Source organism: Haliotis rufescens, unplaced genomic scaffold, assembly GCF_023055435.1.
Source record: "Haliotis rufescens isolate VD_foot unplaced genomic scaffold, xgHalRufe1.0.p SCAF_1, whole genome shotgun sequence".
NCBI lineage: Eukaryota > Metazoa > Mollusca > Gastropoda > Lepetellida > Haliotidae > Haliotis > Haliotis rufescens.
This window is the reverse complement of record NW_025963779.1, coordinates 32,145,391-32,433,748: the sequence shown is the minus strand read 5'-3', so window position 1 is coordinate 32,433,748 and position 288,358 is coordinate 32,145,391. Positions and strand designations below refer to the sequence as shown.

General features: G+C 40.4%; 10 protein-coding genes across 22 annotated transcripts; 3 read left to right on the top strand and 7 right to left on the bottom strand.

Annotated features, from left to right (window-relative positions):
- Nucleotides 1-2,203: 2,203 nt before the first annotated feature.
- On the bottom strand, nucleotides 2,204-14,789 carry LOC124110959 (ELKS/Rab6-interacting/CAST family member 1-like). Of its 3 annotated transcripts, none has more exons than XM_046470467.2 (12): nucleotides 14,677-14,789; nucleotides 14,250-14,378; nucleotides 11,063-11,174; nucleotides 10,644-10,745; nucleotides 8,710-8,788; nucleotides 8,017-8,131; nucleotides 7,536-7,720; nucleotides 7,144-7,299; nucleotides 5,978-6,139; nucleotides 4,749-4,907; nucleotides 3,725-3,892; nucleotides 2,204-2,514 (listed from the first exon to the last, which is right to left on the bottom strand). In XM_046470467.2, the coding sequence occupies exons 1-12, from the start codon at nucleotides 14,741-14,743 to the stop codon at nucleotides 2,293-2,295; spliced, it is 1,656 nt and encodes a 551-aa protein (XP_046326423.1). In that variant the 5' UTR covers nucleotides 14,744-14,789; the 3' UTR covers nucleotides 2,204-2,292. The 3 variants fall into 3 exon arrangements, with proteins under 3 accessions (XP_046326423.1, XP_046326424.1, XP_046326425.1); XM_046470468.2 differs by having other exon boundaries at nucleotides 14,250-14,330; nucleotides 14,677-14,786; XM_046470469.2 differs by lacking the exon at nucleotides 14,250-14,378 and having other exon boundaries at nucleotides 14,677-14,786.
- A 2,235-nt stretch (nucleotides 14,790-17,024) lies between these two features.
- LOC124110958 (vacuolar protein sorting-associated protein 11 homolog) lies at nucleotides 17,025-49,186 on the top strand. The gene is made up of 29 exons (XM_046470466.2): nucleotides 17,025-17,068; nucleotides 17,429-17,503; nucleotides 18,849-19,022; nucleotides 19,340-19,390; nucleotides 20,397-20,462; nucleotides 21,303-21,400; nucleotides 22,965-23,106; nucleotides 23,979-24,068; nucleotides 25,029-25,165; nucleotides 26,001-26,142; nucleotides 27,322-27,401; nucleotides 28,650-28,803; nucleotides 30,558-30,704; nucleotides 31,353-31,544; nucleotides 31,840-31,945; nucleotides 33,710-33,739; nucleotides 33,887-33,987; nucleotides 34,552-34,635; nucleotides 34,774-34,824; nucleotides 35,277-35,365; nucleotides 36,855-36,929; nucleotides 38,782-38,873; nucleotides 39,941-40,026; nucleotides 40,601-40,722; nucleotides 41,453-41,551; nucleotides 45,547-45,606; nucleotides 46,201-46,267; nucleotides 46,995-47,060; nucleotides 47,510-49,186. Exons 1-29 carry the CDS (start codon nucleotides 17,054-17,056, stop codon nucleotides 47,579-47,581), a joined length of 2,763 nt encoding a protein of 920 aa, XP_046326422.1. The 5' UTR covers nucleotides 17,025-17,053; the 3' UTR covers nucleotides 47,582-49,186.
- Nucleotides 49,187-54,557: 5,371 nt separating this feature from the next.
- Nucleotides 54,558-72,188, bottom strand: LOC124110957. 4 transcript variants are annotated; one of them, XM_048394867.1, is made up of 4 exons: nucleotides 72,058-72,188; nucleotides 59,411-59,504; nucleotides 56,235-56,313; nucleotides 54,558-55,419 (listed from the first exon to the last, which is right to left on the bottom strand). In XM_048394867.1, the coding sequence occupies exons 2-4, from the start codon at nucleotides 59,490-59,492 to the stop codon at nucleotides 55,176-55,178; spliced, it is 405 nt and encodes a 134-aa protein (XP_048250824.1). In that variant the 5' UTR covers nucleotides 59,493-59,504; nucleotides 72,058-72,188; the 3' UTR covers nucleotides 54,558-55,175. The 4 variants fall into 4 exon arrangements, with proteins under 4 accessions (XP_048250824.1, XP_046326419.1, XP_048250823.1 ...); XM_046470463.2 differs by lacking the exon at nucleotides 72,058-72,188 and adding an exon at nucleotides 63,197-63,462; XM_048394866.1 differs by lacking the exon at nucleotides 72,058-72,188 and adding an exon at nucleotides 63,180-63,457.
- Nucleotides 72,189-77,865: 5,677 nt separating this feature from the next.
- On the bottom strand, nucleotides 77,866-82,890 carry LOC124110955 (elongation factor 1-alpha 1-like). The gene is made up of 7 exons (XM_046470460.2): nucleotides 82,736-82,890; nucleotides 82,382-82,532; nucleotides 81,119-81,298; nucleotides 80,215-80,674; nucleotides 79,837-79,928; nucleotides 79,511-79,675; nucleotides 77,866-78,474 (listed from the first exon to the last, which is right to left on the bottom strand). Exons 2-7 carry the CDS (start codon nucleotides 82,523-82,525, stop codon nucleotides 78,124-78,126), a joined length of 1,392 nt encoding a protein of 463 aa, XP_046326416.2. The 5' UTR covers nucleotides 82,526-82,532; nucleotides 82,736-82,890; the 3' UTR covers nucleotides 77,866-78,123.
- A 3,674-nt stretch (nucleotides 82,891-86,564) lies between these two features.
- LOC124110956 (elongation factor 1-alpha-like) lies at nucleotides 86,565-97,003 on the bottom strand. The gene is made up of 7 exons (XM_048394864.1): nucleotides 96,858-97,003; nucleotides 92,410-92,563; nucleotides 90,563-90,742; nucleotides 89,473-89,932; nucleotides 88,994-89,085; nucleotides 88,711-88,875; nucleotides 86,565-88,316 (listed from the first exon to the last, which is right to left on the bottom strand). Exons 2-7 carry the CDS (start codon nucleotides 92,551-92,553, stop codon nucleotides 87,966-87,968), a joined length of 1,392 nt encoding a protein of 463 aa, XP_048250821.1. The 5' UTR covers nucleotides 92,554-92,563; nucleotides 96,858-97,003; the 3' UTR covers nucleotides 86,565-87,965.
- Nucleotides 97,004-115,043: 18,040 nt separating this feature from the next.
- Nucleotides 115,044-122,207, bottom strand: LOC124110954 (elongation factor 1-alpha, oocyte form-like). Its single transcript, XM_046470459.2, has 7 exons — nucleotides 121,977-122,207; nucleotides 118,805-118,958; nucleotides 118,143-118,322; nucleotides 117,130-117,589; nucleotides 116,655-116,746; nucleotides 116,372-116,536; nucleotides 115,044-115,947 (listed from the first exon to the last, which is right to left on the bottom strand). Exons 2-7 carry the CDS (start codon nucleotides 118,946-118,948, stop codon nucleotides 115,597-115,599), a joined length of 1,392 nt encoding a protein of 463 aa, XP_046326415.2. The 5' UTR covers nucleotides 118,949-118,958; nucleotides 121,977-122,207; the 3' UTR covers nucleotides 115,044-115,596.
- Nucleotides 122,208-131,778: 9,571 nt separating this feature from the next.
- LOC124110953 (oxidation resistance protein 1-like) lies at nucleotides 131,779-268,241 on the top strand. 7 transcript variants are annotated; one of them, XM_048394834.1, is made up of 17 exons: nucleotides 131,779-132,106; nucleotides 201,275-201,417; nucleotides 227,422-227,603; nucleotides 229,548-229,655; nucleotides 230,980-231,096; nucleotides 237,402-237,599; nucleotides 238,570-238,751; nucleotides 245,670-246,961; nucleotides 247,762-247,767; nucleotides 250,664-250,826; nucleotides 253,785-253,968; nucleotides 254,781-254,897; nucleotides 256,362-256,514; nucleotides 256,919-257,014; nucleotides 258,409-258,482; nucleotides 259,680-259,817; nucleotides 260,519-268,241. In XM_048394834.1, exons 1-16 carry the CDS (start codon nucleotides 132,057-132,059, stop codon nucleotides 259,813-259,815), a joined length of 3,201 nt encoding a protein of 1,066 aa, XP_048250791.1. In that variant the 5' UTR covers nucleotides 131,779-132,056; the 3' UTR covers nucleotides 259,816-259,817; nucleotides 260,519-268,241. The 7 variants fall into 7 exon arrangements, with proteins under 7 accessions (XP_048250791.1, XP_048250786.1, XP_048250781.1 ...); XM_048394829.1 differs by lacking the exon at nucleotides 131,779-132,106 and adding an exon at nucleotides 194,719-195,665 and having other exon boundaries at nucleotides 227,527-227,603; XM_048394824.1 differs by lacking the exon at nucleotides 131,779-132,106 and adding an exon at nucleotides 194,719-195,665 and having other exon boundaries at nucleotides 227,509-227,603.
- Nucleotides 177,390-180,943, top strand: LOC124127532. Of its 2 annotated transcripts, none has more exons than XM_046490924.2 (6): nucleotides 177,390-177,844; nucleotides 178,424-178,488; nucleotides 178,694-178,846; nucleotides 179,249-179,287; nucleotides 179,656-179,706; nucleotides 180,116-180,943. In XM_046490924.2, the coding sequence occupies exons 1-6, from the start codon at nucleotides 177,654-177,656 to the stop codon at nucleotides 180,361-180,363; spliced, it is 747 nt and encodes a 248-aa protein (XP_046346880.1). In that variant the 5' UTR covers nucleotides 177,390-177,653; the 3' UTR covers nucleotides 180,364-180,943. The 2 variants fall into 2 exon arrangements, with proteins under 2 accessions (XP_046346880.1, XP_046346879.1); XM_046490923.2 differs by having other exon boundaries at nucleotides 178,421-178,488.
- On the bottom strand, nucleotides 180,573-183,201 carry LOC124127534 (putative nuclease HARBI1). The gene is made up of 4 exons (XM_046490929.2): nucleotides 182,611-183,201; nucleotides 182,256-182,368; nucleotides 182,005-182,116; nucleotides 180,573-181,480 (listed from the first exon to the last, which is right to left on the bottom strand). Exons 1-4 carry the CDS (start codon nucleotides 183,083-183,085, stop codon nucleotides 181,086-181,088), a joined length of 1,095 nt encoding a protein of 364 aa, XP_046346885.2. The 5' UTR covers nucleotides 183,086-183,201; the 3' UTR covers nucleotides 180,573-181,085.
- A 2,256-nt stretch (nucleotides 268,242-270,497) lies between the features above and the next one.
- On the bottom strand, nucleotides 270,498-288,067 carry LOC124110952 (protocadherin Fat 4-like). Its single transcript, XM_046470450.2, has 13 exons — nucleotides 287,754-288,067; nucleotides 286,602-286,782; nucleotides 282,462-282,626; nucleotides 280,539-280,688; nucleotides 279,780-279,908; nucleotides 279,349-279,516; nucleotides 278,061-278,257; nucleotides 276,130-276,328; nucleotides 274,875-275,511; nucleotides 273,742-273,798; nucleotides 273,097-273,153; nucleotides 272,016-272,041; nucleotides 270,498-271,234 (listed from the first exon to the last, which is right to left on the bottom strand). Exons 1-13 carry the CDS (start codon nucleotides 287,811-287,813, stop codon nucleotides 271,155-271,157), a joined length of 2,106 nt encoding a protein of 701 aa, XP_046326406.2. The 5' UTR covers nucleotides 287,814-288,067; the 3' UTR covers nucleotides 270,498-271,154.
- Between the last annotated feature and the right edge of the window lie 291 nt (nucleotides 288,068-288,358).

The following is a 288,358-nucleotide window of genomic DNA, read 5'->3' as shown; positions in this document are numbered from 1 at the left end:
ATGATAGATAACGATATGAACACGTAGGAAAATGAAAAAATGAAATATTCATATTGTTGTTTTACATTGTCAGCGGAATATGTTTTCTAATCATACAACCACTAAAGTTTAACACAAAACCACTGTTAGGGACTGTATGACTGATTCAAAATCAGTCAATTTTGAATCATAGTCTGGAATGGAAGTCGCTAATTTGAAACTAGTGCCGCAATGATTAAGAAAGCTGCTTTCTTAGTGGCTAATGTCAACTTCCTGTTAGTAATTTCATTGGTCGGTCAAAGTTCCCATCATTTGTGTCAGATAAAGTCGATTGTTGGATTAACGAGTGTCGGATTAACGAGACTTGACTATATGCTCATTTTGAAGGCTACCTTGACATTCTTGTTGATGTCATAATGAAATAAAGTCCTGGATTTTTTGTGATGATTTTATTCATTATATCAAATATCTTAAGTCAGTATTAGCTTGTAAATTGAAATCCACATCTTAATACTATGCATACTGCACTAATGTCATATTAATTCTAATAGTCTAATACATGAGACTATTATCCATGGACTAGTGAATCTATCATGCTCTAAGTAACTAGCATGAAGTAACTAGCAAGTTCAGGGCAGTATATTGACTTGTAAGGTCATGGCAATTGATTACAAACTAAATCCTATACATATTTGAGTAATATTCAGATTGAATCTGGCATAAGTAATATCATGTATAATCACAGATATTGGAATAAATAAATAAAATAATGGACGGAAACTGAATACAAACAACAGAAGACGGAAAATCTGATTAAAATAACAAAGAAAGTAACTACAACAGATCAAGTCAGTGGTAAGCTGTGGTCCCTCTCAGCCAATGTGCTCTGTAGGATCTAGTCACACTGCTAAACACTGGTTAAAAATAAATAATATTCTTAAAACTTACACTTCTCATAATCACATACCAAATATGTTTACTATTTTATGAAAAGGTATCAAATAAGGATTTGCAGTTTGAATAAGAAAACATTTTGAGAAGACGTGTTACCAGTTTTTGTTTACTAACAAGCTGGCCAATTACCCCTAGTGAACAGCTTGGATGTTGCCAAGCAATAGAGCATGCAAGATAGCAAGTTAGTTGCAGGCACTGATGATTGCCTACTTTTCTGACATCAAGTGGATATATCTTTGGTAAAGAACATGTAGTGCACAATAACAAAAACATAAATGTTTCTTATATTTGATTTTCCTTCATCCAGACCCTTTTTCAATCACAATAAAATTTGAACACAGCAATGTTGTTAAATATGCAGTTAAACTTCTTTAACTGAGACACTTGAGCTATGTTAAAAGCGTCTGGAAACACGTCTGATCAAGATCAACCAGGATTCTGGGCTGTTCATAATTAAAGGGAGATAACTCAGTACCCACGATTCCTTCATTAATTTCTTGATCTGGATAATATTGTCTCAAATAACAGGGTTTCACTGAAAAACTATTTCATTTTCTTACACATTTTCATATTTGGAATGTATGAAAATATTCTAATAATTCAACATTTCCATTAACAAGTAAAAGAGTCATTACAACATTTTGAAGTAAAAAGACGAACAGTTTACTCCAAGTAAAAATCTGATTGATTTATAAAATATGGATTTATCTCAATGATGTCCACTGGTCAGTTACTATGTATTCATGTTTTTACCATAGACATTTTATGGATGCTTAGTCAACTTGTAGTTTAAGGATAAGTGTTAAATTAGTGGTACCGGTATATGATATATTCTATGGCACTGGGAAAGGCTACTTACAAGAGTAAAAATTCAAATTGAAAGTCATCAATAGCAGTTGATATACTTTTTGAATTACGAAATGAAATGCTCTATTTTTTACAATTTGACATTCAGTCTAGAACTTTGGCTAGAATATATTGGCAATTTATTGACTTTAAGTATGTCCTAACAGAACTAGTCTTCAGGGCATTAGGACTTACTGAACAGATTAACATACCAGCGGATATCCTTAAGTCGCCTTAACAATGACAGTTGACCATATACACATAACAAGAAATCCACAATAATTAGATCATACACTCAAGAAGGCATATGAACATGATCCAGAAATACTTGCCAATCAACAAATGTATGTTCACTTTATAGAAAAATATCCTATTTCATTCCTTCATTCATAAATAAAAATAATGCCTCATTTATACTGTCAAGATGCATAACATTGCGAAAACTCTTCATACAGACTATACTTTAATAGATGGCAGAGTAATATTGTGCTCTGTGTCGATGTGTGCTGAGCTTCAGTATCGGAGTATCTTGGTACTGGAGTGAGGGGTGACGGACTGTGCCGCCATGGAGTGAGACAGTGTTCGCATACTCTCGGCTAGCCGCCCAAACTCCTCCCACTTCTGACTCTGTACAGTATGCTCGAGGTCATTCTCGTTTTCAAACTCGTTGAGACGCGCTTCCACTGATACGAGTTCGTGCTGCAGCTGCAACACCTCCCGGTCCTTCGTCTCCAGCTGTAACAGATGGTGGGAGGTAAATGAGTGAATACTGCTTAAGCCATAGTATCATTACAGCTATATCATAGCTGCCTGTTAACATGGCAAATAATCCTACCCGAAACCAGTGGTTGATAACATGAGAAACAATCCATGCTGTCTGGGTGCAATGATATACAATCAGCCAGGTCACACATTGTAACCTCATTTTAACCACCTTACAATTTCAAGTACTTAGTTCCGAGGATCTGCCATCGCTACAGGAACGACTTGATGTTGATTATCTCCCTTGCCCTGAAGACAGGTCATGACTGCCCATCTGTCCACACAATCAGCAAAATCAAAGAGCCTTATGACCCGACCTCCATTTCAGTTTCCTCTTACAACAAGCACAAGGTACTGGGGACCACTTTTGTCCTGGAATCCCTATTAGTCCCCAGTGATTCCCTTTGTTGTTACATGCTTTGTTTGTTTGTTGTTTAGCGCCTCACTCAGCAATATTCCAGCTATATGACTGCTTGTTATAAGCCTGCCTGATCTCAGTGAGAGAGGTGTAGACATAGACCCAATTGGGGTGCTGAACCATCACCATTTTAACCAGTGGGGATTTTGGGTGAGAATTGGCTCCAATCTGCCTATGCTTGTAAGAGAGAACTAAATGAATTGTGGGGCTAGCCTTGGTGACTTGATTGCAGTTTACTGTGTGGATCGATGCTCATGATGTCAATCACTTGATTATTTACCACCGCTCTATAGCTGGAATATTTCTTAGTGCAGCATTAATCGAAAAGGAAATGAAATATCACATCCACATAATAGCATAATGATAACGAAAGACAGTGGTGACAGAAATGGAGTGTAGTCCAATCCCAAAACATTCTATAATACTATCAGCTCAATAAATCATGGTTAGAATAGGTCTTAAGCAACCCATGCTTGCCGTAAAAGGCGACTATGCTTGTCGTAAGAGGCGACTAATGGGATCTGGGGGTCAGGCTCGCTGACTTGGTTGATGCATGTCATCAATCCCAATTTCGTGGATCGATGCTCATGATATTAATCACTGGAATGTCTGGCCCAGACTCGATTATTTACAGACCGCCATCATATAGCTGGAATATTGCTGAGTGCGGCGTTAAACAACAAACAAACAAAAAGCAATAAATCATGGCCCTCTCTGTTTGCATGATTGCCTGCAGGTAGGATCTTGTGTCAACTACAGCATTACCTTGGTCTGAAGGTCCGCCACATGGTCCACAAGGAGCAACTTGTCTCGTCTCAGCTGGGTGTTCTCTGCATCAGTAGCCACTTGCATGCCTTCCAGCTCTCCTACACGGCTGTGGACAGAGCTCAGCTGATGCTCGGTGCTGCTGTGTATTGTTTCTTTCTTTGTGAGCTGTTACAAAAGATCAGAAGCATATCAGAAATAATAACTTCACATCTGTAAAACAGCAGCACTTTTTCTTCGTTTAGAAAAAAGTCAAGAGGCCTACATACATTTTCCTGAAGTCATAACTGAAATCGGTCGTATAATCTCAAGAACACAATAAGGAACATGCTACATCGTCCATCAGGAGTTTCATTGTAGCATTTCATTTCATTAGCAATCTTAAAATGCAATCTTATAAGATTTGTTCGTCGTTTCATCCTGCACCAGATAAACCAGTGACTGACATCATGAGCATAGATCTACACAATTGGGATACAATGCCATGCAATCAACCAAGGCACCAAGGCCCACTTGCACAAAGCGACGACTATTGTAAGCCTATGTTAAAGTATGGGAGTCATTTCCAAGATTATGTATTGAATTTTGGTCCTTCCGCCTTAAGTATTTGGTCAGATCAGGCAGTCATTTTTTTTTACACCTTGATTCACAAATTTAGATGTTAACAAACAAATACAGACACAGAACACATACGTTCCTAACTTTTAGATACCATGGTGCTCAGAAACAATAGGGATTATAAAATTGCAATTATACAACAGAATATCACAGCTTTTATTACTTCCATTTGGAGCTGTCCATTTATTATCGTTTTCAAGAGAGAGATGTTATCATATACTGCTCTGAACATGCTGAATGCTTACTTCACTCACACCAAGAATTTAGAAGCCTTGGTGCTTATTGGCTGATCAGAAATTTCACCTGATGCAACCTCCTACGGACAATGGAGTGTTCAGTCAAATCTTCATGCAGGGAGATGCCGTATTGGAGTAAAATATTTTGATGAGATTGTACTATGTCTTACCTCTTCCAAGTAATGCTGACCCTTTTCAGACTCTCGTCGCAGTTGTTCCCGTAGCTGTTCAATTTCAAACTGTTGTTGTTTCTCCTTGTCGCGACTATTCACAAGTTCCGCAATATTCTCATGATGGCGTTGGTCATTGCTTTCCCTCAAGCCACGTTCCTACCACAGATAACATGGATACTCAACATCACCAGCATAACTCATCAAATAAACAACACATTATGGCTATTTATATGCTTATCCTGCATTACATGATGAACAATGTCTCACTAACAAAGTCCTAATGGGAAATGAATGACAATCTAACAGCTACTTTAGTAACTCTTTTGCCCAACATGACCTCTGTGACATCTGGTGTCGATGTCATTGTCTTCAAATACAATAGTGTGTGACCTGTAAACATCCAAGCACTTCTGTTCCCTACTGCAGCTCTGACAATAGTGTGTGACCTGTATACATCCAAGCACTTCTGTTCCCAACTGCAGCTCTGACAATAGTGTTTGACCTGTATACATCCAAGCACTTCTGTTCCCTACTGCAGCTCTGACAATAGTGTGTGACCTGTATACATCCAAGCACATGTACCCATGTCAGGAATCGAACCTGGGTCTTTGCCGTGAAGGGCGAACGCTTAAAGCACTAGGCTACCCGACTGCCTCTCACAGCATACTTGAGAACATAAGCACAGTTGACATGGTTGAAGAGGATGACAGCTTGTTACAAACTTCTGTCAAACTCCCAACCTATCTATCTTGCATTGCCCAGGGAAGTACTTCCATCTGTAGAATATTTAACATATTTAACATGGTAAATATGCTTTGATTTGCTTAAATTGGTTGGTTGGTTAGTTGGTTGGTTTGTTGTTTAACGCCACACTCAGCAATATTCCAGCTATATGACGGCGGTCTATAAATAATCGAGTCAGGACCAGACAATCCAGTGATTAATATCATGAGCATCAATCCACGCAATTGGGATTGATGACATGCATCAACCAAGTCAGCGAGCCTGACCACCTGAACCCGTTAGTCGCCTTTTACGACAAACATAATCACCTTTTACGGCAAGCATGGGTTGCTGAAGACCTATTCTTCACTGGAATCTTCATGGGTCTGCTTAAAGTAATTGGAATAAGTAAAGAGAATCACAACATTGATTCCTGTTACATTATCATATATAATAACCATATGTTGAAGACAGTGTAATGAGACACCAGACAACAGTCTTACCCTTTCAATCTGTTTGTGTATCTCGGAGTTCTGCTGATTGAGCATGGCGTTCTCCTTCACCAGATGGGAGCTGTCCTCTGACACCTTATCTCTCAGGTAGCGATCTTTCTGTGCCGCCAGCTCTGTCTCCTTCAGCTTCTGTCTCAGGTAGCGGATCTCTTCCTGGAAGGATTAATTCTCTGCATGACTCCAAGAACATTCATGACATGCCATAATGATATGTCATAAGCACTGTGGTGCCACTAAAACCAGAAATGGGACAGATAAGTATGCCTTCCACCTTTCTGTTTGCGAGTCCTTGGGACTCTTGGTCATGCTTTTGGGGAATCCGAGACATGAAAATAGGTATCCCCTGTGTGATCACTGTACCAACATCAAACAAAACACCCAGTGTCCGTGAAGCCTTGTGATAACAAGTGATGGGATCACCTGGGTTTGAAACAAGACTTCGTGACTGAGTGACAAGATAATCATGGAGAGTTAAATGTACGTGCATGCATACTTGGGTACAATTACACAAGCACTCAGACAGGTACATATTTTTGCATTCCTTGGGAATTCTCATTTTTAATGTTAGATGCAATATTTTGTGTCTGTAAAAACCCTGTTTGTCACAAATACCCGTCCTGTGTAGGGACTGTGACCTACCCTGAGGTCCTGTGTGACCTTGTCCTGTATTGTGACCTACCCTGAGGTCCAGTGTGACCTAGTCCTGTATTGTGACCTACCCTGAGGTCCTGTGCGACCTAGTCCTGTATTGTGACCTACCCTGAGGTCCAGTGTGACCTTGTCCTGTATTGTGACCTACCCTGAGGTCCAGTGTGACCTCGTCCTGTATTGACCTACCCTGAGGTCCTGTGCGACCTAGTCCTGTATTGTGACCTACCCTGAGGTCCAGTGTGACCTAGTCCTGTATTGTGACCTACCCTGAGGTCCTGTGTGACCTTGTCCTTTATTGTGACCTACCCTGAGGTCCTGTGTGACCTTGTCTTGTATTGTGACCTACCCTGAGGTCCTGTGTGACCTAGTCCTGTATTGTGACCTACCCTGAGGTCCTGTGTGACCTAGTCCTGTATTGTGACCTACCCTGAGGTCCTGTGTGACCTTGTCCTGTATTGTGACCTACCCTGAGGTCCTGTGTGACCTTGTCCTGTATTGTGACCTACCCTGAGGTCCTGTGTGACCTTGTCCTGTATTGTGACTGTGCTGCTGTAGTACTTCTCTTCCAGCTCCCTGAGCTGTGTCTCTACCGTCAGCAGCTCAGATCTCTTCTCCTCCAGGTTGAGCTGTGTCAGCTTGTGCTGCTCTATTCGCTGATCCAGCTGCATTGGGGAGGACACATAGCCATCAGTACAGCACACGCTACAGACTACACTTCTGGTACAGCACTCACATGTAGGAAGGACACACTACACTTAGTAACAGCACACACAACAATAGTATAAAAGCAGAGGACTCACTACTGCTACAGCACTCACATGTGGGTGGGGAGAAGTAAAGTGGGGGGTGGTGGTGATGAAGAGTTTTGATTCCAGATGATATGTGCCCAATTACCAACCTGGCTCCTCAGAGTGGTGATCTGAAGCTCTGCATTCTTTATGGCAGAAGCACTTTTATCTATTTCCGACCTCGCCTCCAGAAGCTGTGTGTCCTTCCGAGACACCTCTCTCTGGCATCGATCCTTCTCCTTCTTGAAGGTGATAATCTCATCTGTCAGCAATCGCTTTTCTCGCTGCCATGTGTCTGAAAAGGAAGACGGACACACTTTGTCAACAAGATGCGATGAGTCGTTTTGAGAAGGTGTGAGGCCAAAGCCTCTGAAAGAGATGTCAGTAATAGTCAATGGTAAGTCAGTGATTATGTGGCCATACTGAAGGCTGAGTATGGACACCAGGTGTCAGTGACCACTAGGGAAGACCAGCTCTGTTTTATCATACACACAACACTGATTGATGCTCACACTATCTACCACTGGTTCAACCGGTCTAAGTTTGAGAGCATTTCATGTAAATCACTTGACCAAAAACTGAAGCATTTACCTCTATCAGCCATGTGTTGTTCTTCAAATTTCTCCCTCTCAGCATAAGCCATGGCCATCCCCGACTCTTTCTGCCTCATCTGCGAGTGCATACCATCCATGTCTGACTGCATTTGCTACAACACATACGATGAGCATTGGTAAAGTGACACAAGTGACAGGTGAAGGGGCTGAGCCAATTGAATGTGTTTGTCCAACATATCATATGAATGCATAGATGTAAAAACAAGAGGAAACAAAAAGCATATAAAATTCCCAGTCCAAGTTATACTTCACTGATCAAACCAATAATTGAGTCACTTGGGTGACTGGGATAGATTGTATTGGTATTCACAAGTTTTACTTAAATGATTTCAATTACTGGATATCAAATAATGATAAACTAAGATAAGAAGAACTTAACCAAGTCCCAACGATTTTATTCTAGATAAGCAGAGTCTACTTTCAGGAGTTGTCTGTATCTAAAATCATTCTAGAGTAAGATAAAAAAATCATGATAATATATCTAGACAGTGTCCCATTCACCATTCACAACATGGCTACTATTTTGTTCCGTCAGATTCTGCCTGTTGAAATGTTTTTAGTTTCATATGAAAATATTTTGGCAACTAATTTCAGACAACTGTCTCCTGGACAACTTATTGAGCATCTAACTTCAGTGAAATAGGGGAGCATCACAATATTGAAAACATACCCTCAGTTTGGTGAGCATTTGTTCAGCTTCAGCAGTCATTTTAGGATGCATGTCTGTTGCCTTCTTCGCCTGGTTTCTTGTACTCAGGAGTCAAGGAAAATGCACTGAACATCATCATCTCATCAACACTTCATGGTACCTATACACTACATTCCTCCATCACCCATGACTGCACATGACAGTCTTGCTGTGTAGTCTCTATATTCAACCAACGAATCAAGCCACTTGTTGTATGAACATGATAAAGTATCTACGATCTTAAACCTTTTTCGTCTTGAAGAGATCCAACAGGACCAGTAAATTTTTCTATGTCCTGGTCCTTTGGACCACTGACAAATTTTGGTCAGTACAAAAACCTGTGAAGTATTGAAGATGATCACACTTGTATATAAAATGTAAGTGCTAAAAACACCTCTCAGTTGCCCGTTATCATGTTAAAGAGTAAATTACCTGCCACATCCTAGCATGATCAGTAAAGTGCAAGCACAGTATGAATGGCCATGGCTTAATAATGACAATAAGCAACAGGAATACTTGCTGACAACTGACGGACAGGTCTTCAGTCACGCATTCTATGATTCATGTCTGTGTTGTCAGGGGCTCTGTGTCCATATTCAATCATACAAGCCTTCCCAAATATACAAAGACATTCAGTTCTTTCGCTGTTAACTAATTTAATTCAAGATCAAACTTGCATTTGTTCAAGCTTCAATTATCCAGAGTATCATACCTCCATTCTATTATGATACATACCCTGGATCCATTTGCCTCTATGGCTTGTTTTGATTCTGGTTCGAATGACACGAAGCTAAAATTAGAACTAGCATCCAGAAGAAGCATTTTCTTTGGAAGTTGATTTCAAGCTCTTGAGTAAGAAGAATCTATTAGTGACAGAGATGGAGCTAGTGGTGTCACTTCCAAAATGAAGCTATATATGATGGCTACAAGGTCCAGGGTATATCATAATAGAAAGGAGATAATGATACATTAGATAATCAAGGATGTGTTTCAAGAGTCTTCAAATTATCTTCTTTCAAATGATTTAATGTGGTGATACATTTCCTTTGCTTAAATTATCTGATCAATCTGATTAAAATCAGACCTCAGTTCTCGCTACCGCCAAACAAAGATCTGAGGACATCCCATTAGGTGAGTGAGTGAATATGGTTTTACGCCGCTTTTAGCAATATTCCAGCAATATCACGGCGGGGGACACCAGAAATGGGCTTCACACAACCCGGGTCTTCGGCGCGACAATATCCCATTAGGGATCACGTCAGAACGACCTTTCATCCGATCAATCGGAGCATCGCTTACCAGATTACGAAAGTGAGAGTCGGAATGTGATTTCTAACCATTCAACTCCGAACGATAGTTATGGGTTTAACGACTGAATCCATACAATCTAGACCATCTAATAGCCATTCCAGAATGTTCTTTTGTTCAGGTTTCAAATTTGTAATCGAGAATTTGTCAAAATATGTTTCAAAGCGTAGTCGCCACTTTGAAATTAGTGCCGTAAAGCACGAGAAAGCTGCCTTCTGATTGGTCATTCCATTGGTCGGTCAAAGTTTGTGCAAGGTCGGTCTGACACGACCCGTAACGGGATGTCCTCAGATCTTTGTTTAGCGGTAGCGTGAACTAAGATCTGATTTCAATGAGATTGAATATCTGATAGATTTATTAGAAAAAAAGCCATGGCAACCACATTGAAATTTGTATTGGAATAATTTGAGCAAACTTCAGCATGTGTGGGTCCTACATGCTAAGTTTTAGTCCTTGCAGGCCCAGTGGTTACAAAGGACAATTAGAAAACTGACTGTTGCATGATAGGCCATGTTACACAGGTCAGTTAGTCTTCCACCATCTCCATGATTTAATATTGACATGTAAAATATTGTTAAAGATTCCAAATAAACAATTGTCAAGGATATAGATAGTTGGCCTCGAGTTCCAGGAAGTAGATCTGTTGCTGGAGATTCTTGATGTACTCAGCTTCAATACCAGTTAGGTTACTGTGGCTCTTGTCCATCTTTCTGCAAAGCACAAATATTCTGCTGCTACAATGGAGTCATCCTCTATATCTCCAGGGCTCTGGCTATTATCAATGTTTTCTTATTTCAGATAGACAACCAACTTAAACATTGGATCCATACTGCTTCAGTCAAAATCGTATCTAACACCAAGGAGTTCACGTTTAATTTTGTAAAATGGTGATAAACATACTGTGTCTTCAATGTAGAGCTGTGTTCGGTTCCAAATTCAATTTAGCAGGGTAAAATCTACAGCTAACCTATCTCTACCTTGAAAACACAGTGTGTTGATTTCACAATTGAACACTTAAGAAACAAACCCAGAAAAGCCTGCTGCCAAGTTCCCTGTGCTCTTCCGAAGAGAGTTGTTCACAGAACTGTCTCTCTTGAGCATGCTGGATGCACGAGAGGGTACATCCGTTAAATAAGCACCTGAAACAACAGTATGTGCATTTTGACAATCATATACCATGTACACAGAACTAGTTCCATCAACATAACCAAACACATGGTAGGGTGGTTGAACTCTTCATTCAGTTTGTCATTTTCTTGGGAAGGAAATGATAAACTGAATCAAAAGTTCAACAAAGTTGGTAAGTACGGAATATTCAAAACTAAAATTGGTGAAATAGCAGCTTATCATGGCTTATTGAGTTTTTATATACCAGTAGATATCAATAGTTTTGAGAGTTGGCATCCTACAAAACATAATGCATCTTATGTCTGAAACGTGCCTTCCTAGAAATCTCTGGTTGCTATGGCTTGTATAGTCATATACAACTAGTCCACAGCTTAGTTATTTTTTTATAACATAATCAGATTTTTCAAAGAAAACAACTAGTTCTTCCAGATTTTTACTAGTCTTGGACTAACCAACTAGCGGTAGAATCTAACCCTAAATTTTAACTTTGTATTTTGACATTATTTACCACAATGATGTTGAGTGTTTGTACATTTGTCAACATATTAAATAATTTTTCTTCTGGAAATGTTCTGTATTCTTTCATGTTTAAGTTACCATAGCGACATGCATGACATGTGGAAACAAAATAAATGTGTAAGAAATGATCATAAACATGATAAACATGTTAAAGTATATACATGTTTATACTATATACTATAATATATGCACTAGCAGACATACCCATAGCTAATGTGTACAGGCATAGATGATAGGATAATGATGATGAATGTATATACACATGATACAGATACAGTTACTGTTTCATTGAATTCAACTCTCTGATACTCATACATAAGCATGTTAAACATGATAAGGCGCCTACCCCTAAAGGATATGTTTCTCATTATTTCTGGTTCCAGCCTGTGTCATTTCAGTGTTGGTGAATCAGAAAATCAGACCAGAAACATAAAACGTCTTTAGGGGGCCTAACAGTGGTTAAAGAAGAAACAAATGATTGAAATATTGGACATATTATACAATAATTATCATGTGACATGAACTACACTACTGACACATGAAAAAAAAGGAAGAAAACTTGGCCTCAGGGAGACATGGTGGAAAAATTCTACATTTTCTCGCAAGAACACAAGTTGTACATGAGTGAAACAACATTAGACATTTCCATGTTACCAATCTTGTGAGCACTGCGGGGAAAAATATGAAAAGCATTGTTAACATGGTTAGTGAAATGGTTAGTTTTAGAACTCTGTTTGAAAGTCACCCTAAGCTGAATGACAACATCAAGAACACAGACCAATATCGGAATAGTGACTGTTTGATTTAATGCCAGCACTATTGCAATTATATCACCACAAACCAAGAAATGCAATCGAGCGGCTCCAGTATTCAAACCCATGATCATAGATTTCTGGCCCGCCTAAGAGATGGAACCCTGCACAGTGAATTGTGCCTCCTTAGATGACTGGACCACCCATGCCTCCTTTATCTTGCAGTGAATTGAGTTATTCTGGGTTATATTTCAAAGTGAGCAGATACCATAGCCGTAATGCTGCAGCCTTCAAAGAAAAGGTCATCAGCAACTTATGTTGGTTTTAAGGAGTGACATAATGGATCTGATGCTAAGGGTCAGTGACTTGGTTGATTGTGTGTCATCATTCCCTGACAATGTGGATTATTGCTCATAATATCAATCACTGGATTGCCGGGTCCAAATTTGATTATTTACAGACTGTCGTCATAAAGCTGGAATACTGGTATGTACAAACAATTGAAGGATCTGCATTGGGCTAAACTGTCAATAGCATGACAGTTGACTACTAGTATCTTGGTGATGTTCCAGCTTAAACGGGTTATAGCGAAAACGGCACCGATTGGCAAAAACGGCACCTCGACTTAAGCGAAAACGGCTACTATTGCCTGGCGAAAACGGCACCTTATTTTTTTTTTTACCTTGGTCAAATAAGTGCTATTAAACTTATATGGTAACTTTCAAACACCAATAATTGTGAGATGCTAAAACAAGTTTACATTAGAAATTAGCCTCTACTCCAACTATAATCCAACTTAGCTTATACGCAACACAACTTATTGTGAAAATGTGACATGCTTTGAAGAAAAATAATAGAAATTAAACTCACGTCGTCTCTTACAAACACAAATAATTGTGAAATTGTGAAATAAAACAAGTAAGAAATTAGACCCCTACTCCAATTTACTCGCCGACTGATTGAGGGGCGCAGTTAACTTAATGTGAAAACACTATACGCTTTGAAGTTTTAAGTACCTTTACTCAATTTAAACTGAAACTGTATTTAAGAGGCCTAACATGGTGCTGTCAGATCACAATTATTCACAATGGCATTTTGATGTGGTGCATGAATGTCAGAAAACAACAACATGCTGTGATAACTGTAACCATGTAAATAAACCATGTATATATTACTACAAAAATTGTTCTTATCCTCATTAAAAATAGAGGTGCCGTTTTCGCCTGACACATAGTAGCCGTTTTCGCCAAATGCGGTGCCGTTTCCGCCAGAGAAATCGGTGCCGTTTTGCTGGGGTGCCGTTTTAGCCTGCACCCGCTTAAACCATACAAATGTATGCAGTGCCATATTTCTGCTAAGTTGGAGCTTCATCATGTTCATTCTCATATTTTTCAACTACCAAAGCCTCTGTGTATTGCTATATCCTGTCAAATAGATGTGCATTGTTTGTCTTATGTTATCATTATCATGGCAAGAACTGGGAAATTGAAGTATACTATTACAAAATTGAGCATGTTAAGATATTTCATGTTACTGTCACACAGTCATATTGACAGTGCTTTAGGAGACCATGATGTTTAACATGCTTGAATTGATAGGAGTATGTTTGAGTGAAACAGTTGGGCTTGTGCACATGAAGTAAAAGTGCTACTAAAAGAAGTCTACAGCTATTTACCATTTAGCCTTGGGCCAGTTTTAGCAACCAGAACATGGTGAACTTGACAACAGCAGAAAATGTTAACTACAGTGATGACTATTGTCCAGACATATCTGTGAACTACAGCTTGTATATGCTACTAAAGAAAGGAAACATACCTTTTGACTCAGTATTTGAAAGTCTTGAAGGAGATGGACTCCTTGATCTAAGTTTCCGGCTCCAATCATAAACAGCAGGACCTTGAGATCCAAGAGGTTGAGATATTCTCGACATGTTTATGCTAGACCCTATAGATGTTGACAAAATGACGGTAAAGTGTGAATAAGAAGTTGGTAAAGATGTTAGAACATAGGCACCAGAATATATCTCCTGACGTCAGCAAGTGAAAAAGAACCAATCGGTTTAGAAACTGTCTGATTCCAAGTTTATCCGGTTGAGAAAAGCACCTGTCAAAGCTCCAGTCTCGACACGGGCTTGTTCACAATCAAAGGTCTTTATGAATGAGATGAAATGTTCTGGTATGCAGAAATGAACAATGCATGCTCCACGAAAATTCATATATCAACTGTTTATGATGCTACAAACCTCCCAAAGATCTCACGGATGACCGTAATCCGGCCTGTTTTCCAAATGTTGACGAAGTTCGAGACATCTTATCAACAGGAAGCAAGTTGAAACGCGGCGCTCGTTGACCGGCAACGGCACGTAATACTTTCCATACAACTAACCTTTGTTAACGGGCTTCTGCTGGAGGCATTTGAAATGTCGTATAAAACACTATGTATATTTGTATACTTCATTCGCTCGAAGATAAATATCGATTGGGCTAGTAGAAAACTCTAAGAAAATAAATCAAATCAAGGATGAAACTGCAAATTAAAGTCCGAATGAAAAAAATTTGTGATATTAATGGTAACTTTTAAATGTGCAATATCAGAATGCGCCATAAGTTTGTTTGTAAAGTCAGTGACTATTTTGGTGGTAGAGTGAGGTTGGATGGTTGGACGGCTAGATGGTAGGGTGTGGTTGGATGGTAGTTTGCAGTAGGATGATAGGGTGGTGTTGGGTGGCTGGGATATTTGTCAGAGACAGACCTGTCTTTCCGTCACAGCTTCAAGACAAACATGTTTTCCCAACACATCTCTTCAGCACATCCAGCGCGCCTAGGGGACATTGGTTTTTTTTGGTAAAAACTTAGGCAAAAATGTGTTCCTAGTATATTCTGAAACAAATTAATGTTTGTAATTACATCAGTCTCTCTTCACGGATTTACATATATCTGACACCGACTCACTGAATTTGAAAGAGGTATACCACAACCACGGAAACACCATCGGTGATGGTACACGACATCTGCACCCCATCACTCTGGCGTTGAGCCTTCCAGGAATAAACTGTTACAAACATCATGATGATGTACTGTTACGGTTGATAATGAAGAAGAGTACAGTAAGAAAGCCACTGCATTTCATGTTGCTGGGGGCACCCTTAGCAACGTCTCTCACCTCGTTGTTAATTATAGCTATTTTTATAACACGCGGTATCTGTTGTGGACACTCCATGCTGTTTTAACCAAGATAGTGAAATTCCGAAAAATGTGTCCTGTTTTCACTATTCTCGATCAGCCTCGAAATGCCAATCAGTTGGAATATTTTAAAAAGCGGCGTAAAACCCTAGCGAGTCGCTCACTCACAGGATGGCGATCGATGGTGTGAAGGTCATTCTTGGATGCCCAAATCACGCTGACACACCGTAATATATAGGTGTGCGTGTTGTGTGTGTGTGTGCGTGCGTGCGTGCTCGCGTGCGTGCGTGCGTGCGTGCGTGTGTTAAATGAATAGTTTTGAAATAGAGATAGGCCCAAAATGATTAGTTTGTTGGCAGTGGTGAGATTGTTTGATGGAACTCAGAAAATAAATAGTTCGTCGTATGTAGCTAGGGACAAAATAGATTGTTCTAAAAAGAATTCCCACCCCTATACAAATGAAATGGATTACCCCTAAGTGAAACAATGTTCAAAGCGACATTAAACCAAACAACCCGTTCACCCTAGATATCGCGAGGAAAAGCAACGCTTTCAACCGCAATTGATGTATTTGTCTTAAACGTGTTTCAATACAAAATAGAGAGGTGGGCTCAGGAATAATAATGTTATATGTTTAAGTTGCATCGGCTACAAGCCTACCACCCATTAAACAGGGTCTGAACCTATTTATGTTGAAAACCTTTGACTCCTAGCTTGTACGTGACACGTGTTATATAATCTTCTGAGTAAATAGAACCCCAAGAGTCAGAGTCAATTTCAATATGGGTACCATCGATATCAAACTTACAGCTTTTTTTTATTCCTTTGTTTCTAGGAGTTCTTCAAACATCTTTATTAATAAAAAACAGAGTTCCATAGAAGAGGTCGAACATGTTTTATTGCAACATCGTCTACAACGCAGGACGTTGGATTCCGGGCATAATGTCTTGAATAGACCTGACACAACTTATAACTATAACAACTCACGTACAGTTTTAGATTCATTGACAATTTTTTTCCTGAGGTCTGATAAAGCTTTGGAAAATACAAATATATCTTCAATATTGATGCCCTGAATTAACTGGAGACCATCTGAGATCAAGTACACCATAAAATAAAATAGCCGTTCCCGAACGGGCGGTATGGCATAATTATTATATTATATGGCCCCAATTGCAGAACGTATAAATATCAGTTGTAATGAGAGTAGTCGCGGTGAAAATAGTTTAATATTTTGAGGAAACGTATTTGTTTTCGAATAAAGTGATATTATTAGCTTGTTAGCTAGAAGAGGCGAATCAAAATATAAGTGTATGATTCTTATAACAATTCTCCTGATAAGAAACCATGGGTGTACATATTTAGAAATAATTAGGTTTCGTTTCGCGATTGGCTGTAGATAGCTCCACTTATACTTAGAAGGTGAAGGTCGTCAACATGGCCTTTCTGCAGGTAGGCGTTTTCGATAATTGTATTATATCGACACAACCAAAGCAACATTAAATATATGATCAGCATTACGTACTGCTATTGACTCCTCATAGCCTGGTGTGTTGGTGTTTTGCCCGCCATTGTGTCCACAGCTGATAATGAGCAGATGATATTCGCAAGATCGAATCGGGAAATGCGAATGAACGATTTATTCTTTTTCACTTGACCATATGACCATGATCACCATGTTGACAGCTGAGTCCAAAACCACTGCAGTTGCATCACAGATCGATTGACGTACAAGCAGTATGGGGTCAGTTCGAAAGATAGAAAATCTTGAATATTTGTGACTGAGTAATAAATATCGTTTAATGTTTGCAGTGGAGAAGATTCAACTTCTTTGAGAAGGAAACGGTCAAAGACCCAGAAACAGACCAATATTTTGATCAGCTCAAGGTAATTTTTGCACTGATTTTCACGTTTACAAGTTAAATGTCTGTACTGGATTCAACATCTTTTATTTATAACCTTCAGTTCAGGTGTTTTGTCATATAAGGATGTTGGACAACATATATACTCGGACCCCATGGTACCGCGGCATTCATCGTATCGCGGCATTTGTGTTTTCCGGTAGTTCACGCGGGACACGCCTCTTAGCAGCTGTCTATTAATGCAAATCAGTAACCAGGAAGTGCTCACTTCGTAAACAATTTCAATTTCCTCGGAATGTTCCGTCTGCTGTAAGTAAGGAGTTATTAATGCGTTGATACATATTTCCCCCATCTATCAACGACCAACCCGCAGTTCCCCAAGTAAACTTTCTCTAACGACCTGAACTAGATCATCTGCATATTCATGGCGACTAATAAGGTAACGGAAGTTCACACATTTTTTCCCGCTCTGTGCCCAGAATCTATTGGGAGATCATAAGGGCAATAATGCCAAACTTAGAAATACGTTCTTCGCTAGAAGCCAAAAGATAAATACATACTTTGGGCATACTAGGAGTGTTTTTTATATATTTATTGTTAACGTTTAACATTTTTCCATTATGTGACAAATTATTGTCATCCAATTTGTTTTTATAACCAACCTTAGAATATCATTTCTGATATTTTGTTGTTGATTTTTAAAATATTTTTCTCTTACTTTTCTGTAAATATGCATTGAATACCTATTACATATAACACATTTAGAGTTTTACTTGTGCTGTCTTTGCACTTGTCTGGACAAATCACTGATATCTGGCATGATCATACTAAGTGGTTGGTAGAATTATGTCCTCTTTTTGTCCAATTCGGACCTCCATACACAACTCTTCTCTGTACCGCGATACGATGGAGTTCTCTCCCTTGTCAAACTGAGCGCGAGGCCCAGCTTTTACTTGGAGCTACTAATGTAAATAATGAACTTTCATCAGTAAGATATGCATTGTTAGATCCAATAAATGACATCTGATATAGAGAACGAGAATAATCATAAAGGTTAGTCAGTGCATTTTGTTCCATTCAGCGTACATGACAAGTACTGCGATACCCCGATCTCCCTCTGCAGGTTCTATGTGTTATGTTAAAGAGTTGGTTCAAAACAAAAATACTCCTATCAACATTGTAGAGAACTAAACGTATCAGGTTAGGATGACATAAAAAACCAACCTCTTATTTTAGCAATTACTTCTGGTCCAACTTGTCTTTTGAGCTAGTGCTACCTTCTATTCCTATTACATATATGATGCATATAAACATGATTAAAGTGAATAATATGTATGTGTAAAATGAGTATTATCTTGTACAAATTACAGGACAAGAATGTATCTGTCTGTGCCAGTGGCAGAGGGCAGCTTATTGCTGGCGACTTTGATGGCAACATCTATCTCATCAACAGACAGCTACAAATGTCATCTTTCAAGGGTTATGAAATTAGAGTTAGCCATCTTCATCAGATGAAACAACACAATATCTTGGTGTCGATAGGGGTAAGTTCATTACATGAAATATTGAATGATTTTCTTTAACCATCACCCTTTTAGAAGAGCACAAAACATAGTGCTCAAGACTGTTGTTGATCAATATATTTTCTTGTTTTATGTGAAACGGGGGACAGCATATCCGAACATATTTAGAAACAAATAAACGTTAATCTTGTTTTTTTCATAGTAGTGTTAACATTTTTATTTCAACATGTTCAACCAGGACAGCTTCTATTGAATCCTGCTTCGTGGTATTGCAATGTATTGACATATGTCAATATATTCCTCCTTCTGTTCAATGAGCATATGACTCTACCTTACAGGAAGATGAACAAGGGGTTAATCCACTGATAAAAGTATGGAACTTGGAGAAGGTAAGATTTGAACATGTTACTTGAGGATTATGCCCCAATATATCCGATACTTCTGACTTATATAAGTCATCATCATGTAAACGTTCTTTGTCGAAAAGGTGGCACGGCTGGCCCAGTCATCATAAGTCCTACAATTTGCAGTGCAGAGTTGCATCACTTAGTTGTCCCAGAATCTGATGGATTCCCTGGTTCCTCGTGATTATGATTCATGGTTTGTCAGCACCATGTCTCTGATGGTGGATTTAACTAAAGTGGTAAACATCCACATATCAACAAGTTTGTTTGTTTGTCATTTAAAATCACACCCAGCAATATCCCAGCTGTATGAAGGCAACCTGAGAATAATAAAATCTGGTCCCAACAAAGTAGAAATAATTTATGGATAACAACTTCTTTATTTACTGTAAAGGGGAGGTTTCGGTATAGATCCTTATACCATTGTCAGACACCAACAACGGTATAAGGATCTTAACTGAAACGTTGCCCTTACAGTAACTAATGAAGCTGTTATCCATAAATTATCTCTTCTTTGTCATCCGTCAATTTCTTTGTAGTACCTATCAAACAATTGGTAAGGACAGATTGATCATGTTGATATGAGCAATTTTCCACACAATCTGGGATGTCTACAACCTGGAAAGGCTGCATCCACCCACATTAACATACCATGATATGACTAAAATACTCTTTAACATGTAAAGGGGTGTTATACCCAACTCACTCACTCTTCAGTGAACATGGTGAAAAAGGTAAAAAAATCAATTATGTAGTGATATTCAAAATGTTTGTCTTGGACAGATATAATTTTATGGACTATATTGTCATTCTTTGTAAGACCTTTTCCCATTTAATTAGATTTGAAAATGACTATCAGGTGTCCTTTGTGTAAAATTAACAAAGCTAAAAATGTTGAAAAAGACAAAATCAGAGCTGGCATCATGTACAAATTGAAGTATTTTGCATTTTCAAAGAATCTCTAAAGCCTTCAGAAATCTATGTTTCTCAGATGGAGAGGGGAAGTCCTATATGTACGAGGATATCAAGGGCGATACCAGGGAACAAACCAACACCGGTGAGTGTTTGACATTGATAAAATACTGCCAATGCTTGAAGTTTCCACATCTGTTGAGAGTTGTCTACCTTAGCTGACGGTCGATTCAAATACATGAGATTACACATAATACTCAATCTCATTAAAATAAGATCTTTGTTCTCGCTATCGCTAAACAAAGATCTGAGGACATCCCATAAAGCGTCACGTAGGAACAACCTTTCATCCAACCAATCAGAGCGTCGCTTACCAGATCATGACAATGACAGTCGGAATGTGTTTTCTAATCATGCAACCACGAAATATTTAACACGGGGTATTCCGAACGACAGTTACGGGTTTTATGATTACATCCATACAATCTAGGCCATCTATAAGCCATTCTAGAGTGTTCTTCTTATCAGTTTTAATTTTTTTAATCGAGAATACATCAAAATAGGTTTCGAAGCGTAGTCGCCAGTTTGAAACTAGTGTCGTAAAGCTCGAGAAAACTGCCTTCTGATTGGCTTATGTCAATTTCTTGTCAGTCGTTTCATTGGTCGGCCAAAACTCGCGAAAGGTCGTTCTGACGTAATGGGATGTCCTCAGATCTTTGTTTAGCAAAAACTAAGATCTGATTTTAATGAGATTGCGCGATACTGATCCTCTTGTTTTTCATCAAAGTGTTAAACATCTAAGTCCATTTGTGACATTAGTTTTCATCCAATATTTCTATTTGTTGTACATATTGCAATTTAACAGTGTCATTTGTTGGCAAACTGACTGTAGTTATTTTTAGCTCGCCTGAACTGAATGTTAGTCCCTCGTCTTTGAATGTTTACGTTTTTTACATCTCTGAGACCTGTTATTCAATTTTGTCAGGTGACTTGCGTGAGTGTGCACGAGAATCTCAACTACATGGCAGTGGGGTTTGAGAATGGAGTTGTCGTGGTGTACAAGGGAGATGTCACTCGGGACAGGTACAGAACGCTTGTTCATTTGTTGCCTTAGGGGTCATTTGTATGTTACTATTTCTATACAAAAATACCTATTCACATGAACAGTAGGGCTGTTACGATTCACTAGCATATTCAGTGAATCGAAATGTATCCATTCATGAATTGAATTCGTTATTCGTGGCCGCTAGAATCGAATATTTATGAATATGCAATCATGTGCATTCACATACCTGGTACCTAAAAATATCCATAAGAACATATTATATACATAGATTTCTTCAAAGATAACACTCGTATAATATTTAATTTGACAGTATTGTGGTCACTGGCCATTGTTGCATTTGAGCAGATACTAGTACCTGGATAAGTGCAGTATATCAATGTATAATATATCAATAGTTAACAAACCATGTCAAATATTTTTTGTTATCGTTTCACTGAATATAACAAATAATACATCAGCTGCTGACTTGTTATTGTATTTGTGAATTAATATTCGTATTCGTTACCCTATATTCATGATATGAATCATATTCGCCTCATAGTGTATTCATTGCAACCCTAATGAACAGTCAATAATGTTGATGTGAAGTACTCCTTAGCTTCTTCGATGGGATTTGTTACAGCTTTCTTTACATTGTGTTTGACTACAGTGTGGGAAATTCTTCAGAGAAGTCATTTTCATAAGATATCAGTCTCAGACTAGCATGCTTAGTGGCATAGGTGTAAATTCAATGTGGTCACAACACACTTCAAAGAAGTGGTTTAATGCACATAACTAGATTTAAAGGTTATGGCACATAACTAGATTTAAAGGAACTAATCTAATGATATATCCTTGGCTGGTGCCTGCTTTTTGAAGTGTGAACATTACAAACTGTTGATGTGATATATACTATAAGCAAGTATATCATGCTGTCTGTGCCCAACACCTTTCAGTCTACTTGCCTGAACATGGTTCTTAGCAACATTTTCAGTAGAATTCAGTATAATTAGGCTAAAAAAAAAAATAGTCTTTGGTCTCAGGCACTCCAGCATCATCATAAAGTCTGCCGCACATTTCGTTTTTATTTCCTTTTAAAAAAAATCCTAATACTTAAAGACAATGCAATCCAACATAGCACACAGTTACTTTCTCTTACATGCGAACCTTTTTGGTCATGGCGTCAATAGCAGTTTGTATGGTTGTTTATGTAGGGCGGCCCTTTCCCAAAGTATACAATTGTTTTTTGGTTACATACTAGTTTGAACAAGAAATAAAACAAAAAACACACCGCCTGCCCACACTATATTTTCAAAACTTATTGCCTGAGAACCAATTCTTTCTTATATGGACTATTATTAGCTGAGCTTACCAGATTGAGCAGAATTTTACAAGGCTCAGGCTTCGGACTAGTGGCCAAAGTCGCAGAGTGTTCATGTCAAGTTGTTCCTGTGATTAGTCTTTATGTTTTCAATGTGCTAATCCGGCTCATGTTTATGTGAAACTCTGACTTGATATATTTCCCCTTTACATGCTTTAGCTATTGCTGTTCAGATAGTAATCACTTTTGATGGCAAGAATAATACATCCTGTCATTTTCAGGCACAGTAAGTCTCGAACAGTTTTTGAGAACCCGCGACCAATCACTGGGCTATCATTCAAGACATCTGGCAGAGACGTCATCTTGTTTGTTGTGACTGAAATAGCTGTCAACGCCTTCAACCTCACAGCTAAGGATCAAAGGGTAAGTGTAACAAGAGTACATTATTAGTGAACATGATGAGAGCATTCGTGATGAAGATGATGGACGATATGTTTATAAAAAGTCTTGACTTGAAAGGGGGCATGGGTGGCCCAGTCGTCTAAGGCGCCGCGATTCACTGTGCAGAGTTGCGTCCTTTGGGCACGCCAGAAACCTATGATTGTGGGTTCGATTCCCGGTTCGCCCCAATTATGTTTCAAGGTTTGTCAGCACCATACCCATGCTCGTGGGTTTCACCGAAGTGGTAAATGTCTAAGACCTGCATCACTTCTAGCTTTCCTCCCACATTAAGCTGACACGCCGTGATATAACTGGAATACTGTTAAAAGTGGCGTTAAACCCAACTCACTCACTCACTTGACTTGAAAATGGCGGGAATTCTTCCCTCAGATCTTGACAGATTGACAAACCTTCCTGATTTTGCTAGTAAGACTAACAGTAGTTACATGAATTATTAGTTACAAGAAGATGAATGCTTAACAATTAGAGATTGTTTGTTTTGGTGTTGGACTTGGAGACCAGGTGCGGTTGTACAAAGTGATCTTAGCACTAAGGTGATCGTAACTCCCATACGCTGATATAGACTTACGACAGTTGTAGCTCTAAGGTTGTTTGGTACAACAGCATCCTGCTGTGCAGGTTTGTTGTCAGAAACATTGTCTGCTCCTGATGCAGGGGTACTTTACAACTGACTGTATATTTTTATGGACTTTATAGTAGTAAGGATATTTCTGACTTAATTATTATCTGTGTAGTACATACATTTTTATATCGATACTCAATGACATTAGCATATATGATTAGTTGAAAAAAGTAGTTGTGTTTTTTTAAGATTTTGCTTTCATTTCCCCAAGGAAACTCTGGAGTCATTTGGCACGAAACTCCGCTGTACCGTTACAAGTGATGCCAGCCATGACAACCAGCTGGTCATTGGCAGACAGGACGTAAGTAGCAGAGACCACTTCTCCACTACCAACAGTACCTTCAAGATCTGCTGGTTGTGTGTCCAGGAACATCTGCATACCGTGGTGGTCATGATGCCGTGTTACCTGAGGGAACATGTTGGTGTCCCACATCACCTCGGGCTTCCTCCTACATTAGGAAGCAACTGTTGAAAGCAGCATCACCATTGTCTTTATTACCTTTCTCCATGTGTGACGTCAGCACTGGTTTGTTTACCATGTTTACAGTAGCAGTGTTGGTGATGACATATGGTGATGACAAGTGTATGATGATGATGATGATGATGATGATGATGATGATGATGATGATAGGTCTTTTATTAGTGCCACTGATAGGCCTTTTGTTCATGTCAACAAGGGGCATGTTCAATGCGTGTGACGTTATTTCCATGGACATTTTTAATTGATCTGTGCACAGATTGTTTTTCTACTGGTATAATGCAAGTTACATCTCAAGGTTTCTTATGGGGCTGTGGGGTAGCCAGCCTAGTGATTAAAGCGTTTGCTTGTCACGCTGAAGGCCTGGGTTTTGATTCCCCACATGGATACAATGTGTGAAGCCCATTCTGGTGTCCGCCGCCATGATATTGCTGGAATATTGCTAAAAACGGCGTAAGACCATACCCATTCACTCTCTCAAGGTGTCTTTTAGGAGAGTAGTTCCTTGAGATTTCTCTTTAGCTCGAGTGGTTTATTTACCATGTTGATGGTTGTCTTTGATGGTTGTACAATCATGGTTGTCTTCTTATGGCTGTACAATCATGGTTGTCTTTGATGGCTGTACAATCATGGTTGTCTTTGATGGCTGTACAATCATGGTTGTCTTTGATGGCTGTACAATCATGGTTGTCTTTGATGGCTGTACAATCATGGTTGTCTTTGATGGCTGTACAATCATGGTTGTCTTCTAATGGCTGTACAATCATGGTTGTCTTGTTCCAGGCTGTGTACTTCTACCAGCCAGATGGGCGTGGTCCGTGTCTGGCGTTCGAGGGGGAGAAGCTTCAGCTGCACTGGTTCCGGGGCTACCTGGTTGTAGTGGGGAAGGACAACAAGAACATGCCCCGTGCCCCAGTCTTGTGAGTCTAGCTGTAGAGTTAAACATCTATGATTTGTTTGTTTGCTTATTGTTTAATGCCACACTCTGCAATATTCCAGCTATATGATGGCGATCTGTAAATAATCGAACCAGACAATCCAGTGATTGAGATCATGAGTATCGATCCACGCAATTGGAACAGGATGACATGGATGACATGGATTAACCAAGTCAGCAAGCCTGACCACCTGATCCCATTAGTCACCTGTTACGACAAGCATAGTTGCCTTTTACGGCAAGAATGGGTTGCTGAAGACCTGTTCTACCCCGGATCTTCATGGGTCTAAACATCTATGAAGATTCATGAGATGCAGTTATTCCAGAATTCTATCTGTCATCATGCTCTTGATTTCATATCCCCATAGGGATTCTGGGTCCCCTGCAACCCATGCTTGACAGATTATGTTTAATGGAGTGGGTGGTACGATTTGGTGAATTGCTTGATTTCGTCTCATTGTAACCCATTGATGCATGTGCTCATAATATCAATCACTAGTTTGTCTGGTCCTGACTTGAGTATCTACAGGCCACCATTATATAGCTGGAATATTGCTGAGTGTGGTTGTAAGCAATATACAAACAAACTTGATTCCATTGACCACCGACCGCCGTCATATACCCGGTAGCTAGAATATTGCTGAGTGCGGCGTAAAACAACAAACCAACCAACCAACCATTGACCACCAACAAGAAACTACATGAAAGAACATAACTTCTGTTGAAGACTAAATGTTTACATGCTTGGCTAGCCATTTTTGACCACAGGGGTATTCTGGCTGAGACCCTACTGACTGACAGTTTGCATTGTGTTGCAGAGGCACCCAGGGTCTGGAGATGAACACTGTGACAGTGTACGACATCCAGAACAAGTTCATCGCCTACTCCGCACCCTACCCTGATGTCATCGATGTCATGTGTGAGTGGGGGTCTCTCTACGTGTTGGCCGGGGATAGGAAGGTATTCTGATCTTGTGTTGTTTCTTCCCCTTTGTATCACAGGTAACCATGGTGATAGGGGTTATTGCTTGATTTTAACAAGTTCAATAGACTCCAGGTTGCACGTCATTGAACATATTGAAATACAAATCCCAAATTATATTTTTTATTTCCTCTTTGTAATAGTTATCAGGTATTAGACAAAATAATTATACCGAGTGGGTTGTCGGCTAAAACTAAAATAGATCAGGAGAATGTTTGATTTGTATGCGTCACAAAACTGATGCTGTTCAAAAACAGTCAGGAACCAGTCTGTGTGAGAAGGTTTTCAGTACAGCACATGACACATTCCTGGTCGTCTTCCCAAGGCAAGGGAGTTAACTGACTGTAAAAGTCCAGTTCCCGCCCTTGCCGAACTAGGCCAGAATTTCTAGGTTCGATCGTAGCGCCACCAGTGTGTTTTATGAGTCGTGTCCCTCCTATGTCCCTCCTATCGACCAATAAGATTCCACCACTCATATCACTAGCATTTGCTTCAAACAAAATGGTGGTGCCAAGTCAAGATAATCGGATCGATAGTCAAGATCTAGTTTGTAATAAAACGGGTCTTACTTCCCGAGGGCCATTAAATGACTTGAGCTCCTAGATTAAAAACAAGAAAAGATTTGGAAAATATCTGTTGACATTAAGTTGACGGTACACATGGTTTGCAAATCCTGCAATCAACTGAAATTTGCACGGCGGTTTACGAACCGGATGTTGATTTCATTACGTGATTTTGATTGGACTATGCATAGACTCTTTACTCCAGCCAAAGAATAACTCCCTAATGCCAGCCTTGTTCGGCAAGGGTGGAAACTGGACTTTTATAGTCAGTTGACTCCTTTGCCTTGGGAAGATGATTCCTGGCAGGGGACAATATACTGCAATGCAAACTTAGCAGAGCTTCCTGAAGTTTATTTGTCAGGAAAAATGGTTTTAGGAGGGGTTTAGATTTCATATTATTGTTGTGCTCACTATTCTCATCAACACACTCAAAAAACTAATACATGTATGACCTAGAAATGTATTTGCTGGATATGTTTTTTCAATTCTTTCATGGGGTAAACATGTTTGTTTTGAAAATGAAGATTCTGCTTTGCGTCTTCTATGATTATTGTGATTATGTGTCGGCCCTGAAGCTGTATTATCATGTCTTCAGCTGTACCAGCTTCAGGAGAAGGACACACAGACGAAGCTAGAGATGCTCTTCAAGAAAAATAACTACACACTGGCCATCAGGTGAGTAGTACAGTCCCTGCTGTAAGTACAGGCCTTGTGTGTTAGCCTTAATCTCCTGCTCACTCCGTGTTACACAGGCAAACTTAGTACAGGCCATGTGTGTCAGCCTTAGCCTCCTGCTCACTCCGTATTTCACAGGCAAACTAATTCCAGATCTTGTGTGTTAGCTTGTCATACATGTTATACATGTCATACACAACTGCTGGATTAATACAATCTTGAAAGGAACACTGTTATGCCATGCATGCTTGGATGGCAGGTTTAACAAGCTTCATTTGACAGCCCACATGTTGGGACACTTACTGCTGCACACTTTCTCTTTGTTATACCTCGATTAAAAATCTTGTAATTTCATTGGTTAATCCATATCACATGGCAAACTAATACATTTCAAGGTAGACACCCAATTATGTGACTGACTCTGATTTTGAATATTGACGTCTAGTTCGAACATTTCATGGTTTGCAGCTTAGTTACGGTAATGAAACAGAGGACGGTTTATTGACCTAATAAACTTTAAATTGAATTTTCGGTATAGCAAAACAAATGATTATTCTTGACAAGGTAAATATGCGACCGTCAGGGGTCGGGTCCTTGGGTACTTGTTTTCGCATATTGACCTCATCAAGAGTAATTATTTGTATAGTATTGACCCTCTGACCTTTATTATTGACCTTGGCAACCTCCGTGGTCTTATTGAGTGAGCTAATTAGGTCAATAATCTTGAACGCGACATTAACGCCTGATTTCACTTCACCTATTATTCACCTAAATCTCTATCAGCCCCAGCAACACTAAGCAACCAGAGTAAGTAAGTTATAGTCATCACTTGGACCATAGCCATGACAGTAGTTATAATCCTCTCTTCAGTAATGGGGGGCACGGGTGGCCCAGTCGTCTAAGGCGCCGCGATTCGCTGTGCAGAGTTGCGTCCCTTGGGCACGCCAGAAACCTATGATTGTGGGTTTGATTCCCGGTTCGCCCCAATTATGTTTCTAGGTTTGTCAGCACCATACCCGTGCTCATGGGTTTCACCGAAGTGGTAAACGTCTGAGACCTGCATCACTTCTGGCTTTCTTCCCACATTAAGCTGACACGCCGCGATATAACTGGAGTTAAAAGCAGCTTTAAACCCAACTCACTCACTCACTCCTCAGTAATATGTCAGTCTGTATTCATCGTGATATTGCTGATGATGGTGTTAAGCCGTCTTTGCTCATTGATCATCCCCTTCATCTGTTTGCCCAGCTTGGCCAAGAGTCAACAGTACGATGCTGACGGCCTGATCGACATCTTCACCCAGTATGGCGACCACCTGTACAGCAAGGGGGACCATGATGGCGCCATTGACCAGTATATCAAAACCATCGGCAAGCTGGAAGCATCCTATGTCATCAGGAAGGTACGGCAAAATGTGGTGAAACTCTTGGATACCTTGATATGAAAAATGTAAGACTTAGATCTACAGTATTACTCAGATCACCATGTCACAGCAAGTATGGCGTTGTGTTTGTTTTATGACCTCAAGCAGACATCACATATACATTTCTGTCACAGGTTACAGCCTCTTTGAGTCCTTCCAGGGATTTATCTAGATTTGCTCAGAGCCCAGTTTGGCCCATCTTCCCATGGCAAGAGAATTAACTGACTACAAAAGTCCAGTTTCCACCCTTGCCAAACTAGGCTGGTATTATGGAGTAACATTTTGGCTGGACTAACGAGTCTATGCATAGTCCAATCAAAATCGCGTACCGAAATCAAAATCTTGTTCATAAACTGTTGTGCAGATTTCGGTCGATTGCAGGATTTGCAAAGCATGTGCACCGCCAACTCATTATCAGCAGATTTTTTACAAATCTTTTCATGTTTTTGATCAAGGTACTCACAGGATTTGATGTTTTTCTACATCTTGATTATCGATCAGATCGTCCTGACCGGGTGCCACCATTTTGTGTTTAGCAAACGCAAGTGATACGAGAGGTGGAATCTGATTGGTCCATAGGAGAGACTTAGAAGGGACATAACTGGTAATAGCCAATGGTGGCGCTACGATCGAGCCCAGTAATTCCAGCTTAGTTCGGCAAGGGTGGAAACTGGACTTTTTAAGTCAGTTAACTCTCTTGCCTCGGGAAGATGAGTTTGGCCAAAAGTCTGCAGCTACTGTCAGTAACAATTCTCCAGTAAACACTTTCAACATTATTTCATGTAATGTTAAAAATCAAGGTTAAAATACCTCTTAAATTAGAAAACTTAGTGAAATCCCCATTTTGAGCAAACTTAGTATTTTCTTCCAATTTTCCTGCCAAAGGCACTTAGTTTGGAATCCTAGATTAATCCATGCCTACATATATGTGCTTCACACAGCATTCAACAAGAAAGCAACTAAAACAAACCACTTTTGTTGATCTGCAATGGGCAATTGTCAGTGTCACCTATGTACCAACATGCACAACCACAGGCGATGTGTTCTTCCTACAAGGACTGTCATGTACCCCTCACAACAATAACTCATGCAGTGTACATGAGGATGTCTGTAAACATAGTCATTCAACTAATGACACAGAGTAGACATTGTTGTGTCCTGGAACCAACTGGAAGAAGAAGAGTGTCCAGTGTACACTGTATGTCCAGTCTCTGGAGGTACACATGGGGAATAGCAGACAAGGATGATCCACAGTTATGTTCATTCAGGGACTTGTCTAGGGTTTTGACATGCAAATTAGAACTTAGTGTGTTTATTATGCAGTTTTTAGAAGCCCTTATTTTCTTAAAATTCAAACAAACTTTAACATTGCTTTCAGGATAATAACCTCTTGCTTTCAGGACAATAACCTCTGCAAAACGTAATAAAACATGTCAAGATTGTATGATTTACCGGTTATAACCTAACTTGAGAAATGTTTGATTCAAAACGTCAATGATGGTTACAGAGATTTGACACAGACAAATGCCTAGATACATCTCTGCCCTCAGCTGCACAAATATGCATATCATTTTGGTGTTGTAAGCATCTTCTTGTGCATGTGGGTATCATAAACGTGGCAAAAGCCTATAACAAACATCTCTTTGTGTTTCCCTCCAACCTTACGCTGATGTGCTGTGTATAACTGACATACTGTACCGGCTGATCATGTGAATCAACCCTTCTCCCTCCAGTTCCTAGACGCCCAGCGCATCCACAACCTGACCAAGTACCTGCAGGCTCTACACAAGGCCCAGATGGCCACTGAGGAACACACAACACTCCTCCTCAACTGCTACACCAAGCTCAAGGACGTCTCCAAGCTGGATGAGTTTATCATGGTAAGAGGGATGGGGGATTTATCTTTGATCATGTACTGAAACTCTGCCTTTCAGTGTTTTGTATGTTTCCAGTGGAATATTCTATTGTTTGTACTTAGAATCATCTTTCAATGATTACCGTTTAAACTGTTCCCTCATTCATATTCATTTGTGTCAGAAATGTTTAAGTTGGTTTCAACTTGTTCAAACATTAATATTTTGAATAATCTTTAACGTAAAAATAAAATGAGATAAAAATTCTATAGTTCAGTCTTACTTCTAGTATATGCATGCTGCATTAACATTATATAAAGGGAATGAATGTTCCAGTGATGTGAGATGCCTCAGTTTGTTGTGCAGAGTTTCTTTTGTGCATTTCTTTTCTGTGCCAGGATTCAATTCATGCTCTACATTGCTCAGATTGTCATTTCAGTATAGAATTCAGTATAAATGGATGCTTTTGGCTGAATCTCTTCAGTTGCAGTGGGATAGCCTTTTGGTTAGAGTGTTTATTCGCTCTCTCTCGCTTGCTTGCTCACTCCCTCCCTCCCTCACTCAAACCATACCTCCATGTAGTCCTCTTGGTAGAGGGCCACAACTCCCAGGAGACCACTGGCTCTGAACACAACTCTCTCAAATGATACCTACCATTGACACTTGTTGTTTCAGACAAAGGACCGTGAAGTTGATTTTGATGTGGAGACGGCCATCAAAGTGTGTCGCCAGGCTGGATATCACAAACACGCCCTGTCGCTGGCAGAGAAGCACGCCAAGCATGAGTGGTACCTTAAGATCCAGCTGGAGGACATCAAAGACTATCACAGGGCGCTCGAGTACATCGGCAAGCTGGACTTTGAGGAGGTATGTCATCCAAGTGGAGAGTACAGGGTGCACCAAGTGCTGTCTGAAAAAGAAAGAAACGAGATGTTTCCTTGTTAATTGTCATATTTTCATTTGAAATAATTCAGCAAAAGGTGATTATGGAACTTTTAGTTTCCATAGTGGTTTGGAAAACAAATGAAAATAAAGCAGATTGATTAAAAAACATTTTGATTTTATGAACCAGTTGAGCACACCTGGTGTTGACCTTATACTGAATGTAATTGTAGAGGCCGATGTGGTGTGAGCATTTCATGTTTGTTGATACTGACTTTAGGCTGAGAACAACTTGAAGCAGTATGGGAAGATTTTGATGAGTGAAGTGCCAAAACAGACCACTCAGCTGCTGAAGCGACTCTGCACCGACTACAAGCCCATGGACAGTAAGTGTTGCTCTCGTCTCTCTCACTCATACTGTCCCTGGAAGTCCGGGTTAGTCCGGGTTAGTCCGGGTTAGTCCGGGTTAGTCCGGGCTAGTCCCAGCTCCCGACTGCTGGTTGTACGAGGTGACATGGGTCGGGTGGTCAGGCTTGGTGACTTGGTTGATTGCGTGTCATCATACTCTGATGGTGTGAATTGTTACTTACAATATCAATCACTTGATTGTGTGGTCCAGCCTTGACTATTTACAATGCACAGTCATGTGACTGGAATATTGCTGAGTGGGGTGTTAAACAAACAAACAAACAAACAAACACTCACTGTAGCATCAGGATAACAAGCTATTATGAAAAATGTATGTGCAGAATAAGCAATCTTTGGTAGTCACATATTTCATCTTTGACTTTCTGGAAGTCATCTCCAGGTAAATACAGGAATAAAACAAAATATTGATCAGCATCATATGTGACACACTGTTGTGTTACTTTTTGTTTACACTTTGGGGATGTTTGCCTCGGCAGTGCTGTAGTGTGATGTTGAGAGTTGTGCCCCTCAGTTACCGGGACCCTCTTGTCATGATAATGATTTCTTTTTCACCATACCAGAGTATGGAGGTTTTACCACTGTGGGTAATGTCATCCCACATGATAATCTTAAAGTGAGTGTGTGAGTTAAAATTTGACATTGCCATGGCATATATCGGCCATATAGTGTCGAAACAAGAGAATTATTTTTTATATTTATGGAGGTATAAACGGAAAAAAATTGTATGCATGGATTTACACAAACTGCACACCGTTGTATATGTTTATAACATATTAAAGGCAATTCTTATAAATGAACATGTCAACAATGATAACTGCACAGACTGCTTATTTAATCATTAAAGGGCAAGTTCACACGGAAATGAACCTATTTTTCTTGTACTTTTTCCACATTAAAAGTGTTAACCTAGAAGTGTCATAGACAAAAATATAAAAATATCACAATTAATTAACATATTTTTCGCATTAAAACGATTTATATTTTTCACATTTACCAAGTGTTCTATTTCCACAACAAAAACACCATGGCTTATGCCCCTTGCAATATGACGTCATTGGTGCCAATTGATAAACATTATGACGTCATCATGCTTTGTTAGAGCCGCTTCACGTGGTGTAGGTACAGGTGTGTGATTCTAGCGTCTCAGATGCCAGCCAGCATAGTGTTATGCTGAGTCACCACTGCGCCGGAAAGTGTCGTAGGCCATGTTGTTTTACCGCAAACTGGTACTTGATATCTTTTGCGTTGAGAATAGACAGGGACCCAGTTGAATTGGCACCAATTACGTCATAATCTAAGGGGGATAACTCAGGCCTGTTTAGCTCGAAAAACGAAGGCCTCATAACGGCATATCATTTTCACACTATTGTGAGTTTCCTACTTTCACTGTGAAAAAAATGAGTGTATATTTTCAAACACAGATACTAATTAATTCTAAAATTGCGTTTTGTTTAGAAAAAGGTAGAAAGTGATTTTTGCGTGTACACTTCCCCTTTAACATACAAAAAGCTTAGAGAACAATACAAAATTAGTGACATTGTTAAGCACAATAATACGACATGAGCCCCACCCATTCTGTTATCAGCCAATCAGGAAACAGTAGTCTGCTTAATTTAATTTTGGTTTATGGAAACAAACTTAATCAAAATTGCCACACAATCACTTGCAATTTGTTAGCAGTATTCACATAAATAATGCCAAGAAACTTTTTTCAATTTCAGAGCCTCTAGTGGATCAGCTGAGTATGGATGGTAGGTGTCCTGCAAGTTGTTCTGTTTTGTAGAGGGGTTGAAAAAACAAATGCACAAGGGTTAAACTGGTAATCCTCATTTAAATATGGATGAAAAATATGTGTTTTGTCTGTGAATACCACTGATGTGTTTGTTTTGTTATTGTAGGTGGTTTACAACGCATTCAGAAAGCCAATGCAGAAGAATTCATACACATATTTGTGAACAACTCTGGTAAACTGACCGAGTTCTTAGAGCACATGGTTGAGGTATGGATAAGTCTGGTATCTCCTGAGAATACCCCTTCATATTACTTTATCCTGAAATACCATCTCAATAGCTATCACTTATCAATAGCTAACCAAATCCATTCGCATACACACACAGAAGTAAAACAGAAAAGCTTAACCTTTTTTTGCCAAAAGCTCAACCATAACCACTCATACGATATGACATTGAATATCTGCTTATAAAAGTTCATTTCCAACATTCAAAAATGTAATTGTCAAAATTAAGCACATAAACTCATTGTGGATAATGTACATTAGCTAATTACATTTAAGTTGGCTCGAAAAAAAAATATGAAAAGTGTAATCATGGTTATATACCTAAACATAGAATATTTTCTGAATTTTTTTTTCTGAAGACGTATGGCCCATTAAAAATGGATATCTTATTTTCATTTTATTGTAATTTTGTGCCTATTTTCAAACTGTCCTTTTTTCTGAATTGAAATTAATATCACCAAATAGTAAGAATGTTGTACACAGTTGAGCTTAGTCTCGGTGGTATCCTGGTGACACCATGAGCATGTCTTGTTGTCCGTGTTCCAGGTACAGCCCAACTCCTCCAATCTGGTGTACAACACCCTGCTGGAGCTGTACCTCCATCAGATGATGCATGAGAAGGACATATCAGTGAGTACCTGGGTGATGGAGTCATAATACCTCGGACTGAAATGGGAATTGTATGGTCACAATGGCTGCTGAATATGAATAATTAAATTGTACTTTGATTCATATTGACACAATGTAAACAATTTTTCCTCCCCACAGCCTCGAGTTGACAGAGAAAGGAAGACACTGGAACTGTTGAAGAATCCTGATGTAAGTATGCACACAATTGGCATATTCAGAACAGTTTGTTCGGCTTGGAAAAGCCTTAAATACCAGATAACCTTGAAATGGCAGGTTTTTTTAATAGATATGGTAGTTTGAGAATCATTCCTGGTACTCTGTCACATGTTTTGATAATATGAAGCTGTATTCTTTGATGATTTCTCAGTAACTGTTTATTAGCTTCATCAACATCAATTTAGAGTTATCTCCCTTCCACTCAGTTATAAATGAAGCTGTAAATATGTCTCTTGCAAGACATGTGCTAAATCATCAGTGTGGAGACTGGCATAAACATCCTATGTTTTGTTGAACAGGACAATTCCAATGAATTTTTGGCCTTTTAAGATCCTACTGCTGACGTGACTACCATTTGTTTGCCCCGTTTTGATGTTGTATCAATGATTTGTTGTGTGAAGTTTTCTCAATGTTGTGTGCTGCAGGCTCGGTATGACATTGACCACGCCCTGATTCTCTGTCAGATGAACAACTTCAAGGCCGGCATCCTCTACCTGTATGAGAAAGCTCACTTGTAAGTCAGATAGATAGCAATTCTCATTCATAAATGTTTCATAAACTAACAAGTATCCGAGAAAATCTTTCAAAGTATGGTTTATGGTCAGGTCACGGGGAGCCTGGTTAGAATAGGTCGCCAGCACTCTGTTGTTTGTGGTAAGAAGTGATTACATTAGATTGGGTGGTAGAGCTTAGCGACTTGACGAGCATCGAAGGCGCCGCGATTCGCTGTGCAGAGTTGCGTCCCTTGGGCACGCCAGAAACCTATGATTGTGGGTTTGAATCCCGGTTTCGCCCCGATTATGTTTCTAGGTTTGTCAGCACCATACCAGTGCTCGTGGGTTTCACCGAAGTGGTAAACGTCTGAGACCTGCATCACTTCGGGCTTTCCTCCCACATTAAGCTGACACGCTGTGATATAACTGGAATACTGTTAAAAGCGGCATTAAACCCGACTCACTCACTCACTGACTAGCATCGAATGTCAACCAGTGGTCCAGGCTCTATTATATACAAACTGCCAGGTACCGTATAGTGCGCACTTTTTTTCCAAAAAACACAGCTGTGTAGAAGGGGGTGCGCATGATACACGAAATAATGAGTTTTGATGTTTTTTTCCCCATGGAAAGACATTACCGCGAGCACGTAACACAGGAAACACCATGTCAACAAATCCATACTGAAGTACGCAAATTAATCATGTAATTACACTGTCTGGCTATAGAAAGTGTTGTATGTATATCCGGACTTATGTTTGTAACTTATTTCATTAATTTTATTCAAAATTCCTTTTAATATTGTTTTAATTAATTTCGGCAAAATCGTGTGTGAAGCAATTGGAAGATCGCACAACTCACTGTTATTAACAGCAACCACGGTCAGATTACCGCTATTGGTAATTTAGCTGTGATGATATTAATGACTGTGGTGTAAAACAAACCAGTTACAGTGCTGGAGTACAGTGCAATGTACAGTGCAATGGCTCAAATGTCTTACAATAAACTCCATAGCAACCATATTAATTTGACCCAGCTATTGAAGCAGCTGCTGGGAAGAGTTGCTTCCCTTACCTGTCAGGATCCACTAATTATTGGTTTGAATCCAAGATTCCCTCTGATTACAATGCTATCAGCCTCACGATTTCTGTCCTGTTCTTTTTAACCAAAGTATGCCGACCTGTGTCACTTTGGGTGTTTCTCCCACTTTAGGCTATCATGCCATGAGGTCACTGAAGTATGGATAGAGCGGTGTAAAACCTGACTCACTCACTCATGTCCATGAACTAGGGTGACAGCAAAGTGTTGAATGTCTACGACAAGCTGACTCACCGTTACTTAACTAAATACTGATCAAAGTTGTGTTAAACCAAAACTCACTTCCACCTATCCGTGATCCAGGGTGACATCAAAGAGTTACCTGTCCGAGAGTCCTGAAACATGTGTCACTTTGGTCACCTACTAAGCTTACACACTGAGATAAACGACTCGATGTTCTCTCTGTTGCAGGTATCAGCAGATTCTCCGCTACCACATGGAGCATGATGAATATGTGCACGTCATCGAGGCTTGCAAGAAGTTTGGGTGAGTTCTTGTGGCAACGATTAGTTAACCAGACGTAAAGTTCAATATATTCTACTCAACATCTGATAGGGATATTCTGAGTGCACGTAGGACCTGGTTGTGTGTGATTGGTTGTATGGAGAAGGTGTTATACAAATTGCATCCCATACTGCCATGGGGCAAGTTCAGCTTCACTTAGGGGCGGTCGGGTAGCCTAGTGGTTAAAGCGTTCGCTCGTCACGCTGAAGACCCGGGTTCGATTCCCGACATGGGTACAATGTGTGAAGCCCATTTCTGGTGTCCCCCGCCGTGATATTGCTGGAATATTGCTAAAAGCGGCGTAAAACCATACTCACTCACTCACTCACTCAGCTTCACTTAATTCTAATAAAAGTAAGTACAATTCAAGTACACAAGATACGGTCCTCTTACTACGGAACAACACGAAATAGCCCCTCTCAAATGTTTAGTAGTAAAAATATATATATGATTTTTTAACTATTTGTGACGTAGAATTACAAAAGTACATGAAGTTAAATTGTTAAGTTTGAAGAGCAGAAAAGGTGTTTTGGAATGAGTCCAGTGGTTACAGTGACTGATGAGTACCTGGTAGTGCTTGTACTTACAGTGGGGTGGGGTAGTTCCGTGGTTGAGGTGTTCCACTCTCATGCTGGTCCCAGTGGGAATTCTAAGTCTGTGTCGGCCCCCTGTAATCTATGCTTGCTTGTTATAGGCGACTTATTGCCACTTTCTGGTAGCTGCTATGTTGATAACAGTAACTGATCACACACTTGGCTAGATACAATATTGGCTATTTACGATATGTATGTATATTTATATATAACAATACACGACAAACATGTAAATTAACGTTACCCTGTGCTTGGCACTGGGTATTTATCCTCTTGAGGCAGCCACATACTCCTACACGTACAATCAACTAGGAATCAATACATAGAACATAATACAACCGGAGTATTATTGAAAATATCCATGAATCCTGACTAAAACGTACTTGTCACATACTACTGTGCAATGTCCGCCACTTAACCCTGAAGTTGCTGTACCCCAACCAATGTTGGGAAAGTGGGGGGGACACCGCACATGTATCTATAGCTGTGACCAGGTAATACCCTGTATCACCGTCTAGAAAGCGACCATACCTATAAGGCGACCCCCCCTCTGTTTAAGCCTTCAAAATCACTGCTAATTCATATACCCTGTCTGTAAAGTGAATCTGAATGAAGTGCATCACCAGCACATGCACAATGCCTACATTTGCAATAAAAACGTGTTTGTCTTCCGCAGAAAAACATATACATCACATCCCTTCAGAGAACTCAGGGAAATGAAAAGATCATAACAATTAAACTTGGTCATAAAGTTACAAATCTGAGATAAAACATCACTTGACACGATGATTTACTGATTAAAATGTATTTCCTTTTCAGCTAGGCATTGTTTCAAAACAGAGATTAATATTGCTCTGTGTATTGTCTTGTAAACTCAGCTGGAAGCAGCCATCAAAGTATTTCCAGTGTTACGTGCTCACAGTAATGTCTTTGTGTTGGGGAAAAACATCAAAACTCTTCAACCCTTTGTATAAGACAGTGGTAGAAACATTTTTGGTCCACTAGTCCTTGATAATAAATAGCAAAACCCTTAAAAATGGCAAATATCTACTAGTCCTTATGATACCTTAACTATTGGTCAGTTTAGCAGGGACTATAGGACTAGTGCCAATTTCTAACCCTGTAAGACCACCCCCCTTGAAAGCTCCCTAATTCTAGGTATGGAAAACTGGCCTTATAGTTTAATGCACATCGATATACAGTATGACAGGAGATGTGAATACATGGGTTCCCTGTTCCAGGCAGCAGGATCCTAGTTTGTGGGTACAAGCTCTGTCTTTCTTTGCCCGGAAGGAAGAAAACTGTAAAGCTCAACTGATGGAGGTCCTGTCTCGTATCCTTGACCTGTCCTACTGTGCCACTGCCACTGCGTGCCTGGATTACGGACTTCGGAAATGCCAACCATAATTTTTTTATTGATTCATTACAATATTTTGAACCCAAATCTGTCTCCAGAAACATATGCTTGTGAGCTGCCACTTAGTGGATAGGTGATAATTGGTGACTTGGTTGATTGAGTGTCGTCATAACCTGAGGTGGTGGACTGTTGCTCATAATATCAATCACTGGTTTGTCTAATCCACTATCAGTTCTTTACGGGGACTTGGGTGAGGCTAGGTGTCAGTCATTAGCTGGTATTATATTCTCACATATTTACAGACCTGTAAAGATTCGGGGTAGAATAGGTCTTCAGCAACCCATGCTTGCCGTAAAAGGTGACTATGCTTGTCGTAAGAGGTGACTAACAGGATCGGTTGGTCAGCTTTGCTGACTTGGTTGATGCATGTCATTGTATCCCAACTGCGTGGATCGATGCTCATGATGTCAGTCACTGGATTGTCTGGTCCAGACTCGATTATTTACAGACCGCTGCCATATAGCTGTAATAATGCTGAGTGCAGAGTTAAACAACAAACAAATCATATATTTACAGTTCTTCTCATATGAATTAAGACTGAAGATGTTGTATCAGGTGCACGATACAAGTTTTTATCTTTTATATGACAAGATAATTAAAAAAAAATTTTTTGACAGTTTCTGTAGGTACTGCAGTTAAATTATTAATATTGTTTCTTCTTTGCATGTGTTGGTAGGGTAACATTTGTATTACATGTATATACATTAGTAAAAGGTGGGATGGGATGTATGGTGATCTTAGTCATTTTGGGCATAGTTGCATCCCTTAGCTGTGCCAGGATCTGCTAGCTGTGGGTTTGAATACAGATTCATCCTGTTTATCATCCATGGTTGGCTTCACGCCTCGTAAACAAGTTTGGCTTCTCCAGTAGTGGACTACAGTTCAAAGCGGTGGTGTTACTCTGAACCTGTCATTGTAGAAGTTCATTCTTGAGGTCTAGTTGACCTTTATGAAACTTGTAATTAATTTCCTTGACGTGTGAGATATTGACAAGAAGAATCTGCTTCCCCCTCTGCTGGTGATACAAACGCTGGCTCACAACTCCACCGCCACCCTGTCCGTCGTCAAGGTGAGGCTGTGTCCACTTGTCTTGAGAAGTGACTGTTGCTGACAGATGCTGGATCTGTTTAAGTTTCTTCAAAGATGGTCCTTGTTTTACTTTATTTAACTTGAATAATCTTCATATGGTTTACTGGGAAACCCCTCTCTTTGCAGTATATTCGGAGGTGTTATCGGTAGTCACATCTTCTAAGTGTAAACATATAACAACACCATAACTAATAACTGAGTTTTTGACAAAATGAATTGACTCCCCCACACAAATTGCTATATCAAGAACTGCACCCATGCCAGAGATTTATCTAGACCAGCTCAGAGGCCAATATTCAGCCCAAAGTCTTCAGCAAATGTCAGTAATATATTCTCAAGTTTTTAATTTGCCAATTCATGTTATATACCAATAAGAAATGTTATGACTGCACAGGTATTGTATAGACATAAAGATATTCCCCCAAATTGCCTGGCAAGGAGATATATTCTGGAATCCTGGATCAATCCCTGCCTTCTTTTTCCTAAAACGCTTGATCCAGACTTGATTTTGACTTTACTGTTGATGACTACTGTCATTGTATTTTATGCTACAGGATTACATCATCCGGCGGCTTCAGCTGGAAAACGACCAGATTGCGGAGGATGAACGGCTCATTAAACAGTACAGAGAAGACACTGAGAGGAAGAGACAACAGATAGAAGAACTCAAGACATCGTTAGTATTTCTCACGTTGGGGTTGGGGTGGGGGGGGCGGTGGGGTAGCCTAGTGGTTAAAGCGTTAAATCGTCACACCGAAGACCTGGGTTTCGATTCTCCACATGGGTACATTGTGTGGAGCCCATTTCTGGTGTCCCCCACTGTGATATTGCTGGAATATTGCTAAAAGTGACATAAAACCATACTGACTCGCTCACTCATGCTCGGGCATGTTCAGCTTTGAAACAGACTCTTTTGTTGCGATTTAGAGTACTCACAGACACCTGCAGGTAGTATTCAGGTGAATCTTCAGTTACCTATCTAACCAGCTCTGAAAGACAATGACTTATGGCATATTGATATAGTTTTAGCCAAGCTGATATTCAACATGATCAAATGTGTTTTAGGTATGACAAAATGAAATATTTCATATGACAATTCAAGATATCATTTTGCAGGTGAAAGAAAAGAATAAAGCACAGCAAAGATATCTTGATGTAGTTTACTTGGTATTCCCCAAACATTTAAGCACACTCCGTGGTAAACAGGATTAAGAGGAAATGGAAATGAAATGTTTTTCTGTTATTAATAAATATTAGGAATATGAAATTCGTATTGCCAAGCCAAATGTGCTTTTTGCATATTTGGAACTGTTAGAAATCTAGAAGGTTTCTGGGCTTTGAATCTCATTTTTCAACATATTTGTCATAATTCATCAGACTCCTGATCAAGCAATTTGATTTTTCAGAGCGAAGATATTCCAGGCATCCAAGTGTAACATCTGTAACCATCCCCTGGAGCTGCCATCCGTACACTTCCTGTGTGAACCACATTCCTACCACCAACAGTGAGTAGCTCACATTCCTACCACCAACACTGAGTAGTACACATTCCTACCACCAACAGTGAGTAGCTCACATTCCTACCACCAACAGTGAGTAGCTCACATTCCTACCACCAACAGTGAGTAGCTCACATTTCTACCACCAACAGTGAGTAGCTCACATTCCTACCACCAACAGTGAGTAGCTCACATTCCTACCAACAACAGTGAGTAGCTTACATTCCTACCACCAACAGAGAGTAGTTCACATTCCTGACACCAACACTGAGTAGCTCACATTCCTATCACCAACAGAGAGTAGCTCACATTCCTACCACCAACAGTGAGTAGCTCACATTCCTACCACCAACAATGAGTAGCTCACATTCCTACCACAAACAGTGAGTAGCTCACACTCCTAACACCAACACTGAGTAGCTCACATTCCTACCACCAACAGTGAGTAGCTCACATTCCTGACACCAACAGTGAGTAGCTCACATTCCTACCACCAACAGTGAGTAGCTCACATTCCTACCACCAACAGTGGATAGCTCACATTCCTACCCCACCAACAGCGAGTAGCTCACATTCCTACCACCAACAGTGAGTAGCTCACATTCCTACCACCAACAGCCAGTAGCTCACATTCCTACCACCAACAGCCAGTAGCTCACATTCCTACCACCAACAGTGAGTAGCTCACATTCCTACCACCAACAGTGAGTAGCTCACATTCCTACCACCAACACTGAGTAGCACACATTCCTACCAGCAACAGTGAGTAGCTCACATTCCTACCACCAATAGTGAGTAGCTCACATTCCTACCACCAACAGTGAGTAGCTCACATTCCTACCACCAACAGCCAGTAGCTCACATTCCTACCACCAACAGTGAGTAGCTCACATTCCTACCACCAACAGTGAGTAGCTCACATTCCTACCACCAACAGTGAGTAGCTCACATTCCTACCACCAACAGTGAGTAGCTCACATTCCTACCACCAACACTGAGTAGCTCACATTCCTACCACCAACACTGAGTAGCACACATTCCTACCACCAACAGTGAGTAGCTCACATTCCTACCACCAATAGTGAGTAGCTCACATTCCTACCACCAACAGTGAGTAGCTCATATTCCTACCAACAACAGTGAGTTGCTTACATTCCTACCACCAACAGAGAGTAGTTCACATTCCTATCACCAACAGTGAGTAGCTCACATTCCTACCACCAACAGTGAGTAGCTCACATTCCTACCACCAACAGTGAGTAGCTCACATTCCTACCACCAACAGTGAGTAGCTCACATTCCTACCACCAACAGTGAGTAGTACACATTCCTACCACCAACAGTGAGTAGTACACATTCCTACCACCAACACTGAGTAATCTCACATTCCTACCACCAACACTGAGTAGCTCACATTCCTACCACCAACAGTGAGTAGCTCACATTCCTACCACCAACAGTGAGTAGCTCACATTCCTACCCCACCAACAGTGAGTAGCTCACATTCCTACACATGCCGCACACAACGTCTTTAGTCTCCTACCCCTTCAAGTGTTTTCTGGTAGGATTATGTACATGTTCATGTTCTCACAATATTTGATTAACTATCTTGTAAGAGAAACGAAAAAACTGATTAGAATGCAAAATATTCTGATGCTTGATCAATTTGATCAACAAATCAACTCAGAAATTTCACGATATATCAATTGATAATAAAATTAATTTTTCTGTATGTGTATGTATAAAAATGACCTCTGTAGACCTGCAATATCAATTTAATGATAAATACGAGTGGGGCTGATCCATTGAATCTCCTGCCTGTTCATCTCTACCATCGAAATCCTAATAAATGTAATTCTTCTGTGGCAGGATTTAATTTCAATACTGAAATATCTTTGTTGACACGGTATTGACATTAAAGGTTTGTTGACATCACAATTTATGATGGCATCCTTGCTGATTGAATGTTATGCCATGATGTCATGAATCATTGTCATGCTGATGGCAACTGATTATCTGTCCCCTTCTTGATGATTTACAAGCCATTGTTGCTGGAGAGGTTGTTGTTGCCCCGTTCCACGTAGGGTCTTGGCACTATGATTTCCGTAAGCCTACTGTATGTTAAAGTATGGGAGTTAGGTTCATCTTTGTGTTAAGATAGATATCCTGAATGGGTCCAGGTCCCGCTGGAGAGGTTGTTGTTGCACCGTTCCACGTAGGGTCTTGGCACTATGATTTCCGTAAGCCTACTGTATGTTAAAGTATGGGAGTTAGGTTCATCTTTGTGTTAAGATAGATTTCTTGAATGGGGCCAGGTCCCGCTGAAGAGGTCGTTGTTACTCCGTTCCACGTAGGGTCTTGGCACTATGATTTCCGTAAGCCTACTGTATGTTAAAGTATGGGAGTTAGGTTCATCTTTGTGTTAAGATAGATTTCTTGAATGGGGCCAGGTCCCGCTGAAGAGGTCGTTGTTGCTCCGTTCCACGTAGGGTCTTGGCACTATGATTTCCGTAAGCCTACTGTATGTTAAAGTATGGGAGTTAGGTTCATCTTTGTGTTAAGATAGATATCCTGAATGGGTCCAGGTCCCGCTGGAGAGGTTGTTGTTGCCCCGTTCCACGTAGGGTCTTGGCACTATGATTTCCGTAAGCCTACTGTATGTTAAAGTATGGGAGTTAGGTTCACCTTTGTGTTAAGATAGATTTCTTGAATGGGGCCAGGTCCCGCTGGAGAGGTTGTTGTTGCCTCGTTCCACGTAGGGTCTTGGCACTATGATTTCCGTAAGCCTACTGTATGTTAAAGTATGGGAGTTAGGTTCATCTTTGTGTTAAGATTGATTTCTTGAATGGGGCCAGGTCCCGCTGAAGAGGTCGTTGTTACTCCGTTCCACGTAGGGTCTTGGCACTATGATTTCCGTAAGCCTACTGTATGTTAAAGTATGGGAGTTAGGTTCATCTTTGTGTTAAGATAGATATACTGAATGGGTCCAGGTCCCGCTGGAGAGGTTGTTGTTGCCCCGTTCCACGTAGGGTCTTGGCACTATGATTTCCGTAAGCCTACTGTATGTTAAAGTATGGGAGTTAGGTTCATCTTTGTGTTAAGATTGATTTCTTGAATGGGGCCAGGTCCCGCTGAAGAGGTCGTTGTTACTCCGTTCCACGTAGGGTCTTGGCACTATGATTTCCGTAAGCCTACTGTATGTTAAAGTATGGGAGTTAGGTTCATCTTTGTGTTAAGATAGATATACTGAATGGGTCCAGGTCCCGCTGGAGAGGTTGTTGTTGCCCCGTTCCACGTAGGGTCTTGGCACTATGATTTCCGTAAGCCTACTGTATGTTAAAGTATGGGAGTTAGGTTCATCTTTGTGTTAAGATAGATATCCTGAATGGGTCCAGGTCCCGCTGGAGAGGTTGTTGTTGCCCCGTTCCACGTAGGGTCTTGGCACTATGATTTCCGTAAGCCTACTGTATGTTAAAGTATGGGAGTTAGGTTCACCTTTGTGTTAAGATAGATTTCTTGAATGGGGCCAGGTCCCGCTGGAGAGGTTGTTGTTGCCCCGTTCCACGTAGGGTCTTGGCACTATGATTTCCGTAAGCCTACTGTATGTTAAAGTATGGGAGTTAGGTTCACCTTTGTGTTAAGATAGATTTCTTGAATGGGGCCAGGTCCCTTTTGTATGAAGACACGTACCCTGGCCAATGTCATAATACACAAATGTAGGTCAGGTGGTCTCAGTAAGGCACTTTGTGAGTCTATTACATGGTGGGTGAAACTGATTTCCTTTGGTATAACATTACCTGGGGTACATTTCTGCAGTACTCTCTGTAACAACCTCTTCAGTGTCATTTAGCTGACTGTGTCTTTAACACATTAACATACACCAACTCGTTGACCAGACTGACACGATCACGTTTGTATTGTGGTCATGTTGCTGACCGCCTTATAAAACTCTTTCACTGTCTCAAACATCAGTAGTGATCAGCATGTGTTTCTTTCTGCAGCTGTTTTGAGAGCTATGCTGAGACTGACACGGAGTGCCCTGTATGTGCAGCTGAAAATAGGTGGGTGGCAGGAACCATGTATACTTTGATCAGTATTTGACTGAACATGCCTCACTTTTGCTTTCCTAGCATAGGGACCTGTGAAGATCCAGGGTAGAATAGATCTTCAGCAACCCATGCTTGCCATAAAAGGCGACTATGCTTGTCGTAACAGGATTGGGTGGTCAGGTTCGCTGACTTGGTTGATGCAGGTCATCGACCTTGGTTGAGTGCGTGGATCAATGCTCATGATATCAATCACTGGATTGTCTGGTCCAGACTTGATTATTTACAGTCCGCCGTCATATAACTGAAATATTGCTGAGTGCGGCGTTAAAGAACAAACCAATTAATCCTAGCACAGGGACCTGTAGTTCTGATTGTAAGACCATGAAGATGTATGCCTCTTTTACTGAACTTTCTGTTCAGCCAATCGACTTTGAGGCTTCTACATTCTCAGGAATGTATGATTAGCCTGACAGGGAAAGGTTCAGATGTTTTCTGCTTTAGGCTTTGTAGAGCTGGCTTCTGAATAATGGTCAGGAAGCTGTTGTCAGCGCTGTACATGAGTGACATTAATTTTGGTTATCTGTGTTTTTCACAATCTGCTTTCAGGAAAATTATGGATATCATTCAAGCTCAAGAACAAACAAAGGACATTCATGAACATTTTCACAATCAGGTAAACATTACATTTATTGTTTGTATTGTAGGTGAAATGGGCTATAATATTGCTTTCAAGATTATTGCACTTACAGTATATTGCATCGTGCCAGTTTTATGGTGCTAGCTTAGACCCGTGAAGAATCCGGGGTAGAAGAGGTCTTCAGCAACCCATGCTTGCCATAAAAGGTGACTATGCTTGTCGTAAAAGGCGACTAACGGGATCTGGTGGTCAGGCTCGCTGACTTGGTTGATGCATGTCAACGATCCCAATTGCGTGGATCGATGCTCATGATATTAATCACTGGATTGTCTGGTCCAGACTCGTTTATTTACATAATAGCTGGAATATTGCTGACTGCGGTGTTAAACGTCGAAACAACCAACCAACTTACTGAGATACCATGCTGTAGTGTAACATGGATACCCCCCTCAGGCAAAGTGTACCGACTCCGAGGCAACCAGTCCTTGTTTTAGCCCCTTAATGCCGAGGACCAGGCAGGGTAACATGTAGCATCCTTTAACGTCTTTCGGTATGACACGGTTGGGGATAGAACCACTGACCCTCCACTCTTTGGGCAGACACTCTGTCCACTACACCAAGGAAGCTATGATTATCATGGTAGTGTTATTATTATCTGAAGTGTTGATCATTGATACCCTGTGACTTTCTGCCTTTAGATATGCAGTTTTCTTACAGACAGTCTTACAGAACAATTACAAGGAAAGTTTGCCTCGTTTTTCAGTTGGAGAGGGCACAAGATGGCTTCTCTGTGGTCGCCGACTATTTTGGTCGAGGAGTGTTCAACAAGGTATTTGTGTAGGCTGCAGCAACAGTTTTTGTGTGTATTTGTACCCCATGTAACTCTAAAGCTAAAAACATTCCTTTTCTCTCTAGAGTAAGTGAGTGAGTTTGTTTTATCACCACCTTGAACAATATTCAAGTTATATCATAGCGGGTCACCTGTTTGTGGGAGGAAAGTCTGGAGTGATGCAAGTGCTAAACATTTACCATTTTTCAAAACTACCCAAGCACGGGTAAGACTGACAAAGGGTGTATCTGAGTTTCAAAACCACAGTCATAGGATGTGCACAGTGAATTGTGGCTCCTCAGATGACATTTGTGGCTTCTTGTCTATCGGGAGTCACCTCCTTTATTAATGTTGCTGTACTTAAGAATCAACAGCCCAAGTGTGGGTTGAGATATGTAACAAAACTACTGCAACTGCAAATTGATATCTTTTCCCTTTTCACATTTCAGGTGACGCTGATCACGGACTCGCCCACCCACCAGCGGACTCCTCAAGGGAGTCTCTCCTCCAGGATACCCTAGGCCACGGACGCATGGTTTACATGACAAGTCAAAATACCTTAAGTCTAATCCAGCATTAAACATGTCTGTGCTGAAAATGTTTTAATAATACATGTGTATCACAGAGCCAGACTGACACCAACCGTGTTATAAACAACTGAAAGGCATGTATGTAGGCACTTTTGTACATGTCCATCCATGTCTTCTTTGAGTGAAGAGTAACAGCTAATATCATGCCTAGTGATGCCTAGTGATGTCTGATGATGCCTAGTGATGCCTAGTGATGTCTGATGATGCCTTGTAATGTCTGGTGATGCCTGGTGATGACTGGTGATGGATAGTGATGTCTGGTGATGCCTTGTGATGACTGGTGATGGATAGTGATGATTGGTGATGTCCGATGATGCCTAGTGATATCTGGTATGCCTGTTGATGCCTTGTATTGTGATGCCTTGTGATGTCTGATGATGTCTGATGATGCCTGGTGATGTCTGATGATACCTAGTGATGACGGGAAGCTTACCATCTTGTACACAGGTTCCAATAATCCAAGGAAAGTGAATAGTGTCCAACTGTAGTAAGTTTTAAAGTCTATTTAGGTGAGAATTCAATGTGAATCTTCTAAGGTGTCACTGAGCACTGAGCAAGTGTGGAAATCTTGCCAAGCCTGGGATGATCATCTGACTTTATTTGCAACCTTGTCATTGACTTCAACAGTGCCACAGCTCTTCTTGACTATGTAGTATCTGTTGATGTTTGAGGACTGTCAAAGACTGATCAGTTGTTGGAGAGCCAGTTAGCATGGTATACAGTATTTAGTTGTTACACTTCAAGGAGTGGTTGGGTAGCCCAGCTGTTAAAGTGTTTGCTTGTCACGCTGAAGACCCGGGTTCGATATCCGACATTGGTACAATGTGAGAAGCCAATTTCCAGTGTCCCCACCGTGATATTGCTGGAATATTGCTAAAAGCAGCGTAAAACCATACTCACTCACTAGTGACACTTCACCCCTTTACAGCTGTTTTAGCACTTACAGTTAACATACTGACAGCAGTCCTATCCTGGTTTAGCCATCTCTTTGTGAAACAGGCTCCCTAGTTCAATTTGTATGTTGTGGGGCTGCCATATTTTGTCATTCATTTTGTCTCCAGAACCATGCACATGGCTTGCATTTAAGTGATGGATGTAAGATGGGAGTGGATCAGGCCCATAGTCTCTGATGCATCAGTTGTAGGAATCCAGACGTGTCAAGGTTGCTTTGGCCACCATGTTTACAATGTTTATTAAATATATCAATATGTGATTTAATGACAATGATTTTTCAGTTAAAAGGCTGATTAGCAATTGTGCATGAATTGATGTGCTTTGTTCAAGAATTTACAAATTTGGCATCCAGACTGATTTTGTCCTGACTATTTGTTAAGTCTAAGTACCCTGTATGCAACTGGAAACATGTCGGGAGGAACTGTTGAGTTATTGTTATGTTTGTGTGATGTAAATATTAAACGTGCAATACGGAGTGTACTTATGTAAATATTGTGAACGTATTTAATATACAGCTATGATGGAGGAATGCCTCCAAGTGAAGCACACTGTACATTGCACTGAATAAAGAGCTGAAGCTGTGTCATGCTGTTGGGTGATAAATGTATGCAACATCGCCAAGTCCTCTTGGCCAAATCGGAAGTTTTGAATGGACAAGTGGAAAATGTTTTGATTACTAGTATTTGCAATTCTGACCTTTAGCGAGTCTCTGTGGAGGCAAAGTGACCTCTGTGGCTTGTGTTTGTCTAAGGCACTGCAACTCCATCTGCAGAGTCAAATCCCTCGGTAATCCCAGGATCCTATGATTGTGGGATCGGCAATTTTTATCCTTGGTCTGACAGAACACTATCCATGCCAGTGGGGTTGATTGAAGTTGTTACTGTCTGTGACTGGTGTCCCACAATTATTTGTCACACCCTGAAATAACTAAGTTAGTAATTGAAGTGGCATTAAAAGTCAAGCTGCTCACTAAGATGTTTGGTCAGTTGGAGCATTGGGACCTCTTATGTCTGCAAGGTTCAGGATATTAATTTCCATATTCATTGTTCATGGCGGCATAACCTGATAATGGTAAGCCATTTGAATGAAATGTTGACCAGTGAAACTACTTCAAAGGGCTGTAAATTTATACATTTCTTTCTTAAAACCATGCAATTTGCTTTGCAGAGTTGCTTCCCTTGGGCACGCCAGAAACTTATGATAGTGGGTTCGAATCTGGTTGGCCCCAATTATGTTTCTAGGTTTGTCAGCACCATACTAAGCACGTGGGTTTCACCCAAGTGGTAAATGTCTGAGACCTGCATCACTTCGGGCTTTCACATTAAGCTGACCCAGGGTGAAATAACAGCAATACTGTTCAAAGCTGCTTTGAACGCAAATCACTCACACTGCGTCTTTCTTAAAAGGATGATGACATATTCGAAACTAGGATTATTTGTCACTGTGAACAAGTTGTTCCACGTCCCGAGCCTTCATTCCCCAACCATTCACCTGCGACAGGTTATCCATCACTCGATGTTGTTGAATAGTCCTTTCCAAATATTTGACACTTTGCACAGCCATTATTTATATGCTTATAATTTTGAGTCTGGGGTGCGGGTGTCCTAGTTGTCTGAGGCGCCTATGCAGAGTCGTGACAAATTGCCATGATCCACTGTCGGTGGTATCCATTTGTCAAGTCAACCTGATCTTGATCCTAGTTCTCACTGCCTGACCGTGCTTGTTGGTTTCATACAAGTACTCTAAGTAAACATTCACTTTGAAACAAATTGATCTCACACGTGACTCAAAGCAGCCTCCAACCCAACTCGGGTGGAATAGGTCTTCAGCAACCCATGCTTGCCGTAAAAGGCACTATGCTTGTCATAAGAGGCGACTAACGGGATCGGGTGGTCAGGCTCGCTGACTTGGTTGATGCATGTCATCGTGTCCCATTTGAGTAGATCGATGTTCATGATGTCAATCACTGGATTGTCTGGTCCAGACTTGATTAATTACAGACCGCAATCATACAGCTGGAACATTTCTGAATTCGGTGTTAAACAACAAACAAACAAACAAAATCAAACCTAACTCATTCAATCACTCACTCTCACTCCCAATTTGAGTCAAGTCAAAAGTCAATCTCATTAAAATCATATGTTAGTGCTCTCTACTGCTACTTTGTACCAGTGTCCCAGCCGTACTGAGCACCAAGATCTGATTTTAAGGAGATTGACACAGTAGGGAACTGGGGATACCCTAGTCCTTGTTCCCTTCCTGCTTTAACAGGTGTCACGTGGTTGTATTAATCAGGGACTATTTTCAAACGTCTGGTGCCAATTTCCGTACTCGGTCCAGACATCCCAATTGATGCAACGTGAGCAGCTGACACATGAACATTGTGTCTGCGAAACGGGACAATTATTAACTACTAGATTGAAATATATCATTAAATTTGATTTAGCAGACACAATAAGTGCCTTGCGAACACTTGAATAAACTCTCAAGACTATTAATTGACTTGAGCCGCACCTAACTCTAATGTTCGTCTCATCAGACTGATTTTGTTTAAACACAAACATTAGAGCAGGTCTCATTGCCTTGGCCAGTCCAACCCATCCAGACAGTTCTCCATGCGGGACTTGCTCCGGTTGAAGGCCAAGGTCATCTGTCCAGGGACGCAAGCCTTTGTTACCCAGACGTCTAATTGACTTGGATTGTACATCCGAGCTTGTCTGCAAGTCTAGTAATAACCCACGACACAAATTATCAGGAGTCAACACTGCAGTTTCACACACACTCATAGATTTGTTACTCGATTGGACAGCGGCACCAGACGGTGTTGATGAGCATCCATTCAGGGCCAGAGATTATAGATAGTTAAGGTGCTGACTTTTCTTATTGATTACGAATCGGATCTACCTTCCTAGAGAAACGGAACACAATGATCGAGAAGTCCCCGATAGTGGGCTGATGAGATCCTGTCAATACTGTACAGGGTACGATTACTGTCCATGTGTTGCCAAATTCTTGACCACAGATGGACATTGCATTGACTATCGATATTAATATGGCACAGGACTAAATCGGGTTAAAATGTCCCGGACTGCCTGAAGATCTGGTTAAATAAGGACACAGCACTCTATTGCTTCAGTTAGGAGATGACTAAATTGGATCCCGAGGTCAGGCTCAGCCAGTTGGTTGATTGCGTGACACCGTACACGGGCGGTATGGGTGAGTGAATGAGTTTGGTTTTAAGCCGCTTTAAGCAATATTCCAGCAATACCATGGCGGGTCACACCAGAAATGGGATTCACACATTGTACCCATGTCTGGATTCGAACCCGGGTCTTCGGCGTGACGAGCAAACGCTTAACCACAAGGCTACCCGACCGCCCCTCTGGCGGTATGGACGTTGTTCGTAATATTAACCACAGACTAGTGACAGGCCACCCTGATATCGTAAGAACATTGCTGACTGCGGCGGAAACAAACAAACAAACAAACAAACAAACAAACAAACAAACGGAGACTCGGGTTTGGTTGGCAACATGGGTCCGACGTGTGAATGTATGTACTTGGTATTCCTAACTTGGTATTCCTAACCATGACACAGCTGTAATATTGCTGCAAGAGGCGTAAACCCTACCCACACACTCGTCCATCACGTGTTTCAAGCCTTGTTACATCTGATTGTTGTTGACCTGTGAAGATTCCGGGGTAGAATAGGTCTTCAGCAACCCATGCTTGCCGTAAAAGGTTACTATGCTTGTCGTAAAAGGCGACTAACGGGATCTGGTGGTCAGGCTCGCTGACTTGGTTGATGCATGTCATCGATCCCAATTGCGTGGATCGATGCTCATGATATTAATCACTGGATTGTCTGGTCCAGACTCGATTGTTTACAGACCGCCGTCATATAGCTGGAATATTGCTGAGTGCGGCGTTAAACAACAAACCAAACCAAAAACCAAAACATCTGATTGTTAGAAATAGACCCAGTTAGCTGACTTGTCTGTTGGACATCATGGCGTCATTATCTTTGATGATGTCACGTAACAACTGACTCGGTTTCATTCACATGAGGTCTTCTACTCCAACACGACAAAGCCTGATTTTAATGGGATTGCAACTGACCCTGAAAATCTATTTGTCAGAAAAAACTATTTCCCCCCTGTCATTTAGCTGGAATATTGCTGTGGCGGCGCTAAACAATAAACAAACACAACAAAACGAAACTATTTAATAAATAGCTTCTGGATTTGTGATAAACATTGCCTGTTGCTCCCATGCAAGAATCAAACCAGCGTTTGGTCAATTAGGAGATAAACATACTGTGTTTTCAATGTAGAGCTAGGTTACCTGTAGATTTAACCCCGCTAAATTGAATTTGGAACCGAACGCGCAGCGTGAGGTTTCAAATGTTAAATTTAGCGCGGTTAAATCTACAGGTAACCTAGCTCTACATTGAAAACACAGTATGTTTATCTTCATTCTACCATGACTAAATCAAACGCGAACTCTTTGATTTCTGTCGCGTTTTTCTGTTTTTCTGTTTCTGTATTGCCACACATCCTTTGCATATTGTAGTAACCGCATCTGTGCATTTTGTAACCTGTAATTGTAGATATAATTATTTAAATATGCCTACCGACAATGACTGAAAATAGTACTATTCTATGAATATTAGCTTCCGCGGTGATGCGGCCGTCAAAGCAGCTGGTTCAATCAGAGAGGGTTTATTGTGATTTAATAGCCTCTGATTGACCAATCAGAATCGAGTAAATTCCAAATTCATGGTAGAATAGCAATTGTACTTAGTGTTGTGTTGGTCTAAAGTTGACGAGCGTTTGCGGTCAGGCCTAGTCAAACTGGGCGGTCGGGTAGCCTAGTGGTTCAAGCGTTCCCTCGTCACGCCGAAGACCCGGGTTCGATTCCCGACATGGGTACAATGGGTGTGAAGCCCATTTCTGGTGTCCCCCGCCGTGATATTGCTGGAATATTGCTAAAAGCTGCGTAAAACCATACTCACTCACTCACCTAGTCAAACTGTCTACCTTCAAATTGTATTGCGTGTAATCAAATCTAGCAGATACAGGTTGCCACAATTACTAAGAATCAATGTCTAAGATGTATTCCTTGCTTTGATTAAAAAGTCAAGGCCTAGAGAGAGTGTTACAAATGTCCACGACCCGACATCCCTGTACGTTCTTTTTACACATATCGGGCGGGCTATGTTATCACTAGTGTTTTGCCATGATTCTGTAAGCTCTACATTCAGCAAAAGTACGTTAATATAATTTAATATATTATTTAAAATTTGACATGTTTAATCGACCGAATTGAAGGAGGAAGACGGCAATATGGAAGAAGGTATGTACAGGTCTGAGGTAAACAATTGATACAGAGTGTTGCGTTTTGCAATATAAAACCAGTATAATCACATTGATACGTAAAGGTCACATACTCGTTCCCAAAATGGAGACGCTATATATACGTGTGTACATTTGAAATATAGGGAAATATAACTCAATAGCCTTTTAAGTAGACTGCCGCCATGCGCCTGTGTCTGTAGTGGCGGATCCTGGTGGGGTGGCGGGGTTGGGGGGTAAGGGTAATAGGGATCTACCACCACCCCTTCCATAAATAACATATAGATCCCAGTGTAACCACCCCCATTAGCAACATAATAATAAAATACTCGTGTATTACCTTGAATCACGGGGACATTCCCTCCCCACATGCATTGGGGATGATGCACTAAAATATTGTCTCCAGCCTTACAGCGCCGACATGTAATGTAAGATGGAACTCCTGTCCTAGGACAAATACAGTTCCGAGGTAATAACCAACATTTGTCTGCAGCAATGTAATGTATTGGATGGGTCTTGATCCTCGTCAACATGTCCTTGTCCCAGTAAATGCAAATCATACGGCGGAATATGGAATAACACCTAACACCTCAAACTGATGCCAATTCGGAATAATTTATTCATTATTCATTCATTTCCATAAATAAATCTCAAATAAACCACCAAGAATAATTCATAAATCGCTAGTAAATACACCGTTTACAGATATTTTTAAAACCCAGTTAATTCAGATCAGGATCCGGTAATGGTCACTGAACTATCGTCCTGAGTAAAATATACAGCTCAAAACAAGTTAAAGAACACCCATAAGTGGAAGGCTGTGTGTTGCAATACCCACTAGCTGTGACAGATTAACTATAGTCATATTTAAAAAATCGGGTGTTCTTTAACTTCTTTTGAGTAGTATATATCCGGATGTCATTGGTGTTCATATCAAAAGTCGCCGTAATAGGGAGGTTCTAGATTAACGGGGTCGGGACTATGGAGTTTGACTGTTTTAGACTATTCCGTGTCATACGTTGTGAGTACGGCACAGACAGATCACACACTGAATCTAATCGTCCTTATCCAAGAAACAGTAGGTCGTTGAACAAAAAGAAACAAACTGCAGCTCGTCGCTGACCGTATGAAGTAACGTAATAGGTTTCAGCTTCGTACGCCTGTACCTGAGTTCGCTGACATTTAGCGCGATACAGTTCACTGTATATGTCTGTACTTCATACCCCAGTTATGTTCTCCTTTGCGTCGTGGATCTCTCCACTGCCTTCTTCCACGGGGCAATCCGGGTCTTTTTCACATAGCGGCCCGCAGATGAACACACCGAAATCGCAGCATTTGCAGAACAGGTCATGAGCCCAGCAGACGATTGACGCCAGCTGACAACACCCGCCATAGTTGCCACAGCAGCCAAGGTCAGACCCAAGGATATGCCAACCATTCGCATACGGACATTGGATCTTCCTGCAAATTGGATGTTAGTCATGTTTTTGAGAGCAAATAGTTCTTGAAACATTGTTGCATTAAAAAGCATCAGAAATATTGTCCATTGTGTGTGGAATATACGGCTTGACAACGTATATGTCTGGTTCCATTCTTGTTTAGTAAAAGCAACAAACCCTTTTCACAATCATAAGACATCTCCGCCATCAGTCTATTGTGAACAAAACTAATATAGTGTTTGTTTGTTGTTTAGCACGGCAATATTCCAGCTATAAGACAGCAAATACTCGAGTCTGGGCCAGACAAACTAATGATTGATATAATGAGCAACGCCCCACGCTGTCGGGGTACGATGACTCACAACCAGCCAAAACATCGAGCCTTACCATCCGGTCCATTCAGTCGTCTGTACAACAAGCATAGGTTGCCGGGTATCAATCCAAACTCGGAATGCCCACGAATGTCAACATGAACGATCATAAAAGTTCAGAGAGTCAAAATATGAGTTTGGTCAACAATTACCACTGTTCGAGCAATTCCGTGGACAGAATAGGTCATCAGAACCATGTGCTAGTCGTAGGGTCCCATATAAAGAGGATTGGATGGTTGAAATTGAGGATTGTTAATTCGTTGATGAAGCTTTCCACGAGAGGTTCGTTTGCCCCGTACTCGATTCAAAGTCAACCGTTATATAACTTGATTACTGCTGACTGCGGATACCCGTTCAGTCCGTCTTAGTATAGACATACAACTGATGCGTAACCCCGGTGCTGCTGTGGACAACCCAATGACTACACACAATGTCCTCCCCCTACTACACATGCTGTGCAACTCACGATGTGCAGTTGTGTCGTTCACAGGCTGTCCTCCACGCTCGCTCCTTCACCTTTAACTCGTTCCGAATTGCTCTTGTACCTAGGTGGAAGGCAAAATATCACATATATTCGATTTGTCAAACAGCATTACATAGTCAATCGTAAACGTAGGCATGACATGACGTCTAGGGACATGGCCCTACATGACGTCCAGGGACAAGACATAGGTTTGACGTCCAGGGACAAGGTATAACGTGACGTCAAGAGACAAGGCATATGGTGACGTCCAGGGACAAGACACAACATAACGCCCAGGGACAAGGTATAACATGACGTCAAGGGACAAGGCATATGGTAACGTCCAGGGACAAGACACAACATGACGTCCGGGGACAAGGTATAACATGACGTCCAAGCACAAGATATAACAGGACGTCCAGGGACAAGGCATATGGTGACCTCCAGGGACAAGACACAACATAACGCCCAGGGACAAGCTATATAACATGACGTCCAAGTTCAAGGTATAACATGACGCCCAGGGACAAGGTATAACATGACGTCCAGCTTCAAGGTATAACGTGACGTCCAGGGACAAGGTATAACATGACGTCCAAGTTCAAGGTATAACATGACGCCCAGGGACAAGGTATACTATGACGTCCAGGGACAAGGTATAACATGACGTCCAGGGACAAAGTATAACATGATGTCCAGGGACAACGTATAACATGACGTCCAAGGACAAGATATAACATGACGTCCAGGTTCAAGGTATAATATGACGCCCAGGGACAAGGTATAACATGACGTCCAGGGACAAAGTATAACATGACGTCCAGGGACAAGGTATAACATGACGCCCAGGGATAAGGTATAACATGACGCCCAGGGAAAAGGTATAACATGACGTCCAGGGACAAAGTATAACATGACGTCCAGGGACAAGGTATAACATGACGCCCAGGGACAAGGTATAACATGACGTTCAGGGACAAGGTATAACATGACGTCCAGGGACAAGGTATAGCGACTTGGAGGTAGCATACTGTGCTGTGCAGTACACTACACTGTGGACTGGTAGGTAGTGTCTCTGTACAGGGAGGGAGTATCTCAGGACAGGGAGTCAGTATCTCTGGACAGGGAGGTAGTATCTCTGAACAGGGAGTCAGTATCTCTGGACAGGGAGGCAGTATCTCTGGACAGGGAGGCAGTATCTCTGGACAGCGAGGCAGCACTTCTGGGCAGGGAGGCAGTATCTCTGGACAGGGAGGCAGTATCTCAGGAAAGGGTGTCAGTATCTCTGGACAAGGAGGCAGTATGTCTGGAGAGGGAGGCAGTATCTCTGGACAGGGAGGTAGTATCTCTGGACAGGGAGGCAGTATCTCTGAACAAGGAAGCAGTATCTCTGAACAGGGAGGCAATATTTCTGGACAGTTGAGGTAGTATCTCTAGACAGGGAGGCAGTATTTCAGGACAGGGAGGTATTATCTCTGGACAGAGAAAGGTTTCCCTGGACAGGGAGGCATTATCCCTGAACGGGGAGGCAGTAACTCTGAACAGGGAGGCAGTAACTCTGAACAGGGAGGCATTATCTCAGGACAGGGAGGCAGTATCTCCGAAGAGTGTGGTAGTATCTCTGAACAGGGAGGCAGTATCTCTGGACAGGGAGGCAGTATCTCTGGACAGGGAGGCAGTATCTCTGGACAGGGAGGCAGTTTCTCAGGACAGGGAGGAAGTATATCTGAAAAGGGAGGCAGTATCTCTGGTTGGGGAGGCAATATTTCTTGATAGGGAGGTAGTATCTCTGAACAGGGAGGTAGTATCTCTGAACAGGGAGGCAGTTTCTCAGGACAGGGAGGCAGTATATCTGAACAGGGAGGCAGTATCTCTGGTTGGGGAGGCACTATTTCTTGATAGGGAGGTAGTATCTCTGAACGTGGAGGCAGTATCTCTGGACAGGGAGGCAGTATCTCTGGACAGGGAGGTAGTATCTCTGGACAGGGAGGCAGTATCTCTGGACAGGGAGGGAGTATCTCTGGACAGGGAGGCAGTATCTCTGGACAGGGAGGTAGTATCTCTGAACAGGGAGGCAGTTTCTCAGGACAGGGAGGAAGTATATCTGAAAAAGGACGCAGTATCTCTGGCTGGGGAGGCAATATTTCTTGATAGGGAGGTAGTATCTCTGAACAGGGAGGCAGCATCTCTGAACAGGGAGGCAGTATATCTGAACAGGGAGGCAGTCTCTCTGGTTGAGGAGGCAATATTTCTTGATAGGGAGGTAGTATCTCTGAACAGGGAGGCAGCATCTCTGAACAGGGAGGCAGTATATCTGAACAGGGAGGCAGTGTCTCTGGTTGGGGAGGCAATATTTCTTGATAGGGAGGTAGTATCTCTGAACAGGGAGGCAGTATCTCTGAACAGGGAGGTAGTATCTCTGAACAGGGAGGCAGTTTCTCAGGACAGGGAGGCAGTATATCTGAAGAGGGAGGCAGTATCTCTGGTTGGGGAGGAAATATTTCTTGATAGGGAGGCATAAAATCTGAACAGGGAGGCAGTATCTCAGGAGAGGGAGGCAGTATATCTGGACCGAGAGGCAGTATCTCCGAACAGGGTGGTAGTATCTCTGAACAGGGAGGCAGTATATCTGAAGAGGGAGGCAGTATCTCTGGACAGGGAGGCAGTATCTGTGGTTGGGGAGGCATTATTTCTTGATAGGGAGGTAGTATCTCTGAACAGGGAGGTAATATCTCTGAACAGGGAGGTAGTATCTCTGAACAGGGAGGCTGTTTCTCAGGACAGGGAGACAGTATATCTGAAAAGGGACGCAGTTTTCTCTGGCTGGGGAGGCAATATTTCTTGATAGGGAGGTAGTATCTCTGAACAGGGAGGTAGAATCTCTGAACAAGGAGGTAGTATCTCTGAACAGGGAGGCAGTATATCTGAACAGGGAGGCAGTTTATCTGGTTGGGGAGGCAATATTTCTTGATAGGGAGGTAGTATCTCTGAACAGGGAGGTAGAATCTCTGAACAAGGAGGTAGTATCTCTGAACAGGGAGGCAGTTTCTCAGGACAGGGAGGCAATATATCGGAACAGGGAGGTAGTATCTCTGAACAGGGAGGCAGTATCTCAGGACAGGGAGGCAGTATCTTTACTCGGGGAAGCAGTATCTCTGGTCGGGGAAGCAGTCTCTTACTTCTATTCCTGATCCTTGTGGCATCCACCAACAGTGCCGTGACAACAAGAGTCATGACAACTCGGCACATGAGTTGACGCATCTCAGTCGCGAACTGGAAGGAGAAGCAGTTGTCACTTTCACAATGACCCCAGAGTTCACTGCAGAACATCTCAAGAACAATGGATCTCGAACCTACAAATATACTTCGATTGATGAAGACTCTATTTTGCCATTACGTATTTTGATTAAGGTTGGTGAACTTAACAAGTTTTCAGTTTGTCAAATAGTAAGTACAGCAGACTTATACACACATCTTGCATTTCAAAGACCTTCGTTTGTATAGAAACCAACAGACGTAAAAACTTGTTTAGAGCAGGAAAACGTTCATTCCATGTAGAAATGTTATAAAGATTAGCATTTGTGCTGCGTGCGGAACAAAGACCTCTTGGTCGCTATGAAGACGGAATATTGCGGAGCGTAAACAGCCTCAATCAAACGGTATTTGATCAAAACACTCAGGAAGGTAAACAACTTGTGTTATTTCCATGCCTTAAATACCCCCAATGTGGCTTCAGCTGGGACCGAATACACCCACAAAATACCATGAAATACAAGTAATGTCACATACATTAATCTTTACATTATTTTGCCAATCTCTTTACTATGCCATTTCAATCACGCCAATAGCATGGAGGTGAGATGAGGTGAAATTTGGTTTAACGTCGCGTCCAAGATTATTTCACTTATATAGCGACGTGCATGCACGTGTGTGTGTGTGTGGTTGCTTGTACTAGTCCGGACTGATGCGGATTTATAGTGCTAGCCCACTGAGATACCATGCCGCAGTTTAACATGAATACACCACTCAGACACAGAATACTGACTCCGAGCCGACCAGTCTTTGTTTTAGCCCCTTAATGCCGAGCGCCAGACAGGGTAACAACAAGTACCATCTTTTAACGTCTTTTGGTATGACGCGGCCGGGGATCGAACCCCCTACTCTCCGGGCGGACGCTCTACCACTAGACCACGGAGGCGGTCCAATAGCATGGAACGTAATGATCAATTATTTTGGGTAAAAGCGCACTGCATCTCGACACGCATTTCGTTGATGAACCACGTCAATGTGACCGCCAGATGGACAGGTTTGTTTGGGTTTATTTACAGACATAACACATGGCGTCTGCATCGGAACTGATGCCGTGTGGCGGAGCCAGTAACAGGAGCACTAATTCACGCGATGTTTCTATAGAACAGTGCCCTATAAACACACATTGAGTTCAAGAAAGCTGTTGATGATAATATGGTTCTTGGTACTCGTATTCTTATCAATATTGCGTTTATGTTTTCTTTTACGCCATACGTATTTCCGATTAGCTATTAAGTAACACCTGATGCCATCACTGATTTTCATTTATACATTCATATAATTTTCCCTTTCACTCACAGTGGAATCTGTTTCGGTGGATAATCGAGGCTTGTTGTTCTCCGGCGTTGATGTTTATATATTTATATTATCAATAGTACGATGGTATGTTTGTCAATCAGTTGAATAATCTGAGACTATATCTATATCTATATTTACATATTTTTCATCTGAAGGACACACATGCAATCGTGCTATATATTCTTGCTTACACACGATCAACGCTGGCCGCATGTGTAGTCTTGTCATGAGATTGTTTGTTTGTTGTTTAACGCCGCACTCAGCAATATTCCAGCTATATGACGGCGGTCTGTAAATAATCGAGTCTGGACCAGACACTCCAGTGATTGACATCATGAGCATCGATCCACGCAATTGGGATACGATGACATGCATCAACCAAGTCAGCGAGCCTCACCTCCCGATCCCGTTAGTTGCCTCTTACGACAAGCATAGTCGCCTTTTACGGCAAGCATGGGTTGCTGAAGACCTATTCTACCCCGGATCTTCACGGGTCTGAGAAGAACTTATGGATGACAACTTCCTTTTTTTATACCGTAACAGCGACGTTTAAGCCTAGATCCTTATACCGTTATCACGCAAGAATGAATAATAAACATGGTACAGAATAAAATATGGAAAGTGACAACAATTAACATACGTGAGACGGATTAACATGAGTAGGTAAACTAATAACAACAGAAGGATGATGATGTGACAACATGATGGACTAGCACACGATATCCTAAATGAATTTACATGACCATCTTCAAACAGCAAGCCCTCACCACATCACCCATGCAACCTATGTACAGGTCGATTGTACACTATAACTATACACTATAACTATACACTATAACTATACACTATAACTATACACTATAACTATACACTATAACTATACACTATAAGAAGTGGTTATCTATACATTTCTTGTATAATTTGTCACCCGTCAACTTCTAAGAAATGCATGTCCAACAATTCAGCTTGTGATGCATTTAAATCCAACATGCATAAATGTACGTAAGAAATACCAGTAATAATAATAATCATGATGATGATGATGATCAAGACGACAACAACAACAACAACAAAAACAACAATAATAATAATAATTATTATTATAATTAAAAATAAAAATAGTGATAATAAAAAAAGGAATAATAAAAATCACTGTTGGGTGAACAGGTATAATATATTCACCACAAAAGTTATCGAGCATTGTTTGAAATTACGTGACAGAATGCAATTGAAGAAAGATTTTGACAATATTTACTGAAAATGGATTTTGAACGCTGCTTTCCATGACGTGACTTTATGGAAGTGAACAAATAAGGAATAATGTACTAAAATAAGAAGATGCAGTCTACTTTCTACCTCGTGTGCTACAAACTGCGTTCACTGCAATGAATGATTTTAACAATTAAAGGTTACAAATATTTTAAAAACATCACCGAACTCGTTCTTCACCAGTCTCATCTTGTATTATAAAATATCCCGGTATCTTCATGCGAAGCGCACACCTGAGAGTACAATGCAAACAATGTAACACTTTGTATACCACGAATACAAACGTCTCTATTTACAGTTAAATACCGTTAACAACTGCACCTGGTCGTATTGAATAAACTGTTTAAAACAATAGCCTACCTTTATAAAATCCACAGCGTGGTAAATCAATTCCTAAATAATCCTGGATATGAGACAATGTGATAGCCAGGTTTTGTAAGGCTTGTCTTGATTCGGTGCAGACATTGTTGTTTTGGCAAGAGGCGAAAAAAGTTTCGGTAACGAACGAACTTGGCGGCGGAATCTACACCGGTTTTAGAACACCTGACCAAAGCCTAGTGCCAAGGATAACCCAGTGGGAACTTGTTGCGGAATAGAGTGTACTACTTACAACTGCAATAATGATGATTCTGAGAACGACACTACTACTACTACTACTACTTCTACTACTACTACTACTACTACTTCTACTACTACTTCTACTACTACTACTACAACTACTACTTCTACTACTACTACTACTACTACTACTACTACTACTACTACTACTACTACTACTTCTACTACTACTACTACTACTACTACTACTACTACTAATACTACTACTTCTACTACTACTAGTACTAATACTAATACTTCTACTACTACTACCACTACTACTACTACTGAAGATTCTTATTAACAAATGATTATTATAAAAATGTTTAAATTGACAATATCAAGGAGCTACTCTTAATAACGTCTACGAATGCGTCACATCACATCTACAATCACTTGACGCATCAGTTGACATGAGAGAAACAACGGAATCTTTTACAGGAATACTAGTGACATGCTCTCTGTATATCCCACCTGTTGGATACGCGTACCTGTGTACTTCTAACAACGCAGGGGTGCTCGACAATAAGCCAGGTCAATCCAAGAAGCCATGTTCCGTCTGTACAGCGTACATTTGATGAGGTCAAAACTCGAAAATAACAAACCATTCAATCGGGAATGAATAGTTTGAGCTTCCGCCGGTGATAAAAATCACGCTGTTTGTAGTTACTGTCGTAAATAAGTTCTTCAACAGTCCTGTTGGTTGCTACACGAATCCATCTGACGTTAGCTTTTACTGAAAATCAAAAACACGCATCTACAAAACAATTCTCTTGTAAAAACTAACGTTCGTGGTACAGCTGGGGTTTTGCCAAAACCACTTGGTGTAGGAAACAGTTACATCTTCGCAAGGTGTCATTGCATTACAACCAGCTAACATTCAACACTTTTTATATGATAACAGACACAATATAACGTATGTGACCAAATAGCCTAGGGTTTAGATAACACTGTTTTCACATAACGTTTCAATTACAAGCTTTATGTATAAGCTTTATTTCCCGCATGGAAAACCTGCACAGCCAATCTTCGTCGACTGCGCGAGTTGCCCTTGATGACAACAGTGTGTATACTGTGAACCCTCGTTAATCCGGGCGGTACTGTTGTCATCGAGTGATGTCACCTTTACCTATACACAACGGTACAGGCAGTGTCTAGTGTCACCCATTAAAGCCCCGCTTTTTATGGATAATGTCATCTATCATAGCCACATCTCCCCTAGGCAAGGGCGTTCACTGACTGTAAAAGTCCAGTTTCCACCCTTGCTGAACTAGGCTGGAATTTCTGGACTCGATCGTAGCGCCACCATTGGCTATTACGAGTTATGTCCCTGCTATGTTACTCCTACTGACCAATCAGATTCCATCTCTCATATCACTTGCATTTGCTTCAAACAAAATGGCGGTGTCCACTCAAGACGGACTGATCGTTAATCAAAATCTATATTGTAATAAAACGGGTCTTTCTTCGCGGAATGAATCAAATCACGCGAGCACCCTGATTAAAAACATGAAAAGATTTGAAAATATCTGTTGACGCGTTTCGGCAGTACACATGCTCTGCAATTCCTGCAATCGACAATATCTGCACGGCAGTTTACGAACCGGCAGTCGATTTCGTTACGCATTTTTTATTGAACTATGGATAGACTCGTTAGTCCAGCCAAACTATAATTCGATAATTCCAGCCCAGTTCGATAAGAGGGAAACTGGACTTTTAAAGTCAGTTAACTCCCTTGCCTCGGGATGATGTCATAGCCATGGTTTGCATCCTATTACTAAGTTCATCCAAGCAGTCTGGGTTTAGATGCTCCTCAGTTGGTCGTACATCCAAGCTTTTGATTAATACGTTCTTTCTAAGTGGTCTTTCATCCAAGCCAGGGTTTAAATCCTCTTCCCATGTGGTTCTTCGTCCAATCTAGGGTTTAAATGTTCTTTCTAAGTGGTCCTTGATCCAAGCTAGGGTTTAAATGTTCTTTCCGAGTGGTCCTTGATCCAAGCTAGGGTTTAAATGTTCTTCCCATGTGGTTCTTCGTCCAATCTAGGGTTTAAATGTTCTTTCTAAGTGGTCCTTGATCCAAGCTAGGGTTTAAATGTTCTTTCCGACAGGTCCTTGATCCAAGCTAGGGTTTAAATGTTCTTTCCAAGTGGTCCTTGAGCCAAGCTAGGGTTTAAATGTTCTTTCCGAGTGGTCCTTGATCCAAGCTAGGGTTTAAATGTTCTTTCCAAGTGGTCCTTGATCCAAGTTAGGGTTTAAATGTTCTTTCCGAGTGATCCTTGATCCAAGTCAGGGTTTACATGCACTTTCTGCTGGTCCCCAATGAAAGCAAGGGTTGTCCTGAACGCTTTAACCACTAGGCTACCCCATCGCCCCACAAATTTGTCATCGATGAGATTTGTCAAAGAAGATATAACATACCTTAAATATAGATAAACGAGGCGCAGGTGAAGTGTTATTTTAGTATCTTTTCCACGTGATCTTGGATAGTTTTTTAGTTTAATACACTGATTAATCAACCGGGGACATATCAAGATAATACAGACAGTCACAAAACACGGGCTGTATCAGATGATGTATTAATACGAGTGTCTGTCGCAGCTAGGCGTCAGGTGCTCTCAATTTGCTGGGTAGTACAAAAATGTCCCTCCCAAGGAAGACAATAGCACAATAGGAAGAGATGGCATGCATGGCACATAACTAAACCATACATGCATGTAGTTCCTCTACTTGTGATGGGACGATTACATACAGCAGGGGAGATTTTTTCTCATTTAATCTCGAGTTAAGCTCCTGACTGTGCTGTATAACTACAAACTGAATATAGACCAGTCATACTCAATGGGATCAATATGCTGGTGTTTGTCTTATAAAGTACCGAAAACCCTGCCATCGGAACGGGCAGCACTAAAGTGCCACTCATCAAAGGCGCCGCCGCCGAGAGAGAGAGAGAGAGAGAGAGAGAGAGAGAGAGAGAGAGAGAGAGAGAGAGAGAGAGAGAGAGAGAGAGAGAGAGAGAGAGAGAGAGAGACAGAGAGAGAGAGACAGAGAGTGTGTGTGTGTGTGTGTGTGAGTGTGAGTGTGTGTATTGGGGTGGGGGGGTCGGGGGGGGGGGGGGGTGGGGGGGGGGGGGGGGGTGGGGGGGGTGGCAATCATTCATCTAAGGCGCTGTAGAGTTGCGTCCCTTGGGCACACCAGAAACCTATGTTTGTGGGTTCGAATCCCGGTTCGCCTCGATTATGTTTCTAGGTTTGTCAGCACCATACCCGTGATCGTGGGTTTCACCAAAGTGGTAAACGTCTGAGACCTGCATCAGTTCGGGCTTTCCGCTCACACGTCGTGATATAACTGGAATACTGTTAAAGGCGGCGATAAACCAAACTCACTCACTCACTCGCGCTTAGGCCTGCATCACTTTTGCTTTTCGCCTCACGCCGTGATATACGTGTACTGGAATACCGTTTAAGGTGACGAAAAACCAAACTCACACATTTACTTTCTCATGTAACACCACCACAAGACCCGAGTTAGAATAGGTCCTCAGCAACCCATTCTTGTCGCAAGAGGTGACTATGCTTGTCGTAAGAGGTGACTATGCTTGTCGTAAGAGGTGTCTATGCTTGTCGCAAGAGGTGACTATGCTTGTCGCAAGAGGCGACTATGCTTGTCGTAAGAGGTGACTATGCTTGTCGTAAGAGGTGACTATGCTTGTCGCAAGAGGTGACTATGCTTGTTGCAAGAGGTGACTATGCTTGTCGCAAGAGGTGACTATGCTTGTCGCAAGAGGTGACTATGCTTGTCGTAAGAGGTGACTATGCTTGTCGTAAGAGGTGTCTATGCTTGTCGCAAGAGGTGACTATGCTTGTCGCAAGAGGCGACTATGCTTGTCGTAAGAGGTGACTATGCTTGTCGTAAGAGGTGACTATGCTTGTCGCAAGAGGTGACTATGCTTGTTGCAAGAGGTGACTATGCTTGTCGCAAGAGGTGACTATGCTTGTCGCAAGAGGTGACTATGCTTGTCGCAAGAGGTGACTATGCTTGTCGCAAGAGGTGACTATGCTTGTCGCAAGAGGTGACTATGCTTGTCGTAAGAGGTGAATATGCTTGTCGCAAGAGGTGACTATGCTTGTCGCAAGAGGTGACTATGCTTGTCGTAAGAGGTGACTATGCTTGTCGCAAGAGGTGACTATGCTTGTCGTAAGAGGTGAATATGCTTGTCGCAAGAGGTGACTATGCTTGTCGTAAGAGGTGACTATGCTTGTCGTAAGAGGTGACTATGCTTGTCACAAGAGGTGACTATGCTTGTCGTAAGAGATGACTATGCTTGTCTCAAGAGGTGACTATGCTTGTCGTAACTAACGGGATCGGGTGGTCAGGCTCCGTGACCTGCTTGATGCATGTCATCGTATCTCAATTGCGTGGATCGATGCTCATGATAACAATCACTGGATTGTCTGGTGCAGACTCGATTATTTACAGACCGCCGTCATATAGCTGGAATATTGCTGAGTGCAGCGTTTAACAACAAACTGTGAACAAGATTATTTGTTTATCGTATCATATGTTTACTATAAGTTGTCCACCGGAGAATGGCGTCTTGCATTATTAAATCGAGATTCAAAATTGCGGTCGGTATGTTGCAAATGTAATGCAAACAGTTTGGCAAAACACAGTAAGCCGCACACCGATCCATCATTCCGCATATGTTTTTTACAGCACGACGTCGATTTCGAGAAAGACATCTTTGATGAGTTGTTTGATAGACATTGCTTAGAAGCTGAAACGTTGTAGACCTCATAATAAAGAAGTTCGTCTTCAGTATTTACCACAGAAGTATTTTGTACATCCTACTCTTGCTAAATTCAATATGCTTATGGCGGTAAACAAAGAAACTGTCATTAGAAATGTTGCAACTTTTATATACCATGCTATGAATGTTAGACTCCAAACACTAAGCCTATAAATGTTAATGATGGACGATATATTGTACCATGGGCCGCTGGCCTACACATGTACATGAATAAAGAATTAAATAAAGAAGTTGACAAATTCTCTCCCTTATGTGTATAACTTCTAAATACAATTAAAAGACTTGACACTTTTTATGGTTAATAGAAATACAAATTAAATAATCGAGCAACATAGGTCACGAATGTGACGCTTAATGTGACAGACACGTGAACTAGCGAAACTAGTCAATGTCATTCCAATATGGATTCCCCCCATTGTTGACAGAGATAACTCATGGGGTGAGTCGAGGGGAAGTCTGCTTTGTCAGTAGCAGGGGTAGCCGATCCAAGCGTCCGCTTGTCACATGAACGCGTTGGTTTGATTCCCCGCGTAGGTTTAACATGTCTTTCCATACAGCTAATGATATCATATTCATTCATTTATCGATCTGTTAAAGTTGGCAATTCAGGGTCCACACTACATTTGCTATGGCCTGAAGTATGCAGTGAAACCTGGTGGAATCGATGTCCTTGGGGGCATCGGTTATCTATATTTATCCCGTCATCCGTAGTTCGAGTCAAGGGGCACCGATATTAGAACCATATTGAAGGAAACGAGATTCCTTATATCACATAAATTGATGTCATGTGTTAACATTTCAAATTCTGATAAATCAACCACCACAAAGTGGTATGTGTAGTGTTATCATGTATGTACACATATATTGCATTGTAATAACTCATTTTTATCTTTTTATTGATGTTGTCTTTAATTGATATACGAAGAGAATTGCACGTTTTGAATCGCTTATTGAACATTCTGTCTCACAAATATATTGCATACTTTGTGAGGCAGATATTACCATCTTGACTGTTGATGGTTGTTGAAATCTTGTTTTATTTATATTATTAGTAACCCAGCAAAGTGTTTGTACTGTGCAAATGTGGAAAGATCATTTATCATCCAAAACTGGCTCCCACAGGAGATATCGCTTGGATGAGATGTCTTTCTTCTACCTACATAAACATGTCTTTCTTCTACCTACATGAATATGTCTTTGTTCCGTCTACATAAATATGACCATCTAATACCTACATAAACATGTCTTTCTTCTAACTACATGAATATGTCTTTGTTCCATCTACATAAACATGCCCTTCTTCTATCTACATAACATGCTTTTGTCCCACCTTCATAAACATGTTTTTTTCCAGCTACATAAATATGACCATCTAATACCTACATAAACATGTCTTTCTTCTACGTACATAATCATGTCTTTGTTCCACCTACATAAACATGCCCTTCTTCTATCTACATAAACATGTTTTTGTCCCACCTACATAAACATGTCTTTGTTCCACCTACATAAATATGACCATCTAATACCTACATAAACATGTCTTTCTTCTACCTACATGAATATGTCTTTGTTCCACCTACATAAACATGCCCTTCTTCTATCTACATAACATGCTTTTGTCCCACCTACATAAACATGTCTTTTTTCCACCTACATAAAAATGACCATCTAATACCTACATAAACATGTCTTTCTTCTACGTACATAATCATGTCTTTGTTCCACCTACATAAACATGCCCTTCTTCTATCTACATAAACATGTTTTTGTCCCACCTACATAAACATGTCTTTGTTCCACCTACATAAATATGACCATCTAATACCTACATAAACATGTCTTTCTTCTACCTACATGAATATGTCTTTGTTCCACCTGCATAAACATGCCCATCTTCTTCCTACATAAACACGCCCTTCTTCTACCTACTTAACATGCCCTTCTTCTACCCACATAACACGCTCTTCTTCTACCAACATAAACATGTAATTCCCTTACCAACATAAACACGCCCTTTTTCTACCTTCATAAACATGTCCTGAATCTGCCTACATAAAAACATGCCCATCTTCTACCAACATAAAAAACACCCTTCTCCTACGTACATAACATGTCCTTCTTCTACCTAGATAAACACGCCCTTCTTCTACCAGCGTAAACATGTTTTCTTCTACCTACATAAACACGCCCTTCCTCTACCTACATAAATATGTTCATCTTCTGCCTAGATAAACATGCCCTTCTTCTACCTAGATAAACACGCCCTTCTTCAACCAACATAAACATGCCCTTCTTCTACCTACATAAACACGCCATTCTTCAACCAACATAAACACGCCCTTCTTCTACCTTCATAAACACGCCCTTCTTCTACCAACATAAACATGTTTTCTTCTACCTACATCAACACGCCCTTCTTCTACCTACATAAATATGACTTTCTTCTACCTACAGGAACATGCCCTTCTTCTACCCACATAAATACGCCCTTCTTCTACCTACATAAACATGCCCGTCTTCTACCTACATGAACACGCCCTTCTTCTACCCACATTAATACGCACTTCTTCTACCTACATAAACATGCCCGTCTTTTACCTACATGACACGCCCTACTTCTTCCCACTTAAACATGTCTTTCCTCTACCTACATAAACACGCCCATCTTCGCACTGTGCAAACTTTTTCAAGTTTTACCTTCATAATGCCTTTCCCCCAACTTCATAAACATGTCTGTCTTCTACCTACATAAACATGTTTTCTTCTACCTACATAAACACGCTCTTTTTCTACATAACACGCCCTTCTTCTACCTTCATGAAACGCCCTTCTTCTACATAAAACGCTTATACCTTCATAAAGATGTCTCTCTTCCACCCACATAAACATGTCCTTCTTCTAACTCATTAACACGCCCTTCTTCTACACAACACGCCCTTCTTCTACCTAAATGAATATGTTCATCTTCTTCCTATATAAATAAGTCTCTCTTCCACCCATATGAACACGCCCTTCTTCTACCTACATAAACACGCGATTCTTTTACCTACATAAACATGACTTTCTTCTACCGACATGAACACGCCCTTTTTCTACCCACATAAATACATCCATCTTCTACCTACATAAACACACCCTTCTTCTACCTACATAAACACGCCCTTCTACCTACATAAACATGCCCATCTTCTACCTACATAACACGCCCTTCTACCTACATAAACATGCCAATCTTCTACCTACAAAAACATGCCCATCTTCTACCTACATAAACACGCCCTTCTTCTACCTACATAAACACGCCCTTCTTCTACCTACATAAACATTCCCATCTTCTGCCTACATAAACATTCCCATCTTCTACCTACATAAACACGCCCTTCTTCTACCTACATAAAAATGCCAATCTTCTACCTACATAAACACGCCCTTCTTCTACCTACATAAACATGCCCTTCTTCCACCAACATAAATACGCCCATCTTCTACCTGCATTTACACGCCCTTCTTCTACCTAGATAAACATGCCTATCTTCTACCTACATAAACACGCCCTTCTTGTATCTACATAAACATGCCCATCTTCTACCTACATAAACACGCCCTTCTTCCACCTACATATACATGCCCTTCTTCTACCCACATAAATACGCCCATCTTCTACCTACTTAAACATGCCCATCTTCTACCTACATAAACATGCCCATCTTCTACCTACATAAACACGCCCTTCATGTACCTACATAAACATTCCCATCTTCTACCAACATAAATACGCCCATCTTCTACCTACATAAACACGCCCTTCTTCTACCTACATAAACATGCCCATCTTCTACCTACATAAACACGCCCTTCATGTACCTACATAAACATTCCCATCTTCTACCAACATAAATACGCCCATCTTCTACCTACATAAACACGCCCTTCTTCTACCTACATAAACATGCCCATCTTCTATCTACATAAACATGTCTTTGTTTCACAAACTTAAGCATGCCTTTCTTCCACCTACACATACCTACCAATCTATCTTTTACCTATACATACATATCTATTCTCTACCAAATTAACCTCTTGTAATCTAAACACATGCGTATCTTTAATATACATATATACGTACACTGTTTGCCTTTCCATCTTCTACAAACACATCCCTACCTCCCTTCTAGCTACCCTGATACTAATATTTTATCTTCACATACCTAATTATCTATCTTTTTCCTACATACACGCATAATATCTATCTGCCTTCATACATCTACCTATTCTATCCACACCTACCTCGCCCAAGATACCTATATCACAATTTGGAAAGCACGAATAGCTCTGCATGCATAAGTTGGGTAAAATCACATGAATCATATGTTTCTCATTATCAGACGTCAGACGCAAGATTAGATGAATACATACAATAATCTCCAGAAACCAAACAAAGATATTATGTTGTATGGTCTACACGCTGTCTCCTATCTAACCAGCCGTATTACTATGTAATATATCCTTCACGTATACAGAATAATACATAGTCGCACCTACCCTTCGTCGTTATATGTGGGATAACAAATGAGGACTGGAACTTAATACTTCTGCATTATAACATCATGTGTGTATAATGTACGGCTGTCTCGTCATGAAAACGTCGAATATTCCATATATGGTGGTGTTACAAGGCATTTTCGGTGCAGTAGGGTGTACTAAGTATTCCATTAGTGAAATATACAATGGCGTGAAGCATGTCGCATTCAATAGTATCTCTTTCCGCCTTGCCAGTACTGACACTGACACACCTCCGAGCCCGTTTGAAATGGCTCTATTAGTTCCTTCCGTTGCTGTGACAATGAGTGCTTTAGTAGCGTATGGGTCGTGACAAGCAATGCAGAGTCAAACCCCCGATTTCCGCATTACTTTCAGGGACGCCCGTGTAGTTGCAGTATCCCGAGCACGTGATTCGTTAATACGCTGCTCTGTTAATCCGGACGGTTTTCCTGTTCTTTAGCGACACACCTAAGGATATATTAGCATCTAACAACATAGTGGTGTTTTATGCCAAATTGCTGAAAGCTGCACTGACACACTAATTTGCTCTTGCCTTGTAGGAATTATTCTCTGAAGTCATTCCCTCGAGTGTTGCTAATGACTGTTATTTGCTCATAATTAAATATACAGTTGGGTTATATATCAAAAGTCAGTCATGTAGATGTGGTTTAAAATAAATAATAATGTATGCTCGTCGTTCTTTCCGTCTTTTTTCCAACAAACTGTTGTCAAACAGTAGTAGCTCGTTTTTCGTGAAGTTTCGGGGCGGTCGGGCAGCCTAGTGGTTAAAGCGTTCGCTCGTCACGCCGAAGACCCGGGTTCGATTCCTAACATTGGTACAATGTGTGAAGCCCAGTTTTGGTGTCCCCCGCCGTGATATTGATAGAATATTACTAAAAGCGGCCTAAAACTTTATTCACACACATTCAAGATGTTTCGATGTTGCTCCAAGTGTAATTAACAGTCAGTTATGTTGTAAGATTAACCATTGTGGATCTCGTGGACATGAAGTCTTGATTACCTGGGAGAGAAGGTCGGTGGTTAGACAACCAAAGACGTTAATTTATGTTGCTGCTTGGCATTAAGGAGATACATCAAGGACTGGTCGGCTCGGGGTCAATATGCTGTCAGAATACTGAGGCGTGGTATCTCGGTGGAATAGTACTATAAAACCGGCATTAGTCCACGCTAACACACACGCACGCACACACGCACGCACACACGCACAGGCATTCACACACGCACACGCACACGCACACGTCCATGGACGTCACTCTACAGGTATAATAATCCTGAAATCGGTTTTGAATATTGGCGACAAAACCCATAGTCACAAGAAAATATCTGTCAAATACAGAGTCGATTGTACATTTCCGATCGTATCATGAACAGAGATTTGGTTTTACATTTGCCGAACCCAGCAACTAGTATCTCTCTTTATGCGGATTTCTATTGAGCATTTGAATCCAGTACAGAGAGGAATGGACATGTCAAGTAAAAGGTTGATATCACTGATACATGGTTTGGTCGGATTTCTTCCTCAGTTATACTGTCCTTTGGCATAATTCTGCATTATTTGATATGCCACTTATACCAAGTTCTTTGATCCAACAATTAATCAAGTGACGCTACATATAATGGTTATGTTATTTAAGGCTTTGTCAGTGGTAACCACTTTTCATGTTGGGCAACCAGACTTTAGATGACAATCGACTGGGACAGAATTGGTTTATTACAATTCTATTTCTCTTTTTTAGTTTGTTCATTTTAACACTGACAACGTCACACACTGACTTAACCCACATGAAAGACATTCAACTGGTTCCTCTTCCCTGCTGTCCAATTTTGTTTCCACATCATAATGATTTTAGTCATATAAGGTGTGATCCCAACTGACAGGAGGCTGCTCACGATATCTCAGTCCATATTTGAACAACTGACGAAGGTTGTTATAGTCCATATTAGAGAAGTCATCTGTGATTTAATGACCAACAGGTTGGTAGCAGTATGTTGAGTTTATCAGTCACAAGTAGTAGAATTTATATCATGGGTTTCCATGCCTACGTCGTGCAACATATTCCTGTATTTGAGTGAGTGAGTTGGGTTTAACGCTGCTTTTAACAGTATTACAGTTATATCGCGGCGTGTCAGCTTAATGTGGGAGGAAAGCCCGAAGTGATGCAGGTTTCAGACGTTTACCACTTCGGTGAAACCCACGAGCACGGGTATGGTGCTGACAAACCTAGAAACATAATCGGGGCGAACTAGGATTCGAACCCACAATCGTAGGTTTCTGGCGTGCCCAAGGGACGCAACTCTGCACAGCGAATCGCAGCGCCTTAGACGACTGGGCCACCCGTGCCCCCTCCTGTATTTGAAAAACTTAGATGAATAATATGTGACATGAAAAAGCAGTGGTGAGGTGAGGTGAGGTGAGGTGAGGTGAGGTGAGGTGAGGTGAGGTGAGGTGAAATGGGGTTTAACGTCGCGTCCAAGATTATTGCACTTATATAGCGACGTGCGTGTGTGTGTTTGTGTGGCTGCTTGTACTAGTCCGGACTGATGCCGATTTATAGTGCTAACTCACTGAGATACCATGCCACAGTTTAACATGAATACCCCACTCAGACACAGTAAACTGACTCCGAGTCGACCAGTCCTTGCTTTAGCCCCTTAATGCCGAGCGCCAGACAGGGTAAAAACAAGTACCATCTTTTAACGTCTTGTGGTATGACGCGGCCGGGGATCGAACCCGTGACCTTCCGCTCTCCGGGCGGACGCTCTACCACTAGACCACGGAGGCGGTCCGTGAGTGCAAGGACTTTTGTATAAGGTCCTATGATATATTGCTTCTGACACATAGATTGTGGGTTCGAATCCCAGTTCACCTCGATTATGTTTCTAGGTTTGTCAGCACCATACCCGTACTCGTGGGTTTCATCGATGTGGTAAACGTTTGAGACCCGCATCACTTTGGGCTTTCCTCCAAAATTAAGCTGACACGCCGCGATATAACTGGAATACTGTTTAAAGCAGCGTTAAACCCAACTCACTCACTCTTTATGACTGTTAACCGTATCCTGTGTATTTCAATATAATTTGTTAATTGGTTCTGTACGTTAGGTTCCTTAGGCTATGTGTATCAAAAGCAGATACTCTATTTTTAGCAAGATAATTCAATATAGATACTTTTGTTTTACTTATTGTACACGTAAACGGGTACTGTGGACCAGAGTGGCACCCACTTTCTGCAATAATGAAGACACAGAAAGCTTTGAAATGTGTTGGGCAGGATAGTTTATTCAAACAGCCAACTCTAACCAATTTGGACCGACCGAGACTTGTTCCACAACGAGAATGGCGCCACATTCAAAGGGCGGCTATTCGTGACCTGATTGCTTGCATGCCTGCAAGGTGTCCGGAATGCATTGCCATACACCAGGGACACACTAGATGATATATTCAACCTTTATAAAGCATATGTGTTCTGTGACCAATTGGATATTATATAAATGTTGTTTCATGGCAAACATTTTTGCAGGCATCCAAGCAGGCAAGACTTGGTCGTACCCCAACAACGTGGACAATTGCTCATGATACCAATCACTGGATTGTCTGGCCAAGATTAGATTGTTAATAGTTATTGCTTGGTGCGTTGTTAGGCAACAAACAAACACTTACATTTTTTGTGAGTGCCTATTTTGCCTGTGACGCACATTACAACTTTTTCGGCAGGTACTGATTGTTCTCTGGCGTTTTGAATTCTCTTATTTTTTGTTAGTAGAATAAACCTATCATTAGTGAATGCCTGATAAACACAGGGTACCTGGTCACTTGCTCACCTGGTAAGGTCCGATGATCATGTTATTGATGAAGAATCTATGTCCTCGGGTGTATAATGATGGTGATAGAGAACTTCAATCTCTCAAATAGAAGATACAGCGGATTTCAGGTCTAGTTTGTTGACAGAAGTCTGTTGTTCTCTGAGTGTTGAGGGGTAAAAAAAAAAAAGACTGCCCATTGCTTGGGATTTATTGCATTGATCATTGTCGATGCTAAATATCTATCTGGCTTCCATTTGTCCATTGCCATTTCCATTCTATTACCTATCAGTGTTAAGCACACCCCCCCCCCCCCCCCCCCCCACCCCCCACCCCCCCACCCCACCCCGTTTGCCCATTGCCTATTACCAATCAGTGGCAATTTAAGTCCTGACTTCCAGTTGTCCATCGCTATCATCTATCAGCGCTAATTTACAATTAAGTGTTGGCCTCCATTTGTTCTTTGCTAATTACCTATCAGCGTCAATTATCTGTTGGCTTCCCTTTTTAAGGTCCCACCATCGTTATCTTAATACTTTAGTTGTTTGATAAGGTGTATAATTACTTACCGAAAAAAGTTTCGTAATAATGCTCATTGAGGCTTTATTGCAGCAAATGGTAGCTACGCTCTAATTCTTTCTCTTCCTTCAGTTGAATATTTTATCTAAATTGTGAATTGACCAATGAATACAAACCTTCGAATCCTTTGAAACACATATAACATCGCAATATAGTGTCACGTCCCATTTTCAAAACCACCATTCAGGGCGCTGATTAAGCCTATATTGCCCAGGTGACACAGATTGCAGATTAGACTTTGAGTTTACGCTTCATGTGACAGGATCAGTTGCAATGAAATCGGGCGAGGATAGTTGTAACATACACACGGATATACGTGACTCTCTTTAAGTATACATACTGTCAACATTATTCTTCTGATAACGTATAATGCAACTACTCACTTAGATAGACAGGGGTGGTAGAAGTAATTCAAATGCTGCAACACTGAAAATCAGGGAGCCAAAGACATTAAAAGTGCACAGCTACTAAAAGTTTCACCATGTCATGTCAAGGGTAATGAAACATCACATACTCCAATTGTCAAAGCAATGAATGTAGGTGACCAGGCATGATGGATATATATTGCTACACTACTTCATGTACACTTATGCATCATAACGATGGAATAAAAAGAAGATTGCAAGTATGCAAATACAACAAACAAACAAACAAACAGAGTCTACACATTTATTAACACCAGCATTGATACTTGATGCATTGATGCATACAGCATAAACTGATATGGCCATTTTGATCATAACCTATAATTATTTCAGAAAGACCAAATTTTGAAATCCCTTTCAACTGATGATATCAGCAATATACTTTTAACAGATAACAAAGAAAGACAATGCCTCAATTTTAAAGCACCATCAAAAGATTTATAAGTTTGGAAAGGTAGATTAGTCCCAACATAATTCAATATTTTAACAGTCTTTTTTGAAAATTTGTCCCAGGGCATAGAATATCAATCACCTACAATTTGCATTATTCTTCGTAATAGATGGTAACGGAAACGTTACTGAGGTGGAACAGATGTGGAACAAAGGGCGAGGTGAAGCAAATGTATATTGTCATCCCGATAAAGTACTCTGTGTTAGTGGACAGTCAAATACTCGAGCTTCATCAAAAGCATCCCTGTGTACATAGGCCCAGCGTGTAACTCTCCAGTCACATGCAACTAGAGCGGCACTGTTGTATGAAGTGTCATGGTTGGAGTACATTATCAGGATAGAAGTCCATCGGAACAAAATGACGTAAGCCCATTGTATCATGGCCATTTGATGTGCTCTCTCTCTCTCTCTCTCTCACACACACACACACACACACACACACACACACACACACACACACACACACACACACACACACACACATGCACACACACACACACACACACATACAGAGAGAGAGAGAGATAAGAGAGAGAGAGAGAGAGAGAGAGAGAGAGAGAGAGAGAGAGAGAGAGAGAGAGAGAGAGAGAGAGAGAGAGAGAGAGAGATTACTACATGGTACATGTAGTCCCTGATGTATAGCTTTTCACTTTTACATCATATGAATATATGTTTGCTTGTAGTTAAGTGATACGTTAAGATTTAGGTTATCTCAATCTGTACGAGGGTGATGTAAGCTAGGCGAAATGGTTATTTAGAAATCTGCTCAATTTCTATCAGAACGGTACATGCTACAGAGCTTTCTTGGCAGCTTTGGTTAATTTAGCCTTGCCTCCTGTATTCTGTGTCACCTCCTTGATAATCCCAACGGCCACCGTCTGTCGCATGTCGCGGACAGCAAACCTGCCCAGTGGAGCATATTTGGCAAATGGCTCTACGCACATTGGTTTTGATGGTATCAGATTTATGATGCCAGCATCTCCAGACTTCAAGAACTTGGGATTGTCTTCTAACTTCTTGCCATTCCTACGGTCCACTTTCTCTTTAAGTTCCGCGAACTGACATGCGATGTGTGCTGTGTGGCAATCCAGCACTGGGGAGTAGCCAGCAGCGATCTGTCCGGGATGGTTCAGAACAATCACCTGTAAAGAAGTACAGGTACAAGTACAGAGTGGGTGGATTGTTGTGGCGTGGATTGGTTTGTCATGGATTGGTGTTGTTTGTCGTGGATTGGTGTTGTTTGGCGTGGATTTGTGTTGTTTGGTGTGGTTTGTCATGGATTTGTGTTGTTTGGTGTGGTTTGTCATGGATTTGTGTTGTTTGGTGTGGTTTGTCGTGGATTTGTGTGGTTTGGTGTTGTTTGGTGTGGTTTGGCGTGGGTTGGCGTTGTTTGGTGTGGTTTGTCATGGATTTGTGTTGTTTGGTGTGGTTTGTCATGGATTTGTGTGGTTTGGTGTTGTTTGGTGTGGTTTGGCGTTGTTTGGCGTTGTTTGGTGTGGATTGGTGTTGTTTGGGGTGGATTGGTGATGTTTGGTGTGGTTTGGTGTGGATTGGTGTGGTGTGGTGTTGTTTGGTGTGGATTGGTGTTGTTTGGTGTGGTGTGGCGTGGATGTGTTGTTTGGTGCTGTTTGGCGTGGATTGGTGTTGTTTAGTGTGGATTGGTGTTGTTTGGTGTAGTTTGGCGTGGTTTGGCGTGGATTGGTGTTGTTTGGCTTGGATTGGTGTTGTTTGGTGTTGTTTGGTGTTGTTTCGCGTGGATTGGTGTTGTTTGGTGTTGTTTGATGTGGATTGGTGTTGTTTGGTGTGGTTGGGCGTCGATTGGTTTTGTTTGGTGTTGTTTGATGTGGATTGGTGTTGTTTGACGTGGATTGGTGTTGTTTGGTGTTGTTTGGTGTGGATTTGTGTTGTTTGGTGTGGATTTGTGTTGTTTGGTGTGGTTTGGTGTTGTTTGGTGTGGTTTGGTGTGGTTTGGCGTCGATTTGTGTGATTTGGTGTTGTTTGGTGTGGATCTGTGTTGTTTGGTGTGGTTTGGCGTTGATTGGTGTGGTTTGGTGTGGATTGATGTTGTTTGGTGTGGTTTGGTGTGGTGTGTTTATGTGTTCATATATAGATTACGCATACAATCACTGGTTGGGATAATATTTTAGTCTTATAGCGAAAATTAGATTACTGCTTTACCTGAGCAACGAATGATTTTGTTGTGCATGGGGGGTCGTTTTTGCTGTCACCGGTTACGTTTCCTCGACGTATGTCCTTGACGGAGATGTTCTTGACGTTGAAGCCGACATTGTCCCCAGGTAAGGCCTCAGTCAGTGATTCGTGGTGCATCTCTACTGACTTGACCTGAAATATCATCATAGATAGAACGTAGGAATACATCGTAGGATGAAATAACCATACACTTATCAGCATGCGTGTTTCTAAAAAAAGGCAAACTCGAATCATTTATGTAACTTTCAAATTGATTTTTAGTCACAAACCATGAATATGTGAAGACATGTTACCTCTGTTGTGATGTTAGCAGGAGCAAACGTAACGATCATTCCAGGCTTCAGAACTCCTGTTTCTACTCTGCCCACTGGTACAGTTCCAATACCTGACCGAAAAAACAATGTAAATGTCCTCGATTTTAATTTGGAGATGATGATGATGATGATGATGATGATGTTGATGATGATGATGATGATGATGATGATGATGATGATCATGACGACGACGACGATGCTGATAATTTTGATTGACATATACTGTAAGCTGTAATTATTCGAATGAATGACATCAATTTTTAATGCACCAGCAACTTAATCATTGGATCAGTATCATGTATCCTTATTCCCGGGCTTCAGATTTCTTCAACCAATCAGAATGCAGCACACACTCACCTCCAATTTTATATACGTCTTGAAGGGGGAGGCGTAGAGGTTTTTTAACCGGTCTAGTGGGAGGTACGATGCTATCAAGGGCTTCGAAAAGCGTTCTTCCTGAAGCTTTTACTTGTCCGTCATCCGTTTTTTTCACAGTAGACCAACCTGTATACCAAGGCATGTTTTTACTTTCTTCAAGCATATTGTCCCCATGCCAACCAGAGATAGGAACAAATGCCACTGATTTATTGTCAAAGCCAACCTTTTTCAAGTAGGCTTTAACCTCGGTGACAATTTCCTGAAACCTCTTTTCAGAAAAGGGTGGTTCCGTAGTGTCCATCTTATTCACGCCAACAATAATTTGTTTTACCCCCAGCGTGTAGGCAAGCAGAGCATGTTCTCTTGTCTGGCCATTTTTGGATATTCCAGTTTCGAACTCTCCTGTTCCCGATGCCACAATGAGAACAGCACAGTCAGCCTGCAAAGAGAAAGACATAATGGAAAATATGAACACATATACCTTTAGTTAGGTGAAGGACGAGTGATCAGGGTTCCCTGGAATAGTTAATCGAGGTCATTGGAGTAAGGTGACAGACGATTGATTTCAGTAAGGTTAAAGACATGTCATGAGATATCACGGTGACTTGTGTCACATTAAGGACAATATAACAGGTAATTTAACATATACTTCAGGCAGGTGAAAGTTGGAACAGATAATCAAAGTGACATCAGTTAGGACAAGGAGAAGGGAATAGATTACCAATGTGATTTAATTAAGGTTCATTGCTTTAGTACAATGGCATTGATGATATATTGAACAACCTGCTCGGAATCCTACTCATGGATTTCTACCACTCATGATGTCGTTAATAAATTATGTACGTCATTCTCTGTATGCATGATGAATGCGTCTCCTGCGCACCTGGGAAGTTCCAGTGATCATGTTCTTGATGAAGTCTCTGTGTCCTGGGGCGTCAATAATGGTGATTGAGAACTTCAATGTCTCAAACTTCCACAGAGCAATATCGATAGTGATACCCCTTTCTCTCTCGGCTTTCAGTTTGTCCAGAACCCAGGCATACTTGAAGGACCCTTTGCCCATCTGCAGCAGAGTGTAGGATTGTAATGTTGGTGACATGTTTGTTGAGAATAAATGAGATTATATGTTGTAACAGCATCACAAGTGGTCTATGTTTTATGATCCCCGCGTTAGATTTTATACCATCAGATGGGGGACGAGTGGTGTAAAATCTAAGAACGGACACATAAAACCACATATATCACGAGTGATACTGCTTCAAAGAATGCTCTTTGCAGACATGTTTCAATCTGTTTTTGTAAAGAATAAAAACAAAGTTAAATTGACAGAAAACAGATATTTGACTTTCATTGACTATAAAAAAACGTGCAGCTTTTTTCTTCGTAGCAGGGTGGAAGCAAAAGAAATCCACATTCAGTCGGTTTTCTTCTTGTCGGAGTATAAGGGATCCATTCTCTCGCTCAGAAATGTATTTCCTTTCCAGGCAGGATATATGGTATTTGATCGAGATCAAGTGAACCAATGAGATCTCAACATTCTGACAGAAGGTAAGATAAAAAGTTGTGTCAATATGCTTGAGACAGAAATATATAGGGTTCATATATTTTTGTATGACTAGATTTTACCATTTTGAACCAGGAAGCATACGACTGATTGGCCTCATCGCGGCCGGAAAGTAAGCCAACAGAATTAATGCCATACGTGTCCGAGACACTGAAATGTGTTTTGGAAAATCGCAACAAAGAGCAACACGCCAGAGTTAATCACAAATGCTTTTACCTTTGAGTGAGTGAGTGAGTGAGTGAGTGAGTGAGTGAGTGAGTGAGTGAGTTGGGTTTAACGCCGCTTTTAACAGTATTCCAGTTATATCACGGCGTGTCAGTTTAATGTTGGAGGAAAGCCTGAAGTGATGCAGGTCTCAGACGTTTACCACTTCGGTGAAACCCACGAGCACGGGTATGGTGCTGACAAACCTAGAAACATAATCGGGTCGAACAGGGATTCGAACCCACAATCATAGATTTCTGGCGTTCCCAAGGGGCGCAACTATGCACAGCGAATTACGGCGCCTTAGACAACTGGGCCCCCCGTGCCCCCCTCTTACCTTTGAGCTTCGTCAACTGTCAATATGTCTGTCATCCTTACCTCCTGTGCTTCCTTCTCATACTTCTCAATGGTCCTTTTGTCAATCCCTCCACACTTGTAGATGAGATGACCAGTGGTTGTGGACTTCCCCGAGTCCACATGGCCGATCACAACGATACTGATGTGAGTCTTTTCCTTTCCCATTGTCCCTCTTTAATGCAAGAGAGTTCCAAATTGGTTGGATGTTTCCTTAGTTTTATTCTTTTCAAAATAAGTAAGTCATAACGTAGGGTGGCAATTAAATGTGTTGATTGTTTTATTTGTCATTATCGCTGCCTCCTTTTCAAATAATATTTGGTAGTAATTTTTTATCAAGACAATGTATATAATATCATAAAGATTTACCGAACTTACCTCAAAAGGCTTCAGAATTATACTCCCTGTAGGTCTTTGCAACAGGAAAAGCTGTCTAACCTTTAATATAAGTCTTCTTGAGCACTTGCTGTTTTACCACCTTCATATAGCTGGAATATGTGGCGAGTGAGTATGGCGTTAAACACTGAACACGCACACACTTTGCTACTTTATCAGTTGAATATTTCATCACGAATCCGAAATTATATATACAACCAATGAATACAAAATGTCTAATTTTACCTCTTTGCTAACGAATAGAAATAATAATTCATAAATGGATATTAGAAGCAACTATACAGTATTTCAACAACTAGGACATTAACTCAACACCATAATTAACCAAGATATTGATGGAAACTCACCAAATCAATCAAGCCAGCATAAACGCGCAATTTTACCCTGTCAGTACGTCCTGTGAACCACGTGTATATGAAGAACTAAAAGCTGCAGTGACATTCGCAGCCTCTCTGCACAGCTTGTCCTAAATGGGTTTTATAACATATCATCCCTTATCAGTGTATTTATTCTACAGTAATTGTGTAGTCATGCCTTATATTCATGTAGTGTGTCAGGTGTGTGTGGATTGTCATGAGTATAAACCAATTTGGTTTGATTCTTCATAATGCGCTAACGAATTCCTTGGGACTATTACATTCGTAATTCTGAAGCGCACTTGCAATACCATTGAGTTCATCATATTTCTGAAATCATACATTGAAAATGTAGGTTCTTCAGATACCATTTATGCAGTGTGAGTTTTTAGTTATATGTTGTATACAGCACTAGCAATCGTATGGAGACAGGAATGCGGGGATAATTAGAGAGCGTCACTTCATGGAAGGAAATACCCTTTATCCTGGAAGACGCTGAAGTCACGTGAAATGTATTGTTTGATCACGATCACCATTTACAAGTCAGATGCAGATTTTGGAAGCACAATGGCATCACGATTGATTTGCATTTATCATTAGGGTAAAGGATGTAAAATTTTACCTACGTTGTTACATCTCTCCCAGACTGCAAAGACTGCATCTTCAGATTTCATCTTTAGATTTCATTTAATCTTCAGCCCTTCACTGACAAACTCTGCTACAACAAACTACGTATGATAAGTGTCAAGTTAAAACAACCATACATTTTTATATAAGTGGTAGAAAAAAAATGTTTTCTTTTAAAAAGAAGATTCAACTTTCATATTCTCGCATCTTCAGTCCTGATTGTACAGGCAAGTAACATTTCATCATTCACCCGATGAAGGAGTAAGCATATACTACGAAACGTTGTGTTCCTTATAATAAAGAAGTTGACATCCATATGTTCTCTTCCTTATAAGTAAAAGAAGTTGTATAATACACACGGACACACTCGTCTCTTTCTGAATACAAAGTGTCAACATACCCTTCTATTAACATGTAATGAAACTAATAACTTAAAAGAGGCAGGGCTTTGGAGATGATCCAAATGCTGCAGCTTGTTCAGTTGACATTCATGAACAGGTTGAACAGGTGCATCTTATGCCACAAGATCACGTGATTTGGGTAGTTCATGCAAAAACGCATTCACAAATAATATTGTTTAATAGGCATTTCTTGACCGACTTTAACCAACACTACTGCAAGGAGTCTTAACGATTGTGGGTTCGAATCCCGGTTCGCCTCGATTATGTTTCTAGGTTTGTCAGCACCATATCCGTGCTCGTGGTAAACGTCTCAGACCTGCATCACTTCGGGCTTTCCTCCCACATTAAGCTGACACGCCGCGATATAACTGGAATACTGTTAAAAGCGGCGTTAAACCGTACTCACTCACTATATATGAAGGCGACCTGTTAAAAAAAGAGTCAGAATCCGAACTGTCGCCGAACTGTATTCCACTTGCATCACAGCATGTCAGCTTAATGCGGGATGATAGCAAGATGTGATATGCAAGTCTCGGACTTTTACGTCTTTGGAGAAAAACAGCACGAGCATGGGTGTCGTGCTGACTCACTGAGAAACATAATTGGCACGAGCTGGGATTCGAACCCACGATCATAGGTTTCTGGTGTCAGCAAATTACGGCGACTTAGACAACATGGCCACCGTACCCTACGTTTTTCGTTGGTCAGACTGTGGGTACTGATGAATGGCTGTAGAGATTGGATGAGGAATAAACACCCGTCCTACCCTGGAACCCTCACGGCCGGCCTTTAATGTTCAATACAGTACCATTACCCCTCGTCCAGAATATAAAATGGTCCCCAAAGAATTCGGTAACCCTACACTAATCCCTGGATCCATTCCCGTTGTTCTTGCGATCGCAAATGACCCCCACTTTAATCCTATCTATCAATTTCAAAGACAAAAACGAAAATACAGTCGGGCGAAGATTTTATATAGAGAGGCTCCATTTATGGTCTCTGTTGGAGTAGATGTCCTCAAAATTACACGCTTGACCCGTTTGCAGTCATAGTCAGTTGCACACGCTTTGTGGCGAGTCTTGTCTCCCCGAGAGGATATCGTAAGACCATGTCATTCAAAAAATATTTCTGACTACCACTCTTTTAAACGTAGAATATTTGTATTTTTACTTGTGGCTAACTTTGCATACAATCGCCAGTTGCTTAGGGGATGATGTAAATCCTACTGGGATCCACGCAGGTAGCAAAGGTACTGTAAATACCCATGGTCATTAGTATGGTGGTCTACTTTCAGTTGCTGGCGATCTATAGCCTGTTTTTATCTTGTATCGTAGTGTATAGTGCTATTCTCTTTTATAATTCCATACTTGTTTTATATTTTTTCTGTGTGATAAATCTAGTTATTTTGCTGTCCTTCGTTGACAGGTTTTTATATAAGTTTCACTGTATGTATTTTGTTGAACAATGGATAATCACGATATGGCTGAAGTATTGCCGATGTGACTTAAAATTTTAACTCACTCATTGTGGCAAGTCAGCTCAACAGACCAACTTCACAGACTTTTGTACCTTGGGGTACACTCAGTCACAAATTGACGAAATTCAAATTTGCAAAGCAAAAATAGTGTAAAAGAGAAGATAAAAATTGACCGATGAAATCGTCTTCCAAGCAAACAATTCAAGCAAACCAATTAGGTTTAAAAGGGGGTGCTGGTGTTTGACCCGCTGAGCCAGTTACCGATCAGACCGGCGTCTATAGTCTACCTGCTTCCACCTCGCATTACGGTGCTTTTTCTGGCTTCTCATCCGTTTGATTACCGTGTCCATAACTTATGTCAACTTCTGCCCTAATAAGTAACAACATTGAAGATGACCTCAGTTGTCTACTCAGGGGATTAATCCCTGACAGGCATTCATTGATTAGTTCAAAGTCGGCTCAAAGTTTTCTCACAAATGTTCGCCTGAAACCGAATTCAGTCCTACCATACAGATAATCCGGATTAAAAGTTAAAATCACACGCGTTAATCACTTTGTTCTCTTAATCCCCAGTTAAGAACCCAACTGCAACTATTCGCGTTTTGCCGACCTTAATTTCGACCCCAAATGTCTTAATGTACCATTATGTACTTAGTGTCTCGTAGGCCAACTGGCCGGGTGCTGTTTTTAATGAAATGTTTATATGTCCATATATTTTGTACTGCAGCATGTGACACTCTAATAAAACCATTTTCTTCTTCTTTTTCTTTCTTCTCTCTAAAGGTCGGCGTGACGCGAAGACACCGGCTCAAAATCACCCATTTGAGCTCAAATGCAGTCAGTTGTAACACTGGTGTTAATTGGCTTAACAATGGGGGATTATAGTATAGCCTGTTCCATCTCCTGACCATGGCAGACACCAGACATAGTCTGTATAAAAAATAAAACGATTTTGTTTACATATATAGATTTATTTGTACAAAATATATTCTTTACGCCTTTTCCCACAATAGTATAAGTGCAGCCGAGGGTGCGAAATACGAGGGATGTATCGTTTTACATTTCCATATGCGGAAAGCGCACGTTAAATCTCCAATCTAGATGGATAGGTAGAAGTAGATACTGCAAGCAATATAAAACAATCGTCACGCACAACTGCAACCTTGCGCCGGTAGCTTAAGTCCACGCCCTCAAACAGTTTTGTTTTGGAATCCGACTACAGTGCGCATGTTTACAACACTTTCACTTGGATATTTAAATACTTTAAACGAACATTAGCGTGTTTTTCTTCTCGCCAATATACTGAATGGATCAAGAAAAACTGCCACAAGAATATGCAATTTGAAATGGGTAAACAATTAGTGGAAAGTATGAATATAGAAAGTGATTACAGCAAAAATAAAACACAATCAGATATACACTACTTGTTTATTCATTCCGACATCAATATTTGATGCACTGATTAATAAGGGCAATGTTGTATGACCTTTTGATGACACATTGTTTTTGTTTTTTTAAACAATATTTATTTGCACTTGGTACAGTGAAAGGGGATTGATAACAGGCAGAGTCTACATAAATATCCCTCCCCATCAAAGTTCGAACCAGCAGCAGTAGTATATATTGTATAAGTAGTATAAACTTGATATTAAGTCACATGTGGTACATCAAAGATAAACGGTTGTTGGTGAGATATATATCAGAGTGCATGGTTAGACATTTTGTTTGCTCCTTGAGAAGAAATGATATGTCAACGACATTCAGCAGTATTTCTTTGTCTATTTTGACGTAACATAATAATAGCTTTCAGATCTAATCTCAGCATAATTTTGGCAAATAAATAGGTAGTGAGAAGCATTTTCATTGAAAAAAACACATTGTTGCTTTGTTTGTATTATAACAAATTAATCTCAAATGAATCTATCGGAAACTTACTTCTAATAGGCAATAAATGCAGTGTTCTAATACTTTTTTATCAATGAATAGAAAGAAGACATTTGTTCCCAAAATATGTAAATAACTATAGAATAATCTGTTGAAAATTATTGTTTTCCTGAGCTGCCACCAGTTTTAGAATATTCTTCGCCTCCTCAGAACCTGATTCTTCAAATTGTTTAAAAAGAGCCGTCTGAATGGTTTATGGGAATTATAACATATGTGTTAAATGCATGATAGGGTAGCTAAGACAGAGATATATCAGCTTAGTAACACACTACATTGCGAGTCCTTGCTCCTCCTGAACTCTTCACTTTATACTTTAGATGAAGAAATGCTGTACTATTTGCTTATAGTGATGTGATAAGTTAAGATTTTAGCTGAAATCTGCTCAATTTCTATCAGAACGGTACAAGCTACAGAGCTTTCTTGGCAGCTTTGGTCACTTTACCCAGGCCTCCTTTCTTCTGGGTCACCTCCTTGATGACTCCAACGGCCACCGTCTGTCGCATATCGCGGACAGCAAACCTGCCCAGTGGAGCAAATTTGGCAAATGGCTCTACGCACATTGGTTTGGATGGTATCAGATTTATGATGCAAGCGTCTCCAGACTTCAAGAACTTTGGATTTTCTTCTAACTTCTTGCCATTCCTACGGTCCACTTTCTCTTTAAGTTCCGCGAACTTACATGCGATGTGTGCTGTGTGGCAATCCAGTACTGGGGAGTAGCCAGCAGCGATCTGTCCGGGATGGTTCAGAACAATCACCTGTAAAGAAGGATAGTTTGTGTGATAAAATTAAAACGACAAAAGATGGACATGTTGCAGAGTTTAGCTTGCATGATGGGGTGTGTAGTGATCTGCTGTGATGTGGTGTAGTGTGGTATTATATGTGGCGAGGCATGCATTACTATGATGTGGGGAGCGGTCACGCCGAAGATCCGGGTTCGATTCCCGACATGGGTACAATGTGTGAAGCCTATGTTCTAGTGTCCCCCGTCATGATATTGCTGGAATATTGCTAAAACCATACTCACTCACTACTATGATGGAAGAAGGTCTTGGTGTGTCAATAATATTGACTTATTTTCTTTTTAAACATTAAGACAAAATATCTTTGGTTCAGAAAGCAACATTATGGAAGTCCTAAATTACCATTTACCTGAGCATCGAAACACTCTGCTGTGACTGGTGGGTCGTCCTTGCTATTACCAGCTACGTTTCCTCGACGTATATCCTTGACGGAGATGTTCTTGACGTTGAAGCCGACATTGTCCCCAGGTAAGGCCTCAGTCAGTGATTCGTGGTGCATCTCTACTGACTTGACCTGAAATATCACCATGGATTAAACGTAGAAACTCAAATCATATATGAAACCTTAATGAAAGAAATTCGTTTTATACTCAAGAAGAGGCGGCACTGTAGAAGTACCGAAGACGTGTTACCTCTGTTGTGATGTTAGCAGGGGCAAACGTAACGATCATTCCAGGCTTCAGAACTCCTGTTTCTACTCTGCCCACTGGTACAGTTCCAATACCTGACCGAAAAAACAATGTAAATGTCCTCGATTTTAATTTGGAGATAATGATACATATAATCAGAAAGGGTTTGATAGATTTATTTTTCGAAAAAAATCTTTATTTCCGCATAAATTACCACCAAAGACTATAAATAGATCTTAGTTGTGCCCCCCCCCCCCCTTTTCAAAAAAGCTGTATCCGCCTCTGCAATCACTTCCAAAACAATGTCTATTCTAATAAAAATGAAAATAATATAATGAGTATAATATACTCATTGACCTCCCACGTTCTGTGGAATTTTAAAAATATTAGCATAGAACAAAATGCCTTTAGAAAGTATACATATGACGTTTTTGGTACAAAGGTGTTTTAACCATGGCAATAAGAATACAGCACACACTCACCTCCAATCTTATAGACGTCTTGAAGTGGGAGGCGTAGAGGTTTTTGAACCGGTCTTTCGGGAGGTACGATGCTATCAAGGGCTTCGAAAAGCGTTCTTCCTGAAGCTTTTACTTGTTTATTACCAATACTTTTCTCGATGGACCAACCTTTATACCAAGGCATGTTTTCACTTTCTTCAAGCATGTTGTCCCCATGCCAACCAGAGATAGGAACAAATGCCACTGATTTAGGATCAAAGCCAACCTTTTTCAAGTAGGTTTTAACCTCGGTGACAATTTCCTGAAACCTCCTTTCAGAAAAGGGTGGTTCCGTAGTGTCCATCTTATTCACGCCAACAATCATTTGTTTTACCCCCAGCGTGTAGGCAAGCAGAGCATGTTCTCTTGTCTGGCCAGTTTTGGATATTCCACTTTCGAACTCTCCTGTTCCCGATGCCACAATGAGAACAGCACAGTCAGCCTGCAAAGAGAAAGACATAATGGAAAATATGAGGTACCTTTAGTTAGGTGAAAACATCACAGGTAAAACGTAAAAACACCAACTCTCTCTCTCTCTCTCTCTCTCTCTCTCACTCTCTCTCTCTCTCTCTCTCTCCCCTCTCTCTCCGATTTCCCCCCTCCCTCTCTCCCCCCCTCTCTCTCTCCCTCTACTCTCTCGCTCCCCTTCCCCTCTCTCTCCAGGATTATTGCACGTGCTTGCACGCGTGTGTGGCTGCTTGTCCGGACTAATTCCGATTTTTATTGTGCTAGCACACTGAGCTACCATGCCGCATGGTTTTTAACTTGAATACCTCAACCGGACACAGTATATAGACTCTAGTCCTTGTAGCCTTAATGCCGAGCGACAGGCAGGGTAGCAACAAGTACCATCTTTTAACGTCTTGATTGAACCCATGACCTTCCGCACTCCGGAAGGTTACGTTATTAGACCAATCAGATTGCGAGCAATGGTTGACCAACTCTGGTTGTTTTAGTAGTCATCTCATGTATTTCCAGTCATTTTACAAAGACATGGATAATATATTGAACAACATTACATACTCCTTAATAAATGCAACAAATGCACATTACCCGCTGATCTCCCGCTTACCTGTGAAGTTCCAGTGATCATGTTCTTGATGAAGTCTCTGTGTCCTGGAGCGTCAATGACGGTGATATAGTACTTAGTTGTCTCAAACTTCCACAGAGCAATATCGATAGTGATACCCCTTTCTCTCTCGGCTTTCAGTTTGTCCAAAACCCAGGCATACTTGAAGGACCCCTTGCCAATCTGCATCAGAGTATAGCTACAGTTTAGCTTGGTTTATAATGTAGCGAATAATATCGATATACTGGATAGAAATGTTTATTGTATTGGTGGCTGAGTTTATGTCTAGGCTTTATATTATCTAGCATTAGGTACCCGAACACATATGACAGAATGGAGTCACAATGACTGGCAATGGAGACTAGATAAGTTATTTTATAAGATAAATGTTGCATTGATGTTCCTGGGAGTGAATGTGTTTTTAAAGAAATCACGACCAGGAACATTCTATTGGTGAAAAGCTCGCATCTAACTGATACACTGTTTACAAACGTAACACATAGATAGTTTGTGTCCATAATGTATACACAGCATAATATTACAGAAGTGGAATGTATACAAATAGAGAATCTCACCGAGTGTCTTTTGATATCAAATATATCAATACGAGTTGATAAAAGTGTAAAAATTCCGAGGCTTGCCGAGGATTTTTGCCACTTTTATCAACGAGTGTTTATATATTTAATATCAAAAGACACGAGGGTGAGATTTTATTTATCATTCTTTCAACTTTTTCAATTTGTAGACAGTAATTAGCAGTGTCTTCAGTGTAAAAAGTACTGCAAACAGCTTCAGTAGCAGAGCCATTTGTGATGTCATTTGATTGTGACGTCTTGGTAACCAGTGACGTCACAATGGTCTGCAAAGCATTGTGATGTAATTTCATTGCAGCGATATCTACAGTGTAGATATATAGAATACTAAACGAGCTCCCGTGTAATACCAATTTTATGAAACGAGTGAATAGTTGTGGTATCTGACGAGCGAAAGCGAGTCAGATACCACAACTATTCACTCGTTTCATAAAATTGGTTTTCCACGGGAGCGAGTTTAGTAATCTATTTATTACTTGCAATTTATAACGTTTTTTGAATTATACTGTTGAGTACGAATAGGCTGACACCTACATGATCCACGACATGAGTTTATCAGAATAATACTTCAAACACGTCAAAAGTTGAAACGTATGAATTTAATACCATACAACGGGTCTACCTTTAGAATTCACAAAGTTATCGTAGGGCTAAGACTTTCGCATCTCACATACTTTAACTAAGACCAACGACTGTCGTTGCGCTACAATACGATCGCCTTGTGGAACGGGCCTTGCACCTCAAAGTTTTCAATAACGTCACAATACCCGATGACGTAATTTGTGGAATTTTGATGCAAGATCCATCGGCGAAACAATGCCATGTGACGTCAGCCTAGCAACAAGGTTGCTGGGGTCATCGAGTGTGCATAAGCTCCTCTCAGTGATCTATCAACTCCACACGCAATGTCGTTGAATAAGCCAAGGGATGTTGAGAGCTTTCAATATTTGTTCGTGAAATGTGTTCCGAGAGTACATAAGCACGCGTTTTGGTATTACACAATGTGTAATAAAGCTGTATGTTTATTAAACGGGTGATCTCTTCACGGGCAAGTAATAAATCGCTCGATCTCATCCAAGCGATATCTCCTGTGGGAGCCAGTTTTGGATGATAAACAGTTTTAATTGTTTCACGAAATCTCCTGGCGTGCCAAGGTACTTTGTTTAGCAATAACGGGAACTAAGATCTGATTTTAATGAGATTGGCCAATGTACCTGCATCTTTGACCTGTGTGAAATTAATGTTAATGCATACTACCTCCTGTGCTTCCTTCTCATACTTCTGAATGGCCCTTTTGTCAATCCCTCCACACTTGTAGATGAGATGACCAGTGGTCGTGGACTTCCCCGAGTCCACATGGCCGATCACAACGATACTGATGTGAATCTTTTCCTTTGCCATTGTGTCTTTTCTGCAAGAGAGTTCCCATTTAGGTCACGTCATAACGTACCATGGTTATTACACATGTTGACAGGTCAGGTTATTCTAAACATAGAACTGAATTAAGAACTGCCGCATCATTAAAATGCGTCAAGGCTTCAATGAACAGAATGTTTGTCTATTTGAATGTCTTCGTCAGTGTTTGGTAGTGATTTTCTTATCAGAAGCGTATATGATATTAAAGGGGAAGTGTACACGCAAAAATCACTTTCTTTCTTTTTCTAAACAAAACGCAATTTTAGAATTAATTAGTATCTGTGTTTGAAAATATACACTCATTTTTTTCACAGTGAAAGTAGGAAGCTCACAATAGTGTGAAAATGATATGCCGTTATGAGGCCTTCGTTTTTCGAGCTAAACAGGCCTGAGTTATCCCCCTTAGATTATGACGTAATTGGTGCCAATTCAACTGGATCCCTGTCTATTCTCAACGCAAAAGATATCAAGTACCAGTTTGCGGTAAAACAACATGGCCTTCGACACACTCCGGCGCAGTGGTGACTCAGCATAACACTATGCTGGCTGGCATCTGAGACGCTAGAATCACACACCTGTACCTACACCACGTGAAGCGGCTCTAACATAGCATGATGACGTCATAATGTTTATCAATTAGCACCAATGACGTCATATTGCAAGGGGCATAAGCCATGGTGTTTTTGTTGTGGAAATAGAACACTTGGTAAATGTGAAAAATATAAATCGTTTTAATGCGAAAAAAATGTTAATTAATTGTGATATTTTTATATTTATGTCTATGACACTTCTAGGTTAACACTTTTAATGTGGAAAAAGTACAAGAAAAAAAGGTTAATTTCCGTGTGAACTTGCCCTTTAAGCAACGATATAGCGTAATTGCCCAACTTACCACAATAATATCCAAAACATACGTATGAAATAAACGACGAGTGGAAGTGGGTGCAGCCCGAGTGGTATATTCCCCCTGCAGTGTTTTATTGCAAGACGAACAAGGCCACGAGTCGTTTATTTCTTATATGATATATCAACATCTTTAATGTTTGTTTGTTCGTTGTTTACGCCGCACTCAGCAATATTCCAGCTATATGACGACGGTCTGTAAATAATCGAGTGAGTCTGGACCATACAATCCAGTGATTGACATCTTGAGCATCGATCCACGCAATTGGGATCGATGACATGCATAAACCAAGTCAGCGAGACGGACCACCCGATCCCGTTAGTCGCCTCTTACGACAAGCATAGTCGCCTTTTACGGCAAGCATGGGTTGCTGAAGATCTATTCTACCTGGATCTACACGGGTCACATCTTTAATTATGTTCATAAAATATACAAGTTTATAACTATTTACCCGTATCTGAATACTCTCTGAATACAATCCGTCGGCAATGTCGGACAAGTCCATTTTGTGAACAGGAGGTTAAGTTTGGTATTTCCTGAATACACACTCACAACAAACACCAACACAATTGACGGCCATTTATCTGTACCTTTCCCCCCACTGCAGGTTGCCAAATCTCCTCCACTTTTGGATGCGCGATAGTTCGGCTATTGCGTTTATCTACGTTGTGCCAAGCTACATCAAAGAGGAACAACTCACTACCCTCACAAATAGCGTCGTACAATTTACGTCATCTAGTTTCGAGCGTATGTTCGAATCTTCAGAAATGACGCCGCGATAGAACAATGTTTTATATATAGAATGCTAAACAAGCTCCCGTGTAATACCAATTTTATGAAACTCGTGAATAGTTGTGGTATCTGACGAGCGAAAGCGAGTCAGATACCACAACTATTCACTCGTTTCATAAAATTGGTTTTACACGGGAGCGAGTTTAATATTTTATTTATTACTTGCCATTTATAACGTTTTTAGAATTATACTGTTGAGTATGAATAGGCTGACACCTACGATCCACGGCATAGTCCAATTGAGTTTAACAGAATTATACTTCAAACACGTCAAAAGGTGAAACGTATGAATTTAATACCATTCTACGGTCCACCTTTAGAATTCACAAAATTATCGTAGGGCTAGGACTATCGCAACTCACATACTCTAACTTAGACTAACGACTGTCGTTTCGCAACAATACGATCGCCTTGTGGAACGGGTCTTGCACCTCAAAGCACAGGGCCGCGGATAGCCATACTATACTGACTGTACTGATTACATTAAAAAAATGTTTAATGTAATCAGTACAGTCAGTATAGTATGGCTATCCGTGGCCCTGTGCCTCAAAGTTTACAATAACGTCACAATTCCCGATGACGTAATTTGTGGAATTTTGTTGCAAGATCCATCGGCGAAACAATGCAATGTGGCGTCAGCCTAGCAACAAGGTTGCTGGGGTCATCGAGTGTACATAAGCTCCTCTCAGTGATCTATCAACAATATTTGTTCGTGTGACGTGTTCCGAGAGTACATAAGCACGCGTTTTGGTATAACACAATGTGTAATACAGCTGCATGTTTATTAAACGGGTGATCTCTTCACGGGCAAGTAATAAAGTGAAATACACCACGCCTTGCTCTTCATTGTTATGTGCGAGTTACAGTGTAGATATCTCATATTTAGAATTAAGTAAGCTTGGAAACATATGGTGGCCCATAAGGGACATGGAGTCTGTTTTTCAATATTATTATATTTCACTTACTTTTATAGTAACCTTACATTATTGCAATTTAAAACAATTTTCATACAAATATGTGATAAACCATGTATAAAAACAACCGAAAACATGGAAAATGTACTTTCAAGTAGCTATTAAATCGCTGAAATTTCGAGCGAAAATGTCAAAAACTAAAATGGAAATTTCAAAAACAAAAACGAAAATTAAAATACAGAAAACTATTTCCACCGCGGTGATAATATTCCCAACTCGGTTGAAATATTATCACCGCGGTGAGAATACTTTTCACGGCGGTGGAAATAGTTTTCTGTATTTTCATTTTAGTTTTTGACATTTTCGCTTTTGTTTTTGACATTTTCGTTTTTGTTTTTGACATTTACATTTTGGTTTTTGACTTTTTCGTTTTTGTTTTTGACATTTTCATTTCAGTTATTGGCTTCACTTTTCAGCGATTCAATATCTACTTTATACACGATACATCACATATTTGTATGACAAATCGTGTTAATTTGCAAAAGGTTACGATAACAGTAAGTGAAATATCAAAATATTGAAAAACAGACTCCATGTCCCTTATGGGTCACCGTAGAAACAGGACTAAGTATATTCAGGATAATCCTTTTTTCAATTTTACCCACAACTGTCATCTGTATCCGAATAACAACTTTATAGGTCTGTCACCGTCAGTATGACACAGAGTCACATAACGACGTTTGTTTATCTGCTCCGTCTGCGGAACACTACGGCTTTCTTCCTATGGTCACGTATTCAGAGCGTGTCCTTATAATTGGATGTTTCTGCTTAAAGAAACATAGGAAAATGACAATGCAAAGAATTTGTATGGGGTAAGTGATGCGGAGAGGAGCTGTTCAGCAAGTATGTCAGTGCAAGGACGTTATGAAAGCAGATTCTATGTCTCGAAGGAGGCTTAAGTCAAGCGAGAGTTATATATTATGAAAATGGTATTTGTGTAAGCTTACTTTTTAAATCCTTGCATTTTTCAAACATCATGAAGAACATGCGACTTGCTAACTTTGATAAAACACTCCATACTAGTCAAGACTTATATTCCTGGATAGTGTAGAGTATAGAGTTTCGGAAATATTTTCGAACCATCTGTCAGTTTGCACTTTGCTGAGGATGCTGTAGCGTCCCTATCGTTTCTTCAGACTATATCAGCCCAGCACTTTCAAACCCTGCTACCATAAAGCCGCTTCACACTGTGCTGACTAAACATCTTACAGGGATAATTACTTTCTTTTTTAAAAGCCAAACCAGTTTGGACCTATCGACACTTGCAAAATGAGAATGTGTGCAGTGTTCTCTACAATCGATGATTTGTACATATACTTTGTTTGGTTTGTCCACCTCTGAAAACCTCTGAAACTTCAGAGTTGGTCCTTCATTGTCAATCTCAGTTAACAAACTACTATGTTAAAAACATACTCACCACTTAAACAAAACAAAAATGTTATGCTATTTTCGACCCATCCATAAGAAAATGTCCTCACATTCCTACAAGTTCTGTCATGAAACGTACAAGTAATAGTGACCTTGCATTGGTAGCCTACATATATACCCGTCTGTTCAATGTGAGTTGTAAACACACTAATACGTTGAAGGTTTTCTATAAACACTAAAAAACTACTCACATAAAACACCGAGCGATGACAACGCAGAAATCAGCTTGATCGTCTTGACTGTCTGGCAGTCAGATGAACAGGTGTTTGATACATCACGAGATCACGTGATATTGAGCTCTTACATGACACACATACATCAACAAACCAGTGAATCTGCTGCAAGGTGCACAGTGTTCTTGTTTCAACTTGTGTCATAATCGCAATGGTATTACTCGATCTGGTGGTTTGAAGCAAAGCAACATTAGACATGTGTCCAGTTATCATGTCTGAAGAAGCTTCAGAAAATGAAATGGGGAAATTAAATGCCTTAAATGCAAAACAGGTGACAAATATGGTGATGCTTTCTACCCGTATTGCCATAGATACGTATGCTTTAATTTGGGATGTATTCTACCCTGAATGTCTACAGGGATACAAGCATGGATTTATAGGGATGTATTCAACCCGCAATGTCTACAGGGAAACAGGGAGGGTTCAATATGGGTGTATTCAACCCTGAATGTCTATAGGGAGACACGCATTGTGTTATAGGGATGTATTCAACCCTGAATGTCTATAGGGAGAAACGCATTGTGTTATAGGGATGTATTCAACCCTGAATGTCTACAGGGAGACACGCATTGTGTGATAGGGATGTATGCAACCCTGAATGTCTATAGGGAGACACGCATTGTGTTATAGGGATGTATTCAACCCTGAATGTCTATAGGGAGACACGCATTGTGTTATAGGGATGTATTCAACCCTGAATGTCTATAGGGAGACACGCATTGTGTTATAGGGATGTATTCAACCCTGAATGTCTACAGGGAGACACGCATTGTGTTATAGGGATGTATGCAACCCTGAATGTCTATAGGGAGACACGCATTGTGTTATAGGGATGTATTCAACCCTGAATGTCTATAGGGAGACACGCATTGTGTTATAGGGATGTATTCAACCCTGAATGTCTACAGGGAGACAAGCATTGTGTTTGTAGGCATGTATTCAACCCTGCATGTCTGCAGGGAGACAAACATGATTTCATAGGGATGTATTCAACCCTGAATGTCTGCAGAGAGACAAGTGTGGTTCAATATGGGTGTATTCCACCCGGAATGCCTACAGGGAAACAAGGATGGTTTTATAGGGATGTATTCTACCCGGAATGTCCACAGGAAGACAAGCATGGTTTTATAGGGATGTATTCTACCCGGAATGTCTAAAGGGGGACAATAATGGTTTTATAAGGATGTATTCTACCCGGAATGTCTACAGGAGACAAACGTGGTTTTATAAGGATGTATTCTACCCGGAATGTCTACAGGGAGACAAACATGGTTCAATATGGGTGTATTCTACCCGGAATGCCTACAGGGAAACAAGGATGGTTTTATAGGGATGTATTCTACCCGGAATGTCTACAGGAAGACAAGCATGGTTTAATAGGGATGCATTCTACCCGGAACGTCTAGAGGGAGACAAGCAAGGTTCTAGATATAGGGATGTATTCTACCCAGAATGCCTGCAGGGAGATAAGCATGATTCAATATGGGTGTATTCTATCCGGAATGCCTCAAGGGAGACAAGCATGGTTCAATATGGATGTATTTTATCCCGAAATAGCTCCAGGGAGACTAGCATAGTTTCTGGGATGTATTCTACCCGGAATGTCTACAGGGAAACAAGCATGGTTCAATATGGGTGTATTCTACCCGGAATGTCTACAGGGAAACAAGGATGGTTTTATAGGGATGTATTCTACCCAGAATGCCTACAGGGAAACAGGGAGGGTTCAATATGGGTGTATTCAACCCCGAATGTCTATAGGGAGACACGCATTGTGTTATAGGGATGTATTCAACCCTGAATGTCTACAGGGAGACAAGCATTGTGTTTGTAGGCATGTATTCAACCCTGCATGTCTGCAGGGAGACAAACATGATTTCATAGGGATGTATTCAACCCTGAATGTCTGCAGAGAGACAAGTGTGGTTCAATATGGGTGTATTCCACCCGGAAAGCCTACAGGGAGACAAGGATGGTTTTATAGGGATGTATTCTACCCGGAATTTCTATAGGAAGACAAGCATGGTTTTATAGGGATGTATTCTACCCGGAATGTCTAAAGGGGGACAAAAATGGTTTTATAGGGATGTATTCTACCCGGAATGTCTACAGGAGACAAACGTGGTTTTATAAGGATGTATTCTACCCGGAATGTCTACAGGGAGACAAACATGGTTCAATATGGGTGTATTCTACCCGGAATGCCTACAGGGAAACAAGGATGGTTTTATAGGGATGTATTCTACCCGGAATGTCTACAGGAAGACAAGCATGGTTTAATAGGGATGCATTCTACCCGGAACGTCTAGAGGGAGACAAGCAAGGTTCTAGATATAGGGATGTATTCTACCCAGAATGCCTGCAGGGAGATAAGCATGCTTCAATATGGGTGTATTCTATCCGGAATGCCTCAAGGGAGACAAGCATGGTTCAATATGGATGTATTTTATCCCGAAATAGCTCCAGGGAGACTAGCATAGTTTCTGGGATGTATTCTACCCGGAATGTCTACAGGGAAACAAGCATGGTTCAATATGGGTGTATTCTACCCGGAATGTCTACAGGGAAACAAGGATGGTTTTATAGGGATGTATTCTACCCAGAATGCCTACAGGGAAACAGGGAGGGTTCAATATGGGTGTATTCAACCCCGAATGTCTATAGGGAGACACGCATTGTGTTGTAGGCATGTATTCAACCCTGAATGTCTACAGGGAGACAAACATGATTTTATAGGGATGTATTCAACCCTGAATGTCTGCAGAGAGACAAGTGTGGTTCAATATGGGTGTATTCCACCCGGAAAGCCTACAGGGAGACAAGGATGGTTTTATAGGGATGTATTCTACCCGGAATTTCTACAGGAAGACAAGCATGGTTTTATAGGGATGTATTCTACCCGGAATGTCTAAAGGGGGACAAAAATGGTTTTATAGGGATGTATTCTACCCGGAATGTCTACAGGAAGACAAGAATGGTTCAATATGGGTGTATTCTACCCGGAATGTCTACAGGGAGACAAACATGGTTTAATATGGATGTATTGTACCCGGAATGCCTACAGGGAGACAAGGATGGTTTTATAGGGATATATTCTACCCGGAAGGTCTACAGGGAGACAAGCATGGTTCAATATGGGTGTATTCTACCCGGAATGTCTACAGGGAGACAAGTGTGGTTTAATAGGGATGCATTCTACCCGGAACGTCTAGAGGGAGACAAGCAAGGTTCTAGATATAGGGATGTATTCTACCCAGAATGCCTGCAGGGAGATAAGCATGCTTCAATATGGGTGTATTCTACCCGGAATGCCTACAGGGAGACAAGCATGGTTCAATATGGATGTATTTTATCCCGAAATAGCTCCAGGGAGACAAGCATAGTTTCTGGGATGTATTCTACCCGGAATGTCTACAGGGAGAAAAGCATGGTTTAATAGGGATGCATTCTACCCGCATCGTCTGCAGGGAGACAAGCATGGTTCAATATGGGTGTATTCTACCCGGAATGTCTACAGGGAGACAAGTATGGTTCAATATGGGTGTATTCTACCCGGAATATCTACAGGGAGACAAGCATGGTTTTATAGGGAATTATTCTACCCCGAATGCCTACAGGGAGACACGCATGGTTCAATATGGGTGTATTGTACCCGGAATGCCTACAGGGAGACAAGCATGGTTCAATATGGATGAATTTTATCCCGAAATAGCTCCAAGGAGACAAGCATATGTTCTGGGATGTATTCTACCCGGAATGTGTACAGGGAGACAAGCATGGTTCAATATGGGTGTATTCTACCCGGAATGTCTACAGGCAGACAAGCATGGTTTATTATTGGTGTATTCTACCCGGAATGTCTACAGGGAGACAAGCATGGATCAATATGGGTGTATTCTACCCGGAATGTCTACAGGGAGACAAGGATGGTTTAATAGGGATGTATTCTACCCGGAACGTTTACAGGGAGACAAGCATGGTTCAATATGGGTGTATTGTACCCGGAATGCCTACAGGGAGACAAGCATGGTTCAATATGGATATATTTTATCCTGAAATAGCTCCAAGGAGACAAGCATAGTTTCTGGGATGTATTCTACCCGGAATGTGTACAGGGAGACAAGCATGGTTCAATATGGGTGTATTCTACCCGGAATGTCTACAGGGAGACAAGCATGGTTTAATATTGGTGTATTCTACCCGGAATGTCTACAGGGAGACAAGCATGGTTTAATATTGGTGAATTCTATCCGGAATGTCTACAGGAGACAAGCATGGTTCAATATGGGTGTATTGTACCCGGAATGCCTACAGGGAGACAAGCATGGTTCAATATTGGTGTATTCTACCCGGAATGTCTACAGGGAGACAAGCATGGTTCAATATGGGTGTATTCTACCCCGAATGCTGTTGTAAAAAATGTGAAAACATACATACCATACATGTGATACCATTAGGATATACCAGTTACCAAACATGTGATACCACTTGGAAATACCAGCTACCACCCATGTGATACCACTTGGATATACCAGCTACCGCTCATGTGATACCACTCGGATATACCAGCTACCATCCATGTGATACCACTAGAATATTCCAGCTACCACCCATGTGATACCACTTTGATATATCAGCTACCACCCATGTGATACCACTTGGATATACCAGCTACCACCCATGTGATACCACTTGGATATACCAGCTACCATCCATGTGATACCACTAGGATATTCCAGTTACCACCCATGTGATACCACTTTGATATACCAGCTACCACCCATGTGATACCACAAGGATATTCCAGCTACCACTCATGTTATACCACTTTGATATACCAGCTACCACCAATGTGATACCACTAGGGTATACCAACCACCACACAGCTATCATGGACTTGCATGTTTCTTCACATATGATATATTGCCTGGCCGTATCTTCTACTACGGTTGATACTGCCAACCTATTGTCAAAATATGTTAATTCCACGGAATGGAGATACTGCAAGGACGAAACAGTTACCACGCACGAGAAGATCACGTAGATCAACATCAGGACACACATCACTTGGACCGCCATCAGGGCACAGATCACCTTGACAACCATCAGCACACACATCACCTTGACAACCATCAGTACACACATCACTTTGACAACTATCAGCACACATATCACCTTGACAACCATCAGCACACATAATACCCTGACAACCATTAGGACACACATCACCATGACAACTATCAGCACACATATCACCTTGACAACCATCAGGACACACATCACATGGACCACCATCAGCACACACATCACATGGGCCACCATCAGCAAACACATCACCTTGACAACCATCAGGACACACATCACATGGACCACCATCGGCAAACGCACCACATGGACCACCATCAGGATACATATCAACTTGACAACCATTAGGACACACATCAAATGGACCACCATCGGCAAACACATCACATGGACCACCATCAGCACACACATCACATGGACCACCATCAGGACTCATATCACCTTGACAACCATTAGGACACACATCAAATGGACCACCATCGGCAAACACATCACATGGACCACCATCAGCACACACATCACATGGACCACCATCAGCAAACACATCACATGGACCACCATCAGCAAAGACATCACATGGACCACCATCAGCACACACATCACCTTGACAATCATTAGGACACGCACCACCTTGACAACCATCAGGCAACACATCACATGGACCACCATCGGCAAACACATCACATGGACCACCATCAGGATACATATCACCTTGACAACCACTAGGACACGCATCACCTTGACAACCATCAGCAAACACATCACCTTGACGGCCATCAGCAAACACATCACCTTGACAATCATCAGCAAACACATCACATGGACCATCATCAGCACACACATCACCTTGACAACCATCAGCACACACATCACCTTGACAACCATCGGCAAACACGTCATATGGCAACCATCAGGATACACATCACATGGCAACCGCCAGGACACACATTATCAACAACTGTAAAGTATATAAGCATAACGAAGCCGGTGCATCCACCCAAGGGAAGTTAATACACTAAGGGACATACTTGGGTGGATGCCCACTGGTGAATAACCATTGAGAAGCTATTAAGCAACCGCCGTACTGTATTACCTGGTTAAACACCGAGAGTCAGTCAGTTACTTTGACATGAAGGCATTTATTCATTCAAACCTGAAGTCCCAAAGCGTGACACGCATATACTACAATTAAATCCAACTCACTGACGTTTTCAAAACAGATTTATCAGCTTTGAGGTGGCTTTTGGGGATCTGTAATTAACACAAAGTAATCGTATTGTGAATACTGTATATGTCGTCTCATGTCTCTGACGTGAAGAGATCCTATCTTTATGCTGGTAAAAAAAGCCTAAAAAAAGAACTAACTATTGTGAAAGCGTTTTTAATTTTTTTTTTTTCAACTTAATCTTTTCAATACACTTCACATCACTTTGTTATGGCCCAAAGTTGAAAGTTAGTCAGGCTTAGAACTTTTTGACCAGCCATTTATATTACCAACTGCGCGAACGCCTCGGTGGTACACTGGATAGAGCGTCAGGCCGGAGAGAGATGGTCGGTGGTTCGATCTTCGGCTGATTTATACAAGGACGTTTGAAGATAGTACTTGTTGTTACCCTGCCTGGCATGTGTGGCTGCAGGTATATCCTGGTGGTATCCCAGGTGTGATAGCAGGTATATCCTGGTGGTATCCCACGTGTTGCAGCTGGTATATCCTTCTGGTATCCCGCGTGTGACAGCTGGTATATCCTGGTGGTATTCCATGTGTGACAGCTGGTATATCCTGGTGGTATCCCGTGTGTGACAGCAGGTATATCCTGGTGGTATCCCACGTGTGGCAGCAGGTATATCCTGGAGGTATACCATGTGTGACAGCATGTATATCCTGGAGGTATACCGTGTGTGACAGCATGTATATCCTGCTGGTATCCCGCGTGTGACAGCAGGTATATCCTGGTGGTATCCCACGTGTGACAGCTGGTATATCCTGCTGGTATCCCATGTGTGGCAGCAGGTATATCCTTCTGGTATCCCACGTGTGGTTGCAGGTATATCCTCCTGGTATCACACGTGTGCCTGCAGGTATATCCCGGCGGTATATCGTGTGTGGCTGCAGGTATATCCTGGTGGTATCCGATAAGTGGCAGCAGGTATATCCTGGTGGTATCCCACGTGTGGCTGCAGGTATATCCTGGCGGTATAACGTGTGTGGCTGCAGGTATATCCTGGCGGTATCCCACGTGTGACAGCTGGTATATCCTGCTGGTACTCCACTTTGAGGCAGCTGGTATATCCTAGTGGTATCCACTGTGTGGCTGCAGGTATATCCTGCTGGTAACCCACGTGCGGCAGCAGGTATATCCTGCTGGTATCCCACTTTGAGGGAGCTGGCATATCCTGGTGGTATTCCACGTGTGACAGCAGGTATATCCTGGTGGTATTCGATGTGTGGCAGCTGGTACATCCTGGTGGTATCCCACATGTGGCAGCTGGTATATCCTGGTGGTATCCCGCGTGTGACAGCAGGTATATCCTGGTGGTATCCCACGTATGACAGCTGGTATATCCTGGTGGTATCCCATGTGTGACAGCAGGTGTATCCTGGTGGTATCCCGCGTGTGGCAGCAGGTATATCCTGGAGGTATACCGTGTGTGACAGCAGGTATATTCTTGTGGTATCCCACGTGTGACAGCAGGTATATCCTGGAGGTATACCGTGTTTGACAGCATGTATATCCTGGTGGTATCCCACGTGTGGCAGCATGTATATCCTGCTAGTATCCCACGTATGGCAGCATGTATATCCTGGTGGTATCCCGCGTGTGGCAGCTGGTATATTCTGGTGGTATCCCATGTGTGACAGCAGGTATATCCTGGTGGTATCCCGCGTGTGGCAGCAGGTATATCCTGGTTGTATCCCATGTGTGACAGCAGGTATATTCTGGTGGTATCCCACGTGTGGCAGCAGGTATATCCTGGAGGTATACCGTGTGTGACAGCTGGTATATCCTGGTGGTATCCCATGTGTGGCAGCATGTATATCCTGGTGGTATCCAACGTGTGACAGCATGTATATCCTGGTGGTATCCCGCGTGTGACAGCATGTATATACTGGTGGTATCCCACGTGTGACAGCTGGTATATCCTGCTGGTATCCGTTGTGTGGCAGCAGGTATAACCTGCTGGTATCCCACGTGTGGCAGCAGGTATATCCTGGTGGTATCCCACGTGTGACAGCTGGTATATCCTGGTGGTATCCCACGTGTGGCAGCGGGTATTTCCTGCTGGTATCCCACTTTGAGGCAGCTGGTATATCCTGGTGGTATTCCACGTGAGACAGGAGGTATATCCTGGTGGTATCCAATGTGTGGCAGCAGGTATATCCTGCTGGTATCCCACGTGTGGCAGAATGTATATCCTGCGGGTATCATACCTTGAGGCAGATGGCATATCCTGGTGGTATCCCACGTGTGACAGCTGGTATATCCTGCTGGTATCCCACGTGTTGCTGCAGGTATATCCTGGCGGTATACCGTGTGTGGCTGCAGGTATATCCTAGCGGTATCCCACGTGTGGCAGCAGGTATATCCTAGCGGTATCCCACGTGTGGCAGCAGGTATATCCTAGCGGTATACCGTGTGTGGCAGCAGATGGAACACATGATACCACTTCCGGTAATAGGTATTGCTATTGTGTGGTCATGTAATTGAGTAAACATTGATACATCCAGGCTTATGGGCTTGTGCCATATGTAATTTGTCGACGTCACTGTTCACATCTGCTGTAGCTTGACTGGTGGAGCGGAGGCACTGTATACCTGTTCCCATCAACGATGACGTCAGGAGCAAAACACATTCACTCGTTGTCTACCGTAAACTTTCACCATGGCTGCGTGGCGGTCGAGATCCTTTTACTGGCGCTTCAAAATTCGCTGCAATTTCGTTGTCGTTCTTTATTCATTGTATATTAAAGTGTCAATTAACATATATGTACTAAATTATATATGTAAATATTATGTTAACTAACTTTATATGTAGTAGTAGAAGAAGGGGTTGTAGTAATCGATTTAGGCCCGTGAAGATCCGGGTTAGAATAGGTCTTCAGCAACAGGTCTTTACTCATGCTGCCGATGGACGAGGAATTTTAACTCACTCAATTTACCCATGCTTGTCGTAAGAGGCGACTAACGGGACCTGGTTGATGCATCGTATCTCAATTGCGTGGATCGATGCTTATGATATCAATCACTGATGTTTATTAATCACTCGGTTATTTACGGACCATCGTCAAACAAACAAAACAAAAGTAATCGATTAGACCAACACGTTATTACAGGAATACCTCAACGATCTCGACCATATGTTCCACATAGCGATCGTAGCACAATGACGATCGAAACTCCTATGTTTTAACATTGGCTTTACGATAAACGTAGTGCTAAGATCGCTTCGTGGAAGGGGACCCAGGTTGGCTTCGAAGTCGCCTTACGTGCCACACTCGGCTAATGACACATTAAGCTGTCAGCCTGCTGTGGTCGCCATAATACGCCTTCAGTGGATCGTTAAGGCTTCTTTAATGGCTGGTCCAAAGCGGTGTGTTTTGGCGAAGATCTCGGATCATTCGTCATTGTTGAGGAGAGTATCCATAACCTTCTGGCCTAATCCCTGCTCATACCCATATCCATATGAGTGTCTGTGGTGTTGCTGCGGTGGTGGCAGTGGTATGGGTACCAGTAGCGGCGTGTTCGACTTCACACACTCCGGCTGAAATGGAGTGAGTGAGTGAGTGTGTTGGGTTTAACGCCGCTTTGAACAGTATGGTATCTCCAAATATTGGCTACATTAAGCGTGATCTACCCCTGTTTTTGGTGACGCCCAATACCAAGTGGTTTGAAGTAATGGTTGAAGATATCTTCCGTCATGTGGTTACCATTGACCCTGTATCTAACAGGCAACTGGTTTCCATCCGCCAATGGATACTTTAGTGACTGAACAGCAACGCTGTGGTGAATAGCTTGGGGTTGAAACAGTCAAGCACGGATGAGCCAGTACCACGCCCTTCTACTTCCCGGACCCGTGAAGGTCCGGGGTAGAATAGGTCTTCAGCAACCCATGCTTGCCATAAAAAGGCGACTATGCTTGTCGTAAGAGGCGACTAACGGGATCGGGTGGTCGGGCTCGCTGACTTGGTTGATGCATGTCATCGATCTCAATTGCGTGGATCGGTGCTCATGATGTCAGTCACTGGATTGTCTGGTCCAGACTCGATTATTTACAGACCGCCGTCATGTTGCTGGAATATTGCTGAGTGCGGCGTTAAACAACAACAACAATAATATCTACTGCCCGATTCATGACAGTAGAGGTTCAGTTTCCCGGCAACTGAGGAGAAGCCTTGATGAACTTGTTTTCTGCAAACGGATGTTTCAAGGGTCTCTGACTGGTACTACGGCTGCATTTCACTGACAGACGTTTCTTGGAGTTCACTGAAAGAATATGAGAAATCTATCAGGGACTCACCCTTTTGTTGTCGTCTTTCAGATAAACATTTTGTGCTGTTTACAAACTGTCAATTCAGTTCACGCTATTGTATCAATAAGGGACTGTACAGCATGGTTTGCTAATCAGTATTGCTGTACTTCTGGGCCAATGCTGGCGCAGCATTTGTACTGAGCGCCTAAGCTAATTTCAGATGGCAGGTATTTAATACTTTACCTCCCAAACACTAGCCCTTGTGTCTTAAAGGAATATCCCCATTAACATATTTTTTTAAGGAAAGCTAGACCTCACACAAACTGATTTACAAGAAGGTATTATTATTATTATTATTATTATCACTAGTAGTAGTAGTAGAAGTAGTAGTAGTAGTAGTAGTAGTAGCAGCAGCAGCAGTAGTTGCGGTGTTATGGTAGCAACAGCAACAACAATGAGTGAGTCCACATCGAGCAGTATTAAGTTATCACGGCGTCACATTAACGTGGAGGAAATGCCTGGATGGGGGTTGACGATGCTTACAAGTTTGGTGAAACCCCATGCATACAAATGGTGCTACCAAACCAAGGGCCATAATCGGTGTCAGTATGGGATTCGAAATCACAACATTGGCATCCCTGTTCGACCGGAACTCGACGGTTGGTGTGTATGAAGAAAGTACAGATGAAGTGTGTACAGATAGTAATGTGAGTGAGTGAGTGAGTGAGTATGGTTTTACGTCGCTTTTAGCAATAATCCAGCAATATCACGGCGGGGGACACCAGAAATTGGCTTCACACATTGTACCTATGTCGGGAATCGAACCCGGGTCTTCTGCGTGACGAGCGAACGATTTAACCACTAGGCTACCCGACCGCCCCAGATAGTAATGTGAATCTGTTCAGTTGACATTCATGAACAGGTGCATCTTATGCCACTAGATCACGCGATTTGGGTAGTTAATGCAAAAACGCATTCACAAATGATATTGTTTAATAGGCATTTCTTGACCGACTTTAACCAACACTACTGCAAGGAGTCTTAACGATTGTGTATTCGAATCCCGGTTCGCCTCGGTTATGTTTCTAGGTTTGTCAGCACCATACCCGTGATCGTGGGTTTCACCGAAGTGGTAGACGTCTGAGACCTTCATCACTTCGGGCTTTCCTCCCACATTAAGCTGACACGCCGTGATATAACTGGAATACTGTTAAAAGCGGCGTTAAACCGTACTCAATCACTATATATGAAGGCGACCTGTTAAAAAAAAAAGTCAGAATCCGAACTGTCGCCGAACTGTATTCCACTTGCATCACAGCATGTCAGCTTAATGCGGGATATTAGCAAGATGTGATATGCAAGTCTCGGACGTTTACGTCTTTGGAGAAAAACAGCACGAGCATGGGTATCGTGCTGACTCACTTAGAAACATAATTGGCACGAGCTGGGATTCGAACCCACGATCATAGGTTTCTGGTGTACAGCAAATTACGGCGACTTAGACAACATGGCCACCGTACCCTACGTTTTTTGTTGGTCAGACTGTGGGTACTGATGAATGGCTGCAGAGATTGGATGAGGAATAAACACCCGTCCTACCCTTGAACCCTCACGGCCGGCCTTTAATGTTCAATACAGTACCATTACCCCTCGTCCAGAATATGAAATGGTCCCCAAAGAATTCGGTAACCCTACACTAATCCCTGGAACCATTCCCGTTGTTCTTGCGATCGCAAATGACCCCCACTTTAATCCTATCTATCAATTTCAAAGACAAAAACGAAAATACAGTGGGGCGAAGATTTTATATATAGAGGCTCCATTTATGGTCTCTGTTGGAGTAGATGTCCTCAAAATTACACGCTTGACCCGTTTGCAGTCATAGTCAGTTGCACACGCTTTGTGTGCGAGTCAGCTCAACCAACAAACTTCACAGATTTTAATAAACTAGGGTACACTCAATCACAAATTGACGAAATTTAAATTTGAAAAGCAAAAATAGTGTAAAAGAGAAGATAAAAATTGACCGACGAAATCGTCTTTCAAGCAAACAATTCTGCCATTAGGTTTAAAATGGGGTGCAGGTGTTTGACCCGCTGAGCCAGTTACCGATCAGGCCGGCGTCTAGTCTACCTGCTTCCACCTCGCATTACGGTGCATTTTCTGTCTTCTCGTCCGTTCGATTACCGTGTCCACAACTTATGTCAACTTCTGCCCTAATTAGTAACAACATTGAAGATCTACTCAGGGGATTAATCCCTGACAGGCATTCATTGGTTAGTTCCAAGTCGGCTCAAAGTGTTCTCACAAGTGTTCACCTGAACCCGAATTCAGTCCTACCATACAGATAATCCGGATTAAAAGTTAAAATCACACGCGTTAATCCCATTGTTCTCTTAATCTCCAGTTAACAACCCAACTGCAACTATTCGCGTTTTGCCGACCTTAATTTTGACCCAAAATGTCTAAAGGTCGGCGTAACGCGAAGACACCGGCTCAAAATCACCCATTTGAGCTCAAATGCAGTCACTTTTAGTTAATTGGCTTAATGGGGGATTACAGTATAGTCTGTTCCATCTCCTGACCACTGCAGACACCAGACATAGTGTGTATGAAAAAAACCCGACTTTATCTATATATGTCGATTTATTTGTACAAAATATATTCTTTACGCCTTTTCCCCAATAGTATAAGTACAGCCCCGTGTGCGAAATACGAGGGATGTATCGTTTTACATTTCCATATGCGGAAAGCGCACGTTTAATCTCCAATCTAGATAGAAGTAGATACTGCAAGCAAAAAAAACAATCGTCACGCACCACCGCAACCTTGCACCGGTAGCTTAAGGCCACGCCCTCAAACAGTGAGAGAGAGAGAATATTTTATTAAGATATCACTTGCAAAAAACATATACATACTGCATAAAAACAAAAAAACAATTATCATCGGTATTGCACCCAGCCTTTACAGGCTTATGAGACATCGTATGTACATTAAACCATGTATAAAAGTATCCAAGTCAAACATTTTAAGCTTTTTTCTTACATTGTACCATCATCTTTTCTTATTCCAGCAGCCAAGGAACTGTCAATTTTTTGGGACACCATATTTAAACGTTATATGTGCATATTAATATCAAAATGGCTGACTATTTTTAGTACAAAATAATAAGAAAAATAACCATCAAAACACCTATTTATGTGTATGTTAACACCAGTATGATTAAACCACTTGATTAGTACATACGTGCAAGTTTTAAATGTTAGGGAATATCTTCTAGTAAGAATACCAAATGATAATTTCAAAAGACATAGTTTTAGACTGTTGTCGATGTGTAACCTCATTTAGTCTTTAATTTCTCATCTGAGATAATACTGTAAGCAAGAATAACAAGTGATAACTCCGCCAAATACCTCTTCAAACTATTTCCTGTGTGATCACAGTTGACTAGATTTTGTGATACAATATTACAAGTAGTGTAACCGACAAACACTTCTTTACCTGCAAGTTAACACCGACATTGTTTAACCCTTTGATTAGCACATACTTGCAAGCTGTTAATATTAGAGAGTATCTACTATTAAGCATAACAAATTATACTTTCAGCAGACACAGTTTAGAATGTTGCCATTGTGTAACCTTATTAGTCTTTAAATTCTCAATTTAGAAAATAATGTGAGCAATTATAACAAGTGATAACTCCAACCTTTACATCTTTAAATCTTTTCCAATGAAATTATTGATCTAATAATATTAAGACCGTTACTTTTCAGGGAAAGTGACTTTACATCTCAGACACGCACGTCTTTAGTCTGCTGCGTCCTCCTGCGAAACATTTTTTAGAATTGTTGTAGCTAAATCACTTTGTATATATTTGTTTTTTATCAAGAGCTTAAGTTTATCTACATCATGTACGGTCGCGTTGGCCAGATTTGCTTTTTCGAGCAGTAAGATTCTAAAATCAGAATAAAAGGGGCATTTTAAAAGGAAGTGCATTTCGTCCTCGACACATGAATGGTGACAGAATTTACAGACTCTATTTTGCAGCGGTACAGATGGCCTACATATTCTACCGGTCTCTATTTCTAGAGGGAGAGTTCCACAGCGAAACTTAGCTAGGATACTTCTGTGTGATCTTGGCATTATCTTGTTTACATAGGTTTCTGTTGTCAGGTATGTCTTGAAAATCCTATACGTCCGTAACTTGTTTCCATTACTCTGGGGGGCGGTCGGGTAGCCTAGTGGTTAAAGCGTTCGCTCGTCACGCAGAAGACCCGGGTTCGATTCCCGACATGGGTACAATGTGTGAAGCCCATTTCAGGTGCCCCCCGCCGTGATATTGCTGGAATATTGCTAAAAGCGGCGTAAAACCATACTCACTCACTCACTCCATTACTCTGTCCACTGTCATCATAGAGCCTTGTAAGGCACTTTTCTTTGTAAAGTTCTAACAGCTTTGATTTGACACAGTTGAATTCAAATTCGTTCATGTTGTGTATATCCTGAATATTCAAGTTCAGTCTTTGAAGCAGAGTAATCACTGTGTTTGCCCATCCTTTCCTGCATCGAAGAGACCAAGCTAGGACAACTCCGGGCGTTCTATTTTGGTCAAGACGATTGATCCTTTTCCAAAGTCTGATTACTTCAATCTGTTGTAGGGTGAGGCATGAGTACCATCCCAGTTCGCCTCTCACAGCTAGGTTAGGGGTTTTCGCGCCAACTCCAAGGAAAAATCTGCAAGCACGGTGGTGAACATTATTTATGCATCTAAACTCCCTTGTTCCCCACACTCCAGCTCCATACGTTAGGATCGGTGCGACTAAATTGTTGAAGAGTGTATTATAAACCTCAAACGCCATGCCACCATGCCACCAGTTTGTTTGAATTTACTGATTATAACTGATAGAGCTCTGTTAGCTGACTTAGCTAGTTCTTTCGTAGCGAAATTCATGTCCAAGTTTTCTTCGAACCACAGACCAAGGTACTTGTATGCCTTGTATAGTGCACATCCTGTCCCGAGATTGAGAAACTAAAGTCAGATTTGTCTTTCCCTTTGCATCTGAAATGGACAACATTAGTCTTGTTGATGTTTACTTGTAGTCTCCATCTGGAACACGAGGAGCTGACTGTGTCCAACATACGCTGTAAACTTCTTTCATCTGGAGCAATAAGTGCAATATCATCTGCATATAAGAGTATAATCAACATACTGTCATTGACCTTGATTCCACACTGCAGGTTATTGATTTCAATTGCTAAATCGTTTACAAAAACGGAGAACATAGACGGCGATAAGATACAGCCTTGACGGACTCCAATGGACACATCAAACGGGTCAGTAAGGTAACCATCTACTCTAACTTGACTCGTTGTATTCTCATACATGGATACCACAGCGTCGTAGAATTTTCCAGACACTCCAAGCTTCTGTAATTTGTACCACAAACAGCTTCTGTTCACCCTATCAAATGCCTTCATCGCATCTATGAAAAAAACAAAAGTTGATTGTTTACTCTGGTTTCTACCGTGAATTAACGAGAATAAAGTGTATATGTGTTCTTGTGTACTCCTATGTTTTCTGAAACCGTTCTGTTCCTCTACTAAAACGTTATTGCTTTCTAACCAGTTACTGAACCTGGTATTCAATATATCAGCATATGTCTTGCATGGAATAAAAAGTAGTGATATTCCTCGATAACCATATGGATCTTTTGGGTCAGCATTGGCTTTCTTCAATGGGTGAATGATTGCTCTATTCCATGTCTCTGGACAGATGTTATTCTCAAAGCAATGTGTAAACATTCTAAACAAGATGTCTATACAGGATGCATTTTTGAGTGCTCCAGCTGGGATCAAATCTACTCCTACCGATTTGCCACGCTTTTCCCTGGTAACTGCTTGCTCGACTTCAGCTAGAGTAATTGGGCAATTCAAGCTTGTTATATCAACGTTATAATCAGGTTCGATATTACCATTATACAGCTGTTGACGTATGTATTGAATATGTTGATCATCAAAGTTTCCATCTGCAGCATATATATCTATAAAAGATTCCTGCCAGGTCTCAAGCACTAGCCTCTTATCTGTTACTGTGCCATTGCCCTTCACCACTTCCCATGGGATTTGACTTGACCTCTCATTACTGACACCAATCTCTCCTATGACCTTCCAGAACTCTTTACTATTGGTATGTTCATACTTTTCCAGTAGTTTCTTTTGACTTGCTAATTGATATTATCTCTTTGTAGAGTTCGATCAAATGTTTTCCTAGCACTAACGAAAACATGTCTAAGTTCACGTTTACGAACAGTGGAACAGTTTTGTTTTGGAATCCGACTACAGAGCGTGTGTTTTCAGCACTTTCAAGAATATGCAATTTGAAATGGGTAAACAATTAGTGGAAAGTATGAATATAGTAAGTGATTACAGCAACAACAAAAAACACAATCAGATATACACTACTTGTTTATTCATTCCGACATCAATACTTGATGCATTAATTAATAAGGGCAATGTTGTATGTCCTTTGGATGACACATTGTTTTTGTTTTTTTAAACAATATTTATTTGCACTTGGTACAGTGAAAGGGGATTGATAACAGGCAGAGTCTACATAAATATCTCTCCCCATCAAAGTTCGAACAAAGAGCAGTAGTATATACATTATAAGTAGTATAAACTTGATATTAAGTAACATGTGGTACATCAAAGAAAAAACGGTTGTTGGTGAGATATATATCAGAGTGCATGCTTAGACAATTGTTTTGCTCCTAGAGAGCAAAGTGAAGGTCAATTCTTATAATTTTTTTATCACAATTTCTTACCTCAAAAGATATAGGCCTAGATCTAAACACAATTTTATTTAGTACGTGTGACTTCATGTTTACACTGACAGCCATACAACAACCAGCTATATCGCGGAGTAAAATAGTTCCTCAAAAAGAGAGGTGACATGGGCGTATGGATGCACAACTTGCTCTCCAGAAACATCTTACGCAGCACATGTGTTCAAATCATATCCTCATTAGATGAGAAAGGTCTGTAAAGAACTACCTCAGTAAGTCAGTCACAATGACAGCGCGTCGTAATACATTTACATCAAGTACAAGACGTCAAAATGGCCGACACGATAAACGTGACGGGAGAGATTTCCGAAGTTGTTGATGAACCTTTGGCGGTTACATGTGTTAGTCATCATTGATCAACTGGCCGATCATTGAAAGGTGAATACAGATGCGTCAAACAGACACAAAGGTAAATTCATAGATTGCTGGAGGAGGTCAATGTCAGCCTAGGCACGGATCGAGTCGATACTACGATAGTTTAGATGTGCATTTCTTCGTTTGTTCATTAGGATGGGCCGTAGCGAGGATATTCGTAAACAATCATGCAGTCACGCTCTCTGACATTTCTCAAAGTATACTGAAACGCTGAGACCAAGAATAAAGGTTCTAAATGATCAGAAAGAACGCTTATGCATGTTTTCGTGCTAGGGAATTCCCAGGGGTTTCCCCAGGAATGTGGAAGTAGTCCGTCAGTGTTTACGTCATTTCAAGAACACGGTCTCGTGAAAAACTTATGAACGTCAAATTGTGTCGTTCATACACTTATGAACGTCAATTTCGCGGTCATGTGACCGATCTCTCGTCCAATGGAAAAGCCGTATATCGTGTTAACTTCAAATAAAAAAAATATAACAAATTAATCTCAAATTAATCTATCAGAAACTTACTTCTAATAGGCAACACGAGCAGCGTTTTAATACTTTTATTATCAATGAATAGAAAGGAGACATTTGTTCCCAACATGTGTAAATAATTATAGATTAATCTGTTGAAAATTATTGTTTTCCTGAGCTGCCAGGAAGGATATCCTTCGCCTCCTCAGAACCTGATTCTTCAAATTGTTTTAAAAGAGCTGTCTGAATGGTTTATTGGAATTATAACATGTGTGTTAAATGCGTGATAGGTTAGCTAAGATAGAGGTATATCAGCTCAAGTACACACTACTTTGCGAGTCTTTGCTCCTCCTGAACTCTTTACTTTATACTTTAGATGAAGAAATGCTGTACTATTTGCTTATAGTGATGTGATAAGTTAAGATTTAAGTGGAAATCTGCTCAATCAATATCAGAACAGTACAAGCTACAGAGCTTTCTTGGCAGCTTTGGTCACTTTACCAGGGCCTTCTTTCTTCTGGGTCACCTCCTTGATGATTCCAACGGCCACCGTCTGTTGAAAGTCGCGGACAGCAAACCTGCCCAGTGGAGCAAATTTGGCAAATGGCTCCACGCACATTGGTTTTGATGGTATCAGATTTATGATGGCAGCGTCTCCAGACTTCAAGAACCTGGGTCTGTCTTCTAACTTCTTGCCATTCCTACGGTCCACTTTCTCTTTAAGTTCCGCGAACTTACATGCGACGTGTGCTGTGTGGCAATCCAGTACTGGGGAGTAGCCAGCAGCGATCTGTCCGGGATGGTTCAGAACAATCACCTGTAAAGAAGGATAGTTTATGTGATAAAATTAAAACGACAAAAGATGGACAGGTTGCAGAGTTTAGCTTGCATGATGGGGTGTGTAGTGATTTGCTGTGATGTGGTGTGGTGTTGTATAATATGTGGCGAAGCATGCATTACTATAATGTGGGGAGTGGTTGGGTAGCCTAGTGGTTAACGCGTTCGGTCGTCACGCCGAAGATCCGGGTTCGATTCCCGACATGGGTACAATGTGTGAAGTCTCTGTTCTGGTGTACGCCGTTGTGATATTGCTGGAAGATTGCTAAAAGCGGGGTAAAACCATTCTCACTCACTTCTATGATGGAAGAACGTCTGGGTATTTTTTTTTCCTTTTTAAACATTTAGACAAAATATCTTTGGTTCAGAAAGCAACATTATGGAGGTCCTAAATTACCATTTACCTGAGCATCGAAACACTCTGCTGTGACTGGTGGGTCGTCCTTGCTATTACCCGTTACGTTTCCTCGACGTATGTCCTTGACGGAGATGTTCTTGACGTTGAAGCCGACATTGTCCCCAGGTAAGGCCTCAGCCAGTGATTCGTGGTTCCTCTCTACTGACATGACCTGAAATATCACCATGGATTAAACGTAGAAACTGAAATCATATATGAAGCTTTAATAAAAGAAATTCGTTTTATACTCAAGAAGAGGCGGCACTGTAGAAGTACCCAAGACGTGTTACCTCTGTTGTGATGTTAGCAGGGGCAAACGTAACGATCATTCCAGGCTTCAGAACTCCTGTTTCTACTCTGCCCACTGGTACAGTTCCAATACCTGACCGAAAAAACAATGTAAATGTCCTCGATTTTAATTTGGAGATAATGATACATATAATCAGAAAGGGTTTGATAGATTTATTTTGGGATCTTGATTGTTTAAATTTAAGTTCAAACTCTCATTTGATCATAAGGAACATTACTTCTATCAATCACTTCCACAACAATTGGGACGTCTCTTGATTGCGTTATGTCAATTCTAATAAAAATGAAAATAATATAATGAGTATAATATGCTCATTGACCTCCCACGTTCTGTGGATTTTTAAAAATATTAGCATAGAACAAAATGCCTTTCGAAAGTATACATATGACGTTTTTGGTACAAAAGACTCCCGGACATCAAGTTTTTTAACCAATCAGAATGCAGCACACACTCACCTCCAATGTTATAGACGTGTTGAAGTGGGAGGCGTAGAGGTTTTGTTAATGGTCTTTCGGGAGGTATGATGCTATCGAGGGCTTCGATAAGCGTTTTTCCTGAAGCTTTTACTTGTTTGTCACTAACAGTTTTCTCGGTGGACCAACCTTTATACCAAGGCATCTTTTCACTTTCTTTAAGCAGGTTGTCCCCATGCCAACCAGAGATAGGAACAAATGCCACTGATTTATTGTCAAAGCCAACCTTTTTCAAGTAGGCTTTAACCTCGGTGACAATTTCCTGAAACCTCTTTTCAGAAAAGGGTGGTACCGTACGGTCCATCTTATTCACGCCAACAATAATTTGTTTTACCCCCAGCGTGTAGGCAAGCAGAGCATGTTCTCTTGTCTGGCCGTCTATGGACATCCCACTTTCGAACTCTCCTGGTCCCGATGCCACGATGAGAAAAGCACAGTCAGCCTGCAAAGAGAAAGACATAATGGAAAATATGAACACAGATACCTTTAGTTAGGTGAAGGACGAGGGATCAGGGTTCCCTGGAATAATTAATCAGGGTAATTGGAGAAAGGTGACGGACGATTGATTTCTGTAAGGTGACATGTCATGAGATATCACGGTGACTTGTGTCACATTAAGGACAACATAACAGGTAAAATGTTAAAACACCATCTGAGATACCATGCCGCAGTTTAACATGAATACCTCACTCAGACACAGTATACTGACTCCAGTCCTTGTTGTAGCCCCTTAATGCCGAGCGCCAGGCAGGGTTACAACAAGTACCATCTTTTAACGTCTTGATTGAACCCCGGACCTTCCGCTCTCCGGAAGGTTACGACACTAGACCAATCAGATTGTGAGCAATGGTTGACCAACTCTGGTTGTTTTAGTAGTCATCTCATGCATTTCCAGTTATTTTACAAAGACATGGATAACATATTGAACAACATTACATACGCATGATCTATCCTCATTAATAAATGCAATATATAAACGCTGATCTCCCGCTTACCTGGGAAGTTCCAGTGATCATGTTCTTGATGAAATCTCTGTGTCCTGGAGCGTCAATGATGGTGATAAAGAACTTCTTTGTCTCAAACTTCCACAGAGCAATATCGATAGTGATACCCCTTTCTCTCTCGGCTTTCAGTTTGTCCAGGACCCAGGCATATTTGAAGGACCCCTTGCCCATCTGCATCAGAGTATAGCTACAGCACTCAACTAGTTTGGTTTATAATGTAGTGAATAATATCAATACACTGGATAGAAATGTTTATTGTATTGATGGCTGAGTTTATATCGACTTTATATCATCTAGCATTAGGTACCCGAACACATATGACAGAATGGAGTCACAATGACTGGCAATGGAGACAAGATAAGTTATTTTATAAGATAAATGTTGTTTCCGGCATTGATGTTCCTGGGAGTGAATGTGTTTTAAAGAACCAGGAACATTCTATTGGTGAAAACCTCGCATCTAACTGATACATTGTTTACAAACGTAACACGTAGATAGTTTGTGTCCATAATGTATACACAGCCTGATATTACAGAAGTGGAAGTGCAAAACATCATGTATACAAACAGTTTTAATTGTTTCACGAACTCTCCTGGGGTGCCAAGGTACCTGCATCTTTGACCTGGGTGAAATTAATGTTTAAGGCATCCTACCTCTTGGGCTTCTTTCTCAAACTTCGCAATGGTCCTTTTGTCAATCCCTCCACACTTGTAGATGAGATGACCAGAGGTTGTGGACTTCCCCGAGTCCACATGGCCGATCACAACGATACTGATGTGAGTCTTTTCCTTTCCCATAGTGTCTTTTCTGCAAGAGAGTTCCCATTTAGGTCACGTCATAACGTACCATGGTTATTACACTTGTTGATAGCTCAGGTTATTTTAAACTTAGCCGGTTGAATCAACAACTACCGCATCATTAAAATGCGTTAAGACCTCAATGAACAAAATGTTTGTCTATTTGAATGTCTTCGTCCGTTTTGGGTAGTGATTTTCTTATCAGAAGCGTATATGATATTAAGCAACGTTATTACGTAATTACCCAACCCAACTGCCAAAACATAGACGACGAGTGGGAGTGGGTTTATTCTCCCTGCAGTGTTTTATTGCAAGACAAACACAGACCACGAGTCGTTTATTTCTTATATCAGATATCAACATCTTAAATGTTTGTTTGTTTGTTTGTTGTTTAACGCCGCACTCAGCAATATTCCAGCTATATGACGACGGTCTGTAAATAATCGAGTGGGGACAGACAATCCAGTGATTGACATCATGAACATCCACGCAATTGGATGCATAAACCAAGTCAGAGAGCCTGACCACCCGATCCCGTTAGTCGCCTCTTACGACAAGCATAGTCGCCTTTTACGACAAGCATGGGTTGCTGAAGACCTATTCTACCCTGGATCTTCACGGGTTAATTATGTTCATAAAATATACAAGTTTATAACTATTTACCCGTATCTAAATAATGATGACTCTTTGAATACAATCCGTCGGCAATGTCGGACAAGTCCATTTTGTGAACAGGAGGTTAAGTTTGGTATTTCCTGAAAATACACTCACAACAAACACCAACACAATTGACGGCCATTTATCTGTACCTTTCTCCCACTGCAGGTTGCCAAATCTCTTCCACTTTTGGATGCGATAGTTCGGCTATTGCGCTTCTCTACGTTGTGCCCAGCTACACCTAAGGGGAACAACTCACTACCCTCACAAATAGCGTCGTCCAATTTACGTCATGTTCGAATCTCCAGAAATGACGACACGATAGAACAATGTTTTATAGTGAAATAAACCACGCCTTACTCTTCATTGTTATTTGCGAGTTACAGTGTAGATATCTCATATTTAGAATTAAGTAAGCTTGGAAACAGGACAAAGTATACTCATGATAATCCTTTTTTTCATTTTTACCAACAACTGTCATCTGTATCCGAATAATAACTTTATAGGTCTATAATTTTGTGTGGAACCTCATTCTGACACTGACACACAGTCACATAACGACGTTTGTTTATCTGCTTCGTCTTCGGAACACTCTACGGCTTTATTCCTATGATCACGTATGCAGAGCATGTTCTTTTAATTGCATGTTACTGCTCAGAGAAAATGACATAGGAAAATGATAATGCATAAATATTGTATGGGGAAAGTGATGCGGAGAGGAGCTGTTCAGCAAGTATGTCAGTGCAAGGACGTTATGAAAGCAGCTTCTATATCTCGAAGGAGGCTTAAGTCAAGGGAGACGTATATAAACTAAGCGGCAAAAGAAAGTATAGGTTGGCAATTTGTAATTTTCCTAAAAACAGCGATAACTAGTGGAAAGTGGGTATTGGGAATATGACTGCCCAGGGACGGGTAACAAAAAGCAACTCACCCGAACGCGCCACCTTTGACGGCGCTCGTGCGGTGACAAAAAAATGGTGAAACAGGTTTCCCGCCTATGGCATAAACTGCACGTGCCTGTTAGCTGTATAAATGCGTTCGTCTGCAGGGTATAATCACACGTGATGATAGCACACAAAAGAAAAGCCAAGACTGTCACAGGAGCAGATAGAGTGAGCCATCGGTATGGTCGAAATGGGGGCAACACAGGTCCAAATTGCCAGAAGGTTTGGTTGTACACCTTTGACAGTAGCCAGGCTGATTCAACGGTACAGGCAGACATGGAGGACACAGGACAGGCCTAGAACCGGACGACCCCGAATGACAAAACCACTGGAAGACGGTCAGATACGGCTCATTCACCTGCGAAACAGACGGCCATAATTGCGTTGGGACATCCCATTAGCTAACGTGCAGTACTACTACGACGACTTCGTGCTGCTGGAATCCGAGCGTATCGTCCTTTCCGAGGAATGGTACTGACTGCTCAACATCGACGCCTGAGACTGCGATAGGCGAGGCAGATTCGACGCTGGCAAGTGAGAAATTGGCGTCGAGTGCTGTATACTGATGAAACTCGGTTTAACTAGTTTCGAAATGACGGCAGAGAACGAGTTTATCGACGCAGAGGGGAACGTTTGGCTCCGGCGTGTATTCGAGTGGTGCCATGGTGTGGGGCGGTATTTGTGGAGATCAGAAGACTGATTTGGTGATTATACAGGGAAACCTGAACGCTGTGCAGTACAGAGACCAAGTGTTGCAGCCAGTTATGCTTCCGTACATCATGAAGTACATGCGACTTGCTAACTTTGATAAAACACTCCATACCATTCAAGACTTATATTCCTGGATAGTGCGGAGTATAGAGTATCGGAAATATTTTCGAACCATCTGTCAGTATGCACTTTGTTAAGGATGCTGTAACGTCAATATCGTTTCTTCAGACTATATCAGCCCAGCACTGTCAAGTACTGCTACCACACAAAGCCGCTTCATGCTGTGCTGACTAAACATCTTACAGGGATATTTACTTTCTTTTTTAAAAGCAAAACCAGTTTGGACCTATCGACACTTGCAAAATAAGAATGTGTGCAGTGTCCTCTACAATCGATGATTTGTACATATACTTTGTTTGGTTTGTCCACCTCTGAAAACCTCTGAAACTTCAGAGTTGGTCCTTCATTGACAATCTCACATAACAAACTACCATGTTTAAAACATACTCACCCCTTAAACAAAACAATAATGTTATGCTATTTTCGACCCATCCACAAGAGAATATGTTCTCACATTCATACAAGTTCTGTCAATGAAACGTACAAGTAATAGTGACCTTGCATTGGTAGCCTACATATATACCCGTCTGTTCAATGTGAATTGTAAACACACTAATACGTTGAAGGTTTTCTATAAACACTAAAAGACTACTCACTTAAAACACCGAGCGATGACAAATGGTGCAAACAGAAATCAGCTTGATCGTCTTGACTATCTGGCAGTCAGATGAACGGGTGTTTGTTACATCACGAGATCACGTGATATTGAGCTCTTACATGACACACATACATCAACAAACCAGCGAATCTGCTGCAAGGTGCACAGTGTTCTTGTTTCAACTTGTGTCATAATCGCAATGGTATTACTCGATCTGGTGGTTTGAAGCAAAGCAACATTAGACATGTGTCCGGTTATCATGTCTGAAGAAGCTTCAGAAAATGAAATGGGGAAATTGCGTTACCCTTAAATGCAAAACAGGTGACAAATATGGTGATGCTTTCTACCCGGATTGCCAACAGACAGGTATGCTTTAATTTAGGATGTATTCTACCCGGAAAGTCTACAGGGAGACAAGCATGTATTTATAGGGGTGTATTCAACCCGCAATGTCTACAGGGAAATAGGGAGGGTTCAATATGGGTGTATTCAACCCTGAATGTCTACAGGGAAACAGGCATTGTGTTGTAGGGATGTATTCAACCCTGAATGTCTACAGGGAAACAGGCATTGTGTTATAGGGATATATTCAACCCTGAATGTCTACAGGGAGACAAGCATTGTGTTATAGGGATGTATTCAACCCTGAATGTCTTCTGGGAGACAAGCATTGTGTTGTAGGCATGTATTCAACCCTGAATGTCTACGGGAGACAAGCATTGTGTTGTAGGGATGTATTCAACCCTGAATGTCTTCTGGGAGACAAGCATTGTGTTGTAGGGATGTATTCAACCCTGAATGTCTTCTGGGAGACAAGCATTGTGTTGTAGGCATGTATTCAACCCTGAATGTCTACGGGGGACAAGCATTGTGTTGTAGGGATGTATTCAACCCTGAATGTCTTCTGGGAGACAAGCATTGTGTTGTAGGCATGTATTCAACCCTGAATGTCTTCTGGGAGACAAGCATTGTGTTGTAGGCATGTATTCAACCCTGAATGTCTACGGGGGACAAGCATTGTGTTATAGGGATGTATTCAACCCTGAATGTCTACGGGAGACAAGCATTGTGTTGTAGGGATGTATTCAACCCTGAATGTCTACAGGAGACAAGCATGGTTCAATATGGGTGTATTCTACCCTGAATGCCTACAGGAAAACAAGTATGGTTCAATATGGATGTATTCTACCGGAATGCCTACATGGGGACAAGCATGGTTCAACATGGGTGTATTCTACCCGTAGCATCTACAGGGAGAGAAGCATGGTTCAACATGGGTGTATTCTACCGGAATGCCTACAGGGAGACAAGCATGGTTCAGTATGGGTGTATTCTACCCGTAGCATCTACAGGGAGACAAGCATGGTTCAATATGGGTGTATTCTACCCGGAATGTCTACATGGAGACAAGCATGGTTAAATAGGGATGCATTCTACCCGGAACGTCTAGAGGGAAACAAGCAAGGTTCTAGATATAGGGATGTATTCTACCCAGAATACCCGCAGGGAGACAAGCATTTTTAAACATGGTAGTATTCTACCCGGAGTGCCTAGAGGGTGACAAGCATGGTTTTATAGGGATATATTCTACTCGGAATGTCTACAGGGAGATAAGCATGGCTCAATATGGGTGTGTTCTACTCGCATCATCTACAGGGAGACAAGCATTGGGAGACAAGCATGGTTCAATTTGGTGTATTGTACCCTGAATGCCTACAGGGAGACAAGGATGGTTTTATATCGATATATTCTACCGAGAATGCCTGCAGGGACACAAGCCTGGTTCAGTATGGGTGTATTCTACCCGGAATGCCTACAGGGAGACAAGCATTTTTAGATATGGGTGTATTCTACCCGGAATGCCTACAGGGAGACAAGCATGGTTCAATATGGGTGTATTGTACCCGGAATGCCTACAGGGAGACAAGCATGGTTCAGTATGGGTGCATTGTATCCGGAATGCCTACAGGGAGACAAGCATGGTTCAATATGGGTGTATTGTACCCGGAATGCCTACAGGGAGACAAGCATGGTTCAGTATGGATGTATTTTATCCCGCAATAGCTACAGGGAGACAAGCATGGTTTCATAGGGATGCATTCTATCCGGAACGTCTACAGAGAGACAAGCATGGTTTTATAGGGATGTATTCTACCCGGAATGCTGTTGTAAAAACATGACAAAATACATACATACCATCCCATGTGATACCGTTAGGATATACCAGCTACCAAACATGTGATACCACTTGGATATTCCAGCTACCACCCATGTGATACCACTTTGATATACCAGCTACCACCCATGTGATACCACTTTGATTTACCAGCTACCACCCATGTGATACCACTAGGATATACCAGCTACCACCCATGTGATACCACTTTGATATACCAACCACCACACAGCTATCATGGACTTGCATGTTTCTTCACATATGATATATTGCCTGGCCGTATCTTCTACAGGAAAACAAGTATGGTTCAATATGGGTGTATTCTACCCGGAATGCCTACAGGGAGACAAGCATGGTTCAATATGGGTGTATTCTACCCGGAATGCCTACAGAGAGACAAGCATGGTTTCAAATTTGGTGTATTGTATCCGGAATGCCTACAGAGAGACAAGCATGGTTCAATATGGGTGTATTGTACCCGGAATGCCTACAGGGAGACAAGCATGGTTCAGTATGGGTGCATTGTTTCCGGAATGCCTACAGGGAGACAAGCATGGTTCAATATGGGTGTATTGTACCCGGAATGCCTACAGGGAGACAAGCATGGTTCAGTATGGATGTATTTTATCCCGCAATAGCTACAGGGAGACAAGCATGGTTTCATAGGGATGCATTCTATCCGGAACGTCTACAGAGAGACAAGCATGGTTTTATAGGGATGTATTCTACCCGGAATGCTGTTGTAAAAACATGACAAAATACATACATACCATCCCATGTGATACCGTTAGGATATACCAGCTACCAAACATGTGATACCACTTGGATATTCCAGCTACCACCCATGTGATACCACTTTGATATACCAGCTACCACCCATGTGATACCACTTTGATTTACCAGCTACCACCCATGTGATACCACTAGGATATACCAGCTACCACCCATGTGATACCACTTTGATATACCAACCACCACACAGCTATCATGGACTTGCATGTTTCTTCACATATGATATATTGCCTGGCCGTATCTTCTACCACGGTTGATACTGCCAACGTATTGTCAAAATATATTTATTCTACTGAAAGGAGATACTGCAAGGACGAAACAGTTACCCCACACGAGGAGCCGTCAGGGCATAGCCCCTACCCTTACACGGGCTATCATCGGGTCACAGATCACGTAGATCAACATCAGGACACACATCACTTCGACCGCCATCAGGGCACAGATCACCTTGACAACCATCAGCACACACATCACCTTGACAACCATCAGCACACACATCACCTTTACAACCATCGGGAAACACGTCATATGGCAACCATCAGGACACACATCACATGGCAACCACGAGGACACACATCACACATTATCAACAACTGTAAAGTAAATTAGCATAACGAAGCCGGTGCATCCACCCAAGGGAAGTTAATACACTAAGGGACATACTTGGGTGGATGCCCACTGGTGAATAACCATTGAGAAGCTATTAAGCAACCGCCGTACTGTATTACCTGGTAAAACAACGAGAGTCAGTCAAAGTTACATTGACATGGAGGCATTTATTCATTTAAACCTGAAGTCCCAAAGCGTGTCACGCATATACTACAATTAAATACAACTCACTGACGTTTTCAAAACAGATTTATCAGCTTTGAGGTGGCTTTTGGGGATCTGTTATTAACAGAAAGTAATCGTATTGTGAATACTGTATATGTCGTCTCATGTCTCTGACATGAAGAGATCCTATCTTTATGCTGGTAAAAAAACCTAAAAAAACATAACTAACTATTGTGAAAGTGTTTTCAATTTCTTTTTTTCAACTTAATCTTTTAAATATCGATTCTGATATCGATAATGAAGCTATCACTACAGCTTTGAGGTCATCGTTGTCGTCATAGCACTTTCCACGAAGGTGTTCTTTCAGTTTAGGAAACAGGTGGGAAAGAGGTGCCAGGTTTGACGAGTATGGAGAGTGAGGAAGCTTTACAAACCCACATTGTCGCACAGCAGCCTTTACAAGTCGAGAGGTGTGAGAAAAGGCGTTGTCATGAAGTAGAAGAGTGAGTGAGTGAGTGAGCACGGCTTTAACAGTATTCCAGTTATATCACGGCGTGTCAGCTTAATGTGGGAGGAAAGCCCGAAGCGATGCAGGTCTCAGACGTTTACCACTTCGGTGAAACCCACGAGCACGGGTATGGTGCTGACGAACCTAGAAACATAATCGAACCCACAATCATAGGTTTCTGACGTGCCCAAGGGACGCAACTCTGCATAGCGAATTGCGGCGCCTAAGACGACTAGGCCACCCGTGTCCCCTGTGGGAGTAGTAGTAGTAGTTGTGGCAGTATTATTATTATTATCAGTAGTAGTAGTAGTAGCATTAGTAGTAGTAGTAGCAGCAGCAGCAGCAGCAGTAGTTACGGTGTTATGGTAGCAACAGCAACAACAATGAGTGAGTCCACATCGAGCAGTATTAAGTTATCACGGCGTCACATTAACGTGGAGGAAATGCCTGGATGGAGGTTGACGATGCTTACAAGTTTGGTGAAACCCCATGCATACACATGGTGCTACCAAACCAAGGGCCATCATCGTTGTTAGTATGGGATTCGAAATCACAACATTGGCATCCTTGTCCGACCGGAACTCGACGGTTGGTGTGTGTGAAGAAAGTACAGATGAAGTGTGTACAGATAGTAATGTGAATCTGTCCTGGATATTTAACATGTCAAGGCTGTGATACCGATTTGTTTTATCACCATGTGGTCGTATAAGATAACTGGGACATGTAAGACGAATACTAACGACTATTGAGCTGCTTGCTCAACTACTCTAATGGCTTGTTTACAGTTTCTGAGAAACGACGACATGCCATTCAAGACAAATCAAACATCGACTTACAATGTACTCGTCATCATACTGAGTGATCCTGAAAAGAAAGTTTGCACAAATTGATAAAAAATAATCACATTTTAGGAATAAATATTCAAGATATATGAGTTTAATTTATTTAGGTTGTATTTCGAGAAAAAACAGAAGCAGAAGCTCAAACAGGATCTCTTTTCGCGATCTCAACAAAATGAAAGTTATATCAACATGACATTAACATGATAAAAAAAGATTTTCCACAGCTGTGACAGGGCATAAAATGGCACAATCACTTCTATTCTGACCATTACAAGGATAAAAATGAAATTCCAATTTCATGCTTTTTATAGGAAATAGGTGTTAGATAAAACCAAATCACCAATATGACAGCCTGCTTAATGAATCAGAACAGATCGCGTGGAGATTGCGTTTGTACATATAATAAAGGTGACGCAACGCAAATACAACCATCCCCTAGTATGATGAATTCATCTCTTAGGGGCATACCCCGGGTGTTTATTAAGAACCCTAAATAGACTTATTATACAGGACAGCAATAAATATGTTATACATATTAATGTCATTTTAGCTAGGTGGGTCGATCTACGGTCGACGTGACTGACATATCTTTTACTGATAAATTCGTGAATAGATCTTCCAATCCATACTACAACCGTTTGTGTGCTGATCCGCTCTTGGGATTGGCATTTCTCCGTACTTGCTTTCATCAAATCTCACAAATTCTCAAATTGGGACATAAATATTTTACCATTCCGAAAAGTCGGAATTAAAAATGCATTAAAAATATTTTGAAATGAAGTACACTAGGCACATACAAAATCAATATAGCCCCATGATTTATGTACAGGACTGCTTAAGAATGACCCTCTATGTTCAACGATGATTCCGGAGTCGGCCTCAGAAAAGGAAAGGAAAAGAACCTCTTATCGCAAAGTTTATGTAATAATTCCCGACGTCGATGACCTTGACCCCATGCTTATATTGTCATCTCTTGTTTGTTTGGGCTCTTCCGCGAATGCCGTGTTTATACTGGTCAATTTCCATAGACAGGCACAGATTCAATGTAATCACCGCTAAACCGTTTCTCATCGATCTAGCTAACTCAAAACGTCAAAGACGTTTTTTCTCAAGAGTCAAATCAAATCGAGTAAATGTATTTGTCTTCAAACGTTCCCAGTAATTATGTAAGTACGCCCGTCCTATAGCTGAAGACAAGGGAAGGAGGGTCGAATCGGGAAGTACGGGAGTCGGCCTTGGCATACCGTGGCGGGAAGCGCCAGGGGGTTATCACAAGAATTGATCATTTTCGACATCAAAAGATAAATCGGGCGAGAGCTTGCTGACCACTGGGTGCAGGTCCCCATCATCAAATTCGGACACCACAAGCAGCAGAAACTGGCCATCGATCGGAACAGCATTGGGCCACCTTGGTTCCTCGCTGGGCTGAATGCGCCATTTACTTGGGTAATCTACTCTCGAAAATGTGAGCTTTGTCTCTGAACGCATGCAGGGAAGCTTAATAAAGATAGACTTGTCTCTCGTAGGCATGCAGACAGTGGTGCTGTTAAGTGTGTCATATCTGGGGATTGGAGCTGCGAAACTGCTGACGATGTAAAAACAGATTCACCCAGTTCTTTTATAAATAACCGCCGGAATAGTCTTTATTAAAGAACCAAGGGACTGAATGAGAACATGAATGGCGTTTTACTAAAAAAGGATGCAATATTACAATGTCACCTTATTCGAAAAAAGTAGTGAAACGAGATCAAAGTCAAACAGCCATTCGCTCTGCAGAGTTGCATCCCTTTGTCACGCCAGGATCCGCTGAGCATGTCTCTATTCGCCCTGATCTTAATCCTTTGCTTGTCGGGCGGTCGGGTAGCCTAGTGGTTAAAGCGTTCGCTCGTCACGCCGAAGACCCGGGTTCGATTCCCGACATGGGTACAGTGTGTGAAGCCCATTTCTGGTGTCCCCCGCCGTGATATTGCTGGATTATTGCTAAAAGCGGCGTAAAACCATACTCACTCACTCACTCAAAGCGCACATGATGAATATGATACAGTAAGGATTAGTATTTGTGAAAGAGTTGAGTTTCTGAGCTATACATACAGCTTTAAGACATACTCACTCACCCAAGAGCTGCTGATAATCGCTCACTTTGTCAGCAGCTACCTGTGGTCTGGGTATGCACCAAAGTCGTAAATCTGCAATGCCTATTAACGACAGAATGTGGTGACACACTGACAATGGCACATCAACAAATCAAACATAACAGGTTGGCAAACACACAAATATCCGTTAATAATGACATTAAATTATGTTGGTCTTAGGCTCAAAACCCGGAGTGTCTTGCTTGTGATTCTTGCTCTGTCAGTACTATAGACCTTTGTGACTCTGGGCACACGACCATGTAACTAATAATAGTAAGAAAAAACTCGCAACGAGGCCAAAGATTAGTTACACGACCCTGTGCTTTGTGCCTCTGTCCCCCATTAAGCTGTGATAATGTTCAAAGCGGCGTAAAACTCTCTCATCCCAACTGAAGTAATCCTCTGTGTTTGGTTTGGTTTCTTTGCTGTCAGAATTATCATCTTCTAGTTATCAGAGTAGTACCATGCTCCTGAGATAATATTTATGTATGAAAAGTTCCAAACCACAAGATGTGTCAGTTTGGACTTTCCTTATACTTTAAGGTGATACGCCATGATATTACTGAAGTACTGTTCCAAGCGGCATTGAACCAAACTCCAAACAATAGGGTATGATAGAAACAACTGCAAATAGAGTGAGTGAGTGAGATAGTGAGTTGGGTTTAACGCCGCTTTTAACCGTAATGCAGTTATATCACGGCGTGTCAGCTTGATGTGGGAGGAAAGCCCGAAATGATGCAGGTCTCAGACGTTTACCACTTTGGTGAATCCCAGAATCACGGACATGGTGTGGACAAACCTAGAAACATAATCGGGGCGAATCGGGATTCGAACCCACAATCATAGTTTTCTGGCGTGCCCAAGGGACGCAACTCTGCACAGCGAATGGCGGCGCCTTAGACGACTGGGCCACCCGTGCCCTCAACTGCAAATAAAGGCTTGGCAGACTTGATCGCTGGTTTGGTGTGCCAGCGCACCCCGTTGATGTCCATCGATACCCACGTTGTCCACCATGTTGATACCCACGTTGTCCACGTTGTTCTCTAAGCACATTTTTACAATAGTAATGTGGCATAGGTAAATAGATAAAGACACTACCAACGAATGGTGACAAAAACAGCTTTGTCGACGGAGTCTACCCTTAGATTATTCTCACAAATAAGCATTGCAATTGATTTCAATCATATTTGTGTACGCTACTGTGTCACACGTCCAAAACGTATGAAAACAGACTGTCGGACAAAAAAGAAGAAGTAAACGCCAATGTTTGATGTTGGCTAAAATAAACCAAACAAGAAATGGTTACTCGATCGTGACCTCAAATTTGTTTAAGGTTTTTCAGCCTAGTAACGTTTTGATAACGTTTGCATTTTTTGTGTGGTCAAGTCCAGTTTTCAAGTTTATATTTTCTTTTGTCCGGCAGTTTAATTGTCAACTATAGTTTCCATATATCTTCATAATTTCATAACACTTTAAAAAAATAAACTTTTACATTATCAATTTCTAGTGGACCAGAGGGGACCATTATTCCTTGTGCTTTACATATGGAAGGAATCCTTTGGCTCAACCTGTAGTGTAAAACAAAATATGCAAGATCGTTGATACCGTGTACCACGAAGTGTGAGAACTCGGGACAGCGACGTCATCTCCTGCAGTGTGTAGAGCCACTGTGCTCAGCCATTGGAAGATTGCCCGTGGGAGCCATCACGTCGTTCATGTGTCTTCCCCCCAATTAGGTGTTCTTCGAAATGAGCAGATCGCTGCATCCGTCATTGTCTTGTTCCTTGTAGAAATGTCGACGTTTAGAGTCGCTGCAGCTGCTGTCGATTTAACCAGACATGACGTAGTGCGTGTTAGGTGCCAGTATATATGACGGGAGTGCGTAAATTCGTAACCTTAATGAATTCGTACCCTTAGATATGATAAATAAGTACCCCAAATCGAAAGTAATGTCGTTACAATATGCAATAAGCAATGCTTTACGCTATTTAGAATGTGGATTTAGACTTAGATGTAAACACCATATGATGTAAATGTGTAAGGGTTGATAGTTTATTTGAACAAGAACAAGAACATGTGGATTTATCTGCTGACGGAAGCTATTCTTTTAGAAAACACTGTTTCGTTTGTGTTAAGAAATTACCGCAACCCACCCACCATCACTGGTTGTATGCAATAACAGCCTAACAGTTAAGGCATAGATATATTGTGTCCTGAGGAGTGACTGTAAACATCATGCCGTGCAATGAGATTTTAGTTTCCCGTTAGATTCAAATTTTCGAAATCTTAAATAAACAGTTAATTTATTTTCTAATCTACACCCGGAAACTGAATTTACTGGAATGTGCATGTGTTTTATGACAATTTTTGTTTACTTCACTAGAAGTCTGTTGGTATAAAGTCGCCAAAATAAGATATTTCTGATTGAACAATTTCAGATACGTGATGAACATATGATATTCCACATGTATGTTAATGAAATATATTGAAACAATGTTGAAACGTCTTATACATGGGAAGGTTGTTTTAATATATTTTACTAGTGATCAGCCTCGATTTGCTCGTGAACGAGAGTTTCCTCCCTTAGACTAAACGGAAGTAGGTTATGGAAAACATAAATGGCTGATTTCGTGGGCGTGAAGCTAAATGATAACATTTCCACGTCGGAATGCCTCCTAACAAAATCTTCTCTTCGCAGACTTGTACTATGGACACTTTGTGAATGTGAAATATGTTGCAACATGAAATCGAAGGCATACGTTATGCAGGAATCATTCGCGAACAGTCGTGTTTTCCAAGAAAATGACATCAGCTGTTGAGTTCGCGAGCCGTATGGAACTGAAAAGCACAAGACATGAGTAGAAAACTTTTTGAAAAGCCTTTAGCTATGATGCAAAACATCAGGTAAGTAGAAGTGAAACTGTGCATATTGAACTTGGCCACTCTGTATTAAAGAGCCAATTAGCTATGATAATTACTCCGAAGGAGAGTTATCAATGTTGAGCGTTTTGCAATGTTTTGATTGTGAATTGATTTAAGAGTACGTCATATTTGGTAACACGTGTGTGCCACATTGTGACAAAGATCTGTTTTTCCTGTAAATATTGTATACGCTGATTGTGCGTCTTCAGTTGTCATGTAAGAGAAAATAAGATGACGTTAATGGCAAAAATAAGTGTTCACTCTAGCTCTAGACCTTTCGAAAAAATGTAAATAGACTGATTCCACAAGTACAGGACCAGTACAACCTGTAGGTGAATTCGTAACCAAACTAATTCTAAGGCACTCCCAACTCATAGACAAAATTCATGGTGAACTTGTAGACAAAAAAAATAACATTAGGAAATAGACTTGAATATTGATTTATTTCTTATAGATCTACATATTGAATTATTATCCTGATTGTGTGGCAGATATATTTCAGAGTTTTAATTTAACACTAGCCTACTAGCCCGAGGCTAGTACAAATTCCTGTGGGCTAGTACAATTTTTCCCATTGTTTTAACATTACAAGGGCATTTTATCTTTTCCTGGGCTAGTGAAGCTTTAAGGTTTAGTTCTAACCCTGTGTTCAATTCCTAAAATTTAAGTGACCAATAATTTTGTGATGCATTGTGACGATAAACACTATCGTATGGTGATCTCCTAATCCGCTCATCACTTTCGGAATGATCCTCTTATAATATAATATATAATATTATTTACAAAGTATCCTGCCAAAGAAATACTGATACTTACCACATATTCCGTCAATATTCCGCTAAGTATTGATAATTATGCTTATATTAATTATAACCATTTAATTCCATTTTATATGAAAAAAGTGTCTACAAATTCACTCCAGGTTTGTCAACAGGTTCACTGTAAATTGTGTCTATGAGTTGGTGGTAGGGCAGAGTATTGACCTGGATTTTGTATTGCAATATATTGCCTTACTTTAACCTGTTTTGCGATACGTATTGCAATATATTGCCAATTTACATTTTCATGAGTTAATCACAGTTATACCCTGTATTAATGTCAGATACCATCAGTCACTATTTTTCCTGTTCAGTGAATAAATGTATGATAAAGAGATTAAAGAATAAAAACAAACCAAGAAGAGCTTAATAGTCACGATGTGTACATGCTAATTGATAAAAAGATCGTCAGAGGCAAGTTGTATCAGAAAGATATTATTTTCCATTTCCATATCAATTAGGAATACATAAATATACTTGTTTATATTTGCCCCAATATATTGCTACATTTACAAGAGTATCGCAATACGTATTGCTGAAGATTTGCACCACAATATACCTGTGTACCTGTACATGCTGTAAATTAGTGTAATACTGCCCACCCTTAGTTGGTGGTGTCTGTAAATTCACCTCATCCCATACCCCGTTCACTCATGCTTATGTTATATTGCTTAGTTCTTAAAATGCTTTACTATACCTAGGTCCCATGTCATCATGGTCATTGACCCGTAAGATGTGACATGACCATCCATTCTTGAGCAATGTACATTGTACAGGTATAGCTGATTCCTGTTCGGGAAACCTGACCCATTGTATTCCCAGCTAATGGATCACTGAAGCTCTGGTGTCGTGATATTGTTTTGCCATTTGATGCATGGATGTATTTGGGAGGGATGAATCTGGGAGATCCACTTCCTATTAATAATACCATTCTTTGGTTTCTAATGCATCTTCTCCCAATGCCAAGCCAAAGACCCGGGTTTGATTCCTGACATGGATACAATGTGTGAAGCCCGTTTCTGGTGTCCCTCGCCGTGATATTGCTGGAATATTGGTAAAATCGGCATAAAACCTTACTCAACTAAATCCTCCCAATGCATATACAGCGGTAGAAATTGGAACTAGTCCTATAGTCCTTGCCAAACTGCCCAATAAGGTATCATAAGGACTAGTAGAAATTTGCCATATTTAAGGGTTTTGCTATATGTTATCATTATAAGGACTAGTGGACTAAATATGTTAGTTTCTACCCCTGCATATATCATATGTATACAGCATGCTTCTTATGTATATTATCCTAGTTAACATGGTTGTTCTCTTAAGTATCTTTTATCAATGTTTTATCTTACGGTTAATGTATCCCAGTCCGTAACATAACATTGTCATTACGTCAGTAGTTTGTCAGTTTGTCAACGTAACCTGCTGGTTATGCTGACATGGCTATCATCTGAATTGTCAACCCATTAGTTTCTGAATTGATGACGAGACAGCTAAAGAGTAATCAACAACTGTCCAGATGTCAATTTGTTATTGTGGACATTTTCGTGCATCTAACAATTTTTATAGGTTTTTTTTAGTATTTTGTACTTCTAAAAAAACCCCAAAATATGCAAACCAAACATTTAAGTCTTTCCCATCTTCTTTTTCATGTTAAAATATAAACATTAGACAACGTGAAGTAAGTATTTACAAATAATTCCAGCACTGTAGCACCTTCCTCAATTAATTTTGAATTAACATATCCAATAGATCTTGAATTATTGGGTGGTTATTTAGTTCAAGGCAGGGTAAGAATTTACCTCTTTCCTGCAAGCCCGGCGCTAGTACCATTTCCTGAGGGCTAGTACAATTTCCCCACTTTCCCCGTTGTTTTGACATTAAAAGGTTTTCCAAATACTGAAATATCAAATCCATAGGTTGTACTAGGCATGCTAGGTACATATGCTGTTTGTTGACGAGTTACTAGAGACATCAATTGTTCACTGAAGTGTACAGTCATCTTGTGATAAGTGTGGCTGTGGGCGGTTCTGGGTAGGGAATGTTAATAGCATTGTTATGTAACAAGTGCCTGTGTCTCGGTTACAGGCCGGCAAAGCCACATTTTGAAAATAGATAGCCCAAATTGATGTGGCTCTCGCGGCAATGGTTATGGTTGCGTGATTGTATAATGTGGCTCTCGCGGCTATGCTGTCAAAACATGCTTTGTGATTCTAACAGGTTACCGTATATAACAAAACAAGTCTTGTTTTCTCATTTTTTATTCAACAAGGATAACAGTAACATATTCATCAAAACTTTACATTGATGAATATGAATAGCATATGAATAGCATAATGCTTAATGCCCGGTGTTAATGATATTTGTTCAAATACAAAATATGTCCATTAATACTACATTAATGCATCCAAACAAAGTACAGTGACGTTGTCTTACACTTTGCAACACGTTTGTTCGTGTATTTATATTTTATTATTTTCTTTCTTTCCGCGTCCCAATGAAACCCTCTAATCGAAAACTTAATAAAAAACAATATTAGCCCTAGAAACCAAGCCCTAGCCCGGAAACATCCACTACTTACTCCAATTTCCCAAAGAATAACCAATTACCCAGCTCAAAATCAGAAATCAAAAGTGTCACTAAACAAAAAATCAACAAAAAATGGCAAAATATATACCAAAACTCAAATAGCCAAATAAACCAAAAATACTACACCCATCCAAAAAAATCGACAGAATAATTACTAAACTACAAACAGGCCACACCAAACTAAATAATCACCGTAAAATAGCTAATCTACACACAACAGGAAACTGCCCGTATTGCAAACAACAAGAAACACCAGAACACGTACTCATTCACTGCACACACTACCAAACACACCGAACAACACTACAGACCACCCTAAATCTTAAAACGGGACTTACACTAGAATCAATCCTAAATCCACAAAATAAATTAGAAAAATTCAAAGCCTTAGGCATATACCTAATTAAAACAGGACTAATTAGTCGCATTTAAACCCCAAATAAAATATTAAAACCAAATCTACCTTATCTAACAACCTACCAACACACACAGCTCCCTTAGTTCGTCCCCCACCCACTCTTGGCATTCTTTCCAAATTTCAAAATTACTATATAAGCAACCCCTAAAGCCCCCCTCCTGGGTTGCACAAACTCACTTTCCCCTTTTTGAAAACACATTAAATGGCCTGGCCGGGCCCGTGTGCGACATACGCTTGCAGTCGGAAAGCGCACGTTAAATCTCCAATATAAGTAAGTAAGTAAGTAACACCACGCTTAGTAATTTAAATGTGGGACACTCATTTAAAGGTATCGGTAATCGGATTAATTAATTACCCGCTAGAATAGGTGAAATGCACTCAGCTGAAAATGTGGCTCTACCGGCAATAGCCATTTCTGAAATGTGGCTCTCCCGGCTAGACACCTGTGTCTCACCGGGAACTACTGTAATTGCCAAGATTACATCATATATACATATCAAGTCCAACAGAATGTATTTTAATTGAAATGTCAACAGCCATAGTTAACAAGATTACATATGGTCAAACTTAAAAGTTCAATGAAAATGTGAACAGGTACGGTATACATGGTATATGTTATTCAGCAATCAAAATTAAGTTTCTGGTGTATTTGACTCTTGGGACCCAGTAAGCAATGGTAAGTAATTAGTTTCTTAAAACATTTGGGTTAGGACATCAATTCCTTGCCTTTCATGCTTCATGCTTTCATTTCAACTCTATTGTTTTATTGCATATTTTAACACTACCGTCTTATGCTTATACCGTATTTGATGTAATAGGCGTCCCGCTCTAATAAGTGCCCACAGTGATATTTGCTAATATATTGGCGAGTGAACAATCCCAATTCCTTCCGATTGATCAATGTACACAAGACTTATTTATTCGTGTATACTACGCACTCATGTGTTATATGCACCCTTAATTATGGGCAAATAAATTCTGGAAAAATATATCTGTCGTGTATGATACACACAGACTTTTTTTTGTATCATTTCAGGCTGTCAGCATAAACCACGAAATTTACAATCTATCAACTCTGTTTGTTTTTTCACCAAAAAGAGCCACCTGTTTCTAATTTTGAGAGCACCCTGGGCGCTTATTATGTCAAATACGGTAATTTAGTTTTAACCCTGTTGATGGTAATATCAGAATTCTTAATTTTATAGCGCATTATATGTTACTGGATTTGTCAACCCATGTATGAAAGAAAATGGGAGTGTACAGGTGATAGCATCCTGTTGGTAGACATTAGGAACTTGACATTCCTACAGGCTTCAAGCTCTATCAGATAACATCTCCAACTGGTGTTGAATTAGGAGACAACATACTGTGTTTTCAATGGAGAGCTAGGTTACCTGTAGATTTAACCATGTGAAATTGAATTTGGAACTGACCATGCATAAGATAGCATCCTGTTGGTAGACATGGATTGGAGAACTGACATTCCTACAAGTATGAATAAATGTCATTTTGTAATCAGTTATACAGTTGGTTTTACTCTCCAGTTAGTGTTGAATTAGGAGAGGTTTCAAATGTTAAATTGTGTGAGGTTAACATTGATAAATCTACAGGTAATCTTGGATGAAAATATATAATACGACCTCTTTGGTCTTAGCTGAGATATTTTGTGGTGGAGCATTGGTTGAGTCAAGTGTTTTAAGTGGGTTGTCGATCTGAATTGAGGAAACCCTGATAATAGCCTTTGAACAAAATATGGCACTGTTTGTCACACATTGAAAGTGTCTATCACAGCTACTTTTAAGCCAAGAGGAAGTAGGCGCCCCTAAAAAAACCTAAGAAGGCCTTACAATGTTTTGTTTGACCCTGCCAATCACTGTTATGACGTTGTACTGCTCAAGGTGACATAGAAATATGATTGTCACAGTTGACTATAGAAAAGTACCAAATTTCAAGCTCTCTGTGGGCCCTTAAACTTGAAATACACTCTCTTAGTCGATTCTTATTGTGTATTCTGCCCGAAATGTATTGCTTTAAATACGACGATGACTGAGAAAGATGGTACTTTTCTAGGAATATTAGCTTCCATGGTGATGTGGCCCTTAAATTGGCTGTTTCCATCAGAAGTGGCTATTGTGTTTTGATACCTCTGATTGACCAATCAGAAGCAAGTAATTTCCAAAATGATGGTAGACCTTTCATGGAAGCTGTGACAGTGCAGTTGATCTTTCAGCATCTTATCACTGACACAAGGCAGAGCTCCAGATAAGCTTTTAGTGTTGTGGGTATTTTAGCCATGCATTTTAAAATCATTGGGTATCAGTTATTCTATCTGGGTATTCAAATTTCTGTTACCTACTAGTTTTTACACATGTGGTTATTTAAGTTAAATATTTAAAAACACTATTCATCTAGTCCCTGCAAACTGGTGTCGTGTGGGTTTGAGAGCTTTATAGGACGCTTTATAAAGTGTGATGGCAAATGATCGTGATGTAACTGTCATCGTGGAGTTTAGCAAGGTTGATGAAATGCCCGTTTATAATTTCAATATAAGTTGCTGATTTGCTAATAGAATATGCAGGGTTACTTCACAATATTTTGATGATACGCACAAGTTTTATTTTTGTAGTGTATCTGTAATGTTCGTTGCGTATTTGATACGCTTGAATTTTATTTTACTGCATATTTCTGAATTTCTGGTGCGTATTTTACGCAGATACACAGCTTATCTGGAGCTCTGCAAGGTATTAAACCATTTGAAGAAAGTCATGAATATTTGACAAGATAACATTCATAACCATGCACTGCGATGTGACATATTTCACCCAGAAGAAATGGGAGAAACATTGTTTTGATATTTCACAAACATAACCTGCTTCTTTAGAAGTTGTCAGGTTTTTTTAGGATCAAAAAGATACTTTTCCCAAATACTGCCAAGATAACAACATGTACAAGATATCATGGGGTGGGGGATATGGATGAGTTATTAAAGTTATCAGTAGCTAGAGTCATATGCATTATCAGGGTTAGAAATTAATTATTTCACAAATCTGCAAAAATAAACTGCTACAGAGTTGCCATCTACCTAATGGTTGGAGTGTCAGTCCACAAGTAAATGTGACTAGTCCTGCTACAGAGTTGGCATCTACCTAATGCTAGAAGTGGCAGTCCACAAGTACATGTGACTAGTCCTGCTACAGAGTTGCCATCTACCTAATGCTAGAAGTGTCAGTCCACAAGTAAATGTGACTAGTCCTGCTACAGAGTTGCCATCTACCTAATGGTTGGAGTGTCAGTCCACAAGTACATGTGACTAGTCCTGCTACAGAGTTGCCATCTACCTAATGCTAGAAGTGTCAGTCCACAAGTAAATGTGACTAGTCCTGCTACAGAGTTGCCATCTACCTAATGGTTGGAGTGTCAGTCCACAAGTACATGTGACTAGTCCTGCTACAGAGTTGCCATCTACCTAGTGCTAGAAGTGTCAGTCCACAAGTAAATGTGACTAGTCCTGCTACAGAGTTGCCATCTACCTAATGCTAGAAGTGTCAGTCCACAAGTAAATGTGACTAGTCCTGCTACAGAGTTGCCATCTACCTAATGCTAGAAGTGTCAGTCCACAAGTAAATGTGACTAGTCCTGCTACAGAGTTGCCATCTACCTAATGCTAGAAGTGGCAGTCCACAAGTAAATGTGACTAGTCCTGCTACAGAGTTGCCATCTACCTAATGTTAGAAGTGTCAGTCCACAAGTAAATGTGACTAGTCCTGCTACAGAGTTGCCATCTACCTAATGGTTGGAGTGTCAGTCCACAAGTAAATGTGACTAGTCCTGCTACAGAGTTGCCATCTACCTAATGGTTGGAGTGTCAGTCCACAAGTAAATGTGACTAGTCCTGCTGGAGAGTTGCCATCTACCTAATGGTTGGAGTGTCAGTCCACAAGTAAATGTGACTAGTCCTGCTGGAGAGTTGCCATCTACCTAATGGTTGGAGTGTCAGTCCACAAGTAAATGTGACTAGTCCTGCTACAGAGTTGCCATCTACCTAGTGCTAGAAGTGTCAGTCCACAAGTAAATGTGACTAGTCCTGCTACAGAGTTGCCATCTACCCAATGGTTGGAGTGTCAGTCCACAAGTAAATGTGACTAGTCCTGCTGGGGAGTTGCCATCTACCCAATGGTTGGAGTGGCAGTCCACAAGTAAATGTGACTAGTCCTGCTACAGAGTTGCCATCTACCTAATGCTAGAAGTGGCAGTCCACAAGTAAATGTGACTAGTCCTGCTACAGAGTTGCCATCTACCTAATGGTTGGAGTGTCAGTCCACAAGTAAATGTGACTAGTCCTGCTGGAGAGTTGCCATCTACCCAATGGTAGAAGTGTCAGTCCACAAGTAAATGTGACTAGTCCTTTAAGTTTACTGTCTCAGACTAGCAGGCTTCTGTTAATGACGGACATTGTTTAATGGGATACTGCAAGGACAACAATGGTGAGGTTATGATTCTCATTGGGATGCCTACAAGCTTGCAGTTTGGGATTTTGCAATGGGGCTATGTTTATTCCCTGGTACTAGTCTAGTTCTACAGTTGTAATTGTAACGTGTCCTGTGTGAAACTCTCCCTGTTTCCTTGTAATTTGGAATTTTTTTTGTAAATTTCTAGATAAAATTCATCATAACCTGATAACATTTGTAAGAGCAGACATACAATGTGTGTTTGAATGACAGACTGAAAAAGATTTATCAACACTGTTGGCTGGTCTGAGAATACACCATCTTTAACTTAAGGAGCCCTGAATCCATCACCAAGGACAATATCAAATGTGTTTAGTGAACCCAAATTTAGTCCAACTCAATGCATCACCAAGTGTCATTTCTTGTTTTAACACTCATTTTCTCACAGTGGAAATGTATGTCATTCATATACAGTGTTACCTCGCTATTGCGCCCTTCAGTATAGTGCTAACTCAGTTATGGTGCATGATGTGCATGGTGAACAGGAAGTCCCTATGGTGACTGGTCAAATTGTTCCTTATGTAAAAATATCATGCAATAGCAATATGCTGTACCAAAGTTCTACGCTCATGGTTCTTATTATTTTATATATGTTTAGTAAAAGCTGCAACTATAATAACACGATAATGGAATACATTATTCCTGATAAAATAATAATTTCATACACAATTTCTTCTGACCATTGCGTCAAAATTCTTTGCAGTTGTGTCATTGGGTACTTTTCAACTGAATCACAGGTATATTGGGAGAAAATGTGCGTACAGCTGATTGTTATTTGTCTTAGTTTACGAACAAACACACATTGCAATCTTAATCCCTGCATATAAAACAATGCCTTGGAGAGCAGGAAATACAATTTGAATGGTAAATCATCATGCAATGTACTACTGCGTTGGTCATCTAACCCCAACGACCCCCACCTCGGTGATTGTCTATAACGTTCATCAATTATTTGGACCGCAAAGGTAGTGTTGTAGAGAGGGATCACTGTATATATTATGGCATAGTTTTCTATCAGTACATATGATGACCTTACTGTAAGTTACTTGTGTCTTACCCAAATAATCAATATGCATGGTACACCAGTGTAGTGTAAAGCCGTACAAGAACATCTAATTCACATGCAGGGCCCTGTTCCACAAAATGATCTTAGCACTGAGTCGATCGTGACTCCCATTCTTTAACACTGACCATGCTGACTGACCACAGTCGCAGCGTTAGGATTGCTTTTTATGGAACGGAGCCCTGATCACCAGTGGGGATTCTTGTTAGAATATAAACATGAGGCCCTGAAGTGATGTGGTGGATTGTGCATCACATAACCTGGGGACATATGATGTTGCTCACAGCATCAGTCACTGGATTGCCTGGTCCTCACTACTGTAAATCTTGAAATTAACGCAAGTGGTCTTTGCTGGTCTTAATCAACTTTGCAATTATGTCTCCAAAATGACTATCAACAATAAGACGGCCTCACCACACATTTGGATAGCGGAAATACCAACTTGAATATATACAAAAACACGGTATATTGAGCAGCAGTTGTACCAAGTACATAACAAGAATAGGAATTACACAATGGGCATCTGGTGAGTTATCACTGCTGGGGACAAAAGTTCTACCCACTCGTGCCAAACTCGGCATCATTGACCACTCCAATCAGTGAACTGTTGTTGGTTCAATTATTTTATTGCCTTTGAACTTTCTTAATGCCAGTCAACAGAGTAAACATATAACTGTGTTTTGTTTTCAGGTAAACACTGTATATTGTTTTTACGGAAGTGCTCTACACAGTGCTAATAAGCAGTGGTCTTTTATTGTTTGATTGGATTAAGGTTGGTTGGTTGGTTGATTGGTTGGTTGTTTAACTGGTTGTTTAACGCCGCACTCGAGTCTGTACCAGACAATCCAGTGATTGATATCATGAGCATCGATCCACGCAATTGGAATCGATGACCGTGCATCAACCAAGTCAGCGAGCCTGACCACCCAATCCAATTAGTTGCCTTTTACGACAAGCATAGTCGCCTTTTATGGCAAGCATGGGTTGCTGAAGACCTATTCTACCCCGGATCTTCAAGGGTCGATAGGATTAAGGTAAGGATATGTGTCATTCCACTGGGGATTGGGTGGGGGTAGTCGCATTGATATTGGACACATTTTTGGCTAGGGGTCAGCAGTCGTATTAATTTGGAGACGCATTAATTTCCAGATTTACAGTAATTATTTACAGGCTGACGTCACATAACTGGAGTGTTTCTGACTGCGACTTTCAACAAAAAACAAGAAACGACATCCAAGTGCCCATAAAGCAACAGTACTTCCTATACATTATCATTGACTTCGTCGTAGTGCTTAATAGATTACTTTTAGACACGATCACAACCAAGTGATGTAGATGGAAGCCATTGACACAGGCAGACATGAACACTACCAACACTCTCTCCTTCAAACAGTTACAGTTCAGTGATCACTACAAATTCAATTTCTGACATTCAATATGTGAAATGGATGTGTAACAGTTCACCTGCCATTGTGAAACACATGACTGTTGTCAATAGCGATCACATAACAAGACATTGAACATGTGTGTTGCCATGTTTGTTGGGCATGGTTGAGTGAGGGATAAGCTGCACATGTCGTCACTCTCTTGACACACTCTTAGGTGTGTCACGAATCACCCATGTATCAATGGATTGCAAATTATACCTGACCATATAGTACAGGATATGCCTTCACAGGCATCGACTCTGTATCGATTTTCAGTATTGTTTAAGAGTCTGCTAACCACCTGGACTAGCATTACCACCTATCATGATACAAGGGGCGAGATCTGATTGCAGAAGACTTAAGAATGTGCCTGTTGATATAAAATATGTGAAGAATTTTACGCAAAAACTTCGCAAATTAACTATTGCTATGAGAATGATTGCTTGACTGAAGAATTTTGATGTGTATCAACATGTGAGGAAGGTGTATCATGAAGCATCTACACATACTACCATCTGTAGATACACAGGGTGAGTGAGGCCCTTGACACACTCTACTATCTGTAGATACACAGGGTGAGTGAGGCCCTTGACACGCTCTACCATCTGTAGATACACAGGGTGAGTGAGGCCCTTGACACGCTCTACCATCTGTAGATGCACAGGGTGAGTGAGGCCCTTGACACACTGCCATCTGTAGATACACAGGGTGTGTGAGGCCCTTGACACACTCTACCATCTGTAGATACACAGGGTGAGTGAGGCCCTTGACACACTGCCATCTGTAGATACACAGGGTGTGTGAGGCCCTTGACACACTGCCATCTGTAGATACACAGGGTGAGTGAGGCCCTTGACACACTGCCATCTGTAGATACACAGGGTGAGTGAGGCCCTTGACACACTCTACCATCTGTAGGTGCACAGGGTGAGTGAGGCCCTTGACACACTCTACCATCTGTAGGTGCACAGGGTGAGTGAGGCCCTTGACACACTCTACCATCTGTAGGTGCACAGTGTGAGTGAGGCCCTTGACACACCACCATCTGTAGATGCAAAGGGTGAGTGAGGCCCTTGACACACTGCCATCTGTAGATACACAGGGTGAGTGAGGCCCTTGACACACTCTACCATCTGTAGGTGCACAGGGTGAGTGAGGCCCTTGACACACTGCCATCTGTAGATACACAGGGTGAGTGAGGCCCTTGACACACTGCAATCTGTAGATACACAGGGTGTGTGAGGCCCTTGACACACTCTACCATCTGTAGGTGCACAGGGTGAGTGAGGCCCTTGACACACTCTACCATCTGTAGGTGCACAGGGTGAGTGAGGCCCTTGACACACCACCATCTGTAGATGCAAAGGGTGAGTGAGGCCCTTGACACACTCTACCATCTGTAGATACACAGGGTGAGTGAGGCCCTTGACACACCACCATCTGTAGATGCAAAGGGTGAGTGAGGCCCTTGACACACTCTACCATCTGTAGGTGCACAGGGTGAGTGAGGCCCTTGACACACTCTACCATCTGTAGGTGCACAGGGTGAGTGAGGCCCTTGACACACTCTACCATCTGTAGATACACAGGGTGAGTGAGGCCCTTGACACGCTCTACCATCTGTAGATGCACAGGGTGAGTGAGGCCCTTGACACACTGCCATCTGTAGATACACAGGGTGTGTGAGGCCCTTGACACACTCTACCATCTGTAGGTGCACAGGGTGAGTGAGGCCCTTGACACACTCTACCATCTGTAGATACACAGGGTGAGTGAGACCCTTGACACACTGCCATCTGTAGATACACAGGGTGAGTGAGACCCTTGACACACTGCCATCTGTAGATACACAGGGTGAGTGAGGCCCTTGACACACTCTACCATCTGTAGGTGCACAGGGTGAGTGAGGCCCTTGACACACTGCCATCTGTAGATACACAGGGTGAGTGAGGCCCTTGACACACTGCCATCTGTAGATACACAGGGTGAGTGAGGCCCTTGACACACTCTACCATCTGTAGATACACAGGGTGTGTGAGGCCCTTGACACACTCTACCATCTGTAGGTGCACAGGGTGAGTGAGGCCCTTGACACACTCTACCATCTGTAGGTGCACAGGGTGAGTGAGGCCCTTGACACACTCTACCATCTGTAGGTGCACAGGGTGAGTGAGGCCCTTGACACACTGCCATCTGTAGATACACAGGGTGAGTGAGGCCCTTGACACACCACCATCTGTAGATGCAAAGGGTGAGTGAGGCCCTTGACACACTCTACCATCTGTAGGTGCACAGGGTGAGTGAGGCCCTTGACACACTCTACCATCTGTAGGTGCACAAAGTGAGTGAGGCCCTTGACACACTCTACCATCTGTAGGTGCACAGTGTGAGTGAGGCCCTTGACACACCACCATCTGTAGATGCAAAGGGTGAGTGAGGCCCTTGACACACTCTACCATCTGTAGGTGCACAGGGTGAGTGAGGCCCTTGACACACTCTACCATCTGTAGGTGCACAGGGTGAGTGAGGCCCTTGACACACCACCATCTGTAGATGCAAAGGGTGAGTGAGGCCCTTGACACACCACCATCTGTAGATGCAAAGGGTGAGTGAGGCCCTTGACACACTCTACCATCTGTAGATACACAGGGTGAGTGAGGCCCTTGACACACCACCATCTGTAGATGCAAAGGGTGAGTGAGGCCCTTGACACACTCTACCATCTGTAGGTGCACAGGGTGAGTGAGGCCCTTGACACACTCTACCATCTGTAGGTGCACAGGGTGAGTGAGGCCCTTGACACACTCTACCATCTGTAGGTGCACAGGGTGAGTGAGGCCCTTGACACACCACCATCTGTAGATGCAAAGGGTGAGTGAGGCCCTTGACACACTCTACCATCTGTAGATACACAGGGTGAGTGAGGCCCTTGACTTACTCTACCATCTGTAGGTGCACAGGGTGAGTGAGGCCCTTGACACACTCTAATATCTGTAGATGCACAGGGTGAGTGAGGCCCTTGCATAATCTACCATCTGTAGATACACAGGGTGAGTGAGACCCTTGACACACTCTACTATCTGTAGATATACAGGGTGAGTTAGGCCCTTGACACACTCTACCATCTGTAGTTACACAGGGTGAGTGAGGACCTTGACACACTCTACCATCTGTAGGTGCACAGGGTGAGTGAGACCCTTGACACACTCTACCATCTGTAGATACACAGAGTGAGTGAGGCCCTTGACATATTCTACCATCTGTAGATACACTGGGTGAGTGAGGCCCTTGACACATTCTACCATCTGTAGATGCACAGGATGAGTGAGGCCCTTGACACACTCTACCATCTGTAGGTGCACAGGGTGAGTGAGGCCCTTGACACACTCTACTATCTGTAGATACACAGAGTGAGTGCGGTCCTTGACACTATCTACCATCTGTAGATGCACAGGGTGAGTGAGACCCTTGACACACTCTACCATCTGTAGATACACTGGGTGAGTGAGGCCCTTGACACACTCTACTATCTGTAGATACACAGGGTGAGTGAGGCCCTTGACACACTCTACCATCTGTAGATAACAGAGTGAGTGAGGCCCTTGACACGCTCTACTATCTGTAGATACACTGGGTGAGTGAGGCCCTTGACACATTCTACCATCTGTAGATACACAGAGTGAGTGAGGCGTTTGACACACTCTACCATCTGTAGATACACAGGGTGAGTGAGGCCCTTGACACACTACCATCTGTAGACTCACCGGGTGAGTGAGGCCTTTGACACTCTAACATCTGTAGATACACAGGGTGAGTGAAGTCCTTGACACACACTACCATCTGTAGATACACAGGGTGAGTGAAGTCCTTGACACACACTACCATCTGTAGATACACAGGGTGAGTGAAGTCCTTGACACACACTACCATCTGTAGATACACAGGGTGAGTGAAGTCCTTGACACACACTACCATCTGTAGATACACAGGGTGAGTGAAGTCCTTGACACACACTACCATCTGTAGGTACACAGCTGGGGTGAGCCCTCAGATAAACAAAGTAACACTATACTGCATGTGTTTAATGTTACATGCTTAGCGCTGTGGGTCAGAATAATAGCATAATCAATGCATGTTTATCACAAGCTAAACGGTCACTCAACATGATCTGTGCCGCCAGTGCACTAAGGCCAGGTCAGCTTTAACAGTGGATGCCAAATGAGGTTGAACTATTATCATTGTCAAGCGTAACCTTATCTGATATCTTCAGAGTTATCTTGTTTCAGTATGGAATATGCAAGGACATGGAAAACGCATCTTCCTGAATGCAGTTCATAGTTTTGAATTCTGAACTTGGGGTTCTGCCAGGAAAGACCATAATTGATCCCTCCCTTTCCCTTGTTTTGATGAAAAGTGGACATCGGGATAACTGGCAGACAAATATTTACTATTTGTTTGGAAAGATAACACATTACTCTATAATTCATTACTCTATAATTCATTAGTTCTAATTTCTAGTTATATATAGTAGGAATGTCTGTAGACATATTGACTTTATTGTCCCTTTCAACATGTTTAAAGGATGGAGTTGGAGAAACAATTCCAATAATAAAAACAATAACAACAACAGCAATAATAATAATAACAATTTTTCTGAGACATTACCAAAAGTGTGAAAACAAGTTGTGATAATCAACATGATGAATGTTGCACTGAGGAAGGAATAAGAATAGATTTGTAAGAGCCGAAGAACTAAATTCATGCCAGAAGAATTTGTGGAATTTTTGAAGAACAAACACCAGAAAGCTGCTAGTTCCACCTCTACGTAGTAGTCCGGAGGCCCCTTGTGGATTAGTGGTGTGTGCCAAAGCTGCATATATGTAGCCGCTATGTCGGCCAAGTTCATGTTGGGAGAGGCTTGAAGTTAATTGACCATCGCCAGGGTCTGTTAGGTAATTGCATGTATGTAGCTGCATTTTGAAAATGGGCCATTATTCTAGGCTGTACTGATTTTATGCAGATTTAATGGCAAGTGTGGTCTACTTTGTACACAACATATATAGGGGCCTGCTCAGACCTTGTTGCGCTGACCAATCTGCCACACTGGCTGTGGGTGCTAGCTGCGGGGACTGTGGGTGCTAGCTGCGGGGACTGTTGGCCGGCCATCTGAGCAACCTCCGCAGGTCTTACTATCTATTTGAATGAAGAAAAACATTATAGGAATTAATGTAAGCAATATTGTGTGTATAGCTACCAAGTGTGAAGGATAGTTTCAAATGTGATATAAATGGAATAACTATGGTCGTAACAGCAGTTCTCATTGGAATCACCACACAGCCGCTATTGGAACCAACAGCATCGGCAACCGAACACATTCAGTCATAACCGTTAAATTCCACAATTCGCCAAACTACAACAACACTTACTGTCGCCATAGAATGAAACATGGCGGAGAAGGGAAACGGGGAAGTGTTTTAATCAACGCTTGTTTCCAGAGAATGTAATTCTTATCAAGAAGTTAATGCACATTGAACGAAAATTATAATTCCCCTCCGATACAGATTATTCATTTTTAGCAAACATGTATTTTGTATGCATTGTCAATGTATTTTGATGGGAGTTGAATGGAAAGCTTGTCAGTCATAGAGCTAGATAAATTACTTCACTCATGATATAATTCACTATGTACGTCTTGGAGCCAGATCTTATATTTGTTGATATAACAGGGCTAATAAACAAATCTGATTGTGTTTCTTTTCATTCACATAATAAATCCATTTGGTTCCAATGCGGATACTAAGCTACCAATACATGTTCATTTTGAACCCATTCAAAGCTTTTTCTTCAAACAGATAGGAGGGCCTGCTCAGGGGTGGGGCCAGCAGTATTGAAGAGCAGAACTTGTTGTGTCAGCCACATTTCATCTTGATTTACTGATTTCCGGACCTGTGAAGATTCCGGGTTAGAATAGGTCTTCAGCAACCCATGCATGCCGTAAAAGGCAACTATGCTTGTCTTTAAAGGCGACTAACGGGATTGGGTGGTCAGGCTCGCCGACATGTTTGATACATGGCATCGATCCCAATTGCCTGGATCGATGCTCATGATGTCAATCACTGGATTGTCTGGTCCAGACTCGATTATTTTACAGACCGCCGTCATATAGCTGGAATATTGCTGAGTGCGGCGTTAAACAACAAGGAAGCAAACAAACAAACAAAACTGATTTCCGCAGTGTCATTTCAAGCTAATTTGACAAATTTAAGGAGAAAGTAACTTTGATTACCCAATCCTTTGTTGGCAAACTCTAACCTTTTTACTTGTTCCTTGGCAAATAGATGACCAACTTTATATGAATTAATTTTATAATATAATATATTAACTAAAACAATAATATTAAATTTCCTATTAACCTGTATGGTGTTAGATGTGGTTAAGGACAACTTTAATTATTTGGGTGTAGGTACTAGTCATTATACAGGAAGCAATTCAGTGTCACTGCTTTCAATTACTAGATATGGATTATTTTGCTGCTTGATCAGTTCCAGTGGCAGCAGTTGGTACGAAAACAGCAGGAAGAACCAGAACTGTAATTTATCGTCAAGATGAACTTCATCCAACAGTGGCAACAGCTGCCTCGTAATTAGCCGATTTTCACTGATATTGTCATGATAAATCAAACGATGCTTCATACTTGACAATGCATTGTATATCAGCTTCATTTTCCGCACTGCATTTATGGGTATTTGTCAGATTTTGACACTTAACAAGGGGGGTAACTCTAAAAGCACAAAAATGGCATGTAGTCTTATAAATAGTATCTTTCTGTTCACAAACACGCCATAGTGTTACCACATTGATTTTGCAGATAAAGAGAATCTTGCCTTATATTCTGATATTGATTTCTTATAAACAATGCCTGCAATGTAGGATACAATGTTTTGGGTCTACCATATTTGTTAAATGTACCATCTTCTAGGAATCAGGATTGTGGGGGAAAAGATAAGTCCCCCGTGAAGCTCCGGGTTAGAATTCTACTTCAGAAACCCATGCTTCTCGTAAGAGGCGATCGAATGGTCAGGCTCGCTGATTTGGTTAAAATTGTTTGTTGCATGTCATTGTATCCCCATTGTGTAGATCGATGCTCATGATGTCAGTCACAGGATTGTCTAGTCCAGACTTGATTAGACACCCGTGTGGTCTAATGGTAGAGTGTCCGCCCAGAGAGTAGAAGGTTGGGGGTTCGATCCCTGGCCGCTTCATACTAAAAGACGTTAAAAGATACTTGGTACTTGTTGTTACCCTGCCTGGTGCTGGCCATTAAGTGGTTAAAAATATGACTGGTCGGCTTGGAGTCAGTAAACTGTGTGTGAGTGGGGTAGTCATGTTAAACTGCGGCATGGTGCCTCAGTGGGCTAGCACTAAAATATTGGCATTAGTCAGGACTAGTACAAGCTGCCACACACACGTGCATGCACGTCGCTCTATAAGCATGATAAGTGCAGGGGTGGTCGGGGAGCCTTTTGTTAAAGCGTTCGCTCGTCACGCCGAAGACCCGGGTTCGATTCCCGACATGGGTACAATGTGTGAAGCCCATTTGTGGTGTCCCCCGCCATGATATTGCTGGAATATTGCTAAAAGCGGCGTAAAACCTCATTCACTCACTCACTCACTCTATAGGTGCAGTAATCTTGGAACGCGGCATGGAGGCCCTGTTTCACCATTTCTTGGCCATTATATTGCTGAGTGCGGCATTAAATACCAAACAAAAAATAAGAAAAGAATAGTCTGGTATCTTGTGGTTCACTGTGACTGTATGGCAGTATGTAGTGATCAGCTGGTGAAAACTGATATGTGACAGAAACATGCTAGGATGCAGCTCGCTGGTACATTATACCATGGGTCCCCTGGCATTGTGTGGTAAGCTGTTACCTTTGAGCCGGACCTAACAGTGAGAGTCTTGTAACGAAAACCTTTTCATTTTTGAGAGCTTTAGACATGTTAGAAGTAATGTGCATATAAATCAGTCAGTTGTCAAACACAAAGTTTCCCTTTTTGCTTGGTATAAATATCTAAACATCTCCTTTTGAAAACAAGCATATTGCATCAGATAAATGAAATATATCAGACCCGAGGCAATTCATTAAAGGTCGGTTTTGCAATGTTTTCTATGGCAATATTTTTAATGAGTGAGTGAGTGAAGTATTGTTTTACGCCACTTTTAGCAATATTCCAGCAATATCACGGTGGGGGACACCAGAAATAGGCCTCACACATTGTACCCATGTGGGGAATTAAACCTGTATCTGACGAGCACTGGCTTTAACCACTCGGCTACTCCACCGCCCGAAGAATATATTATTACTTTCTCACTCATATGAACTGTTTACTGGGTGTAATTGCATCAACTCATATGAACTGTCTACTGGGTGTAATTGCATCAACTCATACGAACTGTCTACTGGATGTAATTGCATCAACTCATACGATCTGTCTACTGGGTGTAATTGCATCAACTCATACGAACTGTCTACTGGGTGTAATTGCATCAAATCATACAAACTGTTTACTGGGTGTTATAAATTGTATCATTTCATATGAACTCCTGGGTGTACTTGCATCACCTAATGCAATCTTTATGATGTGTACAAGTAGTTTATTTGTTGCAATCTAATCTGGTGAACCTATTTATAGATAACAGTTGGGTTTTTCCATGTTTAATTTAAGGTCCCACATTGCATTAGATAGAATTCAGAAAAAAGAGTAAATATTTGTTGATACTTCAGGTTTGTGTATCTGTTATCCTTTAAATGAAATCTGAATAATTTCTGAATAGAATCTGTCTTACATTGAGGTATATTTATATGTAAAATTACAAAAAATACATTATTTCAATATTTGAGTTTGTATACATGTGTTTACGAATCACATTATTATACAACACTGACACAAATTAACTGATGCAAAGAAATAGTTATGTATAAATGAATTGTTTATTATAGCCATTATAGTTAAGATCGGCACATTGTAAAGTGATCTGATTACTTTTAGCCTGTCTAAACACTGTAAAGTGAACATGTACAGTTTACCAATACTGTCTAAACACTATAACGATAACTGATTTACCATTACTGTCCAAACACTGTAAAATGAACTGATTTACCATTACTGTCTAAACACTATAACTGATTTACCAATACTGTCTAAACACTATAACGATAACTGATTTACCAATATTGTCTAAACACTATAAGTATAACGATAACTGATTTACCAATACTGTCTAAACACTATAACGATAAATGATTTACCAATACTGTCTAAACACTATAACGATAACTGATTTACCAATACTGTCTAAACACTGTAAAGTGAACTGATTCATCTGAATATCCAGTCTGATGTTTGCAGTGAATCAATTTAAATAAAGTAGATAGTTTCCCCCCATTGTCATGATAATCATTTTTCTCCTGTATCCTATTTTTTTTCTCCAGTATCCTTTGTTATTACAGAAATAGAAGGTCATTTCCATTAACAACATTCAAGACTAACAAAAATGTTTTTGCTGTTATATATTGGCCACTGTTGGTCGTTGTTAAAATTCCCTGAGATCAGAACATTTTGTTATAATTTCATCATAAGCAAACTTACCCTAATTGCTTCTAAAGTAAAAAACCGAATCAATTACAAGAACATAAAACAGGGTAAAATTTGGAAATTATACCAAAGAATGGTCAATCAATATTGATGAACTAATGGACCTGTCCTTAAGAGACCATAGAATATTTGACTGTCAAAGTCAGTGAGTTATGTTCACCATGCATCAGATATCGGATAAAATTTGTAATTGAGATGCAAATAAATAAAGCAGTTACTTAGTTGTATAAAATGTCAGTAAGCCATTATTGCATCTCTCTTGATGATCCCTGCCTGGAATGTTTACATTACGCTTCTCAGATGGAAGTTGTTTCACCGACATCCTGAATTAACTTCAGTAATTTACTAATTGCATAGTGCAGGTATAGATCTGTACTCATTTAACCACTAAAGCTATTTTCGCTGAAATGTATACAGATTCGTATTGATTTGGGGATTTTTATTAAGAAAACATTTTTAAGTGCTTTGTTTTTCCCATGTGATGATAGTAAATTAGCTTGCATTGCGTTTAGAAACTAGGACAAGTTTGTTTCTACATGTTCTACGAGGTGATATGTGTAGATGAACGTCTGGGGGGTGAGCATTTTTATGTGTATAATGTATGCTGTGTGAAGGCGGTGTGTATTAACCACACAATGAGTTATGATTTTGTCCTGCTAGCGTGTAACATTGGACATATTAAGTCAACAAAACTGTAGAGAAATATACGAGTTATTCTGTTTTTAGGCGATGTTGTAATAAAAAAGGTTTTTGTGTATTTCTGGATTTAAGTATTTATTCCATTGCCTTAGTTGCATATTCAGATGGCTTCCTGCAGGATGGACTGTCTCCATGGTCTAGTGGATAGAGTGTCTGCCCGGAGAGTGGAACGGGTTGGAGGTTTGATCCCCATCCGCGTCATACCAGGAAACGTTAAAAGATGGTAGTTGTTATTACCCTGTCTGGTTCTCGGCATCAAGTGAATAAAACATTGACTGGGTGGGTCGGAGTATTCTGTATCTGAGTGGGGTGCTCATATTAAACTGTAGCATGGTATCTCAGTGGGCTTTGGGCATTAGTCTGGACATGCTAAGTAACAGGCAGCCACATACAGCCACACTACTGCAACACAGAGAGAGACACACACACACATACACACACATACGAACACACACACACACAAACACAGACACACACACAGACACACATACAGACAGACAGACACACATACAGACAGACAGACACACACACACACACACACACACACACACACACACACACACACACACACACACACACACAGTAATGTCTTAACCCCATTTCACCTCACTATGCTCACTATACAGCCACACTACTGCAACACAGAGAGAGAGACACACACACATACACACACACACACATACACACACACAAACAAACACAGACACACATACAGACACACACACATACAGACACACACACATACAGACACACACACACACACACACACACACACACACACACACAAAAACAAACACAGACACACATACAGACACACACATACAGACACACACACACACACACACACACACACACACACACACACACACACACACACACACACACACACACACAGAGAGTAATGTCTTAACCCCATTTCACCTCACTATGCTCACCAGTCTCCCACACTTTGTACTGCCTTGACAGTGAATCACTTTCAGAGTAGCTTCCTGCAGTGCATATCTGTCCGCTGATGACGGATGTGGCCATGAGATACGCCAGATATACTCATAGCAGTTCCGAGTTCATGCTGTGTGTAACATTAATGCACAGTTCACTTGTGAGGTTATTGAAGTATTTTTACATGTATAAAAAATACATGGTGCTATTTTACCTCCAAATACTTTCAAATGCAACATGTGAAAGAAATCAGCATTACAAGTTGTAGCAGTGTCACGTAGGGTGTATGTGGTGTTGGACCTCCCACATTAGCCTTCACACCATGGGCTGGTGGCAACGAGGGACACATAAAACCACATATACCGCGATTGATACTGCTACAACAAACTCGGATCTTTTGTTCCGCTACATACTAGAGCTGCAGCGAATACACTATGAGGCGAATACGATACGTCTCACGAATATAGGGTATCGAATACGAATATTTATTCACGAATATAACAAGTCAGCAGTTGATGTTTTATATATTATATTCAATGAAAAATACAGTGATCGCTCACTACAACACTACCTTAGGGGTCCAAATAATTGATGAGCGTTATGGACAATCAGCCATTTAACTGAGGTGGCGTTGTAGATGACCCACACATCAGACTACTGCTTGGCTTGTATATATTCCTGTTTGCATATCTTGCTTTGAAACATAACAGACAACTTCAATTCAAAAACACTCGTCAAAATTTTTAAACATTCGATTCTAGTGACCACGAATAACAAATTCAGTTCATGAAGGGCTACGGTTCGATTCGCCGAATACGCGAGTGAATCGTAACAGCTCTACTACGTACTCTCTGCAATAGCTCTCTGCGTGTTGATCTGAGGATACCTCCATTGTGGTTATGTCCGGTGAAGTTTCTAATCGGATAGTCAGCATCATGGCTTCTAAATTCTCGGTACAAGTGAGAGAGACATTCAAACAAGTATATCTGAATTCTGTATGTCGAAAACAAATATAATTGATGAAATCCATAATGTGAAAAAATAATGCTGCACTATTATGTTGTTGTGGATATTTGTTTGTGAGCGCCATGGCATCTACATGCTCAAGAATGCTCCATCCAGGGTGTAGTTTTGATCTGTAACCGTTTTCTTTGGTTGAGATTGACATGTCCAAATTGAGGCAGTAAAGAAATGAAGCCAAATTGTTTTTGAAAGCTGACATCTGATGTTTTCTTTATTCACAAAAAATGAACAGGACTGGGGACAAGTTCTTCCAACTTAGTTTGAAACCTGATTAGCTCATGATTCCAACCACTCTAGTTTCATCGGGATTCCAGATCATTCCACTGAAATCTTCTTATTGATAAGACTGTCTCCATGGTCTTGTGGTTAGAGAGTCTGTGGGGAAGGCGGAAGGTTGGTGGTTTGATCCTCAGATGCATCATATAGCAAAGATGGCACTTGATGTTACCCTGCCTGGCGCACAGCGTTTACAGGGATAAGACAAGGACTGGTCGGCTCGGAGTCAGTATACCGTGTCTGAGTGGGTTATCCATGTTAAAATGCAGCATGGTTACATCTCAATGGGTTGGCACTGTAAAACTGGCATTAGTCCAGACTAGTACAAGCAGCCAGACACATACATGCATGCATGCTGCGATATTAGTGCAATAATCTTGGAACGCGAAGTTAAACCTCGTTCCACCTCACCATCTTATTTATGATCCCATGTATAAAAATAATACTTATCAAAGTGTTTACATTGATTCTGTCCTTAGATATCAGTCATGTGGGTCAAATGAAATGGACACTGTTTTGTGTGATCCAGCTATATTGCAATCAGAGACTGATTACACAGCCAGTTGGCTCCATGACCAGCTTGTCACTGATTGACATTTCTTCAGTAATGCAATGTTCATCTCACACAACCTCATTACATCATCCGACCTTGATGTGAGGAGATGAATCCCATTGATCACAGTTGGATGTAGGCATAGTCATTAATATTAGGATGAACAGTTGGACACAATACATGTACACACCTATTTTGTACAGAGGTCGAGCTCTTGACCGGAAGATAGTAGCCTAAACTGTCACAACATATTGGCTGTGCCAGTACCCAGAAGGTCACTATGGCATGATGGGATCAAGGTTGGCGGAGTCTGGGATTTGCTGTGCTTATATCCCTTAATAAGCTGCCAGGTTCTCTTGATTCTGTGGTTGAGTCCATGGATTGTCAGTGCCGTGGCTGATGAAGTCATCTGGTTGTCCTTTTACCTTTGTCATTTGATCACCTCTGTGGTCTAGTGGTAGAGCGACTGCCCGGAGAGTGGAAGGGTCCGGGGTTCGATCACCGGCTGTGTCATACCAAAAGACGTTAAAAGATGGTACTTGTTGTTACCCTGTCTGGCGCTCGGCGTTAAGGAGCTAAAACTAAGGACTGGTCGGCTCGAAGTCAGTATACCGTGTCTAAATGGGGTATTCATGTTAAACTGTGGTGTGGTATCTCAGTGAGCTGGCACTATAAATTGGCATCAATCCGGACTAGTGCAAGCAGCCAGAGACACACGTACATACATGTCGCTATATAAGTGCAATAATATTGGACGTGACGTTCAACACCATTTCACCTCACCTCATCTCAACTTTGTCATTTTGTCATTCCTTCCAACATCCCTCACTCATTATTTGACAGAAAACTGTAAATAGTGGTAAAAACATCATCATCATCATCATCATCATCATCATCATCATCATCATCACTTACTTTCCTTAGTGCAGTCTGCAACTTTTGCCTCCTGTCAGAAACCAGCCTTGTAAAATTTCTTTCGGTCTGGTAAGCACAGCAGATAATAGTTTTTACCACTATTTACAGTTTTCTGTCAAATAATGAGTGAGGGATGTTGGAAGGAATGACAAAATGACAAAGTTGAGATGAGGTGAGGTGAAATGGTGTTGAACGTCACGTCCAATATTATTGCACTTATATAGCGACATGTATGTACGTGTGTCTCTGGCTGCTTGCACTAGTCCGGACTGATGCCAATTTATAGTGCCAGCTCACTGAGATACCACACCACAGTTTAACATGAATACCCCATTCAGACACGGTATACTGACTTCGAGCCGACCAGTCCTTAGTTTTAGCTCCTTAACGCTGAGCGCCAGACAGGGTAACAACAAGTACCATCTTTTAACGTCTTTTGGTATAGTGCAACTTTTGCCTCCTGTCAGAAACCAGCCTTGTAAAATTTCTTTCGGTCTGGTAAGCACAGCAGATAATAGTTCGTAAAGTTTGCTGCTTTGTTCATAAAAAAGTTTCTGCAAGACAACATCAGGTTTTGGCAAGTATGCTCATGTGTTAGTGTCTTGCACTGAGTGTTCGAGCTGCAGGCTGACATGGCCAGAGTTAAGTATGGTTGACCCCCAACAAAATGGTTGTCATGTAGTAACTTTGGAGAGAGGAGAAGAGAGAGAGAAGAGAAGGAATTATGTCTCCTTTGGGAATGTCAGATCTTAATAGAGCTGCTGTAGTTAATGCTGGTAATGCCTGTGATCAGCAGGTCAAAATTGTGGAAAGACCTACTTTGGTCCATGGGCTCTAAGGCAACAGTACAATCAGATCTTTTACTCCACTGGAATACCTCTTTGCATGGCAACCTGACATGTCCTGTAATTTTGGTCTTATACTCTTAAGTAAAGAAAACCCATAAAAAACCTCAAATATAACCTTGAAAGGTATATTTCATGGCATTTAGAAATGACAAGTGTATATTAAACATGTTAAATGCACAAAACAATAGAATAGTATGGCCTTTAATATTTTGCATTTGGAACTGCTTGTTTATGTTCATTTTGGAGATACAGAAATTAGATATGCTGCTCTAAATGCCTCGCTCTGATTTATACTGGGAATTTAGAAGCCTCAATGCTGATTGGCTCATTTGAAAGTTCACCGGACCTAACCACCTGTGGCTCCACACCCTTGCCAGTTGGCTCCATACCCTTGCCAGTTGGCTCCATACCCTTGCCAGTTGGCTCCATACCCTTGCCAGTTGGCTCCATACCCTTGTCAGTTGGCTCCATACCCTTGTCAGTTGGCTCCATACCCGTGCCAGTTGGCTCCATACCCTTGTCAGTTGGCTCCATACCCTTGTCAGTTGGCTCCATACCCGTGCCAGTTGGTGCCAGTGAGACCCCAATTTGACTCTCCCTCCTAATCCCTTGGTGATTTTATAAGTGCTTCCAGCTGTAGCTGGTTTCTCTCTCTTCCAGATGTTTTGTTTACATACTATCTATAGATAAACTTGTCAAGTCACATGACACAAGCTGATGATGACAGACTGATGACACTATGCACATGCACCTCTGGAGGCTTGAGTAAATGATATCCAGACTTTGTTGTTGTTCTCATGGAATTGGGCATGACCCAGATACGCTACACAACCTAGACTGAAGCTTACACGGCCCAAGTCACATAACAGGCATTAATGGTTACACATAAACAATTTTATCAATACAGAATGAGATTGCCGGCCTGCATATAACGGCTGACAGTACAGTTATAATACAATATAGATAGGGTTACAGAGCAAGCTCAGCTTGGATCTAACAATCGGATGTTATTAACAGCAACCATGTCAATACAGAGTGACATTAACTCTCACATACTGGGCAGCTTGACCCTCGAAATAATGATAGATTGGACAGTGGTTGTCAGCGATTGGTTGTTGGGACATACATCACTTCCATCACAAGTGGAAACTGATGTTATGTAATAACTGAGAGAGTGCGGTTCTTGCCTTCACTGACATTAGAGAGGCAATACTGGAATCTTTCCCATGTATGTAAGGAATGAAGGAAAATAATCGGCGCAAATTATATGATTATACATGAAATGTACATCTATTTGATTAGAGAAATAGAATAACTCTCGTGTATTATGATCCTGATTTACTGTGTACACAGATGAACATGACTCATATTCAGGATTTATATATATGTTGGTGTATATATAATATCAATAGGGCTGTTACGATTCACTCGTGTATTCAGTGTACCTAAAAATATCCATAAAAACATATTATGTGCATAGATTTCTTAAAAAAGAACACTCTTATCATATGTAATTTTACAGTATTGTGGTCGCTGGTCATTGTCGCATTTGAGCAGATACTTAATAAGTACCTAGATAAGTGCAGTATATGAGTGTTTGATATCTTTATCATGTTTATAATTAACAAACCATGTCAAATAATTTATGATGTTATTGTTTCACTGAATGTAACAAATAATACATCATCTCCTGACTCTTAATATTCGTATTCGTTACCCTATATTCGTGATACAAATCGTATTCGCCTCATAGTGTATTCATTGCAGCCCTAATATATATGTTCACACTAAGAGTCAGGGTCCACCGACAACAAATAAGGGACGATGTATCCCACTCAGTCAACACATTGATCAATGTGCTGAGAATAAAACACCAAATTTTGTGATATGCCCGTTTTACAAATGTGAAAATGATGCACTGAGAAAGATAAAAGAAAACTATTTTATCAATACTTTCAAAACCAAAGTTAAATGGTGTCAAATAATTGAATTATTTTATACAATTATTGTACATTTTCCTGCCACTACAATACTTATTTCTGTATTTTTGTTTGTGGCATCAAAACAGTGTAACAGTATAAATGTACTTTTGGAAATCACATTCGTGAAACATGTTGAGTAAATTATATGACTCATCTTTTGACTTTAGTATTTTACACATATATTTTTATATATGAACACAGTATATATATAAACATGATAGAAAGCTTTAATTCTTGTGAATACCTCACCTCTATCACATCAGTGCCATAAATTCCTGTTTATGCTGAGAACCACACTATAAATTTTTATAAATTTTCAACAGACGTCCACCACACTGCCAATATATCCATAGTTGTGAGGGAAACCCTATCCCTTGCCAGAGGCGCCACTGCGCATGCGCAAGGCGGGAATCTAGTCACTTCTTTCCTGTGTGTCCTGATGACAACAAGGAAAATTTTTTTGTTGCACATCCGAACACGTGATTGCGTTCCACACTACAAGCATTAGATCATCTCAAGCTTCATAGATTACAAGCAAAGAGCAGTTCTACAAGCAGAACGGGGGTATAGAAGATCGGAGTCTCTAGTAAGTAATTAGTTAAGAAAGGTGTTGTGGGATGAGATCTTCATCTCATAAGCAGACACCTGTCTGTTCGGGCTGTGGACAACACCAAGCTCCGGGGGATCCTCACCCTAGATGTCTCGCATGCAAGAAAAGCAGCTGTACACAGAAGTCAAGGTGCAGTTATTGCGAGCATCTGTCAAAAGAAAAATTTGACAAGCTCTCCAAGGCATGGATCAAAAATCCCGATTTTAAGAAAGTCACTAGAGCATCTACATCAAGAAAACAAGTGATTAAGCCCGAGGCGGCAAAAATTAATCACGTGGGTGACAAGCGAGTGTCGCGCGAGGGCGCCATCTCACCTTATGAGGAGAAGAGATCACGTCGCTCATCCCACTCTCCCTATAATGTTGAGGAGCAGATGCATGTTACAGGTCAATCAGAAAGTACCTCTAACTTGCATCCGGCAACGTCTGGTACGGTCGATCGTCGAGTTTGGACAGAAACTAACGACTTTCACCCTCTGCCGCGTTCCCCCTTTAACGTAAATGAGTTCACGGAAAGAATAACAAATTCTATGTCTGTTATGATTGACACACGCATGCAATCTATGTCTCGAGAAATCTCAGATCTAAAAGAATCAGTTAATCAAACTCGGCTTGGCCAATCAGGGATCGATCACGAGAGTAAACAGAGATCTAAGGCTGAATATGGCAGTACACCCTCATACAGCAGACATGTAAAGCAAGGTTACGATGAATCAGACTATGAGGACAGTAGGAGAATTATACTAAGAGACCGAGAATCTCATAGATCTTCTCCCTACCACGCATACCATAGGGATCACCGTGAATCACGGTCTTCACACCGAAGTATGCATAGAAATACGCACCAATCACCGTCAAGCCACTATGATAGACGCACTGACAAAGCTCGTGCATATCAGGATAGTAATCCTAAGCGTGCACCCTCTCATACTGCCACACAGTCCTGTTATACGGGCGAAGAAAGCGAGGGAAATATGACATCACCATACAGTTATAGACCACGTGATTCTCGCACAGCTTGTCGTAAATTAGACGGCCGGGATTACGATACCCTCAGCCATACGACCCACTCCCAGCACAGCCAGAGTAGGGGGTGCCGATCTACACAGGAGCATTCAGGCTATGGGGACACTGCTATAGAGGAGGATTTTAGATCAAACAATTACTCCCTTAGAGACATCTTAGCAGAACTTTATGAACTAATGCCCACATTAAAACCAGATCAGGACTGTACACCCGTTAAACCCTTGATTGAACGTGCAGGATATGAGGGACCCGATAAAGGGACCGAACCATACCATACGCTTCCCCCTCCGTCATATTTGGATGACGTCATCAAGAAAATTGAAAATCAATTGAATTGTTCAGCGGGACCTAGTGCGAAACTGAGACCTGTATTTATAAAATCTGCTTACAAAACACATGATGATCCGTTCTCACTACAGCCTAGCATTGACGAAGATTACTTCGATCTGGTTAAGAAACCTAACCCCAATATGCGCATTGATATGTCCAAGATCAAGAGCTTAGATAGGGTCAATAGACAAATGATGAATACCAGTTCTTACATCAACTGGTTAGCAGCTGGTATTCGCCATGTCATACCACCGTGCAACCAGAGCGAAGATCTTACCTTAGACACTTCCACGGAGATGACTAGTCAGAAGACGGGATTTATCCACAGCTCGTTAGACCACATACTGAAGATGCAGGAAGACCTCCTATCAACTCAAGTATGGATGTCATCGCAGTTTTTGATCATGCAAAGAAGACACTTACTTCAGCAAGTTCATCATGTGATGCCAGACCCCTTAAAGAGATCCATGATGTCACAGCCCATTACGTCATCGCAGATTTTCAACGGTAGACTGAAGTCGGTGAAGGAAGCCATTATCTCTTCAACTAACCAGAGATTTCAGGAATCCACCATCTCATTAGCATCCAAGTTACAGAGACAACCGGCGGTTACTCGACCCCAGCGACGGAGTCCTGGACCCCGACGTGAACAGCCCAGCCGGGATTCTTTTCGAGCCTCTACACAGAGAAACAGATCGTATCAACCCAGGTACAAGAGCTCCAAAGTTGATCTTCCCACTTCACAGAAAGGACTTGGCAGAGGAAGAGGCAGTTCCTGTAGGGGCCCCCTCCGGAGATGACTTCACCATAAATCTACAGACCCATCCAGATCCTACCGACTTCGCCTGCCCTACGGACAACGATTTAGCATTACGGAAGACCAAGGACAAGTCTATTCCAAATCCAGTCGAACTAGCCAACCTTACAAACATCGACTCAAGACTTCCCAAGTTCAAATCTCATCCTATCCCAGGGCCTGTCGGGGGCCGTCTTATGCAGTACGCAGACAACTGGGAGACCATCACAGACGACTCATGGTTAATCGAAGTAATAAGAAGAGGCTACAAACTTCACTTCTTAAAACGACCAAAACTAGTCATTCATCCTACCGGACCCCGATTCCAGCTATCAGGACCCAAGCTCATCGCAGCAGAAGTGGCCATACAAGAATTACTCACAAAAGGAGCTATCAGCACCCTAGAGGAGTCAGACACCACCCTCGGATTCTACTCCCCAGTTTTTCTGGTACCGAAGAAGAATTCTTCACAGATGAGATTAATAATAGACCTAAAAACTCTGAACAAAGATTACCTGGAAAAACCACCCACATTTCAGATGGAATCTATAAAGAAGTTAAAGAATTCCCTAAGACAAGCAGATTGGATGATAAGCATAGATCTCCAAGACGCATATCTTCACGTCCCCATCCATCCAAGCCATCGTCGATACCTACGATTCGCTGTCAACGGTCAGAGATACCAGTTCAGAGTACTACCATTCGGCATTTCCATCGCCCCATGGTTATTCACCAGGATCACCAATCCCGTCATTGGGTTCGCCCATATGAAGCTCATAAGGCTGCACGGATATATAGACGATTTCCTATCGGTCGATCAGGACAAATCACAACTCAGTCTAAACACAGTGTGTCTCATCCAACTTCTCACACATTTAGGTTTCCTGGTTCACTCTCAAAAATCAGAGCTAGTACCCACACAGACCATCACTTACATCGGCGCAAGATTTATTCTAGACAAAGGCATAGTCGCACCCCCAGAGGACAGATATGCAAGGGTACAGCACATGATTACGAGCGCACTCGATCAGCCCGTCAAGTCGAGAAGGTGGTGGATGTCTTGCCTAGGCACGCTCACATCTATCCAAGACCTAACCTACAGAGGCAGGCTACAATTGCGGTCCTTGCAGATTTGGATGAACACCACCAAGAACCTAGAGCTGGAAGCACTAATCCAACCCCCAGAAGTTCGAATCTCAGAACTCCTTTGGTGGCTAGATCGTCAAAATGTCATGCCAGGTATTCCACTAAACTACCCCACCCCCCTACATCAACTCTACACAGATGCATCAGGAGAGGGTTGGGGTGCCCATATGGACGATGTCACCATTCAAGGGAAATGGTCCTCCCAAGACAAAGAGCTGCACATCAATTGTCTAGAAATGAGAGCAATATATCTAGCATTAACAGCTTGGCTAGATCGTCTACACCACTCGTCAGTGAAGATAGCTACAGACAACTCAACCGTGGTCGCTTACATACAGCACCAAGGAGGCACAAGATCTCAGCCTTTACTGAAGGAGGTTACACGTTTATATGCCTTGGTAGACTCAGTGAGTTGCAAGATCGAAGTAAGACACATTCCGGGCAAGCTAAATATACTAGCAGATTACCTATCCCGGAAGAACAAGATAGTACCCACAGAATGGTCACTACATCCCGAGGTGTTCAAGTGGATAACCCAGGTATGGGACAGTCCAAACATAGATCTATTCGCCACATGTCTCAACAACAAACTACCAGTCTATGTCAGCCCGGTACCAGACCCACTAGCACTCCAAGTCGATGCGCTCTCCATGGAATGGAACGGAATGTTTGCTTACGCATTTCCCCCATGGGCTCTCCTAGACAGAGTACTGAGGAAAATAGAGGAAACGGACTGTGTCATAATCCTCATAGCCCCGGCCTGGCCAAAAAGGGCTTGGTTTCCGAGACTCCTACAACTGCTGCTAGAAGTACCTCTGAAACTCCCAGTACGTCCCGACCTATTGAGACAACCAAAGACGGACATATTTTACGGCCGCCTCGACAACCTCCATCTTCACGCTTGGAAGTTATCTCGCATAAGATGCAAGCAGCCGGTTACTCTGAATCAGCTGCACAAAGAGTGGCTAGCTCATGGAGACCAACCTCATCTGCATTATACAATAACAGATGGGACAAGTTCGTCGAATGGAGAAGAGGAAAACAGTTACATGGAGATATAACCATACCTATAGTAGCCGATTTCTTGCTCCATCTCAGAAATGACAAGAAATTACGACACGGCACTATCGAAGGATATAGATCAGCCCTGTCATCAGTATTACAACACGATGACCTATCTATAGGTACCCATCCAGTACTAAATCGACTTATGAAGTCTTTTGCCCTGGAAGATATAAAAGTACCACGTACTTTTCCTAAATGGGATCTATCTATAGTATTGTCGGCATTGATGAAAGCACCGTATGAACCCATGAGTAGTGCGACATTACTATCAGTCTCCAAGAAAACTGCTTTTCTCTTAGCCATGGCTACGGCGGCTCGCGTGTCAGAACTACACGCTATTGACATCTCCACTGTAACCCATACCAAAGAATGGAAATCAGTGTCGTTCAGATCGCTCCCTGAATTTATTGCCAAAAACCAGTCGTCAACCTTCGGCCCACTCGGACATCGGCAATACACAATTCCAGCCTTAAGTAAAAGTGTGGACTTCCCGGATAGATTGCTTTGCCCCATAAGAGCCTTGAGATATTTTATCACAGCGACTCAACCCCACAGAAAGCAGAGAAAACGCCTATTTATCTCTTGCAAGCCCTCGTCAGAAAAGGACATCGCAAAGGGCACTGTAGCGGGATGGCTAAAAACAGCTATCACAGATAGCTATAAAACGGCACAAATCTCAACTCCGATTTGGGGTAGCTGCAGACCCCACGAAATCAGAGCACTGGCAACAAGCCTAGCCACATGGAATACTGCATCCATCGAACAAATCGTGGCCAGCTGCCAGTGGAAGTCCCACAACACCTTTTCAAACTTTTACTTACGAGACATACAGACCGATCTAAATGGACTATACACTCTGGGGCCTTTGGTGGCCGCCCAGGTGATAGTTACCAAATAAAGTAACCTGTTCCCTCCCTCTTCCAGGAAAGGGAAAAGAGAGGGGGGGGGGGGTGAAGATTTCAGAAGTACCTCAGGAACTCAGGGTAAGTTGTACTTTGTTACTGGACTGCGCTATTGAGTTAGTAAAACAGGGCAAATGTCAACACTGAAATCAGAGATCGAAGGATTAAGTGATATACGGTAATCTACATGATAGGAAGGTTAATGTATTACCACCGGAAGTGACGTCATAGGAGTCATCACACCGGAGAAACGTTAAGATACGTTAAATATCACTATCCAAAAAGGGCATAACGGTAAACCACGTCATAAGTGATACGGGAGAATAGTGACACCGGAAGTGACGTCACAGATGACGTCATCACCGGAAGTGACGTCACAGATGACGTCATCACAGGAAGCGACGTCACAAAAAGTCTAAGTATCACAAGGGAATATACATATACCCTTCACATGACACCTTGAAAATTATATACGTCTAAGTCTTGTAAGTAGACTATTAGACACATCCGTTTAAGACCCCTTTTGGCATATAATCCTTGGTTTTACCACTCCACTAGCCAAATATCTATGGGATGCTAGATACCAGAACCCACCGGTCCCTCTGGTGTATACTGGCACTGATGTGATAGAGGTGAGGTATTCACAAGAATTATCAAACAATAGTTATCATTGTGAATAATTCTAAGAATACCACCTCTATCACATCAGGAATTAATCCCTCCCACCTCCCCAAATATCTGCATCTAGTTGATGAGAGTATGGGTTGAAAGAAGTGACTAGATTCCCGCCTTGCGCATGCGCAGTGGCGCCTCTGGCAAGGGATAGGGTTTCCCTCACAACTATGGATATATTGGCAGTGTGGTGGACGTCTGTTGAAAATTTATAAAAATTTATAGTGTGGTTCTCAGCATAAACAGGAATTTATGGCACTGATGTGATAGAGGTGGTATTCTTAGAATTATTCACAATGATAACTATTGTTTGATATTTATAGGTACAAATACAATTATTGATCAGTGATCAGTAACCTAACAATGGAGTAATTGTAGTAAAGAAAACAAAACAAAAGGCATTGTTCTTGTTTCGGATGTAGTTTTGAGGAACAATGTGTTATCTTGGAACACCACAAAGTTCCACTGTCGGAAGGAAACAAAAGGACATTATGTTACGTAGTTGTTAATAAATTTTCCCTGAGGAACCCTGGGATGTGGTATTCGACCACAGTGTCATTATGGACAGAGAACAGTGCTATATATACCTGTTATGGTCATTCTCTGAGGAATAATGTTTCAATGATATTGTTGTGTGTCATTTAGGTTACTAAAAGCAGTCTTTGGTTGTTAGTGTAATTGATTTGAGAAGGATGGAATTAGTGAGTGAATGTTGTTTGGGATCCTGGATGTGGTTGTGGGCAGTGTGGTGCTGTGTGAATGTGGTCATGGCGGGTTTGGTGATGTGTGGATGGAGTGGTTTGGAGTGGGTCAGGTGCGGTGTAGGGTGGAATGGGGGGGTAGTTTGGTTTGAAATGGAATGGTTATTCGGTGTTGTGTGGTGTGGTGTGGTGTGGTGTGGATGGGTGTGGTGTGTGGCGAGGCGTGGCGTGGCGTGGCGTGGTTGTGGCGTGGTGGTGTGTGGTGTGGTGTGGTGTGGTGTGGTGTGTGGCTTGGCGTGGCGTGGCGTGGCGTGGCGTGGCGTGGTGTGGTTGTGGCGTGGTGTGGCGTGGCGTGGTTGTGGCGTGGCGTGGCGTGGCGTGTGGTGTGGCGTGTGGTGTGGCGTGGTTGTGGCGTTGCGTGGCATGGTTATGGCGTGGCGTGGCGTGGCGTGGCATGGTTGTGGCGTGGCGTTGTGGTGTGGTGTGGCGTGGCGTGGCGTGGTGTGTGGCGTGGCGTGGTTGTGGCGTGGCGTGGTTGTGTGGTGTGGTGTGGAATGGTGTGGCGTGGTGTGGTGTGGCGTGGCGTGGCATGGCGGTGTGGTGTGGTGTGGTGTGGTGTATGGTGAGGAGGGGTGTGTGGTGTGGTGTGGCGTGGTGTGGTGTGGAGGGGTGCAGTGTGGCGTGGCGTGGCGTGGTGTGGTGTGACGTGTGGTGTGGTGTGGTGTGGTGTGGTGTGTGGTGTGTGGAGGGGTGTGGTGTGGTGTGGTGTGGTGTGGTGTGGTGTGGTGTGGAGGGGTGCAGTGTGGTGTGGCTGTGCACCCCTGCACTCCTCTCTCTGTTTCATGCAACTGTAACTAATTACAAGTTATTCGTGTAGATGGGTGGTACATGCAGTGATGGAAGTGTGCATGTTAGTCATGCCCTGTTCAATGGCATGATGATCATCTTTTGGCAAAACTTGTATATTTATTTAGAATTAATCCATCCTAAATTGTTTCACCTCTGTGGTAACTTTGTCTTCACTCCATAGATAATAAATTCAAATTTCATTTGACACATATTTAGTAAGATAATATTTATGACTGACTTGCCCAAGGACTTAATTTGCCGAGGATGATCTTGACTAATTAACTTAATCCTTTTATTTTATTTTTCCATTTTTTTTAGGGTTGACAAAATCTGTACAAGATTCAAGTACCTTTATCAATATTGGTCATGCATATGCTTTATTGTGCTTATCACTTGGACTGATAATGGTATATAAGTATGCTATGTCTCACCTGTCTTCTAGAACACATCCCAGTAACAGATAAATGCCATCCCAAATGTATTTAATAAGCATGAATAAATCAAATATTTGACAAATTTAGGTGTATTATTTGGGAAAATTACTTTACAACTATCAAAAGAACGTGTACGGCATGAGTGACCTTAGCTTATCAATATTCTGATATGGTTTCACCAATTCACTGATCCATCTACTTGCTGATAGTAGAGGGAACCAAACCATGATAACACACCGGTACATCTCAACCTGCTTCTACAGGGAGTAACCTTATGAGGCCTGCTCCATATGCTCAGATGCCAATATTTGGCAGTCTGCAGCATGTCATTAAAAATTCCCTAATCGGAATGAACCATTTCACGTCGTTATAGTTCCAACTAATGTTCTGGCTATGTTGAGGTAACCAGTATAGAGGAAGAGGCAATTATGCTTAGTTTAACATTATTGAAATGTATTGATGAAGTACCTAAAAGTTTTGGAATTCTAGATAAGTCTCTTCTTCCATATGGATTAAGCAGTGTTAGAAATTGGCACCAGTCCTGTAGTCCTTGCCAAACTGCCCAATAGTTAAGGTATCATAAGGACTAGTAGAAACTTGCCATTTTTAAGGGTTTTGCTATATGTTATCATTATAAGGACTAGTGGACTAAAAATGTTAGTTTCTATCGCTGATTAGGTAAACATCTATTTTATTTTTGACAGTGATGTTCTGATGATGAATGATAATTGAATCTGGAGCAATATATTATTTGTTATTAAATGTAATTTTCATTGAACAATGTTGGATTCAATGGAAACATGTTTGCACAAAAGCATTAATCCTTTTTGAAACCATGATCCTTATTCATTTAAGCAATTAGACTTGAAGTCCTTGATAACAAATTGTATTGGGACATGAAAGAATTATGTGGAAAATTATGATTGAAGATTGCTTGGAATAAATGGATTATGACCAATGATCAATGTTGAAACTCTACCAATTCTCATCACTATTGACAGGGAAGATTTATGTCCGTATTATGGTTTTCTAAGGTTACAGAATCTTACTGTCCTCGTCTGCCTCGCCCGCCATACAGCGACCATTTACCAAACCAGTTCAACATGTTCAAGATATGAACACATGATGAATGACATTTACAGAGCTGAGCTTTTATTGTGTGCGATTGTGATGTCTGTGATTATTGTTTAATACTCTCATGCCAGGCGATACTGAGTGAAGGCCAAGGTCAGGGCTTGGATTATGAGCGATGGACATGTATTGCAGTATTTAGGTTTTCTTTTGGACAAATGTGTTCAATCATGTCAGTACATATTTATTATTTAATTATTACTGACATTTTATGGGTTACAGCAGCTATGTTTGTTTGTCACGATATTCAAAAGTCTTTTTTCTTTGTTTTTAAAAAATACATGCACAATTATTTCCATGCAGCTTTTGAAATTCATGTTATAAGTCTGCTAGCCCAAGACAAGTGAATTATGGTGAGGACATGTTAAGTCCAAGGATAGCTTCATACACCGACAGTGTGGGATATGATGATACTATCAATCACCGGTTTGTCTGGCCCAGATTAGATTACTTACAAGCCATTGCCATATACATGTAGCTGGAATTATTAGCAGGTACTTGTTGTTATGCTCAGCATTAGGGGCTAAAACAAGGACTGGTCAGCTCGAAGTCAGTAAAATGTGTCTGAGTGGGGTATCCATATTAAACTGCAGCATTGTATCTCAGTGGGCTAGCACTATAAAATCGGCATTAGTTCAGATTAGTACAAGCAGCCAAACACACCCATGTGCATGCATGTCACTGTATAAGTGCAATAATCTTGAATACAACTTTAAACCCCTCACCACACTTTAACACTAACTGCACACACAGCTGTGACACTATAGCACTAGCTGCACACACAATTGTGACACCATAACACCAGCTGCTCACACAACTGGCACTATAACACTAGCTGCACACACAGCTGTGGCACCATAACACTAGCTACACACACAATTGTGACACCATAACACAAGCTGCTCACACAGCTGTGCCACAATAACACAAGCTGCTCACACAGCTGTGACACCATAACACTAGCTGCTCACACAACTGGCACTATAACACCAGCTGCACACATAGCTGTGGCACTATAACACTAGCTGCACACACAATTGTGACACCATAACACAAGCTGCTCACACAGCTGTGGCACTATAGCTGCTCACACAGCTGTGGCACTATAGCTGCTCACACAGCTGTGGCACTATGACACTAGCTGCTGACACAATTGTGACACCACAACACAAGCTGCTCACACAGCTGTGGCACTTTAATAACACTAGCTGCTCACACAGCTGTGACACCACAACACAAGCTGCTCACACAGCTGTGGCACTATAATAACACTAGCTGCTTACACAGCTGTGACACCACAACACAAGCTGCTCACACAGCTGTGGCACTATAACACTAGCTGCTCACACAATTGTGACACCATAACACAAGCTGCTCACACAGCTGTGGCATTATAATAACACTAGCCCTCACACAGCTGTGGCACTATAATAACACTAGCTGCTCACACAGCTGTGGCACCATAACACAAGCTGCTCACACAGCTGTGGCACTATGACACTAGCTGCTCACACAGCTGTGACACCATAACACAAGCTGCTCACACAGCTGTGGCATTATAATAACACTAGCTGCTCACACAGCTGTGGCACTATAATAACACTAGCTGCTCACACAGCTGTGGCACTAGAACACTAGCTGCTCACACAGCTGAGGCACTATAACACTAACTGCACACACAGCTGTGGCACTATAACACTATCTGATTATTTTACAGGCTGGCATTATATAGGTGGAATATTGCTGAGTGTGGCATTAAACAAATAAACAAAATGTATCAAAAGTGATAGCAAGGGAGATATGCTTTCACTTGTATAGTTTCAAAATGGTCTAAAAGACTTGGTGTTATGTTCACTGCAGTGAAATATCAAGTGATATGTTCACTGCATTGAAATATCAAGTGTTATGTTCACTACAATGAAATATCAAGTGAAATGTTCACGGCATTGCAATAGCAAGTGTAATGTTCACTGCAATGAAAAATATCCCTTTTTTCAACTTCAGAAAATTCAGTCTTTCACACTGAACATGCTGAAGTATATAATGAATATCCATATTGCAAGACCACATGACAACTGCATGTTTGATAATCAAGGTTAGACACACTTGAACTGAATCTGATGTACTCATGACCAATAATCACAACAGCTGTCTCAATACACCCAAAGTAGCATGGCGTTTCTATGATATTGTTCCCCACAAATTGTTTAAGCCTTTGTTTATCATATTGGAAAAAATCTACTTAATGATTATTCTCTTGCTTTTTCTAATTTCTATATCATTGAAATGGTCATAAATATTAACATTCACATGTCTACCTGGTTGAAATCATGACATAGCTATGGCAGCGAAACGTGTCTAACGTCGTCCGACCTGGTCATATGTGAAAATCTGGAAATAAAAGACTAGGATGCAAAACAAAACGGTCAGAACCAAGATAGAAAAGGTAATTCAGGGGCCTAATTTACCGTAAGTGTATGTGAAAGTGTAAGCTTTGTAACCCTTCTAGCCGTATGATTGCTTTGTTGTACAGGAACCTGGGTAGTACATTCATTAAGTCAGGTAAGCATGTTTCAATAACACTGTACAGAATACATACAGCAGCCTGCAAGGGGAACAGTTTGATCAGCAAGAACACCAGCATGCAGATAATGCACATCTATTTCTTGCCGTCCCTTGGGATGAGGAGAGCACTCAGACTCGTATCTTGCTAACATGCTCTCCTCATGAATATACATGACTGTCTTTCAACCTATGTCCCCAGATGACAGCTCTGTTGAAGGCCTTCATTGTCTCGTCAGGGTTACCCATGTGTTAGGATTAACATTCTCTCAGTGGTTGCAGCTTGTGTTATCATGACTTTAATGTCAGAGCTCAGTGGTTGCAGCTGGTGTTATCATGGTTTTAGTGTCAGAGCTCAGTGGTTGCAGCTTGTGTTATCATGGTTTTAGTGTCAGAGCTCAGTGGTTGCAGCTGGTGTTATCATGGCTTTGGTGTCAGAGCTCAGTGGTTGCAGCTGGTGTTATCATTGTTTTAGTGTCAGAGCTCAGAGGTTCCAGCAAGTGGTATGGTGTCACAGCAGCTTTGTGTGCAGCTAGTGTTATAGTGCCACAGCTGTTTGTGCAGCTTGTGTTATAGTGTCACAGCTGTGTGCAGATAGTGTTATAGTATCAGAGCTGTGTGTGCAGCTAGTGTTATAGTGTCACAGGTGTGTGTGCAGCTAGTGTTATAGTGTCACAGCTGTGTGCAGATAGTGTTATAGTATCAGAGCTGTGTGAGCAGCTAGTGTTAAGTGCCACAGCTGTGTGTGCAGCTAGTGTCATAGTGTTACAGCTGTGCCAAGTCACCAAGCCTGACCATCCGATCCATTTGGTCGTCGCTTACAACAAGCACTGGTTGCTTGGCACCAACTCTAACCTGGAATCCCCACAGAGGTGAGACATTTCAATATTTGTTTGATAACTTCATCATGTTTTGGCTGTGTTGTGTACTTGTGATGTCATGAGATGCACTACATGTCGGCCGCGCACTGTGACATTCTGGTCTTTCGGAGTGCAATGAGTACAGGGTTTTCTATTTTAGAAAAGCGTGGGATAGGTCTGCTTCTGTAATGCAAACACTTTACTAATTGACATTACATTTATACAGTTGAATTGAGTAATATAATAAGTGTGATTGAAGTGTTTAGTGTCTCTTAGCACCAACAGTCAAAACAATAGCATCACCATTGTCTGTCACAAAATATATAGACATATACAAGTTCATGCATGTAATACATACAAATTGCAAGCTTTTCATTCACAGTTCAGCAATGTTCAGCAGGATTATTTTAGAATAAAAAATGTATTCAATTATTTTCTTCTTTATATATACACCATGATATACATGTCAATTTATCTTTCATGTTTAAGGTGTAACTTAGTGAGGGATCTAGTCTATAGTGAATATACTGATAGTAGTGCTTGTATAATCTGGTATTCTGCTTTTGATTTGGCAAATATTAGATTCTGATTGGTCCTGATAAGCTACGCATCCCTCTAAGTTTGTTTTTTTGTTAGGCAGCCAGGTAGCTCCTAAGATGAATATTTTAGGAGCCAAAGCAAAGTTTTTAGTCGCAAACAGTTATCTTAAACAGATATTGTTGCCAGTTATGTTTACTTTTAGGTATTCAAGTGGCGAGCAGTAGATAAATTTAGTTTGCCGATCATAGAGTCAAGTCTTATTTGGCTACCAAAATGGTCGCTACTTAGAGGGCTGCTATGTATATGCGTGGAATATGCAAAATAAATCACTATTACACGATTAATTTTGAGTCACTTGTGTACAAACATGCATGTAATTGTCCTGACAGTAATCTGCAGTGTTTGAATCATACTGAGGGGGATTATCCCTGTTACCAAATGAGTTCAACTCGCTTAGCATCAGGTATTTGATTAGTGTTATCTGGATTTATATATACTACCTGACTCTGACTCTGTTTCACCTGGATTAAGTTATTGAGGTGTGGATGAGTATTCAGGCAATTAAGTATTGCCATCACTGCTGTGTGCACGCCAGATGTGAGGATGGATGTGCTGGCTGGATGAGGTAAAGAGTATTGTGATGCTGGGGACCAGTAAAACATGTCCAGCTGTCGGATGTGACGGATGTGAGAATGGATGCTCTGAAGTTGCTTAACAAGGCTTCCACTATGAATTGTCTGGATCACAGTGCAGCCACTGTCACACACGTGATGTCTGTTGTGTAAATAGAGACTTGTTCACATATGTTGGACAACTCCACATTTAGAAGTGCAGTTCCTTTTTAGTGAGGATGACAGCACTGCTGTTTGTCCTTAACTTGTTTAATGTCTGGCTAGTGTCTGGCTGTGTCTGGCTAGTGTATCAGACTGCCTCCGTGGCCTAGTGGTAGAGTGTCCGCCCGGAGAGCGGAAGGTCCGGGGTTTGATCCCTGGCCGCGTCATACCAAAAGACGTTAAAAGATGGTACTTGTTGTTACCCTGTCTGGCGCTCAGCATTAAGGGGCTAAAACAAGAACTGGTCAGCTCGGATTCAGTATACTGTGTCTGAGTAGGGTATTCATGTTAAACTGCGGCATGGTATCTCAGTGAGCTAACACGATAAATCGGCATCAGTCCGGACTAGTACAAGCAGCCACACATAGCCATAATCTTGGACGTGATGTTAAACCCCATCTCATCTGTAAGTGTTTTAAGTGCAGAAAAAGTTGTTTTTTTTTCTGATGCTTCAGTTTGCTCTTGTGGCGACCAAAATAAAGATGCCATGCATTATTAGTATTTTTGTGCCAGATGTTGGAAGCAGCACATCCTTCTGTCATGTCTGTCCCAAATGTTTCAACTTTACAAACTTGTTTTATGGAAATGAGCATGAAACAAAAGATACAAGTGTGACTAGTTTACGCCCAGTTCACAAACTTATCATGCTTATGTCATGTATGTCTCTGTCTAAAATAGTTTTAGCTAACTTGTTTATTATCTTTAACATATCATTGTAACTTTCCAAGCTTCTTGAAATATGAGATTGATCTCAAATGTTGTACAATAATGTTTAGGCAACTGTATGCTGTACTTGTACACTGTATGCTGTATACTGTATGCTGTACTCTGTATGCTGTACCCTGTATGCTGTACTCTGTATCCTGTATGCTGTACTCTGTATGCTGTACACTGTATCCTGTACTCTGTATGCTGTAGTCTGTATGCTGTACTCTGTATGCTGTAGTATGTAGTCTGTATGCTGTACTCTGTATGCTGTACTCTGTATGCTGTACTCTGTATGCTGTACACTGTATCTTGTACTCTGTATGCTGTACCCTGTACTCTGTATGCTGTACTCTGTATGCTGTACTCTGTATGCTGTACACTGTATGCTGTACTCTGTATGCTGTACTCTGTATCTTGTACTCTGTATGCTGTACTCTGTATGCTGTACCCTGTATGCTGTACTCTGTATGCTGTACTCTGTATGCTGTACACTGTATGCTGTACCCTGTATGCTGTACTCTGTATGCTGTACTCTGTATGCTGTATACTGTACTCTGTATCCTGTACTCCGTATGCTGTACACTGTATGCTATACACTGTATGCTGTAATCTGTATGCTGTACTATGTATGCTGTAATCTGTATGGTTAACCTGAATAAATCATGTAAATTTACTTTGGACAGGCACTTATATAAACTAGTATTGGCTTGTCTGTCAATCCAGGTTTGGCAAAAATGTCATGTCTAGCCCCTTGACCCAATAACTGACATCACCCTTGCCATATTCTGGATGATAGCCTGAATACGTATTGATGAATTTTGAACAAATTTGGTTTATGTCTAGACCCTTATGAAAGACAGGTCAGTTTGATAGCCTGTTCAATCAATCAATGTAAGGAATGAAAACATTATTGATAACAGCAGCTCCTGTTCTCCTTTATGACTTGACAGTAAAATAACCTGGAAGATTCTACCTTTTCTTTGTTATAAATGTATGTTGCTGAGTGTGATGTAACAAGAGTACAGCCTATTGCATTGTAACATTTAGATTGTTCCAAATTAATGATCTAGAAACTGATAGCTCTGACAGTTTGTAGGAATCTATAGTTTGTGCACGAGAGACATTTCATCTGCTTGAATGATTTTGTTTTGTGCTTGTTTCATAATCAATGTGTGATTTAAAAAGGAAATGTATTATTGATATTTTGTTGTGTTGAGATGCATGCACCTATTAAAGATCAAGATAATGTTTGATTAAGCATCATCTATTCAGTAGACCTATTTTGTTTCATAAGAAGAATGAGCAAGGATGAGGATCCTCTTTGGCTCACTGAAAATGTAAAACAAATGTACGTTATATGGATTATATGGGTAGGAAATTATTTATCACAGGCTCAAATATATAGAGATTGCTGTGCTCTCCGGATTCAGAGATCTGAAGACCACACAGATATAATATTAATTTTGATAACCATTTTGTAATGAATTCGCTTTTAAAGGACATTCATAGGTGATTTACTATCTGGTGGTACATGATCCTGTGCCTAGTGTACATCTTTAACGACTTACAATTCAGATGAAGTTAAGCAACGTCGGTCCCAGAAGTTTTGTTTCTTTCTTATTTAACACTGCACTATGCAATATTCCAGCTCTGTGATGGCGGTCTGTAAATAATCAAGTCTGGACCAGACAATCAAGTGATTGACATCATGAGCATTGATCCACACAATTGGGATCGATGACATGCATCAACCAAGCCAGCAGCCTTGACCACTCAATCCCGTTAGTCGCCTCTTACGACAAGCATAGTCACCTTTTACCTTTTTGTTGAAGACTTATTCTACCCCAGATCTTTACCAGTCGATCCTGGAAGTAGTGAATAATTACGTTTCACAGCATATATAGCATTTGTGGTGATTCCTTTGGCTAGTGATTTTGTACGAAATATGCCTTGGTTCACCAAGCAGCAAATGGGTACCAGGTAGGTTGAGATGGTAATGTGACCTCTCAACCTTCTAGCCTGACATGACAGTAACAAACGTAAGGTAAACTGTGTCCATAAAAGATTATCATCTATTCTTTTTTTATTTATGGTTAATAACTTTTGTACTTCGAATTACGTGGTAGGCAATTTTTCCATGTGAAGCCAAGCTGTGAAGATCTGTAAAGTACCATGTTTTTCATTAAACATTGCAGTATGAGTTGTTGTTTAATTGTTTATGTATATACTGTAAATCGTGAAATGAATGCGTCCCAAAAGAATGCCCCTAGCCAAAAATGCGACTCAATATGAATGAGACGTCCCCCCTCCTATCAAGAATCAGTGGATTTATATATAAAGAAAATGTCTTCAGTCAGGTTTACAGGAGAATCCTCACCTTAATCCAACCTGGGCCCGAGGTTATAAAAAAAATTTCGTGCTCAACTCAGTTTCGTGCTCAAATACATGCTCATGCTCAAGTTCGTACTCAGTTGAGATTTGTACTCAAGCAGAGGTTATAAAACATCTTGAGTCTGTACTCAGCTGAGAACAACTCACGCTCAGCTTGAGCATGCTCAAAGGAATCTTTGTTTATGATATAAGCGGCAATTTGGAACTCTTCCGTCAAGAATGGTAAGAAAACAACCCGGATGTTGTCGTCTGCTTATTTACAATGGCAACGGAGGGCGTGACCGAATCGAGAAGGCGGGGTAAGGGGTGGTCAGAAGCGGAGGAGGTTTGTCTCATACAGGAAGTCGTTCAGCGAGAGCAACTGTTGTTCGGCGAAATAAAGGGAAGCGGTGTGAAGTCCATCCATCGACAGCGGACCGATGGATGGCAAAGCATCACGGATATCCTCAACACGTAAGTTGTTCATATGTTATTGTTGTTTAATATCATTTCCAGCATGGTACGCTATATCATCGCGGTAGTTAAGTTATAAATACGTCTTGCGCAAAGTGTTCATTCAACTTTTATGACACAGGATTGATCGATGCTGATTTTTTTAATGTGTTCGGTAAAACAAAGTATACCTGTCATAAGCGAGTAAAAAAGTAAGGGGGGGGGGGGGGGGGGGGGCTGTGTCTAGGGTCAAGGTCAAGGGACATCCTCCAAACAGTTTTAGTGGATTCTTTTCAAACCAATTTCGAGTGGAGGTTGGGGTAATTAAGTTATAAAGTTCTCAGGCGAAGGCGTGACATATCGCAACGAGTCCTGTATTCGATCATGCGTTGAAATGTGGTGCCCATGCAGATTTGCATAAGTAAACAGTCGAAAATGTGATTCTTCGTTGCATTAACTTTATTGTATATACTGGTAATCTAAATGGAGACATGTATTTTCATGGGCTTTCCCCTCCACAATTCCCTGACTGTGAAGAAGAAAACATGTTCTGTATATTAATTTTCAAATTATATCTCTTCTTTTATATACTTTCAGAAGACACATCAATGCCAAAAGGGAGGCTATTGAAGTGAAGAAGAAGTACTTCAATTTGAAACAAAGAGGTACTCTTTTATATTAGAAAAATACTAAGAGGCATATTGTGTCAACATTGTTACTCCATCATAATGTATTAAATGGTTATTATATTATTGATGAAACACATGTTTATCCCTCAATAACACATGAACACATGTCAATGAAACCCAAATTTAATATTTCAATATATATGTTATTGTTACTGAACTAAACTGCAAGTTTGTATTGTAGCTAAAAGCAAGATCGACGGCCTCAAAAGGTCAATGGCCACAACTGGAGGAGGGCCTCCACTCCCAGCACTGTCCAACGCGGACGAGGTCCTCTGTCAGTCTTTGGAGGGGAGGCCAGGTATTCATGGCCTAGAACATGGCATTGACACTGATGGTATGGGCAGTTCAATATGTAAAAGATTAATGTAACTTTTAAAGCCAACTATTTCTCATTAATGTTGGTTATGGTGAGACCTATCACCTGGGACAATGTATTTGGATGACAAAAATACTTATCAAATATAGTACAAACAAATCAAGTACTGTCAAAAGACAAAGGAAACAACAACAAAAATTTCAGACAACAACTTTTTTATGCCTGTGATCAAAGTAATGAATACATTTGTTGTGAATTGCACTTGTACAAAATCATTCAAATAATGATTAATATTTGTCAGATAATCAAATTAATCACTCATCACAATTTCAGTCACAAATGCAATTGTTTTTGTCAATTCTAACCCGAAAATTATTAAAATAGCTGCATTACTGTATTTTAATATTCTGTTCACTTCAGTCATTCATGATGGCGATGTAGCTGCCGCTGCACCAGAAGGTAATACATATCATCATATGTCTGAATACTATTAACATGTATTATTATACATAATCACATCTATAACATGGGACATATATCTAATTACTCTCAGTCTGTGGGTTGTCTCCCTTATATAGGTCATGTCTTGAACATAATACCAAAATTTCCAACATGTATTGTAGAGCATAGTTTGCTATTCCTGTCATAACATTATTGTCTGAGCTGACACATGGTATACAATCAATGTAATTATTCTCAATTAATAACATTAAAGTATAACTTTATTTTGTGACTTTATTGAATGCTTAAATATATAAATGTCAGAAAATGATACAATAATTTTTTGCATTTGTTCAATGTTAAAAATTGTATCCCCTTATTTACAGGTCTGCAAGGTGAAGCACATCACATTGATGAGCAAGACATCCCAGCAGAAGGTACATCAGAAGGATCTGAGTAATATCTGTAGAACATATTACTATACTAAATAATGAACATTTTCAGAGTTTATTTCAGTATATTCAAGATTGCAGTTACAGATCAAATTTATGTTTGCATAATCCTTCTATAATACTAGTATAATACTAGTATAATACTACTACTAATAAACTATGACCTTTGTATGATTTATTGAAAGCATAGAAATGAAAACACTCATAGCAAGATGCTAATACATGTATTACCCCAAACAATACATTCACTGTCTTGTCAAAAGCTGAAAATACTAAGAGACAGGAAATATATTCGAATTATATTTATGTCACACTAACACCCATAATGCTATCAACAATACTATACTCCCAAAGATGACGCAGAGTACACAAGTCAGTCTCATTATATTTACAGACAAAAAGACCGGGCGCAAACGAAAAAGAACACAAGCTGAGGCAACATATGACAACACGATACAGGACACGGAAAGGATCAAACTTGAACAGAGGAAGCTGAAACTGGAAATTGAAGTGTTAGAAAAAAATCAAAAGAAATTAGACATTGAAATTCAAATGCTGCAGAGGAAATCAGTCTACTACCAACTAAAAATGAATGCGGAATTTGGTGTTTCTCTTGTCGAATCATGTCCAACTGAAGAATAATTATTATCAAAATTACTAAAGAGAGTTATGTAGAAATGCTAACTCTTTATCTTGTTCAAATTTAGAAATTAAGAAACAAATATGAATTGAATTGCTCTGTCACAATGTGCAATGTTAGAAATTTGAACTAGTCCTGCAGTTCGTGCCAAAGTGTCCACTTGTCAATGTATGAAAGAACTTGTAGACATATGCCATTTTTCAGGTTTCTGCTATATGTTATCATTGTAAGGACTTGTTGACTAAAAATGGTAGTTTCTACCGTAGTATGTGCTTTATATTATAACATTTTCCCACTTTACTTGCCGTAAAAGGCGGCAAACGGGATCGGGTGGTCAGGCTCACTGACTTGGTTGATACATGTCATCGATCCCAATTGCGTGGATCGATGCTCATGATATCAATCACTGGATTGTCTGGTCCAGACACAATTACTGTACAGTCCTCCGTCATATAGCTGGAATATTGCTGAGTAAGGAGTTAAACAACAAATAAATCTGCACTGTTGGCATGGCCAGACTATACAAATTAAATATTGTTCCATTTTGTGCACTGCTTGTATCTGAATAAAACATTGAATGACCAAATTGATTATGTATTCAAGTCTGTCATGACATATCTGACTTACTGAGCAATACCACTCACACAATCATTAAATGAGATAATATACATTTGAAATCACAAATTCAGATAGATTAAATTGTAGTGAATAAATGTTCCTATGCTTATCGACTAAAAAATGTTTGAATAATGTGCCGTCTCACATCAGCTCCATCATTTGGACCTGTAACCGGTGGCACATAATTATTCACATTTGAAGATGGAGGCATTAGATTTTCATCATGATTTATAATATCCCCCCTTTCAATACCCAAATTATGCAACACAACACATGCAACAACATAGGTCACAGCCTGTCTTGGGGTCGCCCTGAGCTCATTGTGCAGGCACTGAAACCGCCGTTTCAGGACACCAAAGGTCTGTTCAATGAGCACTCTTGTCCTGCACAATGACCCATTGTAGCGTTCCTCTGCACGGTTGGTGGGGTTCAGTAGAGGCGTCAGGAGGAACCAACGACATGGGTAGCCAGAGTCCCCCAGCAAAAAACCTTTGTACTGTCCTTAAACATAATAAAATAAGGTTATATATTATTGAAAGAATAACAGATTGTTTTATGATTTGAATACTGGTAAAAAGTACATATAATGTATGAATAAAATTTGTCTCATTAAGAATTGAAATATTTCAATATTTATCTTGAACATGATGAATGAAATAAACCTTTTCCCAGGAACAAATACATTCATCCTAATTAATGGAATTGTTTAGTTAAAAAATAACTTGTGAGAAAAAAAAAATGAAAATGAGGATATGAATCCAATCTAATTTATTAATTAAAATGGGTATGGAGATTCTGAGATTTTATGCCATGTCTATCCAGGGTTCCAAAGCAATTGCCCTTTGTATGTCACTTCAATTCAATGAGATGTCATACAAAAATGTCTGCATATTGATTTAAATTTACATCTTAACTTATAATTACTATTACAGAAATGATTTTATATTATTTGTAACAGGATAAACTATATATGCTTGTTCACTTGCAGAATACTTTCACCAAATTGTTCTAAAAACGTGTCTTACCATTTTCAAATTGCCTGCACAGTGCTGACGTCCGGAAAATACGGCTGTCATGCACCGATCCCGGCCAGCTGGCGTTGCAACTTGTGATGCAGAAATTTGCATCACAGCACATCTGTGGGATAGCAAATCAGAAATTTAAACTCCAATTTACAATACATACATAAGAATTACAAAAGTCATACATCTCCCCACCCCTAAACCAACACATACATTATAACGAATAGTTATGGAGTACAATTATGCCCATTTACCTGTACATTCAGGGAATGGTAACCTTTCCGGTTCACGAAGTCTCCCTCGTTCGTGGTAGGCCGCTGTATCCGGATGAACGTCCCATCAATGCACCCTACTACGTTAGGGAATCCTGTAAGTAAAACGTGTCATGGTGTCACAATAGATAGCATACTGCGCTGGGCAATGTTTACTAGTTTCATTTACAGCCCATCCTAAGATCTATCGCTTGATTATAATTTTATTTTATTTATATACATGACCTCGACCTCTGACCCATTTTCTTTTTACTGACCAATCAAAATGGCACTGACGCAAATCACACCAATGAAATCATTTATTTGTGTTTACATTGGGAAAATCCCATGTACGTACCTGCAATGTTGCCGAATGCCTCCTTCGCTCGTACGGCGTCTCCTCCAACTGGGAATTTAATAAACCTTCCTGAAAGTTTGGAGATTTGCAACGAAACTGCACGTATGCATCTGCCGGCTGTAGATCGGGAAATGTTTAGGCTGTCCCCAACCAGCAGATGCATAGCGCCTGTCGCCAAAAAGCGAAGGCATACCAGCAACTGTAACAGTGGTGGAATCGCACAGTTACGAGCTGTCTCTCTGGTCAGATCGAGTAGACCAAGTAAATATATTATAGTATTTGGCCTAAATCTGTAACGGTCAAAAACTTCTTCGACATCTAAATCTTCCAGCGGGTTAGAACGATCTCGAAAGACTCTCGGAACACGGGTGTTCCGCCTCGCTTGTCGCGTCTGTCGCAGGTGAGCTGCCATTGTTGTTGTCGAACTCAGCGTTGAGCACGGTCCAAAGCGTACTTGAGATCGTACGGATTTCATGCTCAAGTTGAGCACGAAAACGTACTCAGATTATTTATAACCTCCGTTTATTGAGTCTGAGTTTTGAGTTGAGCACGAAACCGGATTTGAGCATGAAATCGTACTCAGGGAAGTTTTATAACCTCGGGGCCTGATCTTAATCCAATCACACACCAAATAGCACCGCTTATTATTGTTTTTAGCGTACGTCTAAGTTTGTATTTCTGCTAACCAAAATGTCATATATTGTTGGTATGAATGAGATGTTTATTAATGCGACCAAAGACCACTTGCATTTTACGCATTTAATTCATGCTCACATTAATTTCACGATTTACAGTATTGCAATTGAATGTATATATGTTTCCAAATCTGATACTGATACTGTTCATATGATTCAAAACTTTTGTGGTGAGGTAGAAATTGATTGAGAAGAATGTTATTCACTGTTGATATCATGATGATGATTCATTGCAGTTGATGTTGATAACACATGTGAATGACTTTTTACTTCCAACAATGTTAGGGAGTATTCATGTCTTCATAGTAAGTGGATTGCCTCCCTGGTCTAGTGGTAGAGCGTCTGCCCGGAGAGTGGAAGGTCCGGGGTTCGCGTCATACCAAAAGACGTTAAAAGATGGTACTTGTTGTTACCCTGTCTGGCACTCAGCATTAAGGGGCTAAAACAAAGACTGGTCGGCTCGGAGTCAGTATAATGTGTCTTAGTGAGGTATTCATGTTAAACTGCGGCATGGTATCTCAGTGAGCTAGCACTATATTGGCATCAGTTCGGACAAGTACAAGCAGCTACACACACACGTGCATGCATGTCGCTATGTAAGTGCAATAATCTTGGACGTGACGTTAAACCCCATTTCACCTCACCTCACAGTAAGTGTGTCAAGAACATTAGCTGGGGGTTGGTTGACCAACAGAATTGACTTTCTTAAGAAGGTCAAGCACCATATGGTAGTATTCTGTTGAGAAGCATTTTATCTGTTCATTGACTATTTGTGCCTGTGTAGCAGTTGAATTCACAGTGAATGGTAAACTAAGTAGCAACACCTAATAAAAGACGCATAAGCTGCTAGAATGAAATATTAAAGGTTTAAACTTGTCATGCATTTATCATAAAAACTAATTCTGAAGCAGATTCCATTTTGAAAGATGATCTGTCTGTGGAAGGGAGGGTTCCTGTCATGCTGTCGGAAATATGGTCAGGTAGTCGGGGTATTTGACTATCCGTGAGTATATATTGTTTTACGATGAGTGAGTGAGTGCAGAAGGGAAGGTTAATGTTCAGGTTCTAGAAATATGGTCAGGTTGTCATGGTGTTGGACTATCTGTGAGTATATATATGGTAAATACAGTGTCTGAGTGAGTGAGTGAGTGAGTGAGTGACTCAGTGTGTAAGCAGGTGCATCCAAGAGTCGGCAGAAGGTAGTGTTGCTGTTCGGCTGTTGTATATATCTTTTCAATGAGTGTTTGGATGAGTGAGTGAGTGAGTGAGTGAGTTAGTGAGTGAGTTAGTGAGTGCATCCAAGAGTCGGCAGAAGGTAGAGTTGCTGTTTGGCTGTTGTATATATCTTTTCAGTGAGTGTTTGGATCAGTGAGTGAGTGAGTGAGTGAGTGAGTGCATCCAAGAGTCGGCAGAAGGTAGAGTTGCTGTTCGGCTGTTGTATATATCTTTTCAGTGAGTGTTTGGATGAGTGAGTGAGTGAGTGAGTGAGTGCATCCAAGAGTCGGCAGAAGGTAGAGTTGCTGTTTGGCTGTTGTATATATCTTTTCAGTGAGTGTTTGGATCAGTGAGTGAGTGGGTGAGTGAGTGAGTGAGTGAGTGAGTTAGTGAGTGCATCCAAGAGTCGGCAGAAGGTAGAGTTGCTGTTTGGCTGTTGTATATATCTTTTCAGTGAGTGAGTGGGCAGGTACAACTAAGATACGGTTTACACATAAATCTGTCACATCTTCTTGCTGAATGCTAGAAGATCCTGTTGCTTTATGAGTTTATGTGTTATTTCACGGAGACTGAGACAAGAGGCACCAGGCAGTGCAAGTGTCCCTGCACTCTGTGAAGATCAAAGGCATATTCAGAGCCTTGATCAATAGCAATGAAATACATACCGGAACATTCATGTATTGGTGCATAACCTTCAAATCAATAATTTCATGGAAATGGCATTGAAGAAATACCTTTCGATAATTATTATCATTTGGTGAAATAAGTTCAAGGTTAGCTCTCTGAGAACCCTTCTTTCTATTAAGACATTGCCACCCTGGATTTTGCTTCTAGTAGATTCTCATAAGTACAACAAACTCATTGGGATTCATGATAAAGTCAACATCATTCAGGTTAATATCATTCAGGTTATCAGATCCTGTAAAAATGTTTTGCTGTAATACCATAGAAAGGATTGTTTTCAACTCCCCAAAGTTGTTTTAAGGCCTTTCAAAGGAAACTGTTTGTTTACAATTTAAGTGTTAATTTCAACACAATGTATGACCTAAAAAAGGCATAAATGTATTTTTTTTATCTAGCAAGTGTATAATCATAACAGGATCAGAAAACTTTTGATACAATTGCTTGTTTACCAGTTTGACTAGAAATAGATTATATTGAAGGCCTAATCAAACAGGAAACAGACTGGAGACGCTACTGCTCATCTGACAACTTATGTCAATAGACTAGGCTATTTCCCTGCAATTTAACTGTTAATGTGGATAATTTGTTATTTGGAGGTATGAAGATTTCTTTGAACATTTCACCCACTAATTCTGAGATTGTTATGTCACACTGTAGATTGGTAAAAAGTATTTCCTATCAAAATGTCTGAAGTATGTTTGTTATTAATCATGTTGGTTCCATCAAAGAGCAAATTTTGATTTTTCATAATCATATCCTTATTCACATGATTCAGATAGAATTCTTGGGTGTTATCATTTTAGAGTTTTAATGTTATTTACATTTACATTTGTTCCAATATTGGGTGAAGAAGGAAAAGAGTCATTTCTGTTTGATCAACATGACCTTGGGCTGAATCATAAATGTCTCTAAACAGTGCTTATAATCACATTTACCCTGATCTAAAACTCTTCAATAAGTGAGAAATGCTGACTCAACAAATGGTCCTTGCATAAGAAAGTCAATATGACCTTGTGTGCTAGACAGCTTGTATATTCATGCAAGAGGCGACTAACAGGATCGGGTGGTCAGGCTCGCTGACTTGGTTTAATGCATGTCATTGATCCCAATTACGTGGATAGATGCTCATGATGTCAATCACTGGATTGTCTGGTCCAGACTCGATTATTTACAGACTGCCGTCATATAGCTGGAATATTGCTGAGTGCGGCGTTAAACAACAAACAAACCAACAAACAATCAAGTACAATACATTGACATCTTGTTAGCACCAGTAAGTCTTTTGGTCTTCCAGTAATGCCATAACCATTTCCATTTATTGAGGCACATTTGATGCAGAAATTGGTAGTAGTATGCTTTTGATACAAGAAATTGGACAGGCTTTTGATAGGAAACATACATGGGATGTGAACTTGTTGCCAGAATTTGTCCAGTGCCATCAATAGTGGGGGATTATTTGATCAGGAAATTGCTTGCAGTTCCATTTTTCCCTCAGCAGCCACAATTACACCTGACAGTGCTTTGGGCTGGATTTAGCCCTGCTCCATTTAATGTCTTTGGATGAATTTGGCCACCATTGAAATGTATTGATTGTATTAGTGACACAGTCAACTTTGATATTTCAAGCCTGACAGCTGTACGAGTCATTGACAATAGTGCATGTCAGACACTGACGCAGGTACAGTGGCCAGCGGTTATTCTGGCATGGTCATAAAGGACATGATGCTGCTCCATGTTGGAGGTTATGTAACAGCAAGAAAATAATTGTGTTGACTGTTACGAAATCATATCAGTTTGATCTGATTATTCACATCCAGTTTGGTTCATGAATGATTTAAGCTGCACTTTTACATCAGTGCTGCGTATGTTATTTGTGATACATATCTCATATATGATATTTTACGTATCCAGCAATTCGGCACTTCTTAAACAGGGTTAGGAATGATTAATAATTTTCATTTGTCACATTTAGTGTTCTGCTGCAGAGTTGCCATCAACCTTAGGGTAAAAGTGTTGTCCACAAGGAAATGTCACTAGTCCTTCCTGAAGTTTAGTAGCCTAGGAATAGTGGACTAAAAATAATATGAGTTGAGTTTAGGTGGTGTGAAATGGAGTTTATCGTCACATTCAAGATTATTGCAATTTTATAGCGACATGCACAGTGACCTGCTTGCTTGTGCCAGTCTGGACTAATGCCAGTTTTATAGTGCTAGCCTACTGTGATGTCATGTCACAGTTTAACATGGATACTCCAGTCATACACAGTATACGGACACCGAGCAGGACAGTTCTTGTTTTATCTCCTTTAAGCCTAGTGTCTGGCATTTTTAATGTCTTTTGGTATGAGGTGGCTGGGGATTGAACCACCAACCTTCCATTCTCTGTGCTGCAAGAGGTTAGAGGACAGGTTGGCAGAATTTCTGAGATCTCACAGTTGCTGACACTGTACGTGTTGATGACAGTGGTTTGATGCTCAGCTACTTTACCTATGGGACCAGTGAAGATTCCGGGGTAGAGTAGGTCTTCAGCAACCCATGCTTTCCGTAAAAGGCGACTATGCTTGTCGTAAGAGGCGACTAATGGGATCGGGTGGTCAGGCTCGCTGATTTGGTTGATGCATGTCATCATATCCCAATTGCGTGGATCGATGCTTATGATGTCAATCACTGGATTGTTAACGATTATTAACAGACCGCCGTTATATAGGTGGAATGTTGTTGAGTGCGGGAACAAACAAACAAACTTTAACAATGGAAGGTTAGCTTTACGCCAGCACTGCCCCTACATTCAACAGAACTTGCTACAGTTAGAGGTATCCAAGAGCCATTCAGCTCTGTATGTGTTTCACTGTCGGGGGCCAAGGAATCAATGCATGTCATTTCCTTCCCTGTAAGAAACACTAGGCCCAATATTGGCTTTGCTATTGTTGTTTCAAGTAGGTCAGAAAAAGAATTAACTGTTGGAACTGTGGACTTCTTGCAGCAAAATCTTGAAAATTGAATTAATCCTTACATGGGAGAGGCTCAGGTTGTAATCAAGTTGCTTTGATACCAAGGAAATGTAGTTAAATAAATAAAATGTTTGTTCTGACTAGAAGGAAATTAAGAGAATTCAAGGCTTGACTCAAACCAAGACGCAGATTAGAATTGTCTGCTAGATGGACAATAGGTTGGAAGATGGTAACGATGGATGGATGGATGAGAGGTTGGATGAATGCATGAGACTAGCTATACCACATTAAAAATTGGAAAGGCATTAAAACATAATGTGCCATATGATAGGTGTTACAGCTTACAGTACTAATATCAATCATGAGGATTTTCCTTGGAATGCCGGAGTTCCGGGATTCTTCCTCTCAGAATGATGTAAAATGCACTTATTTTAATCCTTGTTTTTAAAATTTTCCTGGGGGGCATGCTACCAAACCGCCTGAGATTGACGATGTTCCTTCAAATCAAGTTTTGCTGTTCTCATGTCTGTAATATATGACCATGATGGATGAATGATGCATGACAATGGATGGATGGAAGCTTTTTGTAAGATGGTTGAATTATGGATGGTATAGACACCAGTCAAATGGAATGATCCATTATGAAATCATGTTAAGTGATAATTGCAGTTTTAGGGTTTGACCAATAGTTTGTTATACAGTAGCATGTAATTGTTCAATAAATGAAGTTATGCTGAATCAGCTAATCTTCTTGAGGTGCCTTATTCATAGCTAAGATTCTGAATATTTCTGCATATATAATGATTCCTAATAGGGCTGGGACGAGTCCGAATTTACTACCCAGGTACCCACCCCTATTACCCGACCCTACCCGGTACCCACTGTAGGTTGCAAGAGATAGGTACAAAATGTCCGATTGGGCATTTTCTTTACCATAGCACTGGCAACAGTTTTTGTCCACTTGTCCTTATAATGATAACATATAGCAAAACCCTTAAAAATGACAATTTTCTACTAGTCCTTATGATACCTTTACCATTGGGCAGTTTGGCAAGGACTACAGGACTAGTGCCAATTTCTAACCCTGGCAAACGTATTTACATACATGTGTTAAACAATCTGGTCATGCATACACTGAAGTTGACTCAAGTTATATCTTTATTCAAAGATTTGAAAAGTCAGAAGGAATGCGAACATTTGTGACTTGTAGTGTAGCCATAGAGTTCTAGATATTTTTTTGTCATTAAACAATATATCACGTGACTAACCACGGGTCCGGGTAGTCCTGTGGGTCCCCGGGTCCCACTCAGTACCCACCAGACCTGGGTACCCGAGTTACCCATCCCAGCCCTAATTCCTAAGATTAATTTCTTGTATATTTCCTGGTGTAAACTGTAGTGGCAAATGGTCATAAGTTATCCCCTGTCAGCATCATCAGGTCAGGGAAGGAACGCCTGTTGTTGATTCAATAAGGAAGTAGGCTCAATGTAAGGGTGCTGTAATCCAATACAGGCCAGCCACTCTAGCATGAACCATTATTATTAAAACCACACAACCATAAATTTGTTGTCAGAGATCAGGCGATAGAGACTTGGCTCAAACCTCCGTGAAACTAAAACATTTTTTAAAAGCAGTTACATACCCAATCTACAGTGCTGTGTTTACTCTAAAAATCTGTAATATGCTCAAGAAAATGCAGGGACCTATAAGATTTATGTAATCTACAGATTGGTCTGGATGTTGGCCAGGTCCACTTATTGAGGTGAAGGATTATGATTAGATGGCCAAGAGAGCAGTGACCTTTACAAGTTGGATCTAGTACCGATGGGGGTTCGCTGACCCCCTACCTTCAATAAAACTCTTTGAGATGAACAGAGCAGTGAATAGGAAAACTTCTTGATGTAGTAGCAGATGAATCAAGCTTACTTTGCTTCCGACTGTTTTGTTGACAATTAATGTCATTGCTGGCTGCACACAGAAAAGGAAATTAAAACATAAAATTTGAACACTGTTAATTATTTGCGGGGTGTTAGCAGAGACCACCATTCAACTGTAAGCACTGTACTTGAGCATTGGTAACACGAATGACCCGTGAAGATCCAGGGTCACAATAGGTCATCAGCAACCCATGCTTGGCGTAAAGGCTGACTATGGTTGTCGTAAGAGGCGACTAACGGGATCTGGTGGTCAGGCTCACTGACTTGGTAGATGCATGTCATCGATCCCAATTGTGTGGATCGATGCTCATGATATCAGTCACTGGATTGTCTGGTCCAGACTCGATTATTTACAGACCGCCGTCATATAGCTGACACACCTTAGCATGAATAAGTGCCAAATCATTGTTTTTTTATCATTTGCCATTTAATGTTGAACTGTAGGTTGAATAATCCCACTGTACCAACACTGAGATAAGCAACAGAATGTATGTTCCTTTGGGTTTCTTTGGGAGGTGAAGGTCAGCCGTTCCTGGGATACCGTCAACACAACAGAAGAATTTCTATAAATCATGTTTGAATACAAAAGACAGTGGTGGGGTGCAGAGGTCAACTTACCCCAGTGATTTAGCATTCAGATCTTGGCAGGCCCGGCTGTGATAAAACAAAACCTTACAAAATTATTCCTTGCTCAAACCTCTGAAGGCATTAAAGATGCCCAGTGTTGTTAACTCAACTGAAAGGTTATGCCTGTGTTGATTAAAAACTCCTGATTCAGAGGAGCAATTTTTTTGTTGTTGGTAAAATCTAAAAAGTTTTATGTTTTTGAAGACTTCATTTATGTATCATCCAAATCTGAACAGTAATTATTACTTTGAGTCTAAATTGAAAGTGTGCTTGTGGTTGGTTATGCCTTTTTGGAAGAGATGGATGAAATATGTTTTTTGTAAATGTATGTATCTCTCCTATAATCATGATAAAGGACACAACCATGCATTTGTATTCGACTGCTTGACTGTATGGCCTGGGAATGAATAAGAATGATGATGGGTTGGAGGCTTCATCAAAAGACGGAGTTAACCAACCAAACCTAAAATAACAGTGCAACATGCAGCTGAATCAAACTGCATAATGTTGCTGAATACATCCGTGCATCCTCTGCATATTGAAGAGTGCGTCTGAGTATGGCAATAAAACTCAAGTTGGAGAGTGAAGTTTCTGAATATTTTCAAATGACATTCACTCTTTAATGTCAGCAGTAACCATTATCACAACTGTCATACAGGCAGCCTATACCCTATTTCAATATCATTAATAACTACAAACTGACAGTGTTTTCCCAAGACAGTTTACATCATATTAACATAAGGCTGGCTTTTTGGTTTGACGTCATGCTGTCATAATTTAAATGTTGAAATGTTGTTGTTTTTCTAAAAATCTGAATTTTAGATCCACAAGCATACTTTGCTCTGGGGTAGTTATCGCAGATGTGTCTCTTTCCTTCTGTCAGGGCACAGAGGACCCAATTGTCTAAAGGGCACAAATCTCTGCCGAGTTGCATCCCTCAGGAGTACCATGATGCCAACTAAGGTTGGAAACCCTGATTTGCCTTTTTCATGATTCTTGATTCTATCTAGTGGATAGAGCCTCTGCCCTATCTAGTGGATAGAGCCTCTGCCCTATCTAGTGGATAGAGCCTCTGCCCTATCTAGTGGATAGAGCCTCTGCCCTATCTAGTGGATAGAGCCTCTGCCCTATCTAGTGGATAGAGCCTCTGCCCTATCTAGTGGATAGAGCCTCTGCTCTATCTAGTGGATAGAGCCTCTGCCCTATCTAGTGGATAGAGCCTCTGCCTGTAAGGAGAAAGGTCAGTGGTTTGATCCTGGCCACTTCGTAAGAAGAGACGTTGAAAGATGGTACTTGATTTTACTCTGCCTAGCACGTGGCATTAAGGGGATAAAACAAGGACTTGTTAGCTTTGAGGAAGATACTGTACCAGTATCTTAGTTGGGTATCCATGTGAAACTGCAGCATGGCAATTGCCATCTCAGTGGACTAGCACTATTAAACCATCCAGACTAGCACACACACAAGGACTTCATGGAAGAGAAACAGCACAGAACACATTTTAACTTAGATGATGATACAAAGTAGAAGACAAAATGTTGATTGTGTTGCATATTACCCTTGAAATCAGGTTCTAGAGCCTTGGTCAGGTTTGAGAAGTGGGGACTCTAATCTATTTCTGTCAAACCATCAGAGCCCGAAATGTAATACCTGCATCATTTCAAACTTTCTTCCAACATTAAACAGACATACTGTATTATAACTGAAATACTGTTCAAAGCGGCGTTAAACCAACTTCACCCAGTCACTCTTTCTGTCATTGCTCACTGTTGTCAACCTAATAAGCACCCCACTGCATATAACTGCCCATTGCAGTGAGATGCATCTCCTCCCTCATCCCTCCTCCATCTGTTCCTGTTCCTCTCACCACAGTGACTGATGGTGCTTCATGTCAGCATGTAATTGTCAGTCAATACATCTTCCAGCAGTTCTCCAGGAGCGTAGATCATATCAAAGAATACTTGCAAAGCAATGACGATACAGTATATTGTCCTGTACCTCGTCCTTGAGGTAAGGGTTCAACTAACATGACCAATATGATCATGATGATTTTCTTGTACAAAATGTGTTTCTTGGATGATTCTCTCAACCACTGGTTTACCTTGGAAAACTCAAATGTTTTAGGTGGTAAAGCTAGAATATTGCTGATGACATACAAGATAAAACAACATTCGCTCACTTTCACACAAATTAGCATCAATGGTCACACAATTGAACACTTGTTTACGGGAACATTGCTACTTCAGCTGAAAAGAAAATTCAGACATTTTCTCACACATTTTACCCAATTTTACCCACACTGCATAGAAAAATCACTGATTGCGCTGCACTTGATGGATCTGACTGTGGTTAATCTGTCTTTGGATCACAAAGCACTGAACACATCAAGAACCCTGAGGCCCGCAATCATTTGCATCCTAATAAGTGCATCTTCGTCTTCTAACAATTGAACATATATGAGTACTGAGTCTGTGTGTTAGAACAGGTGAGCAGACTTTAACGAGCTGTCGTCAGAAATTTCTCAGAAATTGACCGAGATAGTATGTCATATGATTTCTGCAAATCATAGAGCCAGGGGGCAATTAGTGCTGCAATTAGCTGTACATAGTTGCATCCCTTACCTGTGCCAGAATACACTTAGTTTGAATCCAGATTTTACCCTGTGAGACTAAAGAAGGAAATGTTTCTTGGGCATTGGTACGTACATTTATCCTGCACATTAATAAAAAAAATTGCCAATAAAAAATATAATTTTCAAATTCCCGCTTTAACATGTTTAGTGAAGCACACTCTGTTATCCATAACTTAAAATGCTTGTCCACTGACATTGTTTTGAAGGGCTGAGCTGATTTTGTGCACAGTTGTGTTTCTTGGTATTCTTAGTGGGGGAAAAAGGAAAAGTGATCTTCCTGCATCAAATCTGTTTTCAATTAAAAAACAAAATGAAATCCTGCTGCCTTCCTCACTCTTGAAAACAATATGCACAAGAAACATTTGTATGTTTTTAAGCAGCCTCATGATCCTTGACTAGCACCTCCCCCATGCTCATGGGCTTGCCAGAGAATATGCTGCTATGTAGCTGATACAGAACTATTCAACATTCCTAAGCAGCATTGAACCCAAGCTCTCTCACACACTTTATAAATAATACCTGCTGTAAGAGCAAGTGAGTGAGTATTGTTTTACGCCACTTTTAGCAATATTCAACCAATATCACGGCGGGGGACACCAGATATGGGCTTTACACATTGTACCCATGACAGGAATCGAACCCAGGTCTTCGGCGTGACGAGCGAACGCTTTAACCACTAAGCTACCCGACTGGCTCCTACCTACTGTGAGAAGGAATGATTTGGCTGTAAAAAACATTTCTACAACTTTTTAGGTCATATAGTAGAATAACCATTGTATGAGTGAAGGAAACACGTACGAAATGTTTGAATCAAATCCTTTCAAGTTCACAACTACTAAAAGTTGTGCTTTACTGATATATAGCAAATTACTGCATTTGATTATTTTCAATAATAATGTTAACTATTTCCTCCAGTTCTCTTTGTTAACAAGATGTGAGAAACAAAAATCTTACCTTGTTGACCTCTCATCCATTAAACAGTAACACTGACTTTCGAATTCCCATTCAACAAGAAAATTGAAATCACAGCCCAATTTATGAGTACATTTCTTCAGATTGGAGCCGTTGAGTTTTGTCAGAACTCATTAAGATGATCTACTTGGCATTCTGATAATGTCATTAAACCACAGGGCATGTTGAATGCTCACGGCTATTGTTGATTTGGCCCACATTTCAGGTAAACTTTGTTTATTGCCACTTTTCAAAGAAAGACCCAGTGTTTTTTTCAGTTTTAATGGTTTATGTCATAAGTTATTGCTGAAGTAGGGCCGGGCCTGTTGAGTGTAGCCTGCTAGGTTCAGAGGTTCGGTGTTTCGGAGAAGCTCGCTGTGCCCCAGGTTGAATCAACTGCGCCAGTTGGTGTCATGACAGGTGTCAGTCGTCGCGACGTGCGATGCAGTTTGAAGGATAGATGTCTGCAGGCTGGATTGGGTGTTTGGAAAGTCCTGCCTGGTTCACGTTACATGTGCAATGTGCAGCCAACATATGGATGTTGTAGCTTGATCAGGGATTGAAACTCAGACAACCGATTTTGAGTGGCAACTTCTTGATTTCATGGGACGTGAATTTCATTGTTGGAATATGTGACTGCAAGACATTATAGTTAGGATACTCCTTGAGCAGACAGTGTGCTTTAACCATACTGTAGTTGTAGACTATCAAGTTTACACACATGATCATTAGTGTTGTGTGACTTTAGTGTTACATTAGTGTTACTTTAAAAATTATCTTTGAACTTCAGTATGTTATTCAAAATTTTCTAGTCATTTTTTAAGAAGTAACTTTGAAAATTATTTTGGATATTTCTTCTAAAAGTTTGAGAAAAGAGACATTCCGGATCTATCAACTTTTTAAAGATAGACAGTTTTTAGTTCTTGAGCTCAACATTGTATACTGTTGTTTCAATGCGACCATGATGTTGAATAACTACAACAACTACAAATATTGTAACTATGACAAGGTCATCAATGGTATATGTGGATCATGAGTAACCTTCTTCATTTCATGCAATTATTGATGTAGATTAAGGAAAAAGGTAAACCTTCAGAAATGCACAGTCATCATAAATGGAGCTCAATGACGAGCAAATTTTCAGCAAGAAGGAACAAATTTCATCGGGACTCAATGGACATGAAGTATCATCGATCGGTGAGCCTTGACAGTTCTGATGCTTCGTATGAATCGTCTGAACCACTAGACATCCATTGTGAAGTACCTTGGCCAGAGAAATGTGCATGGCATCAGACAGGAAGTTTGAAATCTCATTTTGTCCATCTTTCGGACACTCTTGCCACTGATGAGATTCCCCTGACTGGGTGAGTGAGCTTCTCTCAGCTGTGTTTGTGATAAGAAATTACTGAAATTGCTAAGTCATTCTATTAAAGAAGAGAAAACTGTTAACTGTACAAATTTGCAGAAACAAAAACAAAAAGGACCCCAAAATGCAGTGAATTTCTCATTGATCAACATATCACTGAAGAATTCCGAGTATGATATCACTTTGCTGTGTTTAATATTCAGATACATTCCAGCCAGCCAGCCAGCCAGCCAGACTGGCAAGTCAAATTAGTCTTGTTAAAAAGTTAGTCCAGACAGCTAGGGTCCGTGCAAAAGCCTAAGGCAATGTTACAATATTACAATAACATTTATTTCCTCTTTCAATAATTTGTGCCACTAATGTGGGTAGTGTTTGTGAGCGTGAGGCAGAGACTACACTGGTATGTAGTGGATGCACTTGAGGTTGAGAGTAATATTGGTTGTGAACTCAACATATGCTGTGATTATGACTGTCAGTTAATAAAAAAGAATTTTATCAGGATAAAGTGCCATATTTCTCTTGTGTATAATGGACAGTTTATTCCCCCAAAACACCCCTCTCTCTCTCTCTGTGTCCCTGGTTATCATTGTATATGATCAGCAGGTCACACTCACCCATTTTTACAGCAACCTCCATCAGATTACATTGAGTACCTGATGTCTTCAAATCAGATAATGGATTCTCCTCAAAAAGTCATAATGTTGTTGTTTGATTTTCTGTATGTCGCTGTGTTGTTTTCAAGATCAAACATAGCAAGATTGAAAGAAGCCTTCATGTCGCAATCGCTGATTGGTTGACATTTCAAACAGTTTCGTACGTAAAAAAGTAACCATGATATACCAATATACCAATGTGCTAACGACTACTACAGGTTATGGTATGGACGTTACTGTATGGACTACCACAGGTTACGGTATGGACTACTACAGGTTACTGTATGGACTACTACTGGTTACTGTATGGACTACTACAGGTTACCATGGTTACTGTATGGACTACTACTGGTTACTGTATGGACTACTACTGATTACTGTATGGACTACTACAGGTTACTGTATGGACGACTACTGGTTACGGTATGGACTACTACAGGTTACGGTATGGAATATTACAGGTTACTGTATGGACTACTACAGGTTACTGTATGGAATGTTACAGGTTACTGTATGGACTACTACAGGTTACGGTATGGAATATTACAGGTTACTGTATGGACTACAGGTTACTGTATGGACTACTACAGGTTACGGTATGGACTATTACAGGTTACTGTATGGACTACTACAGGTTACGGTATGGAATATTACAGGTTACTGTATGGACTACTACTGGTTACTGTATGGACTACTACAGGTTACGGTATGGAATATTACAGGTTACTGTATGGACTACTACAGGTTACTGTATGGACTACTACAGGTTACGGTATGGAATATTACAGGTTACTGTATGGACTACTACAGGTTACTGTATGGAATGTTACAGGTTACTGTGTGGACTACTACAGGTTACCATGGTTACTGTATGTACTGCTACAGGTTACTGTATGGACTACTACAGGTTACTGTATGGACTACTACAGGTTACCATGGTTACTGTATGGACTACTACTGGTTACTGTATGGACTACTACTGGTTACTGTATGTACTGCTACAGGTTACTGTATGGACTGCTACAGGTTATTGTATGGACTACTACTGGTTACTGTATGGACTACTACTGGTTACTGTATGGACTACTACAGGTTACTGTATGGACTACTACAGGTTACTGTATGGACTACTACAGGTTACTGTATGGACAACTACTGGTTACTGTATGGACTACTACAGGTTACTGTATGGACTACTACAGGTTACTGTATGGACTACTACAGGTTACGGTATGGAATATTACAGGTTACTGTATGGACTACTACAGGTTACTGTATGGAATGTTACAGGTTACTGTATGGACTACTACAGGTTACTGTATGGACTACTACAGGTAACTGTATGTACTGTTACAGGTTACTGTATGGACTACTACAGGTTACTGTATGGACTACTACAGGTTACGGTATGGAATATTACAGGTTACTGTATGGACTACTACAGGTTACTGTATGGAATGTTACAGGTTACTGTATGGACTACTACCGGTTACTGTATGGACTACTACAGGTAACTGTATGGAATGTTACAGGTTACTGTATGGACTACTACAGGTTATGATATGGACTACTACAGGTTACGGTATGGACTACTACAGGTTACTGTATGGAATGCTACAGGTCACTGTATGGACTGCTACAGGTTACTGCAAAGACACTTAAAAATTAGGTTACTAAAATTCTGTTCAGCCTGTACTTAGAGAGCTAAGGGCAAAGGTGAATGAGCTTATCATGTAGGTCATTGCTTAAGGGCATGCATACATCATGAAAAATGTGTAGGAAGATTTTATCTGAAATATTTGATAGTTATAAATATATCCGATGTGACAGATGTAAATGTCATCTTGTATGGGAAGTAAATTTGTAAATAAATAAGTAAATGTCCAGACACAATGAAATAATAATCAGATTTCTACGCTTTTTAACATTCAATTGTCTCATTTTCTGTTGATATATTTATTGACTTGGGGACAAGCCAGAATGATCTTGCACTCATCTTGTGGTAATGAAATTAAGTGAAGTGTTTTTTTCTTTAGGAGGTAAGCTTTAATATCTAATCAATTTAAAAATTCCTTGTGTATCAGTGTGGATGAGGTCGCTGTGAAACTCACGAAAATTGAATGGCTGCAATGAAACCACAAAGATACCATGGTTGCATGCAGCTCTGTGGCAACAATACAAAGGAACATGAGAACACCGATTGTTCCTGTGATATTATATGGCAAAGGAATACTGAGCCCTTCCATCTTCCTTGTTGACAGGGAATTCTTAATGAATATGGACAATGAAATCAGAGAGAGATAAAACATTTGAGTGTTGCTGCCATGGAAACATCAGGGCATATTGTGGAACTTGGCCAATAACACCATACCTGGAACCCATTTGATTCTTTCTCCAGGAAGTGGTGGGTGTTGCTATGGGATTTGTAAGGACCTTGCTGATTGAAGTGCTAAAGTTGAGGCACGTCTCACACAACATCCTAGTTATCAGTATAAATATTGTATTTGCTTTTCCTACGATTCATAGCAATTTGTGTTTTCTGTGAGACTATTTCAAGGAAATGGAATACTTTGCCCATGCTGTCAGTCACTGGTTTGTCAGGCCAAGACTTATTTATGTATGTTGCTGTGATATTGCTGGCATATTGCTGGTTTGGGTGTACACAACAATCGTGTAGGAAATGTATTGGTGTGAAATGAACAATGTTACACTTTGTATGTTTTGGAAAATATTTCTATTTTGTTCCTGAGGACCTGAGTAGTACCTATCAACTTATCTGATTCTGACTACTAAAGGAACTGTGAAGATCCGGGGGTAGAATACGTCTTCAGCAACCCATGCTTGCCGTAAAAGGTGACTATGCTTGTCGTAGGAGGCGACTATCCCGTTTTCAGCAACCCATGCTTGCCATAAAAGGTGACTATGCTTGTCGTAAGAGGCGACTATCCCGTTAGTCCCCACTTCGGACAAATATAGTAGCCTTTTACGGCAGAGGGGTTGCTGAAGACCTATTCTATCCTGGATCTTCCCAGGTCAACAATTTATTATCAATCATATGCGGAATGTGGTGATAAAAAGTTAAGCTGATGTATTGCTGGTGCATTGTCCCATGCATTCCTCACTACTCAACAACATGCTTGTGTTTAAAGTGTAGCTTGAAAGAATATGTCACAACACCACTCTGCTCTGCCACATGTGGCCTTGACATTCATAATCAAGGAGTGGCCCATGCATGCTGTATTCCAACTATTGAGGGCAACAGAAGATTGAATCACCCAAATGTCTTTGTTCATGGATGCTTGAGACAGATGAGAACTTGTAGAAACTCGGTGGTAGTTAGGCAGTGACAAATATGCTGGTCCACCGGTAAATGCAAGCAATATAGATCAGGAACAGTAATTATAAAAGGTTGTCCCATTTGCTGGTTGAAAATATGAAAAGTTCTTCCAACATTTTATAAAAACAGCAACTAACAGAAACTTTTAAAATTGAGAAAATATTAAATTCTGTTTGTAGTTTTGTAAATTTTCTGTCACTGTGAAAGCTGCAAGATTGTTAATCTGACATAATGCAATATTTGTTCACTCACTCATAAATCGTACTTATTGTTATTCTGCATGGCACTTGGCATTAAATGGGATATAACAACGACTGGTCGGCTCAGTCAGTATACTCACAGTGTCAGAGTGGGATATCTATGTTAAACTGCGGCATGGTATTTTGCAGGCATTAGCCCGAACTAGTACAAGCAGCCACACACACACACACACTGACATGTGCATGCCCCCATGTACCATAATCTTCAACGCATGTTTAACCCCATTTCACCTCACCTCAGTCATAAATCTTCTATGGTACCAGTTATTTTTCTGTAAGCTCCCTGAAATATACATTTGTTGAACCCCGATAATAATTCCATGCTTGTATATTTGCCCGAAAACCATTTGTCATGCTAATAGTCTAAACACGCTTTACCTGATACAAAGAGGATTGAAAATAGCAAATTTGGTTTGGTTGACAGTATTGTAATTAGTGTTTGTAAGTTACTTTAATTATGATAATGATTGTTTGAGCCAGCAAGGGATCTTTTAGTTTTGAATCCTAGATAAATACCTGATGCTATTGTATTGGATTCTGGAAACACCATAAATGCTTGACTTTTAACATTAGTGTTATGACAAGGATGCTTAGTTTCAGCCATTGTACTGTGAGGATATATCCAGTAGTCTCTGTAACCAGTGTTGACACTATCGGGTGATACAGTGATACTGAAAGCTTTCAGTGGAATTGACAGTAACAGCTTGTGAAACTGACACTGGAGTCGCATGCCTCTTGTTTCAAAGCTTTGGATGTTTATGCACAGGCAGCACTAGAAACACCAGTCTGACTCATTTTAATACTGGTCATCTTTGAAATCAATGGAAACTTGAATCGTGTGTTGTTCAAAAACGTCAATGAAACTTTGGAATTCACAGTAACTTGAAGGCATGCATTGACTCATATGTCCACATCATGACTTATATGTCTTGTTATTAATATGAAAACTTGAAACTCCAATGAATAAAAGTCTTTTCATCATTTTAAATTCGAAGCCCATATGTGTATTGTTCACGGAAGGCAAATAAAAGTAATCTAATGGAATGTGTGCATTACTCAATGTAAAGCATGAAAACAATACAGTAATCAGTAATATTTACCATTGACCAATTTTATTTACGACATGAATTTTATGCACTGTTTGCTGCTAAAGGTGAGCTCCAGAACCTTGATGCCATGTGCTTCACTTGGTTCATTGGACTGTACATTTTGACAGTATTGACCCATCCATCAAGTACCTACCTCCACAAAAGTGTCCTGTTCGTAAATGCTGAAATGATACAGAATACTCAATGTGTAACTCTTTGGTTGGTTGCCATGGATTTGCTTGTGTATTATGGTTTCATGCTCATTTCAGATTCCGGTCTGGGTCCCTTGACAGTCAGCTGGTGACATCAACAACAGATAAGACAGACAGCTCCCTAGCGATAGTGTCTGACTCTGATGAAGGCAAGGAAAATGACAGCACAAAAGCTGTCGACATTGGCAACCCACAGAGAGGTGAGTGTCAGGTTGTCCAGGGGGAGATAACTCCCAAGTAGATAACTCCCAAGTAGATGATCCCTAGGACTGTAGGGTAATACCAGGATGTTGCAATACGCTTTTTAAACAATATGTATTGCAATAAGATTTCCTTGTTCCTGTATATGGGGTAAAAAGAAATATAATAAGTTTTGTTTTTATCTGTTTTGTTTAACCTAAAATCTACACAGAAATTCATTCACAAAAGATGTTTACTTTCAGAATTGATTACAAAATGGCAGAAACATGGGAATGATTTTTCTCTCACTTTCATAACTACCCTATGTCCTTGACTACAAAATGGTGTGAACTGACAATACTGAGTTAATATTAATAGAGAAATTAGGATCTGCATGTACAATCAGTGTCAGTCACTGTCAAACACTCAAATCCCAATATATCGCAAGACGTATAGTAATACAGATACCTGTATCACAATAAATTGCAATGCAGTTTTTTAGACCGAAGGCAAATTTAGCAGCCACAGGCTACCAGGCAAGCACTTATTTTGCACACTGCTTATTACCCTAATGACACAGGGTCCATGTCTCAGTTTCACACAGGACTTTCAGCTCCAGTCACTGATCATGTGACAATGGACACACAAAAACCAAAATGGCTACTGCCAGATTTATTGTTGTTCATATCATGGTGACTGTCTCCGTGGTCTAGAGGTAGAGCGTCTGCCCAGAGAATGGCAGGTCCGGGGTTTGATCCCCGGCCAGGTCATACCAAAAATCGTTAAAAGATGGTACTTGTTGTTACCCAGTCTGATGCTCGGCATTAAATGGGATAAAATAAGGACTGGTTGGCTCGGAGTCAGTATACTGTGTCTGAGTGGGATATTCATGCTAAACTGCGGTATGGTATCTCTGTGTGCTAGCACTATAAATCAGCAGCAGTCCGGACAACTACAAGCAGCCACACACACACACACGTGCATGCACCTCGCTATAATCAGAGATTGACTTAGGCCATGATTCTGGGCCATGATTCTGCCATATTCTCGCATAGTTGTCATAGATATTGCATCAACATTCAATCAGCGCGATTGAAAATCGTGTTTATCTTTCAATAGTTTTGTCTCCATTAACACTCTCATTTTCATTAGGTATTCATTAGAAAAGGTTGATTCTGTTTATTCAAACAAGTGTCAGACACTAACAAGTTTTCGTATGTGTCAAATTCAGAAAATATGACATATGGCAGTGTCTCTAGCATGGCCTTTCTGCACCAGCCCCAGAATGGGAGTCAGATGGTGTGCAGTTGGGTTGCAATGTCTCTAGCATGGCCTTCCCGTGGCAGCCCCAGAATGGGAGTCAGATGGTGTGCAGTTGGGTTGTATTGTCTCTAGCATGGCCTTTCTGCACCAGCCCCGGAATGGGAGTCAGATGGTGTGCAGTTGGGTTGCAATGTCTCTAGCATGGCCTTTCTGCACCAGCCCCAGAATGGGAGTCAGATGGTGTGCAGTTGGGTTGCAATGTCTCTAGCACGGCCTTTCTGCACCAGCCCCAGAATGGGAGTCAGATGGTGTGCAGTTGGGTTGCAATGTCTCTAGCATGGCCTTTCTGCACCAGCCCCAGAATGGGAGTCAGATGGTGTGCAGTTGGGTTGCAATGTCTCTAGCACGGCCTTTCTGCACCAGCCCCAGAATGGGAGTCAGATGGTGTGCAGTTGGGTTGCAAAGTCTCTAGCACGGCCTTTCTGCACCAGCCCCAGAATGGGAGTCAGATGGTGTGCAGTTGGGTTGCAATGTCTCTAGCATGGCCTTTCTGCACCAGCCCCAGAATGGGAGTCAGATGGTGTGCAGTTGGGTTGCAATGTCTCTAGCATGGCCTTTCTGCACCAGCCCCAGAATGGGAGTCAGATGGTGTGCAGTTGGGTTGCAATGTCTCTAGCACGGCCTTTCTGCACCAGCCCCAGAATGGGAGTCAGATGGTGTGCAGTTGGGTTGCAATGTCTCTAGCACGGCCTTTCTGCACCAGCCCCAGAATGGGAGTCAGATGGTGTGCAGTTGGGTTGCAATGTCTCTAGCACGGCCTTCCCGTGGCAGCCCCAGAATGGGAATCAGATGGATTGCAGTTGGGTTGCAATGTCTCTAGCACGGCCTTTCTGCACCAGCCCCAGAATGGGAGTCAGATGGTGTGCAGTTGGGTTGCAATGTCTCTAGCATGGCCTTTCTGCACCAGCCCCAGAATGGGAGTCAGATGGTGTGCAGTTGGGTTGCAATGTCTCTAGCACGGCCTTTCTGCACCAGCCCCAGAATGGGAGTCAGATGGTGTGCAGTTGGGTTGCAATGTCTCTAGCATGGCCTTTCTGCACCAGCCCCAGAATGGGAGTCAGATGGTGTGCAGTTGGGTTGCAATGTCTCTAGCATGGCCTTCTGCACCAGCCCCAGAATGGGAGTCAGATGGTGTGCAGTTGGGTTGCAATGTTTCTAGCATGGCCTTCTGCACCAGCCCCAGAATGGGAGTCAGATGGTGTGCAGTTGGGTTGCAATGTCTCTAGCACGGCCTTCCCGTGGCAGCCCCAGAATGGGAATCAGATAGTGTGCAGTTGGGTTGCAATGTCTCTAGCACAGAGTTCAAGCACCAGCCACAGAATTGAGGCCATTGCGTTAAGTCCCTCATTAAGCATTATTTGTCTCCCAAGTCCTTTTCTGAAATTCTGTTTTAACAAATTGGGGTTCTCTGCCCACAAGGATTTTTTCAAGGAAACTTCTCAAGCAACTTCAAGTCTGCAAGATGCCAAATTGTTTATGAAGTATTATTAATCATAACATATTTGTTTTGTAATAAATTGCCTTTTCTCTAATGTGAAGAATATCCGATCTGAACATTTAGGTCCTTTATTCGATAAATGAGATTTGATGTTGCCAGGCAACTGATCAATTTATTTCTTTGATTAACAGTTACATGTATTGTAAATTACCCATGTCATTAATTTATTGTAATGGAATTCCTTTGTGATTGATTTGGAGAGAATGAGGTAATAGATGTAAAATGTTAGGCCTAACAAGGTTTGATAACTGATAGCAAAAGCATTCAGAAGTTGTTATGACTCTCATAAAACTATATGTGATGCAATCTGTGAAACTAACTATGAAGCAATATATGAAGCAGCTGCTTTGCTGCTGTTCTAGTAATCAGGCCCTCATGTTATAAAATACAGAAAGTGGCAGTTTTGAAGCTGTTACACGTAATGGAGAAACCATGAGAATCTGTTGATTTTTATTCCAGAATTAACAGATTCGAGTGTTTTTTCCCACTTATAACATGTTATGGTTAACATATAATAACTTTACGCTTTTTCATGATGACCTACAGTTTTCTTGGACCACCATCAGTATGAGCATGCATGAGGCATGGCCTAAAGACCCCATGTGCTACATTAGAATCAAGTTACATTTTACACATTTGTAACCTACAAAACAAACAAATAAAATGAGAAGAATTTCCCTCTCGTATACCCAGTCAAATTTTGTGAAAAGATCACAAGAAACAACATCAGATAACCATGTTATGTTTTTTCCACGAGCAGTAGGACACAAAAAACTACCTGTACCCCGATTGATCCTGCTGCAACAAATTAACCTTCTGACATGTTGACCTTCTAAAAGAATTAAGACAAATTCAAAATTGATAGAAAACAGCTGTCAACTGAGCTGAGTAAGGACAAAATTTATGGATGAACAACTTCTTTAATACCACTAGGAGCGAGGTTTTGGTGTAGGTTCTAACACCGTCATCACTTGCTTGATAACGGTGTAGGAACCTACACCGAAACGTCGCTCCTAATTGTAATAAAGAAGTTGGTCATCCATAAATCTTATTCTTACTTTGTACTCCATCTTCTAAATGTCTCTCAAAGAAGTTAATTGAGCTGAGGTTAACTTGGTATAAGGGATTTATTCACATGCAGCCTGTCTTGTTCATGGCGGAGTATAAGGGATTTATTCTCCCTCTCAGAAATCAATGTGCAGCCTGTATTGTTCATGGCGGGGTATAAGGGATTTATTCTCCCAGTTAGAAATTTATTTCCCTCCAATGCATGATACAGTATTTTATCAAGATCACGTGTTCTGATGATATCTCATCATTCTGACATGGAGGCATGATAAGAATATTTGTTTGACACTCCCTATACTAAATGGTACTTGGAGGCCAATAACCTCCTAAGTGACATCCAGTGTGGTTGCTGGAAAAACAGAAGTACCATTGACCATTTGGTGTCAACAAACAACATATTGTATCAATCTCTTTCGACCTAGAGAAGGCATAGGATGTAGGTATTTCAAAAGATTTGCATGAATTTGGATTGAGGGGCAGATTACCGCTTTTAAACAACAGACAATTTCAAGTATGAGTAAGCTCTACCCTGTCTGATCATTTCGATCAAGATCAGGGCGTCCCTCAAGGCAGCATCCTATCTGTCATACTTTATAGAATAGATATGAATAGTTTCACCAAAGTCTTGAACAATAGTGATGATTGTTCACCTTTAATGGATGAGTTCAACATTTCTTGTGGTGGTAAGAATATGCATACAATAGAAAGACAGTTACAACTATGTCTTAACAATATTTAAACATAGGCCAATGCAAATGGCTTCAAGTTTTCTAAGTCAAAAACTAATTGCATTCACTTTTGTTACAAATACAAACTGCATAAAGTTCATGATTTATTTTAAGATGTTACTCCTATCAAGGTAGTGGAAGAGGCCAAATTCCTGGGCCTCATTTTTTACCGTCAGCCAACATACTTAACACACATCAAATATCTTTAAAGGCAAAGTGCCTAAAGGCTCTCGAATTGTTAAAAGTCTTTACAGATTTTTTCTTTACTACCTCTCCTGTCGACATTTTGTACATGGAAGCTGATGAACCTTCCCTCGAACAACCCAGCATACAATTGTGTTTTCAAATCTCTGTATTAAAACCTGTTTTCTAAAATATATCTAAATATTATATCACCTTACCTTCTGTCTTTTCCTCCCTGGCAGAGCAAGTGAAGCCAAAGTTAGACCTCAGTCTTTTCCAGCTAAAAAAGTCTGAAACAAATCCTTTGGTATATCAGTAAGAATATATCCAATTACAGACTAAGTATTATTCTCATAGATCAACCCTGTGGGGACCCAGGGTAGAATATGTCCCCAACATCCCATTGACCAATATAATTACACCTCTCATATGACTTGCATTTGCTTCAAACAAAATGGGAGCGCCCAGTCAAAGTCTATATTGTGATAAAACGGATCTTACTTCGTGAAGTGCATTAACTCACATGAGCATCTTGATTAAAAACATGAAAGATTTGGAAAATATCTGTTGACATGCTTTGCAATTCCTGCAATCGACCAAAATCTACATGGCAGTTTATGAACCAGATGTCGATTTCGATACACGATTTCGATTAGACTATGCATCGACTTGTTGTTCCAGCCAAATTTTAACTCCATTATTCCAGCCTAGTTTGTATGGGTGAAATCGGGTCTTTTATAACCAGTTAACTCCCTTGGTTCGGGGAAAATGGCTGTGAAGTCAATGAAAACAAGTCTGATGAATCCATGTGTTCTGTAAAGATTGACTGTAAATGTTGAGTGAGTGTGATGCCACTGTGGAATTCAGTATTTGAGTGCTGTTACATCATGTCAGTATGTGGGTGGAAAGCCCTACCGTTTTCGAAAACCAGTATGGTTGAGATGCTGACTTACCAAAACTCATAATCTGGAACCATGTTCGAAGTTTACCATGAAAATATACGAGTCCTTCTATTATGGGAGCAAACCTAAAGGACCCCACAATCCCCCTTTTTGTCAAACAGTGAGGAGGAAACGGGATTGTCCATAAAGCACTTTACTGATAACAGCCAAATACTGTTGGGATCCCCAACAACCTATGCTTTTTGTGAGAGGTGACTATGCTTGTCGTAAGAGGTGACTATGCTTGTCATAAGAGGTGATGGGATTGGGTGGTCAGACTCGCTGACTTTGTTGATGCATGTCATCATATCCAATTGCGTAGATCGATGCTCATGATGTCAATCACTGGATTGTCTGATCCACACTCAATCATGTACAGACTGCCTTCATATATATGGAATATTGCTGAGTGTGGACAACACAACAAATAAACAAACAAGCCTAAAAGTAATTGTGGTTTGTATATGCAAATACCTTATGTTACATCATATATTGGATTTCATAAACACACTAATCCAACCTGATGCATTGATATGTTTACCTAGTTGTCTGTGAGATTAATAATTTCTATGGCCTCGGGACCATTGTACTGTTACAATGATAAAATCAGATGAATCATATCACGTGTCATTGTCATAACTGTTGACCTTGCACTTGTTAATAAACCATGGCCATGTCAGTGGACAAAGGTCAGTCACTTGTACCTTAGAAAGACAATAACACAAGCATGGAAATATTACTATTGCTTCCTATTCATTAAACTTACCTTTATTTGGGAATATATGTATTGCTGGTCCTGTGTTTAGTTTTGGCTTGAGTATTTGCAATAAGCTTTGAAGGCATGAGACATTCCGATGTTGTTGTTTGAATTGTTTGATCAGTGTCTACCTCCATGACAAAGTCTCAGGATCATGTGCTGGATGTTATCTCCCTCGCCATCAACAGTAGAATGTAGATTTCAACCTGAATGGAAATTATGTCTTCATATTTTTGGTAATAACTAATCAAGCAATATGAATTGGATGTACTCAACTTTAAAGGGTGTTTTGCCTTCGTTGCCAACTTCCCGGAGTTTTCTAGAAGGTGTTTATCAAAGATTCAACAGAGAAGGTGAGATGTGTAGATTGCAGAGGGAGATAGACCAGGTTATCATTAGCTGATCACATGTTTCAAACTCCTGTGATGGCCAGGCAGCAAATATTGACTCTGTTTCCTACTGGATTCATCTCTCCAAAATACAAACATGATCACCTGTTAATGACCATTAATTTCTAATTAAATATCAAGTAGCTAGGACTGGCAAAAAAGATCGATTATCAGAATTTATCGGCGATGGGGAAAAATATTAACTATTATCGATATAAGGATTGTGTCATCGATAATATATTACATAAACTGTTGTGAGGAAATAAAGTTAGATTTTCCAAGACAGACTTTTTATTGTCAATGTCAGTTGCTAAAGATGGAAAGTAACTTTTTTGTTATATCTTGTTGAATGTCCACAAAGTAATCCCTGCATAAATGTGACACCACTCACCAGTGAAGCGAAATATGTTGATTTTTTTAGGACTTTATTTGCGTATTTACACAAAGTTACCTCTGTGATATTTATTGATAATTGATTGATAATTAGTTAACGATTATGGATCTCTGATCTGTATCGATAGCCTGCCCTATAAGCATGATAAGTAGCTAATTTTAAGGAATTGCTATCTATTGTTGTCATATCAATCCGCCTACCTACCCCAAACTATGGCAAACACTTTTAAGTCTTCTAATCCAAACTTTTGAAGCTGTTTTGGATGAAATTTAGTGTACAGTAAACCACAAATAAAGTGAACACAAATTTTAGTTTGTTGTAAATGTAATTTCAGCATATATACAGCAAATGGCTTGGAAAAGTTTGTTTTATCCGTCAGTGTGTTATATAAGCGTGTTAGGAGTAAACGTTGTTTACTGTTCATGTATGGGCTATCATTAGCTGGGCTTGCTGAACAGAAATAGCCATGATTTTACTGACATGGGTTTTGAACTAGTGTTAAATGTCACAGACTCCGACCCTAATCAAATTTTGATTTTTCATCAAACTGAGAAAAGAAATGATTTGGTACAGAGGTTTATAGAAGAAACATTTGCTGGAAATATCAAATCACTCTTTTAACATGTTTAATATTTTCACTGTTCATATTCATAAGTTCACTGGATATTTGGAAGTGTACTATGCTATAAAGTAGGTTTGATCCCTCTCTATCCAAGTAATATCAGAGGCAGCCATTTTAGAACCCCACAGCTTTGAATGTATGGTACAGTTCAGCATATCATTACCGTATTATTCAAACAACGATTCCTGATTCACATGGTGTATTCCTGATTCACCTCAAGGACTGTTTGGGAATAAAAGCAAAATTTATTATTTGCATTATATTTTCATGAAACATTAATACAGTGTTTCCTCGCTATTGCGCCTTTCAATATAGCTCTAACACAGTTATAGCGCGCGCTAATGTATTGGTCCTTAACTTTATGTACATTTTTAATGAACTCAAGTTTTACACTGACACAATGTGTATGGCCCCATCACAAAAACACATTACCAGCTGATGACTCCAAGCATGCAACACCGGACATGCCAATCAACAAATCTGAAATGAAGTCTGCAATTTAATCCTATTATTACACCCTCTGGTTATAAAAAGATGTTCGCTGTATATCTGGACTTATGTTTGTGACATATTTTATTGATTTTATTCATTGTATTAATGTGATAGAAGTCTTGATTTTACTGTAGATCTATATTAGAACAAGGCCGTAGTATTTTTTGCAAATTTGACTCCATGTTGTTTTGAGAAATTATGTTTTCCCCCAAGGTCATCCTGTTTCAAAAATATCAATTAATTGTAAATAAACAGAGAGGACATCTCCTTGTCAAATAGTGGGAAGAAACTCCAGCAGACCAATACTCAAACAGTGACATTTCAAGGGCTTAGTATCACAAACATGTATTACCTCCCTTTGATGGGTTGTAACCGGCATTCAGTATGACAACTTGTGTGCCTAAGGTACTGTCAACAATGCTAGAAAAATGCTTTTCTGGCTTCATTTAATAAATACAAACCATAGGGATATGAAATAGCATATATCAAAATAACCCAAATGTGCCTAATCTAGCCTAACCTAACTGACACTGTGATGAGCCTACAAAGGTACTTTTACAGGTAAAATGATGATAAACTTAGAAAATATTTGTGTGTTGTCATGAGTGTATGAAAGGGCCTATAGCCTGAGGTAATTACCTGACACCTGTCCCGAGGTGATGACCTCACATCGACCATGCATTCTCTCAGGTGCAAATGTCACCTGAGTTGGTCTCAAAATATTGCTGTTATTATTCCCCGCCCAACAAAGTTGGCGGGGGATATAGAAATGGGCTCTACCGTCCGTCCGTCACATTTCGTTTCCGGAGCATAACTCAGAAACCGTTCAATATTTTTTCATGAAACTTTGCAGGTCTGTCAAGTACATGCTGAACTGGTGCCTTTTGCTATTTAGAAATTTTAGAAATTTATATTTTTTACGTTTCCATGGCAACAAGATGGACTTAGGTTCCAAACTCTTCTTTTTTTTACAATTTCCATGACAAGTTCCACCTCGGTTAAAAAGATTAGGGTTTGTTTAGGTTTAATTATGTCATAAATTCTGAAACAGGGGCGGGGGATATAGCTACGTTAGTGGCAAACTCTTGTTGTACTTTATTGAGATATGCGTTGCCAGGGTAGCAATTAAGATATGTACTGCATCATATTTGCTTGGAAAAATGATGGAATAGTTAAACGCAGTGAAATGGGATATTGGATGGTTGTGATTTTTGAATCAAGGAGTATGAGTACAGATGATTTCTTTATCTCACTCTTCTCACTGATGATGTATCTGAATCTGTGTTGTCACCCAGAGGTATGATAACTAGTGAAACATGGTTGATATCTACACCGTTTCGTTAGCGGTACTGACGTTCTCAGCCCCAGAATACGCACCCAGTACCGGCATGCAAAACAGTGACACGATTACCTTCACCTGTTGGTGCTTTTCGTCCATCTTACGGTAGCCACATGTACTCAGTGGAACGATTCTTATTCGCTTAGGTTTCATCAAGGTAAATGATATGGCTGCCCTGACTCTGGTAGGGAAACATTAGTTGTGTCTTTAATTTTCTCCAGAATTCTTCTACAAGTCGGGGATACCTTCTGCTCATAAAGCTTGTACACTGGATCCTGAAGACAACATTATTATTATTATCAATGAATTATTATTTCAAATGATGATCATTTGCTTGATAACGGTGTTAGAATCTACAACGAAACGTCGCCCAATTGTAATAAAGAAGTTGCTCAGCCATAACAATTTTGTCTTAGTACATTAACAAACAAGAAAACAAGCCATAGTGCTTCAAACTTAAGAATTCAATAAAGAATATTTGAGTATATCATATGAACTAAAGCTGGGGTTTTGAATTGAGATAGCTATTTCTCAGCTACAGCTACAAAACCAGATATTCTTTAGTTAAAACTTTGTTAGCCAGAGCCTGAAAGAAAAACGCTTGCAACAATGTAATTTTTGTGGCAGGCAATTTTTCGTTTTCAGCAGTGAAGCATGATTATATTTTTCAAGAATTTTCAGGGACAATTTCAAGATCTGCTTTCTTCATTATTTCAAAAACATGCATATTATATAGTTGGAATTGTATGATGGAGTCTCCTTCAGCGGAGATTTAGTATGATTATGGAAAGGGTTTTGTCACTTATATTTTCTGTGATAGCTGATTGTACCATGCTTACATAATTCAAACAGAAGTAAGGTGTCTGGGCGAATGTTGAAATGACTTTTCCTCATACTCAGATGAGAACTTCCACCATTTTATTGTAGGCTATTCATGATACAGCATGTACAGTGATGTTTATATTAATAAGTTACATTTTGATTCAACACAGAAGTAGGTAACATGTTGGATTCATCAAAGTATTTGATTTCATTAATGATTTGTCAGAGTAACGTAAAAATTTAATAGAATTGTTTTTTTTTCATTAAATGACATAGGGTAACATTATTCAATAAAAGTACCTACATATTTACTTGTATATAAACTATAATGCACACTTTAGTATATGCACATCCCCCATTTTGCGGTACAAGTTTGTGGAAATTATTTTGTATGTAATGCGCAGACAAAACTGTTTTGTTTCGTATCATTCAGGTGAACGAATAGGAGATAACAAACTTGGTCAATAAAAATGTGAACGTGCGATAAAATTAAAATATTACAAGAAATCATGATGCAATTTCAATTGTTTTTCCTGTTATGTTGCTGTTGGACATTGTTATATATGCTGTTGGACATTGTTATATATGCTGTTGGACATTGTTATATATGCAGAGTATGTCTTGTAAAATAAGCCAGATATTGGCTGCACACAGACATTTTCTCTCTTGATCTCAAGGGGATTTATTAAGGAAATAATATCTGAAACTATACTACCAGCAAAATATGAGGGAATTAATTATTTGAATGTAGCTATCGTTGAGGTGTTGCATCTAAATGCAACATCTAATCACTTTGAAATTTCACATCATGCATGAGACCGCCTCCGTGGTCTAGTGGTAGAGCATCCGCCTGGAGAGCGAATTAGGTCCAGGGTTCGATCCCCGGTCGAGTCATACCAAAAGACGTAAAATGATGGTACTTGTTGTTACCCTGTCTGGCGCTCGTCATTAAAGGGCTAAAACGAGGAGTGGTTGCTCGGAGTCAGTATGCTGTCAGAGTGGGGTATTCATGTTAAACTGCAGTATGGTATCTCAGTGAGCTAGCATTATAAATCAGCATCTGTCTGGACTAGTAAAAACACACACACACACACACACACACACACACACACACACACACACACACACACACACACACGTGCATGCACATCACTATGTAAGTGCAATAATCTTGGATGCGATGTTAAACCCCATTTCATATCATATCACACCATGCATGATGTGATGCATGATGCACACAGAGGCTACAGTGTGTGCATCTATACAGGAACTTATGCAGTTGAGCTAAGCACACACTTAAAAATATCTCCAAGACAGTATCTCAATGAACAGACAAAATGGCGAATTGTCGGTATAATAGAGGTGGTACGTCAATATCCAAAGTTGCCTGAATGTTTGGCAATTCAAAAAGTGTTATTTGTCGACTGTGAGTGGGACAAGTACCGTCAAATGGGTGGGGTTGCAATGAGACTTGAGCGTGGCAGGCCTAAAAACACGAGACCTGGACAAGATCGTCTCATTACATTAATTTCATAATAGATTCCAATCTGCTCCTGTTATCAATATTGGGATTCTTTAACGAAATTGATAAAATTTTACTGTCAATGTTCCATTCGGTAGAATTATCAGCAGAAATTTTGAACTACAAAATGACATTGCAAGATCACATTGTGCCCCCGTCATCCCAGATTAGGTATACGGAAGTTGGACTGGCCCGCTAAGTCCCTGAGACTTGTCCCCAGTAGAGCATCTGTTGGATGTTCTCAGGTGGAGAGTGTATACCAGAGACCCAGCAATGGCTGCGTGGCCCAGCTTGGGGTTGCTCTTCATGTGGAATGGGGAGCAATACCAAGGGCAACCTACTCAAGTTAATCAACAGTATGTCATCAAGGTGTCGTGCATGTCTCACCCAACATGGTGGACACACCAGATATTAATCTACATGCCTGAAGTAATTTTACAGACATTTATTGTCATTCATGAACATTTACTGTCATTTCAGTTCCCTAATGTTTTTTCGGTAATAATTTATTGTAACAGGAGTAATATTTTTAATATATCATGTTGTTGTATTGCTATTTTGATTGTGAAAGCAATATATGGACAGACAGAAATATGACTTTTTAGGAGAATAGCATTTTTTTTATTTTTAGGTAATTTCAATGGCAGTATTTATGTCAGAAACAAAAGGACAAAGGTTCATTTCAATAGCGGTATTCTGATGGTCAGGTTGCAGTGACTGTCAGTTTGTCCCATCTCGTGATTAGTTGTCACATGATTTTACCCAAATTAATGAAATGTATATTGATTGCAGTTTTGAATAAAACTAATAAAATATATGGGAAACTTGACACTTTTTGTAACAAGCTAGTGTAATAACAGGTCTAACTTGAGTATTTAGTATGCGTTTGTTGACATGCTTTTTCGGTGTTATGTGTCATCGGTAATGTCTCTTGAGAAGAAAGTCATTGCTTTCATGTATTATTCACATGTCGGACTACACAGAAGTATTTATTGCGAAAAGTGCACATTTATAAAACATAAGAAAACACAGTACTTCAAAGTTTATTTCAAAGCTGAAATAAAACTGTTCAGAAAGACTGTTCTCAAAACATTCAGTTTATTCTTCATTTGTTAAAAGTTTGGTTTGATTGTTTACAGATATCCTAAATGCTGGCCTATCTCTCAAAATCTCATTGTCAAATTGCACGCAAATGCATAGATTGGTGCTCACATTATGAACCACTAGGTTTATCTGATTACACATATTGCTGGCAGCACCATGATATAAATAAACATTGCTGATTCTTTGGGCTTTATTTGGTGTACATTTTGGTCTTTATGAATAGATTATTCACATCTCATTTCATCTCATTTGATAAATGTCAAAGGTACCACCAAAATTTGCTGAAAGGTTGGTACACGAGCCTCTCTCACAGTCCCTGAAGCTTATTATGTTCCTTTCCGCCCAGCCCTTACTGTAATGCTGTAGCTCTAAATGAAGCAAGTCTAGTTTTTTCACAGGTTCTGAATCACCCAATTCACTGGGGCTCCTTTTCAATTTAAATGATGTAAGTTGCTCGTTTCACATTCAAAATTGCGTATTTTCAGAGATTATGCATTAGTCTATTGGTACACAAACAGTGTGTAGTGTTTCACGAATTCTCACAAAGACTGAGACATATATGATACACAGAAGCAGAGGACTCAATTTTAAAGGTTTCTGATAACTATTGCCATAGAACAGTTACAAAACGTGTCCTTAGATATTTGGTGTTGATTATTGTTTTGTGATGCAAGCAGGCCATTTTGTAAACAAAATCAAATGTGTTTTGTCTTATAATGTATACGTGAAATGATTTATGTTATCCGTAATATGGAAATATATAATAGTCAGAGCTTATCTAGCTGCCCTGTAGAAAAATTTGTTTTCCCTCTTATATTCAGAATCAATACTGTGAACTTTACGCTATTGTAAGAAAAATACTATTCTAAAGCAGATCGAGCAGATTGGTGTATTTAACACATTTCATAACCGTCTTGTTTGTATTGACACCTTCTGGATGATTAGTCATGCAGCCGTCACTGCTAATGGATGGTGCTTATTGACAGTACGTGATGTGTGTACGTGATCCAGATCCTTGCGTACAGGGTGACCTTGACATTACCTATTGAGAATGTTTTGTCACATTGACAGTATTTCTGTAGATCATCATTAGAACTCTTTTTTTTCTACAGTGATGTGATTTAGCACCAGTTCCCTCGCAACCTTGATCAAGTTATTAGTAATTGATGTATGCTGTGGTTGAAAAGAAGATAATGGTGTCATCTTGTCTGGTATTATAAGTATTTATGACCCTACAACTCGCAGTAGAAGAGATATGTTGTGATAGCTGTCTCTACCCTTCGTCAATTAAGTTATGTTACTGATAATAGTTTATGAATCTATCACATCTCAAGTCTATGATAGGTATTTGGTAGTTGGAAGAATGTGAATACATGACCTTTGTTCTGGATAACAGCTTCTTTATTCTTAGTAATGTTTCAGGGCTACATTTTGCCCCTTCATCAGATGAATACTGAGTAAGTGTATTGTGTTAATATATAGCCATGCTGATATCCCTACAGACAGTATGATTAATGCGCAAAGATAACAATATCATGAGGAAGCCAATGGGATTTGCCAAAGAGAACAGAGGTTAAAGCACCTACCTACCCGTCCTGTGCTCTACTCTACTTTAACCCTATCATTTACCACAAATGGACATTGTGATTGCCATATTGTTTTATTGTTATCATAGTCAGCTCTTTGTTATCACACCGAGATCTGAGGACGTCTCTGCAGAAGGTCGCTTCAGGTAAACCATGAATGAACTTTGACCGCCCAATTGAAGTGGAGGATTGAAAGTGGTTCGAGAGGCATGGCGATGTCATCTTTCTAAAATGACTTATGTCTTTGCCACCTCGATTCGGATATTTGGATTTATAAAAATGAAAACCAACACAGAACACAAATATTCCTTTGATTGTACTCCCTTTCCGGTGTAGATACCTGGGTGCTATTGCCCAGAAAGGTGACAGGGCGTATGACATATTCACAACAATATAACAGCGCAACTTCACAATGTTGATTATATTTGTTTTTGAGATACAGAATCGGATATGCTTCTTGCACTTGTATTCAAAATGTGGCTAATGAGGAAGTTGATCTGATGCAGCGTTACTTAGTGGAGATGTCTTCAGATCTTTATGCAGAGAGGTATTGTGTGTGTATGAGATCTGATTTTTTTTAGATTGTTGTATTATTTATATCTCGGTCATTTCGAGATAATTTGTCCTTGACTTCAATCAGTGAATTAAGTAAGTCACAGAAAGATGTTGAAAGATCTCAGCTTATATGTGCCAACAACAAGAAAATACTTTCTGTAGCAACACAAGCATTTGTCCTTCACATTTCACGGTTAACAGTACAATGTAAATGCGGTGGGATCAACAAGATTAGGGCCTTCACATGCTGATATATTTGACAGCCAAAATGTGAATCGCCTGACTGATATAGTGGCTTGACTGCAAATTTTGGTAACTGGTAACATAAGTGTATGTAATCACTAGGAGGGGTGGAGGTGGCAAGGACGGGTCACTGGTGGAGGGAACACCTTGTAAAATCAAAGACAGCTGGGTCATCTATATTCTATCCAGTTGTTCATAGTTCAAGTGGAGCTGAGAATGTTGATCTGAGGCAACATTGCAGATAATGATTATGGCTGGACTGTAAAGTTACATAATCTGGACATCTTTATGGTGTAATATTATGGGAACATATGAACATCAGTGTTCCAAATCAAGCATGTAGGATTGAGTGGAGGGTGGGTGGTTGGAGTATACCAGGTTTTAATAGACATTTCTGTGAGAAATTTCACAAGTTTTCCTCCTTTGTTCAGTATAGAATAAGTGGGTACACAGTGAAACCTCAATATTCTGGACATCTGGCAACATTTATGATTTTTTAATTTCTGGATTTCAATCAAGATATTGTTGAGCTGAGAGTAATATGCTTGTCCAGTTACACAAATATAGAGTCACATTATCATGATTATAATGAGGTATTTATCAATTTACACTGTTACAGTAGTGTAAAAGGTCAGATAGGCCTGCTCTGGATTTTTGTTAGTTGATCAGACTATCATGTTTTCAATGTAGAGCTTCATGTTACCTGTAGATTTATCTGGCAAAATTGAATTTAGAACTGAATCTGCACCATGAGATTTCAAATGTAATGTTGTAAAATTTTAGTTCCCCCTCATTACATCCCAGTGGGCAAGTTATGTCAGGTTATGTTCACATTTGATTGTCTGAAGTTGATTGAACAATTACTTAATTCATCCGATATCTGTATCACTGTATTTGACGTAATAAGCGCCCTTGGCGCTCTCAAAATTAGAAATAGGGGGCTCTTATTAGAATATTATTTTGGTGAAAAAAACCAGTTGGAAGATAAATTTTGTGGTTTATGCTGACAGCCTGAAATGTTTATGTACGACTGATATATTTTTCCAGAATTTAATTCCCAATAATTAACGGTGCATATAACACACGAGTGCACATTATACGCGAATAACTAAGTCTTGTGTACATTGATCAATCGGAAGGGGTGCTAATTGGGATTGTTCACTTGCCAATATATTAGCAAATATCGCAGTTTATTAGAGCGGGGCGCTTATTACGTCGCATACAGTATGCCTTATCATTAGCTAGCTAAGCACATTGTAGGTTTAAATTGTTTAGGTTAATATTATGAAAAATATGTTACATCTTTACTGATCATATAGGTGAAAAACACTCATCTATCTTAAGTCATGTAAATATGTCAGTATTTTTCTTGCAACCTTTCCAAATTGCTTGAATGCTGATTGAAACTATTGCAAAAAGGAATAAGGAAGAGACAGCTAACAGTGGCAGGCACAGTAGGTGAAGAACACCTCACTGTGGGAACATCCCTAACATCACAGTGTGTAGGCCTTGAATGAAATTCCAGTGTTGTCATATGTACCGGTAATCTGCTTACATCATGGGACTAATTGCATCATGGTATGGTGGTGTTGTAAGCTACCTGAACTATATCTCCATGTCTGGTTTCAGCGTGAACCTTTGGAAAGTAGACCAGAAAACATGTAGCTGTGATGGGGATTTGAATCAGAAATAGACAGGACATGACCTAGCCGACTTGTCTAAATGGGCACATAATTCCTAATTCGGACACTTAAAAATATTTTAAAGAAAAGTATGGTTGTACTGTGCACAGATAGGAATTGTGATGAATATATGATAATTTCAACACTACAGTTCAAAGGTACAATTCAGAGAGGCATGTTACCTTATGTTTTGAAGAAGAATTTAAAGAAGGCTTTGTTCATGTTTTGGTTTCTGTTTCTGTAACATGTGGACACAACTCAAGATATACTGGCCAGTCATGTTTGACCACTATGAGGCCTGAGGTGTGCTGTTGTTGGGTTTGTGAGGTGACTGACCCTTGTACAGTCCTGCGTCCCTGTCACTCAGTAACTGACCAGTGGTCAGTTGTCAGGGGAGAGATAGCAGGGTTATCATAAATTAGGCCCATGAACACTGACCGGTGAGAAGCAGATGCATGTGTCTGAAGGTGTGATGTGAACAAGAAGTCGCAGCCCTGGAAAAAGTGTCTGTTTCAACATAGAGTATATTCTACACTGAAATGGAATGATTTCAAGTTGGATCATAGATTTTCTTATTCCTTCAAAAGAAATATTTTGTGTTTTCAAACTGAATTGGTGATATATAATCCTTTAAACATCGATATTAGACAGATTACAGTCACCAGTAGAATCTGTGAAAGTGTAAGGTGTCTATCAAAAGGTGACAGGTCAGATACTAGCAATTCTATTATTATTATTAGTCAGTGGCCTTGTGGAATCTTTGTGTGTGTGCTGCTGCTGATAATTTTCACTGTCATTTGGGTACAGCAGAGAGAGTTGCTGAGTCCTATTCTATTCTGTGTGTGTGCGAACTTGTCAGAATGTCTGCAGTAAAGGCACATGTTACCCCTGTCCATAAACCAAGAAGACTCCACCTGGGGCTGAAACTGCCTGGACCCCTTTCTCGTCTAAAACGGCGTAAAGTTTCACATGTACCAGGTACGTTTTATGACAGTGATGTATGTATCATAACTAGATACTGATTTGATTGTCTGTGCCAAAATGTGTGAGATGTCCCTTTTGAGTTAAATTGGTCCATACATGTTCATGATATTGATATGAGTCATTGTATTAGTCTGAAATGCTTGATTGAGTTTAATATTTTCCTTTGTGTTTATATGATGAGAAATATTATAGGACATGAGTCAGCCTTTATCACATTGGACTATATTGCAGTCCACATTTGACGTCACTGAAACTCGATCAGATACAGTGGGTAGAAGTTTCATATTGAAAATAGGTGTAAGCAGCTTCAAATGATAAAATTATTGAAGATGTAGGTTATCATGGTTATGGCCCTCGCATAAAGCATGAGATACGCAAAGATTCCTTTTTCACCAAGTTTTAGAAATTATGAAAGATATGTGTTTGTATGAATCAGAAATTGACTTTGTTAATTTCAACTATTGCATGTTTGGGACCTATCATTTATAACTCTAAGTGTATAGGTTAAAGGACAAAATTTGTTAAATAGGCTGATTTTAGAGGTTTTCAGGAAGCTTTATTCTAATATTTGAAGATGAAAAAGTCTTATACCCAAGCTGATGTAGATAAAACAGAACAAACGTGTTGTAATTTCTTTGGACTTGCTGATATACTAAGATTTTAATTTGAAGTTTTCAAAATTGGACTTTTTCACTCAATTTGTCCATATTTATGTAGTTAATCATGTCAGAAGTAAAAAAAACTTGCAATTTTATGAAGGAAAAGAGATAGATAGCAATATTTTGAAGTTTTCCGCAATGTTATCATTTGACTTATCCATTGGACCAAAAAGGAACTCCAGATCCTATCTCATGCTTTGCTTTTCTAAGCCAGCAACTAACATGTAGAGTGTCATTATTGGTGTAAATTGTAGATCTCCCTTCAAAATATTATGTTAACTCCTCTCAACTGGTCCATTTCATGGGATGTTGCTCATAATATAAACCACTGGTTTGTCTGTCCCAGGCTCAAACATTATCAAATACCGGGATATACCTTGAATTTTGCTGACTGTGGCATTTGACCTACTCACTCATTTCTGACCATTGATGATTATGTATATATTATCTGATATAAATGTTTATGGTAAACTGTTATTTATCATTCAAACATAAGGTCGCTAAGTAACCAGTATCAGATGCATAAGGTAGTAGCCAATATCAGACGGTGAGTGGATCATATATTTGTTTGATTGATTTTTGTCTAAGCCATTAACTAACAACCTTTGTACTTTCGGATCATTAAATCCCAATATGATAATTATTATGAAATGGGTATTCTGCACCAGTAGATACAATTATATATATAGTTTTATAAATCTATTTACTATGCTTAAAGGACCTATCAATATAAGCAACTGATTTGTGCAATGTTCTCAAGAGACCTCAAATGATGCAAAAATGTGATTCATGCCCATTTGATTACATTACAACTGTAATTATCCCCTAGTCTACAAGAGGCTGGCTGTGTAGGGATATGATGGGGAGGATTCTGTACACACACGAGCCTTGATTACCTCCCAGAGATCAATATTATTCTACGACGCATCTTCCCATTCTGCCAAACTCGTCAAAGTAGGGACGAGATCCACTTCATCTGGTATGGCTACACATCGCAGGCAAACATCGCTTTCTTCACAGTTTCTCTTCCAAAGCTTAGACACTCTTCAAGTCTTGTAAACATGCTCCAATCAATTTTTTCTCACCATCCCGGCCAATCAAAATGGGGAACTTTCAGTCGGGAATTCTTCCGGTTTGTGTTTGTGGAGTTTGATGCTGGCACAGTTGGGCAGTGACTCGGATGCAGGGGAGATACCTTCCAACTAGAGTCAAATGAATTAAATATCAACCCTGTTTGACGTTAATGCACTTATCGACAAGGTCAAAATATTTATTGATTTGAGGTCTAAAAACATTAGTGTGACTTGTTGAGGGAGTTTGTTGCAGATGATGTGCTCATTTTGACTCAAAACGATTAATGGGTTTGAATTAGGAAATCTATGCATGACATTTCCTCTTCTCAGGTTTCGGTTAGGTCATTGATATTCTGTAAAATGGAGAAGGAATTTTTAAAGATTCCTCTAAATGTTTCATAATGTATCAGGGTATTAGTTGATGATGTTTTTGTATTTGATATTAACAAGATTTTCTTTGCTCATTAGTTGTCTTCGTGCTGCTAGTTGCTAGAGTACTTGCCTTTGCAACTGTTGAAGGACCAGTGATATGAGTATGGCCAGCTATGCGTGTTCTACAGGGAGCTGTAATGTGAAGTTGACCAGTGAAGATTCACTGACTTAGTTGATGTGTGTCATCGTATCCCAACTGCGTAGATCAGTGCTCATAATGTCAATCACTTGATGGTCTGGTGCAGACCACAGTGACCTCAGACCTCATAATGCTGAGTGTGGCTTTAGAGAACAAACAAACAAACATATGTAAATTCAGATATGGATGTCTATTTGCAAAATTCCAGACATGGCTTCTGTGTTCTAGCAGTAACTGTGTTCTGAATATTGATAAGACCTATGTTTTACAAGGTTGGTCAGCCTGCCGCTTGCATGCACAGCAAGGTGTGTTTATAGTTATATTCGTGAAAAATGTTTTGAAAAGTTAGTAGGCCCATTGTAAGAACAACTAAATGCTGGTATTGTTGAAGTCTTCACAGAAATCATGTATTTAGGTATTTAGAAAGTCTCACCTGAGTGTCTTCCGAGATCAAACATATTGAGATGAATTGCAAAAAATCTCAAGACTTGCGGAGTAGGGTTGACGTATTGACACATGAATCGTTTTACAATGTATCGCAATATGGAGAGCTGCATTGCGTACATATATATAACACTACGTATTGGGGCCCAAATTATATATGTTCTGTTCAATTGATACTTCTACATTCAATAATCCAGACTTCAAATTGAGAAATGGGTAGTATGGATAAACAGGACTATCTATTATCATGATTTTGTCATCAATATGGAATGTTACCATAAACAGCCTGAAGCGTGTGCTCTTTACATGGTTTAGATAAGAATCCAGTCCATCCAAATGCCTCAAGATACATAATTTATATTGTAATGTATTAATTCTTCTGTGACTGTATTGGAAAATCTGGGGCGGTCAGGTTGCCTAGTGGTTAAAGCGTTCGCTCGTCACGCCGAGGCCCCAGGTTTGATTCCCAACATGGGTACAATGTGTGAAGCCCATTTCTGGTGTCCCCCGCCATGATATTGCTGGAATATTGCTAAAAGCGGCGTAAAACCATACTCACTCACTCACTATTGGAAAATCTCAATACGCAAGGGTTGTATTGCGATACATGTATTTAGGATGGACATATTGCAATACATCCGTATACCACACCCATATTGCAAAGCATATTTTTACTTGTATCAACAAGTCTTGATATATCTTCTTTGAGAGGCATTCAGAAGTTGGAGTCCTAAGTAAGAATAAGATATATGGATGAGCAACTTCTTTATTACAATCAGGAGTGACGTTTCGGTGTAGGTTCTAACTCTGTTATCAAGCAAGTAATGACTTTCTTTATTATGGTGTTAGAACCTACACTGAAACGACGCTGCTTATTGTAATAAAGAAGTTGTTCATCCATATATCTTATCCTCACTAAGTCTTGATATATTTGAGCTTGCAAGACATGAGGGTGAGTTTCTATTGTCATTTAAAATCATACATGCAACTTTTTCTGTATGTTACCAGTGTGTTCAGTGTAATTTATAAGTAGAGCTATCCGGCTTAAGTAAAAGGCGACTATGCTTGTCGTAAGAGGTGACTAAAGGGATTGGGTGGTCAAGCTCGCTGACTTGGTTGATGCATGTCATCGTTCCCAATTGCGTGGATCCATGCTCATGATATCAGTCTCTGGATTGTCTGGTCCAAACTCCAATATTTACAGACCGACGTGATATAGCTGGAATATTGCTGAGTGCGGCGTTAAAGAAAGAAACAAACAGTGGCAGAGAGAGATTAGCGGTGTGATTTGATTGTGATGTCATTAGGTAACCATGTCAAGGTCATGTCTGCCTTTTCATTCCTGCCATATCGCTTCATCTCGTCAATGTGATACCTTGTGATGAAGCCAGTTTGGGATGATAAGTGATTTTTAATATTGTTTGATGATTAATTAGAATACAAATACAGAATCTTACTGCTAGTACATAAAGTATGTTAGAATGTCAAGTTTGTTATTTAGTTATATGAAGAACATCAAGCTCGGTGTTAGCAAAATGCTGGTTATAATTTATGAAGCATTCTGCTCCAATAAATACCTACAAAACAATATCAAGTGTCCTTATTTAGGTACCGGTAACAGATATTTCATTTCCTAATGTTTTTGATGCATAATAACTCAGATTCAGGAGCTAATACTTGCAAACTGTTTATGTGATCTGAGTACGTAATAGGGTTAAATAAAATACTAAAAGATTGGCACAGGATTTGAAGTAAAACCCTTATTTTTACAGCAGTTTCAGTATGTGTAAAGCTGTAATTTGGAGCCATTTAGGGATATTAATATTCATCAAATGTATCAGTCAATCAAACATGACTACTGGGGCCTTGACATTGCTGTCTGAGATACGAGTGTTTGTATTCCCTCCGATAACTAATGATATCACCTCATCAAAATAATCTCTGATGATGATGGACGTACAGATTGCATACAAATCCTTGTGTTTGTAGGTCAACAAGAATTGAAGAATTTCGGGCTGCTCTGTTTTCTTTTGATACTGCTGACCTAAGAATGCTTGCTTGTGAATAATAGATGTCATTTAGCTGTTAATGGTCAGCTGTGAGGAAAGATGAACCTCCAAGTGATTGGAAATCTTATTGGATTTTTCTCATTAATCTGTCTTTGTTTTTTTGGTGGTAAAGTTTCTGTGCTGATATTGGCTAGCGTCAAGACCATTAGCAATGAAAGATAAGGAAGGAGTGTTTGCTTGTTTTTATTCAATAACATGAATTGATCTCGTCCGGGAAGCACAAATTATTCAAAAGCTGAATTTGGCAGTGCAGGGCGAGTGTAGGCGAAGGTGAGAGCAGTTATCTCCCTTAAGATGTTCCTTACAAAACAAAGATATGTTTTGACTGATGTTGAATAAATTGTTTGTTTTGACCCTGGCTGAGATAAAGAGAATGCTTTGTTTTTTTACCCTAACATCATGATGAAAGTAGAATATAAAGTAGTCGGTTTGCACAAATAAACCATTTTTTTGGCCAGTGACAATAAATCAGAACATGTTGCATTATTTACAGTTTTCATTTATATTTCATAAATATATATTTACAGTTTTCTTGAATATGTATGTGATATGTTTCCTAAGCGAATATTCAACAGATTAATACTAAGTCATTAGTTAAGCCCTATATGGAATGGGTGAGTGAGTGAGTTAATGCTTTACGTCACATCGGCAATTCTATATGGAATGGTGGAATGGGACCGCCTCGGTGGTCTTAGTGAGAGTTTCTGCCCGGGGTGAGCAGATGGTCAGTTGTTTGATCCGCTGTGTGCGCCATACCAAAAGATGTTAAAAGATGGTACTTGTTGTTTCCCAGCAAGGCGCTCTGCATAAAGGCTTCGAGTTGGTATTCTGTACCTGAATCGGGTATCCATGTTAAACTGTGGTCACCTGGGGTAGCCTTACATGTAAAAGCATTATGATAGATCATCATGACAAAGATGCAGGGTAATTGCTAAAGGTAGCTTAAAGCCAAACTCATTTACTCATGATAGCATAGTCTGGGTCCATATAGCAATGATTTTAATGATAAAATAATAACCAGACATTTGGTTTTTATGATGTACATTACGACTGTCCAGTTCCAATAATATGTATGACATTGATACTATACATCTCTATTATCCAGTCTACAGTAGTAGTGGATTGCGATTTTTGACTTCTCGATAATCGCACACATAGTCAAAAGAATCGATTCTTACCTTAAATGTATTCTTTAAAGAATGTTACACCAAACACTAATTATTACTTGTGAAAAAGAGTAGTGAAAACATAATTTTTTTCATCCATTGCGCCATACTTGACACTGCCAAATGTAAGTCATTGTGTCAGGTATTTGGCCATCCTGTCTATGAAAAACAGTGCTTACGCACCACAGAAAAAAGCACATGCAAGTATCGTGATACGTATCGTATTGTGAGCAAGGTATCGTGATACGTATCGGATTGCATAGTTGGTTTATCGTCCCGGTTAACAGGCAATCCAAGAAACACGGTGCCAGTATGGAAAATAGGCCTTGTTGAATTTGTTTATGTAATTTTCTGTCATTGGTATTTTTTAACAGAAAAGGCCTTGTTCATTGTACATTTTTGTTACAAGAGAAAGCCAAAAGGTGTATTGGTTAGTCAAAATGTCGTCTTTGTGTCTGGCAGTATGTGATGGGTGCCGACTGCAGACAATGTCTAATTTTCAGATGTGACTTTTTGTACTAACATTATAATTGCCACCAGACACAAGCCCTTTTCTTGACAAATATTGTGTAGATATCAAGCTACTTGATGGTCCATACAATATGTATTGTATTGTTTTGTATACACTTTTTTTGAGTGAAATTCTCCATGGTACATGTCGTCTGGCTGACAGGAGGTTGTTGCTATCCTGTTTCAATGCTCACCTGATCTAGGTGTTCAGATCTGGTAACTGCAAAACTTACAATTATTCCTCTTTGAAAATCCATCCATGGGTAGGTGTATTGTGTTCTGTATTGTAAGATGTAAATTTGTGATGCATTGATATCACAATGTTAGAATCCCTTCACTCACTCACATGTAATTTTTGATGAAAAATGCTACTAAATCATTATGAAGTTTCTCACGTCAGTATTCCCAAGTGTTGGTATTGCCAGCTATTAGATGGCACAGTGGTACTGAGAGCTGCTACTCCCTGTGCACAGTTATCTCCCTTAGCCGCCAGGATTTGCTGGGTGTGCCCAGCTATGCCCTGATTTACCACAACTGTGTTCATGGGTTACACCGAAGCAAACATCCATGACCTGTGCAATCTTATTATAACCAGATCTTATATCTGAAGACATTCCATTACAGATCACCTCAGAACGGCCCTTTGTGAACTTAGACTGTCCAATGAAATGACTACCAGGAAGTCGAAATTAGCCAATCAGAAAGCAGCTTTCTCGAGCTTAATGGCACTAGTTTCAAAATGATGACTTCCATTCCAGACAATTTTGAGAATACCATTTTGAGAAAGTTTTTGATTCAATATTTGAAAACTGAACAAAAGAAAATTATGTAATGTGTGATGGATGGCCGAGGTTGTATGACAAAACTTCCCATGGGCTGTGGAAATTCTCTTCCAGTTCAAATGTTTATCCCATTGAAGTGAGATATAGATGATGAATGTCATTCAGAATACTGTGTGTTTCACTTTCGCATTCTCTAAGTGGTGCTGTGATTGGTCGGATGAAGGGTCATTCTGACATGACCTGTAATAGGATGTCCTCAGGTCTTTGTTCAGCAGTAGTGAGCAAGATCTGATTTTAATGAGATTGTGACCTGTGATGCTCCGAGATTTCCTCGGACATTATATAAATGCTGTCACAATTTTGTTTTTGTATTACTGTTCAAAACTCCTCTACTCACTCACTCACCTTCAGCTGTGACTGCACCTGTCATTGAACTAACCGATGTTAGCATGTTCCATTACTACCTTTCACTAATCCTGCACTAACCCAGCACTAACACACTAACCCTTTACCACCAGATTCCAATAAGACTGTGTGGTATATCACTACTGACCCGGTGGCCATACCAACACCGGATCTGGTTAGCCAGCCGGTCACTGATGCAGCCCTCTCATCGATTTCAGCAAGTCTTGCAGACAAACCAGCATCACCAGAGAAAAAGCCAAGTCGTTCAAAGCCCAAGGGCACTATTCCATATGAGGTATGTATTTGGGAGAGAGGCAAAGGCCATGGTTAAATAAGTTGGTCTGATGAAACTTGGGTAAACACTTGCCTGGAGAAATTTAAATCTCTATTTTGGTAAATATCCTGGGAACCATTGTACAAATCAACCTTAGCGTAAGACTGTCGTAAGTCTATGTTAAGGTAAGGGAGTTACGATCACCTTAGTGCTAAGATCGTTTAGTACAATGGCACCCTGGACCATTCCTTTATTTGGAGTCCGGTTCAATAGACTGTTGGCATACCATCACAAATACAACGTGAACTTGTAGTCATCCCTTTCTTGTCTTCTACCTAGAAAAACATGTTTTCAGCTTCATATTCTATGTATGCTGAACAGTGTTCATAAGGGGCTTTTTGATTGGTTGTTGATTTCAACCTCTGGCTAAGACACCCTGTTATTCGAAAGAGATGGAGCTGGTGAAACAAAGTGCGACTTTGAAATGAAGCTGTGATAGCGAATGGGTCCAGGGAACATGTCATAAAAGAATGGAAACTGCCTGTGACTGCATCCATTCTTCGTGTAGCGCTGAGTGAAGGTCGAAATCGGTAGCTTTTTAATTGAGTTTTGAACTGAATTGAAGAGGGGAATGAATATTCTGGACGTACAGCCTCCTGGTAGTAGTATCTCATAAAACTTTGACTAAATTATTACCAAAGGACGTTAAAAGATGGTACTTGTTGGTACTGATAGTACTGTAGTAACTGCGGCATGGCATCTCAGTGGGCTAGCACTTTGAACTCAGCATTAGTTTAGACTAGTACAAGCAGCAACATAAACAGTCTGAGTGGGGGGAATCCATGATGTCTTCATGCTCTGAAGGCATTGATAGAGGCACTGGTTTGCTGGGAGTGAGTATACTCACAGTGTCTGAGTGGGGAATCCATGGTGTCTTCATGCTCTGAAGGCATTGATAGAGGCACTGGTTTGCTGGGAGTGAGTATTATAACTCACAGTGTCTGAGTGGGGAATCCATGGTGTCATCATGCTCTGAAGGCATTGATAGAGGCACTGGTTTGCTGGGAGTGAGTATACTCACAGTGTCTGAGTGGGGGGGAATCCATGGTGTCATCATGCTCTGAAGGCATTGATAGAGGCACTGGTTTGCTGGGAGTGAGTATACTCACAGTGTCTGAGTGGGGAATCCATGGTGTCTTCATGCTCTGAAGGCATTGATAGAGGCACTGGTTTGCTGGGAGTGAGTATACTCACAGTGTCTGAGTGGGGGGAATCCATGGTGTCTTCATGCTCTGAAGGCATTGATAGAGGCACTGGTTTGCTGGGAGTGAGTATACTCACAGTGTCTGAGTGGGGAATCCATGGTGTCTTCATGCTCTGAAGGCATTGATAGAGGCACTGGTTTGCTGGGAGTGAGTATACTCACAGTGTCTGAGTGGGGAATCCATGGTGTCTTCATGCTCTGAAGGCATTGATAGAGGCACTGGTTTGCTGGGAGTGAGTATACTCACAGTGTCTGAGTGGGGAATCCATGGTGTCTTCATGCTCTGAAGGCATTGATAGAGGCACTGGTTTGCTGGGAGTGAGTATACTCACAGTGTCTGAGTGGGGGGGAATCCATGGTGTCTTCATGCTCTGAAGGCATTGATAGAGGCACTGGTTTGCTGGGAGTGAGTATACTCACAGTGTCTGAGTGGGGAATCCATGGTGTCTTCATGCTCTGAAGGCATTGATAGAGGCACTGGTTTGCTGGGAGTGAGTATACTCACAGTGTCTGAGTGGGGAATCCATGGTGTCATCATGCTCTGAAGGCATTGATAGAGGCACTGGTTTGCCTGGTCCAGATCTCACTATTTGCAGGCTCCAGTGATATATATTCAACTCAGGTGATGTAATCAGCTATTCAAGACTTGAATTGAATTCATAAGGATCAGCAAGGATTTCTAGTTGTCTTTTTTCCTGTAGGTGGCAGGGCGAGACAGCTTGGAGAGCATTGCTGCACATCATGACACCACGCCCTCTGAGTTGAAGAAACTCAACAGACTGGTGTCTCGGATGATCTTTCCTGGACAGGTAACAATTTGGAAGGATTCTTTCATTGAACTTCTACAATAATTGAAATGATCAAAATGGGTTGACTCATGTAGAAATTTTATAGCCAAATACTGTAAACATGGTGAGGTAAATCATATCTAATACCGGTACATTGTATTTCGTTACATTCGTAGAAATTGTTCTGGCCATTTTCTATCGAACTTTGCAACAATGTTATTTTTTCTAGCCATAATTTTCCACTTGAATAGTATCCCTAATAATTCCCAAGAATGCCCCCAGGTGAAGTTTACTGTTTTTTATGCTTGAAATGTAGATATATCTTTTAGTAGACAAAATGATATGATTCATAAAACTGTAGCAGGTATTAATTCCCAGCAATATAGCAAAGAAGTTCCGTTTTGGTGTATATAATTTGATAAATAAATCTATATTAAAGCCTGGCAACTTAGTGCCTTTTGTGCATCTTCTAAAATCAGTAAATATATTTACTGTACTGTGATATTTATCAAGTTTTCGCATTTATAGAAAACTGGGGGATATGTTTCAGATTTCATGTGTATATCACAAAATATTCGGCAACCTTTTGAAGGTGTAATGAAACTTTTCAGCACCTTATCAATTCCCATATTCTGGGTCTCAGTATTTGTACAGCTGACAGTTTTTCTACAGGCTCTAGGATATACTTAATAACCTTTAAATATTGTCTAGAAAAGTGTCCATGACATTATTTTTCTTAAGTACAGTAATGGGAAGTATGATTACCTCCATCATAGATCTTTAATTGTGTGAATAACTTTATTATCCCAGTTGTGGATAATAAAATGTGGGTTTAAAAAACGAGGGCTAGCCAGAGTGGTTCAAGTAATATATTTGATGAATCCATTTAGTCAGCTTTGTGTAAGCTAACTGACAGGATATGGCAGGTCACTGAACTTTCCTGATCAGACAATTGCCACTGAGTGATAAAGTGTAATTAAGGAAACAGGATGTGAGGGATTATTGATTAATTTATGCAACTTGATGGTTGACAATGTGTGATAGTAAATAGAAGAAATATACCTCCTTATGCTTTTTGTTGATCTACAAGATCAACAGCATCGTGTGTGTCACTCGCAGTTTTTGTTTTACTTTCATGCTTGCAAAACTTTCCGGATTTACAATATGCAATTCACTGGGGTAGACATTGGACTTGAACAATATAAGTTAAGCTTCACATGAATCACTGCAAAAAAACAGAAGCATGTTATTGTGATTTGATACCTCGGTTAAATCAGCAAGAATCTGGTATGTGCTAAAGTCAGGGATGAATTATGGATATGATCATCATGCTGTCTGTTTTCAGGTGTTGTACATCCCAGATCCAGACTATGTGTCCAGCAGCGACCATGAGGCATCCTCCCCAGAGCCATCCATCTCACCACCCTCCCTCAGCCCACCCCCAGAATCCAGGGTCAGAGTGGTGAGTTTAATACTGTCCTGCACTGTCACTGGCACCATCCCTCTCACCACCCTCCCTCAGCCCACCACCAGAATCCAGGGTCAGAGTGGTGAGTTTAATACTGTCCTCCACCATCACTGGAGCTATCCATCTCACCACCGTTCCTCAGCCCACCCCCAGAATCCAGGGTGAGAGTGGTGAGTTTAGTACTGTCCACTGTCACTGGAGCTATCCATCTCACCACCCTCCCTCAGCCGACCCCCAGAATCCAGGGTCAGAGTGGTGAGTTTAATACTGTCCTCCACCATCACTGGAGCTATCCATCTCACCACAGTTCCTCAGCCCACCCCCAGAATCCAGGGTGAGAGTGGTGAGTTTAGTACTGTCCACTGTCACTGGAGCTATCCATCTCACCGCCCTCCCTCAGCCCACCCCCAGAATCCAGGGTCAGAGTGGTGAGTTTAATACTGTCCTGCACTGTCACTGGCGCTATCCATCTCACCACCCTCCCTCAGCCCACCCCCAGAATCCAGGGTCAGAGTGGTGAGTTTAATACTCTACTGTCCTCTACCATCACGACGCTCTGCCTCCATTGTTTATGTTATTGTTTCTCTTGCATCATGAGAAAGATGGAAATGAGATACTGATACATATGTCACGATATGTTTCACAGCATAAATCAAAATAATAGCACTGTAACTATAAACACATTGAGGTTAATGTGTGATAAACATTAGTAACAGTGAACCACACCAAGCATAGCTGCCACATTGATCAACACAGGTCACCTGATTAAACTATCATCATAACACATACTAATGTCACTACGTTCTACATATTAAATAGCCAGGCATCCGTCAGCTGATGCACGCTGCTTAGGCCAGATTTCACAAGTTCAGAGTAGAGTGCCTATCATTCTCTTACATGATTACAATATTTTTTCAATTTTGAATAGTATGGACTAAGTAATTGGTTTTATGTAATTGTACGAATGCAAAAGTGCTACCGCATAACCCTGATTATGGTTATCATTATTTTGAAGATATATTGTAAAACCTGCAGTTATAATAACACAATATCAGAATATATTATTCATAGTAAAATAGTAGTTTCAGTGGTAGAAGCTAACAGTTTTAGTCCACTGGTCCTTATAATGATAACATATAGCAAAACCCTTAAAAATGGCAACTGTCTACTAGTCCTTATGATACCTTAACTATTGGGCAGTTTGGCAAGGACTACAGGACTAGTGCCAATTTCTAACGTTTAAGATATTATATTTTCCGATCATTGTGTCAAAATTCTTTTAACGTAATCACTGGTAGATTGGGAGACCCCGTGTGTGCAGCTGATTGCTGTTTCCGTCTTAGTTTGCAAGACAATACACGTGGTAATTTTATTCCCTGCATATAAAATCATTCCTAGCATAACAAGAAATATAATTAAAATGGTAAATCATCATGTCTTGTGATGTTAGTCATAAATTTCACCAACATTTATTTACCAACAAAAAAGAGTTTGATGAAAGTGTAATCCTTTCCTAAGCCACCCCTTTCGGGGGTCTGTAAATAATAGCGTTTGGACTGGACAATCCAGTGATTGATATTATGAGCATTGATCCACGCATTTGGGATACTATGACATGCATCAACCAAGTCAGCGAGCCTGACCACCTGATCTCGCTATTGCTCGTGATATTTGCAGTGACATCCCAGTGGAAAATTACATGCTGCCATACCCGTGAAGATCCGGGGTAGAGTAGGTTTTCAGCAACCCAACTTGCTGTTAAAGGCGACTATGCTTGTCGTAAGAGGCGACTAACGGGATCGGTTGGTCGGGCTCGCTGACATGGTTGAAGAATGTTATGGGTTCCAATTGAGTGGATTGATGCTCATGATATCAATCACTGGATTGTCTGGTCCAGACTCGATTATTTACAGACCACTGTCATATAGCTGGAATATTGCTGTGTGCGGCGTTAAACAACAAACCAAACCAACAAGCTGCCAGAACCTTTGTAACAAATCTGCACATACTGACAAGCAATTCAGTTCATCGTGAAAATTAGTCACCAGGAAATGTACAGGTGACATTAATATAATTCACACCATCAACAACAGCTGTATTTGGAAGAGGTTTCTGACTCATGGTGTGACATATAACCAGATTCACCAAGCATTACAACTGAGATTGTTTCTTGAAGCATATTGACAGCAGAAAATGAATACAATGTACTTACTAAACATGTGGCAAATCATTTTGAGTAGGTACCAAACATTTTGACCTGTGTTTGGATCCGGGGTAGAGTATGTCTTCAGCAACCCACCGACTATGCTTGTCGTAAGAATCGACTAACGGGATGGGTTGGTCAGGCTTGCTGACTTGGTTGATGCATGTCATCATATCCCAATTGCTTGGATTGATGCTCATGATGTCAATCACTGGTTTGTCTGGTCCAGACTCGATTATCTACAGACTACCGCTGTCATATAGCTAGAATATTGCTGAGTATGGCATTAAACAACAAACAAACCAAACATTTGGGAATAGTTTTTGTTAAATAGCAAAGTGAGCAAAGCGAGTCTATTTAATCTGGAAACCTGTTTATCTGGATTCTTACTGATCTGGAACCATGCTTGTATTTAAAATAAAATCCCAGTGAATCACTTTGGTGTGTCACTGGTTGGTTTTAATGTATGGAACAGTTGGACATCAATCAGCAATCATGAATAATGGAAAACGCAATTAATTTAAGCCACATAGTGACTGACTATAGTCATATAGCAACATTCTGTTGTGGCAATTTTGATACAGCAAATCTTTTAGATTAAGGTTTGTAATAAGGCATCAATAGACGAAATTATAATCTGATCATGGTTGCTGTAAATAGCAGTGAGTTGCAAGTTTGTGCTATCGTAAGTCTTGAAATTAATGTGAGTGTGAATTAAATGCAAAAACAGTGAGTGGTCTTTGCTCGCATTATTTAACATTGCATATATATCAACAATAAGACATTCTAGATAGCAGAAATACCAACTTCGACATATGCTGAAAACAAACAACTATGTATTTCACATCACTGTTTAATGAGCAGCACTTGTAATAAAATCAAGTATGTAAACAATGTCATTTAACACTAATTACATCCTGTGAATTATCACTGCTGGGGTCAAGACAGGAGTTCTACTCACTTATGTCATCACTGATCACACCTGCAAGTCCAGAAAGACGCCACCCACACAACACGGTGTCTTTGTTCTTTGTGATTGCGTCTAAGGCCGACACGAGCCAGCGCGCATGTATTGTTTTAGCGGAAGTACTCTACTCAGGGCTAATAAGCGGTGCTATTTGGTGTGTGATTGGATTAATGTAAGGTTGGATAAAGGTGAGGATTCTCCTGTAAACCTGACAGAGGACATTTTCTTTAGATATAAATCCATAGATGCTTGAGAGTAGGGGGGTGTTGCATTCATATTGAGTCGCGTTAAGGCGGTCGCTCATCACGCCAAAGACCCGGGTTCGATTCCCCACATGGGTACAATGTTTGAAGCCAATTTGTGGTGTCCCCAGCCATGAAGATTGCTGGAATGCGGCATAAAATCATACTCACTCACTAACTCATGTGAATGTCACATGGTAGTGCTGAGTGAATGCATTTATGCTTCCTAGCTGTCTTATATAGGGGGGTGGGGGGGGCGGTCAGGTAGCCTAGTGGTTAAAGCGTTCGCTCGTCACGCCGAAGACCCGGGTTCGATTCCCGACATGGGTACAATGTGTGAAGCCCATTTGTGGTGTCTCCCGCCGTGATATTGCTGGAATATTGCTAAAAGCCACATAAAACCTCACTCACTCACTCAATCACTCTTATATAGGGGATAGAAAATCATCCTGAAAAGTCGTTACAAGAAATAACTAAGTTGTTATCCATGAAAGTTTCATGTCTTCAAACTGATAAAGTGATATACAACATATCATTTAGTCAGCTGACTGACGTGGTAGGTTTTTGACAACTTGAACCAAATTTGCTAAGACTGCCAATTAATCCGAACCTGGTTCCACTTATATCAGCATTTCAAGTGAGCGATAAATGACTACCTTAAAGATGACATTGACTAGACATGACAGTGACATGTGACAGTCGGAAGATTTGGCTGTGCTGGGGTCACAGACTGCCTGGCTCTGCAGCAGTAGGAATGTGTGCTGTTGATTGACTGCTATTAGCATATGTGACGACATTCAATATGGCTGGTCATACGCTGATATTGATCACGGACCAGCTGTAATGTACAACAAAAGTATACACCTCCCTTGTCCCTGCTTGAGGCTGTCATTGTCACAGCAATCACCTGTTGGTAAGTACAGTCCTGTATCGACATCGCTCGTATATGGCATCTTGAAGTGTGCTATGCATCTGACTCGTGCAGCAGATGTAGATTTCGGGGGAAATTCGTCTTTGCTGTGTGAAAGTGAAAGTGAAAATGTGGTCCCCAAAAGGTAGCATGTGTGATGTTGTGACCTTCTTTGAGTAGGACATTTCTCCGCACGACGCAGGGGTAAGTAGTGTGAAGGTTCAATGTAGACTCAGCTGGTGGCAGTGTTGACAGATTCAATATATTGCGTATGTAAAACAATGAACTCATACAGATTCAATATATTGCGTATGTAAAACAATGAACTCATACAGATTCAATATATTGCGTATGTAAAACAATGAACTCATACAGATTCAATATATTGCGTATGTAAAACAATAAACTCATACAGATTCAATATATTGCGTATGTAAAACAATGAACTCATACAGATTCAATATATTGCGTATGTAAAACAATGAACTCATACAGATTCAATATATTGCGTATATAAAACAATGAACTCATACAGATTCAGTATATTGCGTATGTAAAACAATGAACTCATACAGATTCAATATATTGCGTATGTAAAACAATGAACTCGTACAGATTCAAGTAAGGTTAATAAGCTGTTAAAATCCCTGTTGATTGTGCCATCATATGTGATATGAAATGCAAAATTACTCTTTGGGATTAATAATTTTATAGATATTGTTTTGATAATTTTATATGAGTTGTTATTGATAGTTTCATTGTCCTTGGTCATTACCATGTTCATGCTTTTGTGGCTTTGAACCCTGTGGAGAATCCTTTGGTCAGTCAGTACCGTGTCCATGCTCTGACTGCTTTCAACACTGTGGGGAATCCCTTGGACAATCGGGGGCAGTCGGTTAGCCTAGTGGTTAAAGCGTTCGCTTGTCACGCCGAAGACCTGGGTTCGAATCCCAACATGAGTACAATGTGTGAAGCCCATTTCTGGTGTCCCCCGCCGTGATATTGCTGGAATATTGCTAAAAGCCGCATAAACCAAACTCACTCACTCACCTTGGTCAATCGGTACCATGTCCATGCTCTGACTGCTTTCAACCCTTTTGGGAATCCCTTGGTCAGTCAGTACCATGTCCATGCACTGACTGCTTTCAACCCTGAGGGGAATCCCTTGGTCAATCAGTACCATGTCCATGCTCTGACTGCTTTCAACCCTGTGGGGAATCCCTTAGTCAATCAGCTTTCAACCCTGAGAGCGTAGACCATTGTCCATAATAGTAATCACTTGTTTGTTGTGCCCGACTTGATAAGTTACATGCAGCTGACAATAATACCTGGATTGATGCTGACTGCGGACTTAAACAATGAACAAATAAACAAACGTCGAGTGGCTTTCACCAAGGTGGTAAATGTCTACGATCTGCTGGGAAAGCTGGGAACTGCTACATATTTACAAGGGGACTTACTCTGTGTCCAGTATTGTGTTGTCTTTAGATTATGATTAGAATCATGAGAAAAAGTTTGGTAAGGTAGAGAGTTAAACAGAGTTAATTCAAAATAAGAACAATATCAATATGAACAACACTGATGATGTTGATGATTTGAATTCAAATAATAATAGCAACAACAACATTAATAATAATAACAACAACAACAACAACAACAACAATAATAATTTTTACTTTGGCGAACAGTTATTGACCATCTTGTGGAAGGTCTGGCCTACACATACTTAGGGATGCAGGTTAGGGACAAACTCCAGAATGCCCATATCAAAGAAAAACTTTCGGACAGAGTACAAATGTAGATAATAATATAATTGCTGTAACATTTCTCAATTGGTTCTTGTTATATTATCTCATCATTATTTGATTAGTTTCGTTATCATTATCATAACTATTACCATTGGTGGTGGTGGTGGTGGCGGCAATGCTGCTGCTGCTGACAATGATGCTGATGCTACGTTCCTGCTGTGTTTTGTAGGATGTACCCCTAGTCTGCATGGCTGACAAACCACCAGTGCGGGTCCCAGGTCACGTGGAGAGGCAAATCTCATTGCCTAAGGAAAAAGTAGAGCCTGCTGTACCACAAAAGCTATCTGATGAGGAGGCAAAACAGCTGGACCAGGAATGCTATGAGAGATTTATCAAAATTAATGTCAAACACATCACTGATGGACAGGTGAGGTTTTCAACAGTTTGTAAGAACGTCTACTTCTGCATAAGTTTGTCACATAGCCTTGTCTTCTAATGGGATCCAGACCTCTTCCGTGGTCTAGTAGCGAGAGCCTCTGCCCATGGAGTGAAAGGTCAGTGGTTCAATCAGCGGCTGCTTCATACCAAAAGACGTAAAAAGATGGTACTTTTTGTTACCCTGCCTGGTGCACTGCATTAATGGGCTAACTAGTCGGCACAGAATCAGTATACTGTGACTGCGTGGGTATCCATGTTAAACTCAGTGGGCTAGCATGGTATCTCATGGTATCTCAGTAGGCTAGCACTATAAAGTGGCTTTAGCCCGGAATAGTACAAGCAAAGTGAACTGACAGTCATCGCATGAAACAGCAAGACAGGTGAATCCTATCATCACACTACAAAAGTTGGATTTACTTGGAAATGAAACTGGAAAATTTGAATAGAACACTTTCACAACGTTATAAATTAAACGAATGTATTGCAGGAGGTTCCTTTATTATTCTAAAATTACACAAATACTTCAAATAATTATTTGAAATTAATATAAATAAATACGTGGTCTACAGAAAAATTATTTATATGGCACATATTGTGAACTGACAGTCATCGCATGAAACAGCAAGACAGGTGAATCCTATGATCACACTACAAAAGTTGGATTTACTTGGAAATGAAACTGGAAAATTTGAATAGAACACTTTCACAACGTTATAAATTAAACGAATGTATTGCAGGAGGTTCCTTTATTATTCTAAAATTACACAAATACTTCAAATAATTATTTGAAATTAATATAAATAAATACGTGGTCTACAGAAAAATTATTTATATGGCACATATTGGCTGTTTACCGTGCTATGCCTTGAGGCTGTAATTGTCCTTATTTTCACCATACAATTTCAAAGCAAGTAGTTTTGCAAGTCAAAGAATGAAAATTTAATTCCTCCCTCTTTCAGGGAGTAGTGAGTGGGACCTTGATTGTGACCCCCAATGCTGTGATGTTCGACCCCAACGTGTCCGACCCCCTGGTGATCGAGCATGGCACGGAGCAGTATGGGATGATCACCCCCATGGACATGGTGATCAGCGCGGCCATGTACCATGACATAGCTGCCATGAGGCTCCGTGGCAAGAAAGGGTAAGCCGTTACTCCAAACTTTAACAATGTACTCATGCTGTCATGACAAGCATCAGAGACCAATCTGTGGTGGTGTTTGAAATAGCTGTCTGCCCGTTAGCCAAATGCCAGTGACTTTTATATTAGGGTTGTAACATTTCAACTGGCCTGACTGTCGAGTTGAAAATTATTGTCAACACATATGTATTTCTATGAATCATCAAGTCAGTTAAGGCATCATTTAATGTCAGAGTCTGTTGTCATTTTGTTTTGCGATGTTGTAAACTGGGTCTTTGCTATGCACTGATTATGACTGCTATATCTGTACACGCGTTATTGGAAATGTGTCTGAAAGTCTAAGAACTACCACAAACATGGTTTATGATTTTGTTTGTTTATTTGTTGTTCAATGCTGCACTCAGCAATATTCCAGTTATATGCGGTGGTCTGCAAAATATTTGAGTCTGGACCAGACAATCCAGCGATTGACATCATGAGCATAGATCCACGCAATTGGGATATGATGTCATGCATCAACCAAGTCAGCAAGCCTGACCAGCTGATCTCGTTAGTTTCCTCTTACGACAAACATAGTCGCCTTTTATGGCAAGTATGGGTTGCTGAAGACATACTCTACCCCAGATCTTCATGGGTCAGTAAGAGGGCTTGAACATTTCTTGTTATTAAGCCCTCCAGGGCAGTGATTTATGCACTATTCTGTGGTGAGTCCATGGTAATAAGACACTTCCAACATGTTATGTCTGTGTAAGCTGCAGGAGATGCTGAATTAGAATTCTACAGGTTTTACATGGACTTGTTAAATGGGAGTCATCATGACTCCACATATTTTGGGGGGTGGTGGGTTGTGGTGTCAATCTCTAAACTTCGTCATGATTTTCTTTACAGGCCATGCTTGTTTGCTGTAATATACACTGTGACTGCAACAAGTGCTAGACAGAAAAACTCACAGCTGATTGGCTGGTGTATCTATAAATAGACAGTAACTCTAAGTTTCTATTTTGTGAAAGTTGTTTCAGTCTTATTTAATTACGTGAGTTTGTAGATTTGTTTTGTTATAAACAACTAGTGGAGTAGCGGTCAGTATTTTTCTTGTAAATATTGTAAATTCTCAGTATGAATTTAGATTACCTTAGCAAATTTATTGCGTCAGTTTTGACTCGTGTCATAAATGTTTGCAAGTATTTAAAATAATTATTGAGTCAAATGCACAAGAATTATGTGTCATGTTTATCTCAGAAGATATCCTTATAAGCAGGGATAGAAATTTGCCCCTCCCACAAGCTGGAGACATATATACGGGTGAAGGGATGGTGAGGGCTATAAGGATGTTTGACTTTACAAAGCTTATCCATGAGTCAGCACAACCCTGATCTTAAGGTTTGATGAGATTTACTTAGGCAGCTTTGTCTTATGTAATTGTATCGTGGCTTCTTGATAGTGCCTCCCTATGAAGCAAGTTGAAACTTATGCTGCTAAATCACTAGCTTAAGATAGCTGCTTTTAGCATTATATAAGGTATTTAAAGTATGAGATTAGGGCAGCAAGGTGAACTTGTAACCCTTCTAATTATCATTGTCAGGAGTAGCATGAAGCCAAATGCTAGCTGCATAATGGCTTTTCAAAGTCCTTCACATGAATGTTCCTATCTTTATATCCTCCTTGATAAGAGACGAATGAGAAGCTAGATAAGACAATATAGATGTATAGATTATTGATAATGATTAGGGACAGGAATCTTGTAAGGCACTGTGTCTTTATGCACTTGTTAACTGGAGACCCGTGAAGATCCGGGATAGAATAGGTCTTCAGCAACCCATGCTTGCTGTAAATGGCGCGACTATGCTTGTCGTAAGGAGCGACTAACAGGATCGGGTGGTCAGGCTCACTGTCTTGATTGATGCATGTCATTGATCCCAAGGGCATGGATCGATGCTCATGATGTCAATCACCGGATTGTCTGGTCCAGACTCGATTATTTACAGAACGTCATCATATAGCTGGAATATTGCTGAATGCAGAGTTAAACAAACAAACAAACAAACAAACAAACAAACAATTAAATGTTAACTGGAATAACTGAAATCAGGTAAGGCAAAAGTTTTGTTAAAAATGATAATCAAAGTACCTAATTTTGAAAAAAAAAACCCAAAAACCCGAACATACCTCAATTTAGTATATAAATATGTTTTTGTGTTAAAAAAACCCAGGATATGTCCCACTGTTAATGACGTGTGTACATTTCGCCAGTAATTGTGGTTTTGCCTGGTGAATAGCACCCACCGTACCACCAGGAAGTGTAGCTGATTCTAAGAGTGCTGCACATATGTCTAGACCATGTCTTTTTTGTGGTTTTGTTAAAACACCTTCTGGCAATATGGGTTGAATTTTTTCATGTTTTGAATCAGCAAATGACAACTCACCATGAATGTCACTTATTGAAGTTTTTTTCTCAATATGAGAATACAATAAAAGTTTGTGAATTTATGAAGATACTTTTTTTATGAATATCAAATGAAATGATGAAAAGAATGCTAATATTTTTTTAAAGATATTTTGAAGTAAATTTTATGCTTTTCCTAAATTAAGTAGAGCTGACTAAGATAGCTACACACCTCGTTTTAGTTGTATAATCCACTGGAATGATATACAGGTATTGTGATAATGAGTCTTTAGTTTTAAGATAAAAAGAGTGAAAAATAATTTTAGTCAACAAATTATATGCAGTTTGGCTTAAAACATTCAGACACACAATTGTTTCCAATTCTCCTAATTAACAGTTATCTATTTTTGTTAGAGATCTAGAGGTCAATTTATCAATTAATAAAAAATGATTAATATAATTAAAAGCTAGTTCATTATTTTTGTCAGATTATTTAAAAACTGTTTAAAAATGTTTGATATTTCTATATCCATATAAACAATAAAAATATTTTTATTCAGAATTATGTGCCCTACAATACAAAGAGTAGGCACCACAGGGAACGCAAAATTAAGCCAATTTGTCCCAGGGGAGACAACTCTCATTACTTGTAGTCTGATAACTGACAGTGAATCATAGGTCATGTGGTGTAAGCCAGGATTATCGGACAGTGATAGCAGTCACACGTTTTTCACTGACATTGGTCAGCACGCTTGATCACTGTCTCTGTTAAAATCTGTTTACAAATGTCCACAATGAGATTTTTCATGAAACATGGTTTCCCAAAGTGTTACAGTTGGATTGGCAGCAGGAAAAGAAAAGGGTGATGTATTTTTTTAGGATGATTTTAATTTTTTGGAAATTATTTGGTTAATTCAAAGTTTGAAAGGGAATTGATATAGTACAATCTCTTAAAAGGGTTTTAATTAAAGTAATAGATTTTAATGAATTTCAAGTTCAGTGTTAAAAGTTACCACTACCATTTCTGTGATACATCTCAGCCTTGTGGAACATATACAGTATTGTAATCCATGAAGTAAGTCCCCTAGCCATTTGATCAAGTCACAGGATACTGTACTGATGATATGTTTTTGTTTTTTAGAGTGAGTGACAAAGCTCAAGACAAGCTGTGTATTTATGAAAATACCTAAAAGAAATCACCATAACCCAAATATACTACTCCAAAGATGTTAAGGACCGCCACCTCTTCCATATTACTATAGTTAATATGAAAGAATTGGGTGTTCCTGAACTTCTTGTGTGTGGTATAATTTTGAAATACAGTTTTTTGTGTGTTTTTTTCCAAGTATTTATGTAAACAAGTAGTACAAACATACTTGAAAAATTTCAAATTTAAAAAAACCCAAAATTTACAAATCTTTAATTTTCCAATGTAGCCTTTTCAGATGGCTTTCCCGTGTATATATACTGAACGCAGGCATCACATACATGTGTACATGAACTCTAGCCTGCAGTGAATATTGTAACAGAAGTTCTCCTTTTATGACATTTAAAACAAATTATAAGGCCTTGGTTTATAATTGACAATTATTTAGGGGACTTTATCATATACAAAAAAAACTTTCCTGTTTGAAAGTTACATTGATCTTGATGTGAACCAAGGAAGAGGGGGACAGTCACCACATTAAAATAGTTGTATGCAATTGGATAGCAATAATATTTAATCATCACCATACCATTGGATTGGTTAATATACCCATGTACCCTATATATCGTTTTAAGTGTCCATGATATACCCCAGATAGTCACCCCCAGGTTAAGACATATGTTTGTATTTACTAGTCCACAAAATGGCCTACTGCAGAGTTACCATCTACACAATAGCAACACTTGTCATCCACCAAGAAATGTTAATAGTCCTCCTGAATGTTGTGAGTCTGGGACCCTGCTCCTAATTACAAGACTCTCCTAAACAAAAGCCATTAGTGACCCTCCAATCACCGGAGGGGACTGAGATCCCCTCCCATGTGAGTGTGGTGTTGCGTAAGCCTACTGACATCTTGTCATCTGCACAGCCAGCTTGCCTTGCTCAGGCTGGAACTGATAACCCTGCTTGTGACTGAGTTGTATCTGATTGTCCACAGATGTTTAAATGCTGGACCGGTCAGTCAGATCTATACTGGACCAGTCAGTCCATCTTTTCCTGAGAGAGAGAAGAAGGGGTACCCAATTATTTGTTTCTTTAATTTCCTGATGTTTTGTGGATAAGGATGTAGTTTGTCATATTTCTTTACTTCATTTGTAGCTCATTATGGTGAATTTATATTTTGTTTATGATTTGCTTAATTTTATTCTTTGCCCCTAATGATGTCACTTACATGTGGAAAGAGTGGGTTGTCCTAATGTAGGTACTTCCTCTCCTACATGATCATCTATTGACAACAGATAATCATCCCACCAGGAGCTGTTGTACTGCTGTAATTATTTTTCCACTGCGACCAAGGACTGGTTGAGCAATATACATTTGTGGTTTAATTGATCATTTGTGTATTGTGAAGTTCATTCATCTACTCGTGCACAGTGTAGAGTTGATGGGATTATTACATGGTGGCTCACATTAATTGACCAGTTTGATCATTACTCACGTAAGTTTATTGAATTGTAGGTCTCTTTGGGGTAAAATATCAGGTTCATATAGCCATGCATTCATTACACCGAATTTGTAAAGCACATGAGCTTTATAGGATAATATTGGATAATATATTGTTAAGCTGTTGGGACTTTTGAACTAGTTTTAACTAACAGTACAATGTCCTTGTTAGTTTTAACCATGTTCGACTGTAAATTATAACTAAGACCTAACCACGGGTCCGCATAGTCCTGTGGGTATCGGGGTCCTGCTCAGTACCCACCCAACCCGAGTTACCCGTCCCAGCCCCAACATGGGGTAAAGGGTGCCATGTGGAGGAATCAGGTAGCTGTGAATTAAGGTACTTCCTTGTCAACTCCAGATTTAAAACTTGACTGATTCTACACTACACTTCTTACAGCCCATCCTTAATTGTAGGAAGTTGGCTCTCTCACTATACTGCATAGTCTCTATACAAAGCACCCGACAGTAATGGCTCCTGTATTGATGGCTTGCCTTCCTTCTGCCCCTAGGGATTCGGGGCTGATCCCTGGCAAAACTCATGCTTCGTCATAAGATCTGACTTGTGAGGGTCAGGAGGTTACCATGTGTTACCTGGCTGATTGAGTGTATTGGATCACAGATGGCATGGAGTATTGCTGTCCACACTGGTTGGGCTGGCTCAAACTGTTATAACAGGCTGTCAGGATGTGGTTGTTAAATTGTGGACTGCAGTGTGCAGCTTTCTCTCACTCTTCTTGTCTTCTTTGGATTCGATAAGATGTTTTCAGTTTAGAAGAATCCCTTTTTCTTTTTTTTTGTGAAGGATTGTCTTATAAACTTTGTACCATTTATAGAATCACTTAAAAGGTTTCATTTTTGAGTTGTGGCAACTTTTTCCTCATTCTGACTAAAATGACACTGGAGATTCTAAAGAGAAAAAAGCACTGAGATTTAATTAGTTTATTTCATATCTTGACTATAGTAATACTGCATATAACAGTGTGTTATTTATATCATATGCAATGCAAAGTATGTCAATACTTTTTGTTTCTTATGTGTTAGAAGATATTAATGAGTGATGTTAGTGATTTGATGCTTTGTATTTGAGTCGGATGTAAATAAATGGTTTCATGCAATATAATATTTGGAGGAAGATGTCACCATTACTAAAACTTGATCGACAGTGAGCATGCTATGGTTAATGATTGAAGACCATCCTACATTAAAAGTGATTATCATATTAAGGCAAGATCAAATTGTTTTATTGTTTTATGAACACATGTTAGCAACTTAAGATATTGCCAAAGAGAAAAATAGAAATTAAAACAAAATATGCTATGTTTAATTGCAATCATCATATTATATACTGATTACTAACATCAGCAACCCATGCTTGCTGTAAAAGGCGACTATGTTTGTCGTAAAAGGCGACTATGTTTGTCGTAAAAGGCGACTATGTTTGTCGTAAAAGGCGACTCTGCTTGTCGTAAAAGGCGACTATGCTTGTTGTAAAAGGCGACTAATGGGATCGGGTGGTCAGGCTTGCTGACTTGGATGAAGCATGTCATCGATCCCAATTCCGTGGATTGATGCTCATAAAATCAATCACTGGATTGTCTGGTTCAAAGTCGATTATTTACAGACCGCCGTCATATAGCTGGAGTGTGCGTTCGTGCGTGCCTGCCTGCGTGCGTGTGTGCGTGTGTGCGTGCGTGTGTGCATGTGAAGGAACAAGGTCAATCTGTTACAAAACATAACATAACAGAAACCACATTTATGTTAGATCTCCATACTTATGTGTATGTTATGCATAGAATAATCCTTGTTGCATATGGATTAAGGTTCAATGAAAGTAAGCTTTTCTAGACTATACTGGAGACACTAACAGCTCTGATTGGTGTTTCAGTGAGGACCGAGCAACATCTCCACGGCCTGAAGTGTACCACGACAAGGGTTGTCCCCTCTACCAGGCTTTTGCCTCACTGCACGATAAGTCCAAAGACCATGTAGACACAGGCCCAGGAACAGTGCTGAGTGATCTATGTCATCCAAGTCATCCAAGTCGATCCTCCACACTAGAGAGCTTGAAATCGGAAACTAACAGTATCTGTTCGTGTGGTGTGATATCGCGACATCAGAGTGTTAATATTGAATCGCCAGATTTGAATGGAAACGAAAAATTGCCTGGCGAGGGTGAAACAGAGCCTGCATCTAAAGATGCTGTGAGGAGTGAGTCAGAACAAACAACTGCAGAAGCAGGCGCTCATCTTGGAAGCAGTGCTGAGGATACTGGTAAAGACACTGAAGAGTACTTAGGAAGTAGCCAAACAGGTACTGACGACACAATGGGAGCAGTTAAAAGTAAAATTGCTGATGGTTTGGATAAAGTAGAGAGTAAGTTTGAGAAGGATTTGGAAGGAGTTTTGGGTGCAAAGTGTGATGAGAATTTCAATGACCAAGGTGCAGCTGGTGCTGTGACCGAACTGACAGCTCCTGAAAATATTTCTGAGATTTCCAGTGTGGGAACGGATGTGACAGAAGATGAAGGCTTTAGTGATGATGCAAATGTGACAGATGATAAAGGGTCAAGAAAAATTACTTTTGTGGATCGAGATGCTTCTGTCCTAACGACTGATATTTCCGACCTTGCCCAAACTTCTCTCTCTCAGGATGAACCCCAACTGTCTTTAACACTCTCTGGTGAGGATGCAAAATCTGTGATATTGAACAATGCAGCTACTGGAGAATCAACGACTGATCCAGAGTCGAAGAGAGTACACCAAGAAAACCAAAATCCAAATGAATCAAGAATTGAGAACGTTTTTGTTGAAAATAGTGATGAAACAGCATATGTCAAAGGAACCAGTTTGGAATCAGATGACGGACAACAAGCAGACATGTCTGCTTCATCAGCCATTTTGGAATCTCAAGTGCAGGATCAGACAGATGGAGGGTTCAGACCTTTTCAGACATCTGCCAAACATCTGAGTAATTTTGTCAACTACGCAACTGGATTGTTCCGAAAGGATTCTGAGGATCGTATCAACCTGGATGACATCAATGAAGTTGTAGTGACGACAGCCAACAGAACACCAGTCATGTCCGTCACAACCACGGCACATCCTGATCTGATAAACCTAGAGGTGGAAAGTGCCATCAAACTGGAAGACAAACCAGAACTGTTTCAAACATTTGATAGTAAGTATGAGTTGTCTTCCTTGGAGTTTGATTTCAATCAAAGAAATATATTTGGTTTTTGAACGGTGTTTTTAGAACCATGACAATCACACTGATTCATATTGAGGGTGGAAAATATTGTAATGCTGTTGGTTGTCTTTCTTAGACAAGACAAAGCATTTTATGCTTCTTAAAAATAACTACTTGATACTGTCTCAGACTTTAGACACGAGTCTGAAGCCAAGTCTAGTAAAAGTCCTTTAGATCGTACTAAAATTATCAAAATGATGCGAAGAGCCAACATCGGGCTAGTGGACCTTTTGGCACAGACTGCGATAATTTTGTGGTAATTGTGTGGTAATCATCATCTGGGGTCTGATTAGTTGCTGATAATCATTTGCATGTACACCTCTAACACCCCTTTTGTCGGCTCGGTCATATGAACAAAAGGTATATGTGATCCTGTATAATGATTATTGTTGTAGTGTACATGTTAACAATAAATATTGACATTCCGTTGTAAGTGGTAGCTAAGTAGCACTTTGTTTTCAGAAGTTTCATTTTATCTTCATTTTTTTGTAGTCATTCTTAACCAATGATACATATTGAATTAATTTCCCATACTCATTACTATTTTGTATCAACTTAACCATACTATATCCAGCTCGACTTTACTTATGAATGATCATTTGAATTTGTGCATGACTTGGCCGTGAAGATTAGCACTTAATTTATCTGCTGATGTCATGCAATTTGATATTGTGAAACTTTTGCATCATGGAGTATTTTAAAATATCATTTTTATCTTCTCTGCTTTCCAGGTCTAGGTATGTGATATAGAAGGTCTGATTCTGTGTCAGCTGTGCTTATAGAGTATTTTCCTCAAGGGAATATTTTTACATGTGCATGCCCTATGTATGAGCATGAGAAAAATGGTGGGAACAGAAATGTCGTATACTCTAGGATATATAATCAGAACTGCTGATTTGATATGTTAATTGAAAAAATAATTGAAAAAGAAAAATTCAGTGGCCTTGTTATAATGACTTGAATTCCATTATTTGAATTCCACCCATGGCCTGTTTGTTGCCCTTCTTCTCAAACAGTAGACTGTGCCTCAACTCCCATGTATTCCAGTGTCTTCGTGTGTAGGTAAATAATTCAAAATCGTGGAATAAAGTTGTATCATAATTTGCAAGTGATTGATGGGTTGTGGCATTTTTTAAACTTGTTACTGAAACTACAGTATATGGTTTGTAAAGTGTGTTTTAACCGGAGTTGACACTGCAGTGATAATATATACCATGCTTACCAAATATATAAGTATTTTGAGAAGACCCGGACAAAAATTGGTGGAAACACCAGTCTGTCATTAATATATTTATCGAGTCTTTCCCAATAACCATTTGAAACCGCTTGTATTAACAAAGAATATCCCTAAAGTGTCTGTGAAAGTAAGACATTAATATTTGATTAGGACTATTTCTTTCAATATGACTTGGGTTTTGTAACTCATTCACTGAAACGTGATGTTGAATCCAATTCATTCACTTCCTCATGCAATGGAAAATTCTTTTAATTTGAATAAAGCTATTAGACTTGTGCCTCTGACAATTATTTGTATGTTCTGAAGTGAAAATTACTTTTAAGGAAATGCATGACGGCTAGGCTTAATGTTTATCTTGATGCATCAAGGCTGTATTGACTGCACATTGTCATTCACTGTATCGGACTCGAGGCTTCCATTCCGATTTTCTTGAAAGTTTCTGCTCTTTCAGTTATTCACACTGTCATTCTGTCCTTCACTCCGTGTGTGTGGAGATATGTTATTTTGAGTACGAGTTAACCTACCTGTATCTGTGCATGCTAATTAATAACAACTGGTAAGTACTGCAACCATGTAACGTGAACCAATCTGAATAAATCTGAATAAAAGAAACATCTACAAATTATATCTATATGGATTAATTTATTTCAGTGCAAAAGTGTGCATGTAGTGCCAGTGATAAATAATAATAACTTGGTTGATTAGGTTTGAAGATTTCATCAAATTTGTAACTAAAACTATGAAAGAGTTGTATCACAAAAACTTTACTTTTTACTTTTCCCTTTATATATTGCCTATTACCGTATTCGACGTAATAAGCGCCCAGGGGGCTCTCAAAATTAGAAAAAAGGGGGCTCTGATTAGAATATAGTTTTGGTAAGAAAAAAACCAGCTGAAAGATCGGTAATATTGTGGTTTATGCTGATAGCCTCATATGATACAAAAGAAAAGTATTTTACACGACATGTATATTTTCCAGAATTTAAATGTCCATAATTAATGGTGCATATAACATATGAGTGAGTATTATGCATGAATAAATAAGTCTTGTGTACACTGATCAATCGGAAGGGGTGCTAATTGGGATTGTTCACCAGTCAGTATATTATCAAATATCACCGTGGGCTCTTATTAGAGCAGAGCGCTTACTATGTTGAATACGGTAATCTGATTATATCTTCACACACATTATTCCTTAAATGCTTCAAGTTTCTGATCACGTCACCTTCCATGATCCATTACCTCTAACGTTGGTTAATCATCCTGAGTTAGGTGGTCTAGAGAATGCAACAGATAAGGCTGATTTGTTTTAAGGAGATAGAGGGTAGACCATATATTTTTCTATGCCATGTCAATAGCCATGTTAACTATTTCATTGAGGTATTTAAATCAGGGATGAATGTATTCAAGTTTGGAACTGTCTTGCTGTGTGTCGATCAACTTGATTGTGGAGATAGCCACAAGATCCTGATTGGTAAATCAGAACCTATTCCGTATTGTTTGGAGGATGTCAAAACACAATGAAATGTGTCGCCTTCACCACCTGATTTGAGATTCAAAGACATTTGTAGATGTAAATTTGAGTTACAGTAGGTTTATATGCTAATGTAGAATTGTCTGCACACAATGCGCCTGATAAGTAATAAACATTATTCATAACATATGCTATACATACATATATGTACATTGTGATGTCATTTATTTTTTGCTCCAAATCATGGTATAAAAAAATAGTTAATTAAACTATGAAGACTGGTTTCTTATAGAACATACATTTGTTACAGATATTACAGACAATGAGAAAAATCAAGTCTTTGAATTTGCATGGAAGTACAGTGCATGATTCAGTATGACAACTTGTGCAGGAATCTCTTAATGTGTCTGTTTCACCAAGATTGGTTTTCATGATGACCCTAAGTGTGCATGGTTTTATTGTTGTATACAAGCTGTTACATGATTGATTTCTCTTGCTTAGCACACCAGTGGTCGTCAGGATCTCAGCCGTTTTATAAACTTCCATGCACATTTTGCTTAAAATCCACCTGTCTCATGCTTTCAGTGAGATGTGCTGCAAGCATTCTACTTCTTGATGACTCACACCATTTGACACTTATATATGTTGCAGGATATAGGTTGAATATTAAATCAGATTTTTTATTATGAGATATGCAAATAATGTATTGTTGCCTGGGGATAACAGGAAGAGGTTTTGAAGTGTATATATTTGAATTAACAGACAAGGAGAGAAGATTTGATGTACCTCCCTACCTCTTTGATATAAATGTAATAGGATTGTTTCTTTTGATTGTGAGTAACAATAATGGATAATTTATTAACGATTGTCAAAGTTAATGGCTACGTTCAAGCAGTAAATAACAAGGATTTTCCTCTGACAGAGCTGATTGCCCGGCCCGCTGCTCGGTCTGAGGACCCCCCACTTTACCTCTGCCTGCGGGTGGGGCACCCCAAGAACAAGGAGGTGTCCCAGACCTGCCCCATCGAGTCCTACAGGGCCACCAAGAAGAAGCCGGAATACTGGTTCTCCATCCCCAGAGACAAGTGAGTCTGTGCATACATACATTGATCTACTGTTTGTGTGTTGGTTTGTTTGTTAAGGTCTCATCAATATTCTAGCCGTTAATCTACTGTGTCATGGGACTGACCTGTATCTCTGTTCCTGGTAACCAATCCTTCACCCGCCTGACTGAATGTCCAGTAAGCTTATGTCATGGCCTGTTTTCCGTCTTCTGTCATCAGACCACCTCAGTGGTCTAGTGGTAGAGCGTCGGCCGGGAGTGCGGAAGGCCCGGGGTTCGATTCCCGGCCATGTCATACCAAAAGACGTAAAAAAAATGGTACTTGTTGTTACCCTGTCTGGCGCTCGGCATGAAGGGGCTAAAACAAGGACTGGTCGGCCCGGAGTCAGTATACTGTGTCTGAGAGGGGTATTCATGTTAAACTGCGGCATTTTATCTCAGTGAGCTAGCACTATGAATCTGCGTTAGTCCAGACTAGTACAAGCAGCCACACATACACGTATGCATGTCGCTATATAAGTGCAATAATATGGATGTGACGTTAAACCCCATTTCACCTCACCTCACCACTTAAGCTTAAGTCATCTGTCATGCGAAACCACCTGACCAATGAAGCTGAAATTATTCCCACCAATGATGACACCTCAATTTGTTCAAAAGGTTTGAATCCTAGTTTCAATATGGCCACCATGACAGCCATATTGAACAGGCATTTTGTGGCAATTACTCAGCAATAATTGGTCAAATTTTGTACATGTCGTTAGTAGTAGGTCTCAACAAACAGTTGAACCCCATTATCTCAAACCTAGCGAGAATGTCATAAGTTTGAGATATTCGGACATTCTAGATAACGAGGCATGAACACCCAAACACATCAAGTAACAGCATCTAGGTACACAGCAATACGATGGCATACACAAGAAATTCAAAGAGCCCAACACATGTATTTGATGACAAATTTTAATGTATTTCACCAACAATGATCAATAACAATTGTGACAAATAATGTACAGTGTTCATGTACATTATTAGGCAATGCAGCAATCACTATTTAGCCTGTCCACTTACCTCAAAGCTTGGATATTTGCGCCAAGCCGCTTTTATTCCTGTAATCTGACTTTAATTGGCATTTTTTGATGTAACCAAGAAGTGCCGCCATGTTTTAAATCGTGTCCACTCAGGATGTTTTTTCTTGTCAATAAAGATTACCATGACAATTGGATTAAAAGATAAGTACATAATTGACGCTTGTAGAGGCGACTAACGGGATCGGGTGGTCAGGCTCGCTGACTTGGTTGATGCATGTCATCAATCCCGATTGCGTGGATCGATGCTCTTGATGTCAATCACTGGATAGTCTGGTCCAGACTCAATTATTTACAGACCGCCGTCATATAGCTGGAATATTGCTGAGTGCGGCAATAAACAACCAACCAACCAACCAACCAACCTGTCAGAACTATCTATCCTCCGACCAATCAGAGCATCACTTATGAGATCGCGAAAGTAAATGTCTGAATGTGTTTTCTATGCATGCAACCTTGGATTGGTTAACATGGGGCATTCTGGACGACAGTTACAGGCTTTAATGGGATAAACATTTGAAGAGACAGAAGAAACTTAATATAGACCATGGAAAGAACTGCCATACAATCGCGGCCATTTAATAGATATTCCAGAATTTCTTTTGTCCATAAGGAAAAGAATATATGGATGGCAACTTCTTTATTATGAGGAACACAACGTTTCGGAGTATGTGCTTACTCCGTCATCATCTTTTGTCCAGTTTTCAAAATTTGAATCAAAATATTTTTCAAAGCATAGTCTGGAATGGAAGTTGCCGTTCTGACATGCCGTTAAGCTCGAGAAAGCTGCATTCTGATTAAGTAATGTTGTCTTTCTGTTGGTCATTTCATTGATCAAAGGTTGCAGAGGCCATCTGACTTGACCTGTAATGGAATGTCCTCAGTTCTGATTTTAATGGGATTGATCTGAGTATGATTCCTCAACATTGGTGCATTTGTGGAAAAAAAAAGATGATGGAAGCAAATTGTTCTAAGTTCTGGTGGTTACGTGTGAAAAGATGTAAATTTGTAATGATTGTCAACTCCTTTTGAAGAAGTGGATCAGGGAACGGTTATATGGACCTGTTATTGACAAGAGAGCTGACAAGCTGTCAATCATGACCAACAGCTGGTGACACACCATAACACAGTTATACCAAATAGTTATACAACACATCATTATAATACATAACATCACTGCAGTCACAGGTACACCAGAAGGTCATTCAAAGAAGCCTTACAGAACTTGGGCAGGAGACTTAGTGAAAATGCTGTCTGTATGGTAATTGGCCTTCAAACACACATGCTGACATGACTCGACTACAGGGGAAAGTTGCACATGAGTATATCATGTCTCACACCTTGTATTTTCATGACCTAAGTTGAACACGCTTGTTAACGCATACCTTTAGGAGGGGGCATGTCTATACTGAAATATTTCTGCATTGTAAGTCGAAATTTTATTGGTAACTTCAAAATCATGTATTATGGTGTACATGTAATATATGTCTGAAAGTGATTAATTTTGTTTGATATTCTTGCATTGTCCATTCGTATTTAAATCAAATGATGAGTATGTCTTTGTTTTAAAATGTCCATATAAATCATGAGACCTTGTGATGCTTCAGTTCAGTTGTGAGATAAAAATTTTTGTTTGTAGATATGGCTACAGATACAGTTAACTAAGAGGGCGTAAATTCTGTAACATCTGTTGATGGTTAGCATGTGGTAAATAACAAACAGAGCCGTAAATAATTGTTTAATTATGTCGTGTTTTAGACGACTGTATTTCCTGAATTGCAAGTAACAGTGTCCATTTATGGGAATAGTTATTTCTCCATGGTCTTGAGGCCGAATTTTTAGTTTTAAAAGTTTGACATAAAAATGAATGTAACTGTTGACGTGTTTGTCTCTAGAGTGGACCAGCTGTATGCTTTCTTCGTCCAATGGACCCCTGAAATCTACGGAGATGAAGATGACATTGATCCAGAGACACGTGGCTTTGTTGTCATCAGTGATGACGATCAGCTGAAAGAAGAACAGTTGGAGATTGTAGATGAACACTTTGCCAGTATTCAGAAGATCCGCAAGGACTGGGAGGTAAAGACTCGCAAATGAACCATAACCATTGTATATTCATTGTATATGATATTTCATCATAATTCATATCCCTGCCCATGCCATGGTGTAAATAAGTCCGTTGCTTAGTTTCCTCTGGTGGTGGCTGCCACAGGCAAAAATGTTAGCCCAGAAACTTTACATACATATTGGAGACAGGGTGGCACAGTGGTGTGGCTGGTCATGGGTTCAAATCTGTGAACATCTTCCACACAACTAAACTGTGGTCAGGTTAAGGTGTCATTAACATTCATATGTTACAGTATAAACGGAAGTTGTGTTAATAAAAAACCCAAGATATTATATGAAATCCCTGGGATATTATATTAAAGTCTGTGGGATATTCTCACATCCCTGTGTATGAGAAATCCCGACTGGAGAACAATAGGATGACAACTGGTGGTTGATGAGATTTGATAATTCTTTAATTACAGGACCTTTTTATTTCTTATGAATTTGATACAAAGAAGCATTGTTGTACACCCTTCGGGATGCAATATCTTTTTTTCTACGACTCTTCTACACATTTGTGCATACTGGATGCACATTTCTGTGTCTTGTAAGACCCTGATGATTCAACAAATTACACAACATCCCAACACAAATTATAAAATAAAAATGCACCCCATTCCTACCAAATAGCTGTGTCCATGCTTGGATATTGCTTTTTCTTCTCTGCTGTTCTTTGAACTATCGACTGATTGTTGTAAGTGTCCGACACTGTTGAAATCCTACTGTGTAGCAGGTAGTGGGAGGTTTGATTGTCAGATGTGACACAATGATGGATGTTGCAGATCATCAGCAAGGAGGAAGCCATTCGGCGCATGTCAACTGTGGATATAGAGGAGACCCTCCAACTGCCAGAGATGATTGGGGAATCCAAGTTGCTGTCAGAGGAACAACTTATTGAGGTAGATATGCAATTTATATTATGACAGCATTGTGTTCTGATATATCTGTTGTGTTGCTAGAATCAGTGACCTGAAACCAGGTGTACTCATTGTCCAGAAGCATTGAGTAATGTGCCCCATAATCTCATAACTGCTGAATGTTAAGGCCCCCGGGGAAGGAGGTATATGGCAGTTAGGTCTACCAGCATGGCCCTGAAACAGGAATGTCCCATGACAGTGTATAACAGTTGTCAATGTCTAGATTTCGACATCGGTTATAAAGAGACTTTGCGCTATTCTGTTCTAATGTTATTAGGCTATTAAACAAAATATTTTTCTTAAAACAACTGTTCGTCAATTACTTAGTGACTTATTTAATCTTGGCTGTAATCTCCTAAGGGTGAAGGTCATTAGGTGAGATCAAGAAAGGTCAAAGTGCTTTCACGTTACTGTTTGTCATTGAGATTTATGTTCAACAGCAGAGTATAGCAAAATACATTGTAGCAGAAATTTAATAAAGTCTGTAAAAGTCCTATATGTGTTCAATGTTACCTTACCTGAATCAGTTTGTGTAATTTAGCATAGTGTATTTCTTTATGGTGTAAAAAAATGTCTTGAATGTTTTGTGTATTTATATATTTGACCCTTTCATGACCTGTGGTTACAAATAATTTAGAATTTGTTTGATTTTGCAAATTTCCTGGTTAAAAAATCCCTGAGTTGATATTAGCATGAGTTAACTCTGAGCCATGACTTACCTGGGCAAGCAGTAGTCAATTGACATTTACCCAAGCCAACACCGAGCTATCATTATACCAGAGCTAACACTGAACTGACATTTATCAGAACTAACACTGAGCTAACATTTAACTGAGCTAACACTGAACTAACGTTTATCAGAGCTAACACTGAGCTAACATTTACCTGAGCTATCACCAAGCCAACATTTACCTGAGCTAACACTGAGAAAACATTTACCTGAGCTAACGCTGAGCTAACATTTAGCTGAGCAGGAAGTGAGCTTACTATTACTTGAGCTGGAAGTAAGCAAACACCGAGTTAACACTGAGCTGACATTTACCTGAGGTAGAAGTGAGCTTACTATTACTTGAGCTGGAAGTGAGCTAACATTTACCTGAGCTAACGCTGAGCTAACATTTACCTGAGCTAGAAGTAAGCAAACACCGAGATCACACTGAGCCAACATTTACCTGAGTTAACACTGAGCTGACATTTACCTGAGGTAGAAGTGAGCTTACTATTACTTGAGCTGGAAGTGAGCTAACATTTACCTGAGCTAACGCTGAGCTAACATTTACCTGAGCTAGAAGTAAGCAAACACCGAGTTCACACTGAGCCAACATTTACCTGAGCTAGAAGTGAGCTAACATTTACCTGAGCTAGAAGTGAGCTAACATTTACCTGAGCTAGAAGTAAGCAAACACTGAGCTCACACTGAGCTAACATTTCCCTGTGTCCTTGCAGCTGTCCCAGAACATGCCTGCTCGCACCATCGGGTACACCTGGAATCTCATCTACAGCACAGATCTGCACGGCTTCAGCCTGAAGACCCTGTACCGAGACATGTGTCAGGTGGACAGCCCCATACTCCTGGTCGTGGCCGACACCAGCAACAATGTAAGCTCTCCCTATTATATTATCACCACTTCTTATAATGAGTCTGAGGACAGCAGGACAGTTTAAGCAAGACAACTGTAATGTCCTGCTCTTTTTGGTTAATCATGAACTCTGCGATGGCACATTGATGAAGCTGAAAATGAACTGCTAGGTCATGTGCTAGTGTTCTCACATACACTCACATGTACTAGCGTTGAGGACACTGCTTGTTCTCTCTATGAACGTTTTTGTCATGTCTGAAATTGTCTGTTCAGCTTTGACTAAATGCTATCTATCTTTCTATCAGTGGTTGAACCTTTGAAAAAATATGCTAAATCTATCAATGTTAGATTAAGTCAATAGTCCAGATTTCTGAGCATGTAAACAGTTAAGATGTTGTCCAAAACAATTGTTTATATTTTCAGGTTTTTGGAGCTGTGACAAATTGTGCTTTTAAGCTGAGTGATCATTTTTATGGCACAGGCGAGAGTTTTCTGTATACATTCTATCCTGAATTTAAGGTGAGAATTCATGGAGGTATAAGATAAAGAATATATTAAGTTTATAGCATAGACTATGATAAACATAAACATGATTATCACATATGTAATTGCCGCTATAGTGTACAATTTTGAGACAAATTCTACAGTTAGTTAATGAAGGCTGTATATGACTTTTGCCTCTAGTCAGAAGCCTAACTGAGTTCCATTTCATTTAGTCTCCCCCAGAATGGAGGGAGACATATTGGTTTTGGCACGGTTCCCGTCGGCGTCGGTGTCGGCGTTCCCACCGTTTCCGGACCATAACTCAGAAACCGTTTAATATTTTTTCGCGAAACTTTGTTTACACATTAACCCAGCACTGAAGTGGTGCCTTTTGCTATTTAGAGATTTTTGACATTTTTATTTTTTCTCGTTTCCATGGAGATAAGTTGAACATAGGCTCTGAATGGGGGTAAGCTTTGTTTCCTGACCATAACTCAGAAACCGTTTAATATTTTTTCGCGAAACTTTGTATACACATTAACCCAGCACTGAAGTGGTGCCCATTAGTTGTTTGAAATTTCTAGGAGTTCTATTTTTGTCTCTGTTATTTAGTAATGGAGGGTGGGAATGAAGAGATGGGGTTTAACGTGAAGTAAACGAATGAATGGGGGTTAGGGGAGTGGGGGGAGACATATGTTTTTACAAGTAAAAACACTTTCTAGTTGTAATTAACTTAACTTCTAACAGTCCATGTTTTAATACCGTACCGGTACATTTGTTTGTTTGCCACACATGGCAATATTCCAGCTATTAGACATCTGACAGTAATCAACTGGACCTTACAAGTCAGTAATTGACATCTTGAACATCGACAGACACAATTAAGATACCATGACAATCAGTCATCCAAGTCAAAGAGCCTGACCACCCAATCCATTTGTTGCCTGTTATGACAAGCATAAGTTGCTGGGATCCTGCCTATATTCTTTACCTGGAATCCCCACTGAGGCTCCAACTTATACCTTTTTCAGTTTTGTGCCTAACTGGTTATAATATGAATGTGATCATCCAGGCTTATTATCCCCCGCCCAACGTCACGTTTCGTTTCCGGAGCATAACTCATAAACCGTTCAATATTTTTTCATCAAACTTTGCAGTTCTGTCAGGTACATGCTGAACTGGTGCCTTTTGCTATTTAGAAATTTTAGAAATTTTTATTTTTTACGTTTCCATGGCAACAAGATGGACTGAGGTTCCAAACTCATCTTTTTTTACAATTTCCATGACAAGTTCCACCTCGGTTAAAAAAGGTTAGGGTTTGTTTAGATTTAATTATGTCATAAATTCTTCAACAGGGGCGGGGGATATAGCCACGTTAGTGGCAAACTCTTGTGTAGTTAGAAAGTCACATGGCCTGGGCTATTTTCCAGGTGTTCCACTGGACTGGAGAGAACAACTTCTTCATTAAAGGCAACAAGGAGAGTCTGGCTATTGGATCAGGGCAGTGAGTACTTAGCCTCAAACAGTTGGGTCCACATTTCACTTTCTGAAGAAAAAGGTTAGGGATAACGAATATTTTGAGGGATATGTTTTTGTAGTGAAGACAGAGCAGAGTTCATAAAAGATATCCCCAAAAATATTTGTGACCCCTAACTTTTATTGTTCATTATATATTATTTCATGTGTTTGGATTTGCTTGAATGCCCAAGATATTCAGCATAAAAAGCAAGCCCTACCTTACATGAGTATTTCAGTGATGTTAATTCATATTTAAATGTCTGTGATGCTTTTCCATGAAAGCGATATATTTATGTATGCAGTACTTCAGCTTCAGAGCCCTCAGGTTAATGGCCCCTGAAAAAAATGAGATGGGAGTACTTAATGGTTAATGTGTTTGCCAACTATGTCAGACCTGTGTTTGATTCTTCCAAGGTATTATGTGTAAAGCCGATCTGATTAAACAAACAAAGGTACATTCATCTGGGATATGTAAATCAGTCGTACTCTTTTATCCAATTCACTGTGATAGCATTCCCATAGAGACATGGAGATATAAATGTCAGCACATTTAGGATTAGAGGTGAAATTTCAAGATTTTTGTAATGGCCTCTAGCACACTGCCAGCAGCAATGATACTGGGAGGTAGGGCTGGGATGGGTAACGCGGGTACTCGGGTTGGCTGGGTACTGAGTAGGACCTGCGTACCCACAGGACTACCCGGACGCATGGTTAGTCATGTGATATATTGTTTAATGATTAAATATATCTAGAACTCTATGGTTACAGTACAAGTCACTAATGTTCGCATTTCTTTCTGACTTAGCACCATTGCTTCTGACCTTTATAGGTTTGAATAAATATAACACTTCAGTCAACTTCAGTGCATGCATGACCAGATCGTTTTATACATATATTTAAATACATTTTACCAGGGTTACGCTCAAACTATTTCTAACTGGACATTTTGTACCAAACTCTTGAGACCTACAGCGGGTACCCGGGTAGGGTTGGGTAATAGCGGGGTGAGTATCCGGGTAGTAAATTTGGTCTTGTCCCAGCCCTACTGGGAGGTAACGAAGGTGTCACATGATGGGAAGGAGGTTGAGGCATGGGAATGAAAGGGAGGTAATGTGCTTGTTATACAAAGTAACCTCCCTTTCAAAAGGAACAGGCATTAATCAACTACTGTACTTTGTTTCAGAGGTCAATTTGGATTGTGGCTTGATGGAGACTTATACCATGGTCGCTCACATCGCTGTGATACGTTTGATAATGATGTACTCACAGACAGGGAGGATTTTGTACTGAAGGGACTGGAAGCGTGGGCATTTGTTTGAGGGTAAACACAACAAGCAGCTGTTTATATTTGATGAAAGGAAACGTATAATGTTAACTCATATATTATTTTGGTACATTTCCTTACCCCTCTAATTAGCAGTTTTCATTAATTTGCATAAAACAAGCCAGTAATGTTCATAATGTACAACCAGCATTAATACCAGTATTTCATTGTCAATATGTTTTGGAGGGGGGTTGGGGGGAATTTTTGAAAACAACTGCTACAGTATTCACTGTAATAAATAAGGTTGTATATGTTTTAATTTATATTTAGCCTATAAAAAGAAATAGTCTTGGTTCTCAGGCCCTGCCCGCATCATCATAAAGTTCACCGCACGTCTTGTTTTTATTTAAATTTTTTATAAAAATATGTTAAAAGTCCAACTTGTATTCCAGTATTTTACTCATCAAGGAATACATTTATGTAGGGAGGCCCTTTCCCAGGTTGATTGTACACAATTGTTTTATTGATTACACAACTGTTTATAGGTTACATACTAGTTTGAACAACCCCCCCCCAAAAACAAAGGGACACCGTGTACACGCACTATATTTTCAAAAACATTCTTTTATTTTTTTAAGCCTTATATATATCTTTTCCAGAAAAAATGTAATGAAAAAACAGCTTCATTATCATGAATGGATTTATTATGCATATCTGACATATTTGTCAATTTATGAGTTTTAATAATATCTTTTCAGAAATGAAAGATAACATTGGCTTGTCAATTTCGTGGAGCATCAGTTCAGATGCCAGTTGATAGCGTCAGTGGTCACCATCAGCTGTTTGCCAACATGACAGAAGAGCAGGTCGCTTCACTGATTCCAGGAGTGTGGTTGGTGCAATACTGAGGACTCGACACTGGATGTGTTAGGGATGCCAGAGACAGTGCAATGTTGATTGACATATGTCAGTAAGGTGTAGATTTCATGTGGAAGTGTTTTGATGATAGGACATCAAAGGACTTGGAGAGTATTTGCACTCTTTGTTTGTGAAAGTATTACTGTGGATATACACATTTCATGATGAATCACCAGGCACTTGCACTATTGTATAGGTGGTGTTGGGTGTATATTTCACATACACACATGTCATAGTCTGTGAAAGATGGACTAGCTTGAAATGAACATGGTGTGGCTGTTTCATCACTGTAGTGGGATATGACAGGGGCTTGTCTGACATGCAGGAGGTCAGTGCAGTGAAATTAACGCAGTGTGCATGTTGTTTAGTATGATAGGTGACAGGTGTGTATTTCACATACCCCTGATATATAGATCAATGGCAATATCAGTGTCAATGTCTACACATAGCTGAAATAGACGTCCCTATTAAATGTTTTTTTTGTGGCAGTTTACAAACAGTTGTGCAGTTAAAATGCAATTTATTATTGGTCACACTTAAGCACAAATATTATCCTTTACTTTATTTTCAGCCATTGTTTTCAAGTTCTGCCGTCATGATTTCCTTATATTCTATTGAGGTGTTTGCACTTTTGGTTCTGACACTTGTGAACCCATACCTATAAGCATGCCAGTGTCATTTAGAACACTATGGACGTTGACCGCTGTCGACAGCTGAAATGTACAACGTATGTCGTCATACTGCATGTCAGATTGCTTCAAGATGTTGACAGGTTTATGTTGTGAGTTCAGTGGTCTTATTTCTCTGACCGTTATCATTAGCACCATCAACATCTGGCTTCTTAGTGCCCTTGGACATCTGAACAACAACCCAGGACATTTGGAGTTCATCTCATGTGCAATGAATTTAGATTTGAAGACTTTAAACATCAATAGACATGACCTGTTAACATCAGTTGACTTGTGAACTGCTAATAATAGCTGATATGTTGTGATAGCTAATGATTGTATCAGGTCTTGGAAATGAATACTGTTTACATCCTTGGACATGCATACTGTTTACGACCTTGGACATGCATTCTGTTTATGACCTTGGGCATGCAATCTGTTCTCGACCTTGGACATGCATTCTGTTTGACCTTGGACATGCATTCTGTTTGACCTTGGACATGCATGTGGGTAACATCTTTGGACATGCATTCTGTTTATGACCTTGGACATGCATTCTATTTGACCTTGGACATGCATTTTGTTAATATCCTTGGACATGCATTTTGTAAACATCCTTGGACATGCATGCGGTTAATATCCTTGGACATGCATTTTGTTAACATTCTTGGACATGCATGCGGTTTACATCCTTGGTCATGCATTTTGTTAACATCCTTGGACATGCATGTGGTTAATATCCTTGGACATGCATTTTGTTAACATTCTTGGACATGCATGCGGTTAATATCCTTGGACATGCATTTTGTTAACATTCTTGGACATGCATTTTGTTAACATTCTTGGACATGCATGCGGTTAACATCCTTGGTCATGCATTTTGTTAACATCCTTTGACATGCATGTGGTTAATATCCTTGGACATGCATTTTGTTAACATTCTTGGACATGCATTTTGTTAACATTCTTGGACATGCATGCGGTTAACATCCTTGGTCATGCATTTTGTTAACATCCTTGGACATGCATGTGGTTAATATCCTTGGACATGCATTTTGTTAACATTCTTGGACATGCATGTGGTTAACATCCTTGGTCATGCATTTTGTTAACATTCTTGGACATGCATGTGGTTAATATCCTTGGTCATGCATTTTGTTAACATTCTTGGACATGCATGCGGTTAACATCCTTGGACATGCATGTGGTTCACGTCCTTGGTCATGCAAATTACCATTCTTGAAGATTAATGCAGTTAGCATCCTTGGATATTCAATTTAACAGTGTTGGACATGCAGAGAGTTTACATCCTTGGACAATGAAGCTCACCACATCAGACACATGCAATGTCCCAACCCGTTAACATGTGATGACTTGGCAACCAAGTGTATTGTAGTAGTCAGCAATGTGTCGGTTATCGGGGTACACCCAGGTGTATAGACGTTCATTGTTCAAGAAAGGGCAACAGTTTTAGATGTAGATTTGTTGCATCAGTCATGCCTGCCAACCAGCTTGTTAAGTACAACCAGTACAAAAATGACAGGCATGTTTCTATGATAAACATGCATTGTGTCACAGTTTGTGATAGAGGAGCTAGTTGTTGCAACTGTTAGTGCTAGATGTTGGTGTATATTGTACATGTACATGATCTGTTCCACTAGAGGCACAACGCTACTGTTAGATGTGTCATTGTTGCTAGAAGGATTTTATACATATTGTTGTTGCTGTTATATCAGTGTTATTTACATAGGCAATAGCTAAGCTGCAAGGGTTGGTACTTTCCTGAAATGATGGTGTTGTGCTCAACAGGTTCTCAGTAATATGTTCTTCAAATAACTGTTAAGTCAACCCTAAAAAGGAAAATAATGTCTTGTAATATCAACCCAAGTGATCTCGGATTGGATTCTGTGAGACCACATTAATTTCGAACTCAGTTCCCGTTATTATTGTTTAGAACTATTACTTGTGATCCAAGAAGAATCTGTTTTGTCACTGAAACAGCACAAGAGTTCTGCTTGTATCAAACTATGGACAACTCAAACTAATGTAGATAATAATAAATATTTCATGCTATCAAGGTTTCACTGCGAATTTATTTCTCTATAATCTTGACTGGGCTTCTTTGATACTTTATTCAGTTTTAATCAGTCTTGTTGGTGATACTGAAATATTCAATCGCCAGCTTAAGGGATAACAAGAAAACAATTTCTCAGATCGCCACTGCTTTATAAAGTAGGATAAGACAGAAACTACAATTTGATGAAGGATGCGAATTTGAACTGACATATTATGTTGTATTGACAAACTAAACTCAAAACTAGAGCTCACAAACTATAAAATACTCACAGTTCAGAACAGTATCAACCAGATGTGTATTTAGTGGCCTGTAGCTGTGTATATATATGTGAGAGTCTTGTGAATGTTCACCCGTAGAACCAAGTGCTGTTTGTATATAGCATGTATAGTGTTGCATCCATGTGCAGTGCTTGTAAGCATTGCTATAGTGGTGAGAAAAGCAACTTTTTAAGCTCCTAACATCAATCCATATCATCTTAAAATGTGTCACAAACAAAACTACTTTTATTATAGATATGTCTAAAATTTCAGTACTCCATATTTTTTTGTAACAAAAAGTGGCATCTCTGTAATCTTGATGATTTGTTTTTTCTAGTGTCATGGTTAGAATTCTTCAGTGATGTGTGGACAAATGTATCTTCCATTGTGTTTCAACTTACATTTCTCTTACATTCCTTTCATCTTTTGTCTGTGAATTTTGATTTTCATATGCAAATACATTGTCTTTGATTCAAGTTAATACCGCAGTATGTGAAAAAGAAAATCATACTCAGATTTATTCAACCACAAAGTATTATGTACTGAATGTTTTTCAAATGGAGAACATGTGACTGTCGTACTTTCAGTCAATTGTCTATCTTGATACACCAATTTAGTCAGTAGTAATGAACATGTTATATCATTCTTCTCTGCTATTTTTCAGATTTATTTTTTTTAAATTAAATGTTTTGAGGCAAGATGTAATTTCTTTATTGCTCTTTAATCACAGTTTTCTTGGTCAATGTTCCAAGAGGCAGGAGACAAGATTAAGATAGAAACGTTTATTTTATCACTTTTCTGAAAACATTTTTGACATTTTTAAAGAATGTTTCCTTATATTCATGAATTTGATGTAGGCATTACTGTAATACAAGAAATTATACTGTATCTGGCTTCACAGATATAAAGAATTGTTTGAAATACAGAGTGAACAGTTTGCTGATTCCTATGGAAAGGTTCACAGATTAAGACATAAGATGTTGCATGTTACCGTACTTGTATATTTCCAACTGCCAGACAACCTGTTCTAGTCACCGTCTCTGCCAGAGTCCGGGTAAGTATGATAGCAAGCTTAGCCCTTACCATTGTTAATGAAAGAATGAATAAATATATGATCTATCTAATTGATTGCCAGAAATGTCCAAATTAATTCTGCTTAACAATTAGCAAGTTTGAAAGTTTATGATTGGGGTATGCATGTTATATCCATTTCAGAATCAAAATATCTGTGTGTTACTTTCTTATCTTCCAAGTTTCACTGAATGTCATGTACAATTTCTTATGCTTTTAAGGAAATTGTGCCATTTTGGGCAAAGCTTTTAGTATTCTTTGGAAATGCTGTCAACTCTGGATATAAGGCTTTTCACTTCTTGCAACTGGACGAGTTAGGATAAGACCTGTTTTGGCATCAGTTGAAATGTTGGAAAATTTTGAAATATTGGTATGAATAATATCAGACTGTTCAAATGGTGACAGCACCCGCACCTCTTGTTAAAATCCTGGATTCATCTGAAGTCATGTATTTTCACTAACAGAATATCTAACGGAACTCAGTTAATTGCCACATCCTTAGCCCTATGTGCAGGTTCGGTTGACACTGTCCTTGCTACAGGTCAGTGTGACTGATCAGATAGATGGAGACTTGTTACACAGTTTCACCATTGTTAACAGGACAGATAGATCCTTTAAATATTGATAGGACAGAATTGATAATCAAGGAACAGCGTACTATCCAGGTGCTAAGCCTATACGCTCTTGTATACAAAGATAAGTAAGATATAGTTGTTGTTTTGATTTAATTCTTTCAAAGACAGTGTATTTTGTCACTTTTCTCATTTGATTTTGTTCAAAATTTGTTTGAATGTTGAAAAATATTTTGGATCCTTCAAATTTGTTTTTGATTTTTGGGTTAAAAATTGGGTTGGAAGGATGATAAACACAACTAAGATTTCAAATTCTCAGTTTTCTTTTGGAGTTTTTGTGACAAATGTGACAGGAATGTTGTGTTTTATGACATTTGTGTTGGAAAAACACACTGTGGAGGACAGCTATAGGTTGTGTTTTGTTGCTACATCGCTGTGAGCAAACATATACATTATTGAGCAAGTATGGCATTACTGGATCCGGCTGTGAAACATTTTTTGTTTACGTTTTTTGGTTGTAACAAAAGAAGATTTAAACTTGAATAATGTTTTTTCACATGACCAAGTAATACAAAATAAAATGCATAAGGAATGACCTGGTGAGTTTGCTTCACGTCCTCAACACTGACATCATACAAGAGCTGATACGGTTATGAAGAAACTGTATAACAAGTCCCAGCAAGGCAGTGTTTCAAGAAAACTTGAATAGAGGGGAAAAAAAGCATACCCAATATATCAATAGACACAGTCAATTATGACACACACACTGACTGTAACCTCAATGCATGAATTGGCCATGTTCAGACAGTACTCAGTAAAAAGATTTTTCTACATGGAATCTAATTGATATGTTTTTGCAACCTGTAATGGTTTCTTATAAAGCAAATTCAGCCTAAAGATAGATTCTATTACGTCCGATAAAAAACTTGAACAGTCCATAAGGCCACAAGTTATTAATTCATTAAAAAGCTCATTTCTGGATTTCCAAATACTGCGATACTGTACTATGATGTGAATATTGTATCGTGATGTCATGTTTGGATACATGTACATAGAAGGAAGACTGGTGTTATGTTGGGAAAATGAACTGTGAAAAACTATTTTCTGACAGTATGTACGGGAGTTCTTAAGCCTTTATCTTCTTTTACTGAAGTTTCAAGGTTTCATGATTGATATCCTGTAACATTGTGCCACCCTAATTTCAACATATTTATTATGTTGTTACAGACAGTTTTCTAACAACCCTATTTTAAGATGCAACAAGAACTAATTGTGGAATCTGTATACAACCAGAAATTTTTAATTCTTCAAAGAGATCAATTTATCATTTATGCAAATTACATCCCGATCCTAATTTTTGAAGACATTGTAAAGAACAGACTTTATTTGTTGTGGCCAAGTTGATTATTTTTCTCGTCTTGAAATATGAATAAACATACTAAGGACGTCCCAGCATACCAAATAATATTCTATGTCTATTGTTGATGCATGACAAATATACAGATGTTTTATGCATGTAAAATGCAAAAATGTATTTGATTATTGTTTGATGCGATTCAATTAGAAATGCTTCAGTTTTACTTTTATTATGTATACATCATTTGTAAATATTTTGATTTCAATATGTGATTGAAATATGTTTGCTTCTTTTGCTTTTGGTTTGGGCATTTGGAACATTGCTTCAATCAACTTGCTGCTTGGTTCACACAGAACACCAACACCTGTATCACACTTCTCACAGTACAGTAATGCTCATAAGGAAATCACAACATTACATTTGTTCCAAGGCTATTAGTTTGTGTTTTTTAGGTTCACAGATCCTTGCTGTAAAAGTTCAGGAAGTGAAAAATGGATTTCAATTTGGTGATAACGACAGCATGTTAATATTAGAAATCCTAGTCGTTGTTTTTGTTCATGCCAGCCACTTTTAGTTACAGCTGTCATAGTACTCATTTTAGCAATATTGATTTAGTGTCAGAGGGACCAGCCATTATATCTTTTCCTAAAAACTTTATCCTTGTGTGAGCACTTATTTTGGAGTAAAGAAAAAGTTATTTTGAAAGTAGGTATTCTGTATTATGGATGCCAGAAACAATTCTTCCGTTTGTTGGGAATAAATGTGTGCCTAAATATACACCCAAAATTTCAAGTTAAAAGGATGGTCCCTGCTATGTGTTGATGGTATGATGGTATGATGGTATGATGCCATGATAAGTTGCTCTCTCCTGCAGCTTCCTGTTTCATGTAGTTATATGAATGGCACACAAACCTTAGATGTGGAGGTCCTGCAGTTACAAAACAGTAAAGGATTATATCATTGTTAACATTGTAAGTTTGTTATGGAATGTGGATTCTAGTAAGTACTTCAGTGGCTCTAGATCTACCTAATGTCTAGACAGTGTGGTATACAGCATTACCAGCAATATAAACGAGCAGTGTTGTCGTAGAAAATTTCAAGGAAATACTTGCGGAGATTAAAAGCGGAAAGTTCAGAGCTGCTACAAATTAAAGATCTTTCTCACTTTCTTTTCTATAAAGAATCAGTGAATCAAGTCAGGTTCAATTTTATTTTTAAAAAGTAATAAATTGTTATTTTTATAGTGATGCCATTTTTCTGGAAAGTTTAAACAAACTAATACACACAATGTTTGGTCATCTATCTACAGGTGAAGCAAGAGATTTTCAAACTGTTTTAGATAGTTATTTCTAAAAAGGTAATTTGATATTTTGACATGATTTTTTTGTGTAACAGCCCTGAATGTTCTTGCTCTGTTATGTATATAGAGCACTGGTATAGCACACATACATTGTTATAGCATAGAGTTATCTGATAGCAGTATGTTACCATGTAGCTGTCAGGTGTACACACTACTTACAAACATGATGACTGAATTAAAGTGAACACATTTGCCAAAACAGTGTTGAGTTATGTTGTCTTTCTGTGCCTTTGGCAGGAATGAAAACAGTGCACCATTTGTGATTCATACACAATTTGCATATTGATATTATGAAGGACAAAGAATCACATTTCTTGTCGTTAAATATTGTTCTGCATGCAAATTAAAAAAAATAATTTGACACGCACCCATTTGCGTATATACGCACCCTGATTGTATACATCATCCAACTTAATATTTAGCCAAATTCCAGTTATATAAAACAACGTTTACTGTACTAGTTTGGGGGCGGTCGGGTAGCCTAGGGGTTAAAGCATTCGCTCGTCACGCCGAAAAAGACCCCACGCCGAAAAAGACCCGTGTTCGATTCCCGACATGGGTACAATATGTGTGAAGCCCATTTCTGGTGTCCCCCGCTATGATATTGCTGGAATATTGCTAAAAGCGGCGTAAAACCATACTCACTCACTCACTGTACTAGTTTGGAAATTTTCAAAATTTAGTTTTGAACTCAGGCCTTGTTGAGATTCCATGTAAAATATTACCCCTTGAAGCTATGCTGGTCCCAAGGGGGACTTGGACCGATAGGTCCGACTCTGTGCCTTGGTCGATGGTGGGTCATTGTATCCTGACAGTATGGATTATTGCTCATGATATTCCTCACTTTCTCGATTTTTTTTACTCACCTCTGTCATGGCCCTATAGCTGAGTGCTGTGTTAAACCTTCACATTGCGAACCATTGCACTGGCAACTTGTTCAGCGTTATCAACCAAGGTGCCTTCTTACGTTCTTTATCATCTCCTGTCATTCATACGACTATGCTTGTCGTAAGAGGCGACTAACGGGATCGGGTGGTCCGGCTCGCTCACTTGGTTGATGCATTACATCGTACCCGAATTTCGTGGATCGATGCTTATGATGTCAATCACTGGATTGTCTGGTCCAGGCTCGATTTTTTACAGACCGCCGTCATATAGCTGGACTATTGCTGAGTGCGGCGTTAGACAACAAACAAACAAGCAAACGCCATACCTTCTGGAGCTCATCATGGCGATAAGAAACACATGTCAAAATAGGGATGCCCCCCCCCCCCCCCGTAGCTTCACTCACTCACTCACTCAAGTGAGTCCATTCCATCAAGGTCTCCTCATCAACCACTGGTTTGGACTGTTCCGGTTGCACATTTTGCTGACTGGGGAAGTTATGTCTTTGATAAGTTTCACCGAACTCAAGAGTGATGTCAAGCTGTTACGCTGGTAGCACAAGTGTTTACATAAGGAGAGTCGGGAATGAATTATAGTTTATTCAAAACAAACAGAACAGCACACCTGATCAATGCAATAGTGCATCAGTAAATATTAATTATGATGATAATAATTAATGTAATAATAACAGGGTTTTACATAACGCAGAAATATGCGTACAGTATGCACATATGTATAGGATGGACGCAGAATGAAATATATTAATAATTGCATCCCAAGGGACGCACAATAATATCTAATTCTTGACAAGAAAAATAAAGGTCCTGCAATTAAAGCAATAATCAAATCTTACACTACTGCACACTGCACGATTTGATTACTTTACATGACCCTCATGTTCCCTGTAAGGACCCTTGAAATTAATTATTTGGGGTCCCATGGACTCTAGTTTTGGTTGGTCAAGCTAATTATTACCATGTAATAACGAACATGTTATTTGAAAGACAGTGCAGGCTTCTTTATCAATTAGACATTGGGGTGCCCTGTGACTGTGATACGAGGATGGATAGTACAGTGATCCCTCGCTACAACGCTACCTTCTGGGTCCAAATAATTGAGAGCCATGCTTTACCGCGCGCTATAACCGAGTTAGCGCTATATTGAAGGGTGCAATAACGAGGGAACCCTGTACTTTGTACAGGGATGACAAGAACTGACAAACCAAAACACTTAAATCAAATCAAATCCTGTTAATCTGAAAGTCCCGTTCTAAATCGTTCATATTGACAATTAAATCAGGATTACTAGTGACAAAGTAATGTGGCTGTAGATATAGGCATACCTTCCCAGCAGTAATCCCAGTACGGGTTGGGCATCCAGATTAATATTGATTAAATAATTGCAAATATAGTAACGAGTATTGGAATAAGAGATTCATAATACTGGAGTACATGCATATTTGAGGGGCCAATATTCGGGGCATTTTAATTATTGCTAGAGTTTAGCCGTTTCATGAAACACCCAGAAGTGTTTTAGACCAAAAGGGATAAATATGATATTTTTTCTGATTAAAAACAAAAGTTAGAGTTGATAATCGATGCCAACAGATGATATTTTAAATTATCAAGTATGTATAGCCGTTGACCAGTTGATAAATGTATCGAAAGCTTGGTCGATCGTTACGCCCATAATATATTCATCAATAATATTAATAGAGTTGTCTATTTATGTAAAGCTGACCTAATCATGAAAGACTAGGGTATACAGTCAGATACTGACCATGTCTTAAGTAACAGAACCGCACACAGATGATACAATCTTATGTAAACACACACATGGTATAAATATCAAAATGGCCGCTCAACAAAGACGTACAATATAGCATGGAGTGACCAAGCGAATAATAATCATCACCAACAACTGCTTCAGGGGAGTGTTACACATACCCTGTTTAGAGAGCTCGCGTGTATTATGTGTAATCCTATATAATATAAATTTCATGGAGACAGATGGCTGTTGTACACTCAGTTCTTGAGTCAGGCCTAGTTGCACATACACGAATATGAACAATCATGACAAATCAGCTTTCTTGACATTGATTGTATCTGGTAACGTCAAGGTACAGTGACTGATTTATGAGGCTGCATGACATGCGCAGCAGGAGTCATGTTTCAGCAGTCACTGGTTAAGTTATACCACTATTAAAGTTACACGTCAATGGTTTCACATCTACAGTTCAAATGATTTATCTGGCTGTGTGCCCATCCCTCGCCAGACGTTCTTCTGTTGCAGGTTCGGACCTCGCTGGTCTGTAAACAACAACAGAAATGTCATATCACAGCCCAAGGTTATTCTACAACTGTGTAAAACAGAAGAGGAGGTTTAGGTGATGAATGGCTGTCGGTTAAACATTGGGCAGTTGGTTAAACATCGGGGAGATTAGTGACACAGTCGTCAAAGTAACCGCAATTCGCTCTGCATAGTTGCGTCCCTTTGGCGTGCCAGAAAAATATGGTTCAGGAGTCGCCCTGATTACGTTTCTAGCTTTGCCAGCACCTTGTCCGAGCTCGTGAAAAACAATGTCCGATAGCTACAATAACAATCCCGGTAATAATGGGTATAACATGTTATTTCCGACAGGTAAGTTAAATACATTGTGTCCATTAGTTGTCCCAAATGCATAATTTTAAGAGCAAATACTAAATCCCATTCTAGGGCCAAGAAGGAAATGTGTGTGTTTTCTGATACCCGAACGACCATAATCTGGAACATCCGACCTTAAAACATTTTTTTCTGTTTTTTCTCGAATAGCACCAGAGCTTTTATCACTATCCCGGCATTGTCCGTATTTAGTGTTCTCTATTGACAAACCACTCATTATCTTCATTTGAAAGCGCATTTTTATTGACATACTGCATACTGCAAAGTGTCGTTTTTCAAAGAAAAGAACTCCTCAAAGTATAAAATAATAACCCACAAACCGACTACAACACCTATACCTGTTATACACCCCAGATCACTTACAAAACATGGAATACGTCGATCACTACAGACTAAAAGTACACCAATTGAATGTCAAGCTAAACTTACCATCCTTGTAGGCCTCGTACGGTTGCCTGTATAGGAAACAGAGAGTGGAAGTTATACATAGAGTTGGCCAAATCTAATCGACCCGTGAAGATTCCGGGATAGAATAGGTCTTCAGCAACCCATACTTGCCGTAAAAGGCGAATAACGGGATCGGGTGGTCAGGCTCGCTGAGCGTGGATCGATGCTCATGATGTCAATCACTCGATTATTTACAGACCGCCGTCATATAGCTGGAATATTGCTGAGTGCGGCGTTAAACAACAAACAAACAACAAGTCTAATCACAAAGTTCTATTTGTCTTGGGTGTGTGTTATCGATTATGCTGTGTTAATATAGTAGTTTTGGTTCATGAATGACACCACATACAGCACTAGACCATCCTAATGACGTCGGCATGTAACTAATCAGCGACTTGTGAATAACAACCGTCTGGACCCGCAATCAAGTGGTTGATATTATGTTGGTTGGTTGGTTTGTTGTTTAACGCCGCACTCAGCAATATTCCAGCTATATGACGATGGTCTGTAAATAATCGAGTCTGGACCAGACAATCCAGTGATTAATATCATGAGCATCGATCCACGCAATTGGGATCGATGACATGAATCAACCAAGTCAGCGAGCCTGACCACCCGATCCCGTTAGTCGCCTTTTACGACAAGCATTGTCACCTTTTACGGCAAGCATGGGTTGCTGAAGACCTATTCTACCCCGGAATCTTCACGGGGTGGTTGATATTATGAGCGCAGTCCCACGCCGTTAGTTTAAGATAACGTGCTGTCAACCCAGTCACCCTGTCTGAAAAACCCAGTTAGTCGCTCACAAAGTGGAATATATATGTAACACGTTTGAATATCGGGGATGAAGTTGTGGATTTATTCTGACCTGGAATCCCCGTGCGGATCATGAATGACTGGATTTATGTTAAATATTCGATGTACGGTGACGTCACGCCAAGTTTTGCTGCTGACAACAACACATGTATTAGTGACTAATGTGACGTCACGTGGAAGAGGAAGATTACCTGTGCAGGTGGAGTGTCGGATCACAAAGAACCCAGGTATAATATATTATACTTACACTTCTCTCGGTGTGACCGGCTTCACGTTGTTCCTCTTGGGAGACTGGCGGTTATTGCTGAAATGTTCAAATGCGCTTTAACTCTTTATGAGTTTGTAAAACCCGTTCACGAGATTTTACGATAGCTTCAAGTTGATCATCTTCCCGAGGCAAGAGCGTCCACTTGCCTACGTGTGAATGTAGACTTTGATAAATAGGCAAGTGGACGCTCTTGCCTCGGGAAGATGCAAGTTCATATAGTTTTCGTATAATTATAACGGAAAATAAAAAGCATGCAAAATGTCACAACCTGTAAATGCCAAAATATCATAATAATACATTAACGTGCGCATTCTGGTAAATTCGCATCGATTTTCATTTACAAACTTGTACGAAGTCACACCTACAATAATATTATATATATTATTAACATTTTAACAAGAAGAAACATTTGAAAATACTTCAAACGTCATTGTCAGATTGTGCCAGATTGTTGTTTTGAAACGAGCTTACATTGCCTTGCCGTCATCTTGCCAAGTTAAATTATACGAACGACGTGCTATCAATTTGAAAAAAAATAACAAAAAATAACAGAAGCCCCTGGTCTTTATAACACGTAAATATTTTTTAAGGAAACTAGACCTTAAAATACCACAATCTTCTTACCCTCTGAACTGAACTTGTTTATTATCAGGAGGACCAGGCTGCGTATTTTGTGATGGTCTGAAGAACGAAAACATATTTGAATCAATTCACATCTTGCATGAGACGACTAGGACACCCGTGCACCTATAAACTCCTTGAATAATAGTACCCTGAACACATGCTGAATACGGTGTCTTGTTGTTTACAGCAATTCAAAATCTGAATCTCTGCCCTCCGACGAATATCACAGTAATATTTTATTTGACATTTTTAAAATAAGTGGCTAGTCACATGCAAACCAGTGGTTGACACTATGAGCATCAGCCTGCGCCGCCGGCCTGAACTTCACGCAGGCCCTATACCATTAATTAACTACTTTGGTGAAAATAAGGGGCGGTCGGGTAGCCTAGTGGTTAAAGCGTTCGCTCGGCCCGGCTTCGATTCCCGACATTGGTACAATGTGTGAAGCCCATTTCTGGCGTCCCCCGCCGTCATATTGCTGGAATATTGCTAAAAGCGGCGTTAAACCAGACTCACTCACTCACTTGGTGAAAATAAAACTTTGATGACGGAGACGGATAAGCATTATCGTGGAGGAGATGAAGCCCACGACAGCTGTGGGTTCGAAAACCCATTATTGGTACAAGAAGACCCTAGAATCCACAACTCCGTCATTAGAGTCAGTAACATGGAAGCAATATCACATTTTAAAATATAATTTGAAATTATAGAAACATGACATGAAAAAGGTGTTCCGGGATTAGGCACTTAACATGGTATATTTTAAACGCGTGGACAATTGATGAACAAAACACTGATCAGGGCCCACTTGCACAAAACGATCTTAGCGCTAAGACTATTGTAACCCTATGTTAAAGTATGGGAGGTAAGATCATCTTAGCGCTAAGATCGCTTTGTGCAAGTGGGCCCAGATCCCAAGCCCAAAATAAAATGTTGTCGATATGTGTGTGATTTATATTACTTACATGTAAGATATAATAATCCAAAATTATTTCAAACAAAGCAACTTTCAAAACAGTCTTTGAGAATACAGGGAAACATGACATCATAAAACTAGAAAAAAGACGTTTATCGGCAATTTTAAGTTCGTTATCTCAAGGGAGCTATGTTCATACTTTTAAGAACGCACTGACCCTGCATTGAATCTTGGTGAGGAACTTCCTCTACAGCGCGGCGCGATGTATCTGCTGATGAAGAAAGCGGCGGCAGCTATTCCGATACACCCCAATATACAAGCGCTGACGATCCATGGCATATTGCCAGTGCCATTGTCACCGTTGACCGCTGATGCAGGTACAAGGCCATCCAAACCAGGTACAGTTGTGGCAGGGGTAGTTGTTGTCGTCGGGACAGGCGTTGTAGTTGACGGCACGGTTGTCGTTGCAGTGGTGGTAATAGTGCAGAGGATTGAGGAGACGAGTACTGGCACAGAAGAGCTAGTCAGCGGACCAGGAAACGTCCCTTTATCCGAAGCCGTAACGTAGATGGTCTCTACTGTGCCAGCCGGTATTGACCCGTTGAGGATGACGTCGCAAGCAGGCAAGACGAAAAGGACGCCGGTGGTGCTTGGGTTGCATTGGACAACGTTGTTATTGTTGAAAGCTGTGTCCACGCCATCAGCAGCAAATATTTTGGTTAGGTAGGTGCCGGCGGGGAAACAGTCTTCCACTTGAACCTGGTATAGACCTGATGGTGGGCCGGTGATTACAGGTGGGTTGTCGTTCTTGTCCAAGAAGTTGATCGTCACTGTTGTGTTATCCTTTCCTTTGTCTGTAAGCAACGATGACAGTGAGTGAGTTAGTTGGGTTTTATGCCGCTTTGAACAGTATTCCAGTAACGGCGTGTCTGCTAAATGATGCAGGTCTGACATTTAGACATTTACCACTTTGGTGAAACCCATGAGAATAAGTATGGTAGTGACAAACCTAGAAACCAAAACGAGGCGAACCGGGATTCGAACCATGATCATACGTTTCTGTTTCTGGCGAGCCGAAGGGACGCAACTCTGCACAGCCTTAGATGTTTGTTTGTTTGTTGTTTAACGTCGCACTCAGCAATATTCAAGCTATATGACGACGGTCTGTAAATAATCGCGTCTGAACCAGAAAATCCAGTGATTAACATCATGAGCATCGATCCACGCAATTGGGATACGATGACATGCACCAAGTGAGCGAGCCGACCACCCGATCCCGAAGTCGCCTCTCACGACAAGCATAGTCGCCTTTTATGGCAAGCATGGGTCGCTGAAGACCTAATCTACCTCGGATCTTCACGGGTCAGGCACAAATCTGGGATCCGAAGCCAGGGTCAGCAAACCCTGGAACCGGTGCACCCCTTTGTCGTGAAGGATGTGTTTGTCTCACAGGAGGATGCCCCTCTACGTACCTTTAACGTCTTCCACTTGAATCATAAGTACAACTGTAGTAGCAGCACCGGCAACGTCGACGTCGTAGTCAAGACAGGTGATAATCCCGCTGGCGGAGTCGATGTAGAAGAGGTTGGCGGCATTACCGCCAATGATACTGTAGGTCCCAGTGTCGCCAGGGTCTTCATCCACGAAGGTGAAGCCAGCATCGTAGGTAAACTTTAACACAAATATATAACATTGTTACCATTACAAAATGCGATTACACATGTAGCCAGTGATGCTGTCACATTGTTGTTGTTGTTTGTTGTTTAACGCCGCTCTCAGCAAGCTTTTTGACGGCGGTCTGTAAATAATCGAGTCTGGACCAGACAATCCAGTTGTTGACATCATAAGAATCGATCCATGCGATGACATGCATCAACCAAGTCAGCGAGCGTGATCACCCGATCCCGTTCGTCGCCTCTCACGACAAGCATAGTCGCCTTTTACGGCAAGCATGGGATGCTGAAGACCTATTCTACCCCGGATCTTCACTGCATCGATCAGATATTTTAAAAGTTCTTCAACTTGATTTGAGCCAATCTATGATATACTGCCGTTATTACACTGTCCTTTGATGACTTATTTTTAATATAGTATAATTGTATGACGATATTGCTGAATTCTGACATCGTTAGAATTATGGGTTATATTACATCGGAGCTATGGGGGATCAGAAGACTGCACATGTTTAAATGCTGTTTCTTTTCTTTTGTTTGAGAAAAAATGGGTTACAGGGATGGATTGGAGGATCTTGATCATGGTTTAATAATGTGCACGTTTGAATACATCAACGTTCTATTATTCTGCTCTATAGCTCTGCAATGGGATTACCTGCGACATGAAACCTACTGAAGTCGTAATACCACGCATTCATAAGTGATGATGACATTAATGATGACAATGTTGCATTGATGTAGGCAGGAACACCTAGATGACGTTTATTAGGGACCTGGGCCCCGATCATCAAAGGTTTCTTAGCGTTAAGACGATAGTAACTCAAATACTTGAACACAGACTTTCGACAGTCATAACGCTACCATCGCTTTGTGAAACTGAGCACTGATCTCATGTCTCTTGTGTGCCAACAGGGTATGGCGAAGCAATCTCATGGTCATGATCAACCACGGAAGGCAGAATTTGTTTCTCATCGTCTGAAAACGGCGTACCACTGCTAAAATAACTGTAAGTGAGGGCGATAAGCTCGAGAGTTAGTGAGTGATTTGGGTTTAACGCCGCTTTTAACAGTATTCCAATATTATCACGGCGTGTCAGCTTATTGTGTGAGGAAAGCCCGAAGTGATGCAGGTCTTAGAAGTTTACCACTTCGATGAAACCCACAAGCACAGGTATCGTGCTGACAAACCTAGAAACGTAATCGGGGCGAACTAGGGTTCAAACCCACAGTCATAGGTTTCTGGCGTGTCCAAGGGGCGCAACTCTGCACAGAGAAGCTTCAGAACCTAGCCTGACATTCATTCAGAATAAACTTAATACACGACCAAAGTGAAATCGCAGATATGAAAATCTGCTTTCATTTTCATCCGCTTTTACTAGCCGTTATCTCGACACTTACCATTCAGTATTTATTGATGGGTAATTTTATGTACTGCTCTTAATATCCGGCATCTCGTAGTCGCTGTATCAATGCGGACCAGTATATCGCTTGAATACATTAGTAATACGCTTTTTCATATTCTTTATAACGACGTTTCAGAGCTAGTTCTTCCCCATCGTCACCTGGAAAGGGCAAATACGTAGCCCTGAAACGTCTTTGCAAAGAATAAAGGAAGTTGTTACCCATTACATAGTGTCATGTATTCATGTTCTTCCAAGTTCTAACTGCCTATCAAAGACTTCAGTATATAGTTGTCCGCAGCTGCACTATGTTGTTTGGGAGATGACCTACCGGACCTTCATACTGAACGGTGACCACGTCCCTAGGGCTGATGACAGGGGGGTCGTTGGCGTCGGTGACCTTGACATAGAGGAAGAAGGTGTCTGGAGCACAGAAACCATTAGACGGCTGGATAGTGACGTTGATGTTTCGAACCCCGCTTTCATAATCCAGCTTGCTTCTCAGGCGCAGGGTGGATGTTGCCGCGGCTGCAATGAGGATTATGTAAGCCCCATGACGTCATTGCTACAATCATGTTCTAAGGAGGGCACGAACTCGGTAAAAACCAATACAAATATATAGATTAAAAGTTCGAGACGAAGGCTGTCGATATTTGGCGACTATAACGTAACTTCGTAGTCTATTATCATTTATTATGTTGGCGTTCCAGATGTCTCACTGTGCTTGTACTCGACTGATGTGTTAATTATATTATTAATTATATTATTATTATTTTTTCTTATTACTCTGTACTCATCATAGACAACGTGGCATACAGGGACACCAGAAATGGGCTTCACACATTGTACCAATGTCGGGAATCGAACCCGGGTCTTCGGTGTGACGAGCGAACGCGTTAACCACTAGGCTACCCCACCGCCCCTTTCACGGGTGATGTTGTAGAGATAACAACAAAACAAGCAGAACAAGATGGTGGTATGGTTGCAGAATAGTAATAGTAGTAATAGTAGTAATAGTATCAGTAGTAGTAGTAGTAGTAATTGTAGTAGGAGTAGAAGGATCAGGAGTAACAGTATGAGTGGTTTTAATAGTAGTTGTAACAGTGGTAGTAGTGGTGTTGCCGATACTGACGTCGTAGCGACATGAAGTGTAGCAGATGTAGAACGATAGTCACAGCAGTTTGAGAATCAGCAGCAACAGGAGACGTGGAGGGTCTTCAGGAACCCATGCTTGCCGTAAGAGGCAACTAACGGGATGTCGTCGTCGTCGTATCCCAATTGCGTGGATCGATGCTCATGTTGTCAATCACTAGATTGTCTGGTCCAGATTTGATATTTAGAGACCACCGTCATATAGCTTGAATAGTGATGAGTTCGGCATTAAAAAAGTAACAAACAAAGTAGCATCAGAAGCAGCAGCAACATTAGTAGAAGTAGTAGCGGTAATAGTAGAAGTAGTAGAAGCAGAAGTAGTAGCAACAGAAGTAGTAGCGATAGTAGTAGCATCAGAATTTGTAGCGATAGGAGCAATAGTAGAAATAACTATAGCGACATAAGATGGTGAGAAAATGCAGCTTTTTGTAGCAAACTCACGTCCCATGTTTTCTGGATCAACTTACTGTTTACTTCAAAAATGAATGCTGCTATAGAGGGTGAAGTGTCTATAGTGTAGGTGGCTACTGGATCACTGACCGCCTGGATGTCGTGTATTATGCTGTTGATTGGCAGATCTTCAGACACGGTCACATCTTTGTTGACCCCCGGGATATAGGGCACTTGGTAGTAATCTGAAATATGTCATGCATAGCGCCTCTGAGCAACAGTAGAAACCTTCTCGTGGTCAACATATTAAATAACTGAAATAACAGGACAAGCCATCCTCGCTATTCAGGGCTTTTGAGTACCACACATTGACGTGGAATTTAAGATTAATGTCGAACGTCTATTTACCAATAAGGCCCTAATCTTTCGACTGATCCACAATCCGCACATAAGTGATTATGCTGCCCTGCCAATGATTATATAAGCGAATACATCCATCAGACAGTACCTGAAAACTGTACGGTGATGACTTTGGGTCCCACGATGACGTTTCTGCTGTCGTGTACGTATATAAAGAACACGAGCGTTGGAAAACACTCCGAGGAGAGGTCTGCAGTAGCCCGGACTACTCCGTCAGCTGAAACAACGTCATTTCGTTACTATATATAGTATATCTAAACTTAAGTGTGTAATACGCACCACAAACACACACGCACTCTCTCTCTCTTTTTTTTCTCTCTCTCTTTCTCTCACTCTCTCTTTCTCTCTCTCTCTCTCTCTCTCTCTCACACACACACTCACACATACACACCCAGACAGACTCTCTCTCTCTCTCACACACACACACACTCGCACATACACACCCAGACAGACACTCTCTCTCCCTCTCACACACACACACACACACACACACACACACACACACACACACACACACACACACACACACACACACACACACACACACACACACACACATGGGGTTTAACATCGCGTTCAAGACTATTTCACTTATATAGCGCCTTGCATGTCCGTAGGAATGTTGCTGTGTGTATTCCCTTAATATCATGAGCGCCAGGCAGGGTAACAACAAGTACCATCTTATAACATCTTTTGCTATGACGCGGCCAGGGATCAAACCACCGACATTCGCCCTGTGGGCAGGCGCTCTATCCACTAGACCATGGAGGCAGCTCGACTCCTATTGGTACATTAATAAGGAGAATTAGCATGTAAAGTAGGACAATGGATGTTAGAGTGTACATACTGAGTCCAATCTCGTATTTGGAGGCACTGGAGGCGGGCTGAACAGTCATGTTGTAGAACACCGCATCACCGTCCGGCTCTGTAACACCTGTCTCTATGTAGATCACTGCCCCATTTTTGGTTGTCTTGGCGTTGATGTTTGTCACTGTCGCTGTAATGGATTAACATACAACTGACAATCCTCTCGTCTCGAATGCGGTTTTCTCAAATATATATCGTCGATTATGTATGATTCTATATAATTTTAATACAGTGTACAAAATGTTTTTTGGTCCTAAACACGTTCAGTGTCACATACTTAGGATCTAAACATGTTTAAAATCTAAACGTGTTTAGAACCAGCATGTTCAAAATATATTGATTCTAGATTGGCATGATGTACGATGGAATAGCAGACAAATAGAAGTATTACAGTGAGTGAGTGAGTTGGGTTTAACGCCGCTTTTAGCAGTATTCCGGTAATATCACGGCGTGTCAGATGAGTGTGGGTTCGGAGCGTTACGCCTTATACCATTTCATTTGTTTAGATTGTAATTGAAATAAAACATGCAAAACAAACACAACCCTTAGCACATATAGGGCTAAAATAGTAGCACATTGTTCACAGCGCAAGTGAATCAGCGTTAGTCGGGAGACCACATCCGGGTGATTGCTGTTTGGGCTTAAATGTTGTCACAGGGAAATCACTACGTACGTAATTCGTTTAACTGGAAATTTAGCTAACCAGGACAAATTTAACGAGATCCGTACTGTTCTGTTTAACAATGGCTTATAATAAATATCTGTGAGAATCGAAAAGTTTAAGGTAGAGTGTGATCGTTATTTAGCAAAACTGGTTCTTTGGCGGTTCCTTTGGCGGTTCTAATGAATACATTTTATATTATTTTGTTCAGAGTTTGTCTCGAGGTGAGGTGAGGTTGCTGGTACTAGTCCGGACTAATGCAGGTCATAATTTTATCCCCGTATTGCCGAGCGCCAGGCAGGGTAATAACACGTACTGGCATGACGCGACCGGGGATCGACAACAGACATTCATCTCTCTAGGCAGACGCTCTACCACTAGACCAGGGAGACGGTTGAGTTTGTCTCGAGAAAGCAAAGAACCAGGCAATAGACGTGACAATGAAGCTGTTCGATTCCGTTGTTGGTCATGTTGGTCAGATACTACTTCACTTACGACTGGTATTCCAGTGCAATGGAACAGACGCAGTAACAGCTTCAATTCAAGTTGAAATAAACAAAGAATCCCAATAAAAATTTGATTAGTGTGTCCTCCGAATTAAAATATTTTGCGCTTTCCACTTCCTAATAATAATTAACCGTAACCTGCATAAATTCAAATTGATTATTTAGCCATGTTAAGAAAATTAAAGAGGTGAGGTGAAATGGGGTTTAACGTCGCGTCCAAGATTAATGCACTTATATAGCGACGTGCATGTACGTGTGTGTGTGTGTGTGCGTACGTGCGTGCCTGCTTGTACTAGTCCGGACTGATGCCGATTTATAGTGCTAGCACACTGAGATACCATGCCGCAGTTTAACATGAATATCCCACTCAGACACAGTATACTGACTCCGAGCCGACCAGTCCTTGTTTTAGCCCCTTAATGCCGAGCGCCAGCCAGGGTAACAACAAGTACCAATTTTTAACGTCTTTTGGTAGGACGCGGCTGGGGATCGAACCCCGGACCTTCCGCTCTACGGGTGAACACTCTACCATAAGACCACGGAGGCGGTCAGAAAATTTAAGACAGTTTGCAAAAAGGTTACATGGTATTTATCGATTCAGCTACTTAATTGATAATCAATATGAACTAGTATCATTATAACGTGTGTATTTTAACCTTATTATTCATTCAGAAAATTCTAACAATCAGTATTTCAGCGAAATGTTCAAAGAGGTTTGGACGTGTGTAATACGTGCCTGAAAATGTGTTAAACCTCGGCGGCTCGTTAGTCCTTACTCGTACGTTGATGGTGGTGGAGAGACTCGTCCCTGCTCCATCAGTGCACGTCACCGTGATGTCGTAGATGGGGACCAAGGCGTAGGAGAGGTTCCCCTGACTCGGGAGGTAGAAGAGCTGAAAGTCTGAGAGTAAACAGCAAAAGTTATATAAAAAAGCGAATGTAAATATAGCACAGCAGCGTTCAGTGGAAGAGGCACCATTGGCAGACAACACAATTGATTATCTAGTTTGTTGGTGGTTCCAATGGGGTTGTCTTGTCAAGAAATTTTGATTTACAGGTCATAGTATATTTGAAATGAAGTCGACTGCGGCGTAAAATAATAAACTAACAGGACTGAGTGTTTTCCTGTACTGATCAAGGTGATCTTAGTGCTACTGCTTTCGTAAGTCTGTGTTAAAGTATGTGAGTCTGTGTTAAAGTATGGGAGTCTGTGTTAAAGTATGGGAGTCTGTGTTAAAGTATGTTAAAGTATGGGAGTCTGTGTTAAAGTATGGGAGTCTGTGTTAAAGTATGGGAGTCTGTGTTAAAGCATGGGAGTCTGTGTTAAAGTATGGGAGTCTGTGTTAAAGTATGGGAGTCTATGTTAAAGTATGGGTGTCTGTGTTAAAGTATGGGAGTCTGTGTTAAAGTATGGGAGTCTGTGTTAAAGTATGGGAGTCTGTGTTAAAGTATGGGTGTCTGTGTTAAAGTATGGGAGTCTGTGTTAAAGTATGGGAGTCTGTGTTAAAGTATGGGAGTCTGTGTTAAAGTATGGGTGTCTGTGTTAAAGTATGGGAGTCTGTGTTAAAGTATGGGTGTCTGTGTTAAAGTATGGGAGTCTGTGTTAAAGTATGGGAGTCTGTGTTAAAGCATGGGAGTCTGTGTTAAAGTATGGGAGTCTGTGTTAAAGTATGGGAGTCTATGTTAAAGTATGGGTGTCTGTGTTAAAGTATGGGAGTCTGTGTTAAAGTATGGGAGTCTGTGTTAAAGTATGGGAGTCTGTGTTAAAGTATGGGAGTCTGTGTTAAAGCATGGGAGTCTGTGTTAAAGTATGGGAGTCTGTGTTAAAGTATGGGAGTCTATGTTAAAGTATGGGTGTCTGTGTTAAAGTATGGGAGTCTGTGTTAAAGTATGGGAGTCTGTGTTAAAGTATGGGAGTCTGTGTTAAAGTATGGGTGTCTGTGTTAAAGTATGGGAGTCTGTGTTAAAGTATGGGAGTCTGTGTTAAAGTATGGGTGTCTGTGTTAAAGTATGGGAGTCTGTGTTAAAGTATGGGTGTCTGTGTTAAAGTATGGGAGTCTGTGTTAAAGTATGGGAGTCTGTGTTAAAGTATGGGAGTCTGTGTTAAAGTATGGGAGTCTATGTTAAAGTATGGGTGTCTGTGTTAAAGTATGGGAGTCTGTGTTAAAGTATGGGAGTCTGTGTTAAAGTATGGGAGTCTGTGTTAAAGTATGGGTGTCTGTGTTAAAGTATGGGAGTCTGTGATAAAGTATGGGAGTCTGTGTTAAAGTATGGGAGTCTGTGTTAAAGTATGGGAGTCTGTGTTAAAGTATGGGAGTATGGGTGTCTGTGTTAAAGTATGGGAGTCTGTGTTAAAGTATGGGAGTCTGTGTTAAAGTATGGGTGTCTGTGTTAAAGTATGGGAGTCTGTGATAAAGTATGGGTGTCTGTGTTAAAGTATGGGAGTCTGTGTTAAAGTATGGGTGTCTGTGTTAAAGTATGGGAGTCTGTGTTAAAGTATGGGTGTCTGTGTTAAAGTATGGGAGTCTGTGTTAAAGTATGGGAGTCTGTGTTAAAGCATGGGAGTCTGTGTTAAAGTATGGGAGTCTGTGTTAAAGTATGGGAGTCTATGTTAAAGTATGGGTGTCTGTGTTAAAGTATGGGAGTCTGTGTTAAAGTATGGGAGTCTGTGTTAAAGTATGGGTGTCTGTGTTAAAGTATGGGAGTCTGTGATAAAGTATGGGAGTCTGTGTTAAAGTATGGGAGTCTGTGTTAAAGTATGGGAGTCTGTGTTAAAGTATGGGAGTATGGGTGTCTGTGTTAAAGTATGGGAGTCTGTGTTAAAGTATGGGAGTCTGTGTTAAAGTATGGGTGTCTGTGTTAAAGTATGGGAGTCTGTGATAAAGTATGGGTGTCTGTGTTAAAGTATGGGAGTCTGTGTTAAAGTATGGGTGTCTGTGTTAAAGTATGGGAGTCTGTGTTAAAGTATGGGTGTCTGTGTTAAAGTATGGGAGTCTGTGTTAAAGTATGGGAGTCTGTGTTAAAGCATGGGAGTCTGTGTTAAAGTATGGGAGTCTGTGTTAAAGTATGGGAGTCTATGTTAAAGTATGGGTGTCTGTGTTAAAGTATGGGAGTCTGTGTTAAAGTATGGGAGTCTGTGTTAAAGTATGGGAGTCTGTGTTAAAGTATGGGAGTCTGTGTTAAAGCATGGGAGTCTGTGTTAAAGTATGGGAGTCTGTGTTAAAGTATGGGAGTCTATGTTAAAGTATGGGTGTCTGTGTTAAAGTATGGGAGTCTGTGTTAAAGTATGGGAGTCTGTGTTAAAGTATGGGAGTCTGTGTTAAAGTATGGGTGTCTGTGTTAAAGTATGGGAGTCTGTGTTAAAGTATGGGAGTCTGTGTTAAAGTATGGGTGTCTGTGTTAAAGTATGGGAGTCTGTGTTAAAGTATGGGTGTCTGTGTTAAAGTATGGGAGTCTGTGTTAAAGTATGGGAGTCTGTGTTAAAGTATGGGAGTCTGTGTTAAAGTATGGGAGTCTATGTTAAAGTATGGGTGTCTGTGTTAAAGTATGGGAGTCTGTGTTAAAGTATGGGAGTCTGTGTTAAAGTATGGGAGTCTGTGTTAAAGTATGGGTGTCTGTGTTAAAGTATGGGAGTCTGTGATAAAGTATGGGAGTCTGTGTTAAAGTATGGGAGTCTGTGTTAAAGTATGGGAGTCTGTGTTAAAGTATGGGAGTATGGGTGTCTGTGTTAAAGTATGGGAGTCTGTGTTAAAGTATGGGAGTCTGTGTTAAAGTATGGGTGTCTGTGTTAAAGTATGGGAGTCTGTGATAAAGTATGGGAGTCTGTGTTAAAGTATGGGAGTCTGTGTTAAAGTATGGGAGTCTGTGTTAAAGTATGGGAGTCTGTGTTAAAGTATGGGAGTCTGTGTTAAAGTATGGGAGTCTGTGTTAAAGTATGGGTGTCTGTGTTAAAGTATGGGTGTCTGTGTTCAAGCATGGGAGTCTGTGTTAAAGTATGGGAGTCTGTGTTAAAACATGGGAGTCTTTGTTAAAGCATGGGAGTCTGTGTTAAAGTATGGGAGTCTGTGTTAAAGTATGGGAGTCTGTGTTAAAGTGTGGGTGCCTGTGTTAAAGCATGAGAGTCTGTGTTAAAGTATGGGAGTCTGTGTTAAAGTATGGGAGTCTGTGTTAAAGTGTGGGTGCCTGTGTTAAAGCATGAGAGTCTGTGTTAAAGTATGGGAGTCTGTGTTAAAGTATGGGAGTCTGGGAGTCTGTGTTAAAGTATGGGAGTCTGTGTTAATGTATGGGAGTCTGTGTTAAAGTATGGGAGTCTGTGTTAAAACATGGGAGTCTGTGTTAAAGCATCGGAGTCTGTGTTAAAGTATGGGAGTCTGTGTTAAAGTATGGGTGTCTGTGTTAAAGTATGGGTGTCTGTGTTCAAGCATGGGAGTCTGTGTTAAAGTATGGGAGTCTGTGTTAAAGCATGGGAGTCTGTGTCAAAGTATGGGAGTATGGGAGTCTGTGTTAAAGTATGGGAGTCTGTGTCAAAGTATGGGAGTCTGTGTTAAAGTATGATCGAATCCATATATTGACATCCGTGTCAGAAGGTGGGTGATCTTAGCGCTATGGCTGCTGTCTTACGATCAAATCCTGTACGATATTCTCGCGAAGAGGGGGTGTGGATACTCACGCAGAGAAAGGGCTACTAACGAAGAGGGTGATGTGATCCCTAAATAGAGGGTGTGTGGGCTACTCACGTGGATAAAGGGCTAGTTACGAAGAGGATAATAGGGTTACAGGTGTGCAGGGCTACTCACTAAGACAGAGTTACAGATGAAGAGGGGCTACTGTCAAAGAGAAAGAGGGGCTACTCTCAAAGGGAAAGGGGGCTACCTACTTATGGATGGGGCGATCTTGTAGACGGCGAAGCACGTTGCACAGAGAGTGGTCGGCGAGACACTCTGAAGGAAGACGGTTATGTCGGCCGTGTGGGTACACACGATGTCCGTCAGGCTGATCCGGGACCTCTCTTCTTCATACACATTGGCCACCAGGGGGGTACTACTGATAGTCATTTGCTGGAGATAATGGTAACACCAAATGTAATAATACTAACTTGCTATGTGGCGGTATCCTGTTAATAATAGAGTCTGGACCAGACAGTCCAGTGATTGACATCATGTGCATCGATATACACAATTGGGATACAGTATCGGTATCAGTATCAGTATCAGTATTAGTATTATTATCAGTATTAGTATCAGTTTCAATATCAGTATCAGTATCAGTATTAGTATCAATATCAATATCAATATCAATATCAATATCAATATCAGTATTAGTATTAGTATCAGTATTAGTATCAGCATTAGTGGATGTTTTACTCGGCACTTAGCAATATTCCAGGCTGTTAAAACATCTGGACTGGGCAAGACAAACCAGTGGTTGATATTATGAGCAACGTTTGCGCCTCGGAGTACATCAACCATCAATAATCGAAGCTGACCAACGGTGCACTTTAGTCACCTCTTACGACAAACAAGGTTACTTGGTCCCGGACTCGGAATTGCCACAGGGTAATAGAAATAGTAGTAGTGATAGGGAATGGGTACCCGTGATTAATGTAAAGTGATTATTAACCTTCTAGAGCCTCACAGGGTTGTATACTCCCCATGGAGCTGAGAATGAAAGCCATGTGCACACTGATCCATTTACCGGAGTGATAACAATGCAGCGTTATTATTATTATTATTATTATTATTATTATTATTTATTTGACACATTGGTCGGGATGAAGTTATATATAGTTTTAAATGAAGGTTTATTAGTCTGGAGCCATGTCTCTGATATCTACAAAGATGTAGGACACGGTCATCCAAATAAGTGTATAGTTACTAAACCACTTGTTTACAAAACAAATTCAAAGTGAAAAAATAAAGAAACTGAAAACAAATTTCCATGAAATAGAACAATGTAAATGACAATTCTTCAATTAAATGAAAATGTATATTAATTATATATGAACGTGTAACATTAATATCATACATACACCATTGACGCCTTTCACCAGCACGGCGAAAACAAGGAACACTATCCATGATGACAACATGTTGGTTATAATACCACAAAGCCAGATCCGAGGGTATCACTTTACATATTATTCCATCAGGAAGTTTAAATATCACTTAGATCATCCCGGTTTCACAAGCCGACGAAATCCGACTGAGTCAAGCCGTAAATCCACGCTGGCTGCGGAGTACATGTATTTAAATGTATGTAAGTAAGTTTGTCAGATATCGTTCCATAGACTGGTACATTGAATTCGTTATTGCCTGTCTATGCTTACAAATACGTCTCTTTCAGGCGCTTGTTGTGGATATTGAAGACATGGGTTCAATAGCATTAACAAAGACCCTCCTTTGCTTTAGCATTCCTTCACATTGGAGATGGGAGTTCTATGATTCCACTCACACGAACCATTTGTATCCGCCGTGCTGTCACATGGTTGAACCTACCACTTCAACATCGGCTCTTTATTCGCATAGCTAGACGATCTCCGTTCAAAGGGTTTTATTTGAAAGTGATTTATTATGACGCACGTTTTTCACACTGGCTGTCAAATTCCAAATGTTGATATTCTATGATATAAAAGTA

Bases quoted from the DNA above. Each gene is read 5' to 3' on its own strand.
- LOC124110955 (XM_046470460.2), bottom strand. From the start codon at position 82,525: ATGGGAAAGGAAAAGACTCACATCAGTATCGTTGTGATCGGCCATGTG. The intron at 80,675-81,118 runs GTGCGCAGGAGA...TTCTCTTTGCAG, and splicing joins TGATCACTGGAACTTCCCAG to GCTGACTGTGCTGTTCTCAT. The intron at 78,475-79,510 runs GTAAAGCAGTAA...ACTTCTTTACAG, and splicing joins CAAAATCATTCGTTGCTCAG to GTGATTGTTCTGAACCATCC.
- LOC124110958 (XM_046470466.2), top strand. The intron at 17,504-18,848 runs GTAATTTTTGCA...TACAAATTACAG, and splicing joins AATATTTTGATCAGCTCAAG to GACAAGAATGTATCTGTCTG. The intron at 36,930-38,781 runs GTGAGTTCTTGT...TCCCTGTTCCAG, and splicing joins GAGGCTTGCAAGAAGTTTGG to GCAGCAGGATCCTAGTTTGT.
- LOC124110957 (XM_046470463.2), bottom strand. From the start codon at position 63,313: ATGGTTTGTTATTTTCGAGTTTTGACCTCATCAAATGTACGCTGTACA. The intron at 59,505-63,196 runs GTACGCGTATCC...TTCTCCTTCCAG, and splicing joins GCGTTGTTAGAAGTACACAG to TTCGCGACTGAGATGCGTCA. The intron at 56,314-59,410 runs GTAAGAGACTGC...CCTTCCACCTAG, and splicing joins CACAAGGATCAGGAATAGAA to GTACAAGAGCAATTCGGAAC.
- LOC124110953 (XM_048394812.1), top strand. From the start codon at position 195,400: ATGCACAGTCATCATAAATGGAGCTCAATGACGAGCAAATTTTCAGCA. The intron at 237,600-238,569 runs GTGAGGTTTTCA...TCCCTCTTTCAG, and splicing joins AACACATCACTGATGGACAG to GGAGTAGTGAGTGGGACCTT. The intron at 258,483-259,679 runs GTGAGTACTTAG...ACTTTGTTTCAG, and splicing joins CTGGCTATTGGATCAGGGCA to AGGTCAATTTGGATTGTGGC.
- LOC124110956 (XM_048394864.1), bottom strand. From the start codon at position 92,553: ATGGCAAAGGAAAAGATTCACATCAGTATCGTTGTGATCGGCCATGTG. The intron at 90,743-92,409 runs GTAGTATGCATT...ACTCTGATGCAG, and splicing joins ATGAGAAGGAAGCACAGGAG to ATTGGCAAGGGGTCCTTCAA. The intron at 88,317-88,710 runs GTAAATGGTAAT...CCTTCTTTACAG, and splicing joins CAGAGTGTTTCGATGCTCAG to GTGATTGTTCTGAACCATCC.
- LOC124110952 (XM_046470450.2), bottom strand. From the start codon at position 287,813: ATGTTGTCATCATGGATAGTGTTCCTTGTTTTCGCCGTGCTGGTGAAA. The intron at 279,517-279,779 runs GTACTGTCTGAT...GACATATTTCAG, and splicing joins CATCACCGTACAGTTTTCAG to ATTACTACCAAGTGCCCTAT. The intron at 278,258-279,348 runs GTAAGTTGATCC...TCCTCATTGCAG, and splicing joins ATTCATTTTTGAAGTAAACA to CCGCGGCAACATCCACCCTG.
- LOC124110954 (XM_046470459.2), bottom strand. From the start codon at position 118,948: ATGGGAAAGGAAAAGACTCACATCAGTATCGTTGTGATCGGCCATGTG. The intron at 117,590-118,142 runs GTAAGCGGGAGA...TTCTCTTTGCAG, and splicing joins TGATCACTGGAACTTCCCAG to GCTGACTGTGCTTTTCTCAT. The intron at 115,948-116,371 runs GTAAATGGTAAT...CCTTCTTTACAG, and splicing joins CAGAGTGTTTCGATGCTCAG to GTGATTGTTCTGAACCATCC.
- LOC124127532 (XM_046490923.2), top strand. From the start codon at position 177,654: ATGGCAACGGAGGGCGTGACCGAATCGAGAAGGCGGGGTAAGGGGTGG. The intron at 177,845-178,420 runs GTAAGTTGTTCA...ATATACTTTCAG, and splicing joins ATCACGGATATCCTCAACAC to AAGACACATCAATGCCAAAA. The intron at 179,707-180,115 runs GTACATCAGAAG...TTATATTTACAG, and splicing joins GCAAGACATCCCAGCAGAAG to ACAAAAAGACCGGGCGCAAA.
- LOC124127534 (XM_046490929.2), bottom strand. From the start codon at position 183,085: ATGAAATCCGTACGATCTCAAGTACGCTTTGGACCGTGCTCAACGCTG. The intron at 182,369-182,610 runs GTACGTACATGG...TTTTACTTACAG, and splicing joins GGCATTCGGCAACATTGCAG to GATTCCCTAACGTAGTAGGG. The intron at 182,117-182,255 runs GTAAATGGGCAT...GCTATCCCACAG, and splicing joins ACCATTCCCTGAATGTACAG to ATGTGCTGTGATGCAAATTT.
- LOC124110959 (XM_046470467.2), bottom strand. From the start codon at position 14,743: ATGTCTCGAACTTCGTCAACATTTGGAAAACAGGCCGGATTACGGTCA. The intron at 11,175-14,249 runs GTATGTTTCCTT...CTGTTGTTTCAG, and splicing joins TTCAAATACTGAGTCAAAAG to GTGCTTATTTAACGGATGTA. The intron at 10,746-11,062 runs GTTTGTTTCTTA...TGTGCTTTGCAG, and splicing joins TTGGCAGCAGGCTTTTCTGG to AAAGATGGACAAGAGCCACA.